This window comes from Squalius cephalus (genome assembly GCF_949319135.1).
Source record: "Squalius cephalus genome assembly, chromosome: 19".
NCBI classification, from domain to species: domain Eukaryota; kingdom Metazoa; phylum Chordata; class Actinopteri; order Cypriniformes; family Leuciscidae; genus Squalius; species Squalius cephalus.
Genome location: NC_137140.1, coordinates 18,726,149 through 18,966,431, shown reverse-complemented (window position 1 = coordinate 18,966,431; position 240,283 = coordinate 18,726,149). Strand labels below are relative to the sequence as shown.

Genomic DNA, 240,283 nt, shown 5'->3' with positions numbered 1-240,283 from the left:
GGTATGGTCTATTCATTTAAAGGGTTGGTTCACTCAAAAATGAAAATTATCCCATAATTTACTCACCCTCAAGCCATCCTGTACATTACTTTCTTCTTTCAGCCGGAGTTATATTAAAAAATATCTTTATAATGGGAGTGAATGGTACCTTACATTTTGAAGCCCAAAAAAGTGCATCCATCCATCCATCATTAAAGTGCTGAAGAGTGACTTCTGAACCAACACATGACGTACTGACGAACGCTAAAGAGAGGATAGAGCAAAACAAAACACCGGTCACGAATTAGAAGTCTAAAATGAGAATTTGTAAGAGAAATGTCGGAGGAGCTATACTGTATATATATATATATATATAATTATTTCTAAACCATGGAAACAAAAAACATATATATATATATATATATATATATATATATATATATATATATATGTTTTTTGTTTCCATGGTTTAGAAATAATTTTAGGCCCCTTCAGAAGTGCTGTGGCCCGCTAGTGGGTCGCGACCCCCTGGTTGAGAAGCATTGCTCTAAATGCAATCTTCATTTCATCAACTCCACAATTCTATGCTGTAAAGCTCCAAATATGTATTTAAATAATGCATAAGATTGACACAAAGCATAAAATACAAGCAGCAAAGATGAACAGGAACAATAAAGGCCGGAACAATAAAGATAATGAAATAAAATATGTAATTAAAATTGACTTTGATCAGATCATGAATGAACATGTGTCTCCCTATACAAAGAGCAGGTTCAGTACAAGACAGAGACATGTAGACAGCACTAATCACTTAATTATAATATATTAGGTCAAATGTCACATTTCAGACAAGTGAACCGTCAGAGATGACATTGAATGGCTGATTGTCTGCGGAAGGAGTTTTTCTCAAATTCCCTGCTGAATTTTGTGCCAATACCCCAAAACCGAGTGTTGTTTGGGTTCTTCCCTGAGCTAATTAATGATCACTGATTTCAAACAATTGATTTCACTATGAGAGAGCTTCTGTTCTTTCATTGCATTTCCTGTGATAAGATCATATTCCTATGATAAGAACTGGCCTAACACAACTATAACTCCCTCATAACATTAACTCAGCCAAGTCCTTCGCCTACAGTATGTGTTGTATGAAAAGCAAGGATGTCAGAAATGACTGAGACAACAGACAAGCCATTCAAACCAGAATGCGCAGCTTGTGTCAACACTGGGTCCACCTCCGTTGCATCTCTCATAGTGAGCAGGCCAGCAGAATGGCACTGGCTTGAGAGCTCCACAGATGGCAAAGGGAACACAGAGGATTTGTTCCTTTCAAAGCGCTGACTACAGCAGAGGCTGTAAATAAGGCTGAATAGATTTATGACCACTCCTGTATGTCTCTGCAAGGTATCAGGGTGGACCATTAGATACAGTTCTGTGGACAGAGATAGGGGATTATACTGAAGATAGAGATACAGATACAGATAGGGCGAGGGCATGAAAGCTTTGGCTGACATGTCTATTCATTATTTAGTCAGAGATTTATGCTACAATTTGCTCGGATAGCGATAGAGAGTGGGAGCGTGGGTTTGATGGAAGTTGAAATTAATTTAAAGTATAGTCAATATGCTTCAACTTCAGTCAATGATCTGAAGGGAACAGTGAGGAGGTGTAATGGGATTGATTTCATCTTAAAATTAGCATTAAAGTAAGACACATATCAGTGGCAGGAAAATGCTTATATATTTTTACTTGACCTACAATTCCCAAACTCTCCAAAAGCATGTTTCTGTTGCATTCAGTTATTATTCATATTATGAGACTTGCATTATTACATGCTTCCAAAAGGCATACTTAAATGTATAAAACACAACTTGATAATGACTTATGAGATGATCACAGTACTTCAATTTAGGTAATGCCATACTTCTGCTTTTTGTTGAAGAGACTATATAATTTACGGACATAATTTATGCACATTGCCACATTTTGTTTTTAGTGTACTTAATCTATGATGCTGAGGTCTGAAGGACTGAATGGATGCAGAAAATGCATCAGATAAAAGTACACTAAAAATCACAAAATTTCGTAATTAAAAAAAGTCTGATACCTATATTAATATATTAAAAAAAAACTGGTTTTGAAAAAAAAGAATGGTTTTGAAGCCCAAAAAAGGGAGAAACAGGCAGTTCATAGATGTTATCACCAAGGTTGCGGCAAAGACAGATTTAAGGGTGTGAATTAAAGCTTGTGTTCTAAGAAATAAACACCATGGATGTGTAAATTAAACACTTTGGAATTTAAGAATCAATATGCAAATTTAAATTGTGTAAATAAAATTTAAATAAATTAAAAGAGCCAAAACATGATAACTGAATTAGAACTATATTTCTGTAACATTTCAAGTCCAAAGATGATGAAGGCAGGTTAAGAGTTTCAAAATAATAACAAGGTTTATTAACAAAAGCAAACACCAAAAATACCAGACCATGACAGAAAGGAAATGAGAAACTTAAATACTCAATGATAATGAACTTAATAATCAGCTGTGACAATTAAATGAATATCCATGGTAACAGATGAATGGCGGGAAAACTAAAACAAAGGAAACAGGAAACAGACAAAAAAACAAACTAAAAGTCCATGAAAGTGAAACCAACTGCATCGTGACAATTTAAAAACATTATTTTGTGCATAAAGTGCAGCATATAAAAGGACAATCTTGAACAGCCTTTTTTAAAAATGTTAGCACGACTTAGAAAAGATTAAGTTTACTATTTCAGATTGAGACTGATGGCACTCTTCAATTATAAAGATGAAAAATCATTTTTGACATTTTCTAAAGTAAAACAGGTTATTTTTGTTCAACCTTCATATGCAATCAGCTACAGTAAACAAACAGAGTCTTGTGATAGCTAGAAATAGGATGATTTTTATGATAGCAGAAGAGGTAAACAGTGTACTCATGAAGAGATTGTACTCTTGGGCCAGCAGATATGTGGTAACACACAAGACTAAAATAAGCCAGAGCAATAACATTATGAAAGATCTGCCTGTCCCTGCGCTCTTACGCGGCCCCCACTCTGTTTCCCTTCTGTCTTCACCTTTTTTATTTATAGCAACATTTTGCAACTACACCCTTTTCGTCTATATGTTTGTTTAAGCAAGCGTCGAGAAGTGAGAGGTCACACAACCGAAGCATGCAATGTTTATGTCTTGAGTGGATGAACCAGAGAAATAAGTTGCGCACTACAGGCCCCATATAAAACTATAATTAGCTCTGCGCGGATGGTTTTAATGAGTGTGAGGTTTGACAGTGAAGCTTTCTAGCTCAAATGATTTCGTTAGGCTTGTGTTTATTCCAGTGTGTGGGTTTTAATGTGCATCCCTAAGGATGGCTGGTCTGCAGTGATTATAGTAACAACCTCCTTGCCCTGTCCAAATAACAGTCATCTGTGCCACACTGTTTGTTATTTTGCTCAAGCACTATATATATATTCAACTGAAAATGACAGCCAAGTATTCTTTGTATGTAGACTAGCATCGCTAAGCGAAGGAACTCAGCTAGATGATTTGAATAAATGTAGGATTTATTCACTCATGAATCCAACCGTACAGCCGAGAATATTACTGTTGCATCTGAGAGTTCATTTGCATATCTCATGGTAATTTGAAGAGGGGTTGTTGTTATCAGCACATCAATTAGCAAATTCTAATTGTGCGAAAAGGGATAGCACAACGTGTGCTTAGGTTTGACTGGTGAGATCTACCTTATACCTTTAGCTACTCATTCTGTTGAAGATTATTAACAACAATTTCAAACCCTTGATAAGCATGTCAGACTCACCTTATGGATGTTTTGGCAGGCTTTTAATGTGCAGCCATTATAATTTTCCCCCGAACTTTCGAAAAGGCAAACTTTTTCTCTGCTGTCTTGACTGTTTCCTTCTCTCTACAATCGTACCACTCACAGCTCCTATATGGCAATTATATGAATGCTGACTCGGCAGGTTATCTTCTAGCAGCTTCTCGCAGTTATAAGTTAGTAGACACTTGGCTGTGGCAGGTAGCAGTGTTTGCTAAGACCTTTATTACCAGGGCTGTCTCCCTGCAAAATGTCACCATGGTGTATTGTTATAGGAGGCTGGATACAAACACCAGCATAAACATGAGATTACAGTGCATTGGCAGAGCTGTTCTGCTTGAGTTAGGCCAAGGGAGCTGTCAGGTCATGGTGTCTTGACTCATAGTTCAGTTATTTAGTACATGAAGTACATCACTGTGTGGCAGACATAGCAACAGAAAACCAGTGAAATACTCACAACCTCAGCGTGCAGCTGGCGTACAGTAAAACAGCTGTGCTCGGCAGATCTTGATTACCTTTTTCCTTGCTTTAGCATTATTCTTAACATATTTCACAGCACGTACTTCATCATTTCATAAAAATATGCTGCTAAATGAGAACTGTGTATTTCTCTCTATATATACTGTGAGTCTGTTGTTAGCATTGTTTAAATGGGTGTGAAATGTCTTGCTCGAGAGAAACTAGACGTTTTGAGGGTCTAGCCGCTCTAAACGGATCCTATAGTCTCACTCTCACACATATTTAAGTGGTTTTGTGCGTTTGCCAATTACCAGATTAAAAATAGTCTCTTGTATAGAAGTCTGAAGACAAAATGCTAATTCTGGCACTGCGAGGTCTTATTGGACTTGTGGACTAGAAGTCTAACGTGGGTGTCGTATCTGTTATCTTACAAAGAGACGATGTGTATGAAGAACGAAGGGTCAAAAAATCAGAGAATGTTTAAAGTATTACATAAATACATATAAGCAGGTTCCATGTCATGACTATTGGAGGACAGAGCTAGATTTCATGAAGGTTGAGCTTTCCTCGAGTGTAAAGTAGACTGACCTGTCTGCTTAAGTGTGAGGGACTTTCCCTGAGGGTAAACAGGAGCATTGCTAGTCTCTTACAGCACAAAAGCTTTATTGAAGAGCGATTGTGATTCTGTGTCCTCAAGTTGCCTTATCAAATGTCACGAGAAATAATGTCATGTTTTGTCCTTTTCCTTTACTATGGAAGCTTGTTTCCACCATGGAATAATAATAAGGGAAGTGCGCCTCACAATTCTGACTTTTTTTCTTGCAATTGTGAGATTATATTTGGTTATTTTGATTTTATTCCTCAGAATTCAAGATATTCAAGAATTTATATCTCACAAAAACATCTATCTCACGTCTCCAGCAGGGACCATGTGCATAAACATAGCCATTAAGTTAAGTCTGTGTCTTGTGAACTAGTATGACCAACTAGCAGGTAGTTAGGGGTAGTCAGTTTCAGTATCAGATTAGACTAATTTATGTTTTTATGTAACTAACTTAAACAATGTATGAACAGTCTTTATGAACAGAAAAAAAAAATGGATGACTAACTTGTAAGGCTGTCTTAGCGGTTTATGCAACCAGCCCCAGAATTGCGAGTTATAAACTTGGAATTGTAAGAAATAAAGTCCAAATTGTGAGATAGAAACTCACAATTCTAAGAAATTGTGAGATAGAAACTTAGAAAGATAAAAAGTTGCAATTACCTTTTATTTTTTTATTCTGTGGCAGAAACAAGCTTCCTTTCTTTGCCACTGCTGACATTTGGATTTAAAAGGCATTGTATTAGAAGAAAGTTTAGTATTATAAATATTAAATATAATATTACATAAATGTGAAATAAAGTAAATATAAAATATAAATAAAAAAGGACTGGCACCATCCTTTTTTTTCACAGCAGAAAGTCATGCATGTAAATTACTCTTTTAAAAAGTGGCAGTTTTCCTAAAAACAAAGCATGATCATCATAACTTTTAGGAGACCTACCTTTTGGAAGATGCCATCCAGATGTTTAATGGCCAAATGATCAGAATTTGTCTGAACAATATGTATAACTGTCATAATCAATTCCTTTAAGCACTGATTTTATGATTACACTCATTTACACAGAGGGTGATTCATCTATTTATTCAGTTGAGCAGAATTAATGAATATATTATTTAATCATTTGAAATATAAAATCTTGACCTTCAATTTTGAATTGTTTGCATCCACCTTGATGAATGATTCACTCTAAATAGAGCAAAAGACTGACACACATGAACAATATTGTATAGGCTAACACATAATGGCACCACAAAAAAAATTGACAACTCTTCTTTTTTTTATGGAATATTGCCGTATTTATCAACCACAATGATCCAATCAGTTATGTCCCGGGGCATACATTTTTTCTTGTTTGAGAAGCACAATCTCCCATGGGAGAAATTTGTCTTAGGCATTCAAGAGAACAGTTTACATATTCCAATCATAAATAGGCAAAAAGAAATATCCATGCCCTTACGGAACAAAAATATACGGGAATATACTGCAAAATATAATGTGATATACATAATACATTTCCATACTAGTGCTTATATTTTTCAATATACTGCAATATATGCATTGACCATGTATGGCTATATTAATATATATATATGTACACAATAAAGGATAACACGTGAATATCACATGTAATGCTATTTTTGTCTTCATTTATAAATGTTTTATATTGCACATACATGTTCTCATATAAATGTGAATGTATGTTCACACATATAAATACACACACATTCACTGAATGAGTTACAACAGATTTCTAGTTCCCAGCATGCTTTGCTTCTGACTGTTAAAGGAGAGCAAATGTTAAAATTAAGTGTTATTTAATGTGTTTTGCTCAATATTAATATGGGGGAGATCTGTTAGTGTTTAATGTTCTATTATTTTGGAATTTAAATGGTTTTCTGGGATGTCTGAGTTTTTGGGGTTACTGTTGTGCTGAAGTGTAGAGCCTGTGGTTCGGTTGACGATTGGCCGAAATCCATTAAGGCTTTAATTACTTTATTTTAAAAGTAATGGTTGTGCACCCCTCAGCACAGTGATAGTCTAGTGGCTGAATACTTTAGTACATGCAGGTGTGCTTGTGCTTTTGTTAACTATCTTGAAAATATTAAACATTTATAATGTAAATAATTTAAAAAAATAAGAAATATATTACATTATATATTTCTCTATAAATGTGTTTATGCTGCATGAGTAAATATATCTGCAATATACAGGTGCTGGTCATATAATTATATCATCAAAAAGTTGATTTATTTCAGTAATTCCGTTAAAAAAGTGAAACTAATATAGACTCATTACATGCAAAGTGAGATATCTCAAGCCTTTATTTGTTATAATTTTGATGATTATGGCTTACAGCTTGTGAAAACCACAAAATCAAAATCTCAGAAAATTAGAATATTACATGAAATCACACAGTAATTACACAGTGATACCATGGTCATTGAACCAGGTTTTGGTTCTTTTGGCAGTGTGGGCCGGTGCAAATCCTGCTGGAAAATGAAGGAAATTACTGTGTGATTTCATGTAATATTCTAATTTTCTGAGATTTTGATTTTGTGGTTTTCACAAGCTGTAAGCCATAATCATCAAAATTATAACAAATAAAGGCTTGAGATATCTCACTTTGCATGTAATGAGTCTATATAATATACAAGTTTCACTTTTTTAACGGAATTACTGAAATAAATCAACTTTTTGATGATATTCTAATTTTATGACCAGCACCTGTATTATACATGCAGAACCATATCTGATCACATATAAATCTATATATAATGAAGTGTATTACTGTATATAAAATCACATATATTAGTAAATATATTGTAAATATAAATATAATTCCTCATGTATTATTCAATATATTGTAATTTTAACACAATATATTATTCTGTATATTTTCAAATATACTGTTGAACCATTTAATATATTGATCATTCATTTATAGAGAAATATATTTTCTTTTCATAAGGGTAGCAACACATACAATTAACATACAATATATTTTTTTATATAAAAAAGTTAAATAAACAAGAAGTTAATAGTGAATTAAAATCAAAAAAAGTTCCAAACGAAACCACGTCAACTTTGTTGCGCATCTCCAAGCACAGCAGAGTGCTTTTAAAGCGGCATAAGACGGAAGTTGCGATAGACCTTTCTTCCCTATTGTGACATATATCCGACTGTTGTGTTTTGCTTTTGCGTGATCTCATGTAAGTGACAGGTTGTATCGCCCTCATGCCAGTAAACACATCATCAGAGAATAAGAGATGTGGCAGCAAGAAGGAGGGGACGTAAAATATTGCAATATTCCATTAAAAATCACTTGTCGATGTAAGGATGTAACCTGCAAAAAAATCCTCACAGCTAATACACAGATGGACAATTTCCCTATAGAATGAGCAAACACAGACTGATACAACCAGCGAAAAGTCCTCATTACATTTGTGGACTGGAATTAAATGTTGTATACTTAAAAGTATTATTCAAATTTGATAGTGGTAATATTTTAGCAATACAATTGTCTTATTTACACAAATTAAATAGTCTTATACATTGTCAGTTCACAAAAAGAAGTATCGCATTTCTATGAAAATGAATTCTGTTTGCACAAAAGTAGTCTGCCTGAACAGCAAACCTGACAATACTGGCCCTTCATATTGAAAGTAAGGCCTCCATTCTTTATTACAACTCGTACATCTGAAACCTAATATTCTCTAGCTTCAAAAGTGGACATGGAACAAACAAAAGGAGCATTTTACCTCATGCTTAACACCTTCCTCCTTCAATGAAAGGACAATGCACATTGTTAAGACCAAAAAGGTCACGCTGTCTGTGGCAGCAATCTGAGAGCGGAATTTTCCAGAAGAAATCCAATTAGAACATTACCTCATGTGGTAGTCGGGGAAAAAAACGGCCCAAACATACCCACCTTTGTTTAACAAGACCTTTAACTTTTAGTCTATCATGTTGCTGCATGCACCTCCTGTGCTCTTCACCTGAAGAGGTGTGCTTTGTCAGGAGGTCAGGGTATATCAAACATCCAATTAGAGCTTTGTAACAGATACCCACACACACACACACGGTCACTTCTCATTACACGTGGGGGCTGAACCTCTGTCTGTTAGCTCTGGCCCTGCAGGCTCACTTTCCCCTACAATATTAGATCAGCCATCAGAGAATGCAGAATGGGTCTTTCAACTCGTTCACAGTCAAATGCCATGGAGCTCATTTCAGAGAAATATATATATGTAAGATGAAAACACAGAATGATGGCTTGCAGCATACATTTTCATTTTCCACCCCTCCATAAAATGCATTTTATGTGAATGTACTTGTAATAAACATATTCAAGGTTAGTGCACTGTAGGGCGAGTTTTGAGAAAGAAAGTACATCATTAAATGTTCTTTCTGTTTCAAGTAAATAATAAAACTGCTACAATTAGACGTGAGATGTCCAACGGAATGAGCAAGTGTCCAAAGTATTGATTTTTTTTGCGTGACAAAAACTTTTCAATTTTGTTAGATGAAAATCCAACCTGATTTTTATCAATGATATATACAATTATTAGAAAAAAAGTAAGCATGAACATCCACGCCTAAACATACCTGACACTGAGGCGAAAGCAGACCGTCATTTTTTTTTTGCATATATGAGATCACACAAACTGATGCCAAATAGCTACCAATTCACCAAAACGTAAAATATTTACGAATTGCTATGAGATCGTGTTGGAAAATCACATTAAAATGGACTTTTACTACTTTTCAAATCCTTTTGTGCATAGATTTTATCGGTTCAGTCTTAAAATATGTAGATCTCATGCAAATTTGAATTATGTCATGTTTAAAACCATAAAAATCTTAAAGGAATAGTTCACCAAAAAAATGAAAATTCCGTCATCATTTACTCACCTTCGTGTTGCTCCAAACCTGTAAGACTTTCTTTCATCTACGGAACACAAATGAAGATATTTTAAATGAAATTTAAGCGATTTCTGTCCCTCCATTGACAGTTCACCGAACTAGCACTTTGACGCTTCAAAAAGTTCATAAAGAGATTGTAAAACTAATCCATATGAATTGAGCGGTTTAAAAATCGCTTTGTATGATGAACAGATAATTCAAGCTTTTATTCAGATAAAAGAATTAAAAGGAAAGAAATAAAAAGGTAGCTATACTCTGTGGAGTTCAATTGTGAACAAACAAGTTTCCATTTCCATTCATTCTCAAGGTCTAACAAATATGTGGAAAGCATTTCCTTCTCTATTAGTAAATATCGATATCATATGATATGGGAAAAATATTGTGATTTTTTTGTTTGTTGCCATATCACCAGCCCTACTTAAAAAAACTTTAAAATCAAACTAAGAGTAAGTTTATACTTGACAAGAAACACCCAATCATTATTTGAACACACTCACTGTGTACTGTTACATATCTCTGTTGTGTATCTGTCAGATGCTAACATTATTTAGCAGATTATTTATCTTTCCCCTACAGTCCCATGTTGCTTTGACTCACAAAGACACCCCACAGCTCCTCCCCACCTGACCTATGTAGTGCCCAAACAGTTATTGTCTACATCAATAAAGCTTTCATATTGCATCCAATTCTCCCCTTTACACTGGGTGGAGGACATCATAATTTCATTGAAAGGAAAATGGAGCAGAGGCTGAAATAATATCTATATTACTCTCAGAGACGAGGGGGGAAGGGACAGAGCTGTCCGGTTTGCGAGAGCCAATGATTTTTCTTTCTTTCTTCATGATCTGGCATCCCAATTACCTGGCAGTGATCTTGTGTAGAGGGAGGAAATGGATCTATAACTCATTTACACTACTGTCAATGAGGCCACAGCAGGCCTTGGTTTCTTAGTACCCAAGAAGAGGGAATAGATTACTGTCAAAGATGATGCAGTCGTAATAGGAAATGTCCCTCGTTCGTTTTGATATCATCTTTTTTGACCCTGAATGATTAATGAGGTCATTTCTAAGCTTAGTTTAGTTCTAAATGGCCCATGATTGAGATGAGATATATAATATAAACTAACTATAAAATATATATATAAATGTATTAGTAATGCACGAGTTCTTGCTCAAGAAATTGAGAGGGGGAAAAAAAAAAAAAAGATCACAAAACAACCAATTTTTGCAACCAAAATATCCATCACTTATCCTGGGAGGTTATTAAAAATCACTGTCAGTAAATGTCAGTATTAATTATCGTCTTAATAATCTCATCTTTTAAATAACTGGTTGCTTTTGTGAGGTTCGAAAGCCTGGGGTGTGATTTTGACTGACCTTTGAGTGGATCAGAAGAGACTTGAACATTAACTGCTGGCCACTGACTCCTGCTCACTCATTCACTGATGTGTCTTATAAAGCACAGTTTTGATTAAGACTGCAAGGTTAAGACATGAAAATGAAATTCAAATTGAGATGAGCTTCAAAAGGAGCTACATCAGCAACTGAATTTCAATCTAACAGACTGAGCAGAGGACTGAAAGTTGAGTGAGAAGCTCATTGTGATAAAAAGTCTCATTTGAAGGATGTCCAACACCACTGATATGTGCTAAATATTCTTATCTGACATATTTCACGATGACTCATTTCAAAATCTAAGATCCTCTCAATCCGTGGCATGGCTTCACACTTGAAGTCAACTCATTTTGACGTGCAAAATTGTGTAGAATTCCTGTTGAAATATTACCAAGGAGGTCTATAATATCTGGAGAAGATGTAATCATATCTGTAAGCATTGTCATTCATCTCAATGGCAGTCAGTTGGCACAGGGTCCTCCGGATGGAGGATGCCATCTTGCTTATGGGCACTGAATTACAGGAATATATGTCGTGACTGATCACATGACAAATGGCAGTGGACAGGGAAATAAGTAACTTACTGCAAGCCTCCAAAAATACAATGTCAATAAAATACAATAAAATAAAATATGTGTTAATTTATAATGATGCTTGGATTTTTATCTATATATTTATTTGTGAAAATACATAGTGTTTTTGCCATTTTAAAAGTATAGTTAGAGTATATCGAATATCGCTCTCGCAGTATTTTGATGTCATATACGGATAGGTCTGCGCAGCGCCGCTGCAAGTCGAACACAGCTAACGTCTTCAGGATTTCTAGAAAGCTACAGGCACGTGAGTTTTTATCAGAGTTGGAGCTGAACTCTGCAGGACAGTGGCCCTTCAGGACCGAAGATGCTTGTTCCTGCTGAAGCTCAAACAACAGAACATGGGTGGGCAACTATGCTCACTTGAAATCCACTCTAATGCAGATATGAGCTCCACTCCTAATCAAACACACCTGAACAAGCTAATTAAAGTCTTCAGGATTACTAGAAATTACAGGCAGATGAAATTGATAAGGGTTGGTAATAAACTGTGCAGGAAAGTGGATCTCGTGGGCCAGAGTTGCCCAGCCCTGCAAAAGAGCATAGTTTTACAAAGTGAAATTTATATATGTTTTGCTTTGGATACATGTGTCTAAAAATGCATAAATTAAATACATTCCTGATTCCTAAGCAAGATAAATCGACCTGTTCTGATGTAAATCACAATAAAACATTTCATTTAAGTATACAAAAATAAGATGTGTGCTTAATGTCCTTTGTAAGATGGTAAGCAAACAATCAGTTTTCATAATCACTGTGTTGGATACAGGAGAAATTGGCAGGAATCAGGAAGATCTGAGTGACTTTGGTAAGGGCCGAATTGTTATGGAAAGGCGACTGGGTCAGAGTATCTCTGAAACTGCAAGGCTTGTTGGTTGCTCCTAGTCAGCAGTGGTGAGAATTTACCAACAATGAACTGAGGAGGCACAAACCACAAACCGGCAACAGGGTATTGGGTACCCAAGGCTTGTCGATTCACGAAGGCAACGAAGACTATCCTGTCTAGTCCGAGTCAACAGAAGGTCAACTGTGGCACAAGTCAAGCAAAAATTGTAATGATGGTTATAGGAGTTGTCACACAATGCATCACACTCTGTTGCTTTTATTGGGCAGACCTACCAGAGTGCCTATGATGACCCCTGTCCAGCAGTGGAAGAAGGTCAACTGGTCTAATGAGTCCCGTTTTCTTTTACATCCTGTGGACGACCTTGTAAGTGTGTGCCGAATACCTGGGGAAGTGATAGCACCAGTATGCCCTGTGAGACGACGACAAGCCGGAGGAGGGAGTGTGATGCTCTGGGCAATGTTCGGCTAGAAACCCTGGGTGAACCCTGTTCATGCGGACATAAATTTGACACATGCCACCTACCTAAATGTTTTTGCAAACAACAACATGACAATGGTGTTTCCTGGTGGAAGGTGCCTCTTTCAGCAGGATAATGCACCCTGCCACATTGTTCAGGAATGGTTTGAGGAAGAGTTCATTGTGTTGCCCTGACCTGCGAATTCAACAGATCTCAATCCAATTGAGCATCTGTGGTACTGGACCAACGAGTTCGGTCCACAATGGCTCCACCTCGCAACCTACTTGAAGGATCTGCTGCTAACATCTTGGTGCCAGATACCACAGGACACCTTCAGGGGTCTTGTAGAGTCCATTGCATTGGCAAGTCGGCACTGTTTTGGCAGCATATTAGGCAGGTGGTCATAATGTTTTGGCTCATTGGTGTATTTAAACAGAAAAATTTCCTACACATTAATCCTATATGTCTTTTGAAACAATACTTTTTAATTTTTCAAGGAACTTAAAGCCAGCCTGCAAGCATGGCTTGCCAAATGCATGGCCTACTATGACACATTGGGCAATGATCATATAATAATAAAATCACAAAATGTTCTTATTGTACTTTCTGTAGAGAATCGTCTTTATTCTATCGTCATAGCTGGTTATCACATTACATTACATCACACCCAAATGAGGCACAGCCTATCGGGAATTGTCTCCACTCCTCTCTGATTAGCCACTCCGGCCGTGCTCTGTGAATACTCTGTGGTAATGGAATAGAGCTGCAAAGCCAAATAGAATTAGTTCAGAAGCAGTAGAGATATTTGTGTTTCAAAAGCAATATCTCATTTGATATAGTACAGCCATATGGTTGAAGCAGATGGTGGAGAACTTTCTCAAGACCTTTGAGAGAATTGTGTTATTGTTCCCCCGCATTACTCTTCACATCCCAGAGTAATCATATCTGCTCTCAAAGATCCGCACACTGGATTCGGGGGAAAACTTTTTTGCTAGGAACATACTACGAGGATAAAGGCATGTCTTTTTTTTTTTTACTATTTTTACAATGCTATACTTTTTATTAAAAATAATTGTCATTGTGATTATTAAGATTAAAAAGTAAAAAATAAATATACAGTACCGTTTAAAAAATTGGAGTCTGTAAGAATTTTTCCATGTTTTTAAAAGTCTCTTACGCTCACCAAGGCTGCATTTATTTGATCTAAAACTGTAAAAACTGTAATATAGTGAAATATTATAACAACAGTTTAATGTTAATATATTATTTTAAAATGTAATTTTAATGATGGCAAAGATCAATTAAACAGCCATTGCAGTCTTCAATGTCAGACGGTCCTTCAGAAATCGTTCTAATATGCTGATCAAGGAACATTTATTATTAAATATAAATATTGAAAACAGTTGTGCTGCTTAATATTTTTGTGGAAACCATGATAATTTCTTTTCAGGATACTTTGATGAATTGAGAGTTCAGTGGGACAGTATATATTTGTAATAACTCTTTTATAAATGTTTTAATTAAATGCATACTTTCTGAATAAAATGATTCATTTATTTTTTTCCCTTTTTTTCTGACTTCTAACTTTTGAACGGTAGTGCATAAATTGCAACTCAACTGTTTTTATTCTTTGAAAACAGATGGTGATGATGTTTAAGAAGATTCCAAACAGAATGTTGTGCCATATGGGAAAAAAAGAAAGAAAATCACATCAGCAGCATCTTCCTGCAGCGCGGTTCCCGGTCCGACTCCTCAGCTTCCACACAGCGTGTGCATTTCATTAACAGAGGGGAGTCTTGTGTCTAACTTATGGTCAATGGCTCGGTAATTGTATTAATTAGCCTGAAATCTGCCATGTAAAGAAACCCTGAGGGATACATGAAAGACAGAATGCTGTGTTCTCTGTGGCCAACATGTCGTCAACCCCAAACGCAGTCAGTCAGGCCTTATCTCGCACTCATAGAGAGGAGCTAATGGTCAAGGCTGGAGGATGAGGTCTTTGTAAAATGGACGGTGCAATTAACGCCTGCCAGTACTCATTATCCTCCATGTCAGTGGGTAGAGGCTGGAGGCCAGGAGGTGGATTAGAGAGAAAATGAAAGGAGAATTAAAGACACTTAATGGATGCTGCTTTAGATTTCTCTGCAAGTTCTATTAACCCTAATTTAAATCAATTTTCTCCTTTCTGCAATTCTGTGCTAATAAAGCTATCTGTCTGACAGTGACTTTGTGTGTCCCAGGCGGGTACGTTTGAGATACATTAGCCTGGGCTCATTTTGCTAAGTGCCCACAAAGCACACAATGCTGTTAGCAAGCGTAGAACTGGTTGCTACCCAGCAAACAGAACTTTGGCTAAAATTCTGGCAAGGAATTCTCTATAAGGCTGTGTGTCCACCAAAGCATTGTTTTATAGGCTAACGCATTTTTCCCTAATTGCTTTCAATGGGAGCGCCACGTTTTTTTAAAAGCCAGCCGGCTGAGAGTTTATTTCCCTCGCAGTTTTTTACTAGTCGCCAAGAGTTGAAGAATGTTCAACAATATTTGAAAAATTATCAAATTGAATGCTTCCTTAGAGTTTGTTTTTAAAACATTTTAAAACTGGACATTTTTATCATTCAGAAATATTTTTTTCATAACTTTGCAAAATATTCTTAAAACATATTTTTTGCTATAGCTAGGTAGCACCGGTGTCTTCTTTGCCCTTCGATACAGACACAACCATTATCCTCAAATTTGGTGCTTTGGCACGTCAGTCACATGTCAAATATATGCTTAGTAAATTGTTGCCATTTACAGTACAGGAAATCCCTGTCAACACCAAGCTGCTTAAAAAGTACATTAGCATCAGTTAACAGCTTTATCTCTCCTGCAGACAGATGATTATGCACTGAGTTATGTCATCCGGGTTGATTATGTAGAGTCTGAAGTACAATATTATGTATTATTGGGTCTGATAGGGACCTAATTAGGAGCATATTGGTATGGTAACCTATCAGTCAAGGCTAATTACTCTGGCTTTCATGCAAGAGTAATTGGGTTTTTAGTTCAGGGGCTGAGGTTTGGGACACTGGTATGAAGCAACAATTACTGGCGACAGAGATCAGAAGATTTATGGGTTGAAATTCAAGATGGAAAATGATGACATGTGATTCATCAAATCGCTTTAGCAACCCCCACCTCCACTACACACACACACACACACACATCACAATGTTCAGAGCAATATCTGAGAACCCACTGAGCACTGATCCCGCTGAACCGTGCTATTTGTTCATATATTAGTTAAATGACTTGGAATCATATCTGTTGTATGTATTAATGGTTAATGAAGGTTAAAAACAATATGAAAAGGGCAGAGAATCTAAAAGTAACGATGCTACATTTTTCAGTAGTAAGCTATTTTCATAATAGTCTAACTTTTTTAGTAGGCTAACAAGCTACTTTATACAATGGCTAGCATTAGCGCAACCAAATGCTAAAACATGTTTTAATTGTATATTCACCTAAATGGCCCCTCTCTCCCTTATCTGCTTGTTAAGTCGTGAAATAAGGACTAGCCAACCGTTTCCAGGTTCAAGCCTCTACTCGTTTCAATGGAGAATACTCTCTCAACAGCCGCTTATGAACACTATTATTGATATTAAGCTAAGCTTTTAAAAACTCACTGTGTACACTGCAGTCTCTGGGCTCACATCCCGGACAGCAATATTTTAATGATTCATTAAAGATGAATCACTGACTGGCCATCTGAGATTACGGAATGGAGATAGGATCATGATTTTTAAAAAGCATATCTGTTTGCCTTTAGCATCTCATAGAGCATTGCACCCTAAACCATTGACGTAACGTCAGACTTAACAAGCATTGGAAGGTCAGATTCATTCTAGTGAATCGGATTGTCCTAATGGTCCCTTATGAAAAGAAAATATATTTCCCTATATATGAATGATTAATATATTAAATGGTTTAACAGTATATTTAAAAATCTACAGAATAATATATTGTGTTAATACATTAAAATATATTGAATAATACATAAGGAATTGCCGCTTTTCATATATTGAAAAATATGTGACAATATATTTACTAATATATTACAATGTATGTAATTTTATTTTCAGTAATACACTTCATAAGATATGTGATCATATATGGTACTGCATGTGTAATATATATATAATGTATATATGTATATTGCAGACATATTTAGTCATGCAGCATAAACACACATAGAGATATATAATGTATTTCTTATATTTTTTTATTATATTTTTTTAAATATTTCTTTTACAATTTTAAGAGCAGTTAACAAAAGCACAAGCACACCTGCATGTAGCCTACTAAAGTATTCAGCCACTAGACTATCACTGTGCTGAGGGGTGCACAACTATTACTTTTAAAATAAAGTAATTAAAGCCTTAATGGATTTCAGCCAATCGTCAACCGAACCACAGGCTCTACACTTCAGCACAACAGTAACCCCAAAAACTCAGACATCCCAGAAAACCATTTAAATTCCAAAATAATAGAACATTAAACACTAACAGATCTCCCCCCAATATTAATATTGAGCAAAACACATTAAATAACACTTAATTTGAACATTTGCTCTCCTTTAGTCAGAGGCAAAGCATGCTGGGAACTAGAAATCTGTTGTGACTCATTCCGTGAAGGTGTGTGTATTTATATGTGTGAACATTCACATTTATATGAGAACATGTATGTGCAATGTAGGCTACACAATAAAGGATAAAACTTGAATATTACATGTAATGCTATTTTTGTTTTCTTTTATAAATATGTCATGTATATATAGCCATGGTCAATGCGTATATTGCAGAATATATTGAAAAATATAAGCACTAGTTTCCCATATGGAAATGCATTATATTTTGCAGTATATTCCCATATATTTTTGTTATGTCAGGACCTCTATCGTCAAATACGATTGACAATTAGCATACAGTTAGGATTGACGGTATGGTTCTGTTCTGGGCAAGAACTCTAGAACTGGATAGCATGGCTCTTAGCCATGCTCTCCAGCTTAGCATGGATAAGAGCAGAGAGAGCAACAATAACCCCCCTTAGGGTGAACAGAACAGAACCAACATGAATGTATAACAGATATCATTAATTCAAGATTTTAAAGTACAACATAATTCGGAATGGGGGAGGGTAATTTAGCTCCTGAGAAACACGATAGCTGCTGATAATACTGAAGGAGCTTATACAGTGATAGGCGTCGTCGTATTCTTACAGGTAGACGTAGATCAGCTGAGACTGAGTCAGCTGATGCGAGCTTGACCAACGTGACCTGCCAGAACTGACGCTACGGTTAATTTCCGTAAGGGGTCATATGTAGCAGAAAGTTCGATTCATTCTATGAATTAGTTCGTTCAAACAGTGGCCATGGCAATTTGTAAGTATTTTATGTTTTGTACAATGCAACACTGAGGGTTAACTTAAATTTAGGGATGGACCTACGAACAAATTCACAAAAATGCTTCACTGATTTGACTTCCTGTATTTTAGAATAAATTAGAATGATTTTGTTATATAGTATAAATGCCCATCTTTAAATTTGATAATTTGATGCTGTCACCTTGATTGAGATTGGAGTGATGGACGATATACAGTATAGCAAAAATATATTCACTCAGCAACTATATTCAAGTGTAGCCATGCCACCTCAATCACACCCTTTAATGGTAGATCAAAACATTGTCTCGTTTTTTACCTTCACAATTGAAATTAGTTATAAATAGCAAGACAATAAAATGTAATTATATTTCCAGCTTCAGTTGTCTGCGATGTGCTATCTGTTCACATCTTTCCCGGGTTCTTCTTTAACATGATGGATGGAATGAGAATTCAGAGCTCCGGGTCATAAGGATGCCTGAACCTGATGTGCAATTTCAACATGTTAAACAATAGAGAGCATGTGTCCTGGGGATGTATTTTATAATAATGTTATTTAAAATATTTCTATTTGAATGAAACATACATTTCCAATTTTTATTGTAGATGAGTCTACGCCAGAATAATTTCTGATAATTAGCCCTGCTAAGGAAACCTCTTCTACTGGATTTCATAAGTGTGGACAGACCTACCTCTGTGGAGTCGCAGTATTTCTTTTCTTTGTTTTATACTGCAGGGACTCGGTACATCAAACAACGTCTATATTTAACTCAAACCTCTATTTCTTTCTATCTCTTCATGTTTCTGATTGATAAACCCATTTCTCACAAAGATTTCACGCCCCAAAGAGTCTAAATGGGTCTGCTCCCATGGCAAACAAATCAATTTTTATAGACTTTAAAGTTGCTGGTCTTGAAAATTGTTAGAATACCTTTGAAGAACCAGAGAAAGATTCTCTAATTCAGACATTTTTGGCACATTGGATTGGTATCGACGAGCAGACCCCACAATACTTGAAAAGATGTGACACATCTATCTTACAGCTCCATAAACTGAAAATAACTATACTGGACTGAACTGTATGATATATGATACATGGTCCTTCAGTTATAAAGTGTACTTTCCTTAAAATGCTGCTTTCCTTCAAAGAAATTGATACACTTGGATTGTGTATTATCATGTTTTTTCTGTTTTCATGTATTTTGCATTTCATGATTTAAATGAGAAATTCTGTCTCTCAGTGGAGATTATCATTCAGTTGTACTGAAGCTTTATGATTAATTAGTCACCTGCTATGGTTTTGTTTTAATGGTGCATCATCTAGCATTTTAAACAAAGGAAATGAATCTGAGCTTTTGAAGCACTTTGCGTTTGCACATTATATATCTTTTATTATTAAATCATTAGATTGTGGAGTGTATCGAGCTTCTTCATCAGACTAAATTCGGTTGTTTTATTTCCCCAGATATACAACCATGAGAGATTCATCATCAAGCTGGAATTTCATCACCAGACCCTTCTTTGATATATTGCTGGATCTATCCAATTGCGTGTTTGTGTGTTCAAGCAGAGAGATAATCATTTGAAGGTAAATATGTTTATTATAACTTGTCTGTCATGAGGGTTCGGTGCGAAGGCAAGATCAATATAAGTATGTTGGCGTTGCATGACATTAGTAAGCTGGATATTTGTAATTTGCTGTCTATTGCTCTCATAGCTATAGAGAGAGAGAAAAAAAAACCTTTCGAGTGTATCACGACTTATGAGTGACAAGTCACTCTTCTTTCATGCTAATCATGAATCATGTGTCTTCATCTGCATGTGTCACACAAATGTGTGTGAACTGAGCAATCCATAATATTGGAAAGGTGATAATGCAAGAAAACATGTTTTTCTCTTCAACAATTATTAAATGCAATTAAATGGAAAATATGATAAATCATTGTTTTCATCCAAGATAACTAAAGTTTAAATATAGTCCATCAATACCCCTGAAGGTTGAGTTGAACTAGTAAGTTTTCAAATTATTACATTAGACTTTAGACATTTACTAAATTAAGATACTAAATAATGATTTAGATTTTGTTTGATTAAGATGTGAGGTTAACTTTAGGACTATATATAAGTAAGGGATCTAGTTAGACAATCCACAAAATAAACCCTGACAGGTCATTGTCAATACAATCTAAAATCCAAAATTATGTTTGTATATGAGAGGCAGGAAAGCAGCTGCGGATTTCAGTTAGTTGCCAGTTTTGTTTGTTTTTCTTTTTCATTTTTTTTTTATGGAATGTTGTAGTGTTTATTATCAATGATTTATCCGAGCACATACATTTATTTTTTTATTCATGTGCCCTCTTTGTTCAGAACCATTAACTTCAATGATCCAGCAAATGACAACAATCCAACTATCAATTCCCAGTAGACAAAATCAAGTCCCACCCAACATTTTCTCACATTTGAGAAGCCATTTCACTTGGATATGCAACTTCCGTTTCATGCAGACTTTAAGCCACGACTTGCAAAATCACTTTAGACACAACACCGAACAGGAAATGATGTCATGTCCTAAGGCTTGTTTTTTTATGATAAAAAAATGAAACAATAGATTCAAAATTTGAAATACACAACTTTACAGAGGATTTTGTTATTTGTATTTAGCCAAGAGATGTGATGTTTAGATCTTTTATTGGTCAGTTCACAAAACCTTTCAGAGTGAAGTCTGCCATGTTCAAATTCATATGAATGGAGGTCAATGGAGTAAAAAGTCTCTAGTGTGAAACTGGTTTTATAGAGCATTACTATGGAAGACGTATCAGAAATATCAGAAGAAATATCATTAGGAAATATCAGACTGCTGACTGCAGTGAATGACAAATCAGAATCGAGTATTCCAAAGAGCTGGTGATAAAATTATAAAAAACATAATAAATTATATTATAGTCAGGTTTAGTGAATGAGGAGGATAACGGCAGTGAGGAGAGAGATCGCTGCAGCAGACTTCTAATTTTATTTAACAAAAATAAAATAAAAACAAGTAATCTACAAAAGAGAAAACCCAAATCTCAAGCGCAACGGCTTCACATAACACATAAAGACAACATCAAACAATGAACAGAAAGAACTGAGGGCTTAAATACACACTTGTGATTAACTGAACAAGAAGCAAGTGCACAACTTGCTTAGTAACCATGACAACTAACAAGTGAGGAAAACCATGAAACAAACACCATGAAAACGAAACATCTGATATAACTCCCCTCTCCCGGTAGGAGCCTCCTGGCGCCGTAAACAGAAACTACACCTTAATGGTGGGAGAAGGGAGAAACAGAAAAAAAGGTCCATCGGAGGGGGGCAGGAGGAATAGTCCAAGGGAGGACCAGAGGAAGAGTCCATGGGAGAAAATTGTAGGGAGGAGCCAGGGAGGAGACGACAGAGGTAAGAGCCAAGGAGTGACACAGAGCAGAGCCATAAGGATGACAGGGTTGGAGGGACGAAGTGTATCCTGGGACCCGGAAGTCCATGAGGCAAACAGGGTGATAACTGACCAAGGTCGGAGCCAGAGGGTCGAAAGAGCCTGGCGCAGCCTGAGGGATGACGTACCATTGTGGAACCGAGGGAGCATGGAGCCAAGGTGGAGCCGATGGGTCAACTTGAAGAGGTTGAGTCCAGCGCTCGGAGGCCTGAGGTGGAGCTAGGGGATCGACAAACCAGGGCGGAGCTTGAGACCTGGAGGTCTCAAGGCGGATCTGAGCAGCAGGGCGGAGCCAGTGAAGGAGGAAGGGAAGGGAAGCAGCAGAGGTGGGGCTGAGGAACTGGATGGCATTGGCAGAGAAGGAGGGAGTGGGAGGCTGGATGGGACCAACAACCAATGTTTAAATTGTAAATGAAAAATTGCCGGATCAAAAACAGCAATTAAAAGGAGCTGTGACCGACACTGCCCAACTTTAGTTTTCCCACCACATAAAATTAGATCATTAAATGGTGACGGCACAACTGTAAGAACATCATTCACAAGTTTCTGCAGGGCCCTAACTACAGCTGGTGTATTATTCTGTCACATAAATAGCTATGTTGAGACCAAAAACCATTCAGTTGATCAGTGATATTCTCTCACCGATGACATAGTTGCCTTTTCCACTACATCAATTTCTGATTCCGACTGATCTAACTCCCGTTGCTTGTGTCTCCCACCATCCTAATTAGTACTAGCAGTTCCATCTTCAGGATCTCTTTTGATCAGAAAAACCATCAGCTTTACTCATGGAGTAAAAACTTATGGATATGGAAAATTGAAATATGCTTGACTGTTTTTTCGACATTTTGGTGATATTAACTTATTTCTGTCAGGACCACTATCGTCAAATACGATTGACAATTAGCATATAGGTATGATTGGCGGTATGGTTCTGTTCTGTGCAAGAACTCCCTCCGCATCCATGCAGCATAGCATGGATAAGAGCAGGGAGAGCAGCAATAACCCCCCTTGGGGTAAACAGAACAGAACCAACATGAATGTATTACAGATATCATTAATTCAAGATTTTAAAGTACAACATAATTCGAGAATTTATTCTGATTCAAAGGGTACTCAGAAGGCCAAATGCTGACTGACGAGATGAGGAGCTGGGAATGGAGGAGGATAATTAGCTGCTGATAATACTGAAGGAGCTTATATATGTATACAGTGATAGGCATCGTATTCCTATAGGTATACGTGGATCAGCTGAGAGTCAGCTGATGCGAGCTTGACTAACGTGACCTGCCAGAACTGACGCTACGCTTAATTTTTATTAGAATAATTGATCAGGTATTTACAATCCCTCCAAACTTTATGTTACTCTACAAACTTTACGCTTTACTGCATGCAAAACAATAAGCAGCAAGAACCAACCAACGAGAATGATTTTGAACTTAAGAAAGCTGATAAAAATATATATGCTAAGGCCAGCAAAACATAACCTCCAAATACCCACGCTCGCTCTGTCTCTCACATGCACGCACTGTCACCATGTAATGCACTTGTTTATGCAGAATCGTTCAAAACCAAATGCTGTAACACAAAAATCCAAAATCTGACATTTTCCTGAATAGGATCCGGCAGGATCTGGCTCAAATTAAGCACTGCCAACAGTGACAAAGGAGACGCGGAGTTGGGCGGAACCAGTGGCGACCAGGAGACTTGGAGCTGGGCTAAACCAGCAGATACAAAATGACTTGGGACTGGGCTAAACCAGCAGAGATAAAGACGACTTGGGACTGGGCTGAACCAGTGACGACGAAGACGACTTGGGACTGGACGGGACCTGCGGAGACTGTAGACCATAAAATATTACATCACCCAACTCATCTAATAGTACTTCAGTGGGGACCCAGCTCAGCACACTCACTTAAGTGGCGGGAGGATGGGCGGAACTCCACCCCATGCCCTCAAACTCCACTAACTATCCTTCATAAAGAACGTTGTTGCTGGCTCTCACACGTGGTCAGACTCTGAGCTGGGTTTGGGCTCCGGGACGAAGATGGCCTCTGGCGTTTGCTCTGGCTTTGTGGTGGGCACGGGCTCTAAGTCAGCAGTGGGCTCTGGTTGATGGTCCATGGTGGCTGTGGTTGAATGCTTGTTGGGCTCCGTGGTGGGCTCCGGTGTGAGGACGTCCTCTGGGTGGATGGGCCCTGGAACATGAGGAGTGGGCAAGCAGGTGGTGATATTAAATTCATCTTTAAATACCCCCACCATCATGGAGAAACCTAATAGACACAGTGCATAATCAATGTAGTGCTGCAGCGTGCAGCTGGGGTTCCTTGCCAGCATTACTATCAGGAGGTGGTCGTCCAGCCCACTCCTGAAGCAACTCTTCATTGTGTTATTGTTCCAGGGCACACAATAACTTAGGCCCTGTTTATACCTGGTAATAAGATGCGTTTTGGTGGATCGAATCACAAGTAGACGAGGGAGACACATACCCATTTACACCTGGTGTTTTAATCCGTCTCACTTTCAACCACTTCTGTCCCAATTTCTTTAAAGGGAGGGTTTATGGATCTGTAAATATATGTTTTTTTCAGATCTTTTGATGTAATGGACAAAATAAGCTGGCGCAATTTACGTATGAACACGCACGGAGATGACGGGAAAGCATACGGAGAGCATCAGCTTTCGTTTCTGCTCTGACAGTCACAAGATTACGCCGAACGAAGAAGGCAATGAGGAGAAGGCATGAGGAGAAGGATCGCGCCAGTAAAATACAGCATTACATAATACCTACAGACAACACCGAACAATGAACAGAAAGAACTGAGTGTGTAGATTAACTGCACAAGAAACAGGTGCACAACTCAAGTGCTGACCATGACAACTAACAAGTGATCGAAACACACCTGACAATTATATTGAGATTTGGTCTAGCAACATTTTCTGGAGACTGAATTGTAACTGGTAATGTATCTTTAATAAGTTACTTATTATATATTGTTTGATTAAAGTGTGAAGATCACTTTAGGACTTTAATAATAATAGTTTAATAATTTGATAAGCATTTGTATGTCTGTCCAGCCAATGTGAAAATCACTTCACTATTACAGTTGGACACAGAAGGCACTGCTTAAGTGGTTTTATTTTATCTCATGAAACATAGATATAACCCAGGGGTAATTACAAATATTGATATTATGTAAATGATATGAAAAACATTAAAATTAGTTCTGGGAATTATTTCCCCATTGACAAGACAATTGTTCACCAGACAAACTCGTGCCTCCATTATTGCAGGTCCAAAGAAGAGGGCCAGCAGCCTTTAATAACAAGAGCTTATTATTGTCCCTTATGCGTAACATTTCCATAAAATGAGTGAATATCTCTAAAGTCAATATTTCCTACAGAGCAAGGACAAAAGCTCACAAAAGCTGAGATCACACATGAAAGAACACCTTATTCCTTTGTTGAAGACTGAAAGAATAATGCAGTCAGTGGATTTGTTTCATATGTAAAGGAGCTGATCAGTCAGCCAATTTTTTCCCCAGGTGTTTGATGTTTCCAGTGAGGCTGATGGGAGTTCAAGGGCGAAATGTGGAGGCAAAGCATAGGCCTTTGTGTCCGGTCTTCAGACGTTTACCTGTATCTTCTGGGGCTCTGCAGAGAAATGACTGTTTGATTCTATTACACTTTCATTACAGCTGTAGTTAATGGTTGTGTCACAGTCTATTAGCCGCATTCATCTTTCCTGTGATACACAGCGAGACACAAGCACACAGAACAAAGACAAATGACTCTGACACACGAGAACAGCATTACAATTCAAACATTATTTTCTATACGGCTATAGCAACAGCCGACCGAGCCACGTTGTGCGCTAGCCGTCCAGGCAGTGCATGTCATAATGGCGTGGAGAAATGCTTTTTCTAATCTAAACAACTCAATTATCTGTAGCCCCACCATCCTTGATCAAAAACATTACCATAACCATATTCAATTTAAAAACACAATATTGCAACCAAAGGGGACAGGAAATAAATCCTGACTGCTCCAGTGCTGCTCTGCCTGTAATCTCTCAATGTGACTCTGGGGTTTGCAGTAAGCCCTCACTCATTTTAAAGTTCTCCTCTGCTTTAGCACTTTCCCACTTGCCAACAGTAATCGATTTAAAAATGCTTTTAACAACTTCATCATTGCGATATTCTTTCACAATTTATGAACACCTAATCAATAAACAATGGAAAATCCACACAGCGAATGGTAATCAGAAAACCGCTGGGAACATCAAAAGAAGAATGCTGATCCATTCCTATGAAATGGATACCGCTCGCGAAACAGATGAAATAGATATCACTCATGTGACTGCTGGAGCTAATTTCGAAATTTAAAATTCATAAAAGCTATGAAAGCTGATATTTGGCGCTTGACTGCTGGGCCATTAGCCTGTAGTAACACCATTTTACGTACACAAACAGATTAGAAGACAATCGGAGGAGAACAACATGCGGCCCCTTTCCGAATTGCAGTACACCCCAGATTACGCATTCGCTAAAAGTTTAATCAAGGCATGTGCTGGAGCACTTTTTGATCTCATTTAATTAATATTTATTTCCTGTCAGCCCTCATTACAGCCCATATTAAATTTTATCCTCTGATGAAGTGCAGCCAGCTGACATGGGACAGGAACCTCCATTAAACCGCTCTCACTGTAAACGTGGCAAACTATGTGTTCAGCAGCAATGCTTGTTCGTATATTCACCTTTGTTTCAGTGCTAATGGCTGCAAAATTAAGCTAACTAGTACTGTATATTTATATTTAACAAGGTGTAATACACAATATTATTATTTTGTCTGATAATTATGTTTCAGAATCATGTTGTGTACACAGGCCCATGTCTCACTCTCATCACTTACATTTTTTAATATATTTTTTTTTTATACGTGTAAATGTCTTCTTTTTTTTTTTTTTTTTTTTTTTAAGAATTACAACTACAGTCAGGGGGATACAATGAGTAAACGGAATAAACAAACATAAAAAGAAACAGTGACAAACTTAAAAGTTAAACAAAAATGTGAAAATGTTTACAGATTGAAGCGCACTTTCCAGCTTGTTTCCTCCAAATTTACATTTATGAATACTAAATTTAGCTAACAGAAGAAGCAGATTAATTAAGTAATATTCCTTATGATAAGATTTGTCATAAGAGAGAAAAAAAAAAAAAAAACACATTTTTAAAGCACAGTTGAAAGCTGGGCATGAGATGAGCCCTAATAAAGGAACAGAAATCTGACCAAAAACAAACTGAATGAGGACAACTCCAGAATAAATTGCTTAAGCCAGTTAACTTTGAAGGTGTGATTAAGGGTGGTAAAATCTAAAAATTTCAGGCCTCCATTTTCAGTTCAGTTCATAACCACAGATTTCTTAATTCTAGAAGCTAATATAGAGGCAAAAAATTTATAATCATTATTAACTAGGGAAATTGGTTGCAAATTGTCGAAAATTAAAGTGTATTTTTTTGGTTTGGGAATTAAGACTTGAATTGTGTCATAGGCGGGAGTTTACCACACTCAATACATTGTAAGAAAAGATTTAAAAGAAAAGGAGCAAGTTCTTCTGAGAAAGTTTTATAGAATTCAGAGTTTAAACCATCTACACCAGGGGATTTATTAAACTTGATCTCTGTAATAGCTTGAAGAACTTCCTTTATATATATAGAACTATCACAATGTTCTTTTTGATCTTCATTTATAGTTTTCAAATTAGTAGGACTATCTATAAAAAACAGAGGAATTATTTTCATTAAAGGGGTGATGAACTGAGAAATCAAAATTCCCTTGAGCTTTTGACATATAAGAGATCATCATACTATAATAATATCCTGTAAGTTTCAGAACTGAAAACTACCTTGTTAGTCCAATAAAAGCTTTTATAGACATCAGGCTCAGCAAACGACTCGTTTTTCAAAGTGGGGAACTATGACGTCAAAGAGGATAAAACACCGCCTCCACAAAAGAAGATCAACGCCTACTTCAACACGGCCTGTTTAGCCCCGCCCACCGATTCGCCCAAACATGCTAAATAACATAGGACGACATGATAATTGCTAAACCGGCTACTTACAAGCAAAAAACATGCTGTTTACTAAATATTGTGCAGCGCCTGTTTGTGGAAGAAGACAGTCTGCATAAGCTTCCTTCGGATTCCAGCATGGTTAAACTTTATTAAATCAGTCAATCACAATTTCCCGACACGGATCTGCCAGCAACATGTAAGTAACCATGTGTATTCTAATGCCTGATCTGCGATCAGTTATTTCTGTGTAATTATTCAAGTTCAGATATTTCTCTTAAAATCGTTCAATACTGTTTATGCATCAGTGACTAAACGATCAACTTCACATCATTTCTCGTAGTATTATGAAAATAATCTTTTTTAAACTGTTATTAAATTATATACAGAAAGCGATCAAAGAACGATCCCTTTTAATCGCCCAAGCTGTCAATCAAACAGCACAGCGCGAGCCGCGAGAGCTTATCTGGACACTTGCCAAACTCGTGATGAAATAATGACACTGTTACACTACACAACGAAGCTCTTACTGTGTATTCACATCGTGTTTGCATTGTGATTTGGTGTAAGCATTTGTGAGAGTGCAAAAATTGCGTTGCAATGATAAGATCTTTATTCACGCGATCAACAGACTGTCTGTCATCTGCTCAGTCAGTAGTGCTCATCATGCTGCAACCTTTCATGTGATGGAATAGATTTAAATATAATGCTTTAAACGATACTTTTCACGATTTGTTAATCTCGATAGCTGTAATAGTAAAAACGTAGTAAAAGTTTTGGAGAGAGTTCATGTAATACTTTATATGCAAGCATGTCAGCCAATCACAGCAGTGGGCGTTTGCACTGCAGTCTCACAGCAGACACGCCCCTTAAAACGGAGCGTTCAAATCTAAGGCTGAAATCAGGCTGGGAAAAATGGCTTTTATTTATAAATTATGACAATTTTTGATGTAAAAATAATACTAACATTATAAAGGCACCCCAGGCAACATTATAAAATAATAAAACAATCCAGTTCATGACCCCTTTAAACCGTGAATTGTAAAGAGTGCTAAAAAAGGCGACGGTTGCCTCCGCTGAAGTTCATTAATACCTGACAATGGACACCTCGAAGGGCATTAACCCGCCATGGTCACTTGCCAAATAACACATTTTTAAAACATTAGTTTATATTTTAATTCGTTTTACAATCGAAATCTAAAGTTTTTACAAACAATAACTTGGTTTCCCTGGTTACGCCTGACGGTTTATTTAGCAACCGGAGACATTTATAGTCCGCTCGATTTATAGTCCGTATAGATACTTTGACTGCCTGTTGCTATGGTTACTCACAGCTGATGTAGCCAGCACATTTATTTATTAATTTCGAACGGTAAACAGTCAGTTTCACCAGAAATGAAAGCTTTAGCATAAGTTCTGCCGGGAAGACTCAATTACTACGTCACCTATTGCCTTCACTTCTATCCAATCATATTCGTAGGCTCATTGTATAAAAGCTCGGTACTTACACATGTTTGAGTTCGCAGATACTGAAGCGACGATTACCCCCATCCTCCCCACCACCACCAGGATGGTCCTGTCCATACCTCCCAGGGGGGTCGGCTGCGCCCCTGCCTTCATCTTCAGGCAGGAATTGCAGATCCGATACCCTCGGATTATGCACTACGGACGGGGCCTACGCCAAATGACTTTGTATATTATCAGCTTGCTGAGCTGTCAATAAATGTATGGTTTATTGAAATAATTCTCCCGAGTCTTTGTGGTAGAACTCCTTTACTAGGTGTCCTCTATCACTTTTTAATGGACACCCTGCAGCCAATCAGAATCGAGTATTCACCCAGACCATGGTGTAATATTGTGCAATCAAACTGCGAATGGTCATCTTTACAAATTCATGTTCCAATAATGACTTACTGAGCTTCCAGTAAGAGTTATGGTAGTTGGAGGAAAGAGAGGAATGTAAAGAAATGTTGATAGACACTGCCTTATGATCTGTTAATGGCGTGGGAAGAATATTAAATATCTTCTTTATGTAAATTGCACGGAGTTAACCAGTCAATATGAGACATAACGGTACATGCCTTATTATTCCACGTGAAAGAACTTCATCACTCTTTAACTGCGTTTTATTTTCCTCTTTGAGATGATGTCTTATTAGATTCACATATTGTAAACCCTCTTCACTACAAGTACTGCAAAATACAACAGTTTTAAAGTAGGAAATGAGTTGAGAACAAAGCTGCATAAAACAAATTATAAACACAAAATTAATAACACTCCCAACAAAAGACATTAGTATTTGTTATTTCGGACAATTAGACTGTCTCGGTTCCTCACTTGATATTGAAAGTCACTTTTCATGTCATTGTTTCTCTACACCCTTGAGCAAAACTGCAACAGAATAATTTTGTAAATATAAACCATATATCACACCCAGTAGCCTGTTTAGTATTTTTGACAGCTCACTTCAACATAATTGAACATTTCTTAAGCTAACATGTTTTATTAAACCTCTATGAGCTTTCATCTCTTTGTAACTTGCCTTTTGAATTATTGCTAATAGCTCAATGTTTTAATTAGCGCCCCAGGCCTTGGGATTGGTGCAGTGAAGTGTTGTTATAAAATCAAACTCATTACAGTATTAGGCACTTTTACAGGGCACCGAGGCAAAGCTAATTCATTTGAAAATATCTAAGAAAATCTATCAACATACTGAAGAATTAATAACCACGGTCAGTTTGTCAATGAACTACTTCTTATCCAGCTAAAACTTTTCAATACTCTCACCACACCTACATTTATATCAATGTTTTTTTTACAACAACAGATAGAAAGGAAATAATAAATCATTGATTACTAATTGCATTATTAATGTTATGAAATAATTTATTTGAAATAAAGGGTTATTGTTACTACTATTAGAAACCGCAATTGAAGTTGGTCTATAACACTGTTAGCATTAGCACAATAGCATAAAGTCAAGTCATGCATTACTTTCAAACCAAATTATTTTTATGTTTGATCTTTTTTAATGATCTTCCCTTTAATGAATTATACTTTAGCTTTCATGAATACCATTGACATTGCTAGCTCTGTTAGTGTAGAATATTGTTATATAATATACATTTTTATTGTCAAACTTTAAAGGTGCTCTAAGCGATGTTGGGTGACGTCACTTCTTGTTGGCGTTCGAAGTATTGTCAAAAAAAATGGAGGATAGCTCGACCCTCCCTCCTCCTCATCCCGTCCCCTCCCCCCTCCTCATCCCATCCCCTCCCCCCTCCTCATCCCATCCCATCCCCTCCCCATCCCTTCCGTGCTTCCTTCTAACAGTATACTTCTTTGCTATTTGTTCATCGGAACGTTGTCTCTTTGGTCGTGTGTCGGCCATATCAAAATTCAAGAGAATATAATTCTAACGTTAGTCGTTGTCTAGGGCATCTCATCTCTAGCTAACTTCCCTCTTCATGCTTCTCTCTCCTCCACTCCCCACACACTCCCCTTCATGTGCACGCACACTAACCCCCCAACTCCCACCCCCAAATCATTCTTGTCGGTTATTGGCTCGAACACTGTTTGTTATGTTTCGTGGTGCAGGTTGGCCCAGTTTGTTTTTGTTGCTGTTTGTGGACCCTGGGCTGTCTACAGAGACCATGTTTTTTTTACGGTGTGTTCAGGGGACAGGCAGCTAGTGGATAGTGAGGAGATGTTTGCTGATTGTGACAAAAAATGTTTCACAGCATAAGCTCGTTGCTTTGGTTCAGGAGGAACTGTAAATTGTGGCTGCTGTTTTTTGCACCGCCCTGTGACTGTGGGCCTCATTTATAAAGTGTTACATAGAAACCGTCCTACTCCTACATTTGATCTTACAATCATTTCTCAAATTATCAAACAAACGCGTACGCCTCAGATGTGAAATTTATAAATCGTACATGATCGTGAAACTGTGCTCAGCTGAATAGTTTCAGATCTCCATCTTGTTTAAGTCTTAGATATTAATATGAACGTTGCAGTGGATTTTAGCATACACACACTCTAAGATCAAATCTGTTTTATAAATGAGGCCCTGTCTACAACTACAATAGCCTCATGGAATGCACGGATGTCTGCACGAGCAGGGTGCGCAGAGGTAGGAATACATGCATAGGTTGAAGAGCAGGTAGGGCATCCTATCATTGCATTTGGGCCGAATGCAGTGATTGGAAGAACATTTTTGGTCCACAGAAGATATATGGATGTTTTTTAATATTTAGATCACTTTTATTATTGATTGCTATCAGGATGTGAAGAGAGTTTCAACCAGTATAACAAAAGGTGAAAAACATTGCCTACCCTACCTTTACCATAATGCCTTCCTGTAAAAATGTTTAAGGCAGTCCTGGTTTTCTGTAATTATATAATCCAAGTTGTAAGGGTATATATTACAGTATTTATAAACAAATAAAAAATAAATAAAAACTCATTATCTCCAGATCATCCCAAAATTGTTGCATTGTTTCCTATTAATTGGACCAAATTTATGCTAAAAAAACCCTAAAAACTCTTTTTGAATATCTTCCCCTCCATAATGTATCCACACTAACTACCATTACAACATTAATAGTACTTCTTAAAACTATTTCCTTCACATCAATTAATGTAGAGCAGGCCCATTAATGTGAACTAGAAGTATTCGAGGCTCATCCATCAGACATTCTGTTTCCCTGATGGTGTGTTACTTTTCTCGCTGACACTGATGTAGACTGTGAGCCCACACTTTCTTGGCATGATAGAGATGCTGTCTCTCAGCAAAACCTCATCACTCTTCCTGTTTAACACTAACCTGATACAACTGTATGTCTGGGGCCAAGACAGCATGAGCAAACAGCACCGCTGCTCAGCATCTTTCCAGCTGAGGTTTCTGACTGTAATGATTAAGTTGTGTGATAAAATAGGATCAAGATAATGAGCAAGCCATATAATAAAGAGATAATGAGCAGACAATATAAAACACTGTAAAGAAATCATTTTCACGCACAGCAGACAATCGTGAATATTTTTTCTTGCCAACACTGTTATGAAAGCTGCTCTCATATTTAATCCATGAAACATGCCGCATGTGAACAATTGAAGTGTGAGTCGAGTGTCCCAATCCCAATGATTGATTCTGCCGTTTAATGGCGCAACACACCTCCGAAGCTCTAATTCCAATTATCTGGCATCCTTCCAGATCCGATGAGACAAGGCGTATTCACAAATAGCTGATTGAAAACAATCTGGGATTTAATCTACAGGGTTATCACTGCCATAATCAGTAATTACTACAGGCTGTCAATTTACCACCCACTCACAGAGGACTTTGGGAAAACAGTACAGAAACTCTCTCCATCTGTACTTGTGCATTTCACAAACACGCTTGCATACTTTCTGTGCTGTTCATTTGTCTCAATTGCCAGGGTGTGTCAAGTGTGTTCATTTAAATGAGACACTGCAACAGCAGAAGCAGATGGAACATTTATGGCTTACCTTGACAGTTTCAGGCTCCCAAAAATTATGCAAAAATATTTTTTTGTCAAATTTGCAGGGAGGAAAGTTTTGGATATTATCTCTGTTTTCACTCTAAATGAGATTATAAAGCAGATAGCCAGCCTTTCTAAATGCTAAACTTTTGCGTTATTGTAAATAGAGTATAAAAAGCTACAGTATGAGTGAGTTTTTAGCCGCAATCGTCAGGTCTAAACCAAGGTCAGCCAAAAACATGGGCTAACATGACAGAAAATAACAGGATATTTAGCAATTAGTAAGGTTGTTTCAGCTATTTTAGCTCAGGTTAAGGGGAGATCTCTCATGAGAACTGAATGAAAATATATGTTTACTACTAAAAGTCAGGAACAAGGCCATTCCTCTTGTTTCCTGCATAGAGGGAGAATTGATTTATTGACATTGACAACTGTATTACTGCTTTTAATTATAGCTACAGTAGTAAGTCCAGGTACAATCTACCAATCACATACAAGCCGAATGAGGTTATTTGTTCTACCATAACCTGACACCTTGATTAATTTGACAATTGTTCCCAGTGTCTAGTGTAACTACAGTTCTAGGTAGATAAGAATGTTATTGCGAATGATTATATGGCTCTGACCCTTTGAGGCAAGAGCACACTGTACATATTAAGAGCTTCAGTCTCTCTTCTTACTTTAATCTTAATTCCTCGTCACAATAAGGCATATGGAGGGACTGACCTTTGTGAAGTACATGAAGAGGACATCCAGCAGGATATATAGGCAGAATCACAGTGATGAATCTTTGTTGATGAATGTGTTGTAGTCCATGCAATTAAGTTTTGCCAAATACATTGTAAAGTAGCTTGTCTCTTGCCTAATGGATTTACACAGCCCTTAAGGACATTTCACACCATGAACAATAGGCCTAACTAAAAAATAACTATAACGCTAACTATATTATTGTCCACACCAACACACGATAACGCTCTGTTTATTATAAGTGCACGCCTCAGATATTTCACCTGCCACTTTAAATGCTTGAGCTCTTTAAAGTTGGTGAATTCTGATTAGCTCTCTATTTTTTTATCGTTCATCAGCTGAAACATAATAACATTCTGAAAGTGATTCCAATGATAAAGTTCCTCTGTGGCATTATCATTATAGTTGTGGTGTGGACTTCCCTATTCTCATGGAATTATAATTTTTAAAACTTTATACATATATAGTAGTTGAAAAACGGTTTGTGAAAAGGATAATAAAATAGTAAGCGAAAGTATGACCTACTACTTCCGGAGAGATTCCTAAGTGTACATCCAATGTATGAGTGGCAGTGAAGCAACGCAACTGATGCCGCAAGTCAACCTCTGAAGTTAGGTCAAGCTGGAAATTAGCATCACCCTGGTTTCTTTGACAAAAATAAGCTCTGTGACCAACAAGTTTATGATTCTTACACATTTTGTTCATCAAGATAATTAAAAAAAAGTCACAAGGAGGTATTACTGATGTATTTTATGTTATATAATAAAAAGTGAAAACGTTATTAACCACAGACCATATTTCAGGCATCCAAAAGGCATCCAGAGGTGATGCTTAAGCACTAGTGGAATATTGCAGCCAGCTCGATAGTTCGAGATAATATACTAAAAAAGTCACATGGTGACGTAGCCGGAGCCTCGAGTATAATAGACACACTAGCTCGGCATTTAGTCTCGATACACCTTTCTCGCGCATTCAGAGTGACAAATAACTCTGGCGGTCATCCAGAATTCACAAAACCACAGTTACCTACGTAACTAGCGTTCTGTTTCATTCCTCCTGGCCACTAGAGGTGGTGCTTAAGCACTAGTGGATGACTCCTACCAACATGAGGAATGCCACTCACCTGAAAAAATTCAATGTTGGTCCTGGAGAACTGCTGAACTGACAGCATGAGGGGTAGCAACATTGAGCTTTTAGAAGCAGGCAAAGGTACATGGAGAAGCCCAAGTAGCAGCTGCACAAATATCCACCATACAGAGTCCTCTGAAAGCAGCCCAAGATGTAGACACAGCCCTAGTGGAATGACAAGAGATACCTTCTGGCAGAGGCCTTTGGGCTTTCTTGAATGCCATCGTGATGACCTCTGCTTTGATATAGCGGCCCCTTTCCGGGCTATCCTGAAAATCCAGACCTAAATCTGAAAGATTAATGGTGTGGCATCGACTAAAAAAATTTGGCCAGCTCGAGGGGCGGCACCAAGCATGCATTTGAAAATCTCACTGCACGCAATTGGACAACACTACAACCAATCACAACAAGCCCCATACGCTTAGCTACCAGCGGAGCTAACTGGTAGATTAGACTCTTGCCGTATCCGGTCGGCAAAACAGCAAAAATGCCCTTCTTGCAAAGGAACGATTAGAGCGGCGTCTTCTGTTCCTCTTTTAGATAAAAAGCCAAGTCTAACTGGTTCATTGTAGCGGCCAAAGCCGTTTCAAACAACTGGTGTTCATCCATAGCCATCTTGCAATGTTTACTAATGACTTCGACGTCACAGCGCTGTCGTCATCTGTTTAGCTCACCTCTGGCCCGCCTATATCAGATAACCCGATGTGATTGGTGCAGCTCGGATACAAGGGCATTTTTAATGAGCATCATTACTCGACGCCAGAGTAAACTCGCTGAGCAAATTCAGCTTGTGCTCTCGTGAGAACTCTGGATTTCCAGGGTATTTCCGGGCACCAACATAACAAAAAGCTGATCTGTGTGCCTAAGGCGAATGGTTGCAGCCACATACCTTCAACGTGGAAGCTGCTTTGTGAGAATCCAAAACATGTTGCAAAAAAAATTAGAACTCTTGGAACTTCACAGAATGTAGGATCCAACCCACGATTCTTGTACCATGAAGAGTAGAAATTCCAATGTGTTGCATAGAGCAGACTTGTGGATACAGCTCTAGCACTAGTTCTGTCATGACAACTCTCAGAGTGATTGGCATGGTAATGGGTATGACAATGTTGTATGTTTGGTCTTGGTGGAATAGATCTGCTACACTGCTGCTGCTGCTGTAGGTTATTGCTGCTGCTGCGGCAGAGCAAGTACGGGACTTGCTACATGCTGCTGTGAGCAAGTAAGACGTGCTGCTGCTGTACAATATAGTGTACATGAATTACCCGTAGCAGATTTATACAGGTGGAGCTGGGGAAGGTGGAGGGTTTCTGAACCACGGCCTGCCCAGCAATAGAGACAGAAGCATGGGAAACCAAGGCCTGGCTGGCCATTGGGGTGCTACAAATAACACTCAATAAGCACACTGCAATTTTTCCCACAGCAACGGAAGAGGTGAGAATGCATACAGTAGACGGTTTGGCCACTCTGAAGATAGAGCATCCTATCCCAATGGGCTATATGTTTCTGTTCTTGCAAACCACAAGTGATAGAGAGTGGTCATCTCCGTTGCAAAAAGATCCACTTCTGCTTCACTGAACTGTTGCCATATACTCTGCACCATGTCCGGGTGAAGCCTCCATTCCCCTGGGTGCAGAGGATTCTTCGAAAGAGCATGCACCACCTGTTTGCTTGACCCCGCAAGGTAAACAGAACAGAGAAAAGGGACCGTCTGTGAGCGCACCATTGCTCAAACACATTCCATTTCCGAGCATATGCAGCTGCTGTATGTTCTGAATTTTTTCAATCACCCTCGGATGTAAACTCATAAAAACTCAAGTTTAACCTTTCACGGGCCAGGACCAGAGAGCCACTTTGTCTGGGGTTGGGTAAAAAATTATCCCCATGGGCTCGCTTGTGAGAGGAGGTCCCTGCACAATGTGAGAGGCCAAGGCTGGTCGCATAGGAGTTGATTTATCTCCATCAGCCACAACTTCCCTGGTCAGTTCAGGGCAATCAGCATTACTGAGTGACCATCTTACCCTTCTTAAAGTTGGCACAATCAGACTCTGTTTGACTGCGGTTGAGCCAGAGCATCCACACCCATAGGCGCACCGCCTCTCGCTTGAGAGAAGAATAGAGGGCAATGAGCATTTTCATGCAAGGCAAAGAGATCTAAGGCAGCTCAGCCAAACCTCTCCCACAACTGGCTCACTTCCTGAGGGTGGAGAGTCCATTCTCCATACAGAGGATTTCCTCTAGACAGGAGATCCACCCCCACATTCATTATTCTCGAGACATACATTGCCCATAGTGTATGAAAATGCTTCACGCCCCACACAATCAGTTTCCATGCCAGGCTGTAAAGCTGAGGTGAGCGTGTGGCTTCCTGGCGATGCCACATCCGGTGTGTTGTCTGATCTGATCAAAACATGGTGGTTCCTTAGGAACTGCACAAAATGTTTCAATGCTAGAAACAGTTCCGGGCCATTTCCTTTCGCTATCTTGCCCCCGCACACTGCACCCTAACCTGTGAGTGATGCATCCGTTGTAACCACCTTTCTCAGTGAAACTGCCCCCAGCATAGTCCCTGACTCGAGTTGCATGCTGAGTGACATCACTCTCACTTTGTGGTTGAAAGGTAGAGACTAGACAAAGAGTGGTCCCTGGTCCTCCAGGTTGGGGGTTGGGCACTGGGCTAACAACCCATTCCTATAAAAAAAACTCAAAGTTATAGAAACTGCAGAAACATGCGCAGATAGCAACTTGGCCAAGGATGATTTCTCTCCAGTAGAGCTCATGACGCACCCTGGTGAAAGCTTTCAGGAAGCCAGTGCGCCAATGAATTTTCTGACAGCCAAGACCAAAACCAAAATTGGAACCTGGAACATCCGGACCCTGTATGAAAGTGGGAAGACTGCGCAAGTAGCAAAAGGGATGAAACGATACGACCTCAAAATACTAGGACTCTGTGAGACAAGATGAAATCAAAATGGACTGACAAAAATGGCAGGCGGAGAGACTATAATATATTCAGGCCCAGAAGAAGCACACGCACATGGAGTTGGGCTACTCATGATACTAAACACAGCCAAGGCACTCTGGAATGGGAACCTGTCTCTGCAAGAATCCTCACAGCAAGATTAAACTTTAAGGGAACAAACATTAGCATCATTCAGTGTTATGCACCCACCAATGTCGCAGAGAAAAACGAGAAAGAAGACTTCTACAGGGCACTACAGGCTACCATCGACAGGCTTACACAGAAGAGACTGAAAGATTCTAATGGGAGGCCTGAATGCCTTACTGTACGTTCACACCGCCGCCGGCGAGAGCGGCAAAATTCGCTCTTGCTGCCCTGCCACCGACGCCGTAGAAAGATTCAGGGACGCTCTGACGTAGATTAGAATGCGTGATTTTTTTAAAACTTTATTTAAAGGGTCCGCAAAGCAAATAAGAACTGAACATAAATCAGTATCCTATTTTGTGCAGAGTGGCCTCACGTTGGGCATAAGTTAACCTAATGAAATCTTTTAAATGTGAAAGTAACAAAATGACAGATGGAAAGACCTTAACAATTATAGTTATTTTGCTAATGAAAATTAAAAAAAAAATCCATTTGTGTGTTCTGGCTTTTGTGTTCATGAGTCTAATTTCAACATGCAGATAATAGGATGTTTAATAGACTTGGTATTTAATTAACATTGATTTGTGTGCAATCTACATTACAATAACTGTCCTGGTTGTAGCTGCAATTGGTCAAAATCATTATTATTTTGAGCAAATGAATTGCATTCCCGCTGAAAAAACAAGCGTTTTTAGTTCAAACAAGTTCTAGCGCGAAAATGTTGCCTTAGTTTAAATAGTGTTGCACGGCTTTTTCTAATCAAACTGACAACACTATTTGAATGATTAATTTTTCCTCCATTTTGCTTAGGAACTAATGTGGTCGGAACCAAAGTTTACAGGATTGTGTTCTCTTGTATCCTCTCAGGCGGAGGACTTATACATTCCGATTGGTTGCCGCTGGTTGCCGCCGAACCGCGTCATAGCTTATTACCATAAAGCTGACTTGATTTCAACTCTTCTCGCCGCTCTCGGCGTCCAAGACGCGCCACGCCGCCCTCGCTGGAGCTCGCCGCCGGCTCTCATTGAAAATGAATGGCTTCCGGCCACTTTGACGCTCTCACTGCCGGCGGTGTGAACGCACAGTAAGTAGGAAATGACAACAGCAACAAAGAGCTTACTATGGGCAAGCATGGTTTCGGGGGCAAGAACAAAAATGTACACTTTTTTCCACACAAGGACATCCACAAGAAGATCTGGACCTCCCCAGATGGAAAAACAGAAAACCAGATTGACCACACCACAGTGCAGGCAACACTGAAACTGAAGCGGAAAGCACACAGAGACCGTGCACAAAGGCCATCATTCAAATATAACATCTAAAGCCTGAAAGAAAACCAGGAAAAACATGGGATATCAGTGCAGCCTGAAAAAAAACGCTTCGAGGCATTGGGAAGTTAGGCAGAGGAGACTGTAGAAGACAATTAGCAAGAGCTAAAGAAGATGGACAGACGCTTGCAAATAAGTTTTGGGAAAGAAGACCAGAGAGCACAAGGAGTGGCTAACAGCAGACACCTGGGGCCTCATCACAGAAAGGAAAGAACTGAAACAGCAGATCAACCACTGCCAAGACCAGCAAGAGAAAACCTGCAAGCAAAGTATTGGAAAACCAACCAAAGAGTGACGAAGAGCACCAGGGCAGATAAGAGGAAATGTATTCACTACCTGACAGAGGCAGAAACAGCAGCAGGGAAAAGGGACATGAAAAGGCTGTATGAGATCACCAGAACTCTTGCAGGCAGGAGCACCCAGCCAACATGCTCAGTCAAGGATAAAGAAGGCAGAATCATCACAAACGAATGCCAAGAAAGAGCAAGATAGGCTGAAAATTTTAAAGAAACTCTCAACAGACCTCCTCCAGAGCAACCCCCACCTATATTTCCAGCAGACAGCCTATTGGATGGAAAACTTCAAAGGAAAACTTACAGAACCCTTTGAGGTGCGGACCGGAGTGAGACAGGGCTGCTTGATGTCACCGACCATCTTTCTGCTGGTAGTGGACTGGATATTGAAAATATCCACAGAAAATGCCAACACAGGGATCCGTTGGTCCTTCACCAAACAGCTGGAGGACCTCAATTTCGCACAATATCAGCCTACAGTCACACAGGCAACAATACGCACAGCAGGAGCGCAACCGGCTCTCGGAGGAAGCAGAGAAAATTGGCCTCAAAAATAAACACCAAGAAAACAGAAACCATGAGGATGAAAAAACAAACAACAGGACCAAATCCAAGTACATGGTGTGGACATCAGCGATGTTGACAAGTTCACCTACCTGGGCAGTGTGGTCAGCAAGGACGGAAGAGCAGTTGAGAACGTCAGGAGCCGCATCAACAAAGCCGTACATGCTTTCAACACCTTACGCCCCATCTGGAACTCAACAGTGCTCTCCAAGCAGACCAAGGTCTGCTTCTTCAGTACCAACGTGAAAGCAGTCTTGTTGTATGGATCTGAAACCTGGAGACTGACAAAGACAGCCACCAACAAACTCCAGACCTTCATCAACAAATGCCTCAGCTACATCCTACACATCACATGGCCAGAAAAGATCTAGAAATATGCAAGAGGAAATGGGGCTGGATAGGCCACACCCTCCGCAAGAGCCCTGAAAATGTCACCAAACAGGCACTGGAGTGGAACCCACAAGGAAAGAGAAGAGTGGGCAAGCCAAGACAGACTTGAAGGTGCAGACTGTGCACTGAAGCTGAGATGAAGGCAGCCAGATGGTCGTGGGCCCAGCTGAAGAGAGTCCTCCGACAGAAATGCTTGATACAGGTCTGAGTTCATTCTGAGACCCAGGTAAATTATCTAGTGGGCACCAAGCAGCTTTTTGCCTTGTTTATCTTGAAGCCTAAGCTCTACAAATGAGACTTGTGCATTTTTGTCTTTCTCTCTGTCTCTGCCTGCTGCCATGATGGAGCACACAGCAGTAGATCGTAGTAGTGATGTGCCACTGACAGCTCAACAGGATGAGCATTTGACATCCCTATCTCCTCCATGCTATTAACACCCGGCCTAGAAAATCCTTTTACAAGAACTCTGTGTGAAACAGGCTTATCCCAGAAATGTTTCATTTCTAAAAAACAAATGGTGACCGCTGGACTGAGCTGTTTCACGGGTGGGGCACGTGACAGAAGTCTCTTGCCATCATAGAGATTTCTCTCCATCCCCTGGTCTGTCTGCTGTGATGGCCAGTCTATAGAGAGTTTCGCCGCTCCCCTCTGGAACATTTAGAATAGGTCAAGCTCCGCCTGAACTGGAGAGGGGGACCCTTCGCTTAACGTGCTGCGATAATCCACTAGTGCTTAAGCACTGCCTTTGGCGGTCAGGAGGAATGAAACAGAACTACTGTTACTTGTCTTTAATAATGTTTTAAATATTAGATTTAGCTAGTAGTTTTAGCTGTGATTTAAAAAATGGAATTGTGAATTTTCATTTTTGGGTGAACTATTCCTTTAAATTCTGTTTTACACTGAACAAAATTATAAACGCACCACTCTTGTTTTTGCCCCCAATTTTCATGAGCTGAACTCAAAGATCTAAGACTTTTTCTATGTACACAAAAGGCCTATCTCTCTCAAAAATAGTCCGAAAACCAGTCAGTATCTGGTGTGACCACCATTTGCCTCACACAGTGCAACACATCTCCTTCGCATAGAGTTGATCAGGTTGTTGATTGTGGCCTGTGGAATGTTGGTCCACTCCTCTTCAATGGCTGTGCGAAGTTGCTGGATATTAGCAGGACCTGGAACACGCTGTCGTATATGCCGATCCAGAGCATCCCAAACATGCTCAATGGGTGACATGTCCAGTGAGTATGTTGGCCATGCAAGAACTAGGATGTTTTCAGCTTCCAGGAATTGTGTACAGATCCTTGCAACATGAGACCGTGCATTATCATGCTGCAACATGAGGTGATGGTCGTGGATGAACGGCACAACAATGGGCCTCACAATCTCGCCACAGTATCTCTGTGCATTCAAAATGCCATCAATAAAATGCACCTGTGTTCGTTGTCCATAACATACGCCTGCCCATACCATATCCCCACCACCACCATGGGCCATTCGATCCACAACGTTGAAATCAGCAAACCCGCTCACCCACACAACGCCATACACGCTGTCTGCCATCTGCCCTGTACAGTGAAAACCGGGATTCATCTGTGAAGAGAACACCTCTCCAAAGTGCCAGACGCCATCGAATGTAAACATTTGTCCATTCAAGTCCGTCACGACGACGAACTGCAGTCAGGTCGAGAACCCGATGAGGACAACGAGCATGCAGATGAGCTTCCCTGAGACGGTTTCTGACAGTTTGTGCAGAAATTCTTTGGTTATGCAAACCAATTGTTGCAGCAGCTGTCCGGATGGCTGGTCTCAGACGATCTTGGAGGTAAAGATGCTGGATGTGGAGGTCCTGGGCTGGTGTGGTTACACGTGGTCTGCGGTTGTAAGGCCGGTTGGATTTACTGCCAAATTCTCTGAAACGCCTTTGGAGATGGCTTATGGTAGAGAAATGAATATTCAATTCACAGGCAACAGCTCTGGTGGACATTCCTGCAGTCAGCATGCCAATTGCACGCTCCCTCAAAACTTGCGACATCTGTGGCATTGAGCTGTGTGATAAAACTGCACATTTTAGAGTGGCCTTTTATTGTGGCCAGCCTAAGGCACACCTGTACAATAATCATGCTGTCTAGTCAGTATCTTGATATGCCACACCTGTGAGGTGGATGGATTATCTCGGCAAAGGAGAAGTGCTCACTAACACAGATTTAGACAGATTTGTGAACAATATTTGAGAGAAATAGGCCTTTGTGTACACAGAAAAAGTCTTAGATCTTTGAGTTAAAGGATAATTCCAGTATTTAACACTTTGAGTCTATTTTGTAGTTTGTTTTGGATGAACAAGAGTGGTGGACAAAGAAACTTTGACAATGGTTCCTGTCTCGAATTTTTGACTATTTTAGAATTGCCCATGACCGCTTTAGAATGGGAGTCTATGGCCATGCACAAACATGTCCTTAAAACAACCCTTAACGTTCATTTTCAAAACTGTTCAACTCACCGAGTGGTTAGTGGTGTTCGTTGATGATTAAAAACAAATATATTTGCGCAATGTATGATTTCAATCCGTTTATTTTTCTATAGTGGAACTATTTTTTCAGATACCTCACAACCGCGTATAAACTTCCGCTCTTCTGTAACTTCCGTTGCTCTGCTCACACTAGCCTTCTGATAGACAGAGATCCGAGCGAAAAGACCTAAAAGACTACAACCAAATGTAAACAGCCCCCTTTCCGTTTCCGGTAGCGCAGTAATATCAACGAGCAATGAGTCCTCCAACGGAAATCAATGGGATTTTACAAAATAATACACGACAGAAAATGTATTTCGCTACGCTACTTGTTTTGGAACATCAACGAACACCACTAACCACTCGGTGAGTTGCACAGTTTTGAAAACGAACGTTAAGGGTTGTTTTAAGGACATGTTTGTGCATGGCCATAGACTCCCATTCTAAAGCGGTCATGGGCAATTCTAAAATAGTCAAAAAGTCGAGACAGGTCAGGAACCATTGTCAAAATTTCTTTGTCCACCACTCTAGTTCATCCAAAACAAACTACAAAATAGACTCAAAGTGTTAAATACCGGAATTATCCTTTAAGCTCATGAAAAAATGGGGGCAAAAACAAAAGTGTTGCGTTTATAATTTTGTTCAGTGTACATTGTACTCCTGTTAAAGTTGCTTTGAAAAGTTGTCTTGATAGAATGCGGTCATGTAATGTCACATTATTATTTTCTTCTCAAACATATGCATAAAAAAATTATGTATAATTTTGTTTTACACCTCTTTTGTAATAATTACAGCTTTTTATTTTAATAATTTTATAATTAATTAAATTAAATTATTATGTAGCATAAATGTAGTAAGATAATGTACCTTTTCCATGTAGCTTATAGTGTACTGTACTAGCTACTTTTGTCTTAATTTTTGAGTAGCTTGCCCACAGTTGTGCTTTGTATTGCACATGTATAAATGATGGGGTCTCTTTTGAAAATGTATTTGGGTAGTCTTTTTTAAAAAAAATAAAAATACTAACAACGATTGCACTATATACACTACCTTATGTGCACAAATTGTGGTGGTTGATGAGAAAAAGCATCTCTGGAACAAAATGAATATTAATGGCTTATGTTGAAATAAACATCAAATCCTTCACAAGCACTTTTGTGTAAATGTACAATTAGGATCTAGCATTAGTCATTAGTCCGCTTTAGCCCAGCTGCATGGTCCGTTCCTGTGGGCTTTCCAATCAATGTGTAAATTATAGGAATTTGTCACTGTAGGGAACAGGACTGGTGAGGGTACAGTAGCTTCAGTGAAGGATACAGTAAGGGCATTTAGTCCATTAATCATAATGCTGCAGACATTTACATGGTGTTGGCCGTCTATGAAAAAAATCCACACTGAAGGCATTGGCATGTGTCCTTTGACAAGAATTACTTTTTGTGCCTGGTAACAATTGACGAGTTTTTCCTCTCATTCCTATGACAAAATAATAATGAACACCATTGAAGGACTTGAATTACTTTCTTGTTGATGAAAACTTAAGGGCAAATTTCAGGCGTAACCTTTTGTCTGTTTAGACTAGCCCTGCGTCTCAATGTCCATCCTAAACAGTATGTGAGATTAAAATAAGTGTGTCCCAAAGCATAGTATGTTGAAAAGAGTATACCGGAAGTCCCTGGATGGTCTACAAATTTCTGGTGGATTTTCGAAATATGGATCTACGAGCCACGGACGGGCTACGGACGGGGCCTAAGCCAAATAACTTTATTGCTTGCTGAGCTGTTAATAAATGTATAATTGTCACAGTATTTATTCTCCCGAGTCTTTCTGGTAGAACTACAAACACGAGTAAAAGGTGTTCAGAAAAATACAAAACACATGGCAGATGTGCGCGACCGACAGTTCAGTAGAGAGGTTTAATTAAAGGGGTTTGAGTGACTAATAATCAAGATTTAAGCTGATAAAAAATATTTATGTAATGTTATCCGTGTTATATTTCATCTGCAACAACAACGGGAACTTTTATAAAGATCCGTTTGGCCATTAACTTTTAAATGCATCGTTATGCATGATATACAAGTCTCCGCATGAAAGACCCATGACTGGCAGTCAGTTTACATGACAGGATGTGTAACTAAGCGACAGAGAGCAACTGTTAAAGATGCTATAGTCGTGATAGTATGTCCCAAAGCTTGTCTACTCTTCTGCTACACACTCAATAGTATGCACTTTTTCTTCACAAAAAGAATACATGCTTTTAGTGTGTAGTATAAGTAGGCGAATTGAGACGCAGCATAGGACAAAACAGTAAGAACACAGCTCAGGTGATAATCACAGCTGAAGAACTGAAAAGCAATTATACTAGCTAATTAGCATTAGAACAGCACACTTAATGGAATGAAGTTTTAGAACAACCCATGTGACAGAACACAGCAGACTTGATGGGTCTTCTTTATCTCTCTTAAGCTCTTAGCCCTACCATTCTTCAAAGTGCCTGCCTCAGCATAGAAAAGCTGTGTGGGACTGAATTTGGTTTTATAGTAGATGTTAATTGGATAGTTAAAAAAATGCGGTGAGCAAGGATAAAAGTATTATCTGTTTGACCAAATATTTGTTTTCAAGTAATCATCAGTTATTGGTTCTTTAAAGTCAGGTTTATCAATAAATTCCACAATTTGGTGGGTCTCTAAAGAAGAGAACACAACAACAGCATCACTGTCACAAAGACACAGCCAAAACTATTGGATAATCCAACTTATGGCATGGGCAATTGCCATCACTAACAAGTTAAAGGTGCAGTAAGCAAAACACTGTTAAGGTGTGTTCAACTTGAAGCGGCACTGTGCAGACCAATCTGTATGACATAAAAGTATTGCGTAAGTGATTAAAGTGATTAAAGAGCAGACGGTTCCGCATGCTCCGTATGCTACCGCTCTCACGGTACTTTGATGACATACACCGATCGGCCTGCAGCGCCACTTCAGGTCAAACACGCCTTTGATATTTGAAATCAACCAAAACAAACACACACCTCTCTTCATTGCCCCGCCCCCAAAATGCAGGAACACGCAATGCAAGAGTCTCTTTACCATAGCTGAAGCAAAGAAAAATAATGCTTCATGAAAAATAAAACAAAGATGAACAAACAACAAGGTATAACAAAAAATTAACATACAGTTCACAAGAGTATATACAAGCAAGAGTTCATTGTTAGTTGGTAGCAGCACACCAGCAGAAAACAATAACACTCAAAACTGTCCTGTTACTATAGCTAACATTACAACAACAGCATATCTTGGTTCTGTGAAACATAGCAAAACAATGTTACTTACGGAGCAGAAACAACGCAACCTTGCCGTCCGTTTTCAGGCCTTCTCTCTTAGGTCTCTCCAGTGCTGGAAAGCTTTATAATATCAACGTGGGTTCTAAAGCTCTCGCCTCTTGCTCTTTCTTCTTTTTCCAGTGATATTCCTCAGACCTTTTCTTTTTTGTAATGTCTCTCAGTCATCTCTCTTTCAACAGTCTTTCTTCAAATCACTCTCTCTCCTCCCCCGTCAGGTGTGTATATGCCCCCAATGCACCTTTAACTCTGTTATTGATGTTTTCAAAATTTGTATTAGTAAAAATTTGTTCTAGCATTCTGCACTCTTTAAACACAGAGATTCTGTAGCACTGTCACTTCACAGCAAGAAGGTCCCTGTTCAAGCCCCAGCTGAGCCAGGAGTCCCTTCTGGAGTTTGCATGTTCTCTCCGTCTCAGCGATTGTCGAGTTTACGCGCATGGGTTTAGTTACCTGTGATCACGCGCGTGAACTCGACAATCGACTACTGTGGACTTCGACCGAAAACAGGAAGAAAATACAGGTATGTGCGCTGGCTGAATTAACCACTTTTATTAATATCTTTCACATCTACTGCAGTCAGATTCACCGTGTTCACTCTGAAGGAATCACTCACATGGCTGGGCACTTGTAATGACACATCAAGGATGTTAAGAGGCTAAAAGCAGGTTTTAAACTTGCCCCATTGAAGTCAACAGGGTGCAAATTTTAAAAAGAGGATAACACGGTGTAGGCAACACCGATTCTTGTCGTTGTTCTCTGTACTGACAGCACTCCAAATGTACAAAAAAATTAGCTCAATGTTAAAATTGACCGGAGTTCTCCTTTAATGTCTGTGTATATAAGCCCTGAGTTTTCTCTTCAGTCTTTGCAAAGTCTTTCTACTCTCTCTTGTTTCCTTTGTCATGGTTTATGGTCTTGATCTCCTGCCCGTTTTCCCTGTTTGCCTATGTCCTGGACTCTGTTATTGTTTGCCTTGGTTTAGACCCTCTGCCTTTTACATGGATTATGATTTTGGATTGCCTCAATAAAACTGCATTTGGATCTTCAACCTGTCTGTCAGAGCAGTTTGTGACAAATCCACTTTGCAATCAGCTTTGTTAAATTACAGGTACATCTCTGTTTCTGTGACCAATGTTTACCGAGCTTGATGACTGATGATCTGAAAATAAGTTGACTTAAAAAGAACAGCTGAACATCAGTTCACAAATCTAATATATGGTAACACTAGTTTAGGGTCCAATTCTTACTATTAGCTAATTGTGTATTAGCATGCATATTACCATATTGGCTGTTTATTAGTACTTAGTAAGTAATTAGGAGTTTACTGAGGCAAAAGTCATAGTTAATAGTTAGTTAATAGTGAGAATTGGACCCTTAACCTACCAAATATATTGTTTTAATTGTTATTGCCTTGAGTTATTATTTTGGAATAAATATAAAAATGCTTAAAAACACTAACTTGATGACATGTATACCTAATACTAAGGGACTGTTCGTTATTTATTTAAGGGGCCACCGGAGGAGTTTTGAGATATGTTGTCAAAAAAGACATGACCCTCCCTTCGCCAGCAATAATTTTTTATATGACCCTCCAAAATGATTGTGAAAAAAGGCATGACCCTCCCCGATAATTTATTGATTAGCCTAATTCTGTACTGGTTTGCGCTTGGCAAAGATGTTCAGATAGCCATTGTTTGTTTGTTTTTTAAACCATAAACTCTTGCTTTCTCATCTGGCTGTAACGATAGACCAAACCTACGATTCGGTTCGTATCACGATTTTTTATTTTAGATTTGAAAAATAAATCATGTTTTCGGTGCTGATGCGGTGTGACTCGTTCAACATGTGGGTGGCGTTGCGAATAAAGCATCTAAAAGCTGTCACAAAGAACCGGCAAAAGTAATGATTATTAATATGTCATATATAGCTAGACATTTTAATTGTTTTTAATAAACAAGTGTTTTCTGTGTCTACTGCAAAGATGAAGTTGACGATGCGTCGCGATCTTCTCAGAACGCGCCAGAGAGAAATGCACATTTCATAAGGAGAAAGCAGTCTGTTTTCCTTCGTTTTGAATTGTTCTGCATGTTTAAAAGTAGACATTTCAAGTTTTCTATATATTTCTCAGGTCTATGAGGCAAGTAGCATAGGCTACCTTAGCTGAGTTTCGGTTCATTTATGAGACAAGAGTCCAGTTCACTCGCCCGCGCCTCTGTGTCATGATGATCTATTTTCTACTATATTTAGACTAGCCTACTTCTTATTTATTAAATCCAGATGAAACATTGATTAAAATTAAGATAAAATTAATTAAAAAAACGAAATTCACTTTAAAGAAAGGCTTTGTGCTTTCTGTTTGAGGTCTCTGTGCAATTTTTAAAGTCGCTTCAAAGCAGTCATGTCCGTGCGTAATGGAGAACTGTCACGTCCATAACATTTTTTTTTTTCACATAAATGCAAACACGAAAAATAAAATAAAAATAATATAAAATTTAATTTTCTGTGGAGGCCGATCTTTATTCATCCGGTGGGTATATATATTTTGGTTTGCACAGTGTAATTTATAGAATTACTGAAAAAATATTTTGCCACCTAAAAGTTAGAGTTTTTTTTTGTGTGTCACGTCACATGTGTATTTCCCTCATATTAAATATAAAACGCATGTGTAGACTGATATTCTTCTAATGTCTTGACTCCTTTCAGACGTTTCAAATAAATGCATTTTCTGAGAATTTTTATATTAAGTTTTGACTGCAAATGTCACGTCCATTCACTGGAATCGCCCAATTTTAACGAATTTATCCTCAACTAGTTTTTGTGGTGTAGGTCTATGTATTTTATGTTAACTTAAATAATAGCCTACTAATAGTGATTTAAAGATGTGGTAGCGCTGCGAAGATCGCGAGTCGTCAACTTCATCTGTCTAGCCGACACTGACATAAAAAAATAACTGTTTTATTAGTAAACAATTAAAATGTCTCCTGCTATATTGAACATATTTGCCTGTTCCTTACAAAACACTGACAGTGGGTTTTTTGACCAAGTTTTTTTTTTTTTTTTGAGCAGCTGCGGACAAATTATTTCGACACACACACACACACACACACACAATAGCCTATTGATAAACAGGATTTTTTTGTTGCTTTTTTAATACAATAAAAATTTCATTTAATTTATTGTTTAATAAAATTATAAGCCTATTATTTTTAGTTTATTAACAGCAACAACAGCTGTAAAGGTGAAGTTGACGATCGCCATCTCCGTAGTAGTGAACACGCCTATAGAGAGAAATGCACATCATTACATAACCAGAGAGTAGCCTATTTCCTTTCGTTTTAAATTGTTAAAAAGACACTTCAAGCTTTCTTAAGATATATTTCATGTATGTGAGGCATATGCTGAGTTTCGTTAAGTTAGGATGAGATGCGCTCCTGTTTACGAGCAGTGCAAGTGACCACGCGGGCGCCTCTATGATTGTGTTGTCTGCTATATTTGGTATTTGGCAATTGGTTGCTAAAAAAAAAAAATATTAAAATTTAGATAGCCTACAATTTATACAAAACGAAATTCACTTTAAAAAATCGTTTTCTGCAAAACAAAACTTAATTAAGTGGTCAAAATCATGTCTGACCCGCTCCATGTCTCTCGATATTGCGTATACTCGTGTTTGCGGTTCACTTTTCGTAATCAACATAGATGAAAAAATAACATTATTATATTTTAACAAAAATGAAACTAAATTAGATTATTTAATGGTAACAACACAGTAGGCCTACAGACTCTGTATTTGTACAAATTGCTGCACATTCATTTTATTCTGAATTTTGCACACAAGTTGAAAGGCATTTGTTATGCATGCATGTAAAACATATCTGCAACATTTATCAAGTTCACTGATAATTATGCGTGCATTTATTAATTATTATCTTAATGAATAATGTAACAAGGACGAAGCATGTAAACTGTTTGTTTAGAATTTGGATCGATCATCGCAAATAGATCCGAATGAAGAAACGTATAAAACCATAGGCTATAGAAAATGGGTGGGCCCGGACCTAAATGCCCACCCGGGCCCAATGGTACGGTAGCGCCGCGGCTGGTGGTAGCCCTACATCTTACACATCGTGGAAACAAAATAAGAATGGAAACTAAAATATGCAGTTTTGCCCTACAGCGCACATTCTATCAGCAGTTCTGGCGCCTCAGTCCCAATATTGTTAAACTCGATACGTTCATATCACATGTTAATGCAGCGGTAGAGTTACACTCACAGGACACTGTGCACTTAACAAAAGTTCATTATTTGCTCGTGCTTTAAAACTTTGCCGGGTAAACATTTCTTTGGCATTCTGTTCTGACATGATGCACTTTTTCTAAGCGCGAACTGAAGCGCACACTGTCAAACAGCGCCAAACTGGATTTTTGTTGGGTCAGACCCATCTGATATCGAAGGGGGGCTGATAACGCGAGATCAACATGGAGCTAAATGGAAAAAAATAGCACCAAACAAGCCACTTTGAAATGTTGCTGTTTTCATGAATATAAAAGTTGGGTGACCCTCCCCCTAGACTAAAAAAAGTTGGATGACCCTCCCCTCAACAAAGAAAAAAAAGACATGACCCTCCCCTATTTTCCTCCGGTGGCCCCTTCCATAAATACCGAACGGTCCCTAAATAGAACATTACATTGTTAATGTGAAAATACAAAATAGAATTGTATTTGCTTTCTTTTCTGTTTTGAAACTAATGGATGAATTTACATTTGATTTAAAAAAAAAAAAAAGATTCAGAACACCACTGCATGCCACGCACACACACATATAAAACACATTTATAGAAAATTACTAAGTACAGTCTTTATCTTTATTTATGTGAAAGTAGATTTAGATGACTCTTCACACTTTTTAATTCCTAATTTATTTCCTAATAGATCTTTTTAAATTAGCTCCGAACTACTGAATGTAATAATACAAATCATCATTATGCAAAATAATCAGACTCGATCTCATAGCTGTATGAGCTCAATGGCTCAAGGTGTTGGAACATGCAATAATCACTATTCGCCTCAGAGATAATTTAGGATCATGATCAGTCAGAATCCTATTACATTTGGAATTTGTCATTGGGATGCATCTGCCTTCTTGTTAATAGATCATGCCGCTGTAATGGACAACAAAGTTAAATGGTTTTGTTTGACTTTTCTCCAGGCGATTGGGTGGACAGACAGAAGAGAGAAATAGTGTGAATGAAAGGCCTCCTTTTCTCATAGCAGTGCGACGGCTGAGCCCTGTTTGAAATGAGGGCCGCAGTTTGATGGCTATCAGTGAGATGGAAAAGCACCGCTGAGTATAGCTTCCCTCTGAGAGTATTAAGAAATAAATTGTGCCTGTCATGTCAATGGGGATAATATTAGTCATGACATTACATTAGCCTGCTGATGAAAATAGAAGCAGACGTACTTTCCAATTCAACCGGAGCACTGGAAAGAGATTCGCCAATTGTTTAGGCATTCATGTATGCTCTATTGTTCCCTCTGCTTTATTGAACATAATAACCGTATGCGCTAATCAATTACAAGGCAAATGGTTTTAAAAAATAATACAGAATTTGATATGACATTGTGTTCTGTAATAGCTGATGACTTTTTATTAGAAATTTCAGAGTTTAAGAAAGCATAAACATTATTTCAAGCCACCTGAATTATTAACCCTGTAAAGCCTGACACATTTTTTTTTTAATGAAACAGTTTATTGAACCTTTAGACAAAATATATATGAAAAAATAGTTCAAAAATAGTTGAAAAAAATCACATTCACGCATCAGGCTTTAATAGCTCATAGTGAGAAGTAAAAATGTGCAATTTGGTGCAGATGCTGTTATTTATATAAAACCTTTGGATGAAAGGTAAGATGAAATTCTTATAGTTTGTAATGTAAATGTTAATTTTCAAATATTACTAACAATATAAAAGTTACTCCTAGGGCATGTAGTAGATTGTGAACAACAGGTTTTTCAGCAAATTTCTGATCATATTGATCATTTAGAGACCTTAAAACTTCATGCATCATGATATAGCCTTTATAGGGTTAAACACCATTAAACATCATTTTTAGGTGTTACAGCCTCTAAAATCTCATTTGAGACAGTTGAACTCATGATCCCATTACATACAAATGTTGGCAGTATTCAGCCGCGTCTGTCGGATTGTAAAGAGCAGCCGGTCTATGTGAGGAGGAGGATTTGCTTTGTAAACTAGATTTAGTTGATTTTCCTTTTGTTTGTTTTTCTCTCTAGGGAGCGATGCTTTGCTCATTAGCTTGAACACATTGCTTGTAATGGAAGCTAATGGTTTATGCATATGGAGAAATCAGCAAGTGCTGCTATGATGTAGTGTGATGTTTGTTTTATGGAAATCAAATAGCAGGATAAATCGAGGTCTTCTTTATGCATAGACACTAACAGAGCATACAATACGGGCCGGCTGTGTGCTGTTCTATAATTTGAATCATTTCTCTGCATGACAAAATGGTTGATTCAGAAAAAAACTTGGCAAGCCTTTAAACTATTTTTACATGATTAATAAAAAACCCATACCCAACCTGAGCAATCAAGGTATAAGCAACCACACTGACCCAATGCATCTCTGAAATACTATAAAGAACCTCACCAGAGCATTTGTACAAACACCCAAATCCACATGAATGTCCTCAGTGAATTGAAGTATGAAATATGTAATTAAATATTTAATCAGGGATTCCCAATGCAGAAATATCAGGTGTTTTGATGAAGCTTGGCTAAAGCATTGGCTACATCATTAGCTTTTATTGTGCTTTCCTGATAGCGCCACGGCCCTGTTTAATAATCATTATAGGCCATAAAGAGAAATGGTGCAGGGAATGTTTCATTAAGACTGTAATCCCAGGATACCGAAGCGTCAGTCGGTCGGGTGACGACACGCTGCTGTGCTGCTGATACAGCAGGATGTCAGAAAAGAGCCATTTGGCCCCCTCCAGAGCTGCTCCAGTGATTATCATAAAACATTAAGAGAGAATAGAGCAGGATTTCATCATAGCAAACCAAATTAAATATCTGGTTTGGACACAATGTACTAAAGATCAGCCATTGATGATATTATTGATGATATTAGAATTTCAACCAAACTCATAAGCAGGCCCAGATAGATGTTAGATACCAGATAGAACCTGTTAGATACCAGATAGAGCCCAGGTAGGGTTTCGATTTTGATGATTTTCAGCATTGGTTTGGGAGGAAAATCTATGGAATTGGTTTAAAAATGGTAGCTAAAAATTTTTTAGCTACCTTTTTTTTTTTTGGTATAGCTAAAATAAAGTAATTTGACAGAATTATAATAAACGAGAATGGGGACATGTAGAACATTTTAAATGATGGGAATTCTGATTATGGAAATTAGCAGAACTTTGTGTGGATTCTGCGCATACAGATTTAATGTGGGCCTGGTCACAAAATGGTTATGTTATGATTTTATTATGAATAAAGCAATTATATTGAATAGTATGAATACATGGCAGACTGAATAGAGAAAAAAGTTGAACAACCATAAGTTATATTCTCTGACCTAGGCATTAATAAAATAAAGCAAGTCTACAAACTGAGTCCCAAAAGGATCATGTCTGTCTGCAGGGCGCAGGGATTGGCTGAGATCGGCTATCTTCCCTGAGGGCTACACCTCATACACACACCTTAAGGAGCCGTCTCTCTTCACTGGAGGTGGAAATGAGCCGGACTTAAGATGCTCCTGGTGTCGGTCTCTCAGGACAACTAGGCAGAGAGTCTGGGAATAATGTCTGCAGTGCAAAAGAACATGGCAGTGCACGGTTTAATGTACTTTATCTAATTAACCCACCAGCTGGATATTATCATTTTATTCAGTCATTTCAGTTTAATTTGCCAATAATATAACACTAAAAACATTTGTAAGCTGATTCTTGTTACCTAACTTATCAGCTCTTTATATAGGCTACTATATAAATAGTTGTGCTTTTTGATCCATTTGATCCATTTAAAACATATAGTCTTTCTCTTCCAGGAAAACAAGAATATTGATGACTCACCCTGCACTACATATATTTTTATCCAATCAAACACTCTCTAGAATGAGATACCATCGACTAGCAAGTAGCAAATCATGATTCATAGCCGTGACATAAATTAAAGGCATAGTTCACCCAAATTCTGTAATCATTTACTCACCATCATGTTGTTTTAAACCCGTATGAGTTTCTTTATTTTTCTGAATGCAAAAGAAGATATGGGTAACCAAAAATTTGCCGTTTGAACTTCCATAGTATGAAAAAAAAAAAAAAAAACGTTTTGTAACCAACATTCTTCAAAATATATTCTTTTGCATTCAACAGAACAAAGAGACGCATACAGGTTTAAAACAACATGATGGTGAGTAAATTATGACAATTTTCATTTTTGGGTGAATTGTCCCTTTAAGCCTATTAGCTATTTAAAAAAATGGACAACCCCCTTGAGATGCCCTGCCCAAACTTCCTGTTTGAATAGAAAACAAAGTTGCACTCATTAAGACAATTTATGGGGTCTTTTAGAAGTGAAGTGTGTAATTTATGTGCCTCTAATGCCACTTGCAAAGTAGCAAAAATAAAAACTGTTTTCAAATAGGTTTGCAGAATACTTAGCCTATCTGCCATTGGTCAATCTAGATAGCCCTGCCCCAAACTCACACCATTGGTTGAATCAGTGTTGCTGGGCTGGTCAGAATGGTCAAACAAACAGCTATGTTCTGGAAGTGGCACAGTGTTTACACCTTCCGGGGAAATAAAATTTCCAATGTACACACGTTAACTTTAAATACTCAGCATTCTGCAAAATCCCACAGGAATCCATTAATGTCAGTCAAAGTTGTATGATCTATGATGAAGAGCAGAGGATTTGACGGGCTGGAATCAACCCAAGTAATGTTCACTGACATTTGGATAAAGTTGATTATCTTCTGTAGCTGCAGTGTCAGTGTTTCTCCATCTAAACATAGTTATGGAGTTGAAAGTGAAATAAGTAAAACACAGTGAATAACAGTTTCCATTTTGTTTGTCTATAGGCTGATGGACAAGAGGAAGTGTATGTTAACCGTGTTTCAGACAATTCGGGAAAAGTTCACTGTTCAGCAACCAAAATGATCAAGAGATTTACAAAGTGTCTCTATTCCTCCCTTTAAAAAACACAACATAGGTTTTCTCCTTCATCATGATGTGCCCTGAACCCATACGATGGAGACTGAATTGGTGTGTGTGTGTGTGTGGTCCTTTCAGGTATCTCTGCAGGCAATCCCCAGTCCACTCAGCCAGCTGTCAAGGTGAGACAGTTTTACATGTTGAAGCTCCAATGCCCTTGTCCAATTTCACTTTGCAGTGAATCTGGGCTGAACACGCCAATCCTCATATTACCAAACAAATTAAATCAGCGAACTGGGAGGAGAAGCCGGGAGAGATCCTGTTAGACGCACAACAGCCTCTCCTCCCAGCCTGTCAGGAGATCAGGGCACTCTGAGAAGAGCTTGGTTAATTGGTTTAGGACGTGAAGTGTTTCTGACAAGCACCCAAAGACAGAGGAACTGCAGAGAATGATCTCAGGAGGAGTGCTGGGAAAGTTCAGGTAATGAAGCTAATACTTCAGCAGAGGTTCATTTTAGAGAAGCGTTGCAATGAGTAATTTAGCCTCACCAAACAAAATGACACCATGTACCTCTCCAACCAGCTAATCAATGAAATCAGTGGTTATTGGTTCAGGAAGAATGAATTTTACTGCAAGGCACTTAAACGCTGATACCTTGACTAAATAAGCTATGGACAGATTATGGACAGGAATAATGGGGCAAAATGCCCAGGGCCTGTGATTGCCAGGGGCCTTAAGCTGAGAGGACCAATACCTAGAAACAAGCCAATGGAGATGCATAATTTCACGGTGATGCACTGTGGCGCATTACCAAGTAAAAGTCATTTGAAGGAGCACCACGTGCTACAGCTGAGCGAATCGAGGACAGACTGCGGTCCTGCGATGGCCTCGGGCATGTGGTAGATTTTCCCCTACGCGCTTAAGTTAAACCAGGTATCCCTGACACCTACAATATTATCCTCAGGTGACTCCCACTCTGACCGCATTAGATGCCTATGTTGTAACTTTTGTTTTTGAAAAAAACTTTTTTGCTGTTATGTTTTGTGTTTATTTTGAAAGATTGCAATGATGTGCACCCCACCCTGATATACTTCAAGTACATACTAAGTAAGCTGATATCGTTGTTATTGATTTGAATGAATGAATGAATGGACGACACATTACACCTCTGTGTAAGCGTCTCAGTTTTCTAGAACATTCACTAACAGCCTAAGAATTATAGTTACCTGACCACATCAGAACCCCGTCTAAGAGCCTCACTCTGAGCCGGACAATGTATCGCCCCCTATGAACACTAACACTTGGGAATAAGATCTCTAGTGTTCCACTAACCTGCTGCGCAGCAATTAGACAGACTCCAGACAATGCCATGGAACATGCGTTAATCACGGCCAGGAGGACCTCAGACCATTTTCAGAGAGAATCCAACCAGCAAAAAGAGAACAACAGTTTTTATAGAACAGGAGCATAGCAAAGGTAACATGCCATTACTTATCATTACATCATTTTTATCTAATATGATTGGTTCTACAAATACATAATTCAGCAAACCCTTCTGTTACTAGGTAAAAGCAAATCTGGATTTCTTGATTACTTCACTTTGTTACTCAAAGTCATAAGTTTATATATTTAGAGTTTATATATCTAGTTTCATTTCCCCCTTTTGTTATATTCAGATGTGTCAGACACACGCTGACTTTGGCCAAAGTGTTGGGGACATTTAGGTCTCAAAAGCATATAAATATTAATCCTGCGAGGAAAAGAAGTTAATTATTATTATTAAAAAATTCCTTCACAGGCACCAGCCTTTTTGGAGAACCAATCTTGAAAGATGAAAAAAAGAAAAAAGAAAAAAAGATATAAAGTAAAAATTCAAGCAAAATCCTGATGAACTCTGGTCTGTCTATATCAAGGGTGTCCAAACCTACTCCTGAAAGGCCACCTTCCTGAAGAGTTTAGTCTGAACCCAAATGAAACGCATCTGAACCAGCTAGTCAAGGTCTTCAGGGTTACTAGAAACTCACAGGCAGATGTGTTGAAGCTGAACTCTGTAGGATTGGACCAAAGTTAACCAGGCCTCCCCTTGTGTTTACAACTTTATATCTTGCTTTTTTGGACATCTTTCAAGAAGGGTCCTCCAAAGAGGCAGGTGCAAAACCTATCCTTAATCAGCTCAAATGTTCCCAGTACTAGCATGAGGCCCTCCTTCAAATGACTTTTACTTGGTAATGCACCACAGAGCATCACCTTGAAAACTTTTGCCATTAATTTGTAACAGCAGAAAATAATGGTTGCTCAACTGTATGAGAATTCTGCTATTCAGCAAAAACAATCCCAATTCAAATCCTGTGTAGAGGCGTTAAATGACATTTTCTTCGGTTCAAGGCACGCTCTGTAAGATCGCGGATAAGAGTCACACTGGATGCTGTAATTTGTCTAGGGTGTGAAAAAAGAGGTAATGTTTGTGGTTTATAGGTGACATCCTACGGACACATTTGCTCATGTCAGCTTAGCGTTTACACATTTTATCGTAAGCCTGCAGCTGTCAGCTCATAATGGGAAGCAAGGTCACAATCTGTAAGACACTTCAACATCCATTTATTTGGATATTTTGATTTCACACTAATGACTGGAAGGGATCTGTGACAATCTGGTTTAATTGAAAAACAACTGGACTTGCCAAATAACCTTGGGTAAAACCAACTCAAACTGGCTTTTGCTGGAATTATACCAGACACCCTATGAAGACATGAATGATTAAATAGTTTAATCACAGACATACTGTTTCCAATCTAGTATTTGGCCACATTATTAATCCCACTTTAGCCCCAAATTAATCCGAAACATCACTGTAAAAGATGACCGATTCCAAACATGCAGAATACAAGTCTGTTAGTCTGGCTTTTTTTTAATTTTTTTTTTTATTACAATTTCATAACTTCTTGTTCTTCTCTTTGGTGATGTATGCTAAACTTCACAATTATTTAGTCCGCTTAAACCTTATATCTTTCTTACAATTGACTGCACGATTTTATTCCAGTTGCCTCCATCCAATCAACAACCAATGAATAGAACCCAAGTTCCTTCCCTACTTTTCACTCAGATGTACGTCACAAAACAGAAGAAAACATTTGTCGTTACCTCAGCTCCATCTTGAAAAAATTCTGCTTTAAATATATATTATTTTAAAGTGAGTGTAAACGCAACGTTTTGAGCACCAGTGTTAAAACTCAAATCATCCTCTTAAGGAGTAACTTGTCTGCAAATTAAACTGATGATAAAATATACATCAAACAATGACATACTCCACCTTCAATATTAAAAACAGTGAAGGAATAATTCTCATTCAACTTTCACTCATGAACGTTACAGAATTTTAGCAGGTAGATGAAGATCAAGATTTTCTTTTCTTTTCTTTTCTCTCATTGTGAAGAAATGGTGGTTTGTTTGTCCTCCATGTGTCTGCCAATCACAGCTCTCCCAGAGGCGGCTCCATCAATCAGTTAGCCCACATCCTCCTCCTATCAGTCTAGACATCACGGGGCAATGCAGCGGGGGGGTGGGGGGCACGACACATCTCTCACATTCAGAGTTAAATATTGCAGCGCTTTCAAGTTCAGACAGTGTAGTTCTACATCAGCCCCCAGGACTGTTTGGTGGCAAAGGACCTCAAAAGGAGGACAAAAATGGGAGTGTATGGTCCCTGACTGATGGTAGAAACGGGCTGGAGAGAGATCAGAGGAAGAAGGATAAGCACCTGAGCTGTGCAAGCATACAGGGTTGAAGCAATGGTTTATGGGATTGAAGCCAGCGCTGACAGCATGTGTAACTCTGAGAAGACGGCGCTCGGTGAGATATATTGACGGGGTGTAATAAAGAAGGAAAAGCAGACTGAGATCTGACCTGATGCGAATGACTCCACGGCGTGCTCTCACTCAGGTCCTCTCTTGTACTTCAGGCAATCAGCGAGAGACAAGGTTATTCTTTCTGAAAGTGTCCTTCGATCAACCACCCACAGAGATACATATCACAGCCGGGCTACACATACACAGACGTTCTTATGAAACTTCTTATTTTTCTTGAAAAAGAGCATTTTATTAAAACAAAATGCATATTTACATTTACATTGCAGAGGTAACTTTCCATATGTTGGCACAATATCCTGTACCTTTACAAAAGAGGGGAATGTATACAAAAATGCTTTTAGGTGCATCATTGAGATACAAACGCTTTGGGACACTCCTAAAAAGGCAAAGTTGAAAACCTTTGAGCTGTAATAACGGATAAAATAATTGTATGTGCTATGAGTAACTAAAAATGAGCTAAATATAAACCTACCCCAGTCTTAACGCTCATAAGTCTTTGCCTTTCCAGAGTATTTTGGGGGGAAAAAAGTATCTATGGTCGAATGTTTGACAGTAACATGGTGGCTTTAAATTGCACAAACCTGTAGAAACGTACAAGCGAATTAAGGGATGCAATGTCATTTTTACATGTACAAAGGTAAAAAAAAAAAAAAAAATGCCACATACAATTTTAAATAATGACATACACAACAACATGCTGAACATTTCTGAGTGTTGATTCATGTAAATTAAAAGGCTGCCGTCAGTCAGAGAGAAATGGCAGAGGCGTAAAAGGAGAGCTTGATGGGAGTTGCATAAAATCTGCTGGGATAGCTCCCTCTTCCAGTGTGGAGCCAAGAAAAGGCGGTGGAAACAGTAGGCTGTATTGTACCGTCACACTTCTTCGCTGACATGACAGTCTCAACAAAAGCACTTTACAAAGCTCATCAGTTTTACAATAGTCTCTGTCCAACCAAACAAAGCTGCATGTATCTCTTACCTGTGGATATAACAGTGAATACTAAAGATCTTAGGTAATATCATGTTCTTTTTTAAATTACAGTTTGCACATTTTATAACCCCTTCCAAATACGTGAATTCAAACCAAGACTTATTTTTTTTTAAAAAACAAATTCATCCACTCTGACATTCTCTTTCACAGTATTGCATTTCTCTGAGATCTGCCAGGATTTCTTTCTTTACACAACCTACAACCAGGGGTGCCAGGCAGGATCCATGCGGCACAGGTTGTCCAGGCTGTTGGCGGCTGCCACTAGCGTGTTTACTTTACTCTCACCACCCTCAAACTGAGCCAAGTTGTGAAGGCGGGTCATGATGGCTGTCACAGCTTTCTGAACCAGAGACACCAGCTGCTGGCTGTCCATGTTCTCAGGTTGTCCAGCTGGGGACAGAGGCATGGATGTATCCTCCTGCGTTTTCTTATGCCAAGCGATGATTTCGTCCCGAAGAACTGCTTTCAAGATGCCATCGACCTGATTGAGAGGAGACACAGATTGAGAGTGGGTCAAGAATCCTAGAGACTGAGAGTGTAGTCTCATTCTTCATTATTCTTGTTCTTCGTAAAGCGTACCTTGAAGTTAGGCTGAGCAAAGCAACGTGCTACCGCTATCATCGAAGCCGTGAGGGGTCCAGATACACCGATGGTGGTCAGGAACTCAGAGATGTTGGGCGTCAGCCTGAAGGGGACAGGCCGGTTGGCATCCAGATCACCAGTGGCATCATTAATATCGAAGCGGAAGTATGATACATTGAGTTTTCCTGTGTCCTGTTGGGGGAACAACACATTAGGGTGGTGTCATTTAATTAATCTCGGAGAATCTGACCTTGTCTAACCGAAAGTACATTTTGCAGACTTCAGCTAACTTTGAGAGATAAATATCATGTGGCGCCAAGTCATTAGTTTCCATCCAGAGAAATAAAGCAAATTTGGGAAAGGAGCCCATTTGCTCATGTGGGACTCAGGTGGGACCAACATCAGAAAACAGCAAATCTATAGCACTCTGGGAAAAAATGGATAGCGTTGTAGACATCCGACCACAAAAATGTGAGGAAGTATCGATCCTACACCCACTGTGGTCTGCATCAGCATTTCAGCATATGAACAAAAGTCTCCATTTGCCTTCTGATGCCCTTGACGTAGAGCATCGTCATCACCAATAAAGTATTTCACAGATAACATGCTTAAGATTACATTTCAAATAATAATCTGAATAACTGTCTACATTTTTTGTTTAATAATGATGAAGTGTCACTCAAATATTGTGAAACTCCAAGCACAATAAGAACATGTTCAAACGTGATTCAAGTTCAGTATGTAGACACTGCACAGGACCAATCTCAATATCTGAAGTAAAACGGAGAGCTACTCTGGAAGTGATACACCAGCGAAATGCATGATGGTTTGTGTGTTATTGAGAGAGAGAGAGAGAGAGACAAAGACAGCACATATCTGCTTGTCCGCTCTGCCTGCCGTGGTAATCTCCCAAATGCCTAATGAGATCTGTAGAGTGGAACCGGCAGCAAGGGGGCTCACTATACCCACTTAGCCGCCCATTCGTCCGCCTGTCAGAAAACTGCAGATAAGAATCATAGGATGAGGTGCTTGTTTGACGCACATATCTAATAAAAGACTTTCAAATGCACTCTGCGGACCTGCACTGACCCGATACCATATCGCAAATGTTGCAGGACAGCTAGATTGTGGCCAACAAAAACTGAAGCATGTGTGCTTTGGACTTATTGGATGCATGTATATTTGATGAAAGAAAGCTAGTATCAAGTATGAGATCAGTTCCATTACGTCAAGTCATTCAGGTACCTGTGCGATCTGCAGCATCTCTGGGTTGAGACGGTTCAGGTGCAGCATGAACTCAGCCAGGCCAATTAGAGCAAGCTGGATGGTGAACATTTTGCGGAAAGTCCAGTAGTCTGTGGCGTTGGGGAAGGTGTGCAGAGCCCACTCCTTCAACATGCTACGAGGAACCATGTTGCCCTGGACCTCCTTTAGAATGTCACGCAGGACCTTAAAACATGGACAAAAAAGATTACTTGAAAAGATAGAAAAAGCTATTTTTATTGGTTCATTTACTGAACTGCATTTTAGGGGAAAATGTCCAGTTCATTTCCACCCAAAGTCAAAAAGTAAGGGTATTTATTGTTTTTTATTATTCCCCAAGTCAAATCTATTGTTATTCTATTATATATTATTATTACTATTCTCACTTCCATTAGGCATCCAGATCTGTATATAAAATATAAATATAGGAAAAAATATATTTGACATGTCCTTGGCAATTTCATGAAATTTTCATACCTTTTTAATTGATATACTTTTTACATTATTCATGGCATACCTGATGGCTGGCTTGAGTTCCTCTAGCCTGAACAGTCGCAAGCCGGTCATAATAGCGGGAAATGGGGTTGTCGTGCTCAATGCCCTTCTTAGCACATCGTTGCTTGTATATTTCCACCAGAGACAGAGACGATGGATTGTCCTCCACTAACCGCATTTGAGGAGACACCGCCACAACCCTTGGGACTGGGAAGAGAACAGATTTAAGGAGGATGTACTCTGCTGGTAAGCATGTCACATGACCACTGGGCCACCCAATCTAATAAATAACTTTAGTGAAATGCATTCATTCATGATAAAATAGAATGTGCATTTAACCATCCCTAAGATTATTAATTACGTTACAGCATCAAAATCAACCTCTTTTCTTTTCTTTTCATTTAAAAAAAGTAAAGACAAAATGTTCCAGCGAAAAGCTAAAACGTGGCACCCTGGACCTTTGACCTGAGAGAGTTTCATCTTTAATTTGTCTGTCACAAAAAAGACAATTTAGATCTTCCTCCCTTAGTCTCCACAGGGAGAAGAGCAACCTGATTTTCATTCCTTCTGCTCCAGTCCCCTCTCTTTCTTCTTCTGTTACAACTACGCAGCTTTTCTGGTAATTTTCACCTCAATCTTGCCTCTTTTTCTTCTCTTCTACCTCCCCCAATCTGTCTGAGAGCAACTAGGCCATTGAGTCCAGCACTGAGTGCAAATGGACAGAATTCAAATGGGGCAGATCTGAACACATGTATGCCACAATTTAAAAAATATGTCACTAGAGAAGTAAAAATGTATTTTAAAATGATCATGTTTAATTTTATTTTATTCTTTATAATGTTTTAAGTATACTTCTACATGATTTTATTTTGATTATTTATTTATTACAAATAAACTTCAGGCTTGAACTTGGTCATTAAAATGAAAGGTCATGTCCAAAGTGCTGACATGAATAGATGTAGTCATGGGGAACGGACCGTTTCTGTGTGATCTGTGATTACCGCAGTACCTGTGAAAAAGAGGTGTCTCTTGGTGGTCTCTTTCCTCTTCTCCAGGCAGGGGTTGAGTAGCCGCAAGAGCTGCAACACACGCTCCTCTCTGCGGGACTCCGTCAGACATGCGTCATTCATCACCAAGTATGGATAGATCTTGCCGTTGTGCCCGCGGATGTAGAGGCGTCGAGCAGCTGTGTTGTGCTTTTGAACAATCTCAACCCTGGGCATGAACCTTAGGAGGTAGAGTAAGAGGGTGAGAGAGGGAATGATGGTTAAGTGATAAAGTAATCATAAAGAATTAAGGTCTCAGCTGGAGTCTAGCTTAGACCTCCGACGGGTGAATAAAAAAAAAATGTAATCAAAAACCACCTACGAGTCCAAGTGTGTATTAAAGGGATAGTTCACTTTGAAATAAAATTTTGGTATGTTTTAGCTTACCTCAAGGGCATCCAAGATGTAGGTGTCTTTGTTTCCGCAGTAGTTTCAATTTTGATATTTTTAGGTCAAACCATTCTTGTCTGTCAGTCATATAATGCAGGTCTGTGGTCACTGTCTCAAAGAGCATGCACAGAGTCCAAATTCAACAATTCCCCATCGTAAGTACACATTGATGGCCTAAGACACGAAACGAGCGGTTTGTGTGAGAAAACGAACAGTATTATAGTGCTTAGTACCATTTCTATTAGCCGTCTTACCTACAATCTCTGTTCTGTGTAAACAATGAGTGACGTACACGCACGAGAGATCACTTCCGGCGCTTTCCGGCGTTTGCGCAGACTAAGCCAGAACGCACGCACACGTCACACACCAGGAAGCGCGCGCGCGCGCCCTCAGATCACTTGGACGTGGTTGTGCAAGAGGTAAAAACTATATAAATACTGTTCGTTTTCTCACACAAACCGCTTGTTTCGTGTCTTCAATGGCCATCAATGTGTACTTACGATGGGGAATTGTTTAATTTGGACTTCTCTGTGCATGCTCTTTGAGGTGGTGACCATAGACCTGCATTATATGACTGACAGACAAGAACGGTTTGACCTAAAAATATCAAAATTGAAACTACTGCGGAAACAAAGACACCTACATCTTGGATGACCTTGAGGTAAGCTAAAACATACCAAAATTTTATTTCAAAGTGAACTATCCCTTTAAGAACATGAAGCTACATTTAAAAATCACTAGTCAACTTATTTGTCTAAAGCCAGTCCTGAATAATTAGGATAGATTTGGTTTTTGCTGGCCCCTACACAGATGCAATTTGCAAAAATTGGCTGACTAGCTTCTTTTTGTGATTTTGAGGGTTGATATATTTTATGTGGCAAAATTCATCAGGTATTGTTGAAATTATTTATGACTTCCTTAAGACAGATCAACTAGTCAGTTATTGGATGACTAAATGATCAGTCGACCAGCACAACCCCATCGCTGGTGTGTATTAATTATTACCTGGCAATCTTGATGTAATAGTGTGTGGGCTTAGGCATGAGGAACTCTCCCGGGATCTCCACTTCGGCAGTCTGGGCCGAGAAGTTGCTAAGGAAACGGCATTTCTCCTCTATCAGGAAGAACTTAGGCAGCTGCTTCGTCTTGGCTTCCAGGATCTTGATCCACTTCTTCAGCTTTGAAATGAGATTGTGCAGCTTCATGGAGCCGGGAACACTGAAGTCAAAATCTGTATATGGAAAGAGTGACGGGGCACGGTAAAGCAGAGGAACAGATAGGTTGCTAAGAAAAAAAACTGCAAAAGAAGATGGAATAAAAACAGGTAGAGGAAAAGACTCTGGATGTGTGAAATAGGTACACGTGGCAGCGCAAAAGTGGCAGAGAGTGTGAGAAAGAGACTGAGACAAGAGGAGACGTTATCTTTGGATCAGGGAAACAGAAGTAGTGCACTTCCTCCCAGGTTCCCCTTGCGACGTGATGGTGCTGATAACATCAAGGTTCATAAGAAGGAAAAAAAAAGGATTAACTGCTCAATGCAACTTCTAAATGACATTGTGCATTAAGTTGGGGAACACGCACAAAAGGTATGGTCGGAATGCAAGCCACGTTCCCAATTTTAGAGACAACCTCCAGGCCAGAACGTCTTTATCAAATAGGCTAAAAACTGCTCCACTTTCATACTTCTGTTGCGCCACATTAATAAAACCACACACCGCAGATACTGAAATGGCTTGGCATTTAATTTTAGACATTTAAGAGGAAAAACACCCAGCAGAAAAAATATCTTTGTATAATTAACGCTTTGGCAAAAGAGGCTTTAATTCAAAAGCATCTTGCATTGAGCTGCCACTCATGTCAAAGCCAGAGAGATGTGGCTGCCACACATAATGAAAGGCCGTTTAAGAAACTCTTACTGCTCGCATGACACTTGCAATATCGTCAACGTCCTGTGTGACATTTTGTTCAGCAGTAAACTGCCATAAGCACTGCGGCTCCCGCCCATTTCCATGCCCCAAATTAGATGATGTCTTATGAAATCAGACACGCTCTGTAATCTCCGCCAATCTGACTCTTTCTGAGAGACTTTAAGACTGTTTAGGTGCTTAATGACCAGTGAGCATTAAGAAAGAGATTTGACTTGAAAAGCACAGTTACGCGCAGCGGTCGACTTGGTGCAATCAATTTAGAAAAAAAATGAACAGACAATCCCCTGCAGCGACAGTGGCCCGAAGCGAGGGGTTTTTCAGATAACGGCACCTCCTGGGCAGCACGGGTTCTTTTCTGATAAATGTTGCGTCTTTGAGCATGGATGGGGTGTACGGTGCGCTCAGTTTCAGACTTCTCACTGACCCGGGATCAGTTCAACTCTAGGGGGATTTGAGCTCCCTGCTGCTGTAGAAAAAAAGTCTCTGCTCTCTGACCTGTGAATGAGATACACAGTAGGCGGAAGTTTTCTGCACCTAATAATGCTCGGGCGGTGGAGGTGGCCAAGCGCTAAAAATACCCCCCCCCCCCCCCCCCAATCGGCCGTCTGCCTGCGCTGCTCGCTGTGCAGCAGTCTCTGGTGAATTCTCTACTTTAAATTCCATCACAGAAATGCCTGAGTGAACACAGTGTACAGCACAACAGGAGCCCTGAAACAGCCTCGGCCCCGCAGACACGCTCCCGCTTTAGATCAATGTAGACCGCAACGCTCGAGAATAGCATAACCCCGCGAAAGTAAAACAAGCATTTCAGAAATATAAACACCACTAGTATTCTATCACAGTACTTTTACTAGTATTTTTTACCCAGCATTACATTATTACTTTCAATACAAAATTAAAGGTACACAATTTAAGCATTTATTTAAAAATGTATCTGTATATTGGTGTTTGTAAAGAAAAACTACAAAAATCTCCAAAAGGATATTCAAGAAAAAAGAATTTAAAATATTAAAATGTTATGAAATGGCATTATGACTTCCATATATTTGAAACAAAAATAGCAAAGAGTCGCGTATGGAGCAAAAGTAACTCAGTTTTCAGACAGTAACAGTGATTATAATGCCAGCAGCCATTTCACCCTGTAGCCCAAGACTGGCCATCCACTGAAGCTAAGTAGGGCTGAGCCTGGTCAGTACCTGGATGGGAGACCTCCTGGGAAAAACCTGTAGGGGTGTAACCCCGACATCCTGGATAAATTTGCCCATTGGCCTCTTTCCATCATTGCCTCCAAATCATCCCCATTTATATAGGCTACTGATTGGATTTATCACTCAGTCTCCTCTCCACCAATAAGATGGTGTGTGGTGGGTGTTCTGGTGCAGTATGGCTGCCGTCGAATAATCCAGGTGGATGCTGCACATTGGTAATGGTTGAGGAGATTCTCCCCTTCATATGTAAAGTGCTTTGAGTACCCAGAAAAGCGCTATATACATGTAACATTATTATTATCATCATCATTAATGGACTCTTTCCTTTTTCCGCGTTGCATTGTGCCGCTCTCGTTCGGAGTAGACAAAGTGTTATGCCATCACCCAATCAGTATTAAACCACAGGAAGATGTCAATAAAATAGCTTGTAAACAACTTGTCATCTAACATTACATTTACCTCAGGAAAATTTCCCAATGTGCATAGTACACACCCCTTTTTTTATATATAAAATATAAATGTTAATTTTATATTTTACATTTTCATTAAAAATAATTACATTTTGAATAGTTTAATTTGAACATGTTTCTTAATTTGTGTGCAATTGAGTGCAAAAAACATTTAAATGAGATCTCATCAAAAGTTAAAAATGTAATTATATTGTTAGCAAAAAAAAAAAGCCCAAATTATGATAAACAATAACATACACCTGGCTTGCATGTGATTGGTTTAAAAGAATCTTAAAAAATGGTGCTGAGTGTTTGTTTGGACACGTGTTGGAATGGAGAGATTGGGAGGAGAAACTTCTAGGGAAAAGGAGAGAAGGATACAGAGATTGAAGAGGCTGTGTGCTTTGCTGGTTCCCCTCCAAAAACTCATTCCCAGTAGAACGCGGTGCCGGGTGAGTAAAGAAGGCTCAGGGCGCGCTGGCCACGCCTCACTGCCCAGAGACAGCTGGCACCACAACATCTGTTTTACACCCTTACACTCTTAACAGTCCTCTAAGGCCATGAACACACACACACACAGGCCTCCGGATAGAACTCAATATGAAGCAAACAAGAACAGTAGCTCCAGGATTCAAGGTTTACTGAGGTGGAGAGACTGTAGGTGGACAGGGAAGGAAAGTATAAACATATTCTGCTCTCCTGAGCAGAGGACAGCTGAGGGGGAGTTTGTTTTTACATACGCCTCGGATCACACATGCTCTGGGGGCACTGAAAGGTTATTGTCGGGCAATGTGTACATAACTGGCCTCAGGAAAGAGCCGTGGCAACTTCTTCCGTACTCAGAGAGATTTTAAAAACAAACATCTCGAGGGGGGTGAAGGACATTTGGGATTTAAAGGTAAAAGTCACAGAAAAAAAAATACTATGATTTAAAGGTACATGTGTAAAAGTGAGTCAGATAATTGGGTAACAAGCTCAACCTGTGGGATGAGTTTGGGGAAAAACCATGTTGTTGAAAAATGGAAGACAGGTGGAGCATTTGAAAATCTCTCAAATTGTGAAACGTGACAAATTATACACTTCCCCTTAACCTAATGAAACTAAACAACAATCAAATTTTAAATAAATAAAAGTAATATTACAAAATACAAAACATTTTGCAAATTACCAAAAAAATGTTTTGTACTTTTTTCCTCCAAAACAATCCACACATATTTGGCATGTATAGTGTTTTTTTTTTTTTTTTGGTGAGCATGTTGACTTAAAGCTGTGTAATTTCTTTACAGTCAACAGCACCTTTATACACACACACAGTTCTGCCCATAGTCATCTTCCCATTAAATCTAATCACATGGTTCACAGAGCCAATTATTCTCTGAGTCGGTTTGGTGGAGAGGCCTGTGGTTAACTCTGAGCAGAAGTGGTTATGCAGAACAGAGACAAGAACGAAAGCATGTGTAATTGTGCACAGGGGACGTGATCCTTTAAGTGCGCTTGCCTACAGTTTAGACTTCTGCCGACACTACTGTGAGAAGTCCACGTGTGACAGCTCATTTTCAAAGAGTCAGCTGACTTGAATTATTTTATCTGTGTCAATGACATTGAACTTCATTTGAAAAAACAGCATTCAGAATGCACTAAACTTCTGTAATATGCCATTTCAAAGTGAAACAGAATAAAGGTTGGGGTTGATTTCGGAATTGAGTTTTGATTGGATCAAGAAAATCCAGCTATAATGAGGGTTCCCAGACCATGACCAATTAATTTCCATGATTTTTTAATTAATTTAAATTAATTTTATAGAGATTAGAATCACAAGACAAGTTTATACTATGAAGGGTTGTTGTTAAACTAAAACTAATCCATTTTTCGGTAATTTATATAAAGCTGAAATAAAATATACATTTTAGATAAGCTTAAGCAAAAATTAAAATTAAAAATTAAAATTAAAATTAAGAACTAACTGAAATAAGTTCAAGTTTAACTTACTAAAAAAAAATACTAAAACAATTTTTTTGTAGAAATATTTTATATTATATATAAAAAAATCCAAAAACGAATAAAAGTGACAAATAGCACAAAATTATAAACAATTATATAAGCGAATTCAAAATATTAATAAATACCATAGCAATATATGAAAATAACACTGATTTTGACTAAATACATTTCCATGACTTTTTAAATTACCTGATGTTTCAAAATTTTTCATGACTGTAGGACAGTGGTTTTCAAACTTTTTCAAGAGAGGCCCATAGGCCTATATAGGCCTATTCTTAAGCCAAGCATACAGAATACAATGGGGCTAAAGGTGCATTTGACTTTATTCTCATTTAACCCTTAATCGCTGTTTGGGGTCAAAATGACCCCAATGGACTTTTCCTTCATTTTTTAAAAGTGTTACCTTCATCGCAGGGGCATGAAACTCTGTGACTTTTCCTAAATAATCTATCTAAACATGCACAAAAAAACTGGGCTTGATTTGGTTGTTCTAAAGGTGTGTACAATTTTTTTTACCATTTAAGCTGTTTGGGGTCAAAATGACCCCACATTGAAAATGAATGGGAAAATGAAAAAAATGACTTTTTTAAATTTTGTTTGTCAAAAAAATAAAAGTAAATCCATTATAAATCTGAATTTTTTTACAAATAAACCAAGGTCTGGTCCTAGAGCATAAATAAAAAGTAGAACGAACTTTCTATCTCATACACACACACACACACACGCACACAAACACACACATGTATGTGACTGCAACAGAGAGCATTTTTACAGAAATTGGCAAATAAAATAAACAAAACTGGCATAAATCTAAAAAAAATTACATTTAAATCAAGGTCTGGTCCTAGAGCATAAACCCAAAGTGGAATGAACTTTCTATCTCATACACACACACACACAAACACACACAAACACACACGTATGTCACTGCAACAGAGAGCATTTTTTTTAGAAATTGGCAAATAAAATCAACTAAACTGGCATAAATCTGAAAAATGTCACATATGCAACATGGAACAAGCTTGTCCCCCCCCCTCATTTTGACCCCAAACAGCTTAAGTGTTGTCCTTTTTTAACAGCGATTAAGGGTTAAAACACTGTTGTGCACAGATGGCACAAAAATTCAGCTCAGCAATTTTCTTAACAACCGCTTTTGATGATGCACGTGCACTTACTGATCCTTGACGCGATCACAACGTACAGCTGATTCTGCACTAATCTGATCTAACTATTTATACAGGAATGCTACTTAACCGGTTAACTGATCGTAAGAATTTTACCCAATTAACAGCCTATCATTTGCTGCATGCTTAAAAAATACACTTAGAATATTCCACAACAAATCCTTTAAATTGAATGATATTCAGAACAGAACAAGAATGAAAAAAAAAAAAAAAAAAAACTACAAACAAGCCAAAACGAAATAATTTAATTTAAAGCGAAAGTGAAAGTAAGCGGCGTTGGGCTCACGTAACGCTCTCATTCGAATCAAAATGTTTCCAAAATGTTTTCGGTTTCCTTTCCGTCAACTTGTTTGTGGAGCGCCGCGCCTCACAGAAAGGAACCAAACTTTCTTTTATATAGGCTATGATTTTATGAAAACAAATTTAGTTTTTTAAATTCCCTCGTTTGAAAACCGCTACTGTAGGAAGACCCTGTATAATCTTTCAAACTGCCTACAAACTCTTTGTCATGTCAGATTTAGATACAAGAAAAATTTTTAACTTGGAGGTGGAAAAATGTCACTTTGCTGAAAGATATTTTTCTATGTAAAATAACATGCACAAGAATTGAATTGTGTTTCCTGACCTGTGGTGAACTGGCCCTTCATCTTCTGAAACACAGGGTCTTGAGCGGTGGCTTGAGCTCGGCGGGCCAGGGACTCTGAGGCGGCGCTGGAGAACATGGTGGACACATTAGAGACATTCTCCAGGCCCACGCCAAACGTGCTGACCAGCTTTTTCACAAAGTTGAGTGTATGTGGAGTGATTTTAGCATCGGACACAGCTCCGCTCTTTTCGAATGCCACAGAGTAGCATTTCGCCAAGCCCTGCTGTAGCTGCCGCAAAACCTGGGGAAGAAAATGAGGGAAAGATGAGAAACCAAGAGACAAGGATGAATGGTTAAGCAGTTATCATCAATTTACCATGAAGGATAACACCATTCCTACATATTCAATCCAATTTGCCATTTTGATAATACTAAAAATCCTTCAGAGGCGAATATGCTCACCAAAGAGATCAGTAAAAGCCTGCCTCTACCGGTCTCTGCTGCAGAGATTAAGCTTAGACTTCAAGTGAAGAAGATCACCATTAACAGACTAATTTAGTCTGGGACTACACTTCATCAATGTCTGGAAAATTAAACCCATGTTTTACTTCACTGAGCTCTCTCAATGCCAATTTATTTCATCCTCCAGTTCTCCTTGCTAAACTTTCATTCCTCGCCCTTTTTCTCTCCTCTTCTTCGGCCGCTTGTCGCCGAGCGTCCCCACAAGAGTGGGGCTCTTGAATCCCTGTCCAGTCTCGACGCATCACCGCATCAGCCCTGTCACAGCAATCCAATCTCAGCAATCCCTCACCCATCAATCACGACGAGCCCTTCGCCAAAGCCCGATTAGCACTGAAGCGCCAATGTCCACCTGCACTGCAAAACCACTTTTCAGCCTCAGTGAGCCCCAATCGTTCCCCTCTGTCAGGTTTCATCTAGTCAGCCGGCCCTCTGAAAACAGCTACGTGTACGAGAGCATGCGGCATGAGACTAAAGAACGTAAGCAAACCGGACAGAAAACGCATTCATGTCATGTTTAACTTGCGCTTGGGGCTGATGTGCTTTAAGAGGTAGCCACTCACCTTTGGAATACAAAAACACTCTCTTTAACACAAAACCACTCACCTCCTCATGCCAGTTCTCCCTGAACCAGACCATCTGATCCACGATGCCCTCCAGAGAGGAAAGAAGGGTGGGGTGGAGCTCACGCTGCATGTGCATGATCCGGCTGCAGCGCCACATGGGAGCGGTGGCACGGATGGGACCTGGGTCAGACGCAGAGTGGGTCTGGGCAGCCGCTGAACTGGGCTGCTGCTGGCCAGAGTCTGAGGCAAAGTGAGAAACAACAGCACATGAAGGGAAAAAAAAGTTGACTTTTGTAGGACTTTATATTGTTGGATATGAATGTTCTGAAAAAAACTCCAGTCATACCGCTCTTGTAGCGCTCCCTCTGCTCGATTTTCAGCGTCAGGTACAAGGTTCGGATCGGAAAGTACACTGCTTGAGGGTAGACACGTCCCACCTGTGAGAAACAGTTGCAGATTACATTTCAGATCGTCCCTGTGGGCTTGGGTCAGAGCGAGAGTGAGAAACGTTGTGCTGACATGTTTTGAAACTTCTCTGTGATAGTGCAGGCTTTTGAAAACGAAACCGTAGGGGGAAAGCAATGAGATGGACAAACATCAAGGGCAGATTAAAACCATGGCTCAATATGACACTCGCTAAAAGCTTGTCAAACCCGAGTGTACACTTTCTCCTTTTCGGAGATCTGCTGTGTCCTTGAACAGCATCACAAAAAGAAGGCTCAGGATGTTTCATGTTTTAGCCCAAAAGCTCATGTATTTATCAAAATGGCAATGATACATTGGCACTAAGAAAGGAAAGAAAGAAATGTACCGTGTGGGAGCGTTATAGTGGAGTAGTTAATAAGGACAAATCAAGTGCTGGGTATGTGACAGTGATGTATAATGGCTCTGAAGCGCTGTATGTATATGACAATAAACTAATAAAGCCTAAAACCATAGGTTCAGGGTGGATGATTTATTTTTAACAGCAGATTCGAATGTTGTTAGAGCTGATCCGTGCACCTCTAATATACATAAACATTTACACATACATGCCTAAAATTAACACTCACCAAGCGCCAAATGAGATTAAAAATCTGCGTTGTCGAGTAAACGGAACTGTCAATTGCCAGTTGTCCGGGAACATTTTTATGAATTCTAACAATGCAATGTTAGAACATGACCCTCTTGACAGTTGATGGGCCAGTGCAGCATCGGCAAGTTTAAGCCTTGCCATAAACATTCAAGCAGAAGATGATGCGAAAGGGAACTCAATTTATTACTTGTGCGCCTCAAATTAGCTCTGTTTCACGTCGTTTAATTTATGCAGTGTTATTTAACATTTGATTACTTTATTAAATTTCTGTACCTGAAAACTACTGTTAGTAGTCAGTTTCATGGCCGGTAAAAAATATTTATGGCAGTTAGGGCTGTGCGATATTGAAAAAAATAATATATAATCTCAATATTTTCAGGGATTTTATCGATAATGATAATTAGACGATATTTTGCTGAGTGTGTTTATTGTGTTGGCAGGTTTAGGACTAGCGTTAACAGCTGACTCCTAAAGTTTTTGATATTTTTCATATTCTGTGTGATGGTCAGTTCATAGCAGTGACAGAAATGATCTTTTCCAACAAGTTTAAATGGATTTTTACCTTTAATGGGCTTTATAACGCATTTTTGTAACCTAATTAAATGTTTGCATCATCTTGTGTGTCAAATTATTACATTTAATCAATTAATTCTATTAGAATATTAAGACACAATAGGGCTGTTACCACTCAAATGAAATCAGTATGAATGATAACAATGGTATGTTTTTGAACAATCACTTGTATATCGGCAGAATGTTTGGGAAACCTGTTTGAAAACTGTAAGCTGTAATCAAAACACTAAGTTCTGAGGTCTATTTCACATATTTTGAAGAAAAATAAATGCCTGCCCCCAGGCTCTATACTTTAAATCCAACCAACAGAGGAGTCTGACTCATAACCCAATCTTTGGATCCTTTTATTGTTATGTAATAGTCCCAAAAACATGCTTATCAACTTGTTCCTCTCTTCTTTCTCTCCTGGCACTGCAATATCCGTGAGGGGTGTGAATGTTGTCCACATCAGTGTGAGGGGGATGAAGACAAATATGAAGGCGGCAGACAGAGTTCCTTCTCAAACCACCCGCAGCCCCTCTCAGGTCTCACAGCAGCCAGCTCAAGCAGGCCATTAGAGTGGAAACACGATCTTTGTCAAGCAGACGGCGGAAAACAGGCGGGCCTTTAGGTGTAAAGAGACACCTCTGAGTCCAGATGGGCTTTTACATGAAAAGCAGCCACGGCCAAGACTTTCTGTTAAGAGCTTGTTAAGTATCGCATTAAAAATGAATGAGGCAAAAGGGGAAGAGATCACCCCTAAAATTGGAGAGAATTCTCATCATATTTTAGGGTGTGCGAGTGCTGGCATGTGATGGGCGTCTGTGTGCATAAAGGTGTTGAGTTTTCCTCGCCTCAGTTTCATCTCAAGGCACCCAACAGCTCACCTTCATCAATATTTCATTAAACGTTTTTAAAACATCCCGCCAAGTGGAGCACAGCTAAATAATTCAGAGCCCGAGATAAAGGTGCTCCATCCGCTGGAGATTTCACTTGAAAATCGAGAGTTTTACAAAACATCTACCTTTCACTCGTCATCCCTGCCTTAAATCAGACCCCAAAGATCCTTCAACAAGGAGACTTGTCATCCCTAAAACAGCCTTGACAACTCCATTAATTGAGATTATGGTGTGCAAACATATCCATTTCATTGGGTGCTTATCAGGGACTCAAGTGTACTTAATCTCAAAGTGAAGCATTTCCACTGCACGCTGCGCTGAAATGGAGAGATTAGAAGTCGCTGGTCTGGCATGTGTACGTGAGAAAAGAGGTGGTCGAGCTGCATGCAAAACCCGCTTGGAACGTGTCAGTGAACGAGAGGGGGATTTAGCCGTCATTTTACGTGGGTTAAGAACACAGAACTCTCTCCTCCATCTCCTTTTTTCTCCCTCTCTCTTTGAGCCCCTTGGAGCATCTGTTTCCTGTTTGAAGTTCAGGAGCTTTTTAAATGGCTTGGAAATAATACTCCATCAAGGAGGGCAAATTAGTCTCTTGTTTAATTGGTGGTTCTGTTCCCACAGTTGGAGTGTTTGATATTAACCCAATAACAATGCTTTGCAGAATAAATTAAAAAGGGAACCGGTAAAATTTGACAAAGAGGGGACTGACTGAAGACTGTCTCTTATTAAAGACAGCAGAAGAAATTAATCTTGATTAGACGGATATATCAAGCATGAATGTTCTGCTAAGAAAAGGTAATGTAGTGTGGAATCCAACCTGGCTTATGAGGTTGAGGAGTGGTTTCCCCTCTGAGCCCACCAGACACGTGAGGAGCTGAGGGATCCAAGCCAGCCACTGGATGGGCGGCACTCCAATGCAGTATTTGTCCACAGCGTCGGCCAAGGTGTTCTTATCGTCAAAACTCAACAGCCATAGCACCTGAAGAAGAAGAGAGACAGTCTTTTTTGGTAATAGTTTTGATTTTATAAACTCTACTGCAGAACAATTCATATCATATATTTAAAAATACATATTATGTCTAGACATTTTCATAGAAACAGCTAGGATTTATGTAAAATTAAGAAAAATTACATTGACATTTAACTTGAACCAAAATTCATTTCATATTTAATAACATGGATATTTAAAATGAATAATACATTTTAAATAATTTTATATTTAAAATATTTATAATGCACATCAGTCAAATCGGCAAAGGAGGGATAAACACTGTAAAAACTCACTCAAATGAGAAATTCTCTCTTTTTTTGCGTTAATGTGCAAAATACCTCTTCATGTAGACATACGATTGTTCACAAGAGTAATTTAAAAAGTCAAGTCTCCAAGTCAATTTTTTTCATCAACCTGTAGGACTGAACAGGTAATGTTTTCATTTTAAACAAAAACTGTGTCAGCGATTGAAGATGAGGCCATCAGCTCCTTGAAATAGCTACTCAGTGCTTAATGGCTTGTAAAATCATCTCGGCCACTTCACTCCCACCAGCTGCTGCCTTTTCTTGCTATTGTTGGTGGGGCTCTGGTACGGTGGCCGGTAACAGATAAACAGTCATCTCCACTGAGGCCTGATGGAGACATTAAGCACTGGACAGCACGGACCACACGGCTTACGGATAATTACTGATAATCAGCGAGCAGCTACTCTCATTAATCACGTGTAAACCACGCCACCGTCTCTAAAGCTTCAATGGCCAGCAGCACTCCAGACACAATCTAAAGTGCTCCTTGCATTCAATCCCATGCTGGAAAAAAGGAAAAAGCCAAATGGAGCTGTTTGATCTAGCGTACTGTACTCGACAGAGAGCAGACTGCCATGTGCATAGTATCCATACAAAACCCATCATCTAGTCTAATAATATAATTACATCCATCATTGGAGGTTCATCAGTCTGAATGCAGTGCATCCCCTCGCCACAGCTGCATTAATTCAGAAATGGCACACGCTGACGGATATGCCCCCATTTAACAAAGCCATCAGAGCAGAATGGGTTTACTGGACCACAAATGAGCACCGAGTTTTCCTGTGTTTTATGGTAAATAGGTTTAATGGTAAAACTAATTGCAGACCTGTCAAAAAAACAAGCTATCCTATTATGACATGCTTTGTGTATCTCCGCCAACCATTTTTGCCAGTTTTGACAAGTAAATCACTAAGTGCATGTTGTCATCTAGATCACGCAATATGATAGGCCATTGATCAGTAGTTCTTGACGTTTTATTGGTTGATTTATGCAGCTGCCTCATTGTTGTAAAGAGTTAGACTACCAGTGTTATTATAGTTAATGAAAACTAAAACAAAAATGTCTTTATTCATTGAAAATAACACTAACTGTGACTTTACTGAGAATTTTTACGCAGTTAAGAATTTTTCAATTATGCTAATGATGCTCACATTAACTGTTGGTAGCCTTAAAATAAGGCAAAGAAGCTAAAAAGGTAAGACGACGACAAAAAATGAAAGCAAGACTTAGTGCAACTGGATGCTTCTGCAGAGACGAGAGATGCTTCTCTCCATAGGTTCTCAACCACAAGATGATAGAGAACAATGATAGACTGCTGTTTACCTATTTAACCCTTTCACACGTAAGTTTAAAATATTCTGACTGACCCCCCAGTAGGGCTGGGTATCGATTCAGATTTTACAATTCGATTCGATTTCGATTCGCAAGCTCTCAATTCGATTCGATTTCGATTCTCGATTCGATTTTCGATTTCGATTTTCGATTCGATTTCGATTCTAAATTCGATTACGATTCCACTCAATGAATATTTTTTTAATACAAATCCTATTTTTATAAAAAAGAAAAAAAAAAAGTAAAGTGAACATAATTTCTTTTTATTAATTAACCACTTGTAAACTTAAGAGCTACAAACCTGTATATTAAACTCTTTTTATTTTAGGTACACTTTGGGTACATTAAAACAGAACCCAACTCTATATTTCAAATGCATACAATGAATAGACAGAGTTTTGATGCAAGATGAAAAATTATATGCTGAAAATTGGACCAGTCAGAACAGTCGCATGCCTTGATCAGACAGGTTACCAATCCTCACATAAACCCATTAAAAAAACTTGCATGCATTTATCTGTCTAACAGGGAGGACCAGGTAAGACATATACAGAAATTGGATAAATGTATCAAACAGTCTGCGATGCATTAATTATAAAGTATATATAGACTAATCCTTATTAGAGTTACAAAAGTTCTTTAGTCAAGAGCAGTGAGTGTTTTTATGTTCCCTTTGTTCTTTGATTAACTTTAACGAATTAGTGGCTACTGTGTACTGTCCCTTTAAGAGACCAACCGCTGCTGACAGAGACGCGGATCTCACACGCGCCTCATTCTCTCACGAGTCAGAACTCTTCACGGTCATCATAAGACTGCTCTTATGTTATGAAGATACTCGACAAAAAGACATTTTGGCATTATTGTGTGTGTTATTGTTCGTTCAAGCGCGAAAGTGAGCTGTATTCTGGGCTGTCGCGCACGCACGATATCAACCCGAGTCTTTCTGTGTGTCACACTCAGGACATTCACGTCAAATATAATTGCTAGGCTTGACATTGTGATTGCGTATGATTGACAATATGATTAATTAACAGCACTAGTTGAGGTTATTTTATGATTAAGAAAAAACAAACATAAAATCTCACAGCATTAGCTATAAAATGGAGTTTGCAAGCCTATGAACAATGGAGGAAAACTAATACTGGCTTTTGGGTAATAGATAAATAAATATGGACAAAAATCGATTCGTGGCGTTTGAGAATCGATTTTGAATCGACCACATTTTAAAAAACGATTAATCGAAAAATCGATTTTTTTGCCCAGCCCTACCCCCCAGCGTGAGTTTTTCAAACTCACCGTTATTTAGAACCTGTCACTTTATTGTTTCCATGGTGATGCGTCATTGCGCTGTCTCTGCTCCAGCCAACACGCGAAAGCACATTTGAATTTAGCAGTTGATCACGTGATGTACTGACCGTTCTAATCACATCGGTGTGATCGTATGCTCCAGGGACCAGCCAAGACTGATCACACCGGTGTGATCGTACGTGCGAAAGGGTTAACAAACATTTGGGTGAATGATTTTATACTGACATGGTCCTCATTGGTGGAAGAAACCTGGACAACTCAATGAGGACAGCAAGAGAGAGAAGATCTTACCTTGGCCAGGTATTTGCGCGACTTGCTCTCATTCTGATGGCGGCAGGCATGTAGGTAACATGTAATGGCGGAGACGCCAAGGTGGGGCTGGCGGTCTTTGACAAAAATGTTCTCCAAGTAGTCTCCCCACATAGCCCAGGCTTTCACCAGAACATCATGCATCTGCACTGCAGCAGAGAATGCCTTATTTGCTTCCTCTGACCTGGTGGAAGAGAAAAGACAACGCATTGAATGAGCGGGGAACATGTCAGTTCTGATCATCACAATCTTGATATCTCAAGAATGTAAAGAATCCGAGTCATTTAGAGGAATAAGCTTGAGTCAGTAAAATATATGTAAATGGTACACTGGTAAACAGGAGCCATGCAAAATTTATCATGATGACATGCCCAGTTTGAGGACTATCTGATGGGAAAAAAAAACTTGATGAGAAACACTATTACTTCAAAGAACTATCCAGCTGGCCAGCACCTAACTGAAATTAGCTGACTGGGTCCAACATTTTTGTTTCATCAGCCATTTTAGAGCTTTGAGAATTTGTCCCCCAAGAGCATCTTTTCTAGGGCCCTTTTATAGAAGCAGTTTAAGAATAGAAGTTGAGAAAGGTTTGTAAAGGGCTTTACAAGGGACAGAAAGAACTGGATGGGACACATAAATCTGTGCTTGAAGCCTCTGTCCTTACCATCATCTCTAAATGTTACCCTACGACACACCTACTAAACCAATCACATATAATGGGAACTTTTAATGAGTATGTGGCAAGCAACAGAACTACACTTGATTGCAATGGGAGTCTGGGGAGGCCAAATCCACTGAAGCGTCTCGTCAGTCGTGGACATGTATAATATGTTTCTGCTCATGGCCTTTGCTAAGAGTCGCACATAAGTCCCCACACCCAGTCAAGTGTCAAACATCTTCCTCCGACAGCTCTGCTGCTTTATCAAATCCCTACGTTAATATTCATAGAGAGTGAAAATGTAATGATTACATTAGGCCCTGCTGAGGCTGGGGGAAACTTCTGCTGATCACAGAGATTTCACAAATTGCTATTGAGTTAATTATTCAGCATGTGTATTTAATAAGCTATTTCAATCCAGTGCCAGGCTCTGGGCTCACCATCAATTCACACATGATGAGGAAAAGAGCAAGGCCTATATAAAGCTATGATGTTGCAAAAAAGCAGGTTATCATCAACATCTGTTTATTAGATAATGACATAAAGGTCTGTTTTGGTCTGGATACTGAATTATCAATAAAATGCAATTCATACTGACAATCATTTGAATTTACCTCATCTATGAAAAAAAATAATAATTCAATTTGCTATAATACTTACCTTAAATTGCTTAACAAGCAAGCGGTTTTGTAATAATATAATTATATTACAAAATAATTACAAAGAACAATTATAATTATATGAAGTTATAACTATAATTTAATTATATAATTAAAGAAAACTTTTTGTATTCATTCTGTTCATTATTCTTTTTATTTTGTACTTTTATAACACAAGATGCTTTTCAGTTTTGTAGCTGATTGTGATAAAATACCTTGGTTTTTTTTATCAGCAATGCAATGCAAAAAAAAAAAAAAAGTAAGAGTGCATCTGTTTACTGATTAGTGCTTAATACACTAAAGGAGGCTGTACTGTACCAGCTACCTCAGGGGGGACTAAATGCCACTAGGTGGAACAAACTGTAATTTGCACTACTGTCTGTTTAAAATAAAATAAACCTAGAATTGTGGATTTGTTGCTTTTTCCAGTAACTTTAGTTTAGGGTCCAATTCTCACTATTATTAGTTGCTTAATACATGCATAATACTCGGATATTGGCTGTTTATTAGTATTTATAAAGCACATATGAAATGCCTTATTCTGCATGACCTTATTCTGCATCCCTTAATCCTAACCAATACCTAAACTTAACCTTGCAAACTAATAAGCAGTAATTAGGGGTTTATTGAGGCAAAAGTCATAGATAATGACCCTAAACTAAAGTGTGACCATTTTTCCTATTGTACCAAACGTGGATCGAACTGTGACCTCAAAACCGAGGTACGTACCAAACCATGACTTATGTGTACCATTACACCCCTAATATGGTCATGTATATTTTTCTTCAATCATGTACGAAATTGACATGAAAAGATTGCATTTCTTAGAACTCATTTTAAATGAGATGTTTTAAAAGATTTCTCCTGTTTATTATCTTGAGATCCTTATAGGTCACTGACCCATTTGTTTGTTTAAATAGCTTGTAGACGGTTAAAACACCTGGCTTGATTGCACTACAAAATTAATTACAGTATTCAGAGATGTAAAACAATTACATGACAGATTTTCATCAGAGTGACTTGTGAAAATGCCAGTCAATAGAAATATGACAGGAGATAATCACTCATCATGAGTTCAGTGTCATTATCCTCTGCCGCAGACATGCTGTATAAGGTTAATTACTCATCATACTCTCATATTGACTGTTAACGACTGTTCTGACCTCATTATTGGAATAAAGTTTTAGAAGTGATGATTAGTGGCACAAACACATGCACACGGACAGATGTTTATCTTTCCTCTCCATAATGATTCTTTGTCAGAATGGTTCGTTTTAAAAAGTGAGCTCATGATCTCGCCAATTCAGATTCTTTATTGTCAGAGGAAATCAAACTTGTGCACAAAACAAAAGATAACGAGAGCGGTGTCAATTAAAGACAAAGAAAGAGTGAATGAGGGTGATAAGGAGAAGACTCAAAGTGACAGGCAGAAAAGGAAAGAAGATGAACAAAGCCAGGGATCAACTCTTACTTATTGATCTGGGCTAAGAACATGCCCTTGAGAGCGTAGAACTCGGCGGTCATCTCCTTGGTGAAGTACTTCAGGTTAGTGGACTCAATCACCTCCAGACCCTGACAATACAATAACAATGATTGCATTTACAATTAATTAATCAAAGTATTTTACAGGTATGACTTTTTCATTTTCTCATCGAAAATCCCTCAAAAACGATGGGTTTAATTTGTCGGACTCAGCCAACGTGTAGTTTTCTGACCTAAAATTCCTATACATCAAAAGTCAACACCACTGACAATAGAGTAACGTTATATATCTGCTGTAGTCATCTCTGTAGCTCAATCTAAGACTCCCAGGTGAGAGCCAGTGGCTTAAAGTGTGCCAGAGAAATGATAAAAAGAACAGAACAGGTCCAAGTGATAGCTGTGAGAGAGAGAGAGAGAGAGAGAGAGAGAGAGAGAGAGAGAGAGAGAGAGAGAGAGAGAGAGAGAGAGAGAGAGAGAGAGAGAGAGAGAGAGAGAGAGAGAGAGAGAGAGAGAGAGAGAGAGAGAGAGAGAGAGAGAGAGAGAGAGAGAGAGAGAGAGAGACTTATTAAATCCAATGGTACTTTAATGACTTGAGCTCAGTTGAGGCAGCTCCATTAATCAGGCTTAAGCGAATGCTGCAGCAAGCAGCCCATTCCTTACACTGTTTGGAATGCATTTCTTACTGTGACAGCACCACAGTCATTCTCACCGTAATGAGAGCAGCGTTATTTGGATTAAGAGAGTCCGGCTAACAGCAAATTCAGCAGGTGAGTTGACAAAGTAAAGTAGATTAGGTATAGAGGAAGTCAGCTTGACAGCAACATAAATATATAAATATAAATATAAATATAAATATAAATATAAATATATATGCATATTCTGTTAGAGTGTAAAAAAATATGTAAATGCTGAGAAAATATACATTTATTTTAAGTACTATAGAAAATATGGTACTAAATTTTGAAAAAAGATTAACTTATTAACCTTCCGGGTAGGTCACAAAGGATGACTAGTTATCCAGTTTTTCATATTTGCCAAAACCTGCTTGGAGAAGTGAAATTCAATGTATTTAAATTCATCTCCTTCAAACAGCTACAGCCAAAATGACATTCAGATGGACATCTTTGCCTTTTGTTGTACTGACTTGTGTTCATGTCTATTCTGTTCAAGTCACCATGGAATCAAAATGGACAATTCTTCTTTTTTTATGGAATGTAACAAAGTTTATTTTGAATGATTTATCCATGCACTTTTTTAAATTTATTTATTCATGTGTCCTCGTAATCTTTAATCAAAAACAATAACTTCCCCTCCTCCTTACATCACATATCTTCTCAGATAACCTCTGCACAGGTCCTCAAAATCAAGTCCTGTCCTTATCTTTTTTTCTCATTCGAGAATCTGTTTCACTTAGATATATACACAATAGTGCAAGAAAAGATTATCGCAACTTCTGATGGAAATGCTGAATTTAAGGTGGTCACATTAGCAAAATATAGCAGGTAAAAATGTCCAGCAATCCACTAGTGAAGTCACTTTCAAACCAAGCCAGTTTATGTTGGTTAACATGGCAAATCTATGGCTACGTTCAGACTGTCAGATCCGATTTTTGTGCATATCCAAACGAAATCCAATCAGCTTTAGCAAGTGTGTAAAAAAAAAAAAAAAAAAACACGTTTCAAGCTACATCCATATGTGGTTTCAAATCCTATTCAAATCGCATTTCTGGAAATCCGTTTCAGTTTGACTGCTCTGATCGGATTTCGAGTGGTTTATGTGATTTTTTCACGCCACGTAAAACGTAAACGGCAGACGTTGTTATAGGAAAGATGCTGAAAGTCCCTGCCGAAACAAGGCTGTGTTGTTTCAAAGTGCCGGATGAGCAGAAAGTGACAATATAACAGAGACATGTATGTAAACCGACGGAGACGACAGTACGGAATAAAATCGCTCATGCCAGCCTCCTCCAGTTCTGCCGCTGCCTCAGAAGACGCAGTAGACCAGCGAGGCGGCTAAACATTGTCATGTTGTAAAATTTAAATAAGACTATATCTCTATTGCAAACCACTCCATGTTGCGGTTGTTGTTGTATTTGGTGTATTCCTACCAACGCAACGTCATTGCCATAGAAACCAATGCAGATATTCCAGAAAACGAAAGAGCTGCATGGACAAATCGGATCTGAACAGTTGCGATACAGTGTGGACGGATCAGATTCTAATCGCATACACAAATAATCAGATTTGGACAGACAGTGTGAACGTAGCCTATGTGACCAACTTGAATGAGCAGCAAAATCTGCATGGGGAAAACGTTCGCCCTTATGTGAAATTCCCAATCACGTGGAATTCCCATTAAAATGACAATTTCGCCCCCAAAAATTCAACAAACAATGATAAATGCAACCGCACCTTATGCTTTTGAATACAGAATGCTATGTATGAAATTAATCTGATCAGGGTCAGGGGAACACAAAACAGGTAATTACACAGGTCTTCCTTAAGAGTATTAATTGACTAGTTATTCAGGGAACACAAGGACTTTTGAAAATGTGTAGTCATGCTTAAAGTTCACTCACCTGCATGCATTCATTCTTGCCCATGACTCCAGCCAACTGCAGGTAGCATTTAACCTGCTGACGGATCTTCTGGAAGCAGTCTACGATAGGCACGGTGGGGATGGTGTGGATCCGGCTCAGAATGTCCAAAGCCACATTGACCAGACCTTGCTTCCGGCCGATCTTCCCATACTGAATAATGGCTGATGCGGAGGCATGCACTCCAAGCATGGCATTGTTAGTGTTTGGGTCATGCTGCGTGTTAGTTTCATAAGCAGTCACAATGGCTGAAGAAGAGAACAAAAAAAGAAAAAAGATTACAATTGTATATAAAATGATGAATCAGAATGTCACTAGAATTCATTGCCATATCCTTGCATACCCTGATAGTGGTGCTGCCGCCACATAAAGATGCTGCTCCAGTGGGAAAGGTCATCTGAGACAATTGGCAGCCTGTTTCTCCAGGTCTTCACCACGGTCTTCATGTCATGGAGGCTGGTGTTGCGGCCCAAGTTGGCAGGCTGGAGTCCTGCATTAATCTGAGCAGCTTCCTGTAGCTCAATAATCTGCTGAGCCGCCTGAATGAGAACAAACCAGGAATAAACAGATGAGAATCTCATTGTAGTTATTAATAAACATCAGGAAGATGTAACAACTCACGTTTTCTTCAAAGCTCCTGCTCAGTTTAAATCTGAGGGCTACAGTCACACAAGAATCCATATATCACACTCACACAAACACTGGTTTCCATTTTTTATGGGGACATTCCATAGACATAATGATTTTTATACTGTACAAACTGTAGTCTATTCCCTAAATCTACCCATCACAGGAAACTTTCTGCATTTTTACATTTTCAAAAAACATTTTTGTATGATTTATAAGCTGTTTTCCTCATGGGGACCAAGAATTGTCCCCATAACATTGGGAATATCAGGTACACTCCTCATGGGGACCAAGAAATGTCCCCATAACATTGGGAATATCAGGTACACACACACACACACACACACACACCACTCCGAAATCCATTACTGCAAATGTATTACAGGCTTATGATTCCTATTGAGAAAGAAAAAGAAATATAGAAACGAAGTCTTGAGGTGGCTGAACGAATGGATGGATCAAAGTATCTTAAAAGCCATTTACTCAGAGAACGGGCAGAGAGAGGGAAGCGCACAAGTGAAGCGTCTATTCCCCTAATGCCTAATCGCGCTCTCAGACGACACTTAGACCACACCAGCAGAGGACACAGACCACGGTGACCCAAAAAATGCTACTCATTCCTCACGAACTATCGATGCATGACCTTAACATATCAGACGGTAAACACACACCCTGCACTCTTAACCAAAATGCCACATGGATCTTTAATCTCCTCTCTGAATTGGAAAAGACACGAGGAAGGGAGTCTGGCACTTACAAGGTGATTTACAACATGATGGTTTACTACACACACACACACACGATGAGTAGCCTGAGCCGCGATAATGAATTATGCCCGCGAACACACATGCATGCAACCAAAAACAATCCGTTCAATAGTAATGCCTGCTTTACAAGATAAATGCCTCAAATCAGTCCATGGACTTGCCAAATCAAATCCCCACACAACAAAATAAATTAAGCAATACAATATTTTTCACAATTATCTGTTAATATCAGCTGATGGCACATTATAACCTTCATTCTGAGTGCCCATTCATCATGTAAATTTAATTTTCTTGCAGATATTTAATCAAACACTATCTGATGGGGAAAAGTAATTACGAGTCATTTTAAACTTGGTGGCGTTCTCACTCTCTCTGTCTCATGGCTCCTGTCTGCCTCTCTCGTCCGTTCCAATCGCTCTTATTGGACTTCTGTATGGTTGCATTAAGGAGTGAAGGCGTAAACAGATTCAATTATCAGTAAATTCAATTATCCTTGAAGTCAATGGCTCTGGGGCAAAGACTGAATTTTTGAAGGCCTAACTAAAACAGCCACAAAAATGTGCCCATTACCATAGGTTAATAACAGCTGGTTCTTTACACTAATTAGTAGTATTAAACTTCAGTCTAAATCGCTTAAATGTATAGACTTTATTCGCTTTAAGCATAAATGAAAGAATAAAATCTCCAATTTTGAATGACCAAAAATGTAACCATCAGTGCTGACGTCACATTTGCATAATTAATTGTGATTCGTGATTTGGTATTTTATTGTACATTCTGCAAAACTAAATTCATATATGTCATCAAGAGGAAAAAATATGAAAAAAAACCATGGTATTAAATATTTCATATTTATTATGCTTATTACACTAATTTTCATAAGCATATTTTCACTTCTATTTTTTGCATTAAATAAATTTGATAATTAAAAAAAAATATATATAATATTGCTCAATTTAATGCAACATTTTCTTTCGGCACACAGCCTACAATCAAGTATCATTTTTTGGGCACGTCTCGTCTACAAATTGCATTTTAACATTTTTTTCAAGCACTTTTCAGAAAATGAAAATACAATTATTTAGTGAATAATTGTTTCATAGCATGTTCTCTTGGTTTCTTCATTTTAACAGAGAAAAGAAGAAATTAAAGAACCAATAATCAAATAATAATAATAATTATTATAGTTTAAAATTTTATTTAAAACAATAATTTTGAATAATATTAATAATCATAATAAAATACTGATACATTACAGTATACGGTTTTGATTTACTAATAGTATCAAGTAACAAAAATCCCTTCAATATATTATTTCAAGAATTCAAAAAAATATTCAAGATGTTCTGATTACATCTACTATATCCAACTCTTCAATCATGCGGACCACAGAACCATCAGCCATTGCCCATAACACCCTGTGTGGTGTATTCACATTCTCCAACAACAACACCTCATTTCCTCAATTTGGCTGTCATATTTGCCATCACACCACAGCCGTGCTCAAGAAGAGTGCTTCTAGTCTCTAACAGTCCCCAGAGGACGCGGTGCGTGGACAGCTCTCACACATTACCCTAATCTACAGGCACACATCACCTCGGCTCCGTCCCATTGTGTGCTCTGCCTGATTATGCGTGTGGCAGTCAGGAGGCTGTTCTTTCTGCTGAATATTAATACAAGCTGCCTATTGAGCACCACAATGGTGCAGTCAACACTATCTCAGGCATTTTAGAAAGGGCCAAAGGGCCAAAAAGAGGGAGGGAGGGAGGGACCAGGTCTGACAAAGGAAAAAGTGATATTGTGCAAAAATGCAGAGTGAAGGCAATTATAAGAAAAGTGTCTTCTTTAACCACTCTCTCTGCTACAAGGGTTTGTATAAAGTCACGCACTCGCACATGAAATGAGATTGCCCGAGTCTCTAGCTTGTCAGTGTTGATATTGGACCAGATGTTCTGCTTTTGCGATATCATTATTTAAAATTGACAATCAATTTAGATCAGATCGCTTGTGGTGCTCTGATTGAGCTACACTGCGCGAAAAAGTGAAGAACACCATCAAGAACATTAAATTAGAGCTGGAGAACGTCTGGTTAAAGGGTGTTTGTCAGCTCACACACTGATGCTCCTAACCTGCAGCAGGGGCGTGTGAACGTGAGAAACGATGTGTGGCAGTCTCCTCCATTCTCTGATGGCCAGACTGCTGGCCATCTCCACCAGCCGCTCGATGAAGTTGAGCTGCTGTTCCTCCGGGTGACAGATGGCGAGGTAGCCACGATGCATGTTCACCTTCCAGGCCATTTCCTTTGGACAGCTCAGCTCCACCTGATGCAAACAGGAAACACAGCTGTATCAGCATACACTACAGCATACACTTCATAAGATTTTTTTTTAATGGTTTATGTTCACCGAGACTGCATTCATTTGATCGAAAATACAGTAAAAACAGCAATGTTGTGAAATATTACTACACATTCAAAATAACTGATTCTTCAGTTCTAATATGCAGATTTCGCTTAAATGTATAGACTTTATTCGCTTTGAGCATAAATGAAAGGATAAAATCTCCAATTTTGAATGACCAAAAATGTAACCGTCAGTGCTGACGTCACATTTGCATAATTAATTGTGATTATATTGTGCTATTAAATATTTCATATTTATTATGCTTATTTTCATAAGCATATTTTCACTTCTATTTTTTGCATTAAATAAATATGATCATTAAAAAAAAAAAAAATAATATTGCTCAATATAATGCAACATTTTCTTTCGGCACACAAGAAAACTTTCTTATTTTTATCAATGTTGACAACAGTTGTGCTGGTTAATATAGCTACTTAATATCATTTATTTGAAATATAAATCTTTTGTAACTTTATAAATGTCTGTTACTTTTGATCAATTTAATGTGTCCTACCTAAAAATGTATTTACTGACCCCAAACTTTTTAACAGTAGTGTACTTGCACAGTTAGAGTGACTACTAGTTTTAGTTTTGATGGGGTTACAGACGGGACGCTAACCGAAGCTTTAGTTTGATTGCTATAAATAATGATTTTGAACTTGAATCCCTGAGCAGCATGTGTGTCCTAGTTTTTGTTCATGGTCATCTGGTCACCCTATTCCACAGTGCACACTGCAATTGGAGCTAAATAGGTGGTCGTAGGGAGAATAAAAATTCGGTACAGGTTGCTGGCATTGTGCAGTATGACGATTTGGAGGGATTTACACTATTTGGTCAGTGTGCGCTTATCATGGCCGGCATTTGATAAATAACCCTGCGTCAGGGCTGGCCTTATCCACCTGCCTTTAATTGAAAGAGGGGACATTTAAACTTCCCGAGAGCAACTGCTGCTGCCAAGCAGCCTGCCCTGGAACGGAGAAAACAAATCACTTCCCAGCAGATGTTTGAGCAATTATTCAAGCACGTATCCGTAAATATTAGATGCAAAGCGAACGGAGAGGGAAGAGGAGGAGGAGGAGGAGTGGGAGGGTTGCTGGGCTGGACAATTTAATTAGGTGTCACCTTAGGACAGAAACCTGAATGGATTCGTTCCAAGTCTCCTTGAACAAGAGCCAAGAGTATTTATAATGTGCCCAGACTCTATCGCACACTTTTTCTACTTTGTTTTAGAAGTGAAGCCCATAAATTACCCACCGACGGCAAGGCTACAATTCTGAAGTCATAAACAATTCGGCAAGAGTAGTTGAGAGTGTGACTTTCTGCATAAAAAGTGGTGCGCTTTTTACATTTGGCAATATGGTGAAACTCCAATAATAATTTGAGGTGTCAGTGAAGTCATAACTATGGTTTTAAGTTATTTGACTGGACTGGAAGTGTGTGTGCAAATTTTACTCCAAAATGCAGAGTATCTAGCCAAAAAACATACTTTAATGAAAACTCTTACAGCCCCTTATATATACACAGTAAATACATATTTTTTTAAAGAAATTATTATTTTTTCAGAAAGGGCGCATTAAATGGATCAAAATAAACAGTAAATACAGTTACAAAAAAAATCACAAATCTATTTCATTAAAAAAAATTGGGAAAATTTCACTGTTTCCGCAAAACCATTTCTCAAACTGTTTCACTGTTTTCTCCACTGAAAAAAATAAGAAATGTTTCTTTAGCGGCAAATCAGCATATTAGAAAAATTTCTGAAGAACCTTGTCACACTGAAGACTGGAGTAACAGATGCAAAAAATTCAGGCATAAATAGTATTTTAAAATATATTAAAATAGAAAACAGTAAATTGTAATAATATTCATGTTTTTACTGTATTTTCCATCAAAAAATGACCTTGGTGAGCATAAGAGCCATTAAAATAATCTTACCGACTTTACAGGTAGTCTATGTATCTATAGACTGATTGTGAACTTACTAAAACATATTGCTTTAGGTTTGTGTTGAGTAACAGGGCAAGTATTCAGACTAGATAGATCAAGTAAAGACCTTAAATAAAACAGACAATTACTCACAAATCTTAAATCCCTGTGTGTGTTGATTGCAATGTGGTACTGAGTTTACCTGCACCAGAGCATCTTTCATGGCGGCCCAGTTGGACACTCTCCAGGCACACTCCAGCACCAGGTATGGGTTGTTATGGCCTTTAGATTGCCCGTACTCAGTCAGAGGCTCCCACTGGTTCAGCTCTTTAGAACAGCTGGAAATCAACATACAATTTAGATTTATTATATTCCATTTTACATTATATATTGGAATATAACCGATGGTCCAGAATGTTCATAAAACAGTGTTTTTGATCATATTACTGTTTTTACAGCTGACAATTTCCATGTGTGACAATTCATTATTTGACACTGAGTTTTTGAGAGCATAATTTTGGTCAATCTATGTTAGTCATTTGGATATATTTGCATTGTGCTAGGTTTCCACACTCTTTTTGGATATATTAAATATCATGTGTCTTATTGGCTGTGGTTTTCTTGGTGGTTTGTCTTATCTGCAGTTTTTCCTTTCAATAAGGATGGAAACCTTTCTTGACGGTGGACATATCACATGTTGAGTCTGAGCTATGCTTTTTCAACTCACCGGATCCAGTGATCCTCCCACAGCTGGTATTCAGGGAAGATGGCAGGCGAAACATTGTGCTCTTTGCGAGCTTTCTCCATTGCCTTCTCATAAGTTTCTTGAGCCTAATGATGATGGAAACAGAATTGTTAACATCTTAAAATATAAGAGCGACAATACATAGAAATCTAAGAAATCCATTTTATTTTTCCCCAAATTTTGTATTTTCTGTTTTAATGGTTTAACTAAATTTAATAATCAAAAAGTAAGCCTAATCCATTGAATTCCTAAAACTAACAATTTAATAATTTATTAAAATTTTAACAATAATAGAGACCCATGAAATGAAATTCTGTGTTGTCTGTTTTTTAACTTTTCTGGATGCTGTGTTTTATGATTATATAATTTCTTATTAAAACATTGTTAATCAAATGAATGCAAAAAAACTTTAATTTAATTAATCTTGTGAAATGTAACATGAAATCTGAACAGTCTTTTTGCATTTTAATATTCTGACATTAGTGATTTGATTAAGTGTACAACCCTTTTTTTATTTTTTCATCCGAATTTGGCCAAATTCCATGACATTCCACCATTTTGACTGTTTTGCAATGCGGAAATCATATGTCCCTAAATAAATACATGCAGATACGATCATTTCAGTCTCTCTCTCACCTGTTCAAAGAAACCATGCTGCTCGTACGCGATGGCGGTGCTTGATTCAGGAAACTTGCATCTCTTCTGCCACAGCCCTGCCCACATGTCCTCCTCCTGCAGAAGGGAGTATAGCTCTGCCAGCGAGTCAAGGATCTCCTGAGGGAATACGAAAACTCATCTTCAAAGAATATAGGGGACAAACACATCCATATTCAGAGGTGTTCCAATGAGATGACTGCTTAGCATAAGCAGCTTGAATGCTGGGATACTTCAAACTGAACTCACTGACAGGTCAAAACAAAGCCAACTGGAAAATCAGCACACAAGTTCATTTTGAGTGACACTGGGGAACCTTCAGAACACAAAACTTCCTCTGCCAAGAATATCAATAGCAACAAAGATTGAAGAAGAGCTCATGAATCACTGTACCTGCTGTGGAGGAGTGATGCTTTCCTGCTCGTAGAACTCTGTGCTCTGTTTGGGTTTGATGTGCAAGCTAAGGCCTTTCTCAAAGGCTTGCTGCTCCAGCATCAGGGTGGAGCGTAACCATAGATTGTGGGTCTTGCCTAAGTACTTCAGTACACAGGGCCTGATGGGTATGGGCGGCACGCACTGAGACATGGCCTCCACAAAGCAGTTTAAAGCACTGGGCTGACAATCTCTCTGAGCTTGATGACTACCACTACACAGGAACGGACCCATCTCGCCTGACAGTGCCTAAAAAAAAAGGGATACAAAAGTTCAAAATTAGAAATGCATGATATATTTGTGCAATATTGGTCATTGGCTGAATTGTTATTAATGTGTATCAGCCATGTTCATTTTCCCCACTTTTACATTTAGATTACCTTTAGTTCTAAGAATTTATTAACGCTGTTAAATTTAATCTACAGAAATTCTCAATTAATATCCATACAATAAATTGAATAAAATATATAAAAAATTATGGCTTAATGGCATCGGCCTGAATTTTAATAATGCTTTACCCTAATAAATAGAATAGTATACGTTTGAGAACTTTATAATAAAATTTCAACTAAAATGCAAAAAACTAAGTAGTTCCTCACTCATCTAACATCACACCAAACAATCAGAATTTGCCATAAATATTCAATAGGCATGACAACTCTAAAGAAAAATAGCCCATGTTACACAAAGAGTTTTGCATTATTATTATTATAGAAAAGACTGGCGCAGTAAATATGTCCTAGGTTTTTTTAATTTTTTATATACCTCCTACAAACAAAGCCATAAAGCTGAAGATTTCTATTCTGAATATTTGTTCTAACAGTCTACAGCCTCAGTCACTCTAAATTAAAGCTCTTTAATGAGATTTCTAATACTTAAGACATCTGGTCCATTAAACTCTGAAATTTGCATAAAAGGTCTAATTTCTGCTCATTAGCAAATGCTGCTTGTTTAAGTTCAGCGGCAGGGGCAGAAAGACAGCCCGTCGGACATCCACCCATGCAAAGGTCTCCAAGATGAGCGGATAGGCACAACCTCTGACACCATTAACACACATTTTGCATGCCGATTCAGCAGTCATATGCATTATTATTAGTAAAACAGTCAGTCTACACTTTAACCACAACAAATTTCAGTTTAAAGCCATCAGCAGTCATATGCTGCATTTAGATGGAAAATGTTTAAATTAAAAAACGGCCAACTGTCAGCTCAGCTCTTTGGAGAACTGGGACAGTGAAGTACTCACATGCTGCTGGCGGTCTGACAGAATCTTCCAGAGGCGGGGGAAGAGCTGGACCCAGGTCTTCTCGGCCAGTGGGGTGGAGATGTGGCACAACTGAACCAGAGCATTCAGCAGTGCTCCCGTCTGATTACACACACAAGAGACTCATTTACTGATAGGCAATATATCGGCCATTAATCAACCCACATTTAGCCACTTGAGATTATCGCATTGGCTGATAACAGTGCCAGCTCAGCCGATTAACAGAAGTGCACCTTGTTTCAGTTCCAAAATCCACTAGGAAACCTTTGTCAATGTTACAATAACCATTTTACTTTTTAAAATATTAAAAAAATTCAAATAAACTGGATCCATACCGTAATAACAAGTTAAAGTATTTTGTAATTTTGTAGTGTATTTATATAATTTTTATTCGTTTTCTTTCAGTTTTAGTATATCAAGTTAAACTAACATTCTGCAAAGCAGAAAATGATACTTACAGTTTAATCTTCACTTATGGCACCAAACATTCAAGGGCAAAAGAGACTATTACTTCTCAAAAAAAATTACTTTTCAGAAGGGATCAGTGTACTTTAAAATGCATGACCGGTCAATCACATCTTGCCACTGAATAATTCTTAGGGCATAATTGCACGAAAAAGGTTTGGACCTCTGGCCACAAGAAGAATAGAGATGTTTGCATAAGTCAGAACTCAAATGTGTGCTGTGGTTCCTGACAGCGGCTCCGGTGGGCAAAGCAGGCAGGTCAGGTTTTTGAACTCCTTACTTCATCATTTATCTAAAGCCTGCTTGAGAGGTGCATATAAAGCAGAACCGTGTCCAGGATTAAATAGAAATCAATGACGTTGTGACCTCAAAGCGCTCAGAGACAGAATCCCATGTTGCCCTGATCAAACTCTCTTTAACAGAGACACTTATGAGGGAGAAGCCAAATGAGGAAGAGCAGGCTAGAGATGAAAGTAGCAAGAACCAAAGGTGCATATTAAAATCTCACTGTTGTGAAGCTTGTATGGCTTCTGCATGTGACTCATTCCTACATATGTCCTTTATGTAACCAGTGTCATTTTTTTTAAGTTTTGCTTGGCTTTTCCCACTGATTAAAGGGTTGCACTCGTGAGGGCGACATATGTTCAGGTGATTGCTCACCTTGACCTCTCTCAGGGAGTCCAGGAACTTGTCGTGGCGGTTGGTGAGCATGTGCAGCTGGTTGCCTGTGTCTCTCTCCGCCTGCTCCTTGGTCTTGGGGAGGCTGGTCTGGTCTCCAGGTGCCAGTTCAATGTCTATCTCCACATCCTACAGATGAAAAGGTCACAAAAACATAAAATATTGGAAGAACATTTGTTTACTTGCTACACTTACAGCAGGCCACTATGAACTCGAGGTCAGCACCATTTGGAACTGAACTGAGAATGTCTCTGAATTCCTGAAATAAATTACTGAACTTGAATTAAGCTCAGATGCATGATACAGATTTGAAAATCAAATTTGAATTTAAGGAAGTAGAATTTAAAGCTGCAGTCCATAGTTTTTCCTCTGTCGCCATCTCTGTTCAAAATCTGCGATTGCAGTTATTTGTGGAATTATCAACTTTACGTGGATTGTGCCTCGGCACGGCACAGTGTGGATGAATTATGTTTTGAGGAGAATGTGCGGCTGTCAGTCACCGCGCAGGTGTGGATACTGTCATTCGCAATCACAGATTCTACTTTTTGGAAGTAAGACCAACATAAGAATTTTCACTGGAAAATTTCATAAGTAACATCCACTTTTGTTCTGACCAACCAAGGGAAAAAGCATTGCAGTAAATTGCGCTGATTAAATATAACGATCGCTTATCATATCACGTCAAACCGTGCAAATTATACTTTGTTCTCAAATTGTTAACGTTAACAACATCAGCATTGCGTGACTATATTTAATGGCCTTCCGGTATTTATCCTTGTTTTCGCATGGGCCCAGTTGCAGTCTCTTTTTTTCTGTAGCCACTCCGAAGTCGGAACGAAGTCTTCTGCATTTTACAATGGGTGAATCTCCAGTGGTCAAATTGATTGTCCACTGATTGTCGTTTGAACCTTTCTGGATCTGCCATCAAATTGATAAGTTTAATTATATCAAGTGCTGTGAGAAAAGGCTATAAATCTCCACCTCCAACATCCTCACACGCAATATAGCCTACTAGCCGAGACTCCTTCTTTATGTGCAGATGTGACGTAAAGATGCAAAGACATGCTCGAATTTCCCGTGTAAATCCATCAGTACCACTGGAATTAAAAAATATATATTACAAGCTTACCATTTTGAATCGAGCTAAGGCAAGCAGTTGGTTTTGAACACTGGCTGGTTATGTACCTGCTCAAATTTATTTGGGATACTTTTTAACCCAAAAAAAGTTACGGACTGCAGCTTTAAGTAGAATAAAATAATGAAATTGCATACAGCTGGTGTAAGTGATATTTTCAATAATGCATTTCAAGTAAAAATTATCACCATTAGATGATGATGTAAATAATCAACTTCTGATCAATGCCAGATACATAGAAATGTGTAATAATAAATGCGTAATACAACAATATATTTATTTATATTTTTTATATTTATGAAAAATGTATGTAATACATTTGTAATTTGTATATTATTTTAATAGGGCTACCCCCGCTAAAGATTGTCCTTTTATTTTGGAACGCGGATGTTCACTAACAGTATATCGCTGGTCACGTATTTTGAACTTTGTTTTACCCCTAAGCGAAGAACGAAAAAGAACTTCGCCATGAGTATATCGGGGCCTTCAGAGGTCCAAACACAAACAAAAAAAAAATACATTATATAAACCCAAATAAATAAAATATATAGCAGCAAACTGAAACACTACAACAGTATAGACAATAGGGTATACCTGCCTCACAGTCACTATTTTTCTTCCTCTGATCTCAGTCTTCTCATATTATGAGAAAGGGAGAAGTGAGCTCGGTCTTGCTCGCAATGGAGCTGGCCTTTGAGAAAATGCCCTCCGATAGTGTGGATGTGGAAGTACAATTAAACATGCCATGCAGTCATGGGGTACAAATTTAGCTTCCGCACGATATTCCGCATGATTAGATATGTGCCTAATATTAATGCACATTTATATAGGTTAACATTAACGATAGAGAGAGCGGTCATGTTAAGTGCCTAATATTAGGCTACTACCAACTACTACCAAACAGACTTTACACTCTCAAAATGCTCCAACACTTTGGATTTTTTTGCCCAACACATTAACGCATGGACTAGCCGTGTTAGCGATCTGTTACTGCGTGACTTTTACGACTAACCGAATTATTAAAATTAAGTCGACCAATCCACTTCCCTTCGACTAACGTTTAGTCGACTATTAGAGGACAGCCCTAATATATTTCTAATATTATTATAATTTTTTTGTAATTGTGTTTCATACATAATTGCAAGAACCACTAAGCAGTTCCTCACGAATCCCCATTTTTTTAATCTCCTGCTCTAATATCTCCCCAACTCAAAATGTAGTGTTGTAATGTAATGTTCATTTTGGTTTTAATTAAAACTTTCTCTGTATATCAGAATTTGATAGTAGAGCTAAATTAGGCCATAAAGGCACAAAACAAGCTTTTCTGTAAAGATGTTTGTATACACAGAATGGCTCAGCTGACCTCCTCCTTGGTCTCGCTGTTTTCTCTCTCTCGAGGTTCCTGTTTGATATGCGTCGCCATGGCGAAAGCTGCACGGTCATGGCTGTCAGCCAGGTTTATGACGTTGGTGATGGAGGGGAGCATGGAGCCTTGGCAGCTGGTACCAATGGTGGTGTTCCTCTCACAGACCGCCAGCAGCAGCTGTGAAGCAGAGACGACAGAATCAAACTCTGAACTGCCACGATTGCTCAAACACACACGTAAACAGCTGCTCTCGCTGTGAGGAACACATCACATGGAAGAAAGTAGCTAACGTTCACGCATAAGTGACACCTGCATGAGCCAGCATTGTTTAACAGCTGCCAATTTTAACCACTAGCGTACATACATCTAAATGCTTGACACCATCTGTAGAGCTCCAACAGTGAATGTTCTTCTACTCCATCACGGCAGGATGAATCGCGCACACAGCCGCCATGTGTAGGACAGCATTAATAATTCAAGAGCCAGAGTAGCATTGATTGTGGCTGAGATGGATGGATTGTGACCTGACGTGTGCAGGAGCAGCCAAAAACCAGAGCTGTTACATTATGGTGAATGCATTAACAATCAAAAGAAAAAATATTCAAAATTAAGGTGAAAATGGTGACGTTGTCAGTATGCATTTAAGTGCTATGTAAAGTGCAATTAGCTTCTGTGTAATTTAAGCATGTGCATTATTATGAAGTATTATTAATTCTGCATAGAGCTTGCATAATGATTGGAGATGTACAATATATTGTTTGTTTTTATAATTATCAAAAAATGTAGACATATCCTTGTTGTGGTGACATGCAACGTTATATCAGAAATTTTATTCCTAAAATACTAAATGAAACCAAAAATGTTGATTTAAATAAATAAATAAATAGTATATGTATTTATAAATAAATTTTTTTTAATATAATATATTCTTTTACGCTTTATTTATTTTAAATATTTGTTTGTATCAATCAACGTTTAAGGTTTCATTTAATACTTTATATATAATATTTACTATAAAAAAAGTCTAATAACATATATAGGCAGTATTTACATACAAGAATGTTTATACAAACGGTCATGGGTTCGATTCTCACGGGGGCCACAGCAAAAATGGCTACCCAATGCTCCAGGTGTGTGTGCCCATGGTTTGCAGTGTGTGTGAGTGTGTGTGTTCACTACTCACTACCCCTAATGTGTGCACTAACTTGGATGGGTAATGCAGAGGACAGATTCTGAGTATGGGTTACCATACTTGGCCTTCACATGTCATGTGAAGTCTTACTTGTATTGGATCTACTAGTCAAACACAATTAGCAGGTTTCTCCAAAAATTTCAATATTGGTGCATCTCTAACCAGCAAGAAAAAAATTAAACATTTTCACATCTTTTTTGCATTTTCCTCTTTTGTTCCCCACAATAAAATATTCCTGTACCTCTGTGCACTGTTTGATCCAGAAGTGGCTGCCCATGGCCTCCCAGTTCTGCGAGCAGCAAATATACAGAAGCCTCTCATAGACTCGTCGCTTCATTGATGAATCAAACACCTCAAAAAACTTTGCTCTGATCAGAGGCTGGGTGCACCGCAGCCCTGACAAGAACGCTGGCTCCAGCTTGGACGTGATGTCACTTCCTGAAAGGTTCTCATCTCTGAAAAACAAAACAAATACCGAAGTGCTTCAGACCGCATGAAATGCAGCGTGACAATAAACAACTTGGTAGGTCTTTAGTAATCCACAGCTATTAGGGACTACATGTGTTCCAGCATAGATGCAACTAGAACTGTTGACTTAAGTTAGACACATGGGTTCTCACTAGGATGATTTTCTCTTGACGCTTTAGAAATGCTCTTTTGCCCAGGGTGACGGTGGCCCCTAATGCCTTTTGCCCCTCAGCCGCCAAACACCCACAGCCCCAACTTTAGCAATAAAAATCAGGCCTACCACCCAGCAGCCGCAGTCTTGTTGCTAATAGCAATAGACGGAGGGCCAGCGCGGACAGCAGACCCTGTGATTAATCGGCGTAATTACCTGTAGACGTAATTAACGAGGTCCAGGAACTGGGCATTCAATTCAAGGTCATCAGGAAAGCGTTTCTCAATGTAGGTCATCATTTTCACCAGCAGAATGGACTTCTCTCTTGGATTAGGCACCTAGGAAAGAAACGAAGACAAAGAGAGAGAGTAAGACAGCAGAATAGAAAGGGATCGCAAGAGGAGAGGAGAGGAGAAAGGAGGAGGGGGCAATAGATTGATACAGTCCATTTATCTTTCATCTATCAGGAGAGCTGTGCAGCACCTTTGCTCGGCTCCTTTTTCTCCCTGTCTGCTCTCTCGCCTTGGGCTAACAGAACAGACACCCGAGTTCAGCTGTCCAGGCCACAGCGCGCTGAATACACAATGCCTCATTTACAGCAGGGTAGGCTTTGAGCTCAAGTGTTTAACAGGTCTATTCAGAGTCGACACAAGGTTGGTTTACTATTGCGAGGTTAGAAAGTCTACAGAACTGGAAATCCTAGTTACACCATGTTAAACCAATAATGCATGAAGCATGAACCAGGTTAAGCCATTTGTAGTTGATTTCCCTAAAAATAGCAAGAACTGTGGCGCTATCAAAACACAGCCCTGCTCGTTTCTGTATCTCAACCAACAACACTGGTTTAAGCATTGACGTGAGTTTGGGGTGGTCACTGGTCAGACCAATAACAGACAAAAGGCTAATCTTGTTTTGTTGTTGTTTTTGCAATTCTGTTTGGTGGCACAGAAATAACACAAATTTTTTTAATGTCCAAAATGTGTAATTAAATAAAAGAATAAAAGAAAAATAAATGCATAAATAAATGAAAAATAAATCCATTTAAAACCCCTTTTAAGGTGTCTTGTCATACATATTTTATTATTTAACGCTTTTCCCTGAGGTCCAGTTATAATGACCATTTTCCATCCTCTTTCTGACCTTGCTGTCGACTATCATTTTTACTGCCCCATCATTCAATAGTCTCTTTGCAAATTCTGCATTACATTGTGACAGGACCACAAAACAATCCATGCCAAAAATGTACCACATAAACTATCAAGGTCAGATTAAAATGATTAGAGATCTTATAAAAGACAATTTCTGCTGCACGTTTTTAAATTCGTGATAATTTGAAACAGCATATAGTTTAAACCATCTACACCACTGGTTCTTAACCGGGAGGCTGGGGTCCTCAGCAAACAAATGGGGTATTTGGAGTCAAAAATGTTGAGAAACAATGGTCCACACAGTAGGAATAATAGCATCAATCCTTTAGCCTCCATGTTACTCTACCGTCCCTGAGCAGCCACGATTCTAATCACCCAAGAGTGACTGACATGTAAATTTCATCTTTGCTGCTTAATTTTAATAAATAGTCTTTCTGGACAGGCAAAGTTTTAAGTTCTGAAAGATGTTGCAGTATGTTTTCATAGTTCACTGAAGTCTAAACTCAAAATACCAAGGAAAATTGCATTTCTCATACGACACCAGGCTCTGACAGATTCAATATTTTGAGACATCAGCCTGACAGAGTTTACCTGGTTGGTGGCCATGGAGTTGCCAGAGTTTTTGACCCATTCCTCCACAATCTTCACCACAGCACGAAGAATCTTTGGGTCTGGAGATTTCTCAATGAGGGAGGTGATAATGACCTGGATGAAGTTTTTTCTCATTTCCATATTCATGACCGACAGTCTCGTCTTCACCAGATCCAGACTGAGCATGACCAACTCACTTGTCACTACAAACAACATAGAAGAATGGGAGCACATGATTATATGAGTGATATTCAACAGAAATTTGTGATACAGTTGAACACTATTTTCCCTTTTCTTTAGGTTCACAGGCCTTCTATCATTTTCAAAACCTAACAAAGAGGAAAAACTACACCAAGCTCACCTATACAGCCAAATATTACATAAATCTCAAAGGCAAGCATTGAACATATATCAAAAATGGTCAAAGACAGCTGAGGATATGAACCACAAAATTCGAAATTCTTCCAGCTGAAAATGGGGGAAACGTGATTGAGTTTTAGCATGGAGAGTCGTAGCAGAACGGAGACAGGTTATGGGTTTAGTTTGGCCTCTGAATGTATTTTCTGCTTGATTTGCTCAAGGTAAAATGTGATTGTTCTGATGAGTCGAAGCCTTGGGGGAGAATATGTTAGAGGCTGATTTCCAGTTAGCCGCTGACTCATGCTGTGAGGAGGTCTTTGGGCGACGCTGTCATGGTGACATTGCAGTGTGAGGCCATTCAGACAGCACAGGACAGGCCGGGCCGAGTGTGTGTGAATGTGCGCGTGTCTGTACAATCCCATCTCAATGTACCATTTAAAAACCATAATAGCATTTAGAAGGCACAGAGCAGATGGGATTGTCTGGATTTTATATTCCAGTGGACACAGTTGGAGATTTTTTACTTCAATCACAGAAGATGTTTCTCAGTATGGATGGATTTGTGGGCTGGTCTCAGAGCATTTGATTGGCCCTCCTGCAGCACCCAGTGGTCAAATATGGACAGCACACGCCGGAGTCTAACGGTTCCCTCTCTCACACTCTGCTCCAAGGTGACAACGTGTCTTTTTGTCTTTCTGCCCACTTTTTAAACTCCTCCAGATGAATGCAGACAACAGGATTAAAGCTGTCCCAGTAAGAGTGTATATTTTTCCATCATACTGTCAAAAGCCAACATTTAAGACAGACTGTCATTTCTGGGCCAAGAGGAAGAAAACCCATTCTGTCAGACAAAGCAATAGATCTTAACCTACCTCAGCTGGCTTCCATATACTATCCAAAATAAAGTCAAGCTTGAAATCTTTAAAGGCTTGAAAACGGCCTCCTGGAAGGGAGGAAGTGATTTTAACCAAGTGCAGATGGGCTAATGACAGAAAGAGGCCAGTGCTAAAGCACAAAATTGTTTAAATTGAGCAGAGCATACTATATTGCATTAACTTTACATGGTTGCCTCTAGACAGTTAGCCAATTAGGATTGATTCAGATGATTTAGCAATCCTCTGAGTGCCATCAAAATAAGAACTGATCTGACCTCGGTGTTGCCTGTTCGGTTTAAAATTTCGGTTAAGTTCGGTTAAATTTAAAATCCAAAGTTTAAAAATCATGTTTTATATGGTTTTGAAAAACTTTAATTTCGGTTTAGAAAACTTTACATTGTAATAATGAGTAGCCATAAAGTAATAACTTATTTTTTAAAAAGTAATAACTTTTTTATATTTGTTCATTTATAAATATCATTCAGTTTTTGAGTCGCCGCATTACATGGCATTTTACAATCTGAACTAGGGTTGCACCAATGTTGGCCTATACCGATAATAATTCTTTATATTTGAAAGCCGATAACCATGTATTGACCGATAAATCTAAATCCCAATTTATATATCATTTTTGAGAGCCTGATTACAAAAACAAAACTCTCACCATTAAAAGCCATGTCTCAAGCACACAATTATAATGTTCTCATTATAATATTATGTAGCATATATGACAGATTTGCACTGCACATTGCACTTAACTGTATTTTCATTTTTTTAAGTGATTCCAATCATATTTCAAGCAATTCAAAACCATCATGGTGAACAGTGCGCATCTGAAGTGTCACAGCTCAAGGAAATAATCCATTATTTATTATATTCGCCAGATTTTCTTATCAGGCCGATAACGATAACATTAAAAACAAACATCTATCGGCCGATACCGATATGGTGGCCGATATATTGTGCATCCCTAGAACTGACTTTGACTAATAAATCATAAGTGTCAAAATATATGATATTTTAATATACTTATTGATCGTGACACCCAGTGATGAGGGTCTGCACGGGTCCTCTCTGTGATATAATTTTCTGTTTCCTGCATGCTGGTTGCAACATATCATTTTTTTTAAATATCAAAGTAATAAGTAATTGTAGTAAAAAAACAAACAAAATAAAGTAATGTAAAATAAAATAATAAATTATGGCAAATTACTAAAAGAAAAAGAAAAAGACTCCTTGACCCAAGTGTCTAAAGAATGGTCACCTGTGCTGGTTTCAGCGGTTCCGGGGTTGGGTTGCGGGCTCAGGTGCTCCCTCACCATCTTCTGCAGGGAGCGCATGAAAACGGAAATGAGGCGGTCGATGTAGCTGGAATTGTTGCTGCAGGCGGACTTCAGGATCATCAGCGTTCCTGGAAGCAGAGGAGAGAGAAGCTGGTAACATGAAGCCCCGCTGCCCTCACGACACTGTCAGGGACAGCAAGCGACACGCGCCTGCTAATGACTTTGGGTGCAGCTTCTTTGTCCCTGTAGTTGTATTACAAGGACGTTTCTGAAGAAATCTAACCGAGTTACCGGGTAAGGACAGGGACACACAAAAAAAAAATTTCTATGAGTAATGCATTTCTTAGATCACAGCTCTGGGGAGAAAAGATAAATGTAAAAAGTCACCCTCGATGGAGACACATACAGTGCATCAGTGGTAAATGTAACTCTAGAGCACTGCCAGAGAGGAATCAGGAGGCATTTATTGACCAATGATGCCATTCTGGGCTGAAATGAAACACTGGTAACTTTAGAATGTTATTCAATAGAGTTATCACTTTTTGGTTTTCAATTATAAAATAATTAAAGAGGAGTATTCTTTTGTAAAATATCTGAAATGGATCCATATACAAGTACAACACTATCCAAACATTTGGGGCTGGGAAGATTTTTTGAATGTTTTAGAAAGATGAATTTAAAAGAGTTATATTGTGAAATATTATCACAATTTAAAAAGAGGATTGTTAGCAGCTATTAATCCAGTCTTCAGTGTCACATGGTCCTTCAGAAATCATTCTAATATACTGATTTCATGCTCAAGAATTTTTTTTATTATTTTCAATGTTAAAAACTGTTGTGCTGCTTAATTTTTTTTTAATGGAAATGGTGATATATTTTTTCAGGATTATGGAAAGTTCAAAAGCATAGCATTTATTGTCCCTTTTAATCAATTTATTGCATCCTTGCCAAATAAGAGCATTAATGTTTTTTTCAAATCATACTGAACCCAAACTTTTGAATGGTAATGTACAAAACTCAATAATAAGTATACAATTATAGGTCCCACTTTATATAAAGTGTCTTTACAATGTAATAACACTTAAATAAAATGCTCATTGTTCCCATACAAGCTTTTATATTTGACTTGCATTTAAAAAATATTACCTGCATGTTATTACAGCTGTAATTAATTTCTGTAATTACATCTAGAATTACACTTTTAACCTTAACCTTACCCTTTAACCCATTTTTAAACCAAACCATACAAAAAACCTGTCCCTAACCTTACCCATGTCCCACCTCAATAGCAGCAAAAGTGTTTTGCAATACATCATGAACACAATAAGTACATTGTACCAAACAATGTTTTTATGTTAAGTACATAGTAGTTAAAGACACCTAATAAGTGTGACCAATTTATAATTAAGTATTTACATATCTGGTTTGCATTCCATACTAACTATATAACAGACAAAAAAAAGTTAAAACCTTTATCTATTTAGTGTTTGGTCAGCGTTTGGTCAGGTAGTAGAGCTATTAAATTCTCACCGAACAATTGAGTTGGGTTAGCGCTGCTGGCTTTCTCGTAGTTGGTGAGGCCTTCATAAATGACTTTTCCTACAGCAGCGTACAAACACTCCAGCTCCTCATACTTGGAAGCAACGGAAGATGTGCCTAAAGAAAAACCAAAATATTGGAAGAAAAATGTAAATGGTTACCCTAGTTTTCAAATGACAACAATTCCAATCAATTCCCATTGGACGAGAGAGAGAGAGAGAGAGAGAGAGAGAGAGAGAGAGAGAGAGAGAGAGAGAGAGAGAGAGAGAGAGAGAGAGAGAGAGAGAGAGAGAGAGAGAGAGAGAGAGAGAGAGAGAGAGAGAGAGAGAGAGAGATAAAGTTACTATCCTAACTTTATCAGTTAGGATAGTAGTTTTTGATGTAGTAGCTATCGAAAAAACTTCAGGTGAGCTTTAAGTAATAAATGAAAAGACATCATCGATCAGAGCTTGATCTACTCACTGGGTTCTGTGGGGAAGGTGCTCATGAGTCTGGACAGGAGGGAATGGACCGCCCTCAACACTTTGGTGTTGCCACAGGTCATGCAAGCTGCAATACCACGCTGCAGGGGCTTGAAATGTGCGAGGATGGCTGGAGGCTGCAGCACTGACAGAAGGAAGCTGAGAATCTCCAGTCCTGTGCAGATATTGGAGAAGTTCGCCTGGTTTGGCTGCTCCTGAAAAACAGAAGAGGATGCACTGATTAATAAGAGTAAACAGGAACTGACACTACTGTTCAAAAGTTTGAAGTCTGTGATATTTATTAATATTTTGAGATGCAGTGTGTAATATAGCTGTTTGTGAATGTAAAAGATGTGCAAAGTTTCAAAGATCAAAGTGAACGATAAATAGAGTTATTGTCTCCCAAAAGAACCGGTTCTGAACTGTCAGTCTGAAACGAGTGGTCAGTCATTTCAGTCTTTCTTACTGCATGAACCTACATCAGTTTGTAAAAATTTGCATAATGCCAGCCTATGATCTTCAATGGCTGTCCGCAAACAACTTTTACTTTGAGTCGCCCTCAAACACTGCAGTTGTAGCTGAGGCCTGGAAGGGTTTGTTTTGTGTTGTTGACATGTTGAGAAGACGCTGTTGTCTGTGCTACAAAAGCAAATCCAATATGCATCCATTTCCAAAGGAAATTCAAATATGGCAATAGCGATTCGTTTCCGAGGTGGATCCTTGATAGAGCCGTTTCAGATATTATGAGAAAATAAAAGTTTTTTTTTTTTTTTTTTTGGATGGATGTAAACTTATTGTGGGAGACCTCCAAAACAAAATTAGGAACCATTAAAATAACATATTTATAACTGTGTTGGCAAGGCTTAATTTTCAGCATCATTACTCCAGTCTTCAGTGTCACATGATTCTTCAGAAATCATTCTAATATGGTGATCTAGTGCTCAAGAAACATTTCTTCTTATAATTAATGCTGAAAACGTAATATTTTTGTGGAAACCGTGATACATTTTTTTCAGGATTCTTTAATGAATAGCAAGTTAAAAAGCAGCATTTATTTTAAACAGAATGTTTTCATAACATTATAAATGTCTTTACTGTCACTTTTGATCAATTCAATGAGTAACCCAAAAGTTAATAAATTATGACATCTAACTGGACTACTGAAACTTCTGGGGTCACACAAAGTTTTAAAAAGAATAAACAGGTAAATCTCTTTATTCTCTCATTTATGTCAAGTAATGCACAGGCTTGTCACAATGAGTAAAAACCAGTGCTGATTAAGTTTCAGGGGCCACTGAATATTGACAACTATGGTCTGAGGGGATTCTTTAATCACTGACAAGCCAGCACAATGAGATGATAAAAGCCCCTAAGATTTGCAGCACTGTTCATTAGTTTGGATAAGAGCACCTGAAAAGATCACCTCACTCACTCAACAGGGCTCTGGGGCATAGCCGATGAGTGACCTGTTTGTCAAACTCATGCCACAGGAAGTGTCATTGACCCACTCTGAAAATAAAGATGGAAAGGATGCAGGGCTCTAGACTGACTAAATGGGCACATTTTGTGACCTTTATTCCTGCCTGAGCGACTAATTTTGTTAGAGGTCATACTGGTGCCTTTACCAATTTGGCTAACTGATAAGTGCTGCCATTTCTATTGTGCATGATATACATTAAATGCAGCAAGTGGAAAGAAACAGCGCTACTCGTTTGAACCGTTCCACATGGACGATTTATCAACTCTGCTCAAAAGACAGCGCAGCACAAGCTACTCGCTGACCATCTCCATCATTTGGCAACTAAACAGCAATGTGAGATACAGTGAAACGTGTTTGAGTTCAGTACAGAGTTCTTTGCAAACTAACATCTCGGTGATTTAAACAAGTTTAAAGCCAGATGAAACAGTGCTGACATTCAAAAACAGACGCGGAAAACAAGAGAAACATTGTGTCACAACAATCAAGTTAGAAGGCTTTTCAACCCACAAATCACCAACATTTACTGGATTTACTATAGTAACATTAACTGTAAACATGGCATTGTGGCATAAATATGGGATAATCTTATACTTTATTCTATTATTGTTATAACATAAACATGTATTGAAGTAATTGAATATAATTACAGTATTTGTTAAGATATATAATTTTTTTGCATTTGTATTTATACTTCATGTGTTTATATAATGGGCTAATATAACAAATATAAAACCATAAAGGTACTTTTTGCATGGTAGTGAGGTGCTATGCGTGGTTATAATCTACAAATATATGACATTGGCGGAAGACCAATTTTAAGAGTAGAGTTCTAACATAGTCAGAATACTTAAGACTTCACCCTACAAAAATTAGGTTACAAGTTACAACTTTTATAGATGTTAATGTTTTTGTTAATGAAAATTAAGCTACTGTCGACTCAAATTACAGTCAAATGTGCATTTCCAAGAAACAAAACATGCAATACTAATAATTAATATTATTAATTCTTATATTTGAGACTACCAAATCAGGCACTAGTGCCACCATCTGTGTCATCTCTCTGCCATATCAGAGCATTTCAATCACTGGCCTATATGAGCATAGGGAGTCGCATAACTGTCTGCCCTAAAAAAGAATCGATAGAGTGGTGTGTGTCCAAACAACAGGAAGCCCATTGCTTCTTAACAGGTGGAGTGAGAGAGGGATGGGAGGTTACAGTAATAATAGTGCAGGTGGCAGACGCTCACTAACTGAGAGATGTTCTCTCAGATGACAGCTGAGTTAGTCACACCAGTGAACTCCAAAGAAAGAAAAATCATTCATAAGAGGGAGGATATCGATTTGGCTGGCATCAAAACTGCTCTTGGAAAGGCGCTGGAAATAATGAAGAGGGATGTGAGAGGAACAGGATATGGCGGTCTTCATCTCCAAGACGAACACCAAGTTGTTCACACCAAGACGAAAATTTCCAATAAACATTTTCATTTGAATGACCGGCTGTTAATGAGTCTGTTCAGATTGACAAAAACATTCGAATGCCATCAATGCGCCATACATTTTTCATTGATCAGTTCTAATCTCTTTTCCATGACACTGCAAAGAAAACAACCCAACCAATAGGATTCACGGTTTTGATCACATGCCCAGAGCTGCAGCTGTTATATAAAACCACACAACATGATGGCACTCACAAGCAGCGTATTTTGCAAAGAGATATTTTACTTATGGCATATAATGAACCAGGAACTCTTGTCTCTGTACTCTTGAATTTGGCGTTCTCGGATTAAGACCATTGCGAAATAACATGAAAACATGCAAATACTGTTTGACTTCTTTTCTTCTCCATGACAAGCAGGTGCTAGAAACAAAGTTCCATAGCGATTTGTGTCTGGAGTAACCAGGGTTTTTCTGCTTTTCTAAATGCGCCACCTACTGTCAGATAGTGAATTTCCAGCCTGTTTACGCACTAGTTTGAACAGACAAATCACATGCGAAAAAAAACCCCTAAATTTCCGTTGCAAACATTCCTGTTGGTTTGCACAGACTTACATTTGTCAAACTCTTATGAGTTTTATTTTTTATTTTACAATGAGACAAAAACTAATAAATCTCACATTCAGACTCAAATTTAGTCATGGCCTAGCTATTATACACATAATACATTGAACAGCGATGCTCTTCCTGGCAACAAGACTTAAAATCCATTTCCCTGATCCCACTTCATTCCTTCTCCCTATTGTTGCCAGTCTCATTCGTAAATAATAAAAGAAAAATATATATAAGAATAAAGGAAAAGAGACTAAAAACCCATAAAGTTTTAGTATTTCTGGTATAAAAAAAATCTCAGACACGTCAAACTTACCACAGTCATGAGGAGCTTGTCAAACCACTGCAGTTTAAGTTCGGCACGGGGCCACATATCCGGCCTGAGGGCAGTCTTCATGAGGTTTACACAGCGACGTGACAGCAGCTCACCGGGCGATCCTGCTACATTAGTGCTATCATTCACCTGCAAACACAGAGCAGGATTTAGCCAGTGTAAGTATTAGTGAACGCCTCAGTAAGATTCACTAAGCAGGTATGAAATAGCTACCTGGCAGGCGATGCGGATGAGGAAGTTGACGACGGTATCTGTGTGCTGCTTCTCCACAGGTTTGGTAAGTAAAGCCTCAGTGCCTGGCATCGACTGACTGCGGCTAAAGACCTGCACATACCAACACAAACATAATACAGCCAATGTGCTTAAACATGGCAGAGTCCATCAGGGTACAGAGCGCAAAAGACTGATTACAGTGGTCACACTCAGGCGTCAGCGATCGGTTTAAGGTTTCCTCACCGTGCCGACAGTACCAGCAGCAGTGCGGAATCTCTTCACGTCTTGTGCCGAATCAACAGATATTCCTCTCTTCATAGCAGCAGAGGCTCCGCTCGTGCCCTCGCCCACACTTACTGAATCAGCCTCCGATTCAGGCTGCAAAAAGAAATTCATACCCAATAAACTGCCAGAATCTAAAGCCAAATACATTTTAATCACACAAAACCAAAACTTTTTATTTTTTTTATTTTTATTTTTTTATTTTTTTTATTTTCTATTTTTTATTTAAAACCAAATCTTATTTCCTGGCGACAGACCTGTTGATCTTTGATTCTCTGGAGCTCCCATTTGATGACCACCTCAGCTAAATCCACTGCCAACTTCCTCTGTTCGATAGTCACACTAGGGGTGAAGCCCAATCGCTGCATAGCACTGATCATGTGCTGAACCAGGTGATGTCTCACTGGATAATATACCTGTAAACAGAGACACATACACTATGAAACTCTACAAAAAACTAAATGTTATATGAACCACCAAACGAACTAATAGCTAAAGCTATGCTATATAAAAAAAAAATATTTTATATATATTATATATATATATATATATATATATATATATATATATATATATATATATATTTATTTATTTATTTATTTATTTATTTATTTATCTCAGCCCTACTAAATCTATTACATCAAAAAAAAAAATGATTACATATCAAATACCCAGTGGATATGCACTAGTTGTACTATGGGAGACATTAGTATGACAATTATCTTTATGGCGAGTTAAGTGATGTTACATACTCTGAAGTGCTGTACAATGAGATGAAGTATATGAACAAGTTGGGGAACTGTGTGGCCCTCCTCCACAATGATCTTGCGGGTCCAGTGCGTGAGCATTTGATGACCGTCCTCCATCCGAGCAGGTACAGCAGGTGTGAGAATTGCCATGGCCTGCCGAACAATGGCACGTGCCTCCATAGTATGAGCCTTTAGCAGACTGTGGAAAACCTGCATAGAAGTAGTTCACAGTTGAAGATGACTGAAGTGACTTCCCAAAAAACTTGGAGTAGCAAAAGCTCTATCCTTTGAAATACTGAGGTAAGTTAGGAATTTGGGTTTGAGAAATACATTTTATCAGCAAAGGTCTGAAAACATATTTGTTTGTAAATGTGTTATATGTCATATGTTATGGGTTAATTATTTCAGAAAGAAAAAAACAGATTCAACAGCCCAAATCTGTAGGTTCTTTTAATTTCATCATGGCCCAAGCCAAGAAATTCTAGACAAACAGGCAGAAAATTTAAACCTCTAATTTTAGCATTTTTTATTTTTTATTTATCAAAATTTGTATATTTTTTTAAGTCATAATCATGATTTCCTTCAATTGGTATGACTACACAATAACATATAGAATCTAAAGATTTTAATAAAATGAGAACATAGAAAAACAATTGCTTTATCAACATATTGACTCTAACATTCAAAAGTTTGGGGTCAGCATGTTTTTTTTAAATAAATGAATAGTTGTATTCAGCACGGATGCTTTAAATTGATCAAAAGTGACTAAATGCATGTATAATGTTACAAAACAGCTCTATTTGAAATATAAATATTTCATAAAAATATAAACATGCACAACTATTTTCAACATTGATAAGAGACCTTCGTATTACCAAAATCAGAACATTAGAATGATCTCTGAAGGATCATGTGACACTTAAGACTCAAGTCATGTTTGCTGAAAGTTCACCTTTGTTCCTTTATCAGAGGAATAAATTACATTTTAAAATAAAACAGAATTTTTTTTATGAAAATTGCTTAAATAGATAAAATTGCAATATTGTGAAATGTTCTGAAAGTTTATTGATAAAATAAATGCAGCCTTGGTAGGAAACATACTTTAAAAACCAAAAAAACAGACCAAACCTTTGAATGGTAGTGTACATTTTCAAAGACATTTTTTGATGCACAAAAAACCCTGATTTTAGGTAATACAATTCAAATCTGTACTCTACAACCTATCTGTACTTATATTTGTATATTATATATATTATACACACTTATATTTTATATATTTCCCAATATCATATTTGATATCAACAGCTGTTGATTATACTAAATATGATTAAACCTGGATAATTTTCACAGGCTTGCTGTTTTTTCTCCACGTCAAAGACAGAGTTAACAACTACTAAAGAAATTCTTTCTCTTACTTTTTTTGGACCAATATTTTCTGCCTCTGTTCAATCAGACAAAATCAGATAAAGGCATTTCATCGAATATTTGGCATGCTCACCTGTAAAACGATCTTCTTATGAATGGCAAACTTGGCAATAATGTGAGCCAGCAAGAGGTGGCCGCTGTACTTGCAGGCCGGATCCACGCAGGTTTTGGGGAGCAGGCACGGCCAAGCAAAGGTCATGAGACGCCTCAGCTTGCTGTTCCTGCTCTTGTTGTTGTCATGGATGTGGTGGGGGGCGTGCTCTACCAGCAGGGTCGAGAACTGAAGCAGGTAGATCCTCAATGAGTCTGCCAGATCTGCCTGCTTTTCAGGGTCAAGTACCTGCAAGAACGATAGGCATGTGTCAAAAGACATTAAAAGATGCATCGTCTTCGGTGCCGTGATGCCACAGCTGTGATGTACAGCAGATTTAAAAGTATATTTCAACTTCAACAGGTTCCTCTCCTGCTGGAGGTGTTGAAAACAGACTGATTGGTTTGCTCTTTGCAGTGATTACCAGCAGGGGAGAGACAATCAATTTAAGCATGAAATTAATGAAGGCTATTAACCTTCACCTCTGTGTCTCATTGGGTTAGTTTGAAAAACAAACACTATGACCTTTAGTGATGCCTTGAAATTTCAGCCAGTGAAATAACAGCCAGAGGTCATCGTAGATGAAGTAGTGACTCGATAAAGAGAGAGTGACAGCGGTGCCACTGCAGCTGCTGGATAGTGTTTACCTTGGTGATGAAGACACTAGTGATGCTCTCAGGGTTGTCACCCTCTGGATTGGGCGGCCCAAGGAGTTGCTCGCCTTCCCCTTTCTCAAAGCTGTGCAGGAAGGCTGGGTTCAGGATGTGCTGCAACACCTGGACAATGGACAAAAATAATATACAAGCAGCATTTATTTATTTACATCAATAAACAGACACATTCCTAGTGCTTTGATATTCTCAAATGAGCCTTATTACTATTGTTGACAAAAAAAAAAAGACAAATGAAGTTTTTGTTTTTTTAGCTGCCCACATTGACCCAGACTTGGCTTTTAATTCAAATGCATATTTACGTTTATTTGAATATAGTTTGGTTTACATTTTGTTTAGATATACTTATTGCTAAAATATGATAATAAATAACCTAATTATATATAATAATAATAATAATTATTATTATTATTATTATTATTATTATTATTATTGATAATCTACAATTAAACAACATTGTTTAAGCATCATATTTACTAAATTGATTGAATTTGCTTAAATGATCAACACCAGGGCAACTTTGGAAGCTCCGGCATAAATAAAACCATTTAAATGTATGAAGAGAACAGAAGAGACAGAGACAGGAACAATGTGGCAGCCCAGATTCAGTTCATTTGAAAGCTCACTGTTATTAACCACTCTAATGATGATCATATTACCGTCATCAGCTAATTGTTACCATGTTTTTAGATGTTCAAAAACCCTAATTCCTCCTACCTTGACTTCCCAGATGTCACCTCTTATGTGTTATATAATTAGTGTCTTTGAACACTAATTTAAGCTATGGGATAATACAAGCTTTGTACTTAGACGAGACGATAGTTTGTCTAGTCACACAATGATTGTGTTGTTTGGTTGGTAGCTGGAGTGTGCATCAGCGTGTGCATTTATTCAAACATTGGTGCCGTAGGGCTGCAGGTGTTCCTTCATTATCCCTCGTCCTAATGAGCCCCTCTCCCGTTCACATGAATGATGGATCACAACAAATCCTTTTCTACACAATCCATCACAGCCCAAACCACCGAGACTCCAGCTGCCTGAAAACATCACCTTAAACGTGTATTCTGTTAAGAGCGTGCAGCTGCTGAGCTCTCCTGGGGAATGTTTAGGATGCAACGTCTGTTTGGCTGTGAGAGGTGATATAGCAGAGCAGGAACGGTCTCAGCCATCAAAACTGTGAAGACGATCTGCAAATGAACTGCTACCGTTTCTCAATGTCATTGTAGAAGGTGGCATTTGGAGGAGAACATCCAGATCATTTTAATCAACTGGCATTTGATCTTTTTCTCAAACTTGATGGAATTCTTTCACATGAATAAACATGAAGTGGGAATAAGAAGAGCAGCCTTGAATACCACAATGACCCGTATACCGGTGGATCCATGTACTCCAGGTAGTGCTCTCCCACTATAAAAACCCCTTCATAGGGCTAGACAATAAGGATGCTCACAGAATCAAAACAGAAGAGACCATTGTCAAAAATGCTGCATTAAAGTATGTGATATTTTGTCTTTAAAACAAAAGTCAAGATTCTTTTTGATTTTGCCTCAGTAGCCGCGTTTCCATTGCCCTTCAAATTGCGCAAATTGAAATTGCGAATTGAAAATACGCCTAATAGAAACACGTCAATTTCGCAAAAACTCTATATATATATATATAGCAAAAAATGTTAACACGCTCGCATGAGGTGATTTTTCAGGCAATTCGAAAAAGGAATATTTTGCAAAACCGCAATGGAAACAGTTTTTCCTCAGTCGATCATTCTTTAAAGATGACGCGGTATGTTTGGACAGAAGACAAGACAGTTCTTTATTAAAATCATAAAAGACAAAAGGATTATGGGAATGCTGGATTCTAAACAACAAAGAAATGCCACAATTTATCAAGACCTTGAAGCAGATAGAAGGGGAGAAACACCCGGAAACACCTCATATGTGACACTCCAAAGTATAAGGGGCTTTCCTTGCCATTAATGCTTGGATAACACGCCTACGTCTCATTTGATTAAAAATAATGGCTAGTGCGGTGGCTGGAATATATGTAAACCTACCAACATCCATTGGCATGATTTTTGGAATGACTTATCGCGAGAGGAAAAAATGAAGTTTTAGTCACATAACATCGGTTAATGGAAACGCCGTCATTTCGCAATAGTTTTTTATCGACATTTAGAAAATATCGCAAAAGGTTTGCGCAAATTCGCAGCTAGTGATGGGGAAAATGTCACCAAAACAAGTTACTGGTGCATGTGAGCTAGAAGAAAAAGTTCTCATCTTCAACAGGGATGATTAAAGGCAAAGTTCTAATAGCAATGGCTATTAGAGTAATCTGCAGATAAATATTCATTAGCGTTCTTCAAAGACTTCGGTTAAAGGTGAAGACGTGCCTTTGAGAGCTAAGTGTGTCATGCACGGCCAGTCTCTGTCACCTTCCCCTTTTCAAACATACATATTCAGAAGGGGCTGGTTGTTATCCGCATTAGATGGTCAGCGCTAAGAGAGCGTGACGCTGAGCCACTCTGAACAGAAAGGTGGAATTTATAATGTTGGCCATAGAGGTCCGTGTCATAACATCAGACACAGTCATGCTAGCCCAAAATGAGAGGTCTTCACAAAGGCAAAATTCATCATTTCTCCTCGCATGTTAAAACTCACAGCAGTATAAATGGTATAACCTCACCTTTGCCTTAAGCTCATCGTTGAAGTGTGGGTCATTGAACTCCACAAAGCGGAAGAAGAGTGCTCGTTTGTGCGTGATGCTGTAGTTCTTGGGGATCTCCTCCTCCATGTACTCCTTCAGGAAGGTCATATTGCACAGGAAGCGGCCAGTGAAGGCTCTCAACAGTTGAAAGAGCAGCTCAATCTCAGAGTAGTTGCGTCTGAAGGAAAATGCACAACTTTAGTGTCAAAATCAAAGCGAAAACGTGTTGTTTTTCCATTTTCCAAGATAATAACACTTAAAATATTTGCAACAACATTAGTGAAGTGTGTCATTTCTGCACCACCAAACAGACAACACTTACTTGCAGTAGCTAAGCAGACAGAACGCTAGAAGTTTGGGCTCTTTCCAGTTGGTTGCAGCCATGTTGTCTTTGCGGTGGCGTTCCTGGAAGGCCTCACTGACCCATACTCGCCTGAGTTGACTCACTAGAGAGTGCTGACCGGCCAACCAGCCTTCATCATTTTTCACAATGATGCTTATGATCTGAGGAGGTGTATGAATGATCATTAATATTCAAGCTCTACAAACAAGCACTTTAAATCAAATCTAACAGTAAATGATTCTATTAAAAGAGTGTGGCCCACCTTGATGGCCTGGAACTGCAGATCAAGGCGGGCAGTGCTGGTGGAGGGAGACCCAGGTCTCACAGTTGCTGCAGGCCCAGCTGGAACCAGCAGAGGGACAAACCGATTTGGGTTAGAAGCCAAGACATCTCGAAGTGGCTTGGCATCTTTGTGCTTCAAGAAGCTCTGCAAATGAATAATGGTAAAAAGGAAATTTATGAAGGAATTTGGTTTTTTTTTAACAAAGGCACAAAATACAGTATGAGGTAAAGAGAACAACGACAATAAAAAACACACCATAAACATGCGGCTCCACTGTGGGTCGTTGAGAGTGGCCTCCATCATGAATAGCTCCACTGTTTGAGATGGATGACGCGTCAGGAACTTGATCAGCGGCTCTCTAAAAGGACTGCCTGCCTGTGGAGTAACAAGACGAAAACAAAATAATTGCATAAAACCACAATATTCACATTGCATAAAATAGCCTACAAATTAGTAAGCTCACCAAGGCTGCATTCATTTGATCAAAAAAGCAATGTTATGAAATATTATTACAATTAAAGATAACTTTTCGATTTCAATATATTTTTAAAATGCAATTTCTGTGATGGCAAAGCCAGTACTCCAGTCTTCAATGTCACATAATAAGAAACAAGAAATCATTCTAACACACTGATCTGGTGCTCAAAAAACATTCTTTTTCGGGGCAGTCGTGGCCTAATGGTTAGAGAGTCAGACTGGTAACCCAAAGGTTGCGTTCGATTCTCAATACCGGCAGAAAACAACTGAGGTGCCCTAGAGCAAGGCACCTAACCCCCAATCGCTCCTCAGGCACCACAGCAAAATGGCTGCCCACTGCTCCGGGCGTGTGTGTCCATGGTTTGCAGTGTGTGTGTGTGTTCACTACTCACTACTTCTAATGAGTGTGCACTAACTTTGATGGGTTGAATGCAAAGGCCATGTATGGGTTACTTTCACTTAACAGTTATGTTGAAAACAGTTGTGCTGCTTAATATTTTTATAGAAACTGATACTTTTTTCAGGATTCTTTAAAGAATAGGAAATTCAAAAGAAAAGAACAGACATGAAATGAAATCTTTTGTCACATTGTAAATGTCTTTTATGTAAATTTAATGCATCCTTGGTGAATAAAAGTATTCATTAAAAAAAAAAAAAAAAAACCTTTTCAACAGTAGTAGCGTTTCAATGAAGTCCATTCAATGATTTACAAATATGCCATATTAGTGTTTGAACAATCTTCATTTGTGGGCTGATATAAATATTGATATGTGATTATCTTTGACATTTGATTATTTAGTGAGTTTATTATTCAAATCACTTGAATATTTGATCAATTAACAGGCCCAGTTCAAACAAACTGAACCAGCATTCCCTTTAGCTGCAGATTAGAGCAAAAGTCTTGTACCTCTATGAGCATTGCCCTCTCCGTCTTCATGACCACTTCCAGCAAAGGTTTGACCAGAGTCTGTGGAGCAGCTGGTATCAGATGGAAGAGGTTTATAATGGCCGAACAGATCCTCATTTCCTGCAGAGGTGAACAGAGGAATGCATCACAATGATTGTTAGTGATAACCTGCAGTGGAAAACCAAGCCTACCTCCTGTAATATATAATCAATAGTGACAAGTTGGGGAACATTTGCGGGAAAGTCAGAGTGGCAGGTTAGTTCCTGAAAAAACATCACAGAACCATTGGGGCATCATAAGATATCAGGTTTGAGAGGGACCACCTCAGAAATGTAAAACGTAAGGATCAAACACAACACCACAGACACAGAGATACAGTTACAAAGACTCCACTAGCACAGATAAATCACGAGCACAATGAGAGCGGAGCCAGTGAAGACCCCACAGCAGGCCGCCATCTCACCTCTACACCCTCCATGGCAGGCTGCGCCAGAACAGGAGACAACAAACAATCAGCAAAGCAGTGTGGGTAATGAGCACTGTATGGATTGAGGGGATGGGTTCAGGTGAATGGTGGGGTGTGTGTGTGTATCTCTGTGCAGAGGAATCTTCCTTCTGGGCTGCGCACTTGTTGCCAACTCAAGTCGCAAAAAAGTATTTTTATTATTATTATTGGAACAGGCAGCATTTCAGCTGGACTCAATCCACAGGTCTATTGATTTTCAGTGTGAAAACTCAAAGTGGGAGAAATCTTGTGCGGTAATAGGGCATCCAACAAAGGTATGGGGATTAAGATCATAGTGCTAAATAACGCATAACCGCAAAACCAATGATTGTTTCTAAACATTTAAACGCATTTTAATTATCTTGACAGAGAACAAGTACTGCATAACCTCTCCATAATTTAATAACAGACAGGTACCATAAATATTTTCAATAATATTTTTTGTATTGGGGATCATATTTTATATATACATACACACATATATTGTATTGCACATATCTATGTGAATCAGGAATTGTCAAAAAAAAAAAAAAAAAAAAAAAAAGAAAAAAAGAAACTGCATGAAGAGAACAATAAACTATTATGATCTGATATTATAATTTTTTGTATTGATATTATTTTCAGGACAATTAAGCACATTTTTTAGTGTATTAACACTAAGGACTTTACGATAAAAAAAAAAAATTTGCCACTGAATATGACAAAAGAATATGACACTGGTACTTTCATATTTGGTCCTTTCAGATGCCGATACCTGTACATTCATTGCATTTGTAATTATGCCTATTAAAATGTACAGGCTTCTGTTAATTTCACTGTTCATTTTACCATTCTCTCGTATTTTATCTTTTATTTAATGGCACACATTTAGAGCTGCTCCATTGCAGCACAGAAATCACATGACGCTTTCCTGAAACGCTCACGTCTATGCCACTGTGCACTCAATCCACTAAATGTGCTTCACTTTTTCAGCTCATGAAGAGAGGTTATACAGATATGATTATTGAATTCATGTTTAATATTCAATTAATTCGATTAGGAGTGGGCAATATACCGGTAGACACGAACAACAACCGGTTGAGATTTTGGACTATTGTCTCTATCATGGTTACGCTCACGTGACGTTGCCGTGCTGTGCCGTCATGTGCCGAAAACGTGTCATTTCAATGCGTTTTTAAGCCTTGCGGTTTAAAAACAAGTGATTTTAAAATGATCAAATCAGAATAAGCAGTGAAAGAGGACTCAGTTCGGCATAATAAAGCAGCTGCTCATACAGCTTGTGAGTGCTGAACAGTTCTTTTTGGCACCTTATTGGGCTTGAATAGTCAAATACACAAACTTAATGTCAAAATGCCCATCTTTGCGAGTATCCTCGTAAACAGTCGTTTATGTCTAAGTGAACATAAAAAGTTGAGAAAGAAAGTGCATGTGTATCAGTATATTAGATCTTAAAGTGACAGCAGCCTAATATCTCTGCTGCGATCTGTGCCATTAATGTTAATCAAACAATCTCATTGCACCTGACTAAACTGCTTTCATAACTTTAAAAATAATAAATGTATATTTAATTTACTCAGTGAAGGCAGCAGAGTTTTTTGGATATTTGATTACTATATACAATTTCTGTAGTAACCTATTTATAGGCCTATCTAGTACTTGAAGTTTTTCAGGTAGGTCTATTTCAGTTGTATCTGTTTTATTTTTATTTTTTTATTTCTAGTTCTTGAAGTTTTTCAGTTAAGTATATTTCATGTGTCTTTGTTCTATTGTAGTTTTTGTCCTATTGCTTGTAAATAAATTTGTTTGATCCTATTTTATCATGGTTTACCTGTCTTCAGTGAGCTTTTTTTTTTTTTTTTACTTCTATTCATTAGGCTACTATTAGTTTTTTGTGATATTGAAATTGGTGATGGGTTTTATGAAATATCAATGGTATCAAAAATGTATATAACAAAAACTTTAAAGCAAAAATAACTATATTGTGAAATATAACGTTATCATGAAATAAAATTACATGTCGCCCTCATCATATCGCCCACCCCTAAATTAGATACATTTACAAAAGACATCCTTAATCTTGGATTTCTCCATTCTGTTATACGTTCTTTTTTTGTGGGCACAAAGACTGCGCGTTATCGTTTTTTTGTATTAGTGTATGTATGAAAGTATATGCGGATGGGTTGGAGTTCTTCCCTCTTTTCCACCTCACTTTTACATCGCTTATGAATGGCCGTGCACAACAACAAATCAGTACAATTACAACTTATAATAAACAGAACTTTTATTAACAAAATGAATAAGATAGCTTTATTAACAAAACGAATAAGCACGGCATACACCATGCTGATAAATGAAATAAATTTTGTATTACTATAAAAAAAAACCAAAACGACGGTGGGGGGGGCGGTACAGCGGTGGGCAAGTGATAAAATCAGTGTGCGGCTGAATACCACGCAACACCGACTATCACAGCAAGCTTAGTTGTAATGTCTTAAAAATAAACTACAACTTTTAAAGACATTACAACAAATGCTGCAATGATGTATAAATGCATTTAAAAACCTAGTTTTTCTTCTTCTTCGCATTACAGCAATAATAATTCAGAGTATAACTGTAAAAATCTCTATAAAATGAGTATAACTGTCATAATGCCAAAATCTTCATTTTTTCCGTAAGGGTAAAATATGAACTTCACACATTTTTTGAGATAAATATGAATAAAAATTTCCTTTCGTAAAGAATGGAACAGACAAACAATGCACAGTCTTCATAATCCCTGAGTGCATCTTCGCGTTATTTTTGGGACACTGTCAAGATATTTTTACATCGAGGAAACATTGAAAAACAAGCAATGAGGAACAGTCCCTTTACAGAAGTAGCACCCCGGCATGGGCTAATCTGAGTATGCGCTCTTATGTAGCCTAAATCTGTACGCTCTCCCTGAATCGACCTTCTTTTTTCTCTGTATGACTAAACTAATCTTCTGGAACTAGTTTTCTGAATGCCCCCCCACCCCCGAACCTGGCTGACCCCACCTCATTGTCATGTATGGCTGGTCATTCTGTCATTGTTGTAAGAATATTAAGAACTGCAGGAACAGAGGGCCAATTTGCATGTAATTATAATACATTTTAGAGAAAGGCAGGGCGTGAACGAGACCGAAAGAATGGCAGCTCGTTTTGAAACGTGGAAACAGCTAGGCTTTTTCCCCCTCACCTTTTCTTACTCTACAAGGTTATCTGTCCAACAAGATAACGAGGATCCAGAACTCTGAGGCTCGTTACTTAGGCGGGGGAGGATGGCGCCTAATTAATCATTGATTGTAATATGGCCACTCACAGAGTCTGAGAGGGGGGATCTGGGCTGGAGGGGGGAGTCCAGTCCAGAGCGCTCATCTCAGCTCTCCATATCCACAAATCCCTTCCGCTAACAGATACATTACAAGGCTGGCACCCTTGTGACGTTTGACAAATAATTCAAGTAAAAGCAAAATACTGGCCTTTGTTGGCAGCAAAGACCAACAAACCCCAGCATATGCAACAGAGGTATCAAAACAAGCTTATACTCACACTGCCGTCACTACGCTGGCCTCCTTTATGCGTGATCACCACCACCTCCATCCATTTACGCAGATGTTGCTGCAAGAGCAGGAAAAACATTGAGTCTGTTCTCTTGAACGTTTAAATTCTTTGAATAATGTAGTGTATTCTACCATTATCTGCTGCACTCTTGATCCCTTTGAAAAATGGAGTTTAAAAATATCTATGAAAATCTATGACAAATTTGTTTTATATATAAACAATGTAATCATGTAATCATACCCATAATGGTTAAAATTAGTTTAGGGTCTGTCCACTCATCCAACTAAGTGTTAAAAGTGATTAAGCATTCATCTAATCTGCATCAAAAGGGCTGGGCATTGACGAAAATTTTCCGTTTCGATTCCATTTCGGGATTTAAACACATTAAATATTGAAGAATAGGTTACGTAAAAATACTATGAATATGCAATATATTGCACGTGTTTAGTAAAATGCTCCTCTATAGAGTTTATTTGTCTAGCTGACTAACAAGTGCTTTGACACTGAATGCCTTTTCTGGGATACATGTAACATTACGTGACATTGTTTACAAGCCGTTTTATTGACGTCTTCCACAGTTACCTTCCGATGTTCATTCATGTTTATTTTGTGTTGTAACTACTAGTAAAGCGGAAGAGATTATCAATTCACGTGTGCTCCACATGCCACATTGAAGAGTGACAAGATGGTATTTATTGTTTTAATTTTGTTATAAAATTAACAGAATTTGAAAGCTGCTACTTTGTTTCATCTCAGAAATTACAAAGATCAAAGCTTATTGTGATTTATTGGATGGGAGGCGCTACAAAGTTTTTTCATTCATCAACTGAAAACTGCATAGACTGAAAGATTGATTCTTGGGATTTAAAAATCGATATCGGTTCTTAAAAATTATATTCAATTAAAATCAAGAAAACAATATTTTTTCACCCAGCCCTAACCAATAGTCATCAATACCTTTATTAAGGGGACATTCTGGTTAAAATACATTTATTAAAATGTATTTAACCCAAACTGGTAAATTTACAGTATTGACTTACCATCATCTGGTCACAGAATTTGTCGTTGAAGGAGTTGGGGAAGAGTCGTGTGACAGACGTCAGTCTGTTGACCACATTGAGGGTCAGACTGCGATAGTCTCCGAGCATCATCAGCAGGGGACGCATATGCGTATGGATCTGATCCACCTCGATAGTAGCCCCCTCTAAGAACTGAGAAATCATAAGAACATGAATACACACTAAGACTTCAACACATATATATGGCCATTAAACAGCCATTGGTTGCTTAATAGAGACAGCTGCTTTTACATGCCCTACAGGGGAGACTACATGATAATAGCATCTTAAAACCCTGTTTTTCACTACTGTCCTATCAACTCACAGAAGCAGAAAAACTCTAGACCAGCGCAAAAGAAAGGCCACGCCAGCCTTTCGCAATGAGACGATGCATCACGGCCAAATTCATTTTCCTCTTAGCCTGTTTCACTCCATCCTGTATTGATCTTTTCAGGCAGGACTCATTAGAGGCAGCAGGACAGAGGAAGAGAGTGCGGAAGAGACGGAGAGATTGGAGAAAGGAAATGAGGCTGGTGGAGGGAGAGGACTGACCTTTCTCATGCAGGCCTCTCCGGCCTCCTGGAGCTCACTGTTAGTGGAGTTGAGGGCCTTGAAGAGGGCAGCTATGATCTTCTCTCGGGACTGGGGAAGGTAGTTACAGGCCGCCAGAGCGTCTGGACAAACACACGAGGAAGGGTTAAACAGCAAAATCCTAAAGACTGACAAGATTACAAGCCCTAAAATCCAGCACACATTTATTATTTTCTTTCAGTTACGTGGCACACACCAAACATTTGAATACTACAAATGAAACAAATTAATACTATTATTCAACAAGGATGCATTAAATTCATCAAAAGTGACAGTAAGGACATTTATAATGTTCCAACAAAAAAATATTTCAAATAATAATGTTCTATTGAACTTTCTATTCATCAAAGAATCCTAAACAAAACATCCCACAGTTTCTACAAAAAAAGTTAAGCAGCACAACTGTTTTGAACATTAAAAATAAGATTTTTTTTTTTTTTGAGCATCAATTTGGAATATTAGAATGATTTCTGAAGGATAATGTGGCACTAAAGACAGGAGTAATGGCTGCTGAAAATTCAGTTTAGCCATAAGAGGAATAAATTACATTTAAAAAATATCTTAAAATATTTATTTTAATATTGTAATAATATTTCTGTTTTTACTGTATATTTTGCTGGGTATAAGAGACTCCTTTCAAAAACATAAAAAAATATCTTACTGACCCCAAACTTTGAATGGTACTGCAAGTACACAAAGTATCAATAAAACAAGGTAAATCTAATTAAACATGGACTACTTTACTTTAGCAACATGCTAACAACAAACTTTTCAAATCAGCTGAGAGCCAAGCCTCCTATGCGCTTCGCTTTGTGCGAGGAGTTTTATTTGTATGACATAGAGAGTTGCTGCCTCTGTAAAACGTTCAAATCAATGTAAGGTAAAAGGTTCTAAGGTTCCACTTCAGTTACGATTCTGCCATAAAAGGCAGCAGTCTATGTAGGCATAAAACAGCAAGGCAGCCTACCATGTTTTGGAACAGAGCTTATAAAGTTCCTTGTATATACGAATTAAAAAGTAGCACGTACTAAGAGCGGCAATGCGTAGCGGTACCAGTGAAGAAAGGCTTTTATAACAGGGCAGCTTCATTAGGGCAGCATCTTCGGCTTCACACAGGTTCAGCAACTGTGTCAAATCAGAAAGGAAGTTCACAGAGCATAAACACCTTGATGTATTCATATTTCCTACTTTAGTGCAGAGAGTTTCAGACCGACCTCTGTGTAGAAGACTTTGTGCTCCACCACATTGAGGTCCATGGTGAAGAGGCGGGGCTGTAGGGTGGTGCAGAAGGTGTTGCCCTCCATCAGGCCGATCTGAGCGTTAGCGGGCTGATGCCGCAGCAGGTGTTTCTTTGGAGGAACCATATCCTGCAGCACCTGGAGGAAATAAGGAGAGTTTTAAACTTTCCCTATATAGAGGAAGGAAGTTGACCTAATGTTCCTTCCTTGCAGGAGTTACAATAAGAATTGTGTGATAGCCTTGGCCCTGTGTTAAAAGAGTTGATGGAACGGTCACTTGGACAGTCTAGAGTTATCTAAACCTTTAGAACAAACATGTGTTGTCTTGTAAAATAAACATTTGCTTTTCTGTGAAATATTGAAAATTGTGGCCATGAATTGTACCTCATCAATATAACTATTTAGCAGTCTAACAAATCTAAAAAATTAGAGTTAAATTCGTGAATTAGAGTTAAATTTTAGTAGTATATTTCACATCTAATGTTACAAAACCTAATAATTTATATTGTTATATGTCAACCCTTTTTGACTTTTTTGGTCTTTTCTCCTACGCACATATCTATCACCTGTTGGTGTGCGAGGGTAATTGTTGTTGATTGATATTTTTAAATATAAAAATGTAAAATGAAAAATTATATTTAATTTGAATTACACATGGTTTCTATTTTAGCAGAGAAAATTTGTATAATTATTATTTGTTTTGAATAATTGTAGTTAATTTAATTTGCAAATAATTTCTATTTTAGAGAAAACCTCATGAGTAAATTCTTTTTTTCTAACACATTTTCTTTAATAATATAATGTACCGTTTTTAATGTTGGGGCCAGTGAAAACGTTGGCAAGGCAAGTAAAAATCTGACTGAGCAGGCAAAGCAGTTTCTGTTATAATCGTATTGAGTGTATTATACTCACTTCTTTATGAGGCTCCATGATGATGGTGACGCTCTTTCCTGTGACTTGAGCCAGCACCTGCAGGGAGTGCATGGCCTGCTTGCGGACAGTGGAATTAGGGGAGGTCACTTCTCGTACCAGGTCATGGGTCACCAGGTGGAAGGATTTGTCCTGGGCAGAAAGAAGCTCCTCAGTCTTCTCCTCATCCTTTAGAGGAGTGGCACAGCGTATCAACAGCTGCTCCAGCGTGGTCTTTGCCATGGCAACTGCACCGTTAGACACCTGAGAGAGACATTATGGGATACAGAAGTTCATGCAGGTAACCAAAAGATAAATGATTTCCAATGACATTAGAAAGTGTTTGTTACCTCTCCTGTGAGGTCCATCATGACAAAAAGCAGAGCTTTGAGGAAAGTGAGCTGGTTCTGCAACACCCAGATCAGAGGAAGCCTCTCCATCAGGAACTTAATGGACACCACTCCACCTAGCTTAGCATACCAGGCCTGCTCATAGCAGCATGCGCACAGTCGCTCCACTATGTAGGAGAACAATGGAAGCTGGCACGCCTGAAAAAAGAACCAGATCGAGTTTCAACAGAAAATCCTTCAAGTGGAAAATATTTTCTATAAAGGGTTAGTGGGAAACCTCACCCTTTCTTTGGAGCCCAGAATAATGCTGGCAACATCAAAGATGACAGCAAGTGCCACTTCCCCAATCTTGCACAGCTCTTTCTCCTCATAGGCCATGCAGATGGCGATGGCGTCGATCAGCACGAGAGGGTCCATGCCTTTGGAGCCGTTCTCTTCACTGTGGAACATGGCTGTGCTGGGCTGGCTTCCTGACTGGTAGCATGGCAGCAAGAAAGGACCTAGGGCAGAAAACGTAATGTTATGTAATGTGTGTGTACACAACCACCCAATAGTGATAAAAATCCACTCACTCCTTTTTTATTAATCCCCATAAATCATCAGCAGTGTCTCCCAACGACCTGTTTTCAGAATGCGGCTTTAGTGACGTCACTAAAGCCACAGGCCCCGCCCACGAGTGTTGACAGACACTGCCGTTTTAACATAGACCCGCCCTGATCGAGTTCACAGCGAGTTGTACCATAGGCAGTAAGAGTTGTAAACATCCGCGCTGCACTGACGAGAATGTCTCCCATGCGTTGTAGGTGTTGTGTGGCTGGATGTATTAAACCACATAGCTTTCTTTCTATTTACTCCCGAAATCTGAGGCAGCCGCTGAAGACGAGGTGGAATTATTTTGTTTTCAAAGAAAATGCTCCCTTCAACTGTACCGAAATTCGTTTATGTACTTACGCACTTCTTATACTGTGTTGACTCAGCTCTTACGGTGATTTTCTGGAGTAAAACTGACGCTTCATCTTTTGTGTGATGTACAATAAACTTTATTAAACTCATCAGTATATTTTTGATCATCATTCGGACCTGGTCCGAAACAGCAGACTTGTAGGCTATTAATAGTGGATACATACAAGCAGATGACAAATACGTTATAACCGTAATTAAACTAAACTATACCTGCTCCATCTCCATACAGCACTCTGACTCTGTAGGCATTATTGTCCAACTCCGGGTCGAAATGAACACCGTTACTGAGAGAGTTTCTGATATTATCATCATTCCGCCCTGACGTGCTCATGAAGCTCCGCCCCCTGTGCCGTGCAGCAGCAGCTTATTTGCATTTAAAGGGCACACACTAAAACAGCGCGTTTTTCTGAGCACCACAAATGTGACAATTTAAACATGCTGTAAAAAATGATCTGTTGGGTATTTTGAGCTAAAACTTCACATACACACTCTGGGGACATCAGAGACGAAGGGGCATAATAGGTCCCCTTTAAAGAATAAGAGGTTAAAGAATAACAACAACTTTAATTGAGTCAGATTATTTATATTGGAGTCAGATAAATAACTAGATTATGCACGCCATCCTTCAACTGCCTTTTGTTCCGATTATTGGTTCAAAATAGCAGAGTAAGCTTCCAGTCTTACAGTCCTGATTACATTTAGTGGAATAAGGACCACATACTGTAACAGGTAGATATTTAAGACAAGTTTGTGGTCTAAAAGGAATACTAATTACAGTTTTAAATAATCCAGATGCCCCAGAGTCCATGTATTTCCATCTCAAGTCATGTTAAGATTGAATTTCAATATGGATGAAATTAGCACATAGGCAAAAAGATTCCTCACCACACTGCTGAGCCACTGCCACCATGGTGTAATGGCGGATCAAGCTGGCAACGAAAGGCAGAGCGCTGGGCCTGAGATCCTTGATGACGGCGGACATGAACGCCCCCGTTAGGGCCTGCTCGAACGTCCTGCGCGCTGGGGTGTCCTGGGCTTTGTACCGGTGGGAGATGATCACGTTAGGGATCCACTTCTCTGTGAAGCTGTTGAAAACCAGCAAAGGGATTTAGCTCATAATTCGCATTGCATCCATGAACTCGCTCCATTACAAGAGCCTGAGGTTGAATAACCCAATCAGGCAATTTGATTTGATTACAGAGTATAAAAGGCTTTTTGTGTTTAGACAGCTGAGCCCCATGGGAGTCTGGCTTTGTGTCTGGCTGACATTTTGTCTCATGTTTGGTTATTTACCCCAGCTGATAGCAGCACAGTGATGGAGTGAGTGTTTTATCCTTCCTCAAGCTTGCATTCTATAATGCCAAAGCCGGTAGCAGTGGTGATGGATCGCTCCATTTCATTATCGCTATTTAAAAGGCTTGGCTTAGGGAAAGGACTGAGCCGAAGAGAGCGGTCAGATCAATTCAAATTCATAACGCTGCCACTTGAATGGGACTCAATTATCCGGCCTGGCATTTGAGATATTAAGAGGGCATTCCGCCTTCTGAAAAAGGCCCTTTTCATGATGACCAGCACAGTGTGCCACACTGAAAGAGGGAGAGAAGATGTCATGAATCAAGACATCTGACAGCAGCTCTCTTCCCATTTAACTGACACTCGGTTACTTCAGAAAGAGGCCCGTATGACTGGCTTTTGGGGTAAACAGATAAAGTACAGTCAATTAGCCTCAGCGTAGAGATCAATGACAATGTTATGTGACCCTCTTGCCCAGCCAGTAGAAACGGCTCTGAGTAATTAGCCCTTTGAACACTGTAGACAGTGGCGGCCAGGCTGGATGAGGCCCAGAGGAGCTGCAAACATAGCAAAAACAGCAAAAAATGCAGAGGCACGTTTCAGCCTCAGAGTGCACAAGAATAGGGCTGCAATTAATAGTTATTTTGATAATGATATTCTGATTAATTTGGATTTTTAAAAAGCCTAATTTTACTTTCTAATTTAATAATAAAAAAAGAAAAAGTCCCCCCTGTGGTGAAAATCAAGCTTTTAATGTTGTTTATAAGGCATAGTGGTGTTTTGCATAAGTCAAAACAATTGCTGAGTATTTTTATTTTCCTTAAAACTGCAATGAACCAAAGACGTTTCTGACTCTGACGTCACAAACTACCTTGTAACCAATCACGTCAATGTGTGATCGTCAACGAGTGGATCTCTGAGCTGGTGCGAGTGGGTGGAGGCAGGGTTAATTTGCATATTCATAGAACTGCGTATACTAAATGAGACAAGGGTGTAGAGTTACAATCAAGCTATTTTAAGGCATGAAGAATTTTTTTTCAAGGAAAAAACATTTAAATATGTAATTTTGGTGTTCAAAGATGACTTTTAAGGGACATAATTATTGAATACAGGGACTCTTTAATATATATATATATATATATATATATATATATATATATATATATATATATATATACGTTCTAACATTTACAGATGAAGATATAACCGTAACCAATCCAAGATTTTTAATAGAAAATAATGATTTCATATTAAGCTATTCACAAGGGTGCCAGTGCATGATACATTGAGTGGTTGTCTTACTTGGGATGGGCAAGGAGCTGGTAAAGGGCATGTTTGTTGTCCTCCAGGCTGGTCATGGCCACCAGGAAGCATTTGATCACCTCCCAGGCCTGTCGTCTGTAATACGGCTCAGTATTGGCACTCTTTAGGCAATCCAGTGCAGTCTCTATAGCCTAAATACATCAGGAGAACAGCATTAAGCCTTAGTGGACCAAACGTACGCATCAAAAAATTGCATTAAACAGCTTAATACAGCCCATTATAAACACAAAAATCTAGTTAAAGTGATAAAAATCTCATCACAAAATGACATATGATTGCGCACTTGACATTTTTATTCAAGTTTCATTGCACATATAAGACACTAATCTTCCTCGCCTGAGTGAAATTTTCTATGATGACACTTAAAGACCCATCAAACATTAAAACATTCTGCAGTGATTAGATGCCTCTTAAACCCTTAAATTATAAAGAGACAAGCTAAAGTGGTAAGACATGTCGAGGGAGAAGATGAGCTAATTAATAAGATTCAAATAGAGAAGGCAGCTTGCCACAGAAAGGGTTGTCTGAACGAATTATCGCTCAAGACAGTGTGACCACTGACAGCCATGCAAGTCATTTCAAGACAGAATCCCCAAAACCAGCTCTTAATACTGATGTGCTCTGGGAAAAGGTAAAATAAATGGCACAAGAGTTGAGGAAAAGAGGGCCACACTTCTCAGTATAGCACTGTTTTACAATTCCTGAGGGCCCTGAGCTGTTCTGGCTTGTTGAGACATTATTATAAATGTCACATAACCTTGTACACATGTTTTATTCCCAGAAGGTCCCTCTACACAAACCATGTCATTTTTCAAAAGCTCATGGCCTCTACAGTGGAGGCCTGGCCCCTAAAAATGTGTGTGTGTTATATATAAAAGCATTAGTTTTTCTTTAAAACTCTGGGAGTTCCCCCCCCCCCCCACACACACATTAAATCATTGCTCCTCTTCAGTGGCATCAAGAAAATGAGCCTAGGAACCCCTTGTAATGAACTCTGACACCATGTCGAATGTTTAAATTTAGTTTAATACCATGATGCTTGGAAATCAGATAAATATGGGCAGGATTACTCAAGCAGTCATGCAGAGAGACCATCAGCGCTGATGGGAGACAATCTGTCTCTGACTAAGAGAAGATACGCAGAGAACTTCCTTGAACTACGCAGCATTAGCTCTCATTTACAAACGTCTGGGTTCCTGGATAGGAGGAACGAAGTACGGCTTCATATTAAATGGGAAGATGGCTCAGCTTGGCTGGTGTCCAAATCAAACTGCGCTTGTGAACTGATTCCCACACATATTGAAACAAGCGAGGATGCTTCGAGAGTGAAGGCCGGTCCTATGGGGGACAGAATGAGTTGTTGTCTGTCTCGATCCAAACACGTCGCTGGGCTGAAGGCGGCTGCAAACAGCAGCTGCCGCCTGCGGCAACCACAGGACGCATGCAAATGAAATTATCAGCAACGGCACAACAGCGGTAGCATCCATCTTTGTGGAGTGAACACAATTACAGAAATGACAGTTTGCGTTTTCCCAAGCAGCGACGAGCAGCAGGAAAGGCCATTTAGCTGGAGTAAATAATCCCGTCTGCACAGCAGGGAGAGATTGATTAGAGGGGGGTGGGCAGGAGGGAAGAGATGAGCACAGCTTACAGCCTGATGATCTATTTAATTACCTGGGGAAGACGATGTCTTTCTGCACACACTACACTTTGACAAGGATTCATTACATGACGAGAATCCCTCTTCCAACCCCTGAACCACCCCCATCCCTCTCACACACATATTGAGGGCAAACTGACACATAAAAGGAAGTGAATTTGTTACGGTTTATAGAGAACCAAGCCAGAAACCAAAATTGGTGTTTAGGTATGCCGCGGTGGTTCGTTGTTTTCAAAAACATGACATAGCCTCTTATGGTTCTGTGAGAGTTCTTAATAACAACCAACACAAGTGGATTCATCTCAAATCAACCTCAAATTCAAATCTCTTCAGCATTGAAAAGGCTATTTAATATGAATATATTTATAAATTTCGGATTCAAGGAATAATTAAACCTTAAATGAAAATATCACTTCAAGGCCATAGGACATAATGTTGAAGAATGTGCTGGCCATTCTTTTCCATTAAAATGAAACCAATTTGGATCCCCTGCTGACAAGCTTCACAAGTGTGTGAAAAGATGAGTATATGACAAAGTACTAGGGCTGCACTATACTGGGGGAAAACTGACATGATATATCAATATATAAATATATAAAAGCATCACCTTCTCCATAGGCAGTTGAATGGAGGCTTTGCAGTCGGTGAACTCTGCCTTGATGCTGGGGCCTTGAACCTCCGTCACCACATACTGCAGCTTCTGTGACTCCTTCAGCATTTTTCGGTTACTTCCTCCAAACTTTCCCAGCACCCGGTAAGCAACATGGGAGATGGTCTCTGCGGGGTTACGGAGCGTTCGCCACAATGCCTGTTCATAAAGGCATTAAGAAAACATTTGAATCATCCCTCAGGACTCTGTCAGGTCAAAGGTGACGGCTCAAAGGCTTTACCTGCATAAGTTCGGCTCGGACTGGCTGGATGTGGTCATAGAGGAAGTCAGGCTGCAGGTTGTCTACGCAGAGCTCCAGTGTGCGCAGGCCTTGGCTGACCAGAGTCTGGGAACCGTTGAGGGCAGACACCAGTGGGTCCATGAGCATGGGCAGGTAGGGTAGAAGAGAGCTCAGCCGCACTGGGACAGTGAGGCACAGTTCAACAAACAGATCCTTCATGTGCTGCTTATGGAGGCCACTCTGCAACATGTTCAAACCTAAAGAGAAGCCACAAAGAATCAATACACAAGGCAGTAACATAGTTGTTTTAGTGTTTTATTGAGTGTTCTGTCATGGTAAAAACACATCTCAGTGGTTCTAAACTGTTTTTTGGTTTGACATCAACAGCAGAAGATATGTGAAGAGATGATACTCATATTTACTTACAAGGTTAGCTGTATTTTGTTTTTGCATTAAGCAGGTTTTTTTTACCTACTGTCTGTGACCTTTTCAGAAAGGTTGTAAACCAACAGTTGAGGACTATTGTTCTGAAAAACCCTACGGTTAGTGATCTCACTCACCTTGCAGCAAATTAGGCAGCAAAGGCAGAAACTCCTGGTACAAGAGATCATGGCTGCCCCCTCCTATTGAGCGGAACAGGGCTCTCAGCAACAGGAAGTAGTTATAGGGCTCCTTGGCAGATTGAGCCAACTCCATGGAACTGTTCACTATTTTATGAAGGTGAGGCTGTGAAAGAAATAGATTCAATACATCCTAAGTAAACAAAACTTCTATATGTCATCGTCACTGTATGTAAGAGTGAATAAATATGCTTTTCTGATAAATTTGTCAGGCTGATTGATTGGCATATATTTGATGATTTGGTGATAATTATATCTATTACTATATATATGCATTTGACACCCACTTACATTACCATTCAAAAGTTTAGGGTTGGTAAAACATTTAAATGTTGTTGAAATTCTCATGCTCATAAGGCTTCATTTATTTGATCAAAAATATAATAAAATTATATCAATAGAACTTAAAGTAACTTTTTTTCATATTTAAATTTTCTATCTATTCCTGTGATGGCAAAGCTATAATTTTTGCAGCCATTACTCCAGTTTTATATGATCCTTCAGAAATCATTTCATTATTCTCATTTAGTTCTCAAAAACATTTCTTATTATAGCATTTATTTTAAATGAAAATATTTTGTAACATCATAAATATCTTAACTGTCATTTTTGATTAATTTAATGCATCCTTCAGAAAAATCGTACTAACCCCAAACTTTTGAACAGCTATACTTGTAGTAATACAGTAAAACAAGTGTGTGTGTGAAAGAATTGTGAAAAGTAAACTGCAACCAACTTAAAAAATAGACCATTTCAAAACAGTGACACTGAAAATAAGATGATAATTTCAGCGGACAACAGGATTGATGGGAAGTGAGATACAGAAGCTTCTTCCTTTCCACTATTTCACAGTGACCTTCACTTTGGTCTTTCCTGTCAATCTGAGGCACAAGTGTCATTTCTCATCAGAGGAGCTGACAGAACGCATTAAAATTAATGCAGCGCGGTTACTGGCGCTGAGGCGTTAGACAGCACAGTGTCATCAGAGCTTTGAGGGTGTGAGCGATCCCTCTATCCAATCGCTCTGAAAAAATTGTGAATTACCTACTCTATAATCTAAATAAGCACCGTAGCCAACTAAAAGACAAAAGAGGCAACAATTTACTTAAAAACTTTCATGTGCATAAGACACAACGCTCACCTTGAGCATTTGCTCATTTTCAGCAGCGAAGAGAGACACTGAGCCGAAGACCAGTTTGAAGAGTTTGAGATAGAGGTTTGATAACTCCACGTTAGAGCCCATCTCAGGAAGACGCTCCAACAGATACTCCACGAGGATGGTGGCAAACAGTGCAGAGGTGGTTAGGTTGGCCAGGAAGGAATTTGCCACAATCTGTTGAAGGATTGGACAGCCAAGTCATATCAATGGTCAATACATTTTGCAGAAAGAAAAAGCCAACTCAATTCTGCAGTGAACGAAAAAGCACCAGTACCTGTAGGGCATAGTTCTTGGATATGCGTTCCACCATGTATGGAACGGTGGTCTGGAAGATCTCTTTGAAAGTGAGAGGATTCATCATGGTGAAAACTCCAGCAAAGTGCTCCAAAACCTCCTTCTCTTCCTTCATCCGCACCGTCTGACAGTTAGCCACACGGATGTACGTCTGTCCATTGCCGGCAATCTGTACCTAGCCAAAAGTGGGTTGGCTCTGTGATAAGCTGTAAACTTCAGCTCTCAAGATCATGTGAATTTGAGTAAACCGACTGTATTACGCTCTGAGATTCGGCAACATAACTGGACACACCTCTATTGTTATATCATAAAGTTTAGGAGACTGTTTGAGGATTTTGCTGTGGTAATCTGCACTAATCAGTGGACGGTCGTACCTGGTAGATGTCCAAGGCCTGCATGGCATATTTGACCAGCTTGATGTAGATCTGTGTCTCTTTGGGCTGGAGTTGCTTATTGGGAATGAACTGAGCCTCTGAAATACAACAATACCAACATTTAATACCAAAATTAATTATTTAAATGGAAATACTGAGCAAAACTAACCCGTCAATGACTTTGAGATGCCCCACAAAGACATTAAAAAGATCAATATAGTCCAGACAAAAAGAAAATGTTAAACAGAGCTAATATTTAATGACTTATATTTAAAGCCAAGAATGTCCATCCATCTCACCTCCAGGAGCTTTACAAGAAGTGATGCCCCATGTGATTGTTTTCACTCCACATACAAGGGTCTTCACCAGACTGCGACAGTCGGACACCTGGAAGGTCTGTTTGTCCTCCTTCTCGCCGGGTCTATCAAAAGACGTGGACGGAGGTGGTGCAGGGGTGACGGGTGTTGGGGGCGCAGATGGAGGTAAGGCGGGCGTAGCTACAGTAGGAGTTGCTGGGACTCCTTGTAATGCGGCAGAGTCTACCACACCCATTTCTGATTGGGGCTTACACTTCTTAAAGATGGATACCAGTTGGTACCGTGCAATGGTGTGGAACTTCAACACAAAAACCTGAGGATATAAAAATGTTGCAATTTCAGATCAATGATTTTGTGCTTTACAAATGCATTTGCATACGGCCAGACAGTGGCATTTTGTAGCCCATTGTAATCACGATCACAACATGGTTTACATTGGCTAATGTGGTCTCTCTCACCTCCAGCATTCTCATGAGAATGTCTCTGCCATTGCCATTCTCCTGTTCGCTCTTGGATCGGATGCAGTCTACAAGGTTTAGCAACAGCTTACAGGACATGGTCTGGATACTGCTGGGAAGGGACTCGTCGTCAATGTTCTTAGCAAACAGTTGCACCGCCAGGGAGAGGTCCGTCAACGGGAGGTTCTGTCTTACATGGTGTACTAGGTCTGCTAGTGTGCTGTATGCCAAGGGCCTGAAACATCAACAGACTCGCTGTTAGACAACAGCATTCATGCTTTCTAGAGGATTTCTGTTCGGTTTATACCAATTTCACGATTCTCAATTTTGAAAGCAATTTTAATACTATGTTGATGTTCATTGATGGCCTCAACTTTGTCTGTTTACAGAATACCTTGCTAAAACAGCCATGTTTAACTGCTTTTTATTATTCAAAAACATACACTACCATTCAAAAGCTCAAAGCTGCATTTATTTGATCAAAAATACAATTATACTGTGAAATAGTATTACAATTCAAAAGAACTGTTTTCTATTTTAGTATATTTTAAAATGTAATTTATTCTTGTGATGGCAAAGCTGAAGCCATTACTCCAGTTTTCAGTGTCACCTTCACAAATCATTCCAATATGGTGATTTGGCTCGAGAAACATTTCTCATTATCATTATAGTTAAAACAGTTTAATATGAAACTGCTTAATATTTTTGTGGAAACCATGATAATTTTTTTTCTTTTGATGAAAAGAAAGGTCAAAAGAACAGCATTTATTTGAAATATGAATCTTTTGTAACGTTATAAAAGTCTTTACTGTCGGTTTGATCAATTTAATGAGCCCTTGCTCAATTTTACTTGAATAAAAGTATTAGTTCTTAAAAAAAACTTGTACTAACCCCAAACCTTTGAACGGTGGCGTAATTTTAAAGTACTACTGACTCATTACAGACATCCCTACTCTTGTGATGTAGAACCTCCAGCCTAAAATTGATCAAAATCAACCCTCAAAGAGCAAATAGCTCTCGACCCCGGCTGATAATAATATCTTTGATCGATACTTGGGAGATTTCAAAGTTTAGAATAAACGACACTAATGGCTTTGACAGATTGTGAGTCCTGCCAAATTTGCCTGCTGAAGGCTGATGGAAGCCGTGGATGAGAGAGAGGCGGTGTTGGCAGGCATACGACATCTGGGGCAGGGAGACAGAGAGTGGGCAATGCCAGGACAGCCTGGCACATGAAGATGGGCACCTGTATCTCCTCTGCCCAGTGGGGCATCTCAGCTCAGTCAAGCACCATTAAATATCAATTCTGATCCGTTGCACTTGATGAAATCTAACTTAATGTTTTCCACCAAGAAACTTGGGGATTGTGGCCTCAAGCCACACTGAAGAAATTACAATAAAAAGAACCCTTACAGCTCATTCCAAAACGTTCCAAAATCAGCTACCTTGCGGCCACCTTCTAAGAGAGCAACACAACCCAAATAAAACCTCATAAGTGATGCAATTCTCCAAGTAGGCAATCAAAAAGTATGAACATGTGTCATCTAAATAGTGTTTTTCAGAACTTACAACTAATTTCACTGGAGTTTGGTGTCGGCATGTTTTTAAGCTAGCAATGTGATACTCTAGTAAGTAAAATGCATAGCATTTACAAATATTGGTCATTTTTTTAATTAAACAATCTTTTTTATGAGATATCTTTGCCACATCTAAAACTTAAAAGTTAATCTTTAAAAACACAAATTTGTAATAATAGTTAAAAATTATTTCACTTTTCACACTGTACATTATAATGTTGTGATGCCTAAAATCACTTTAAAAATTAAGTTTTTAATGTTTCATTTTTTATTTATTCATTAAAGAGTTTAATATCCATTTATCAATTATCATCCATCACATGAAAAAAATTATCAGCTTATCTGTATCAGCCAATAATTTTCTCTAATATTTGTATTAATACAGTTTCAGTAATAAATTAATTGAATGCTTCTGTTAATATATATATGTCTTCAAATATATGACAAAGCGATATGTTAATTTATTAATAAACTTTTCAAAATGTATGGACCCCATAATAAGATTACAATATTTTGAGGTATGGTGTGTACATACACATATATACACATAGAGAGAGCATTGTCTTTTATTTATCATTTTATTTATATTTTTTTCCTTCATGTATTTCTCCTCCTATTCTTGTAAGTGCCAGGCTGTTTGTAAGTGGTTTAAAAGTTAATAAATTAAAAAAAGATATTCCAGTTAACACTTTACAATAAGGTTTTATTAGATAACTACTTTAGTTAACATGAACTAAGAATGAACAATACTTCTACAGAATTTATTAATTAATGATTTAGTTAATGATTATTTCAACATTTACCAATACATTATTCAAATCAATAGCTGTATTTGTTAACATTAATGCACTGTGAACTAACACGAACAAACAATAAACGACTATATATTTATTAATTACCATTAACAAAGATGAATAAATCCTGTAACAAATGTGTAGCTTATAGTTTTTTCATGTTAGTTAATACATTAACCAATGTTAACAAATGAGACCTTATTGTAAAGTGTTACCAATATTCCTTTGCTGACACTCTTGATTCATTTTTTCCCCTTGCTTGTCGCAATGCATTCTGAGATTGTCTTCTCTGCAGAGCACAGCATTTGGCTTTAGAAAAGAGCTTTTGCATCATGAGGGCATCTACAATTCCTTGAAACTGCCTACGCAGGCACCTAACTATGCTTTGGAAGTTAAATGTGTGCCCTGCATATTGCACAGATTGCTTATATTGGACATTTATGGACAATACCATATAAATTTGGAGGTGGTTAATCTGCGTTCTTACCTTAGCGTCTCTCTCGCAGTGTATCCTGAGCCAATGAGTATCGACTCATCGAAAAGCTTGTCCATGCATGGAATGAATTCTGCAACACAAACAGCTTTTATCAGATGCCATTGCAGTCTCTAAACCCAACCAAAACGGCTCAAGGGCCCATGAACCCTGAGATACATCAATGTCGGGTCTCAACAGTGAGAGTTTCTTATCGATTCATTTAACCTTCTCTACAGGATTAATGATTTAGAAGAGTGTATCAGATTCCTCTCACAAACGCTATTGATTGAGGGGTGAAGCTCAAAAGGAAAGCAGCAGTAACATATCACAGCGGTACCCCATGAAGCTCAGTGGCGTAATTAACACCAGATGCGAGCTCTCCTACAATAGCGAACGCTTTGCATATCTTATTTGGGAATATCTGCCAACAACCTGCGAAGTGTTTAGCGGTGGATGACTCACGGCTGCGTAGATCTGTGGTGAGGATGTGCTTGGCAGCGATCAGCAGCTCTTTCCGCAGGTGAGCCGTCTCAGGGGGGCAGTTAGTCAGCAGCTGTAACATCCCCTTCACCATCTGCTGGGAATACTTCCCAACCAAGTCCTGATACACACACATGTCCACATTAGTCACTGTTTGAGTATTACAACAAGTTTGGAAAAGTTTAATTAACAGGTGGTCAAGCTATGTTTTCCGGAGCCACGCTACCTGGTAGATCCGGATAATGTAAGCAAGGAACGACAAGGTCTTGATCTGAGCGGCGATAAAATCCGCATAAAGCTCCTTGTTGAACAGCTTGTGTTGCCTGTCACGGAGAGAAACCAGAAAATGCTTTAAATGTCACCGTGTTAAATTGAATCCATTTCAGTGCATTAACGGTGATGTAACGCCACACACTCAACGAAACGAGAGAGGTCACTGACCGAGCCTGCGGAGACACCTGCAGCATGATGGTGTTCATGATAAGAGGCACGAACTCTGACACCACGTTGTGAATGTTCAGTTTGTACAGCTAGGAGAAACATCATACAGAAAAGCAATTAACGTATCAAAGTACAGTGGGACACAGACAGAAAGCAGACCTCTACTTGAAACGTACACACTGTTGCAGTGCAATTTACACCATTTATAAGATTCATGCATTTAAAACCGAAGAGTCTGACTCAAATGCAAAATCCTTTAGAGACTTAGAGCTGCCTGAGGATTTTAAGACACAACGACAAACAATAAGCTCTGAACCAGGATCTGCGATGTTTGTGGGTTCTAGTATTTAGGCAGAAAATAGGACTACACCTGCTGGTCAAATGTAAAATGATAACGTGCAGAGAAGGTAAACCAAAAGTCGTGTTTTGATTGACTCAAAATATCAAAATTGATTTTCTTTGCAATTAAAGCTCATATTGACAAAAGACAAAAAAAGCACACACAAAAAAAAAATCTAATCACAACCACCCTTTTGATAAGCGTGCCAGGTTTGAGTAAACAATGGATTTAGCTAGCAAGTATGCGTTTCAGATGATTGACGACACCTTTTATAAAGGAGCCAAATATCTAATTGAAGAGGGCTGGCATAAAGTCAATATTGAATGAGTGTTTTTTATGGGCTCTCACCTGATACATGAGGACTACGATGATGGGAAGCTCTGCCAACACTTTGAGTGACAGCGATCCCCGGGGGATTATGGTATGCTGGAGGACACAGAGAAGACAGATGAGGCCAGTGAGAGACTACACAATGTGTTACGATAAAACTTTATGGAACACCTATATGGAGTTGTCTTTGTTGATTGTAAAAGTCAATTCAATTCAACTTATTTGTATAGCACTTTTCACAATACATACTGTTTCAAAGCGGCTTTGCAGAAAATGTTTGTTTCAGAAGAGCTGAACTGCAACTGCATTTTAGCTCCTCTTTGCACAAAGTTCATAAGCAGGAATTTGGTGCCCTCTAGTGTCTACATAAACTATCATTCGCATTAGAATCAGTCTATGATTAGGAACTCCAGGAATGTAAACACTTTGCAAATGTTGACAGACTTGGCTAAAAATACATGTGCAATCAGGGTTCAAAACATTTTGTGACTGAATGCACATATTGTGGTGGTCACAAACGCATGTGACAACATTGTATTTGTAGTATCTAACTCTAAAGCCGCAAACGACAGCCGATAGACCGGAAGTAGGGATGCACCGATATGAATTTTTTGGCCTATACCGATAACCTATAATTCTTTATATTTGAAAGCCGATAACCAGTATATTGACCGATAAATCTAAATCCAAATTTTTTGAGAGCCTGATTACAAGAACAAAAGTCTCACCATTAAAAGCCATGTCTCAAGCACACAATTATAATGTTCTCATTATAATTTTATGTAGTCGATATGACAGCCTATATGACACTTAACTGTGTTTTCCTTTTTTGAAGTGATTCCAATCATATTTCAAGCAATTCAAAACCATCATGGCGAGCTGAAGTGTCTCAATGGAAATGGAAATAATCCATTAATTATCGGCTTAAATATATTGGCTAAATTTTCTTATCGGGCTGATAGCGCTAACATTAAAAATGAACATGTATCGGCCGATATATTGTGCATCCCTAACCAGAAGTCATTCATTTGCTATGGAGAGTCCACAGGGACTGTGTGGGGTGCCGACCAGAATTTTCAGATCCGATTTGAGCTTTGGATGCATTTGACCTACTACATATGCAGCACGCTGACCAGATGTGATGTATTCCAATGTATTTCAAACAGATCGGTGTGAGAATTATTACTATTTTAACTGACACACTTGATCCATTTAACCCAGAATTAGCGATCAAGTCAAAATCCACACAGATCAGCATTTGGACACTCAGATCTTATCAGTTTTACTTTCAGCGCCCAGGCTTATTGGTACTTTACATTTCTCACACTCACTCACACACACAAACACTCTTACACACAGTACCATTCTCTGGACTAAAGCATATCGCTCACATCATTGTGTCTCTGCTGATCACATTTGTCAAAACTATTGAGATGATGAGGATTGTGTACAGTTAGAGAGCATTTGTACTGACCGTCCGGGTCTCGCTGTCCTCACGCTCCGGTGCGGTCTTCACCAATACTGAGGTAATCATGCCCACCATTTCTGGAGAAGGCACAGTGTTTTCTGCTATAACCTGAGGATTCTCAAAATACCTTGTCTGACAGACAGAGACACAGGTTTAGAAAACGGATACTTTCACACAAGCAAATACGGTACTACAAATCCAATTCTTGTAACAGCTTACCACAACTTTTGGCAGTTCTTTGTAAATTTGCTTCACAAAGTCCAAAAAATGATGAATCTGTAAGAGTGGGCAGAGAGATGTTTATTTAATAACATTTATTGAAACACAAGAAATGCAAATGCTAGTCAACATCAGAGTGCCAGAAGGCTGCATCTCACCTCTTGAGAGATCGGCGGGCGAAACTGTTTATGCAGTTCAATGATGATGCGTAAACAAATGAGCACATTCTCTTCACTTTCAATCTAAATGATGAAACACAGAGGCAAGAACCAGTCAGAGCCAATATTTAAAAAATACCCACAATATGATGCATTGTAAACAAATGTAAAATGAATTGTTTACTATAACCACTGATTCATTTCTATGTAACTTTAGACAAAAGTGCCTGCTAAATGAATTAAGTGAAATAATCCACTTTGAATTCTCTTTAATTACCCTTTAATGAGTTAAGAAAATCAAATATAGAGTTTTGTGGCTTTTAGTGCATGTATAAAAGCTTTCATACCATCTAAAATACCGTTCAAAAGTTTGGGTCAGTAATTTTTTATGTTTTTGAAAGGAGTCCCTTAGGCTCAGCATTTATTTAATCAACTATACAGTAAAACATGAATATTGTAAAATATCATTACATTATAAGGAACTATATTCTATTTTCATGCATTTCAAAATGTAATTTATTCCTGTGATGACAAAGCTGAATTTTCAGCATCATTACTCCAGTCTTCAGTGTCACATGATCCTTCAGAAATCATTTTAATATGCTGATTTGCTGCTCAAGAAGCATTTTTCATTAGTATCAACATTGAAAACAGTTGTGCTGCTTAATAATTTTGTGGAAATCAAGATACACTCTTTCAATATTCAAAAGAACAGCATTTATTTGGAACAACAATGTAAGTCTGTATTGACACTTTATCAATTTAGTGCATCCTTGTTGAATAAACGTATTAATTTCCCTTAAAAAAAAAATGACGGACCTCAAACTGAACTGTATTCTTTAAGTGTATTCTAATTCAAAATCCACACAGATCAGCATTTGGACACTCAGATCTTATCAGTTTTACTTTCAGCGCCCAGGCTTATTGGTACTTTACAGTTCACACACAGACACAAACACACACACACTCACTCACACACACAGTACCATTCCCCAGACTAAAGCACATCGCTCTCATCATTGTGTCTCTGCTGATCATGTTTATGTAAAAACAGAACAAAAATGATGTCCCTCTTGCAGGTAGTGGCATTTACAAACTTTTGTCCAATAAAATGCTCTGTAAAATGAGAATTCTACAGCTATTTTATAGAATCTCCTTATATCAGTTGAAGTGTGACATTCAGGTAAAGACTGACCTCAAGGAAGCGGAACATGACAGAGAGGATGTTTTTGGCATGGGGCCGCAGATGTTCATTAGTTGGGATTCGGTGGATGATCTCCAGGACGAGTTTCCTTAATTGCTGTAATAAAATTCAAAGACACCCCAAGTTTATTTCAATGCCAGGAACGAGGCATTCATGATGACTAGAGCAATATGATTTTTATCAAAAAGCACACCTGTGTTGGTTTCTCCTGAAGGAATTGCACTTCTCCATCCTGCAGAAATGTTAGGAAACGAGGGATGATATGCTCCAAGAAAGTAGAATACTGTGGTGAGGATGTGACATTCTGAGAAAGAAGAGACTAACATCAATTACAACGTGAAAGCAACTTTCATTTCAAGCTTTTCAGAAGCAAAATAGAAGAGTTTACCTCGAAATTCTCACTGACTTCCTGCATCATCTTCAGTTTGGTTTCATCCGCTGATGTTTAAATGAAGGAAAAACACACCAGTAAGCAGTCACAGCGCTTTCATCTAACATAGTAACAACTGAAACAGAAGGAAACAGACTCACGCGTGTTGTTGTCAGTGAGTGCCGCCACAAACTGCAGGTATTTCTTCATGAGGGTGGTCTGATCCACCACGGTGGGGCTAGGGGTGGGGACGAAAGACATGGTGGCGGCCGGGATAGACAGGATTGCGCTGTAAAGGGGCAGACTAGTGTCTGCGCTCGTCTCAGTAGAAGTTCATGTAATCTTCAGGTGAGTAAACAAGAGGAACGGTCAATTTTACTATACAGCCTTGCACAATCAAGAACAGTAATGATACTTAAGCACAAAATCAGTATTCTACAAATGCAGTGGTATTGAAGAATTACCAAATTCACGTACCATGGTATTTACATGATACTACATGTCAAAAAAGCATATAGTATCTACACACAGAAAACAGTATGGTACTTTGTAAGTAAACACCTTTTCTACAGCAAAATGGGGTTCGGGGACTAGGGGGACTGTAAAAAAGTTATTAAAATAATAATAAAATGATAAAATAAATAAGTAAATAAACTTGATTCAAATAAATAAGAAACATATTAAAGGCACATTATGTAAGTTTCACCGCTAGATGTCGCTTATAACAATTACTAAGGTGTATCTTGATGACGCCGTGAATAAGCGTGGAATCGTGGGAGTTGATGGAAAGCAATCTGATGACGGGAATCATGTTCATGTCTGAGCTAATGTATTCAGGTTTTATTAACGTTCCTGTGGTATGAAGCAGTGCAGGACATATTACGTTTATCCCGCAGTCAGCCACCGACACTCATTTCGCTTTGTTGTCTATGTTTAAGTTACGTTTAACGTCTGCTTCCCTCTTCCCTGAACTTTGTTAGTTATGTGTGATCACTTAAATTCACATTTCAATCTAATAAAACAGCTGCAAGTGCTGAATCACTACTCATACAGGTCACTTTATCTGACGTATAGAAATTGTGGGGTAATGCAGCGCAGTTTGACTTGGTCAAAACAATCATAGTAAAAATGCATTTCAGTGTGTTGAAAGTTATGTTATAACGTTACTCTATGTGTTGCACATTGCAGTGAGCTAGATCAATATTAGAATATCAAATAAATAAAAGCTGGATGAGTCAACGTATTGCTAAATGGCATGCAATACATTTTAAAACATAGGCTAGATCTTTCTGATTATGCTTTGTTATCCACTTGACAAAATAGTGTTGCCTCTGAAGCATGGTACAAACCTGTTACTCACAGTAAATCAAGAAAATTAGAGATTCAAACAATAAGACCATAACAATGATCAGTTTTCTGTCGATAAACGTATCCAAAGAGCTCACCTGTCTAATAAAACACATAATATATGAAAGATTTGGTGTTTCCATGGTTTCTACTGAAGGAAAGGGTAGCGCAGATATGATTTCATTGAAAAGCAACGTTATGACACAGGCTGTTACACTGGATAAAATAGCTCATTTCTCTGGATTTAAACGTTGTTTGAAACATTTGGGATAATGTTACACAAGCCAACAAAATATAACATTGTTCTAGTGGTTTTTGGATATTTTAAATCCAAAAATCTTACATAGTGATTTTAAAATGAAGTAATATACATTTTATTTAAATAAATAAACACATCTACCAGTACAGTACAATAGTGTAGAAAAAAATAATAATTTAACATAATAGAAATATTTGTACATTTCTTTTACACATTTTAATGGTAATTTTTTTGGGTCTGTACATGAAAATAATGTAGCTGCCTTTTAAATGTTAAAATATGGGTTTGAGTTTGAGCTGAATAACGATACTACATCGTCTTCTGCAGAACAGTTTTATAGTAGAAATTGTTAAATAGAAGAATTTTGCAACATTGACGCTTTTTTCCTGTTTATTATTGCAAGGCTGCTTTGGAGCAAATGTTGTTTAAAACGCTATGTAAACATACAAACAAACGCGACGATGTATTTATATCAACCATCAAATGCATACAACAATAATCTAAAACAATAACAACATCTCATCCAGCACAATTACTTAGAAGTGTTTTAGTGAAGTTCACCTCTAGTTTAGGGGAAGCGATGGGCGCGCCAAACTGCAACAACACGCCTACTGCAGTCACGCTCACTGACATGACATGATGCGCTAATATTAAAAACTAAACGCACCTATCTATCACAGAGCTGCCTCGAACACAGAGACTTTTACGCTTTCTGAAAATTAATTTGTTTATAATAGTACAGAATAAGCTAGCAACACAGCCAGGCCATTTACAGAAGAAAGAGCCTACTGTCGCTAACTGGCTAGCCGGCTGCTAACCCAATACCAAGTCCAAGACATTTTTCACATGCAGAACTCAAAATTTTCACTTTTTACCTTAATTGGTGCAAATATCTGGTGCGGATTTCTTTCAGACAAATGCTAATGAGAGACTTCTGCACTCGTTATGTATCTAAATGACAAAATTACTCCCAAAAAAACAGCACCAACTTACCAGCAAGGGGACCGGAAGGAGTTGTAAATGAACTTCCGCTACACCGAATGAAATTTAGTGGAAGGGCTGAAAACAATCCGCCGTTGTTCTGTTTACTAATTTTGTACATTATTATATTTTGTAAACCGCATAATACGAATTGTATGCTTTTCTACAAGTGTTTCTCAAGTGCATTTGGGTGTCCGAGGTGTGTTTAAAGCAGTGATTTTAATATTTAGACAGTAATATAGTTCCCCGCGGACGGATACCACAGAGAAGGCAGGCGTGTGAAGACCATCGAAAACGATGGTCTTCCAGTTTTCAATAAACTGGTATATAAAATGTTTAATTTAACGTAACAGCACCCCAGTAAACAACATAATAATCATTTTAATAATCGACTCAGGGAGATTTCGAAAAACACATTTAATTATTTATAAATTATTTATCGATACGTTTAGGTTGAATCACATTTATATTAGAGAATATTACTGGATAAATGCTTCACAGATCAGCTGCACTGATGTGCTGCTTTTTATTGGATCCATAATAATTATGACAATGATAAGCATGCTAAATAAATATATCTAATGGCAAATAACATGCAGGTACATATGTGACCACTTGTGGGCGACAGACAAGCTGGATCCTCATCGAAACTCATCCAGGTGTATTAATACCCAAAACGACCATTAAAGTCACTCATAAAACATCAGAATTGCGTGGCACTGGCAGAGATAACGACATGTCAAACAAACACATTTTAGATGTGACTTTTTCTAATTTAAGAACTTAAGTTAAGAATTAACATTTTTCTATTTTCATTTCCCATGTTTGAGAATTCTGTTTTGATTTTGACAACTGACCTTAAGGACATTTCAGTGGATGTATAAAAATCAGTTCCCCTCAGGTTCACACAGATGTCCTATGCAGCTGTTTATCACAATGGACATGTTTCTGTCATATTTAACAACCAGAATACTTTTGTTTTAATTTGAATGAACAATATTTTGCATTAAAAATGTGCTAATAACATTTATGTGATAAATGCCACTTGGTTTAATATTTTCTGTAATGTAATTACATTCATATATGTGTTCAAATACTTTTGGGGTCACTATAAATTACATGACAACGAAAGCAGTATACAGCATGTTGAGACTTATGATTTGATATAATAAATGTAAAATAACAGACATTAATAAGAAATACACAAATATATATGTTTTTTTGTTTTGTTTTTGCATCGTCACAGCTGTCTATTACCAATCATACTAATTGAGTACAATCACAGCGGTGGTAGCAGATGTAATCCTGGTGGAGCTTCAACAGCCCAGATGGAGAAAGGTCACATTATCATTTCAATAGCCCCTCTGTTGGGCTGGGCGCATAAAAGCAGGAACAGGACCCTGCTCTCACTGAACCTGTGATTCATGTTATAGTTTTACATGGACTGAAAAAAAAAAAACATCACTCCTAAAAATAAGATATAAAAGTAACGCAAATGGACTCTTTTCACATTTCCGGGGTTCTCAGAAGCAGAAGCTGTCAGGTGAACAGACACAACAAATATAGTTTTTGCACTTCCCGTTTGCCCCAATAGCAAAAGAGAAAATCCACAATAGCATTTCCATAACTTTCCAATAGAGGAATTATTACTGTTACGGTAACACAGGGAAGAGGAGAGATGATGATATTTTTAGCAGTTTATTGATGAATCCACACAAACAAAGATATACAAACATGAAAAATCCAAATCCAAAAAGGTATGGCGAGATCCATACAAGAAACATAAAACCTATAAACGAAATCGCAAAAGATTTACAGTAGAGATGTAAATACATCGACTGACTCTTAAAAATAAAGGTTCTTTATTGGCTTGATGGTTCCATGAAGAACCATCCATGGAATCTTTCCATTGGTCAGAGGGTTCTTTATAGTTGAAAAAGGTTCTGTAGATCATTTAAATGTTCTTTACACTAAGAACAGTTCACTGAAAGGTTCTTTGGGGAACCCAAAATGGATCTTCTATGGCATCGTTGCAAAACAAACCCTTTTGGAAGTTTTATTTTTAAGTGTATACTGGAAAACAAGTGGCTAACAAGGAACAGGTGTGCAATGAATTGGCATAGTAACAAACAAGGCATCTATAGAAACAAAGGTAAACAGGAACAAACCACAGGAAGAGGACACAGGAAACAATGGAGACATAAAATACACTTCAAAATAAGAGTCCTAGAACACAGAACACAAAACACAGGGGAAATTGTGACAATAACGTTGGTCAAACAAAAGAAAGATGTTAAATTTGAAGTCACTTCCTCGGCTGTTGTATTAGAAACACTCACACAGCAGTGCTAACCAGTTTTCTGTAATTTAATTATCTGTTGCTAGATTTACAATGTTAAAACACAGCATCACAGTTTGTAGGGTCCTGATTGTTTTGTTCACCAGTTTAAATATTAAAGTTGCAACTTTAACATATTTGTCCCATATTTTGACATACATCCAAGTGAAATGAAAGAATGAAAGAAGGTTTTGATTAAAAATTATAAGGTCAAAACAAATAAAGAAAATAATATGCATGGATTAATCATTCTCTCTAAGATCAATAACATGCATTTAGAAATAGATAGGGTAAATTATACTTTAAAAATGACTATGCATCATTATGGTAAGTAGCCTAGATAAGGAAAGAAATTCAAACTAGAAAATGAATTGAAATCTAAAATTTAGAGTATTTAATGCGTGAGGCAGTAAGAACACAGCGATGTTCCCTGAACACCTGATGACTCACATTCTGCTGTAAAGAGGGTCACAGGTTCACAGCACAAATGTGTTGCCACTGTAAACAGAGCTCTCATCTATTCTGTTTAATGAGTGTAGGGTATCAGGCTCAAAACATAATATCTGGATAACATTTTTCTCTCCAGAGTGCATCAACTCATTTAGTTTTGTGAAGGGCCTTGTTTATTCACTGGCTTTCTATCTCTCAGAAACATGATTGAATGAGATGTTATTAGTCATGTAAGTGCTCTATTCAAGGGCAAGGACTAATGTGTTTCTCACTGAAATGTTATTAACTTTTCAGTTATATTTGTGTACCATGGGGTGATGTCCTGGAGGATCCAGAACCAGGAGTTAAGTAGGTCTTGTCTATCATTTGATGATGAAAATATGTAACAAAATTAACAGATAAAAGAGATCAAATGGTCTTATATATAATTTTTTGCATTTTATTCTTATACATTATGCATTTGGCAGATTATTTTTATCCAAAGTGAGCAATGACCTTGCTAGCGCCATGCTCTTGATGAAAAGCCTTGAATGTACACTGACAAAAATGGTAACTTAAAAATGTTTTTTATTATTAACTGGTGTTATTCAGGTTCAAAATATAATTTAACATTATACTGAACTACAGGAAATATATATCTTTGATGAAACAATAGCAGGTTAAAAAAAATTCAATATGGCCCATTGTACCCAAACATCAATTTGTATTAACCAAAGGATATTATGGGACTTGCAGTTCAGTAAGTGAGCCATGTATACATTCATTATCAATTAATTCAGAAATCTCTCAGATTTCATAAAAAAAATATCGTCATTTGTGTTCCGATGATGAACGAAGGTCTTACGGGTTTGGAAGGAAATTAGGGTGAGTAGCCTAATTAATGACAGAAATTTCATGGGTGAACTAACCCTTTAATAAAAATTATTCAAAAATTACTAAATTATTTATTTTGACTGGTATTTGCTTTATTTCCAATACCACTCAAGAAGGTCTCTGTCTTGATAGTAACTTGTCCTGATTGTCAAGTATCCGTATGAAACGAACACTTGAACGAACGTTTGACAGTATGTTCTTACCACCGTTGGGGAGGTGTCAAAGTTCTGCCAGGCTCAGCAATACGCTTGGTTGGGCTGCTCCCGGCATCATTTTTCTCTGCAGTGGCTCTGGTGAAAAGCCAAGTTCTGATCATGATCCTGTTAAACCTCTGATCCAGTCCAACGGCACACCACGTTTAGTTACATAAAACAACGTTATAGCCTATTATGTTTTCTTCTAGCTTATAGTATAATGTAATTACAGTATTCTAGTTTTATTTCTTCTGTTTATATAATTATATTTGTAGGCTATATTTGAAAATAAAGTATTTGAATAATTTGACAATGATGACCATTGAGTAACCTGGCAAAAGCTAACACAAAAGCTATATTGTCAACTGCTTATAAGCTTTAATGCAGCACTGGCTGTTTTGATTTCCATTTTACTGCAGATGGCACCTGACCCCTCACAGTGACCTGTAAAACTAATCTTAATCTCATTTAACTTCATCTTGTCCACATCCGTAGTTACAGAACATAAGCAATAGGGGACACCGGAAAGTGTTCAGATTAAAATTAGTTTAGTGAGGTGCAATCATGCAAGTTGTATAAGTAGGCTATCTATAAAAAAATTCTATATATAAAAAAACATTTACAGTCAAAAACTATTTTTTTTGCAAGAAAGTAAAATCTGATTTGCGTTTATGGATTTTAAATAACAGAACAGACATCAGTCATCCTCATTATTGTTTTAATTTGCAATATAATTTGATATATATATTATTCACACAAGATTTTAATCTAAATGTCTAAAAAAAAAAAATAGAAATATAATTTTCTATTTTAAGCATAACATTACTTTTATTCTATCCCCTAACCCTAAATACAACCTTTGTGCATTTTTACATTTTCTAAAAAAAAAAACAATTTGTTTTCCACAGGGGGACAAAAAAAAAAAAAAATGTTTTTGTGGTTGTGTTCTACAATGCCACTTTTTGTAGCCCATATGAAAATAATTTACACAGTTTAAGGACAATTTTTAAAATTCATACTTTAATTTATATTAGACAAGCAATTTATATGCACATATTATATGAACATGACAGACGTTAAAACAATCAAATCTGCACGGTCACCATCCCCCGCCCCGCCCTATAAATACAATTTATAACTTAAAGGTTATAGAGTAGTAGCCTATATTAGGCTACACAAAGCCCTAAGTAATAGGCAACTCAAATAATCCATGTGTTAAACAGACTTATAATTAAGGCCTTCATTTTTGCTAGTCTGGCCACCGATTAAAGAGGACTTTTGGAGAGATATGCACCCAACTCTCACGCTAACTTGTTGGATTAAAGCTGCTTGATGTTTTTGGATTTTTTTAAGAAGGTTATTTTATAGCTACACGAGGCAGTGACGTTAATACTACAGCCAATCCGATTCCTCCAATCGCTGAAGTTCATTTGTTGACTGTGACGCTCTTCTTGTCAGCAGCACCAGCGCTTGAAGCGCGAGTCAGTAGTTCAAAGGGCAGGGGATCATTAATAATATCCACCGATGGAAATCTTTTACTCGGTATGTGTAGTTTAAGGTAAGTTTTGGGATTCAATACAATACGTTCTTCTTATACAGATTATTAAACCTCTCCGCGCGCCTGTTACATCACTACAAAATGCTTCATCTGATCGCCGGACTCATATGCGTCTATGCACTGACGTGTGTAAAAATTGTCTATGGACAAAATGAAAAAGGTGAGCGTTTTCTATGCACTGCAGTCCCCATTGACAAGGATACAAGTTGCCCCGTGCAGTCTATGCCTTTTCAAAGCTCATCGGTCCAAGAGGAGGAACTGAGAAACACGGTCATGCAACTTCGCGAGATCATTTTACAGCAGAAGGAGACAATTGTCAATCAGTTAGGAACAATTAAAGAGTTGACGTCTAAACGGTCACGATGCGAGTCTGACTCTGAAACATTTAGGAAAATGAATAAGGACACAATGGATGATGTGCCTAAGGATCCAAATGACACCATTGACGTTCTTGGAAAAACCATGCAGGGTCTGAAGGATCGACTGGAAAACCTAGAGGTAAGAGAATCATATAAGTTTAAGTAACATATAAATTTGACGCTTTGTCGTGTTCTAAATGTTTCTAAACGAGATTAAATGACTAAAAGCAGTTGTGCTGGATGTTTCTCTGCCACGACTATTTTGGTAATTATGTGGAGGCGTTGAAGATTTACAGGGATTATCTCATTAGTTAGTACGCATCTATCCCTTAACCACAAACGGCAAAGTTACTTATGATGCCCCACGCGACAAAATGTCTGGAACGTGTCAATGCCAATGTTAGGTGTTAATCTGACTGTGTGAAATGATGGAGCTAACCCTAACTCGATATTTTTTAACACGAAGTGGTCTTATCTGGCACTGAATGAGTTTTTGTTAACAAACTACAGTTTTGGGGGAAGTTAATTTAGTTAGTTAGTGTTTTAGGGTTAATTGCTTAATCAAATATTCTATCTGTGAAGTCATTTTTGATAAAAGTCAGAAATGAGCAAAACTATGTATTCCATTTCCATTAAATGCAAACCAAATGAATTCCTTAAAAATATTTGTATTTACTTACACTGAAAAATGGTAACCTAATGGTTACATCTCAATTAACTGGTTTTATTCAAGTTATCAAGTTAAAACTATTATTTAACGTCACTGTACCAACATATAATTCATCAATATTAATTTATATAAATATCAGCAAAACTAATTATATCAGGTAGAAATAGCTTAGCGGTAACACTTTAGTTAGGGTCCAATTCTCACTATTGACCAGTTTCTTATTAGCATATATTACTATATTGGCTGTTTAGTAATTATAAAGCACATATTAATGCCTTATTCTGCATGACCATATTCTACATCCCTATTCCTACCCAAAACTTAACAACTACCTTACTAACTATTAATAAGCAGTAATTAGAAGTTTATTGAGGCAAAAGTCATAGTTAATAGTTAGTTATAGTGAGAATTTTACCCTAATCTAAAGTGTGACCAAGATAGCTCTTTAAAGAAACAATTGCAGGACAGGTTAGATCTTTTTACAGTGTCCCTGTGTCACCAAAAATATCCCAAACCATACAGATATATCCTCACGACACCTAGCAATTCATTTTTGTCCAATTTGTCTACATGTTTTTATTGTTTATTTTTATTTATCCTACATGGTGTATCTTCAAGAAGGCATTTACAGAGATGCAAAAAATGTGATGGTTTGGCCATGAAAGCATCTTCTTTCTGTTTTTAAAAAATATGAAAAGAGGAATAATAGGTAAAAAAAATTGTAATTATCATGAGCATTTAATTAATTTTAAGAAACAAAAAATTAGTGAGATTACAAAGACTTCTAGGACTTGATAGGACTTAAGACTTTTCTTCCAAGAATGACATTGATTTCTTTGACTTCCTCGAATCAGCACCAGTTAAAGAAGATGCTTGAAACCTAAATTTGATTTGTGAATGGAAAAACATGATCATTTTTTCATTTTCTTCATAACTTGGTCCTGGACATAAAATATTATATTGATGTAAAAAAATTAAATAAATAAAATAATAAGAAGAATAATGCGTACAAAAAAAAAGAAAGAAAATGAACTGGATTATGTACAAAAGAGGTTTACTTCCTTGTATTGTTCTTAGTTCTGAACGGAATAGGTTCTATCAAGCAAAGAAAAAGCCTTTGTATAATTCTGTATAATTGTACAGAATACAGAAACTTTGTATAATAGGAATCCAATGCTTGTCGTTTTTTGTCTTTTCTTTCCAAAGCAACAGCAAATGCGAGCCAATATCTCTGGTGTCTCTTTCCCTAATGAGCTGAGAAATCTTCTGCAACGTAGACTGGAGGACTTGGAGAATCAACTGCTGAAGAAGGTCAATGAGCTCGAGGATGAGAAGTCCCAGCTATACAATGAGACAGTCGCTCATCGCCAGCGCACGGACAATACCCTCAACTCTCTCATGAACAGGATCTCTGAACTGGAGAAAGGTTTGCACAAAACACTCCAACGTTCTCTACTCATTCTTATTTCCAAAGGATAAGAGACTGGAAAGTGTTGTAGCATTTTATTTCAAATGTTGTGCTTCAAAAATGTCTAAAATTCAAGCCTGATAGCCTTGTGGGCAGCGGCCCGACGTATAGAGACATACAGTATATCCGGCGACCTGAGTTCTATCCAGACTCGAGGTCCTTTGCCGATCGCGTTCCTCTTTCTCCACCCCATGCTTTCCTGTCTGATCTCTACACTGTTCTATCCTACAAAATATATATATCCGATATACAGTAGTCAACATTTGAAGTGGATCAAAACCTTTTATCAAAGTTATACATGAATTTTGAACAATACCCGTTCTTGTCTTAGGACAACTTTGATTCACTTTTTTGATCCACTTCAAATGTTGGCTACTGTATATTACCATATTCATCTGGTATAGTGATACAGTTCGCTTCTTTATTTCCTCTATATTAAAATCTAGTCTTGATAATAGCTGTCCACATCATTTTTCTTAATGTTTGATTTGAAAGAGTTTGGGCCGAGGGGTAATCAGGTTGTTTTGTGGTCAGTCAGCATATTTCTGCATTATTCCAGAGATGATGCAATAGTAAATCACTCTTTTTGGCTTTTAGGAGGAGCTGGGTTCAAATCACCAGAGAATTTCAAAATCTCTCTTCCTCTTCGCACAAATTACCTTTTTGGGCAAGTAAAGAAAAGCCTACCAGAAATGTACGCCTTCACTGTCTGCATGTGGCTCAAGTCCGGTTCGAGCCCGGGCATTGGAACCCCGTTTTCCTACGGAGTGCCTGGACAGGCAAATGAGATCGTACTGATCGAATGGGGCCATAACCCCATAGAACTGCTCATCAATGACAAGGTAAAGAAATGACGTATTAAGAAAAGAAAGCTTGGCATCGAATGTTATGAGGACACTGATGTTCAGTAATCTGTAATTGCAGATTAGTAGTCATCATTTAATCATCAGCATAGATAAGTGCATAAGTGCTAAAAATAGAAATGTCTTTCTTACTTTTTACAATCAGTTCACTGAAAAATGAATATCTTGTTATCATTTGCTCATTCATCATTATTTAGTTTTTCTGTGACTCACAAAAGATTTGGTGAAAGTGGATGGTGATTTATATCGCCAAGCTCCAAAAAAAGAAAAAACATATAATAAAAGTTGTTATTCTGGGGCCGTATTCACAAAGAATTTTAAGGCTAAAAGTAGCTCCTAACTGGCGAATTTAGGAGCAACTCCTAAAAATAATGGGCGTGTCACTCGTAACTTTAGGACTCCTAATTTCTTTGACTAAGAGTAATTCACGAAGCATTTTAGCCCTAAAAGTAGCACCTAAGCCTGGGACAGCTTAAAAGAAGTCGAGAGGACTCCTAACTCACTAAGACCTTCACAAACCGCTTTTTGTGGCATTTCACGTTGCGGTGTTTTGAAATGCGTATGCGGCGGCTACAGGAGCTTCCAATCGCGAGGGAACAATTCTGCACTATAGGCATAACTAGGGATGCAATAACGCCACCAACAACAACCAAAACTAGGCTACTCATTGCATGTAAACTAATTGTAACGTTTCATTGTGAATCAAATTAAAATGTTCTTCTCTTTGCAAACGTAGGCAGAGGCATATAGTGACAGATTAATTCAATAATGTTGCAAAGATATTGCATCAATCCATATGTTTCATTAGGCTACTAGGCTATTTGTTTTGCCTTACTCTTTATTCTTTTAGGCTATTTATTCAGTTATTCATCATCTTCCGTCCTTCGCACTACTTGTGTAGCGCACGCATTCTCAGACCTGTCACCTGTCACTCATCATCGTAGGGGAGGTGTTTGGAATCATTCCCACGTTACAATCCTCAGCCAATCAAGGTGGTCACTTCAGTCAAGCTCGTGCATGAGTAATGACGTCATCCATAGCAACGAAGACTCACTCTTAGTTTAGGAGTTGTCATTTTTCTTTACTAAGAGTAGGTCTGAAAGGCGTTGTGAATAACTTTTAAGAGAAAACTCCTAGCTAAAATCTTTTAGTGCGATTTAGGAGTACTCCTAGTGGTAAGATAAAATGCTTTGTGAATACGGCCCCTGAAGCCATATGAGCTTAGTTTGAAAAACAGATTAAATTAAAATAATTTTTCACTTTTGTAATATCTCTATCCATTGCAGCTTTGAAATCCCATTCCCAATTAAGTACTGTCTAGATGTGTTGCATGAGGTGGAGCCACGTGACTTGGAAACAAGACATGGAAAGTTTAAAAAACTACTGCAAATGCGATTTGAGAGGAAGATTATCCGTGTACAATGACTTAAAGGGATAGTTCAGCCAAAAATGAAAAATTTACTTACTCTCTTGGCATTCCAACTCTATATGACTGACTTTCTTCTGTAAAACATAAAAGAAGATTATTTTGAAAAAATCTCTCTCTTTTTTTTTTTTTAAGTTTAAAAACCAACATTCTTGGTCTGGTTACATGGCAACATGGTCTGGTTACCAATATTCTTCAAAATATATTTTTTTGTGTGTGCGATCTACAGAAGAATGACTTAAGGGTAGTAAATGATGAAAGAATTTTCATTTTTGGTTGAACTATCCTTTTACATTTCAGTCTGTTTGTCATAAAAAGCAATTGTACAGCTTCGTATGACTACTTTTGTTGCTTGACAGTGTAAATCACCATCCATTTTCCTTGTGTGGAAAACAGAAACATAAGATCTCACTTTGTGCTTCACAAAATAATTGATAATTGGTACACTATTAATATTGATAAACTGTTTTTACTACCTCCTGTTGTCAAATAGGTTGTGCAACTACCTCTATCACTGAGCGATGGGAGGTGGCACCATGTCTGCATCACTTGGACTACCAGGGATGGGCTTTGGGAAGCCTACCAGGATGGCCAAAGATTGGGTTCAGGAGACAATCTGGCCCCCTGGCACCCTATCAAGCCTGGAGGAGTCCTCATCCTGGGCCAAGAGCAGGTGAGAACATAAGCAGAGCTGATACAGCAGTTCCCAGACCCAGCCGCACTGTAGCTGTAATATTATGCCATCCCTGCACAATAGTGTTACTGACTCATGAACTTTACATTTGAAATAAAACTTGTCCTCAGGCAGCAAACAATGTCATAGAGTTAGCATGCACATGCTCTAAGAGTGAATAAAAGGGGATATTGTTGTTGTCTTAACGAGGCCTGTCGTTTATGGCCTCAACAGGATGTAGTAGGGGGGCGCTTTGATGCCACCCAGGCCTTTGTGGGGGAGCTGAGCCACTTTAACATCTGGGATCGGGTCCTGCGCTCCACGGATATCATCGCCATGTCAAACTGCTCATCCTACATACCTGGGAATGTGGTGGCCTGGACCGACAGTAACATCGAGGTGTTCGGAGGAGCCTCAAAGTGGCCGCTGGAGCTATGTGAAGACCGGCTGTTTGACAATTAAAAGTGTTTGCGGATATTTGTGAGCAATATGATATCCTTTTCATCCTCAAAAAGATTTATCTTCATCACTCAAACAAGAAGGAGCAAATAGTTTTTTGGAGAGATTGCAACGTACAGATAAAGATTCAGTTAATATATTCAGTTGACAAATTTGTGGCTAAAGGAAATTGGCATTACAGAAAGTATTGTATCAGATGGTACTACCATGGCACTCTGATAAATACCATGTAAATGAATGATCATCGTGTTTATGAACCATTTATATACATGATACTCCATGGTACATTACCATGTCACCTTGTTGGTTTACAGAAAAGCACACACACTTGCTTATCCTGTTAGAATATAGCTGCGTTAAGCCTAAGTCAGTTTTTGATTTGAAGAACAAGGTCAGGTATTATATAGGAAGATCTTGTGCTTTACTCTGAAATTTAGACTTTGGTGAGGGAAACCACATTTGAGATTACTTTTACAGTTAGCCTGTTTAGCATTAGCACAAACCATCAGAGCAAATAATGTGGTGAAAGCACCATCAATCTTTTTAAAATCTGTCATAGGTTCTTATAAATACATATTTATTTAAAAATATTAAGAATCAACTCTTTTTAGAGTCTAAAGCCCATCTCCATTTTCGCTGAGTGAATTACCCATCGTCCAAAGAAGATTATAAATGCTTTAACACTGTCAGATATTTTGAAGACAATGAATGAACTGTGAATTATGTTGCAAGGTCTGTTTCTTTGAATATATTATCATATTTTTATACCCTGCTTTTATATCAGATATGTCATTTAGTGTTGTTTTGTTTATGCAATGTCAAGATACACATATTTTGTTTAATGAAAAGCCTTTTTTGTTAACTGTGCCAATTATTCAAGGTTTGCTTGACACTGCTAACCTGTATTTGCCAATGAAAAATAAAATAGCGTTGAAATCTTTTTGTTCTTCTGCTATATTTTCTATTGTGGTTAATCTCTTTTTTTCTCAACATCAATAAATACATATAATACTGGAATAGGCAGCAATTTTCTATACAACAGACATTGTCCAATTGCCCTGCTTGTTTGTGGCAGTGGTAAATTTGTTTTGACCAAATTTACCCAAATATACTGTAGAAAAGTATGTAATGAGAATCAAACCTCTGCAGATATAGCTGTGGTTGAGGTCAAAAAGTGGAAGGAAAGCATGTAATCACACCGTTCTGATGGACAGGTGGCTCAGAGGGCATTAGCCTGTCTTAAGGGATAAGATCAGTCCCAAGCCAAAGCTCGTGTCACAGAGGGACATTTCACAAGACTGGACAAACAAAACTATTTAAAAAAAGAAAATGACCTTTAGAGAGGTGGACATAACATTAAAAAGTTAATGGGTGGTGTAAGAGGTCAGCGCATACAGTTTTTATCCGGGGATATTGAGAAGGTCTCTGGGTTCTAGAAAGAAAACAGCTGCATCTCTGTGACCTTCACCTATAGGGAGAGAAAATCTCCAGCTTCCTCACAGCTCTCATCCCTGAGATGATTAACACTTTAAATAATTCTGTTTACTCATGCTCTGCCAAATGCATTTCAGTCACACATCAACATTATGAGCTTTGAAGGGAAGTAGATAACGGATTATACTACTGGCTGTGTGATATATAATTTGCAAAACGACATTAATCTGAATAAGGAAGAGTGACATTTAGTATTTGTTTAGAATTATAAACACATAATTGGATCATTTAAAACATTACAGCTAAAAGTATTATATTTTCAAAAGAGTGTGAATGCTTTTTTTCATGAGAGGCATAGTCTGTGGTTGTAATAGATTTAATAATCACATAAAGGTGGACACTGTGTTTATTGAATTTACTGAACTTAATTATTGGGTTTTATTTGAAAATACTGATGAGGTCTCCAAGGTTTAGCGGTTTAAAATCAATCATTTTAAAATGTAAAATTCAGTCATAAATTATTAATAATACAAAACATATATGTTTGAAGCACCTTAATTAAAAATAAAATTCATTCTCTGAGTAAAAGAAAAAAAAAAGTAAAATTATGACACATCAAAGGTTTGAATTTATTGATGACTTTATTATCTCCAATAGCGGTCTCATTTCCTAAAATACAGCACGCCTCAAGATTATTACACTCTTGTTCAGACATTTTTTTAAAGGAAATTAATACTTATATTCAGCAAAGATGCATTAAAGTGAAAGACATGTATAATGCGCCAACATTTTAAATAAATAGTCTTCTTTGGAGCTCTCTATTAATCAAACAATCCTGCAAAAATTCAGCAAATTTGAACTCTTTTGAAAAAGAAACTGTTTCTTGATCACAACAACAGAATCATGTCTGAAGGCTCATGTGACACTATAAGACTGAAGGAAGAATGGCTGCTGAAAATTGAGCTTTGCCATCACAGAAATAAATTGCATTTTAAAATATTAAAAGGTTATTTAAAATAGTAAAAATATTTCACAATATTACTTTTACTGTATTTTTGTATTCAAATAAATAAATAACTGCTTTCACTGTATTACCGTTTTCACTGTTAACAGTTTTTCAATAAATAAAACCTTTGTGAACATAATAGACTTCTTTCAATACATAAAAAAAAAAAATCTTACTGACCCTAATTGAACGGTAGTGCAAGTTATGATAAATCAGTGTATAGGCGAAGGGTTGTACTAATTGGTCGACTGTGTCCTGTGTACTAATTGAGACGAATCTTTGCTTAATTTTTGTAAAGAAACATTTTCAAGTCCTTCCACATACAGATGACTCCCGTTACACTTCCAAGGGCAAGAATAATGCCTCGGCTACTTTTGAGCTGAAGGGCACAGTTATTACTAGACGTATGATGCATTGCTCATCTGTAGCCTTTAACCTACAGAGATATTGTGCAGTCCCTTGTGGAGCTGTAATTCTTGTCTTCCTGGTACCACACAGTGCAGATGGCAAATGTCATTGATCATCACAGCAGGAATATACAGGTCAGACTCATTCATTCCAGCAGAAAGAGCTCTGTCTTATACATAGAAATATGATGTACCTCTAACCTTATGTACTTTCCTACTTTAAAAGGTTCATCACCAATGTCAACATCCATTAGGATCTTGAGGAGTTTTGCATTAACAAATGGAACCTTCATGAAGTGGAACTTTGAAACCTACTCAAGTATGAACTAAAAGAGCAGAGAAAACAGGAAGGATAATTAGTGTGTTCACAGAAGAGTGATTCAGATGAGCACAATGAAAAGCTTTCATGGGTTCTGTTTTGGGTTATTGATAGGATCTTAGCTTCAAATGTAAATAGATTGACATTCAATGTAGCAAAATAATGAAATTCATACAATGAAAAGATGGATCAAAAGGAAAGGAATTCTTCAGATGTAATTTAGTTTGGGGCGGTCACAGTGAGACTAACAGGGTTGGGTGTTGTGGGAAGCCCCAGGCTGATGAAGAAGGGGCAGGGCTTCATTTGTCAGAAGCAGGAGAATTGCCCTATAAAGGGATGCTTGCATCCTTGACACGCAGCTCAATGTCTGTGAAGGAGAGATAATTCCTATCTGCCACCTGAAGACAGACAAAAAGAAAAATTACAATTATTATATTTGCTAAAAACACCTAAATACATCTACTCTCAGATCATAGATACGGTATATAATCTGATATAAAAATCGCATAGTTACAAACTGTCACTCTGCTGTTTTGGCTGTGCTCACCTGTCACTTTTTATTTCCTGACCTGCATAACAAAAACCTTCATTGGAAAAGTATAAAATAATAATAAAAACTACTAAAAGTAAATAAATTGAGGACAAAAATATGAAAATATGATTCTGAACAGTGTAAAATAGTTTTTTTTCCTGGCCAGTTGCATGAACAGCCATGAACAGTGTCTTACATTGTGTCTTACATCTCTAAAAATATGGCAACAATGGTTCCACAAACAACCTTTAATATCCATGGAACCTTTCCATTGGATTCTATTATGAAAAGAGGTACTTTATTAAAATGGTCTTTACACTAAGAAAACAATAATTCTCTTAAAAACTGTTCACCGAAAGGTTCTTTGGGGAACCCAAAATGGTTCTTGTATGGTATCTCTGCAAAAAAAAAAAAAAAAAAAAAAAAAAAACACTTTTGGAACTTTTATTTTTTAAGAGTGTGTAAGAACTAGTCTGAACAACTAGCAGTTAGTCAAGGGGTAATCCGTCTTAATTATTTCTTAACACTTATTTTAACCAATTAAGTAAATGATCTCTAACTAATAGAGAAATGATAATAAAAAACAACATCTATTTAATCTAACCTTTAAAACTAAATTCATTTATAAATGTTTTTTAAAAATATTTTAACTCATAGCTTATTTTTGAGAGAATACATTATACAACTTCACCCCCACAAAAGGAAGAAAGAAGCATGGACTAGTTACTTGAAGGATAATAGCATCCTCTAACAAAGGCTTAAATACTTTCTGGTGTATGTCAACCTCTAGTGGACAAACCTGAATGTTACACTTAATTAAAGCTATTTTCACAAAAAAAGTGCAAAAAATATTAACCATCTTCACATTATTCTCTGTTCTTGTTCTCTTTCCTGATGTGAATCACTCACCAGTGCCTTAGACATGAGGGATTGCTGCCGTGGACGACACACTGACACAGAGATGAATATGAGGGTGGCAACAATCACTGCAGCGCAGGGCAAAATGAAGAGAAGACTCACAGCTGAGGGGAAAATATATTTACATGTGAGAATGAATGTATAACAGAAGAAAAACAGCAAACAATATATGCGGGAAATGGGACTGGACAGCCGAGTCACAGCCTATTCAGCCAACAGCAAAATCAATAGTGATAACACTTGTATACAGCAAATAATAAAAAAAACAAGAAGCTAATATTTTGTAACTTACATTTTAGACACAATATTGCCAGTTACGTTGTATGTGCAGTAGCCTACTAAGTTCTAAACAAAGTTAAAGAATTTAACACAGTCAATATGTTTCCAACCAACAAAAGTGTTTCATTATTGAATAAACTGGGTTTTTTGAATAAATCAGTTGATTAATGATTCAATGATCCAATCACTATTGGAGGTTCATTCACTGACTTGTGACTACAACACCACCTGACCTCTGCAGATCCATTGGCTACATCTGAAAACTTAAGCAGCTGACATTTTGGGCAAATTCCAAACGGAAGTGAGCATCCCCATGCCCTACTCCCTTTGAAGGGCAGAGCCCTTGAATTGGGGACTTTGGAGTGAGCACGGCACTTGCGTGCCATTATGTAGCCGTTTGGAACGCACTTGGGGAAGGGAGCAATGAAAGACAATAAAATGTCCTCATTATCTTAACTTGGGATGTTCCCATGACAACGCAGCATGGTGTCCATCAGCTGTTCTCACGACAGAAATTTCGTATTATTGCTGCCGCACATGTCCTGAACCGAAACGCCCTTAAATAGTGCCCATGAGGTAGCCATACCTCTGGTAGAATGAGCCCTTAGCCCTTCCGGAGGACAGAGACCCATGCTATTATAACTCAATATAATACACAGACAGGGCACAAGCAATGAAGCCGCTCATCTTTTGATGAGGAAAAAGGCTGCGGATGGAAAGCCAGTAAATCCACCTGTTTACAGGGGAGAGCTGACTCGCTTACTTTAGGCACAAATGCTGGATTAGTTGTAAGAATCACCCTCGAATAATCCATAGCAAACCGCATGCAGGAGTTATGAACCGACAAAGCATAAATTTCACTAACCCGCTTTGTGGTCAAAAGAGCCAATAATAAAGCAGTCTTTAGCAAAAGGAGCTTTAAATCAATACTATCGATAGGTTTAAAAGGGGGTTGAGATTGTGCATTAAGGACCACAGACAGGTTCCATAGCGGAATCAATGGCTTTGAAACCCTGTGCAAATGCAGCGTACCTCTCATAAACCTGCATACAAGCGGGTGTTGACCTATGTTATTCCTGTCAATCCTCACATGACACGCAGAAATTGCGGCAAGATAAACCCTCATCCAAAAGTTCCAGATAACTTCCAGAGAACAGAGAAAAGGGACGATGTGCCTGTGTGCGCACCATTGCTCAAACACATTCCATTTCCGATCATATGCAGAGCACGCTGAGGACGCTCTCGCATTCTGAATAGTCTGAATAGCCCTCACAGGCAAACCTGTAACACTCAAGTTTAACCTCCCACGGGCCATAATCTCCCCGCCCGCTGGAGAGAAGAGGTCCCTGCCCAGCAGGAGGGGGCCGGGCTGGTCGCATAGGAGTTGAATTCTCCGTACTATCTCCATCAGCCACAACTTGCCAGTTCGGGGAGATTGGTATGACTGAGTGACCGCATTTCCTTTCTCTTTTTAGTGTTGGTATGATCAGACTATGGAGGAAACAGTAGTGCGTTTGGCCACGTGTGCACCAGAGCATCCACACCCGAGGAGAAGAATAGAGGGCAATGAATGTTTTCGTGCAAGGCGGAGAGATCTACGGCAGCTCAGCCGAACCTCTCCCACAACTGGCTCACTACCTGAGGGTGGAGAGTCCACTCCGTACAGGGGGTTTCCCCTGGACAGGAGATCCACCCCCACATTCATTATTCCCGGGACATGCTTCATGCCCCACACAATCAGCTTTCGTGCCAGACTGAGAAGCTGAGAACAACATGTGCCTCCCTAGCGATTAATGTATGCCACCGCCGTTGTGTTCTGATCAAAATGTGGTGGTTCCTTACACTGTAAAAAATATTTTCATGATTTGTTATCACAACTTTTAATCTTTTGTCAAATCAACTTAGATAATTAATGTGGTTCAGATAACATATATTTTGAAGTTCTATTTATTAAACCATAATCTTTTGTCAAATCAACTTAGATAATGTTGTTCCAATCTCTTTGTTGCATCAACTCAATTTTTTTATTTCAATGAACTCAAAAATTTAAGGCAACCAGGTAACTTACATTTTTAAGTTAAACCTTTAACTTAAAAATGTAAGTTACCTGGTTGCCTTAAAATTTTGAGTTCATTGAAATTAAAAAATTGAGTTAATGCAACAAAGAGATTGGTTTAATAAATAGAAACTCAAAATATATGTTATCTGAACAACATTATCTAAGTTGATTTGACAAAAGATTATGGTTTAATAAATAGAACTTCAAAATATATGTTATCTGAACCACATTAATTATCTAAGTTGTTTTGACAAAAGATTAAAAGTTAAGATAACAAATCATGAAAATATTTTTTTACAGTGTAAGAACTGCACAAAATGTTTCAATTCCAGAAACACTGTTAACAATTCTAGGAAGTTTATGTGTGCGTTCTCTAGCGAGACAGGCCATTTCTTTCCCTTTCGCTATTCTGCCCTCACACACTGCACCTCAACCTGTGAGTGACGCATCCGTTGTAACCACCTTCCTCAGAGAAACTGACCCCAACAGAGTCCCCGAGTCAAGAAACGCGTGATCCCTCCAGTGACAGAGAGCGGGCATGCAGAGTGGCGTCCCTATCACTTTGCGGTTGAGCTGGAGTTTTGGACACAAGTGCTGCACCATTGTCCAGTGCTGAAACTCTCTCATTCACAACAGTCCCAGTGGAATAACCAAGACAGTGGAGGCCATCAGTCCTAGCAGACATAAACGTAGTCTGAGTGGGACCTTCTTCCCTTTCTGAAAAAGGGATAAACAGCCGTGAATTGACATGATGTGCCCCTCTGACAGAAACGCTTGAAACAGGTCTGAGTTCAGTCTGAGTCCCAGGTAGATTATCTCTTGAGTGGGCACCAAGAAGCTCTTCATCCCGTTTATTTTGAACCCTAAGTTCTCTAAAAGAGACAAGCATTTTTGTCTCTCTCTCTCTCTCTCTCTCTCTCTCTCTCTCTCTCTCTCTCTCTGCCTGCTGCCATGACAGAGCACACAGCAGTAGATTGTCCAAATATGCTGACACTTCTCAGGAGTGTGAGCACTGCCTCCACACACTTGCTGAACACCCTCGGGGCAAATGACAGCCCGAAGGGAACTTTCAAAACCTCGTAGGCTGTGCCCCGATAGGCAAACCTGAGGAATTTTCTGTGTGCCGGGTAGATGCCTATGTGAAAATATGCATCCTTCAGATTGACTGTCGTAAGCCACTCTTTGGGACAAATAAATTGTGATAACATCTTTAACGTCAACATTTTGAACTTGTATTTTCTGAGGTGTTTGTTGAGGTTCCATAAATCCAGAATGGGCTGGAGACCCCCTCCTCTTTTGGGAATGACAAAGTAACGGGAGTAAAATGATGGCTGTCCTCTGGCGGCACAATGCAAATTGCTCTTTTGCTCAATAAAGAGGCTATTTCTTCCTCTAAAATCTGAACTGACTCCCCCTTCTGCTGCTGACATTAACACACTGTTGGGTTGAAAAGTAGTGGTTTTATAGCAACTGCAGACAATAACCCCATTTTATTGTGGATAAAACCCAAGGGTGTATTGTCCATGCACGCCAACTCTCCACGTGAGCAGTGAGCGGTCCGCTGCAGCTTTCGCTCACTGATTTTTTTAAAATTACGATTATAACATTTATTTAAATATCTTCTAACTGTTAATTTTAAATGGAGTGCAATGCTGAGTAATTGAGGTGTAATGCCGATGTACTCCGGGCAACAAGTTCGAGTCCTGGCTTGAGGACCTTTTGTGATCCGATAAATAAATGTTTAATTATCTTCTAATTAAAACAATAATACTAAATAAACATTTAAATAGACATATCAAGTAGTAGAAAATGTATTGACATCTTAGTTGATTATGGGTCAGAGCTGGTTTGGTTTCTAAGAGATGGCAAAACTCTGTTTGATTTGCGATCGTGCTGTGCGTAAAAGGTAATCATAACGTAAAAGGTTTAAAACATTTAAATAGTCATATCAAGTAGCAGAACGTGTACGGCTCAGTATCTTAGAAGACATCACTCTTGATAGAGAGCTGGTTTGGTTTCTGAGAGACGGAGATTCGAGATGTTTGATTTGTGATAGTGGTGTGCTTATTCCAGTCATTCGTGTATCATATCGTACAAGGCTTAAATAATTTAAATCAAATAGTAGAACATGTGTATGATGAAGTATTTGAGTTGATATTACTCTTGCCAAGCTTTGATTTCTGAGAGATGCACGCGTAGACAGCAATGCGGCTTTGATTTGCGCTCGTTTCATTCATAGTGTTTACTCTCACTCATTGACACTCATTACTGCATAGAGATTTTAGATGTTTATGTAGGCTATAATATCAAGCTACTGCTATCCCCTGGCTCACCCGTTATCCAGTAAACAAGAGGAGTGACTGTGTCAGCCTCAGCTAAAAAAACTTACATTTACACACAAACTGACCAGCAACTGCAACTTTCAGATGCAGTCTTTATTTTTTTAGCTCAATTGTCACATAATGGAAAACACAAGGTTGTGGGACATCAAAGGCAGCGAAGGATAGCCTACATCTATGCTGCCTTCAGAAATCGATCAGATGAAGGTATCTCAGGAGGCAAGAAGTGAAGCTAACATTGGATACGGAATGCAGTCTCTGGACTTGGAATGCAATCTCCGAAGGCAGCATTTTTAAGTTTTCGGACACAGCCATTGTGGCATTAATAGTGCTGCACTTAGAAACACATAATTCTGAGTCCGAGGACGTGAAAAGCTCAGAGAAGAACATCATGGGTTGTCATCTCCTAATAATAGTAATATGACATGGCGTGAATGCAGCATGTCTTAACGATGCAATGTCACCATGAAATCAAAATATTTTTTTTTCATAGAATATTGCAGTGCTACTTGGTACAAGTCGGAGCTCTCAGAAAATTCGGAGTTTACAAATTGTAATTACAAGTTCTACGAGGAAGTGATTGCGTTTTACAAGTCAGAATCTCGTAATTACGGTTATTCAGACATAGCATGAACGCACCTAAATCCCCACAACTGATACATAAATTGACAGTCTGTCTGGAATATGCAAACACAGATAAGCTTAGTGACACAAACAGTAAAAAGTCCCAGTGTTGTTGGAATGCTGCTCGACCAATCAGATTCGATGTCTGGAACAAAGATGTTGTTTCTATGTTGTTTTAGAGCTAATTAATGCTTGCCACTTTAAAAGGATAGTTTACCCTAAAAATAATTTACTCACCCTGGTGTTGTTCCATTACTGTATGCCCTTCGTTCTTTTATGGACCACAAAAATAAAAATATAACTGTCCATATAATGACAGTGAAAAGAGGCTAGCCTCAAGCTTTTTTAAAAAAAACTAAAAAGTATCACAGAATAATATGTGACGTTCTATATATTTATATTTCGGGGCAGTTTTAGCCTAATGGTTAGAGAGTCAGACTTGTAACCTGAAGGTCACAGGTTCGATTCGCAATACCAGCAGGAAGCAAGGCACCTAACCCCCCACTACTCACTGCTCCTAATGTGTGTGCATGAACTTTGATAGGTTAAATGCAGAGGACAAATTCTGAGTATGGGTTATCATACTTGTCACTTCACTTCATTATTCCAAGTGTTCTGAGGATATGCAATAGGGATTAGTGAAAAACAAACCGAAATATTGGACTCAGTGAAAAAATGCAAAGATACTTTTTTTTTGGGGGGGGGGGGGGGGGGGGATTTCTAGGCATTTACTAAACCTTATCGTATACCCCCAGAACACTTGGAATATAAGGCATGTGTCGCATGCCATGGGATCATTCTGTGATACTTTTGCTTCTTTTTTTAAGAAATCTTGGTGCTGGTTGCTATTCCCTGCTATTCGCAAGCAGGACAAATAATTCTCCTTTTGTGGTCGATAAAAGAAAGAAGAGCATACGGCATTAGAACAACAGCAGGGAGAGTAAATGATTACTTAATTTTCAGGCTATCATTTTCATTTTCAACAAGTTAAAAAGTCATAAAGCTTTGTTTAAAACATGAATGTCATTGTGTTGTAATATTGGGTTATTCAGACTCCTCTATGCTGAAGATGAATGAATCATGAATGGACAATAAGTGGCCTAAAGGTATATGCTGGAGACCATGCTGTTGTGCGTCAAATGTGGTTAGAAACAGTATCTGGATGCAAACTGATTTTTCATGGTCATGCTCATTCACGTGGCTAAGCTTTCCATGTATTAAAAGGGACAGTTCACCCAAAATAAAAAATTCTGTCATCTTTATGTTTGATAGTGTCTCTGGTCCTCATTCACTTTCACTGAATGCAAAGGAAAAGCTTGGACATTATGCTAAATCATATTGTGTTCCACAAGTCACAGAAGTTTGGAACGACATAAGGGTGAGAAAATTATAAGTGAATTTTCATTTGTGCTACAATATGTTCCAATTATGCCACTCTATAAACAAGGATTTCCACTTATAGGAATTACTCACTACTTATAGTGACTCACTACTTATAGTTTTCAGTTGATTAAAAAATTGTTGTAGAAAATTGTACTATACTTACGGCTGCTCTGGACATAGATGTCGTAGGATGTCTGGAGGTTGCTGATATTATTCCTCACACTCAGGTCTAAGCAATATGTTCCTACTGATGTGAAGGTGTAGTTCAGATTGAATATGTTCCCGTAGAGCCTGACTAAATTGCAGGAAGCTGGACTAGGAGTTTGGCAATCAGACAAAACTCTCCAGCACACCCAAACAGGAGGACTATACACACATCACATGTGATAGAAAAAAATAATGGCATTTTTTAAAGGATGATTTTAGAATTAAAACACTATATGAAGAAATCAATTGACTTTCCAAATATTTTTTTTTAAACTTTGTTGAAGTACATATTTACCTTCCTCCAACAAGAAAGGACAGACTGCTGCTTTCGTCCACGTTATAAATCAAAGGTCCTCTCAATTCAATGCTCCTTATGGCATCTGAAAAACAAAAGAATCTTTGACATGTTAACACCACTGGTAATATATAAATAGTCAAATCAGGACATTGATGATAAGCGATAATGACTATGCGCCCACCTAACACAGTCAAATCTACAGAGTACAGCCCAGTCATTCTGGAATGTTGGGGGTTATTGGTTCCAATGTTCAATTTAAACGTGTAGTTCCCTGGTAAGGTGTAGTAATACTTCAGAAAAGGCGCCGAGCCTTTACGCACTTCCCTAAAAAACAAAGACAACTGTAAAGAAAACCATTTTATAGTTAAAATATCCATTTATTGAAATGGATGATCAAATAAAAATTACCCATTGCCCAAGTCCCATGTGTATATAAATGTGACAGAGTGCAGGTTATGTCTCGGGTCAGACAGCTCAAATGAAACCATGGTGGGTATGCAAGATGCCAGCTTCCCACTATCCCGCAAGTATGTTGAATTCCCTTCCATTTGATGAAAAATGATCTTTCCTTTGACATTTCCTATGGTGAAATAGAAACTATGTATCATCAAAACCTACACCAGTGACAACCAAGTCAAAATGGACAAGAGGACTAGTCAGCTTACCAGATAACTGATGGGATAACTCGTCGGGTATCCCAAAAGCAAGAGAGGAAATCAGTGAGAGAAAAGTGTGAACCAGAACACTCCGGATCCTGATGGAAATCAGTTCACAGTTTGAAATAAACATTCAACACTAAATGATTAGACAACAAACTTATCATTTAAGAGCTATAATATTTACCAGTACATGTGGCCTCCAAATCTGTACAGCTTGTGACTTGTGAGAGTATGACTGAGACTTTCAAGCTTTTATGTCTTTCTGGCTGTTTGGTAAAGGCTTGAAATCATATTCTCGTGTTGAATGCTTATTTGAATAATGATAATTGTGCTGCCAAAGAGAAAATAATTCAAGCAGAAACGTGACGAATTCACAAGCCCATTCCTCTGGATGGATTTCTAGAGAACGTGCAAAAGTCTCTAAATTATCCCAAATCTTTAAAATTGTGTAGTAGTGACAGGGGCTATTAGGCCGTGTCACACCTTTCACTATGTATTTCTCAGGTAGGCCACTCTAAGTAGGCTACAACACAAACGTCCACAAAGCGGCGCTGTAAAAACTGAAATGTTTATCACAGATTCTATCTGTCACAGAAATTATCTTAAATTACTCAAATATCAAGATTTTAAGAGTTTTTGTTTTTGTTTTTGTTCAATCCACAAACGAAAACGGACAGTCTGCATAATATAGGCTAGGCCAAAATCTTTCCATGTATTAGGCTACACTATTTCGCCTTTGACTGAACAACTTTACGACTATTAATGTAGGCTATTGTATTTTTTTCTTTTTAAAATCTGTAGCCTACTTTGGAAATTAAGTGTGTAGGCTAATTGTAAAAGTGTAAGTGTGTGTGTGTAAAAAAAAAAAAAATACTCAAAACAATATACAAAAGCAACAATGAGACAAAAATAAAACCGAAAAAAGGATAGATAATTAGACATTTCTGTTTGATCTTAGAAATATATGACGTCACGGATCCCACCTTTCCACGTGTGGCATGAGGTCGCGCGGAAAGGTTTCATCCTCCTTCGATACATCAGTGCAGTATCGTGTTCTCCTCAAGAGCGCCCGGGCGCTCTGTTCTCTTCTCTGCCGCTTCACACACTTTAACAGGTGGGACGAAAACACAGATTTACGATTTGAACGGGGAAAGTTAAAACAAACACATTGTCACCAAGGACGTTTGAGGAATACCTGCTAAAATGTCTCGAGCCCCGGAGGAGGTGAACAAACTCACCGAGAGCACATATAAGGTAAAAGTCGGTTTAAATTGCGTGTATGTATCATATTTGTCACTGACCACCTGTTATTAAACCCAGTAGGCTACATACAGCCTTTTGAAAGTTGTGTTGCTAAGTTAAATAATGAAGTGCTATTTTATGGCACTCTTACATTTTTGTCATCAAGGTACGTCTAAGTTGTGCAATGAGTCATGAGTGCATTTAAAAGTGCTTCAGTTGGGTTTCTGGGTTGAGTTAAGAAACCTGTTTGTGCTGGACTGTTTCTGTTTTTGCATACTTGACTGTTCATTGTTTTGCCAAGGGTGTGTTCCTGGGAATGAGCAGAGGAACTGACTAGAATTACATTACAGAATAGCATTTCAATAGAGACACAGAGGGCCCTTGAGATAGGCAGGACTTTGATCTCACAGGCAATATAATTATAATTATAAGTCAATGTTTAAACAATGCTATATTTAACTACAGTAGAGGTATTTTTAGAAGGTAAAGTTACTGTAAATCTCTTTTATTGCATGGACAATAAAATGTGGTTAACATTGAATGGGAAAAATGTGTATTTTTGAAATGTGGAAAAAGGGATAGTTCACCCAAAAATGAAAATGTTGTAATTTATATACCATCATTATGTTCCTAACCTGTAACCCCACTGACTTCTATCTAATGGACAAAAAAAAAAAAAAAAAACACAAAAAACCCCCCAGAAATTTTTTATATTTGCTGCCTAGTTGTAGGCACATTCATTTGAGTCAGTTTTTGAAGATCTTAAGTTTCATTCAGCAGCAAGCTATTTTCCATGTAACTTTGTAACATGAGCTTTGTTCTGCTCTCCCAGAATGTGATGGAGCAGTTCAACCCAGGACTGCGGAATCTGGTTAACCTGGGAAAGAGCTATGAGAAATCAGTGACAGGTAATCACATCACTTAATTTACATAAAAATAAATAAGCACCATACTTAGGCATTTTCTGCTCAACTGCTCAAATAAACTCAATATTTCTCTAAAAATTGTCGTGATACACGCAGCTTGGATTTCAGTTCCTTTTAATCAATATGAGTTATTCACTCTCCTGCAGCAATGACCTTTGCTGGAAAGGCATATTTCGATGCAGTCTCAAAGATTGGGGAAAATGCTGCCGTATCGCCGGTTTCTAGGGAGCTGGGTGAGTATTACTCTTTAAATCATCACCTAGAGGTCCTAATCTGGTCTTCGCCTAAATGGATGTGCTCTGTGCACAGAGCGGCTTAACATTTCCTTGTAGATGATTCATTGCACTCAACATGTCTTTGAATATCCAATGGCAGTTATTTCCTCATTTTGTCAAAAGGCAGTTCTATGTTTGCGTCTGCTTTAAGCCGCAGACAGGTTTGGTTCTTGTGACTTTTTGTGACTCAGAATCAGTTTAATTCATATTGTCTGGAAATAATGACAGAGCTTTACTGTGATTCATAAACTACCATCTGTTTCATGGCAAGTTTTCATACTCACCACCCTGCAGGTTTGGGGTTTTTTTGTGCAAATTACTAAGATTAATGGCTTTGCCTTCACATTCATCTTTTAATTTGCTAAAAATATTGTACACAATGTCCTTATTGCAAATACATTAGGGATGAACGATATATCGGCCACCATATCGGTATCTGCCGATATATGTTCGGTATGTTTTCATTTTATCGTTATCGGCTCACAGGTATATTAAAGCTGATAAATAATGGATTAGCCTATTTCCTTCAGCTGACACCCTTCAGATGCTCACTGTTCACCATGGTGGTTTTGTATTGCTTGAAATATGATTGGAATCACAAGAAGTTGTGGTGTAGTGTTGGGTTGGCCGGGACCACAAGCAGCTCTGTCTTCGCACGGTTAAGTTGAAGGTGGTGGTCCTTCATCCAGCCAGAAATGTCTGTCAGGCAGGCTGAGATGCGAGCAGTTACCGTCGGATCATCAGGCTGGAATGAGAGGTAGAGTTGTGTGTCTTCAGCGTAGCAGTGATAGGAAAAGCCATGTTTCGGAATCACAGATCCTAGTGATGTCATGTAGATGGAGAAGAGAACTGGTCCAAGCACTGAGCCTTGAGGCACCCCAGTAGCTAGATGTTGGGTCTTAGACACCTCACCTCACCCCTCCATGACACCCTAAAGGACCTAGCTGAGAGGTAAGACTTGAACCATTGGAGTGTGGTTCCCTAGATGCCCTTCGTCTTTAGGATTGACAGGAGGATCTGGTGGTTAACTGTGTCAAAGGCACTCTTTACACTCTTCGATCTTCACACGATGAGGGCTGCAGCGACCACTGCTTTTTTTTAACTGTATAAGTACAGTTAACATGTGCAGCGCAAGTCTGTCATATAGGCTACATAAAATTATAATAAGAACATCATTATAATTGTGTGCTTGGGACATGGATTTTAACGGTGAGACTTTTGTTTTTGTAATCAGGCTCTCAAAAATTATATAAAAACTCAAATTTACATTTATTGGCCAATATATCGGTCATCGGCTTTCAAAAATAAAGAAGTATCGGTATCGGCCAAAATTTTTATATCTGTGCATCCCTAACTTTTCTACTTACTGTAAATGATGTTTACAGTAAATTTTGCTCTTCAGTGATGTGTGCTTTTGTGAATGACTGAGCTCCTTTGGCTTTGTCGTTCCCTGTTCTCGCTGGAATCCCTTTCAGACGGCTCGGATGACCACCAGACAGTGTGAATTCTCTGCACATGCCGGCAGCAAACACACAAAGCAAACAGTTACTCTTTGAGACTTTGTCTGCAAACCTTTCTGCCCCTGAACCCCTTCCAAAAAGCATCATAGCTCAAATGTTCCAAAGGAATATGCAAACTCAAAGTGCTTTCCATTTATATTAACATTTAGTGCAGTCATAATGTTAATATAGATGGAAAGCACTTTGAGTTTGCATGTTCAACATCTAATGCTGTAGTGATTACTGGGGCTGCCTTCTATGTCAACCTGTTGCGTATATGGATTGCATTGCTTGTGATTGCTTGTGGCACCTGATTGACACAAGGACTTGATTAAGTGAGCATTGTGTCAACATCAACACACCTGCAAGAAAGTTCCAGAATAGTTCCAAATAAATGTAGGTTAACACAATTGAATTAATGACTAATTAATTAAACTTAATTAGAACTCTAGACTGCATGTCTGGGCCGCACGTGTCATCAAATGAAGCTATATAATGAATAACCATTGTAACTCTCCATTTAGTTCTTAAACAGTGATCTAGGGAATTTTAACATCCTGTTGAGGCTGTATGACTGGAATGTAAGAAGTGCTCAGTTTAGTCACCCTCCCTTTTTCTCTTGCTGACACTCTTCTAAAATTAAGACCATGAACATTCAACTGCAAGAGTGCTTTTGTTTTAACAAAACAAGTTCCTTAGTGTCAAGATGTTTGTCATCTTATGGTGGAATTGTGTGTGACAGACATTATCTCACTGCACAAATACAAACCAGAATGTGGTTGGTAAGATCATAGTGAATTTCTAACCTGTCAAAAACTGTTTGGATTAGGTGCTTTATGATGTGAACTTAAACATGTTTTTTTTTGTGGCTTTTTTTTAGTGAGAATAGGTCTATTTATCAACACCTAGAGCATTGTACTAGCGATTTGAGATCTCTACAGTGGTTGGCAATAGAATACCGCTGTCGCACATTAATGCCTTTTAAACTCTTTCAGCCTTCTCAAAAAGCATTAAGGCATTAAACCATTGTCTGGATTTTTCCTCTAACTCTCCCTCTAATGTAGTTTAAATATTTATTTTTCTGTTAGTCACTTTTATGCTTCTAGTAGATTGACAGAAATACTCTAGGTCAACACCTGCTTGTATGCAGGTATATGAGAGGTGTGCAGCGTTTGAACAGGGTTTCAAAGCCACTGATTCCGCGCTGGGGTCTGTCTGTGGTCCTTAATGGACTATCTCAGTCGACTAAAATAACTAGCTTCTGGCAGACGGTCATACGCAAGTCGGCTTGCGCCAAAAGAGTAACACTTGACGATGTATGAAGTAGGATGTAGGACTAGCGTGAGCTTTGACGCCTCTCGCAGTTCAAACAAACGGCTGGTCAACCGTGTTCATCATTACGTTGTGCATCAAGTTCAAGGGTTACTCTTTTGCCGTAAATCGATGTGTACGGCCATCTGCTGGAAGGTGTAATTTTAGTCGATAAAGTTTTAAATATGGATATTTTTCTTACACAAACGTATCGCTTCACTTCATAAGGCCTTTATTAACCCCTGTAGATGCGTGGAGCACTTTAATCATGAATGGATGCGCTTTGATGGACTCCCAAAGACATACACCCATTCACTCCCATTATAAAGCTTGGAAGAGCCAGGATATTTTTTAATGAATTCCGATTGTATTCGTCTGAAAGAAGAATGTCATATACACCTAGGATGGCTTCAGAGTGAGTAAATCATTGGCTAATTAAAATTTTTGGGTGAACTATCCCTTTAAATTAATGTAAAGCCGCCTTTCCACTGCACATGACATTCGGACTCTGAGAATTTGCCACCTAATGGCAGACTGGCAGTCGTAATGATCTTTTATTATGACAGTATGCGGCAACATGTATGTTAAAATCGCATCAACACTAAACGTTGATATTCCAATATTCTATACTCTTACATGTAAGGAATGGAACGGATGGAACTGGATAATATTCTGAATGTTCCAATCCAATCTGACTTCTGACCTATAATGCTGCCTGAATCACTATCATACACTGTTCGTTCGTTGGCCAGAGGAGAACTGGCCCCCCAACTTAGCCTGGTTTCTCCCCATTCTGTCATCTGATGGAGTTTTGGTTTCTTTCCACTGTCGCCTTTGTCGCCTTTTTTCACCTTTGTTGCCATTGGCTTTTGGCTTGTTTAGTTGGGGACATTTAATTAAATATTAAACAATATTTTTGATCTGCATGCATTGACACCATTATATGAGAATGGATGGATGTCTCAAAAAACGTTCAAAAATGTAAACATCTGGGAGAAAGATAAGAGCAGACATATGGATAGATGGATCTGAATAAGAGTGACGACGCAAAAGAGCGCTCTATTCGGTACGGTTTTCTTTGCCCACACACCCAAAGCGTGCAGCCATGGACATAAATCTGTACAACACGCGAGTACTGAACTGAGCTCTCTTTCGCGTCTAAATGGACAAATACACACAATTATGTCTAAATGTCCTGTTTTGGAGAGTATTCACGTAAACACAGTCGGTTATGTCTTTACAGAACGTAAACGGTTGTGAGAAGAATATAACATGTGCATCAGTGCAATTGGATCCGCATGTCATTGGACATGATCCGATGTCTTAAAGAGACATTGCGTAATAAACCTAATGCCGTCTGCCCTTAATATTAATCAAAAAACAAAAGAAAAAGAGAAAAGGATTCACTGCTCTTTAATTAAAGGATTAATTATATTTAATTTATACAAATATGTCTGCCTGAAAGAATAAAGAATGATGTATGCAAGTTGTTATAAAGAATGCATGTATCATTCATTGAAAAGAAGACCATGTTCTACTTTAGGAGAAGTGGATTTATTTAATTTTAAGATATTTGTTTGTCACAGTAGTTAAATCTGTGTCTGTATTGCATGTTCAAACTTTAAAATCATTCATATTAACAGGTTAAAAGATGTTTTCTCCAGGAGTATATAATGGGTTTGGAAATTCTAAATGAATGCATTGCAATTTAACCAAACCCATTTGCTTTTAGTCGACTAAATCTACTGTAGATTAAAGGGTTAGGTCACCCAAAAATGAAAATTATGTCATTAATGACCTCCGTTCATCTTCGGAACACAGTTTAAGATATTTTAGATTTAGTCCGAGAGCTTTCTGTCCCTCCATTGAAAATGTATGTACGGTATACTGTCCATGTCCAGAAAGGTATTAAAGACATCATCAAAGTAGTCCATGTGACATCAGTGGGTTAGTTAGAATTTTGTGAAGCATCGAAAATACATTTTGGCCCAAAAATAACAAAAACTACGACTTTATTCAGCATTGTATTCTCTTCCGGGTCTGTTGTCAATCCGCGTTCACGACTCCGCAGTGACCCTGCTGACGTAAGACGCTGCTGACGTGTTATCTGGTGCGCCCGAGCTTCGTTTACAGTCTGAGGGAGACGCACGCTGTATTCAGGATATTCTACATTGTTTGTATTGCTATATTTTTTAAAATGGTGCATAAGTGTGCATGTCGAGAGCATTAGCAGCATCTTACGTCAGCAGCGTCACTGCGGAGTCGTGAACGCGGATTAACAACAGAACCGGAAGAGAATACAATGCTGAATAAAGTCGTAGTTTTTGTTATTTTTGGACCAAAATGTATTTTCGATGCTTCAATAAATTCTAACTAACCCACTGATATCACATGGACTACTTTGATGATGTCTTTAATACCTTTCTGTATACTGTACATACATTTTCAATGGAGGGACAGAAAGCTCTCGGACTAAATCTAAAATATCTTAAACTGTGTTCCGAAGATGAACGGAGGTCATACGGGCTTGGAACGACATGAGGGTGAGTCATTAATGACATAATTTTCATTTTTGGGTGAACTAACCCTTTAAGTCAACTAAAATCTTATGGTATTTCGTCGATTAAAACTAGACTGAAACTAAAACAATTCAGATGACTAAAATATGACTAAAACTAAATGGCATTTTAGTCAGAAGACTATGATTAAAACTAAATCTAAATCTAAATTTGCTGTCAAAATTAACACTGGTTACATCATAAGAAGACGGGCATCTACGCTTGTATTAGTCTCTCTGTTTATCCCAAGGTTTACTGTACTCAGCCGGATTCAGGCCGAATCCAGATCAGATGAAGGACTTGCTCCTAGAAACGACCATAACACAGCCCTGAAATGTCAGCAGAGACCATGTCAACTAGACTATCCCCTCCAGGGCTCGCAAAATTTCAAAATCGCTGGTAGCCCTTCGGGCAGGCACTCTTCAGATTTTGGTAGCCCGAAATGAATTTTACTAGTCCATATAAAAAGACTACAATTTTTAATGTAGAATATTTATGAGTCAAAACAATGAATCAAAAACTTTTTCAAAACACAAATATCAACAAATATGCATCTGGTAATAACTGAACTGAAATTTGTGTGACCAGTATGGAACATGAATCAGTCTGTGTCTGTGGCTCAGCCCCCAATGAGGGTATGATAAAATAAAATAAAAGTAACTCTTTAGTTTAGGGTCTAATACTCACTATTAACTAGTTTCATTAACATGGAGATGGCAGGGCTTTTTCATCACTGAGGTCCTGAATGTGAGATATGCTAGTTAGGGGGGTTCGGGGGCTCCCCCGAGAAAATTTTGATTCCTCTGATCTACATATGTGCATTTTAAGATGTTTTGAAGGGCAAAAAAAATTGGATAACAATAGCTTTAAAACCATGTAAGTGGGCAGCTGATTATTTTTCTCTCCTTATTTTTCGCATCACACTCCTATTCTCTTTGTTTTTCTCTTGCTCTGTCTCTTCCCCTCCTAAAGCTGAGCTTTGACTGATATAGGGTTTTCATTTTTGTCTGTCAGTGAAGAAAGTTAAGAAAGGGTCAACTGACAGGTTGATTTATGAATCATTTTCTCAGACACGTTAATTTACTGAAAGCTACTAGGAAAGCTAGGTAGCCTAACGTAAGTTTATTAAATTCATTCACAATATGTACACATTCATTATTGATCTTATTCTTAATACAGGGCCGTAGACAGGGCTTTATAATCAAAGAGGTCCTACATTTAAAGTTATTAGGGGGTTCAAATTTTTTATTTCTCTGATATGTCCATTTCAAGATGTTTGAAGGCCCAAAAAGGATAAGAAATAGCTTTAAAACCATGTCAGCGGGCAGTAGATGATACCTGCTCTCACTTCTTATCCATCACTCTTTCTTTTTCTCTCAGTCTCCTCATCTTGCCCTGGTTCTTCCCCACCTAAAGCTGAACTTTTTTAATTTACTGAAGGCTACAAATTGTATATTAATTCTCAACATGTACACATTCATTATTATTCTTGTGCCTATGATGAAAATGGCTTTGTTAATGCTAATGTCCCCTCACAATGACAGTAAACTAATTATTAGTCACATTACAGGCCTATTTTCAGTTCAAAATGGCGAAATTAGACAAAAGTATATTCATTTGCCTGATTATTTTTGTCATTTGTTTCACATTTATGACCTAAAAAAGCTGTTAAATATGAAATGTTTAGTTTAGCTACTTACATCTTATCTCGCACTTGACCGTAAACTGAAGCGAGTCGCTCTGCTCAAATTCGCGCTCAGCAGCTTCTTGTGAACATAAAGCCCGCCTACTTTGATTTGATTGGTCATCTCAAATATTCTGACATTGACGAGCACCACCGACCAATGAGTGACAGACCAATGAGACTCAGATGAACACACGCACACCCTGTTCTCTCTCTTTCTGACGTGCGCGCCGCTGCGGATTGAAGATAAATAACGCGCTGAATCTGATTATAACAAGACTGAAGCGAACACTATTTCAGATAGCCCGTCGGGCAGGCCGGTTATGCATTTTGGTAGCCCGACTGGAAAACACAACGCCCCGGGACGTCGGGCAGGCGATTTTGCGAGCGCTGCCCTCTGAAGGTCTCATCGACACGACAAAAGTTGTTGTTTTTTTCACGAAACGTTTTTTTTCTCTGTACAGATGAAAACGTTATCAAAATGATTCCCGTTCACACAGTTTGTCGGAAACGACTAAAAAAGCTGTATTATGCATGCCAGCCAAGTAATTGGCAATGTCACTTTGTAAAGAAAGACTACGACCACGATGACATACACATTTAAACTCGCATGCCTATAGACTAAACGCGTAATATGCATGTGCATGCCACCAACGTTTTAAAGTTTACACGGGTGTAACAGTTTATAACGTATCGCTTATAATGGTATCGCTTTCAACTCGTTTTCAAAAATTTGCACTTCAAAGTTTGCATTCTCAGGCCACCAAAACGCAGTTGTCGTGTAAATGAACAGCCAGAACGCATTTAAACGTTTTCTGTTTTCAGTTGAAAACAGTGTCGTGTAAGCGGCCCCTAAGTTAATAACTAATAATTTTTACAACGGAAATGAATCAATTAAAACTTACTTAAGCTAGACAATGACTTTCTTCTAGAGCTGCTGTACAGACAAAACAATCTTTCTATTATCCTATTGTCACTGTAAAGCTGCTTTGAAACAATCTGTATTGTATAAAATGCTATATAAAGTTGACTTGACTTGACTTGACTTGTTGCCCAGATAGCTAGTGTGCAATCTGCTGGTGACATGATGGAACATCCTTGAGATGGCCAGGTCCGGTCAATGGATCCAATCACATCACAGCATAAAATGGATGAGGGAGCGGATATCGGTTCGGAATACCAATATTTGATGCAATTATCCATTGTAGACAACCCACTATTGTTCACAGGGCTTGACATTAACACCCGCCAAATGCGGGTGGATTTCAGCAGTGGCGTGTAATGTAGTCATTCCTACTAGCCACTTTGGCTGGTTAAATTTTGTATATAATATTTACATTATTCAATTGTCTTTTAAAAAGGCATCTAAAATAATAAACTAAATGCAATGTTGTACATTTACATTTATTCATTTAGCAGACTGTTTTATCCAAAGCGACTTTTGTAGTGTTAAAAATTATAAATTTTCCGATACATGATACTGAAATATCTGAAAGGCTTCCAATACTCATTTTCCACAGAAAAGATACACGCTAGATACCAGCTGCGCTTTCTCGCCCTCTCATTTAATTTGCTCCTGATTAATATTTTTGGTGTTACAGGGCTCAAAGTGGCATTTACTCATTCCCACAGATTTTGATCTCACACCTAAAGTGTGTGCACATAAAGCCTCCTCTCAGTACTAAACTGAGTTATTTTTGTTGTTTTGTTGAGTTCTCATTGCTTACTTCGCTTAAACAGTCAAATACACACAAAATAATGTCAAAATGCCGGTCTTGGCGAGTATTCACGTAAACACAGTCTTTTATGTTTTAAGTGAATCTAAACAGTTGAGAAAGATAACACATGTGTAACTATAATGGATCCGTGCATCAGGTCTTAAAGTGACAGCAGATGCCAAAATATGAGATGATATAAAAAATATCTATATGGCAAGTTTTTCCCCATGGTATCGATGTCAAAATTGTTGCCAGTGAAAATACTTAGTGGCTAACTTTGGAAAACCACTAGCCACAGTGGGTGGTAAGCAAAAAAGTTAATGTCAAGCCCTGATTGTAAATAATCTGAAATCAACATGATGCATCGTTCAAATCCCATTTTATCTGAAATATGACATATTTGTGAAATGGGATAATCAAAGTAAAAAATTGCAAGATGGGAACTGATTTGATCAAGAAAAAAGCCGGAGAGGCAGAAATTACATTTACAAGGGGTACATTTTGATTTCTGTTGCATTACATTTTTTCATTTAGCTTTTATACATTTAAAAGTTGATTTTATTGATAATAATTCTCCATTTAGACTTTTTCCATTGGCAGGGATGCCCTGTAACCTCTGTAAGGTTGAGTACCTTTTTGCAACATCTCTGGGGTTGTGAAAAAACAGAGCAGGTGCTGACACTCTCAGCACAAAGACTGCATTTACCGACTCGCTCCTCTGACCTTACCATGCTAATGATGCTTTTATAACTGCTAGATGAGTAATAATGATGCAGCTCACCTCAGTTTGTTTGTTCTGGGGTTTGTTTTATGAGCAACACTAATGGAGCCCTAGAAAGATGAAATGATACTGATCATACAGAGTAGGAGAGACGCATGATAAAGGTGTAGTCATAAAAGAATACACATGTAAAGAGAAGTTCAAGTCTAAAATACAACTTGATACCTCTCTGAAGGCAACTTTGAACTGTTTATCCAGTTGAAATGGAAACAAAACTCTGAAATGTAAAAAATCAGTAATTTAGCAATAATGTTTCTTTTTTATTCTCAGGCGTGGTGTTGGTGGAGATTTCAGAAGTGCACAAGAAGGTCCAACTGGAGTTGGAGGAGTCTGTAAGTATGCAAGGTTCTTCATATGGTTTATGATCTTGATACATCACTTTTTTTCTCTTATTCCTCTCCAACTCCAGAAGAAGTTGAAGAACACATGAAGAGTTCAGATACAAAAGCCTCTAAGTGCCATCTGAAATTTTCTTCTAGAATTTATCATTTTTATCAAGCTTGTATATTTAAGTTCAGTAATTTCACTTAAATGACAATTCATAGGTAATTTTCATTGCCATTTAAGTGAAATTACTGAACTTAAATATACGAGCTCGATAAAAATGATCATTCTAGAAGAAAATTTCAGATGGCACTTAGAGGCTTTTGCATCTGAACTCTTCACATATTCTGGATATTCCACAAGTTAAAATGATAAATTAATAAATTTTTCTTTTTTTTTTTAATTTAGCATACCCATGATTCTTCATATTATGTGTTGCTCAATGACTCAATGACTGCTTGGAACCTTTTGTGGTTTTTCAACAGGATAATTTTTGTAAATTCAGAATTATTATTATATTGCCTTGTGGAATGTATACACTACTGTTCAAAAGTTTGGGGTCAATAAGATCTTATTAATACTTTTGTTCAACAAGGATTCACTAAATTGATCAAAAGTGAGTGTAAAGACCTGTACAACACTGATGATAGTAAATGTTTCTTAAGCACTAAATCAGCATGTTAGAATGATTTCTAAAAGATTATGTAACACTGAAGACTGGAGTTATGGCTGCTGAAAATACAGCTTTGCCATCACAGGAATAAAATACATTATATAATATATTAAATAAAAACAGGAATTTTAAATCAATTAATCGTAGGGCTGTATTAAAAAAAACTAAATACAATTTTTATGAAAGGCATCTTTAAGTGTTAAAACCTACGAGCAGAACTGTAGCAGGCAATGCTATTGGAGGAAACCTTTATGGCATGAACTTTGTGAATTTGTAACTTCAAACATTTTTGTAGTCACATGATTTGACATTATAAATCATACAGTCATATTTTGCCTTAGGGATAGTGTGTGCTGAACTTATCTGTGGCATGTGACTGTATTGAGGGCTGCTGACCCTTTGCTCTCTTGACTTTCAGAGCATTTCTTCCTCCAAAACCTTTTTTTATCAAATGATCTGAGGTATTCAAACTCAGCGTTATGAATATTTAACCACTGGAGCTGATAAGATAACCCTTTCTGTTCAAATTCTCTACATAGTCATGTCATCATAGTATTGGAATGATTTCATGCAATTTCACTGATATTGATTTTTTATTGCTGTGTGATGATGATTTATTGCCATTAACCGTGTTGTTACAGTTCATGAAGTTCCACAGAGAGCTCATTGCTGAACTTGAAAAGAAAACTGATATGGATATCAAGTACATGAATGTGAGTATTGTGTGTTTTTCTTCTCGTCATACTTCCCATATTGCACTTACCTGCACTTACCACAATACTGTGGTATTACATTCCCTCTAGGCCACATTCAAAAGATACCAGTCAGAACACAAATTTAAGCAAGACTTCTTGGACAAATCACAGGCTGACCTGAAGAAACTGCGCCGGAAAAGTCAAGGGAAGCATTCGTCCAAGTATGAGATCAAAGAAAATGAGGTAAGCATTTATTGTATTTTTGCTATGAAATCTATCTATCTGGCAGTCTTTTCTTTCTGATCATACAACAAAGCTGTTCCCTTTGTAGTCCTGATATATGGATGAGAATTAACATTTTTGAGCCATGGTTTCGCTCTGGGTTTTTAGGCTAGTGGCAACAATTTATGATTAATAATGTCTGTGATTTAATATTACTTGAATAGACATGCTGTCGAGAAAAAAATACACATAAATTATACTTAAATTATACTTAAAGTACAGTTATGTCATTTTGAATAAACATTATTAGGTACAGTACTTTTTTTTTATGAAAGGCATGCATGAATGATTTGTTCACAATATCTAAAATATGCATTTAGAAAAAAGATGCAATTTTACTTAAACCAGTCAACCATTTAGTCTTTATAGCAACATTTTAACAAAACAAAAGCAAACAAACAAAAAACTATATATATATAATATAATATATATATTATATATATATATATATATATATATATATATATATATATATATATATATATATATATATATAATATATATATATATATATATTTATTTATATATATATATATATATATTTATTTATTTATTTATATATATATATATATATATATATATATATATATATATATATATTTATTTATTTATATATATATATATATTTATATATATATATATATATATTTATATATATATATATATATATATATATATATATATATATATATATATATATATATATTTATATATATATATTTATATATATAATATATATTATATATATATATATTTTGGAGGGCAAAATGTAAAAATATTTATTTCAGATAATATTTTACTTATAAATCCAAAATCTAAAAGCCAAAAGGAAGTTCTCAAGGGAACCAATGACAAAGGGCTGGCTCTACATGACAAAGGGAACGGCTCTATTCAATTCAGTTTCTGACTCAATATCAGGAACATGATTTGACACTTAATACAATCTACTTGGGTGGGCTCTATTAATTTGCAGTTTTAATAGCTCACCATTGTGTTCCTCCTATCAAAGCCGTACTGTTTATTTGAACGGTTAGCAATGGAAACCTTTTTTTTATGTAATGTGTTTGCTTCTGAGTGTCTTTTTTGACAGATGTCTGAAGGAAAATTGAACTGAGCTGATGCTGAGTTTAACAAAGCATCACCCACAATTATGTAAATTGTTTTAACGGAGTTAAACATTAGCAGTAAAATGCTTTTTAGTCACAATAAATCTGAAACTTGAAATTGCCATTGTAAACACAGTATCAAACTTAAAACTCAGACATTTGGTGTAGTTGCACTTTGGGCAACCAGAGTTTGAGTCCTGACTTGAGGTCCTCTCCTGGTCCAGTGGTCCAATGGTCCTGGTCCAATCTCTCCCGTGATTTCCTTTCTGTCCTCCTACTGTCCTATATTACATAAAAGCAAACAATCTTTTTGTGTGGGGGCAGTACATATTTAAAAACTTGTCTCATGCAAGTCATGCAAGTATGTACATCTTGAGTTGATGAAATGTCATTCACCTCAGTAGTGACTAGAATCTTATCCAAAAACATGTTAGATCATGTCCCTGACAAAAACCAACCGAATCATAATTTCAGATAGCGATGAAGTCATTATCATACATTCATATTGCACTCAGAGACAATACTTGTTGTGTGGGACTTGCGTGTCCAGGCATGATCTGCGAACGATTCTGAAAACAACTCCAAGGAAACAAGCAACGTTCACGGTCACTATGACAACTTGCACAGAACTACTGTATAATAGAGAGGGGATTCCTGTGAAGAAGAACAGAGCTCTGTTTCTAGTGTCATTTTCACAGGTCTGCTGGGTAACAGCTCTGTTCTATAAAAGCATAGACTCAACAGTCTGGAAAAAGAGTTACTCACAAGAAAATGACAGCATTAGCATGAGGTGTTGACTGTGTGGACTTCTTAAATATGTTGATGTATCTCATTTTGTTAAATGTGATGTTTTGTTTGTATTTCTCAATGTAATCTGTCCCAAAAATATGTATTTCAAGCTAGAAATCAAGTATATCTGTCCCACTCTAGCTGACTACTATGTGTGTATCATGTGATGCAGCCATATCGTATGATTGATTTCATCTCTAGTGTATGGAGACCATCTCATCCCGGCAGACAGACATGCAGAGCTTTATTGCTGACGGATGTAAGGAGGCTCTGATGGAAGAGAAAAGGAGGTTCTGTTTCCTAGTGGACAAACACTGTGCTTTCTCCTCTCAGCTAGCAGCCTTCCATGACAAGGTGACCCACTGAAAAATATTCAGCTTTTTAGTGTCAAATTTTAAACTTGCTAATTTTCCAGTTAATATTGTTGTTAGACTTTGGGAGCAACAAGAAATGAAAATGGTACAAGTTAACTACTTTTGAAGAGTTTTGGTTTAGTACAATAGTTTGAATGCCTTTTAAAAAGACGAAAAAAAAAAGTATTATAAAATGTAATTCATTCCTGTGATGCAAAGCTGATTTTTCAGCAGCCATTACTCCAGTCTTCCGTGTCACATGATCCTTCAGAAATCATTCTAATATGCTGATTTAGAGAAAAAAAATCGAATCCATGACCCTTTTTTTTTTTTTTCAGGATTATTTGATGAATAGAAAGTTGATGAAAAGACCAGAATTAATTTGAAATAGAAATCTTTTGTAACATTATAAATGCCTTAACTGTAAGTTTAAAAAAAAATAAAAAAAATACTGGCCCTCATTTATCAAAAGTGCGTACACCAAATTTCCAGCGTACACCTGGCGTACACCCAAAACCACGGTGACTTTGAGATTTATCAATATGGACGTTGGCGTACGGCACGCTCAAATCCTACGCCAGCTCAGGAGGTGGTGTACGCACGTTTTGAGTGTGGGAATGCGCAGAAAAACAATTCCTAACACCACAAAACGCACTGACAAACTAAAAGATATGATATATTATGACCCACTGTAAAAAAACAACAACATAGTAATTATAAACTTCAGTGTTTATTTTTGTGCAACATGGACTTCAATGTTTAATTTGTGTGACTTTACCAAAGCATTTGAATTGTAGGCATATGTATTCCTTAAGTTGTGAGCCTGTGCGCTTTACCTGACGTTTCAAGCCTTGTTTATACTTTCGCCTGGCTCCGCAGCGCGAGTCTCCGCAGACTGCGCGCGCACCTCCCCAAACGGACGAGGCGTTTGTACTCGACGCGCTCGCCGTTGTACTATTCTTTGAAACAATGGTTAGGCCAGGGTTAGGCCCGGCAGGTGTGCACGGACTGGGTTTAGTAATGAAAGGCTTTCAATGACCAAAAAAATAATTCAGACTGACAAAATAATAAAAATGCCATTCTTCTTCTTTTAAATAATAATAATAATACAAATAATAATAATAATAACGACATTCTTCTTCTAAATAACAATAAGCGTCATTAATAATAAAAATCTAGAAATCAATTTTGTTTCTTTCCACTTCCTAGTTTCTCTTTCTCTTTCTCAAAGAAGTTTCTCTTCTTTGCCGTCTTCCGTGTGTCCATGGCGTAAAATGAGGGCGTGGGGGGAGCGGAGACTTGAATATATAGGGGCGTGTTATTCTAATGACGCTCGTTTTCAGCCGCGGCATTTATCAAGCGCAGGTATTGCGTACACCTGGATTTCAAAGGTACGCACAGCTTCATAAATCAGGCGGTGAGAGGAGTGTAAGCATAATCTTACGCCAACATATACGCCCGTTTCTACGCAAGAATGATAAATGAGGGCCACTGACTCTAACATTTTGAACGGTAGTGTACCTTGTTTGCATTTCTTTCTTCAAACTGTATGTGCACTTGCACCCACAGGCCAAGGAGATACTGACCGTCAAACTGCCCAGCTGGCAAGATAAGTGTACCGATGTCACCAGGGTACCAGACACGGTGATATCCATGATTGAGGGTCTGCGGACTTCAATGTCAGTCATACCCGAGTCCTCGCCTACATTGGAACGCCGTGAGAGGGTTAGTCTAATGTTAGAACATGCTGTACCACCATTAAATTTACATATGACTGCTTAAATGCTATTTTTTGTTTGTTTGCTTGTTTGAGAGCCACATAGCATTCACATGTTTAAGCCAGAACATCAATGTGTTGAGTCGTTAACTTTTATTGAAAAAAGGCATACTGAAATTTTTTTCTCCTCAGACCAATTCCAGTTCGATTGTTCCGCCCCCAGCCCCTTCACTCAAAGCCCACACAAGCCCACTGGCCAGCATGTTCTCCCAGGACATTCCCAAAATCCCCATCTCATCAGAGCAGTACTCAGGCAAGCTGACGGCTCCCTCGCACTTCGATCTAATCAGACTTCATCACTTCTGCTCTCAACAATCAAGTGCAGTAGTCTTTGTGTTGATGAGGCAGTCCTTGAAACATCGCTGTGATTACTAATTTAGTTGATTACTGCCTCTAAATATCTTTAGTTAATGTCACTTAAGTTGTGCTTGCTTTGAAATCAACAGATCTAGACAGTCTAGATGGAAACAGCCTTTCTAGGTCTACGTCTGTGTCTAGCGGGATTGATGTGGCCAAGAAGAACAGGGTGCAAACTATCTTCCCCCACACAGCGGGAAATAACGAGACCCTGCTGAGCTTTGATGATGGAGACATTATCATGCTGCTTATCCAAGAGGAGCGAGATGGATGGCTATATGGAGAACTAGAACATACTGGACAGTAAGTGCTAAAAAAGACATTCATTCAATTCAAAATTCCTTTTCATCCTTTAAAGCAGGGGTGCCCAATCCTGCTCCTGCCGATCAACTGTCCTGCACAGTTCATCTCCAACCCTAATCAAACACACCTGAAGCAACCAATTAAGGTCTTCAGGATCACTTGAAAATTAAAGGCAGGTGTGTTTGATTAAGGTTGGAGATGAACTGTGCAGGACAGTGGATCGGCAGGAGCAGGATTGGGCATCCCTGCTTTAAAGGATAGTTCACTCCAAAATGAAAGTTCAGTCATAATTTACTCACCCTCATGATGTTCCAAACCTAAATGACTTACTTTTTTCTGTGGAAAACAAAAAAAAGTTTCCATGGACTTTAATTATATAGGAACAAACAGTTGAAGCATTCTTTAAAATATATTTTCTGTTCTGCTAAATAAGTAAGTCAAACAGTGTTTCCCCTAGGATTTTTTTCAGGGGGTTGGTAGACCCCTGAAACTACTAGTGTTGCAGAGCGGGCGTGTTATGGATACGCGGTGTTGTCATAGACGCGGCGCGCAGTAGGCGGTTGTTTGTATCGGTGCATTTCTAGAGTGAGCTAAAATTTGGTGAATAAATATAAACAACTTTTTTTTTTACACAACGAAATGAAATGGGGTTTTTTTTCACACAAATTCGGTTTTCTTCTTCTGGTAATCAAATGAAGACATAAAACATTAATTTACTTTCTTTTAATCATATGAAATTAAACAAACTTTTTTCAAACAACTTGCTGCACAATGAGCTTTACTGTTAAAATTAAAACATGGAAGAAAACTTGTGATTATTCCTTAAAAAATAAAGTTTTGATGATCATTTATTTGTATTAGTGTTAGTATTATTATTATTACATTGAGACATATCAAAATTCTACTGTACAACAGTAATATATTTCTGTCAAGTTAAACCGAACTTTTATTTTGACAGGTTGCCGTGAAGACCTTTTGAGTTTCTGTGTGTTTATGACCATGACCATAGTCTTTCTCAAATGAAGCAGTTAAATGCTCACAGAGTGACTTTCAGAGTGGATCTAGAGTCTGGAGATAAAGTTCAAGCATTCGTGTCCTCATATAGGCAAAAAACAGTGCGACGCGCTTCAGTGTGTGCGCGTTGTCCCCTCAAAACAATGGTAGGGGAAACACTGATATAGGTTTGGAACAATATGAGGCTCATTAAATACACTGCAACTTTTTATTTATATTTCCTTTGTCCATGGTACCCCTTTGGCACTTGGATGATAGCAACATTAGCTTTTCTAAGCTGGAAATACTGGCTCCATGATTCTGTTTGTCAGATTTACTCTCCTAATTTGCACAATTTGCTAAGGCATGTTCAACAAGTCAAATATGTTCGAGATGCTTACATAAGTCATCACGAGGGATCAAGCATGCTGGTGTAAACCTTTGCAGGGCAGTAGGTTTATTGGCCCAAACAAAAGTGGTTCCTTCAGTTAGACATGATGAGGGGCATTCACAGACTTTTATTTCCAAATGAAAGTTTTCTTGACCTGGCAATGTGCTTCCAATTTGGGTGGTGTAACAACGGGGCGAGCTGACATTTGACCTGACACGTTTAGGGCGAGTTTGAGTAAGGAATTATTTGTAAATGAGAATGTAGATTCTTGCTTAGCGAGATACGGCACAGACAAGAGTTGATTAAGCTTTTCAGTTTTGGCATGAAACTTCAAATGAATTGAGTTTTGTTTTCACATTTAGTAGTTTTTAAAGTCTGCATGAAATCAAAATGGGCTCTATTTAGTTTGTTAGCGAATATTACTAGTCTTGAAGAATTATTTCATTGAAAGTTAATCCATAGGAAAATGTCACACAGCTCTGCTTTATCATAAAAAAACTCAGCAAAAGAATATCGATTTATTGATGCACAATTTATAAAGTTCTAAATTTATGTTTAACTGTTCTTTAGTGTGAAGCTGATTTTTGATTAGATTAGTTTAACTATCTGATTGTTTTTCTTTGCCTTTTTGAAAACGACAGTTGTTGCAATTTGATTGGGTGATGCTGGTGGCTTATTAAAAACATCATTTTAAAACTAACAGGTGAATCTGTTTGTTATATCAATATTTACATGCAATCATTTATTCATAGCGACATACAAACCAAAGCAAAATGATCCTACTGCAGTGAAAGCATCAGTGTCTGTGCTTTGTGTAGTCTTACACTTGTTTATTTTGTATAATTTAATGAGCAGCTCTGTTATCCCTGACCAGATCTGCCATTTCAGAGGTCTGAGGTCCACAGATTTTCTCTCACTACCCATTATGCTGTCACCACTATTTTGAGAGTTAAAAATGTCTTAATGCACTGACGCACTCTTGAAGGCTCAGTTCAAAGTTATCCACAGCTGGCGGTGTGACAGTTCCTAAGCAACCAAAACCAAATGAACTCTTCATACTACATGGTGTTTCGCTGTACATTTGTACCACTACAGTGGTTTCTGATTAGTCATACAATGGCAGAGAACAAAAAATTGTCTTAATGCATATGGAAATGGAGCTGGCACCCATTTTTGTCAGAAAATCATGATGCACATTATGGACATTTTTTGCTTTCAATTGCAGGCGGGGCTGGTTTCCCTCATCTTACTGCCGGACGTACAACGAGCCAGTAATCGCAAACAGGTGAGTCTGCTCTTTCTTTCATTTGAGCAAAAATGATGGGATGATGGGATTTTCAACTGAAAATAATGCTTATCTAACCATTAACAAATTAACAAATCAATTTATGTACTTTGTTCAGCAGAGTCGAGAGTGTGACTGATCTTCCAGAGCAGCCGGAGGAAGACGAGGAGGTGGAGGAACCCGTGCTGCTGCCCCCGCCTGACTACAGTGACTCATCTAGGGACAGACCCATCAAGCACTCCACCCCCTCTCCACAGAACACGGTAAACACAGTGCGGTGGCAAATAGGAATGCCGAGAGCAAAGTTAGTTTGAAAAGGAGCCATTTTCTGGAAAGAGAGACACAGGGTAATATATGAGCGTCTTATCCTTTTGTGGATGAAATAAAGAAGGCAAAGTCATTCTGGGAGGTTGTCACCTGATTGAGTCAGGTTTTCTTCTAAGGCAAAAATGAAACATCTTTGTTGATTCTGGAACAACTTTCCAATCAACCAATAAGATTTAAGGGGCAAGTTTACAGTTTGTCAAGGTAAGGCTTATGGCTTATGGGGCTTCTAAATCAGTGTTATTCACCTAGCATTTCCCTTTAGGGAAAGGTTATGGGTAGGGTTTGGTATAGGGATAGGTTTAGGACAAAATTTTTGGACAGTAATGTTGTTCCAGGATTAACAAAATATGTTGATCCAGGAACATGTCTGTCTTGGCAAAATCACGATGACTGGTTTTTGTTCTCCCAGTCCCAGCCATGTTTTTCAAGCAGAACAACTGTTTTTAACATTGATAAGAAAGGATCATGTGACACTGGCAAAATGGCTACTGAAAATTAAGCATTGCCATCTCAGGAATAAATTACATTTTAAAATGAATTAAAAAACATTTATTTTTGTAAGTACTACTGTATTGAACTGTACAACATATGGGGCCTGTTTACACCTGTTCACTTTATGCATTTTATAACCATCAAATTTGTTAAAATTGTTCCATTTACAATTGACTACATTAATGTGTCTCTGCAAAATGAATATAAATCCGATCTTCAAGACGAAAGCAACAGATATGCGCTGCATTTTATTTATCATCAGCTAATTTAAAGCTCAAAGACCGCAATAGGAGAGAGAGCAGCGCTAACACTAGTATGATCATTTAGTCTAAGTTAGTTTGATTTTGTCACTATTAATGAAGATCACCGTGTGTTGAGTTTCAGGATGCAACGCCAAACTTTAATTTTTGGCAGTTTATTTGCGTTTAATTTGAATTTTTTCATTTTGGGAGGAGTAAAACCAGATGCATTTACACTTGCCCAGTTTAATTTGGAATGCGTCTCAAACCACCTCCGTAAGTGGTTTGAATGATCGATTTAAATCACTCTCAAATACGTTTCGGAGGGCATTTACACCTGGGTCTTTTCAAGATCGGATAGCTGTGCAATCAGAGAAAACGCATGAAGTGACCAGGTGTAAACATGCCCATAAAAGTTCAAATTAAGACTCTACCATTTCTGAGACACAAATAAATTTGTGACACTGACCATGTGAACTCTTCGTACATACAGTCAGATGTTCTTCCATTGAAGCTCAAGATACTATTTGGATCATCTCATCATGCTGAAGAACATGGTTATATATGGAGTTTGTGCAGCTTGAGTGCTGCTGTCATTAAAGCAAAATTGCTTAAAACTTTAAATTGTACAAAATTAGATCTACATAAGTTACAAGTTACTTATAAGACCTGCAATAATGTAACCTTTGTTCTTTGCCAGGGGGCCTAGGGAGTGGTACATGAATGCTCTGCATTTCTATCATTATGAAAAATAAAAAGACATCTGAAAAATGCTCCCTACCTGGTTTTCTCATTGTGAGGGAGAGTGGAGACTATTGCACTATAATAACTGATGGCAAACTCTATGTGAGTATCTGTGCAAAATGTGCAGAGCACATCCCCAGGGCCAGGATAGAAAACCACTGCTCTACTTCATTTTACTTTTTGCTATGGAACACTACAGGATTTTCTTTTTAAGGATTTTCGTTCAGCTTTCCATAAAACAAAAATTCTGTCAATCTGTTCCCTAAAACCATGGTATGACTTAAAATGAATTATGACTTTTTTCCCCCTTTTTTGTCCTTTTTGAAGTTTGACAGCCTATAGACCCCTTCAATGTAAACATCGAAAGCCTAGGTTGGGTGCGCGTGCAGCATGGGGTCAGAAAAATGGCGCGGCTAATAGACCGGCATATTGTGTTAAGGTATGCACTGTCTTTGCCACCACAGGAATGGGAACAGTACCATAATAAACTTGTTTTAGCTAATGGCGATTGTATTCCCTGATCCCGAGCTCCTAACAGAATGGGTAGACAACGTTAGCAAGTAGCCAGATATTCACTGGTACTGCTATCAATTCAGATAGATACTGCTATCTGCCAAGTCTGTAGCATGACACAGGTCTCAATTAATGCCAGATATCAAACTTCACCTAACTATTAAATCAGTCTACAGTTTACAGAAAACATCTGTTTACTTACCATGGCTTAACTCTACCGTTGTTGTCACAATATTGGCTCTAGCCTGCGGCTAACTACTAGCAGCTGGCTACGTCTGTAGCATGAGACAGGTCCATCACATTTACAAAACTATTAACCTGCATAGCTTAACGTTATTGGCTAGTGTACAGAAAACTGTTCATAGTTTTTTTTAATATAAACGTGCTGACTGGGACAATGCTACGATCAAAGAGGCTTGTGTTTGTAGTGCTCATATCAGGTAAAGTCATCCTTTATCATCCCTTTCTGTTAGGTTAAACTTGAAAGTCTGGATTGCATGAACAGTTTTCTGCACACTAGCCTATAACGTTAAGCTGTGCATGTTTATAGTTTTGTAAATGTCATGGACCTGTGTCATGTAGACTGATTTAATAGTTAGGTGAAGTTTGATATCTGGCATTAAATGTGACCTGTGTCATGTAACAGAATTAGCAGATAGCAGTATCTATCTGAGCAGATGTCGTCTATGAGATCCTGCAGGAATCCTCAAAAACTTTACTCCACAACTGGTGCGATTTTCAGAGTTCACGACGAAACAAATAGGCGTTTTTTTCCTTGACGAGAAATTCTCTGGTTAACACACAATTCACTGGGGTGGAATGAACTTTCTGGCCCCGACCTGCGCGCTTCAAACTGCGAATTTTCCTGTGACGTCAACCGTGAAGGGGTCTATAGTCACTGTAACTGTTGTTGTTTGGAAAAATGAATCCTATGGACTGGAGTACTTTTATGGTGTTTTTTTTTTTTTTTGGGGGGGGGGGGTCTTTTTGTTTAGCTCGACAGCCTTTTGTTGTTCAGAAAAATGACATTGGAATGACATGAATGAGTAAATTGTGACATAATGTTCATTTCTGAGTGAACTACTCTATTAATATGGAATAAGGCCTGCCTTGATCAAAACTCATCTGATTTTAACTCCAAGATACTCCATCCTTCTCTCATATAAAGTTATGTGCATCTTCCCTGACTGTTTACAGTTCATTGTCTCTTAAAGTAGTTTTGATTAGATTGTCAACACCAAGGCAGAGAAAGGAAGCATTTCAAGATTATCAAGATTCCTGACGCATATGATGATGTCATAGGACACATTGATTGTTCCAGGTACTTAGTCGGCTGGTGAAACAACAGAATTATGTGTTGACGTCCTAATCGAACCAGTCTAACAGGGAAAATCAACTCTGCTCTTGCATGTTCTAAAGAATGGAAGCACCGTTTATGCTAATCACTTTTTATTCTTATTTCTGTGTTTGCAACAGGTGTCTTTGCCAAATGGTAACTCAGTGCCTCCGTTCCTTGAGTGAGTGTCTTATAACAGAATGAATTCCCAATATTACTACAGCGCTCTAGAATTTAACGCATTCTCTGCAATCACAATGCTTGTTTTCCTCCTCAGGGGTGGGAATCCATTTTCCACGGTCAGACTACGACCCACCATCACAAATGACAGATCTGCACCGATCATATGATAACAGTTCATTCAGCCCCTGCCCCGATGTGAAGTTGTGTCTATACTGATGCATTGCAGATATGGCAGAAGAACCAAATGAAAGGATTCTGTTACAGCATCAATTTTAATCCTTAAATTTTCTAAAAATACAAACCAGCATATCTACAGGAGGCATTATTTATAAGAATTTTAGACTTTGATTAAATTATTATTTTAAATTGTATCTGGATCACATGCCCAAATCATATTTCATTTCAAAATCCAGTGAAGTAGTGTTAGATTTGCCAGTTGCCAAATTGTTCTGGTTGGAATTTATTCATTTTAGCCTGTTTTTGTTATACAATATCATGATTTCATTGTTTTAAAATTCTGATATGTTCTGTTTATCCTTCACACCTTTTCCACGTTTAAAAGAGAGAAATGTAAAGACACTTAGTTAAATTGTTTATTCCTCATGTTAAAGATGAGTGCAATGTGTGGTGATAACATTCCTACTAGCTGCACAGCTGATTGTTGGCTTATAGGCTTTATCTGGACATCATCTCAAACTTGAGCATTTTTCACCATGGAATAGAAATGCTTTGGTCCTTTTTTTTTATTTATTCAAAAAAATAAGTCTTGTAAGGTCATGTACCATGTTATGCCTTTGCAAGCATGTTTTTATGTAGGGGAAACAGTTTATTTTAGACCCTTTTCTTTTTTGTGTTGCGATATTGATTCATTGCCCCATTTCCTGTCATACCATATTACTCAGAAATAAAGATATATGCATATATGTATGAAAATGCCTTGGATTTTTATTACAGCTCTACAGTATTGGCTACAGTGGCTACTATCGCACTATTCACCTTGTAAAACTTAGAGGTGTTTTTATGATGGTCTGAATCTGTCATAAATTGGTTTATATGCGGTGTGTGTATCCTGCTAGGATAAGGACCATATAACATGGCAGAACAGTTATTTAATTTTGCCCTTTTCCTTCAGTGCTGTAGTCAAGGCTGAGACTAAAAAGAGTACAGCCACATTTGTGTTGGATGTTTCTGTTAATCAGACCTTCACCTACACACACACACACACACACACACACACATACATCCTAGAGTTAAAATCTGAATAAATATATATATATTCAGATTTTAACTCTAGGGTGTGTGTGTATGTATATGTATGTTATTTTTATATTTAAGGCCTAATAGCTTATATATCACTGCGCACCAACCGATTTACTTTTGTTGCCTCGCAACATTCTGTTGTGACAGGGACTATATCTTCTAGGTACGTGTTTACATTTAGAGGTTTATTGGGTGGGAAAGCGAAACAATGTGAAGTGTCGTACGCTTTGAGGGAACCACAGTGACAAACGTAACCATCCCATCATCTTTGAACATGAGTTAATGGCATCCCCTGCCGGGCCAATAAGCCAGTGCAACACAACACAATTCTTACCACTTCCTGTTTGTGAGTCTACACATCGGGCAAATCACAAACCGATTTTGCAAAGCAGAATGGTCTCAAAATGACAACATAAGCACAGTGCTTACACCCTGACACAGATAAGGTATGTAACGTTACGCTGGACAGCAGCTGATATACTGTCACTACACTGTGAATGCAAAACTGTTAGGATATGTACATTTCCTATTCTAATGTAAGTTACATGAACCTGTCACTGCGGAAGACAGGCAGGTGCAGTCATTCATTTTAATATGTTTCTCTTCTGACTGTATCCTAGTCGTATTCTTGTTTTTCCCCCATATAATATGTTGCTGTGAAGTAACGTTACTCTACATGTTTATCTCTTACGTGCTGTCATTGCTAGCTAGCGTGCTAGGAACCGGTATTACGTTAACGTTACCTGCATCAACAAACAAGCGCTCAACAACATGAACTCTCAATATCTTTTTGTTCCTTATTAGATAATTTGCTTCAGTAATGTTTTTTTTTAAACATATTGAACAAAACTAACAATTAATTAATGGTTATGAATAATATTAAATAATAAATAATGGTTTTACCATTTTTTACATGGTACCATATTAATTAAATTTTTACTATAGGATCTGTCAAATTACTACTTGCTCAGTTACAGTTGTATTTGTATTTTACAGAATGATTGTATTTTTTGAAGTACCTTGTAGTGCTATGTTGATGTAGTAATTGAATATGGTAATCATTCAGTTCCATGGTATTACAATATAATACTATAACATGCTTAACATGGTACCACCACATTGTCTTGTAAGATTGGTCTGTGATTTAATTCGAGATTTATGGAATTTATTGTGTATTGGAATCTTGGGTTTCATTTATAGCTTAGGAGGCAACAAAATAACAGTGTTCAACAGGTCTCCTTCAGTGTTTTGGCAGCTTGCGGATCAGTAATGAGAATCAGCAGACTGCAGATCTGCTTTCAAAGCAGAGGAAAGAGTAGGGAGGAAATTCTGCTTCATTTGAGAGTAATTAACTTAGAGCCCTTGTTTCATTCTAAACACTTTTTGTAGCCACAAACTGATGCTGAGGCGTTTGTTAATCTGCAGATCTCTTTCTCTTGTCTGTTGCAGCAGGGTGCATCATGCCGAGCTCCCTCCTGTGGGCTGTTGATGTGTACGGGAGGGTTTATTGCCTTTCCACAGCTGGACAGCAGTGGGAACATTGCCGCGATGCCCACTTGGAGTTCAAGCGCATCACAGCTGTGCAGCAGTGCTGCTGGAGCATCGCATGTGACAACAACATCTACCTGAATGTCCATGCCAGTGATGTGCCCACCCGCTACCAAGAGGAGACGTATGAAAACCAGGTGTGCTCAATAGCAATATACAGACTGACATGTAGGTCAATATATATATATATATACAGTGCAATGCATAAGTGAATACACCCATGCTAAAGTTGACTAAAAAGAGGAATAAAAAATCATATTTTGGAAATTGAACTTAATGCCTTAATTTAAAAAATTAGGAAAAATCCAACCTTTAAGGACACCAATTTTCTTTGTGAATGAATAATGTATCGTAAATAAATAAATGTTCTTCCTTAAAATACATGGTGCATAAGTGAGTACACCCCTATGTTAAATTCCCATAGAGGCAGGCAGATTTTTATTTTTAAGTATTTAAAAAAAAAAAAATTTAGGATACTATGCATCCTGATAAAGTTCCCTTGGCCTTTGCAATTAAAATAGCCCCACATCATCACATAGCCTTCACCATACCTAGAGATTGGGATGGGGTACTTTCTATAAGATCATCTCTCAATGCAAATCAAACTAGCTTTTAGGCTAACTGAAATAAAACCATCCCAATCTCTAGGTATGGTGAAGGCTATGTGATGATGTGGGGCTATTTTAATTCCAAAGGCCAAGGGAACTTTATCAGGATGCATAGTATCCTAAATTTTTTTTTTTTTTAAATACTTAAAAATAAAAATCTGCCTGCCTCTATGGGAATTTAACATAGGGGTGTATTCACTTATGCATAGCACTGTATATATATATATATATATATATATATATATATATATATACACACACACATACTACCATTCAAAAGTTAGGGGTCAGTAAGAGTTTTAAAAATGTTTTTTGAAGGAAGTGTCTTATGCTCCCAAAGGCTGCATTTATTTGATCAGAAATACAGGACAAATTGTAATATTGTGAAATTCCTCAGAGGAAAATTCCTCATTCTGATTTGGTGCTCAAGAAACATTGAAAACAGTTGTGCTGCCTAATAATTTTGTAGAAACTTTAGGAAACTTTGATGACTAGAAAGTTCAAAAGAAAAGCATTTATTTGAAGTAGAAATCTTTTATAACATTTCTAATGTTTTTACTGTCACTTTTTGACCAGTGTCCTTACTGAATAAAAGTATATGTTGAAAAAATATATATAAATATTATGATTTGTTCACTCACATTTATTCAAGGTATATGAAAATGTTGTTACTTTTTATTTGATGTTTACGCCACATTACAGTCGTTAAGTCATTCAATTGAAAAATGTTTCTCGAAACCAACATGAATACAAAGAGTATATTCTTTGACCTTTGGGTAACACTTTATTTTACGGTGTCCTTGTTACATATGTTACATGTACTTACCGTAGGCGTAGTAATAATAGTAAATTATGCATAATTACATGCAACTAACCCTCAACCAAATCCTAATCCTACCCTAACCCTATAGTAAGTACACAGAGTTACTTAATATTACTCAGTACTTAAATATATTAAGTGTAACCGAACTTTGCACATGTTTTACACATGACTTTATTGTAAACACTTATTTGTCATTGACCCTAGAGCAGTGGTTCTCAACTCCAGTCCTCGGGACCCGTTGCTCTGCACATTTTGTATGTCTCTCTTATCTGACACACTCAGTTCAGTTCATGGAGTCTCTCTTAATGAGCTGATGATCTGATTCAGGTGTGTTAAATAAGGGAGACATACAAAATGTGCAGAGCAGCGGGTCCCGAGGACTGGAGTTGAGAACCACTGCCCTAGAGCACCTGATAGTGATTAAGACTCACTGTGTTTCCTGTTCCCTCTCAGAGGTGGAACCCTGTGGATGGCTTCTCGGACCGGCTGTTGCCCAGTGACCGCTGGCAGTGGAGTGATGTCACAGGGCTGAAGCACCAGCCTCTGGGTGACTTTCAGCTGCCCTCTGACAACTGGGAGTGGGAGGCGGACTGGTACGTGGATGAAAACTTTGGAGGAGAGACCACTGAAAAAGGGGTCAGTATTGATGCCTTTAAGAGGGTTTTGGGGTCAATATATATATATATATATATATATATATATATATATATATATATATATATATATTTTTTTTTTTTTTTTTATTATTATCATTATTATTAATTTAGTGCTATTATGTTCAGCAGAGTGACTAAACTTGTCACCACTGTCTTCCCCCTTGTCGATTTAATATAATTTATGAAGAAAATGCATACATAAGTATATATATATATATATATTTTTTTTTTTTTTTTTTTTATTACAAATGTGGTATTCTTACAAAGAGTATACAAATCACACATACAGACAAACAAAATGATGTCAGTTTGGAGTGTTTTAGGGTAGTCAGTCAGTTCTTGAAAATATTTTTTCCTTTTTCCCTCCCTTTCTTTTTTCATCTTCCTTTTTTACTTTTTCTTTCTTTCCCTCTCCTTCCTTTTCCTATTGCTACTCCTTTTTCTTTTCCCTGTCCTTTTTCCTTTTCTTTCTTTTCTTTTTTCTTCTTTATTGATGCTTTAAACATGATTGGATAGCCAATATATGGGTTGAGTGCTCTCTCACTGACAGTATAAGGTGGAATTGTAAATTAATTAGTGCTGTCAAAGCGATATCTAACTTTAAAGTTTTTCTTTATATTATATATGTTTGTGTATATATATTGTTATATTTATATTATATATATATGTGTGTGTGTGTGTTCACTGTGTTTCGAACTAACCTGGCAGTCTGAAAGCCCCCTTAAACCTAAAAGAGAGCTCTCACTTGCTTTAAGCCATAACTGATGTTCTGTGTGTTTTCAGGGATGGACATATGCCATTGATTTTCCAGCCACTTATACAAAAGACAAAAAGTGGAACTCTTGCGTGCGACGCCGCAGATGGATACGATACAGAAGGTACAAGGCACAGGAAACATGGGTCAAGGTGTGTACCAGTACAAAGAGCAATTATATATCTTATCTTCATTGGCTGTCTTTAACGTTGATGAAAAACTTGTCTCTGTGTGTCTGTGAATTTTATATGTGAGAGCAGATCCCCTCGGAGCAGACGGAGTCTCTTCCTGACCCGTTTAATGACATCACTTGTGGTGGTTGGGAGATCACCGAGGAGCCCAGAGGGTGTTTGGCACTGTGGGCGGTCTCTCTGCAGGGAAAGGTCAGAACTCACTCAGTTCATTCCAGGCTTTCATACTGTACCATGTCCAACAACACCCTGTGCACCTGTAATTTATTCATTTTTCAATTTCATACAGAGGGTACAGTATGCATTATTGGTTCTTGGAACACAGATAAAAAGTTGAATCACGTCCATTTATCCACGAAAAGGGATCCAAAATTTTTGTTTGTACATTCGAGCAGGTGTGGTTCCGGTGTGACATCAACCACCATAATCCTGAGGGCTCCTTTTGGGAGGAGGTGCCCGTACCAGGGGAGGTGGTGCAGATCAGCTGTGGGCCGGGTGACCTTGTATGGGCCGTCCTGTGGGAGGGTAATCTGATGGTCAGAGAGGGCATCGGCAGAGACTGTCTCAATGGTGAGTGCTGTGGTGCAATATATTCACTTAAGCCAAGTTACTATTTGTAACCTTAATAAATGTTTTTGAGTAGATAAAGTATTTCTATCCCCTGTCTATATTTAATAATATTATAATCAAAGGGTCATCATGGGTCACAGTGGAGTCGCCAAGCCCTGAAGCTGGAGCTGTACACGTAGCTGTTGGTGTGAATGTAGTGTGGGCTGTCACTAAAGATCATAAAGTAAGTCCTATTTTAATTTAATATAGTTACACTTGCACATAGAGTTGGGTCCAAAATCTGAGACCACTAGTAAAACTGCTTTGTTTTTTCCAACTTAGTTTTTTTTTTTTATTATAAAAAGTATATTATTCATTCATATTGTGTTATCCATACTAGAAATTTAGCAAAATCTTACATATTAGATATCAAATTAGATATAAAAAAATTAGCTTTGCCATCACAGGAATAGATAATTTTTTAAATGCATATAAAAATAGAAACAGTTGTAATAATATTTCACTATATTAGTGTTTTTGGTTTATCTTTGATCAAATAAATGCAGCCGTGGTGAGCATAAGAGACTTCTTTCAAAAACATTTAAAAAATCTCACCAACCCCAAATTTTGAACTGGTTTGGACATATTTTTTTGTTTTGATTATTTATTTTGTTGTTACTTAGCTTGTTTTTTCCTCATCTTCTCATTTCTAATAGGTCTGGTTTAGACGGGGTGTGAATTCCCATAATCCTTGTGGCTCTGGTTGGATAGGTATGGTTGGAGAGATGGTCATGATCAACGTGGGTCTCAATGACCAGGTCAGAGATTAGTAATGTTCTGTCTATGGTTTACCTCATTAATTCCTGACTCTAATGCACTTATTCCATTGAATAAGCATATGGGTGGTTCACCCTTAAAGGGGTCATGACATGTATTTTTTTTAATTAGTGCCCATGCCCTCAGGGCAAACGGCTTAATTGTTTTCCTAAGGTAAAATAAATATTTTCAAAATTTCAGGCACTTTTAGGGCCCTTAACATGCTCAACTCTTGAAACTTTGCACACACATTGAAATCATCAGTCATTATTTATCTGAAGTTTTTTTTTTTTTTTGTATTTTTTATTAACCTTATTATTAAACTAATTATATAAAACTATATTTTCAGTGCACTACAAATAATCTGGTTCAATGCCTTTTTCACTCATCCATTTGTTGTTGGCAGACTCAAGTGCATGGAGTATGTCGGAAACACATGTTTTAATGGTACAAAGACCAAGGCAAATTGGGTTCATGTCATGAAAAATCTTAGCCAGAAAATAACAGAATAAAAAACTTTCATATGGATCAATGTATTGATTAAATGAAAACATTATATGAAAATGGAAACATATCACTCACAAATGTACAAATATTGGTCTGTTAAAATAACAGATATTCTGCTATATTCATGTATTCATCTGATTATGTGTTTCTAGTGAGAATTATAAGTGCTGAACCCATTTCAGCAGTTATTACACTGAGATCTCTGAAGGCCGATGTGTCTCTGTGTTCAGGTGTGGGGTATTGGTTTTGAAGACCGGGCGGTGTATTTCCGTCAGGGTGTGACTGCCAGCGAGCTGAGCGGGAAGGCCTGGAAGGTTGTGTCTGTACCCAGAGATAGTGACCGTTCCCATTCAAGCGCCAGCGCTAGCAGCCTTCAGAGGTTAGTTAGCTTCAGTCTTTAGCCTGTGTAGAACAGATATGTGTATAATGTGCAAAATGTGTTGCATTTAAAAAAAGTCACCACCAGGTGGTGTAAATCATTCAAGGAGGACTATTTGCAGTTAGTACACTTTGCAGTTTGCTGTCTTTCTTTAAAACATTACTGCACACTTAAGCACTGACCAGCCTTTATCTCTGAAAAAAACAATAAACTGACAAATTTCTTGAGAAAGATGTTTCTTTGGTTTGTAATACAACTACAGTCCAATAATTCAATAATTGAAAAAGACAATGTATTAAGTATGCATTGTCATGCAGTATGTGACAGAATGTGATGTGACAGTATGTGACATTTCACTAAATGTTATGTATTATTTTTTAAATAGAAGTGTATTTTCATATGTGACAGAAATAATATTAATATTTTTCTTTACATGTCAGATATTCTTTTTTTAAATAGAAAATAATATTCATATTTTTTCATTAAATGATAGGTATTTTTTAAAGCGTTATAATGACAGTTTTCCCATTGAGTTCTCATTAGAGGGGCTAGAAAGATTTATTTATTTATTTATTAAGAAGGATTAGATCATTTCATTAGATGTTCTCTGGACTCTAAACTGGATTGATGGATATTGAAAAGGGCTTTGGCATCACAGGTTAAAATGTACAATTATTTGAATGCTTTTGACTATTTTTGATCAAACAAAAGTATCAGTTATATAAACGTGTCTCAGTGATTCCAAACTTATGGTATTGTGCATGTTAACATTCTGTGTCACTACACCTCGCAGCGCTGGTTGTTTCTTTGGTGGTGAGGTGCGTTTGGAGTCCCAGGCATCAGTGTTGAGTGATGCGGACCCTGAGACTGAAAAAGCTGTGGGTGGAGTTGTCCCAACTCCTGAAATGGGAGACAGCCCTAAACCACGCATCCCCAAAGTGACCAGTGACAGCTTCATCTCTGAGCTTGTGTCTGATCGTGAAGGCCAGATCAGTCGTCGTGACGTCCCCCCAGCTGGTCCATCTATTCCCGAGGAGGATCACCCAGAAAAAGAGGTAGAGGACAGAGCTTCCCCAGCCCAGGTTCTGTCTCCTAGCCAATCAGGTGGGCTGAACCCTCAATGGAGCAATGTGGACCTGGAGGAAGCCCAGACGCACCTCTCACCTGGACCTGGAGTAGACGCAGCTGATACCTGCAGCCTGTCCTCTGTAGCAACCTATAACTTGGCCCTAGAGGAGCCTTATGGGCCAGATGAGCATCCAAAATGGGCCTGGGTCAGTGGCGGGGGATGTTTGGTCGACTGTCACTTACAGCTCAACTGGTTCCACTCATCTACATCCACAGGTCAGCTTGGTCATTTGTGGATAATCTGTGTAATGGAATTGGATGATTCACTTTGTCCCTGACCGTGTCAAATGTGATTGTCTCCTCAGCCCTGAACTCCTCCATGCAGGCCATGTCTCTCTCCATCACACCTGCTCAAACTGCAGCATGGCGTAAACAGATATTCGAGCAGCTCAGTGAGCGCTCCAAGAGAGAAATGGAGAATTTCATGCATTATGAGCAGGCCATTGAACAGGTAGTGCTCACACACCAAACGGTTCACCTCATCTGATCTTTGCATCAATACTAACCAGTTTTGTCATGTATCTTTTTTTGATTATATCCAGACCGTCATTGATATAGCAACAGTAAGTGTTCATACAAGTGCTCCGAGAGTTAGTCGGAATAGTAAAAATAGTTGATAGTCAAAGCAGTCAGTTACTGTCACAGTGGCCCTCAGCTAGGTAGAACTGAATAGTTACCCCTAGAAAATGTATCATTTGATAATTCACCCTGATTCCTGTCCTTTCTAGTCTGTGTGGGTGAAGAAAGGCACCATGCAGTGGTGGCGAGACTGGAAGCCTCATAAATGGGTGGATGTTCAGTTTGCATTGGAGCAGTTCTCTGGAGCAGAGGGCAACAAGGATGGAATTCTGTTTATCTACTACACCTTTAATGATGAGAAGAAGGTAATCTTACATACAGGAAAAGACACTTATGGAATAAAAATCCATGTTTATTCATTTTGATGGCATTTATTCTGATTAAAAGATCTATTTTAGCACATAGTTATTTAAAATGTACATATCCTTTTTCTCTTCTGGGAAAACGTACAAAAAAATATTAATGCCACAAAGGTACAAGCCCTTGATATGTCCCACCCATCTTCATGTTTCAATGGGAAATATACCAGTTTTAGTTTTATATTTTATAAAAAAAATTAAAGACAGTAACACTTTTATTCAGTAAGGATGCATTAAACAAGTGGTTCTCAAGTTTTTTGGTCACACCCCCCTATAAACTTTTTAATCATTAAAAATTTCTAACTAATTTCACTAAAAATCATATGGAATATACCGTAAAGATTTTTTTTTAATTAAAAAAATTTGTAATGTTGTTGAATCATTGAAAAATATAACAGTAATAAAGAATAATAGATCAGAACATAACTTTTATTTGAAATAACAAATCATTATTTCAGTGATGCTTTAGATGAACAGTACATAATCAGTGGCTGCACTGACGCCGCCTCATTCTTGTACGTCTTCCGTCCGCTGAAGAGGTGCTTTTCTATGGCGAGGAACTTCTATGTCGAGCTTGTTCAGACGGTGACAAGTCAACGGTCTGAAGAAGAACACTTCAGTGGAATTGGCTTTCGTGCCGCTTTATAAAGCCAGAGTTCCAACCACTATTCACGCACTATTTTCCATTTATTTATTTATTCTGCTGATCTCCTGCGCCCCCTGCAGTACTTCACTTCTTTCAAGAAAACCAACCTCAAACTTTTGAACAGTGGTGCATCTACACAGGAAATATAGCTATGCATGTAAAGTGATTTCATATAGACACATTTGATCAATTCAACCTCTATTTTGCTTTGATTCTTTGTCCAGTATCTCCACGTGTTCATAAACGAAGTGACAATCCTGGTGCCAGTATTGAATGACTCCAAACACACATTTGCTATCTATACAGCAGAGCGAACCAAACAGAGATGGCCCATCCGCCTGGCTGCTGCCACAGAGCTGGAGATGTATGACTGGGTGAGGAGAGAGCATGAATCATTGGAAAACTGTAATTCCAACAACTTGTGATTTCCTTGCTGTTTGACTGACAGTTTGTTCATCCTATCAGCTGGCTCTGCTCAGTGTGTCCTGCTGTGACTCTAGAGGTGTTCAGGGTCCTCCCACGAAACAAGCCATGTGGTCAGTCACCTGTAAAGGTGACATCTTTGTGAGCGAACCAACGAAAGAACTAGAGGCATCTCCCTACCCTACACCATGTGATCAGATGTAAGAATCAGATAATGGATTGATTTTATGTGAAGAAGTGTATATGCGTGATTCTTCAAATAGGGGACCACATCTGTATATGTTTTTTTTTTTTCTTTTTTTTTCAACAAACTTCCTACTTTTAAGGATTATAATAGTTTTAAACTTAATTTTATAAAAGTCTTCAAATGTTCCATTGCCAGAATTGAATTTTTTGGGCTTGTCTCCAATGTAAACTTTTAACTATTTATCTATCTAAGAAGTGTTCAAATCAAGCAAATCTCTAATGCACTTTTCCCTAAGAATATTGTCACTAATACTGCTGTTATTACCAGCACACCAAGCAAAATTTATGACAAATGGAAAAAAAAAAAAAGTACCATCATACAACATCAGAAATCCACATCATCACCTAATACCAAAATGCACTTAGAGTTTGACAAAAAGCCATTTGCTAAATGTTGAACATAGATGAAACATATTTTGAAGATGTCAAAAGAGAATTAATCATACACTACCATTCAAAAGTTTGGGATCAGTGAGATTTTTTAAAATGTTTTTAAAGTCTCTTATGCTCACCAGTTATGCATTTACGATAAAAATTTTTTTTATATTAATATATATATATATATATCTTAAAACAGAATTTATTCCTGTGATGGCAAAGCTGAATTTTCAGCATCATTAGTCCAGTCTTTAGTGTCACATGATCTTTCAGAAATCAATTTGTCTATTTGGTGCTCATGAAACGCTTCTTATCATTATCAAAGTTAAAAACAGTTGCTGATTAAATATTTTTGTAGAAAACGTGATTTTTTTCAGTATTATTTGATGAATAGAAAGTTAAAAAGAACAGCATTTATTTAAAGTAGAAATCTTTTTTCACAATGTAAAAGTCTGTCACTTTTGATTAATTTAATGCATCCTTACCAAATAGAAGTATTTAATACTTTTATTTGGTAAGGATGCATTAAATTAATCAAAAGTGATAATAATTAATTACTTTTAATTAATAATTAATAATTAATTGCTTTAAAAAAAAATCGTACTAACCCCAAACTTTTGAACAATAGTGTATATTCATCAACCTGTTACGTTTGTCCATTGTCTCGCTGTTGCCATATAGCAATGAATTCATGAATAGGCAAAAAAGACTGCTCTCAGAAAAAAAGGAAATCAAAATCTTTGTTATCATGGACAGGTTCTGGCGTCAAGTCGGAGGACATTTGCGTGTTATTGAGTCCAACAGTCTCGGTGTGGTGTGGGGGATCGGCTATGACCACACCGCCTGGGTCCACACAGGAGGCTATGGAGGAGGCTTCTTTCAGGGTAAATGCATCACTTCTCTTTCTAAACCAATGGTTTTTCGTGTATTTTAGTAATATTACATGTTTATCTCACACATACAGGTTTGACAAGCAGCACAGATAACATCTACACACAGACTGACATGAAGAGTGTTTACATCTATGAGAACCAGCGCTGGAATCCTGTCTCTGGTTACACTAACAGGTTAATATAGACTAGAACATGTTTGTAATCCAGAAATGTTCAGTATGCTCACTGCTGTGCCTCACTGTTTCTCCTCCAGGGGTCTCCCTACTGACCGTTACATGTGGAGCGATGCCTCCGGTCTGAAGGAGTGCACTAAAAACAACACTAAACCACCCTCCCCCCACTGGACTTGGGTTTGTGCCATTGTCCATTTTCTCCCAATACATAAATAAGTTGTCATTGAAATTGACAAGGAATGTTGTCTGGTTGCTTTTTAGCAGCAAATGTTTCTATGTGTTGATACTTTTCAGGTGTCAGACTGGACTGTTGACTATGCTGTGGCAGGAGGGACAGACAGAGAGGGCTGGCAGTATGCAGCTGACTTTCCTGCGTAAGTTATGTTGGCCATAAGCATTGCTGGTCTCTTTTATTACCTAGGCATGTAAACGCAGCAGGTTTAGTATTACCACGTGTGAGAGCGAGCTAACTCCTTTTTTTTTTTTTATGTAACATTCGCCGTTCTAGGTCATACCACGGAAATAAAACATTGAAGGACTTTGTTCGCCGCAGGCGTTGGGCAAGGTATGTAGCGCTGTTTAAGTGAATGTTTAAAATCGACATAAAACAGAAGTTGCGATAGTCTTTTCTTCCCTACTGTGATGTACTGTATATCCGAGTGAAATGGCTTCACGAACAAGAAAAAATGTAGGGTGGAACTTGATTGGATTGTTTGAGCATTGTGATTTGCTATTGCTGTGACATCATGTGAGTGACAGGTTGTCCCACCCTCATGCCAGTGAACGCATCATCAGAGAAGAGATTAAGATGTGATCGCAGGAAGTTATTTTGACTAAAGATTACGTGGGCACATGAATAAAAAAAATATATATTATGTGCACGGATAAATCATTTATAATAAATATTGCAATATTCCATTAAAAAACAAGATTTGTCAATTTAGATTTTTTAGTCAGCTCTCTCCAGCTCTGTTTATCATGGTATCTATTGTCCTTAGTGTTACCTTTTGATAACTTTTGTTATTTACTTAATGTAAGTGAAGGATTTTTATGACATACGTAAAAATGTAAAATTTTTAGTAAAAATGTGGTAATTTAGTAATAAGTGGTAAAAAAGAAACAGACAATAAAAACAAAAATCAAGAAAAGCAAATCAAAAATAGTGTTGTTTTTATAATCTAATAAAATAAAAATAATAGATTATAAAAAAAAAATCCTCAAAATTACTAAAATAACTTTTTTAATCGTTAAATTTGATTCTCTTGTCTGTGTACACAGTGGATGAATGGCTTTACACATCACTGATAAACTTTTCAAAAGTGGGGAAGCTATAATCAATGGCAAAATATGTACTCTGATATATGTCTTCAGTATTGCTTTAAAGTTTGAGTTTAGGTTATTTTTTAGTAATAAATGGAAAAAAAGAAAAGGAAAAAGACAATGAAACCATTTAAAAATGTAACCAAAAATAGCATTGCTTTAGTATTTCTGTTTAGTAGCATATAATGAAACATTTATTCAGGCTTGGTGCACTTCCTCAAAATTACTAAAAGATATTTTTTTTTGTAATCGTAAAGGAACAATTTTTGTCTTGGTTAAATTCAATTCCCATCGCCAAATCTCATAAGTTCTTCTTTCGCCTTAGAAAGTGTAAACTCACAACAACCGGCCCCTGGCAGGAAGTCCCGCCTATAGCGCTGAGTGACATAACAATCCTGCCTTGTGGGCCGAAGAGCACAGTGGAACAGGTGCCATTATGGGCCATCAGCAACAAAGGAGACGTCTTGTGCCGCTTGGGTGTCACCTCACTGACACCTGGGGTAAGAGCCAAGTTCCTGATTTTCTAGACAACCGCTATTTGGTTTAGCACTCAGTAATTTCCATGCAAATGTTGTACAAATACTGTACAAACTTATTTAGCATTATCACTGTGAGAAGTTTCCTGGAATGATGTAATCCTGACTCATGATGTGGCTTGCTCGCAGGGGTCCTCATGGTTGCATGTGGGAACTGACCAGCCTTTCAAGTCGATTTCCATAGGTGGCGTTCACCAGGTTTGGGCCATCGCTAAGGATGGCTCTGCGTTCTATAGGGGCTCTGTGTCCGCTCAGAACCTGGCAGGTGAGGGAATAACCTATCACAAACCCCATGAATATGCAGCAATATACAACATTTTAATGCAAGTCATTCCTGTCATGCTGATTTCACAGCATTGCCTGTGGTATTTCTGCAGCAGCATTAGAAAGGTTTGATCTGTTTGCAGGAGATTGCTGGTACCACATCCCCTCTCCAACCGGACAGAAGCTTAAACAGGTGTCAGTGGGCAGGACGTCTGTATACACAGTGGATGAAAATGGTACACCTATACACATCATACTGATAAAAAGGTGTTAATACTATGGTGGCGACTGGAATATAGTGGTAAAACTTTATCATAAAAGTATTTTTAATGCATTAATTATGCCTTTTAATGCATCTTATAATGCATTGTATGGTCTATGAATAATTGTAACCACAGATATAAAACATTATCCCCCGGTTTCACAGACAAGGCATGTCTGTGCCTATGTCTATCTTAAAATATGTCAGTGCCATTGTTTTTTTCTAAGGCACGTTTAAAAAGCTACTTAAATGTTCTGGTTAAACTAAGGCCTAATCCTGGCTTAATCTAAGCCCTGTCTGTGAAGCCAGGCTTTTAATACTTATCTATTTACACCTTTAGAGAATATAATGCATTAAAACACAAACAATCAATTTCTGATGTAACAAGGAAACTTTGGTTAAGTTATATATATATATATATATATATATATATATGATAGATATACATAAGGAATACCTTTATTATGCATTATACATAAAGGCTTTATATATATATATATATATATATATATATATATATATATATATATATATATATATATATATATATACAATTTTTTTTTTTACTTTTATTCAGCAAGGACGCATTAGATTTATCCAAACTGACAGCAGCAACATTTATAATGTTACAAAAGATTTATATTTCAAATAAATGCTGCTCATTTGAATGTTCTATTCATCAAAGAATCTTGAAAGAATTGTATCATGGTTTCTATGAAAAATGGTTTCTTTGCCATTAGAGGAATAAATTATTTTAAAAATATATATTAATATAAATAGACTTCTTTAAATTATAAGTAGTATTTCACATTATTACTGTTTATACTGTTTTTTCCATCAAAATTAATGTAGCCTTGGTGAGCTTTTTAGCGCAATTTTCCACCGGACAAAATTGCGATTGTTAACTCATGATTTCTGTTCTGTCTGTGCGCACCAATCTTGCACTTCTATCTACTCCTCAACCAGACCACCTAGAGACTTCGGGTTTTCGGCATTATGTTAAGGAAGGTCTAATCTCGGGAACGCACAAAAAAAATCCAGGAAAAGATTTACTATCTCTTAGTGTTGTGATCCCATGACGTGAGAAAATTGCGCTAAAACACTCACTGAGTTTTTATTACTTGTTTTTTTTTTAATGGACTTTTAAATAGTAATGCATATAGTTATTATGATAATATAATATAATACTGAAAATAAAAGGACATAGATACACATAGACAATCATCATTGCCAAAAAATAATAATAATCCATGCTTACTGTGCAGTCTAACGCAATTGGCAGTGCTATACATGATCTTTATTTAAAACTGTCAAATCAAAATGGCAATAATTGCTATAGTAGTTATATGTGTGGTTTTGTATGAGCAGGTAACCTGTGGTACAGACATGGTGTGACCCCCAGTTACCCTCAGGGCTCATCATGGGAGCACATCTCCAATAACGTGCGCAAAGTGTCCGTTGGACCTCTGGACCAGGTCTAGACCATTTCCTTGTAACTAGTTGTTGCAGCCTAACTATTCTAGGTTTTCTGCTCTGCTAAATGCCAGATGTGTGTGTCTTTCCTAAGGTGTGGATCATTGCAGATAAGGTGCAGGGCAGTCACAGTTTGAGCTGTGGCACTGTGTGTCGCCGGCTGGGGGTGCTGCCGATGGAACCAAAAGGACACTCGTGGGACTATGGCATTGGGGTGAGCACTGCTGATGTCATGTTTATGTTCAGTACAGAACGGATAGAAAATAAGAAATGATCTGTTTCTATCAGGGTGGATGGGATCACATAACAGTTAGAGGAAATGCCATGGAGGCACCTCGTATCCTGATGCCATCCCTGACTGACAATGGAAGCAACCGAACGGCAACACGCAGTCCACTGCAAACCAGTGACCGGCCAGAGATGAACGGAAACCCAGTGGGCTGTTAGTCAAACAGCTGAGCTCTTCATGCTAACCGTCTCTACTCTAGCCATAAATTGTTTCCTTACTGTAGCGCTTCTGTTGTATAGAGCGGAGTTAATCATTTCCACTCAAAGAAAATCATTCGTCTCAAGTTCCCGCACATGTAGATGACTGTGTATTTTGAATTCACATTCTCCAGTTAGCTTGAGCAATTTGTTTTTCTTGTTTTGAGGGCTCTCTTGGATAATGAGGCCACTTCCGGTAATGCCCTCTCCTTTTTAAAACTCCCATCATTCGTCATTAGGTTTTATTACATGGCACTTTTGGTTAGATGATCTCAATTTAATGTTTGTCTGTGGTCACATCAAGAATGCCCATTAGCTTTTATTTTTTTTAACTCTTTATTTGAAATCAAGGGCATTAAATACAAAAATGTCACAGTGTAAGCTGCTGAAGGTCATCTACAAGCATTTTATATTGAACATCACACACAAAACGGTTTTAAACAAACAGCTGCGTCTGGGATTTTGCAGCTCGGCTCCAGTGTCGTAAAAGATTCTGTAATACTTTCATCAGCTGCTTGTATCAGGTTATTGGTTATTTATGGTTCTTACTCAAAGCTGAGACAGCACAAGTGATACTGTACACATACACCACATTTCCAAAGTTCGGGGTCAGTAAGAAATTTTTTTTTTGGAAATAAATATATGAAGAGTTCAGATGCAAAAGCCTCTAAGTGCCATTTGAAATTTTCTTTTAAAATGAGCGTTTTTATCAAGCTCGTATATTTAAGTTCAGTAATTTCACTTTAATGACAATTAATAGGTAATTTTCATTGCCATTAAAGTGAAATAACTGAACATAAACATACAAGCTTGATAAAAATGATCATTCTAGAAGAAAATTTCAGATGGCACTTAGAGGCTTTTGCATCTGAACTCTTCATATGCTTTTATTCAGCAAGGATGCATTAAATTGGCCAAAAGAGAGAGTAAAGACTTTCTAAAGATTTCTATTTCAAATAAATTAATTTCTATTTCTTTCTCTTCATCAAAGAATCCTGAAAGAAATATGTTTCAGGGTTTCTACACAACATTAAGCAGCACAACATTGATAATATGAAACAATGTCACTTGAGCACCAAATCAGCATATTAAGAATGATTTCTGAAAGATCTTGTGACACTGAAGCCTGGATCTGAAGGCTGCTTCATTTTCACCATCACAGGAATAAATTACATTTTAAAATATATTAAAATAGAAAACAAATTCTACCCACCCCAAAGTTTTGAATGGTAGTGCAAGTTCGGACACTTTAGCTGTATTTAGTTTTGGCTTGGCAATGTGAAGTCAATTTTGTGAAACGTTTCTTTTCTCAGGATGTCTGCATATTTCATTCATAGACGTGTATGTGGTATAATTCTGTTAAAAGGCAGCACAGATTTCAGAAAGTAACAGTATTTATACTCAATCTTTCCCAATGGTTTTTATCAGGATGAATAGTTAGTTTTATTCCAATTCTGCTGTTATGTTGTATATGTAGATGTATAAATTTGGATTATTTATGAGTAATAATGGTCCTAATGTGAAACTGCGTCAATTGTGTGACATCCTTTATGGGCATTATTTAAGGTTGCTTCTGTACATATAAAGAAATGATATGCAGACATGAGAGAAACTACTGGAAAAAGAAAATGATAGTATAGTTTTAAATGATTAAATGTAGACAAATAACAGGGTAAGGACAGTGGAGTCCTCTCAGTGTCATATGTGCATGGTTCGTGTCCTCTCAATAAATATGAAATCTGTTCCACAGCTTTGCATTTTTAATATGAAAAGCTTAACCTTTTAAAAGGATAGTTCACCCAAAAATGAAAATTCTGTCATCTGTTTCAAAGCTGCTCTATGACTATTTTGCAGAACACAAAAGAAGATATTTGTCCATACAATGAAAATCAGGGGGTCCAGTGTTGTTTTGGACCCCATTCAGTTTCACTATGGACATCTTTTGTGTCATTTTGGGTGAACTACATTAAGAACCAGCAGATTATGTCTCTTCATAATCCAAAGGGTCACTAGCTAACAATTAAGATGGCAGGTAACATCCACATTGTTTGTGGGTGCATATTGTATACATAAATGAGTCTATTTATGAGCCAGCTTTAGCTTGTAAACTCGAATGGACCTTTTCTTGAGTCTAAAGAGCTGGTATTCATCATCATCCATGTAGCGTGCACAAATTTACACCTGTCATTTAGTGCTCACTGAGTCTGTTCTGTGGCAGTGTGTGTTAGCTGCCCTGACTGAAGCTGTGGATTTGGCTCAGATAGTTGGACAGGTCTTCCTCTCCCTCCTCTTGTAGATGCTGCTGATAGCACTGGAGGATCCGGGAGGCGTTAGTCTCCATGTGACTCTCGGCGTGAGGCATGCAGGCATTCGACATGCCCAAGATGATGGTGGTTAAGGCCTTGATGTAATTCTTGGCTAGCGTGAGAGTCTCGATCTTGGAAAGTTTCTTGTCTGTTTTGACATGAGGAATGGTCTCCCGTAGGGCCTGAAAGGCGTTGTTGAGTTTGTGCATCCTCTGCCTCTCTCTCTCGTTACTCTCCAGTCTGCGGACGTTGCGTTCCTTAGCGTTGCCGTGCTGCCGCCTGCGGCGCGTGCCCACGCGGGTACGACCATGCCCCTCGTCCCTCAATGTTCTCCACGTCCCACCCAGCCTCACGGACGCCTCTGAACCCTCCTGCTCGCTGGAACCTGGCTCTGTTTCCAGCGTAAAGTCTGGGTCGTCCTGCTCTTCCCAAGTCTGTCTGCCCCGCTTTGACCCCTTTCCTTTGGACTTCATGCTTGACTCCCCCACACCCTGGTGTAGGCCCTAGAATATTATAATTCACATTTGATTTGAGGAAATGAACATGCAAAACAATTAAATCATATATCAGAATAAATGGCTTTAATAATGTGGACACTGAAAATGATATGCTGCTGCTAGCCTATATGAAGAATAATGTCTCAAGTGCTCTCTGTATACTTGATAAGCTTAAAATTGTTTTAGCATGAGATTTGAAGACATACTTTTGGATAATGTGTAATATTGATCCCTATTGGTAGCATATCATTCATACCAGCTCTGTTCAATAGTTAAAAAATATCAACTTAGAATGAAATTGATCATATTAAGCCATGCTGTATACTAGATTCATCAAGTGAGCAACATCATCGTCACTACACGTTGTCGCTGCTGTCTTATAAGCTGTCAATCAATCATCCCTGCTCTCGGGTGGAGAAAAAAAGTTTTGCTTACCTCAAAATAAATTTCCACCAAACTCGAGATGATGTTTGCGCGATAAGAGCCTTGCGAAGAGCGATAATTCGTTGACGTGAAGCGCTGTTGTCGTCCTGGCAGCCGCAGTCAGAATGAAATGATAACGGTCACGCGCTCTACCTGTTGCTGCTCGATGTCCACGTAGCGCTTTTGTGGCCAATCAAAGGAGGGATCTGTTTCTTCACGAGTCACCCATGAGCTGGCACAAGCATCGGAAGTAGCGATCTGAAACTGAGTTCACGCTTTCAGATGATGATAAAAGCAGTCTGTGATACTGCAGGTGCTATGCACTGCATGCTTTTATTTTAGAGCCAATGCAAATCGCATACTCTGGTGCATTGCATTAGGAGACTTTCTATTTATAAACATGAATACGTTTATTTAGCTTATATTATGAGATTATTTTGCAAGAAAGAAATATGCAGACATTGCAATGGTGTGTTTCCTGCACATGATTCAATTGATAGGTTTTACTATTTCCATGGCACTTTATCAAGTTAAAACACAGTGTAATATTTGCCTAGACCTTTGCATGTCAAACGGGCCTTGCATACATATCATTAGGCACTTTTCACAGCTTTATTTTACTGCGATGTCTTCTTGTGCTATTTGGACTAATATTATTATATCATTGTACTTTTCTTGTATTTATTTCCCTTTTTGACATCAGGATCTTCACATCCAGTATAGGTTTCTGCATTCTTTATTAAAACAATTATTCTAAACCAAGAGAACATATATTACAGGAGTTGCTTGTACTTTTCATTTGTTTTATTATTGGCAGAAAAATGATAGATTATAAATTGATTTGATTAATCTTACTTAGCTCTCTCTCTCTCTCTCTCTCTCTCTCTCTCTCTCTCTCTCTCTCTATATATATATATATATATATATTTTTTTTTTACATAAATAACAAGAAATAAACTGGTTTAAAGCGCCAGAACCATGGTTGTTTAAAGAACAAAATGTTAGAAAATAAAAAGTCCTTTGTGAAACTTATAAACTCTTCTACTTGGAACCTTTATTTGTACAAGTGTAGATGTGTGCAGAGAACCACCCTTTTCATAAACTGTAGCATCAGACAGATCAAACACAGACTTGTTTATTTTGTACCTGAGTAGGCTACAGCAAACCTGTTCTAAGTGCATCAGCATTAAGATCGGTCCATTTTTCTCTTATTCAAATCATAGATTGTGTTTTTAATTGTGTTTCCAGAGTTGCATGAAGCACAAATCAGTCACCATTTTGATGATAGGATATGGACTGTTGATCTTGTCACATAATATAAAGACATTCTAAACATATTACACGTGGTGTGGAGCAAACAGGACATTCTCACAGTTTCTGGGAACAAGTACATTTGACACCTGTTTAACTCACAGCAGCTATCAGCTCAAATGATCCCTCCCCCACATCACTGATGGCCTTGGTCAAGCAGCGTTTGGACACAGGCTGGGCAAGACTGACTCCCTGCTTCGGTCTAAGGGCTCAATGCCGAGGCTATGGAAACAGTTTCTATCCCAACCCTCAGTTTATTTAGTGTGGAACCTCCGGTATACACCACTTACACTGATAACAATCTGCCTGTAAGCAAAGAGCTTAGGAGACAGCCTCATACAAAACCATGCTCACAAAAAGGCATAAAAACTAGGCTATATAAACACAACTAAAGAACACCTGAACATTCATTCATGCAAATCCACCCAGGTATTCACTTTAGTAGTAGGTTGGTTTATCAGCACTTGGTAGTACTGATATATACAGTATACCGCAACTTGTATAGTTTACAACTGTACACCATTGTGTTATATTTCAAGATAACTCTTTGATTTGCATACTCCACACAGAGGTAACTTTAAAGTCCTGCTCACATTTCCCTTGAGTAAATAAGTCACTCATTAGCAACCACATGCTAAGCGCTACATTCTAGTCAGGGGAGCTTGTGAGATGTAAATGACAAATGAAAACATTGTCAAAAACCTAATGGGGTGTTTGATGAGAACTTAAGGTGATAAGGAACCATGCACACAAACTATTTTGATTAGTAAACAAATGTTTCATTGCTCAACCAAGGCCCAAAGCTTACAGCTGGCTGACTTCAAGGCTAAATGTAAAAATAGCTGTTTAAACATGGAGGCTTTCTCTGCTGCTCTGCACACCTGATGTTTCTTCACACAGAACAGTGTTTAAATGAAGCCAAAGGTACATTTTTGCTCTGAATGAATGCTGGTTTGAAGGGTTAGATGATGTTAGCTCTGAAAACTACTGATTAATTAAATGAAAGTTTTGTCATTTACTCACCCTCATGTTGTTTCCATACCTTTATGATGTTGTTTTCTTCTACTCGTAGATCACAAAAGGAGATATTTAGCTGAATGTTCACACTGCTCTTTATCATATAACAAAAATGAATGGTAATTATTGTTAATTATTAAATGGCAAAACACAACATTAAAGTAGGCTATATTACATAGAAAAAAGACCAAAAGACTTGGTCACCATTCACTTTCATTGTATTGAAAAGAGCAACGTGAACATTCATCCTATACTGTATCTACTGCATCACACGAGTTTGGGACAACAAGAGGGTGAGCACATTATGACAGAATTGTAATTTTTGGTGTGAACTATTCCAAAAAATATCTGGCGTGCTTCATCTAATTGGGCTAATAATGCTCTTTGTTTTGCTTCCTCACAATTCCATTACTATTAAAAAAACAGACCAGCTAGTTTCAGTGCTTAAACACATTTTTGATATCCTAATCTCCTCTGAAATGTGAGCAAATAGATAGTTTTTTTTTTTTAATCTATCACCCATTGATGTCATACTGCCACTTATGTCATCACACGTGATCTGACTGGCCAGAATAGCAGCCAGGAACCAACGCATTACAGCCTGACTCACACAGCATCATAAAAGGGTAGATTGGGGGACAAGTCAGTTTTTCCATGACCCAAAAGCCGGTCAGACAAGAGAGGGGGAAAAATACAGCCTGTTATGTCCGTTTTTGGCTTGAGCAGATGCTAAGGAAATGCTGCATCAGTCCACATCTTTATAATGCACATCTATCTATCTATGTTAGTATATAATTAATAAATAATACATCATATTAGTATATAATAATAATTTGATTTGAATTGAATTTAATAACAAAGCAAATAATGCTTTAATAAATTATTTTCACTTTTCCGATGAAGATCACTTGCAAAAAAATAGTTTATACTGTAATATGAACCATTTAGCTCATGACATTTTGCAGATCATGCAAACCATTAATAACCACTAATAATGAATCATAATAAACCATGCCTTTGAGAGAAAAGCTGGTAAACACTGACTAATCCTGCCGCTGTAAGGGGATGCCTCACAGCTTCAGAAGGCATGAATTTGTGCAGTAGTTGTCTCCACCTGCTTTGTAGAATTGGTTGTTTTCTTGTTAACGTGGATGGTGTCAAAACAGGAAATATTGTCTTCGGCTGTACACACGCTAGCCTCTGTGCATTACTTGGTAGCGGTAAATATTTGTATAGCAACACAAGATCTTCTGTTAAGACGCTTCTTTTCACAGGAAACCTGTAAAACCACTTCTTGGTCTATCATTCAGCACACTGTTGGAACCAAACAGGCTTTACACAATTTTCCTAAAGTTCAGTTGTAAGTGGTGCTCAGTGGAAAATATTATTAATGTGTGTTGGTTTCCGCTTTTTCTTTGACATGAACGTCTGAATTCAAATGTATAGTGCATCTGAGGTTAATATGGGTAACTTGCTTCTTTGAGAGGAGAGGAGGTGCTGGTCTGTAGGAGGAGCATCAAGCCGTACTGTCCTCCTGACACAGAGGGAAAATGAAAATGGCTAATGTTTTAGATGGGATGCTACTAAATGATGCCTCAGTGTAGAGGGTGAAACAACTTCGAAAACGGATTTCTTCTCAATTTGAATTACTGAGAAGGAACAATGTTTTCAATTAGAGCAGTCATTCCCAACCTCTTAAGCAGACTCCGGTTTCAGAGACTTTAGATTTTGGATTTGCTTGTTAAACCTATAAAATAACTTATTATTAACTTACTTAATATTAGAACTATTAGGAAATATTAGGACTTAAAGGGCTGTCGAGAAATCAAACTGGCTGAAATAATAGTTAAATTTGAAAATGTAAAAATATTTATAAAAATGACTATTAAAGTAAAATGATTAGAGAACAAACTATGTGTGCATTTTGTGAATTTGAAATGGATGATGGAAAATACTTTGTTTATTTGTATACAATACATCTCTTTTTCCTATTTTCGTGTCTCATGCCTCAGCCAATCAAACCAATATCAAACTAAATGGAGTTATAAAATATTCATACTATCAATTGGGGATGCACGATATATCGGCCACCATATCGGTATTGGCCGATATATGTTCATTTTTAATGTTCTCTTAATTGGCCTGATAAGAAAATTTGGCCAATATATTAAAGCCGATAAATAATTGATTATTTCCTTCAGCTGAGACACTTCAGATGCTCACTGTTCACCATGATGGTATTGAATTGCTTGAAATATGATTAAAATCACTTCAAAAAGGAAAATACAGTTTAGTGAAAGTCTTTCATAAAGGCTACATAAAATTATAATGAGACATAATTTTGTGCTTGAGACGTGGCTTTTAATGGTGAGACTTTTGTTTTTGTAATCAGGCTCTCAAAAATTAAATCAAAATTTGGATTTAGATTGGTCGGCCAATATATCGGTTATCGGCTTTCAAATATAAAGAATTTTCGGTTATCGGTATTTGGTAACCAAAGTTTTCATATCAGTGCATCCCTACTATCAATCGTTTTAGCTTGAACGTGAAAAAAATATAGGCTAATCTCAAAAAAGGCCATTTTAATAATATTAATAAAATATGCTGAATTATATCCAGTTTAATATGAATCAAAAGCAGTACATTTATTGTCTATGAAGGGATACTTGAGCGAGCCTCACTGGGCTGTTGAGGTAAGTGATACAAGAAAGCTTTGGAAACACTGATTCCCACCATACATCAGTTTTATTAGGAAGTTGATTCGGTAAGCATGAAAAACAAGGGAAGATCAGAATCCTCAGGTAAACATTTTTTACGGATGGCTGAACATCCATGCAATCATGTGAAATGCATCAATTATTTTCTCTTGGCTTCTTACTGCAGTGCTTGAATAAATATCGAAGCCGTGCATCAGCGAATGCGCAATAGGAAACATTTCCCCGCCGCTGTCACTAGGCAACCTTGAAACGGATGACTCAGAGAGCTGACTCAATAGGTACTGTGACGAAGTCAATCAAGAAACACACACACTCATACACTCACCATCTGTATGCATAGAGGAAATCTCTCAGTTGAGGTAGAGAACTAATCCCTGCTTCTTTACCTACTGGCTAAACACCTCTGTGTTGATATCTTCTGACAGCCTCCACCCAGCCTTCTCCACACCCTGTAAATAAATACAAACATGCACTTATTCCAACACTTTGTTGAAACAATTACTTTGCAAATAAACATCCTATATTAATTAGGTAAGCATTTTAGCTCATTTAATAAAGATGTATATCGCCTCATCATCAGCATGCAGTTAAAGAATTGCAGAAATGCATAGATCATTTTCATTGCAAGTTTTGTTTGTAAATCAAACTATTATTTTCTATGTAGCTGTTAAATAAAATATGTATTTTCCCAAAAAACTTTGAGGGTGGCTAACCCTGCAAACTAGCATTTCACGTTTTATTCTACGATATAAAATAAATAAATTTCACCATGTCACCATGAAACCAAAATTTATATATTTTTAAATGGAATATTGCAGTGTTTAGGCCTATTATAAATGATTTATTTTATAATAATTCACATGCCCTCTTAATATTTAATCAAAATAGCTTTCCCTTTCACTTGCAGCAATATCTATTCTCTTCTCTGATGACGTGTTTACAGACGTGAGAGCGGGGACAATCTGTCGCTCACATGATGTCACAGCAATAGAGTGCAACAGTGCCCACTTTTTCAGCGCCATTGGTTCCGGGAGTACGTTTTCCATTAATTTCTCCCATAGGGATTTCAAAAAAGTCTTCATTAAAGTGTAATAAGCCATGAAGCAAACCAATCAGCTATGAGGTGAATCATAACATAAGAAACAAAAAAGTTATTTAAAAAAATCTGAACAAAAAATACAAAGGGCACAAGACTGTGTGGGTTTGGTGATGGAAACAGCATAATCAAATGAAAAATTATGGAGAAATATAAAACTACTCATTTAAAAATGTTGATTATATATATACTGTATATAAAATAATATATTTTAGGTTTTATTGCAATAAATGCATATATATTCAAATGTTTAAGTATTTTGAGAGCGTAGGGAAACCAACTTGATTATGTCATGTACGGTGCTTCACGGGAGTGGGCAGAGCTAAAGAGTTCTTTTGCCTCATTTTGCTTGTTTCGACTCTCTGATTGGTGGAATTTTCAATACAGGTAATGTTGTTTTTCACCATGAATTCCACAGTTAAACACTATTATTAAGTAAACACTACAACTAAGTTGAAATAATGCAGGCTAAAGGCTTCAACAACCCCATAGCTCACAGTAAGGCTGTTTTTAAATGTTTATAAGTTATTGTTGAAAATCAATTTCCCTGTGAAGAAAATGAATAGAGTTTTTACTTCTAGAACCCAATTGTTGCACTCAATACCAAACCACAACTATCCAAGCAATTCATGATTGACAAAATCAAGTCCCACCCTACATCTTTTCTTGTTTGAGAAGCCGTTTACTTTGGACATGCACACACAATATGGAGGAAAAGACTAGGCTATTGCAACTTATGTTTCATATCGACGACCTTTGATTTTGTCTTGAAAAAGGTGGTTTAGTAAGTGGCTATATAGGACTACAGAGGTTGAAGGGGAAAAATGTCAAGTTATATTTCTTTGTGAAGATTATCATGATTAAGATTACCAAAATGAATCATAAACTTTCAAAAGAGCTTATTTTCTGCAATAACAAGTTGTAGGAAAAATCTTGCAGGAATTTTGTCGAAGGAACAAGGGTGGTGCTAACTTCCCTGCTGGAGAGTTAATATGCAAATTATCTTCTTAACCTGTTTTTGAGACCCTACTGAGTGTTATTAAAGGTACAATAAAAATTTTGTAATGAAATATCCAAAAATCACTTGCACAGTGTGATATATTTCCTGCAATTGTGTACTTACAATATCCCAAAAGTTCCCAAAGATTTTTAATTTCAGAGAAATTCCAATTTTAGATAATAGCTCGTCCCTGGTCATTGTCGCCTGTCAATGACGTAATATCCGCGTTATCCCTGGTTTCCGCTCGTACTGCCATAGTAACCATGGCGACAGACGTGGACAACTGCGTAACTTACGTCTAGCAGCACGCTCACGCTGTTGTTGTTTCATTAAAACATTATGGACCATGGCAAACAGACTTTGCGACTAAAGGAGAACTAAAACGAGCATCAATATCAGCGTGGCGTTTTTGAGATGCCGAGATGTTGATCTAGCTTACTGCTAGTCTCATACAGCCAACAAACTAACACATAGAATAACATTATAACTTTCAACACACTAAGATGCAGTTTAGTGTGATAGTGTAGACCAAGTGAAACAGCACTGCGTTACCTCACAAGTTTCATTCGTCAAATAAACTGACCTGTTTGAGTAGTAATACAGCACTTACGGGTAGTTCGGCAGAATGAAATGTTCTTATTGCTTTATATCCGCGGGACTCGCGTGTGTCGCTTATATCTGTCTCTCATTAGCGTACATAAGTGTACATTTCTCTGCTTGGAGGAAGAAAATGAACTGTGAATGTGCTGTACTCTTTAGATATTATTTGAAATAACCCTTGTGTTTAAAATGTACAATATGCAGGAGTTGATCCTCAATACCCACTTTTGGCTGTGTTGTTCCTAACTTTGATTTTTTACCGATTGTACTCAAACCTTTTAATGGAAAAAAACAGTGTGGCGCTTGTAACCTGTAAGTACAGTCCTAATAGTATGCTTGTCCTCCCCCTGTCAATCTTCAAACAGTACATCCATGATTATTATACATAGAATTCCACAAATCTTATGTATGTGTGAGTTTTGCACAAGGATACAGTGGGCTCAAGGGCTTGTTTCTTCCTTGCAAACTGGTGTGGAAGGACACTGGAATTTGTGAAAATGTCAACTGTTTAGTTATTTAAGATGTATTTACTACTTTAGTACATACTTATTTAATGTGGCAAAAGTATTGCGGGACAGGAATAAAGAAAAGATGAAATGGTCTTTGGCACCTCAACTATCTAACTTTCACATTATGTTCCTCTCAAATTTTTTATTTGCTTCCACCTGCAAATTGCTTTGTGTATCACATTTAATAAACCAATACAATTTAAATGTATAGAAAATGAATTATCATGTATAGTCACACCATTGTAGCCATTTTGCATACAGTAGGCTAAGGTAAGTAGCGATAGTTCATTCTAAGTTTACTCAAGTGGAAGAATGTGACTAATAAACTTAGGCTTACTAGCACTATGCATTATTTTGAAAAAGAAGTAGATTATCTTAATATCAAAACCTTAAATTTTCTCTGGACTCAGTGATAAATACATGTCTGACCGTTGGAACGAACCAAAAAAAATAGAAAATCGCATTCATGACGATTTATGGTGATTTTATTTCCGTTAGACCTTTGCCTATGACGCTGATGCATTAAAGAGGAGGGGCTCCCCTGTTCCAAGATGGTGGCTCTATTGACGCATTCATTCCAATCAGGGGGGCAATGTTTCATAAAAAATTGAAGCTTCCCTGGGCGCCGCCATTGATTAGCAGACCCTCACCTGCTGTTAGCATTCCATTGACTCCCATTAATTTCGGCGTCACTTTGACAGTGAATAACTTTACATCTGAGGCGTTTAAAGACTCAATTTGTCCATTATTTATTTCTAAAGAAACACAAAAATGTATAAAAGGCTCCATTACCTTGTATCTTACGTTATGGCCCCGTAGAAGCAGTTTTTGTAAAAATAGGCTAACGATTGCGTCATAATCATGTGACTCTCTGTCGCACAGTAGAGAAATTACCGTATGGACAGGAGGAGAAGCTCGCGGGCAATCAGGGGGACGTGGAGGCAAAATGACAAAATAATTAATCAGAATACTTAGCAAAAGTTGCTCCTGCTCCTAGCTCATGGACACCTCCTACTCACACTCTCTGTCTCTGCAAGATTCGGAAGGGAATGATTCAGATTTCTCTTGGCACAGCTACTAGAAGACAGACGGGTTGCTCACGTCACATCTACGTCGTCAAGCTCAGTTTGAGTCTGCGCAGTACGCTCAGCCATCAGGAAGTGAGAGCTTCTAATTGACCTCACTTTTCTCCGTTTAATCCAATGGGGTCGCTGACGCTGTGTCCATTTCTTTTACTGTCTATGGTTCCAATGAACTGCCATAGCCAAGGCGACATCTAGTGTATATAACTATGTCGCGCGTCAAGCAGGTTCGGTTGAACTTCTGTTAATGTTTGCTGATGAATTCTTTTTTGAATAAAAGCCTAAATTCAGTATGTTCATCATATAAAGTGATCAAGTCGCTTCAGAAAATTTTGACTAAACTGCTCAAATTATATGGATTTGTTTTACGATCTCTTTGAAACATCAAGGTGTCAGTGTCAGATGTCAAAGATGTCAAAACATCTCAGTTCTCGCGCATGCTTCGTGGCGCGCTCGTGAACTCACGTCAGAGGCCCACACAGAAGAAAATGAATAGTTGAATAAAGTCGTTATTTTATATATTTTTTTGCGCACAAAAAGTATTCTAGTCGCTTGATAAGCTTAAGGTTGAGCCACTGTAGTCACTTTGACTATTTTAACGATGTTTTTACTAACTATTCTGGGCCGGCAGATGCAATTATACCTAGCAGCCTATGAAGGAGTGAGCCAGCTCTCAGATTTCATCAAAAATGTTTTAATTTGTGTTCCAAAGATGAACGAAAGTCTTATGGGGTTGGAACAACATGAGGGTGAGTAGCCTAATTACTGACAGAATATTCATTTTTGGGTGAACTAACCCTTTAATTAGAGTAGTGTATCCTTATCATGGGCATTTCATCATTTTTGACTTTTCATTGACAGTAAATTCTCTATTTTTTTAACCAATTTTACCTGTAGAAAAAAAATTCTAATACATCTGAATAGCCTATAAGGCATTTTTCACTTTAAGAAACACTTTCCCTCATTAACAGTTACAATCCTAATAGTAATTGTTAAGACTAATGTGGTTTGGAATTGGTAAATTGTGTTTGGAAAATATATATGATCAGAATATGGACTTGCCTAATAATTAACCACTCACTGAAGTTTTTTGGTCCACCTCCAGTAAGCAGCAAACACTAAACAGCAATCAGTGGCTAAACAAAATAAGAGCATTTGCTCAAACGAAATTCCACAAAGACACCAGATTCACCTCATGACTTTCTGCTCTTTTTCATGCATGTAACAAAAACAGATCAGGTCCTGGAATTGGACGTGGCGTCCTCTGCTGGACATTATAGAAAACACAACCTCAATTTGAACTTACAGTTTTTACCAACTGCTTACACACAAAATCTTTTCATGTCACACGATTTTTGAAACCTCTCACTCAAAGTGCAAAACAACATGCCAAATCTTCAAAACCATAAGCTATTTCTCAGCCTTTGACTCAGTTTTCAATTGCATAAAACACTTTTTGCAAAACACTACACACAATTCTCTACCTAAAACACAAAAATCTATCAGGAAGTGACTTGCTTTCCTTTTCCAAACACAACCAATCAAAATGCTACACTTATTCACCAGGTCACACAGACACACTCCTCACATGTGCAAACACTAATTGCTTAACTGATCACTAACCAATCACTGCTTTACTGTATATAGGCCTAAATAGGTCAAAGGTCAGATGATCTGTTTTGAACAATGGATTCCTGGGACCTCCTGGGACCCCCCGGGACCCCCCCCCCCCCACACACACACACACACACACACACACACACACACAATTGTGTTATTTACTGTATTCTAAAGAATATAGAAACTTTTGGTTTACAGTCCATATGTTTATGGTTTTGTTGTATGCTACTGTAAACAACAATATTGTTAGACCTAATAAATATTTTCTGTTTCTACATTGCATTGGTGTTTACAGTGTACTTGTTACATCAGATTACTTTCACTGTAGAAAATTGTATTGAAATGTAGATATAAGCCTATGAAAGACCAAAGAGCTTTAGATTTAGAACAGCAGTGTTTACATGGTATATCCAAAAATTTTATTATTATGAAAGAAGTGTTTGCCATTTGATGCAAATGCTTTATTCTGACATGTGTTTATGGCATTTTGAATGCAGTGTTGCATTTTGAAGGAGATGTGAGGCATTTTGCATTTTGTGTGTGCAGTTTTGAGAATTGTGTGTAGAGTTTTGAAAAAAGGAGACTTCGTTTTGAAAACGTGTGTAAGCAATTGGTAAAAACTGTAAGTACACCCAGTGGCCTATCATGAACACAACTTTTCCTTAAACACAATCTTATGAAGAATACTAATGTAGTCCTACACTGGCTTTCTCTATGATGTTTTTGTGTATGTTTGTGCATATTTAAATATATAAGAAGACTTTATTTATATAAATAATATATTTCAGAGTCAGTAAAGTAATTTTGTAAGGCATTACGTGCCTTGCAGAACAGAACACAATTGCCTAATATGTCACCCATTTATTGTTGCCCAGATAGCAACATAGTGTCGGTCAAGATCCGGCCCACATCTGGTACGCATTGAATCCACATGTACCAGATGCAGACACTATGTTGCTGTCTGGGGGTATACTAACAAGAGTGGAATATTTAGATTATACAGATACAAGACATGAATTTAGCCTAATACAAACATTCTAAGGCATCTTTGCACTGCAGATCAGGATGAGGGAAGCTCCATCTCTGAGGACACATGCACAGGATGCCCGAGGTGCTCCTCTGGCAACAAAATCACTGATGCTGGAGTTTTACTCAACACACTCATTCAGCATCAGGATATTGTTCCCAGCTGGTAACAGATACACGCATGCACACACTTCCATCAGGCCCGAGCGTGGGGAGGAGCAAACATCCAGCTGGTAGTTCAATCAGATGCGTGACAAGAAGGTACAGGGAGCCTCGGGTTTCTTCACCGGGAGTTTCGTACTTGTCATAGTTTTGCTGCAAGCTTCTGAAACTAAAGAAGACCCCACAGCTACCATTAAAATGAGCAGCTGAAAGTGCTGAGGTGGAGAGAGAGGGCCGCTATCGGAGCAGATATGGTATATTTGCTAAACCACAGGTTCTCAATGTTTATATGTTTCTAATGAGGAAAATAACCAGGATGTTTTTTTAAAAAAAAGAGACTATGACCAGTGCTGTGAATCAAAACATCATGCTACCTCATGCAACTTTTCTAAAATATAAAATATCATGAATACCAGTACAGTTCTGACACTAAAGTTTTTAGATAAATCCCTTGGGATCATGTTTCACTCAGAAAAAGAGCTTCCGTGTCTCAGCCTTATAAATCACTGAGGGGAATGTGCTCATCCCGAAAGAAGTTGCACTATGGTAATGGACCTTGTAGGGGTCCCGAAGCCTATAGCACGCCAAAAAGGGAGGAGGTTCACTATTTTAAGTGAGTTTGTGCTGATCTTCCCACCAATTGAGTGGTAACACTTCACAAAAAAAGGGGCCCAGAACCTCACGCTATCCTTTTACACGTGGAGAGCAGAATCATCATATCCCTCAAACAGATGATAAGTGATACCAAACAATCCATGAGAGCTGTGTAATTGGATACCTTTGGGCTTATTCTGAGCATGCAAATCAGAGCCAGTGGCGCTGAGAGTTACATGCCCCACTACAACATCATCTCTATTCGTCTGGTGCCCCGTTGCATTCTGGGTAGGGACAAAAATGAAATGTCAGCCTTGGCTGCCGTAACCTTTTTTGGAAAAGTTGGGAAGTGCCTCGTACAGCAGCTCTGGTGTACAGACGGTCTGAATGGTGAGAGTAATTCAAGATGGATTTGTAAACACAAATATATTATCACCTTCTGCTTAAATTAAAACGGTGCTTTACATTGCTTCATTCATTTATGTGTTTAGAAATCAGCCCAGTGACCTGCCAATAACATTTCAAGCTTTTATCAATTTAAATCTCACTATAATAATTTTCTTTTCTCAGTTTCAGCTATGCAATCTTTGAATACCCCTACATTTTTTTATAATTAATGTTAAAAATGATATTTTTAGTAGGATTATATAATTGTTTAAAAATAAAACTATTTTAATTGTATAAATATTTGATATGCTATAATATACAATTATTGGTTACACTTTAGTTTAAGGTGTCTTAGTTGCAATGTAATTATTCATTTAAGTACTCAGTAATATTAATTAACAAAATGTACTTAGGGTTAGGAATAGGGTAAGTTGTGTGTATTTACGCATAATTGACTGTTATTAATATAGTTAGTACGTAACAGGCACTGTACAATAAAGTGTTACCCATTTTAAAGTAAATAATAAAATTGTATTAATATTTATGCAAACAAACATAAAATATATGGAAAGAATCTGGACATTTGCAGTGTTCGGCCACAAAGGCTGTTTAATCTGCGGCAGACTGATATAGGCTACTATTATAATTTCTGTTAAAATGTAATTTTTTAAAATATTTTCTGTTTTCATTTTATTTAAAGTTTTATTTACATTTTTTTTACATATACATTTTTATGTTTATAATGTTTATTTAGTTAATTTGTTGAAATCAATAAAGTTAAGGTTTATTTATTTATTTAATTTCAGTTTAATGTTTATTTTATGGTTTTAGTTACCAATAGGCTATCCCTGATCTGAGGCTGGGCTGATTTGGCTTTAGGTGTGAACTATACTGAACAGAATTAGAGTGGCAGGAAGTTGACTGTTAGCCATATTAGCAGAGAGGCCAGTTGAGGCTAATTCCACTTAACTATTTACAGTCCACTTGGTATGACATGAGGATGCAAAAGGATGAACATGTTAATGTTATCAATACCCAAAACACCAAACTTTATATATTCTCTATAATAAAGTTGGACTCTGTTGATGAAAACACTGTAAAACAATGACAGTGATGCTACATAATTTGCAATATGTTTCCTATCGATAAAGACAAACATCAGCTTGAAGGAGATGATAAAACTCAAATAAATAAAAACGGAAAGATAAAAAAAAACTAAAAAAAAAAACGTGCAATGAAAACCACCTGCAATGGTTTCACTTTGTAATGTCATTATTTCATATTAAGAGAGAATCATAATACAGTCTGTTCTATGTTAGGCTTGTTCCAATGGTGACAAGTCAACGGTCTGAAGAACAACGATTCAGTGTAATTGGCGCTCAATGCCGCTTTATTAAGGCAGGGCGCTAACCGCTATTCACGCACTTGAACGCCGGTGCAACGGCTGTTTTTTTGTTTTGTATTTTGCTGATCTCCCGCGCCCCCCATGCAGTATCCTTTCGCCACCCCAGGGGGCGCGCCCCAAACTTTGAGAACCACTGCTCTAGTGAATCCTGAGGTGAAGTGTCTTCATGTTTGGCTCAAAGGTTTTAAACCTCAGTTTTTCTGTCACATTGACAGTGGATTGAGGATACAGGCTATTTTAGATTATTATTTAGCTATAAAGAATATTGACTAGTGATCTGGTGAGATTTTGAGAATTAAATGGAATGAAATATTATTTTAGCGATATGCCAAAATACTCATTTGAAGTGAGCATCAAGTAGATGATTATATTTTAGAGAGTTAGATTAGCAATCAGATCAAGAACCATATTCGTTTTTACAAGGAACATATCAAAGTGTAGCACTCTTTATTCTCAGTTGTCGGCTTTACATCCTTAATCTAAACCTGTACGTATGCTATATAAGGCCAGGGATGTTCAGTAGATTTTGCTGTATGCTGTGTCACTATAATTTAAAAATAAAAAAAGCTCTGTCAGTCTCGGCAGCCTGCCTGCCTTTGCTCTGCAGTCATGGATCAGGTTTAGGGTACTGTGAGTGAGAGGACATAGGCTACTCTATAGAGACTTTTTAAAAAAAAATTTTTTTATATATATATATATTCCTTAAATCAATTTTTTAGAAAGACTTATACAAGATGTGCATATGTTGAGCCGCTTTTATGCACAAGAAATTAGATAAGAGGAGGGTAAATACAGAGAACCATCTGCTAAACAAATGAGTTATTTTGGAAGGCATCCAGAAATTCTTAAAACAATCTGGATCCAACTTTATCTTGTGAGTTTCATTAAGAACTTTCAGTTCTCACATTACTACATGATGCTGATCAGATCATTAGTTTCATGTAGTTTATTAACTGAAATGAGATTAAAAGCAATACAAATATTTTTGGGCCGTTTCTCGAAACTAAAGTCCATATTGATTTTCATGTAATTCAGTTTTTTTTAAACATATTATTTTAACTAAAGATAAAAAAAAATGTATTTGACAAACTTTAATGGCAAGTCTGATATTGGATCTAAATTGTTGAATCACACATCTGCAACCTTTTGCACTATAAACTGTAACACTAGCATGTTTACTTACATGGGACCCCTTGCCTTGTATTTACCCCTCTTTACTCTGTTTACAAGATAGAGTTGATGTTAAGTAAAAAGCCACCTGTTTTAAGTCTGGCAGACGTCTCACTCACTGGATCACTGAGCAATTGCCACATGAGATCTGTACCAGGCTGAGAACATGTACGTGATCTCAAAATAGAGAAAGGAAAAAACTTTTACGATATAAAATGCTATAAAAATGCGATGCCAGGTTTGTATCCAGTGTCATGGCTGTGTACTGCTATTCTGCTAAGTGTGAAGTCCATCCAAGAGATACTGTCATACTCATAAAAACAAGAGCCAGGCCTGTGCCGGCTCAGGGAAACCCCAAAGGTACTGTACAAGCAGAGGGACAGTCACCAAGTCGTTGTGCAACTGGCATTCCCTGGTCCTGTTGCATGACTGACTACATTTCGGTCCAAAACTCATTGAATGAAAGACAGGCCTACTACTTGGGACTGTAAGACTGACCGCAGGAATGATCAAATGTGTGGCTATGCACATCCACATCGAGCTTTAGCGCATTTCACGGTTAGCGCTATGCTAAGCACTGTAGCATTCTTTGCATGATAAAAAACAAAACTGTCAATGGAGAGCATTCAACCAAGAAAGGCTGGTGTGATTTTACACACAAACATCCATTCCCATAATGCCACGTGAATGCAGTCTGTTTGGTGAGCCTAAAAGGAGACAAACATTGTTAATATTGATGTTGTTATGTTGACAGTCAGTTAGCTCATTTGTGTGCCTTAAAAATCCTTATCAGCTGTTATTGAGAAGCTTGTTTTTGCATTTTTAAAGGTAAAACAGAGAGGTTTCATCATGTGGCTGTCTCTTTTTACAGTCAGAAAACTCTTAGCACTAAATCCAGGCTTTCCGAATATCACTTATGGCATCATAACCATTATCAGTCTGAATACTAATCCAAACCATTAAACTTAATGGAATATTTTGAAGAATTGTTTTTGTCCATACAATAAAAGTCAATGGAGACCAAAGTTGTTTCAGACACTATTGACTTTAATATGGACAAATTTATAACACCTTTTTTGTCTGTGTTCCCAAAAAAACCGGAAGTCGTACAGGTTTGTAAGGACATGAGGGTGAGTAAATTATGACAGCATTCTTATTTTTGAGTGAACTATACCTTTAAGTAAGTCACAGCCCACAAAAAACAGATGAAAATGCCTATTTTTGCATGTCAGCATGGCATTGGGAAAGACCTGGATCTCCTGGGGGGCTTTTCTAATTTTCAGCGCCACGAAATCAACTGCTCACAGGCTTTGTTGGAGATGACATGAGATCCAAGAGTCCAACTCTGTGGCATGGCACATGAGTGGCATTACTCAACTGATCCAACTTTTGGTGATCTCATTGTGGAGGTCCAGGACTCTCTCTGGCCTCTTGCCACTTTTTACAGGTCCCCAAAGGGCACATCAACGATCAGCAGAAGGGGAATTCGCAGCCTGGCAAGATAGGCTGCTCAATTAGCGCCTTCGTGTATTTCACAGACATGGAAGTGGAGCGGTCTATGGCTACATCCCTCACGTGCAGGGGGAATCGTGGGACAGGTGTTGCGTAAGGCCTCATTTCATCAGCGTGTAAATCAGGCTGTGAGGAAGAATGCCCTTCACTGGCTACCCGTGGCATCACGTATTCACTTTAAGGTATTATTTCTAACGTTTAAGGCATTAAATGGTCTTGCACCTCCATATCTGTCTGATCTACTTTACTCTTACCGCCCTGCCCTTATATCAGCTGAACTTGGTTTATTGTCCATCCCTCGTTTTCAGTTGTCTACTGTAGGTGGAAGGTCATTTAGTGTTAATGATCCTAAATTATGGAATTCACTACCTCTTGCACTTCGTAATATCTCATATGTGGCTACATTCAAGACACAGCTAAAAACATATTTAACATGTATTTCGGATAATGTGACTATATGTGTGAGCTACGGAAAGGCGCTATATAAATAAAACTTCTTCTTCTTCTTCCAAATGTGCTCTAAACATGTTTGTTTTGTGTGTGCCTTCAGATTTACGGCTAATGATGTGATCTGGGCCGAGGTCACTTCAGGGTGTCCTACATGCACACACAAACATTCCAACTACACACACTTGGTGTTGAGTGATTAATGTCGGGGAAGAGGAGGGGCGGGAACTGAAACTGAGGCGGCCGTCTTGGCTAAATCTGAGAGTCCCATCGGCATGCTTCCATCACAGCTGGTCAGCTGGAAATAGATATAGATGCAACTAAACCCGAGAGACAGGGAACAGCACAATCTCTCTCTGCCCTCGTTTATGAAAGACATGATCAGCTTTAATTAGAGACAGCTTTTGAAAGGCATTCCCATCATGAGAATCTCTTATTGTAATTGTTTAATGTCCACGGTGCTGTTGGCAGATCGAGAACAACTGATGATACACAGAACGAGTTGTAAATCTATCAAGAGAGGCTTAGAGAGAAATCTCAGGCTGTTACTGAAAACCTTGGCTTGGAAAAAAGCATCTCAAAATAAAACAGGCCGTGTTCCAGACGTGTAATGATTTAAATACAGTAATTGCAACACATTGCCCACTTATCAACTTATTAATCATTTATTTTAACTACCCCTGGCTGACACATGAAATAAGTATTTATGAAAATAACCACAGGAATGAATGCATGGGTAATTGATGAATAAAGTCAACATCAAGCTTTAAAAGGGATATTGGTAACATTTGTTAACATGAACTGACAATGTGCAATGTATTCTTACAGCATTTATAACCTTTGTTAATCTTAGTTATTAAAATGTTCATGTTAGTTCACAGTACATGAACTAATGTTAATATTACTTTTGGTCTTAAAAACTACATTAATAAATGTTGAGATTAACATTATCTATTAATAAATGCTGTAGAAGTATTGTTCATTGTTAGTTCATGTTAACTAAATAAATGTGAAACTTGTAAAGTGTTATTTCTCACACACACACACAAAAAACAACTGCCATCACTTACTATCTCATGTCTTTCCAAACCTGTATGACCTTATTTCTTCTTTATTGTTCTTATTTCGAGTACATGATAACAGAATTTTCATTTAGTTTTTTTAACAGCATGCATCCATCATCGTTATTTTGCCTTTTTAAATGGTCCTTCTGTGTGACATACATTTTTAAAAGTGCAAATATTACATAAAAGCTCATAAAATATGAGATGCATGCAAAATAATTGTATAAGAAATTGCTGTTTTAAATCACATAGCATGACATCCCCCCCTAAAAGTACCCCTAAAAGTACCCCTAAAAGTAAATTTTACTTTTAGGGGTACAACAGCTTGTCACTGGGGCAATACCCTCAAACTGAAATTGTTCTACCTTATTTTCCCCAAAAAGTTGAATTGTACTCTAGTGCTTTAAGGATGCATATTACTACTACATTAGGGGTAGATAAGGTACAAAGTCATCCCTTTTTGGGTAAGCTGTTGTACCCCTAAGGCAACATTTTTTTTCTGAGCTCAACATGTTCAGTTACTAAAAATAGCTGTCATACATTCAGTCATGGAAAGATGCAATTAACACTCATCAATAATGAACAACCACCATTAAGTTTGGTTTGTCCACTCACACTAGCACTTTAACTTGTCATTAAATATAGATGTTACATAGTCATTAACACTGTTCTTAAAACAATAAAGACTCAAAGAGAAGCAAAGTCATTCTGTTTTGTTAAATTGTACAGATTTAAATCATTATTATGCCAAATAATGTTATATTCCAAATCACCTTCACTCACCAGATCAAATCTTTTCTCTGTCCCTTTAAAAAGCATTTAATGTGATATGGCTCCAAACGCTCTTGATGCACCTGATGTAATGTATAAGCAAGGACAAAGAAAAAAGGTGTTATTGAGAATATGAAAAGTCCAGCCCCGATCCCCCACAAATCCCTGTCATTCAGGAAACATGGCCTTCCTGCAAACAAGAGGTAGTATGGAACGGGACAAGGCCTCAAGGGCAGGTAGTGGGCTGGAAGGATGTTTTTGTCATTGCTTTGGCCCCTGGTTGGCAACACACACAAGCAGGCAGACGTCCATCCTCAGGAAAAGAGCCTGTGGAGGAAGTGAAGCTGACGTCACATCAGCGCACTGTAGATCAGCACTTGCACAAAGACAAAGCTAACTGTAGAGTCGGGTAAACACACGAAAACAGCTGGACTTCGTCTTATCGTGTTTAACACTGTGATCGAGCCTTAGACCTTTGATGTGTGTGGAAAATAAACATTTCTCTGCGCAAAATTCTCCATATACGGCCGCTGCCTTTAAATCATATTGTGTAGGCACACGTCCAATAATGACAGTGAAGCAATAACAGGATGCTTGCAAAGATATTCACTTCAAGTGAACGAACCAATTATAACCTGCTGATATTAAGCGACACATCACATCTAATATAAATCATGAGTTTTTTTGTGTTTGTTTGTTTAATTCAGTAGATTGTGAGGTGCTTTACTCGAGTAACTACCTTATTGCAATGGCTTGTCCTTCTGTGTCCTGGGCAGGTCAGGTGGTGTAAAGGACACAGCTGCAGATGACATACAAACACTGGTGGTTTTTGACATAGGGACGTTCAGACTGCAGGCTTTGCTGTTATAATCAGCAAAGACATTGTTGCAAGTACAGGCCTCAGAAATTCATCTGATCTGAAAGTGCTGTGGCTATTACCAATGATTTGGCCCTTCCTGTTATTCATATACACAAGAGAAGGGATCTGTACATTTTTGTGACAAACAAAACGTAAAATACAAATTCCAGCAATTATTTTATCTTTAAATGGTGTAACTCTCACCTTTTCACCACACCTTTAATATCAGAAGCTCACTCAACTTATCTGCAGAGAGAGACTTTTTGTGAAACAAAACATAAAAAACATAAATTCCAGCAATTATATTATATTTAAATGGTGCAGCTCTCACCTTTTCATGCCTTTAATATCAGAGCCTGCACTGTAAAATATTTCCAGGATTTCACAATATATAACTGTAATATTTCACAGGTAATTACATTATTACCACTTCACAGGCTTTAACTGTGATATTTCACAATATAATACCGTATTTAGACTTTTACTGTGAAAATAATGCAGGCGCGGGGCTTTTACAAGAAACTACTGTGAATTCCGTCATTTTCGCGCTGCAACTGCGTCATCTGAGCTCCCTGGCCTGATCTCCTCCATGGTCTCACTCGACGGATTCAGTGCGGTAAGTGTTTAATTTCAAACTTTGTCAATTTGATGACTGTTTTTAATATGAAATTGCATGTTATTTAAAAGTATGAACCAAATTAGCGTTAGTTAAGTTCTGTTTCATGTTTTTGTAACTTAGCTGGAGCAGATTCGCGTCTAGGTTTGAGCGCGCAAATTTGAATGATCAGACGTTGGTTGTGTTAATAAGTGTAGTAGTACCATATTAAGTTATTAACTGTGAGGCTTCACGTTAGCTACACCGTCAAAATTGAACTTTAGCTTTGCTTAATGCTTTTCTTAGTTAACGTTCGTTACTCTAACAGCGTTCTCTCTTTTCCCACAGTATTTTTCTACCACCGGGAAATAAAGTTATAAGGTAAGCTGTGGCCTTAATGTGTGTATTATGACAGTTATGATCAACTAGATACATTATAATGTTGTGGATTTGTGCAAAGGTGGAATAAATTAATCTCAAATTAGTAACGTTAGCTAGCTGGGCGTCGTCCATATTTTTCTGCCGTGTGTGAAACGGAGCAGCCGTTGTCTGTCAACAGAAAAAATAAAGTGCATTTTATTATAAAAAAGATATAGGAAAATAAATGTGTTTATCACTGAATTAGTGGAACTTCGTTAGCTGTGCTATTCTAAAGTAAAACAGGTCGACATCTGGAGATATTAGGAGCCATTTTGTCTGTGAACGGGTAATAATTCTAGGAGGAAGAGTACAAGCAGAAACAGCCACATGGAGATGGACTGGCAACAGGCTCTTCCTCCATCCTCTGCAAACAGTACGTGTAAATGATGTAAATTGTTGTGTGCAAATGCATTGCCTGGGTAAATCACACACATCTAACTTACTTTGTTGCAGGACTATTCTTGACTGTGTGTTTGTGATGTAAATGTTTTTCAGTTGCTGTTAAGTTATTTAAATGGTTGCTGTTTAATTGAATCCAAGTAATGTCACCTTGTTAAAACTTAGCTAACTTTAGTTTTGCTCAGTACTGCAACAGCAGTGACCCACTGAAGGTGATGACTGGGAACTGAAACCTTTTTAATCCCACTTGAATTAAACTAACATCTTTCTTCTCTGTCTTTTTGTTTATATGTGCTTCTTGGGCATCAACCCAGAGACAGGTACAAAATCAAAGAGGCAGAGAGGACACATAAACCAGCAAGTCTGTACACTGATCAGGAAGCTCATTGACTTTGAATGGATGTCAGTCTAATGTAAGTTGTGTTCCAACTTCAGAACAGACTAACGAAACACTGTCTCTGTTTTAAGCTAGAATTAGTTATGCAGTAAGATGTTTACTTAAGCTATTAAAGGGTTAGTTCACTCAAAAATGTAAAGTCTCTCATTAATTACACTCCCTCATGATGTTCCAAACACATAAGAATTTTGTTCAACACAAATTAAGATAATTTTAAGAAGTCCGAGAGCTTTCTGATCCCGCTTATAGACTGCAATGTTATAACCACTTTCAAGCCCCAGAAAGGTAGTAAAAACATTGTTAAAATAGTCCACGTGACTACAGTGGTTCAACCTTATTGCTATGATGCGACGAGAATGCTTTTTGTGCGTTCCGCACTATTAAGTATTTTTGCATCGCTTCATAACATTAAGATTGAACCACTGTAGTCACATGGACTATTTTAACAATCTTCACTACCTTTCCGGGCCTTGAAAGTGGTAATAAAATTGCTGTCCATGGAGGAGTCAGAAAATATCTTAATTTGTGTTCCAAAGATGAACGAAGGGCTAACGTGTTTGGAATGAGGGTGGGTTTTTGGGTAAACTATCCCTTTAATCTGTTCTACGAGTTTAGACAGGCTGCAAAATGTCTAAAATTCATTGTTCTTACGTTTATTTGAATTAAACATGCCTTTTCAATGTTATAGGTTATTGATAGGTTAGAATAAAAACGTCAAATTTACAGACATACTTTACAATAGTTTTAAGTGTAAATTTACATCACATTACTGGCTTACTGAGTTGCATTACTATGTACGCATGTCATGTAATTTTTGCTTAACCTCAATCATGTTACTTTCAGAGTCCTCTGGTTTGTTGATTTAATATTAATTGATATAGTACTATTCACATGATTTATCATGAGTTTTACAATTGTAATTTCTTAAATTGTACACATTTTAGGATTAGTTTTACAATGCGAGTACCATACTTGCAGGTACTTGCACCACAGAGTAACTTAAACTTTTTGTCTTTCTTATCTTTTGTAGATAGTGGACAGAACCCATACTATGCAGGTGCCTGCTGCAAGGGAAGGAGCGAGACACCTGCAACCCTCTCTTTTCCCACCTTTTTGTCTTTTCTTCCCTCTCTCACTCTCTCTTCTCTCTCTCCTTCTTTCTCTTTTCAGCTCCTACGTTGTGAAGTACCATTATCACATAGTAAACACATGCACAGTGCACACACATAGACACACATTCCTGTTACCCAGTGTTCATTCCTGTTACCCAGTGTTTATTCCTGTTATTAAATTGTATTTTTCAAGTACCATTATCACATAATGGTAAACACAGTAAACACATTCACACACATATTGACAGACATTCATGTTACCCAGTGTTCATTCATGTTACCCAGTGTTCATTCATGTTACCCAGTGTTCATTCATGTTACACAGTGTTTATTCCTGTTATTAAAATGTATTTTTCTTCTAAAAAAATAAAAGTTAAACCATTGTTTTTATCAGTTTTGTTTGGTCCATCATTTATGCTAAATCACAGTATAGACATGGTTAAATACAGTAATTTTACAGCAGCTTACTGTTAAATTACAGTAATATGATAGACTAACTGTAATTGCACAGTAAAATACAGTAATTATACAGCAGCTTACTGCTAAATCACAGTAATATGACGGCATAGTTATTGTGAAGTCACAGTAAACAGCTGTCATTTCACAATTATTTACTGTAAAAATGATACGGTAACTTACTGTGAAAGTCATGCAATTATTAACCTGCAATTTATTGTAAATTTACAGTGAAATAATTAACAGTGTGTGTATCATGAGCACAACAACGGAGTCTGAAGTAGCTAGCTGTTCACTTAAAAGATCTTGCTCTCCAATTTCAAAACGGTTTTCACAGGATGAATTTTGAGTTCGTAAGCTTTCGAATGATACCTAATTTATGATGATTACTAAAATATGTGAAAAAACGCAATAAAAAAAAGAGCGCCAATCATCCCGCTAGCAGGACATGACAGTTAATTAAACCTGTTTTTCTCAAAATTCCGTTCCTGAAAATCATAGCAATCAGCCGATGAAAGAAATAAAAACAGATCTGGAGAGGGCATGAAACCAGCTTTAATATGGTATCAAAATCTGTAGGCCTAATAGGGAAAATTTCACCATGTGATGCATCACATATATAGCACGTTAGTTGGCTAGAAAAAAAAGAGCTATATTTTAATGTGTACTATTACATATTATATTTTAACTATATCAAATGAAGTTGTTATTATAATAAAAAAACTAGTTATTTTTAACCTTAAATAAAACTACCAGCTGATAGGGCTCTCTGTATGTTTACAGCTGTCACGGTGGGTTGCAGGAAGGCAGACGGAGACAAGGATATATTTCCAAAACCGAAGATTTAATGTAATTAAACACAGGACAGCAGACCAGGTAGCAACACACACTAAATATAACGGAGATCGGATAATGACTGACTAAACAGATGTAACTTAAATACAAAATACAACAGAACACAGGTGATACAGATGACGATGATTGACTAAACAGGTGATACAACTGAACTGATAATGACAGTAACCATAGAAACGAAGGAGTGGCGGGAAAATAACAAAGAAAAACAGGAACCAATCAAAACACAAACTGAAAGTCCAAACAAGCACTGACACGTGACAGTACTCCCCTGGAGTCTTACCCCGGATTTCCACCAACTGCGGAACGGCT

The 240,283-nt window shown here is 37.9% G+C and overlaps 6 protein-coding genes and 2 long non-coding RNA genes across 11 annotated transcripts; 5 read left to right on the top strand and 3 right to left on the bottom strand.

Annotated features, from left to right (window-relative positions):
• The first annotated feature begins 18,459 nt into the window (after positions 1-18,459).
• Positions 18,460-22,609, top strand: LOC307147295. Its single transcript, XR_013819274.1, has 3 exons — positions 18,460-18,535; positions 20,000-20,122; positions 21,807-22,609. It is a non-coding gene; the product is annotated as an uncharacterized lncRNA (long non-coding RNA).
• Positions 22,610-60,233: 37,624 nt separating this feature from the next.
• trrap (transformation/transcription domain-associated protein) lies at positions 60,234-145,944 on the bottom strand. 2 transcript variants are annotated; one of them, XM_079852076.1, is made up of 72 exons: positions 145,849-145,944; positions 143,529-143,709; positions 143,386-143,435; positions 143,191-143,301; positions 142,989-143,093; positions 141,794-141,877; positions 141,636-141,692; positions 141,423-141,548; positions 139,967-140,044; positions 139,279-139,367; positions 139,064-139,160; positions 138,820-138,958; positions 138,370-138,448; positions 135,512-135,746; positions 135,036-135,366; positions 134,737-134,834; positions 134,343-134,537; positions 134,051-134,242; positions 132,850-133,015; positions 132,290-132,546; positions 132,007-132,207; positions 129,719-129,870; positions 128,009-128,208; positions 126,443-126,660; positions 126,161-126,358; positions 125,814-126,074; positions 124,878-125,039; positions 124,692-124,788; positions 123,625-123,746; positions 123,055-123,225; positions 122,003-122,071; positions 118,392-118,412; positions 117,929-118,048; positions 116,800-116,919; positions 116,524-116,688; positions 116,241-116,422; positions 115,898-116,096; positions 113,195-113,323; positions 112,530-112,796; positions 111,035-111,241; positions 110,540-110,698; positions 110,244-110,378; positions 110,001-110,111; positions 109,770-109,916; positions 105,929-106,142; positions 105,458-105,583; positions 103,909-104,055; positions 101,410-101,612; positions 99,887-100,008; positions 99,293-99,506; positions 97,857-98,036; positions 95,341-95,487; positions 94,198-94,317; positions 92,913-93,200; positions 92,502-92,639; positions 91,848-91,951; positions 91,323-91,458; positions 88,922-89,113; positions 85,742-85,937; positions 85,381-85,646; positions 82,792-82,892; positions 79,986-80,187; positions 76,573-76,734; positions 73,576-73,666; positions 73,270-73,469; positions 72,184-72,445; positions 65,794-66,019; positions 64,362-64,579; positions 63,375-63,559; positions 62,840-63,043; positions 61,592-61,786; positions 60,234-61,493 (listed from the first exon to the last, which is right to left on the bottom strand). In XM_079852076.1, the coding sequence occupies exons 2-72, from the start codon at positions 143,626-143,628 to the stop codon at positions 61,209-61,211; spliced, it is 11,526 nt and encodes a 3,841-aa protein (XP_079708202.1). In that variant the 5' UTR covers positions 143,629-143,709; positions 145,849-145,944; the 3' UTR covers positions 60,234-61,208. The 2 variants fall into 2 exon arrangements, with proteins under 2 accessions (XP_079708202.1, XP_079708203.1); XM_079852077.1 differs by lacking the exon at positions 118,392-118,412.
• Positions 145,945-151,242: 5,298 nt separating this feature from the next.
• On the top strand, positions 151,243-158,225 carry nptx2b (neuronal pentraxin IIb). Of its 2 annotated transcripts, none has more exons than XM_079851636.1 (5): positions 151,243-151,865; positions 153,603-153,822; positions 154,462-154,706; positions 156,647-156,826; positions 157,061-158,225. In XM_079851636.1, the coding sequence occupies exons 1-5, from the start codon at positions 151,449-151,451 to the stop codon at positions 157,286-157,288; spliced, it is 1,290 nt and encodes a 429-aa protein (XP_079707762.1). In that variant the 5' UTR covers positions 151,243-151,448; the 3' UTR covers positions 157,289-158,225. The 2 variants fall into 2 exon arrangements, with proteins under 2 accessions (XP_079707762.1, XP_079707761.1); XM_079851635.1 differs by having other exon boundaries at positions 157,037-158,219.
• Positions 158,226-159,344: 1,119 nt separating this feature from the next.
• On the bottom strand, positions 159,345-170,256 carry tmem130 (transmembrane protein 130). Its single transcript, XM_079851632.1, has 8 exons — positions 169,934-170,256; positions 169,756-169,844; positions 169,499-169,670; positions 169,272-169,414; positions 169,088-169,172; positions 168,749-168,951; positions 161,893-162,005; positions 159,345-160,849 (listed from the first exon to the last, which is right to left on the bottom strand). The coding sequence occupies exons 1-8, from the start codon at positions 169,939-169,941 to the stop codon at positions 160,778-160,780; spliced, it is 885 nt and encodes a 294-aa protein (XP_079707758.1). The 5' UTR covers positions 169,942-170,256; the 3' UTR covers positions 159,345-160,777.
• A 532-nt stretch (positions 170,257-170,788) lies between these two features.
• Positions 170,789-195,078, top strand: baiap2l1a (BAR/IMD domain containing adaptor protein 2 like 1a). 2 transcript variants are annotated; one of them, XM_079850483.1, is made up of 14 exons: positions 170,789-171,003; positions 171,824-171,899; positions 172,064-172,150; positions 182,014-182,075; positions 183,382-183,453; positions 183,544-183,678; positions 185,814-185,966; positions 187,535-187,690; positions 187,875-187,995; positions 188,189-188,402; positions 191,012-191,071; positions 191,193-191,334; positions 194,863-194,903; positions 195,000-195,078. In XM_079850483.1, the coding sequence occupies exons 1-14, from the start codon at positions 170,953-170,955 to the stop codon at positions 195,070-195,072; spliced, it is 1,443 nt and encodes a 480-aa protein (XP_079706609.1). In that variant the 5' UTR covers positions 170,789-170,952; the 3' UTR covers positions 195,073-195,078. The 2 variants fall into 2 exon arrangements, with proteins under 2 accessions (XP_079706609.1, XP_079706608.1); XM_079850482.1 differs by having other exon boundaries at positions 191,190-191,334.
• Positions 195,079-196,475: 1,397 nt separating this feature from the next.
• On the top strand, positions 196,476-213,774 carry tecpr1a (tectonin beta-propeller repeat containing 1a). Its single transcript, XM_079852204.1, has 25 exons — positions 196,476-196,611; positions 197,615-197,850; positions 199,598-199,780; positions 200,584-200,706; positions 200,815-200,937; positions 201,141-201,315; positions 201,438-201,538; positions 202,011-202,112; positions 202,848-202,996; positions 203,790-204,340; positions 204,430-204,575; positions 204,853-205,008; positions 205,933-206,082; positions 206,174-206,331; positions 207,512-207,639; positions 207,720-207,822; positions 207,902-207,998; positions 208,116-208,195; positions 208,330-208,386; positions 209,467-209,641; positions 209,807-209,942; positions 210,085-210,177; positions 211,572-211,678; positions 211,771-211,890; positions 211,965-213,774. Exons 2-25 carry the CDS (start codon positions 197,626-197,628, stop codon positions 212,121-212,123), a joined length of 3,597 nt encoding a protein of 1,198 aa, XP_079708330.1. The 5' UTR covers positions 196,476-196,611; positions 197,615-197,625; the 3' UTR covers positions 212,124-213,774.
• On the bottom strand, positions 212,498-215,516 carry bhlha15 (basic helix-loop-helix family, member a15). Its single transcript, XM_079852205.1, has 2 exons — positions 215,401-215,516; positions 212,498-214,971 (listed from the first exon to the last, which is right to left on the bottom strand). Exon 2 carries the CDS (start codon positions 214,939-214,941, stop codon positions 214,387-214,389), a length of 555 nt encoding a protein of 184 aa, XP_079708331.1. The 5' UTR covers positions 214,942-214,971; positions 215,401-215,516; the 3' UTR covers positions 212,498-214,386.
• Positions 215,517-236,092: 20,576 nt separating this feature from the next.
• Positions 236,093-239,049, top strand: LOC307147436. The gene is made up of 3 exons (XR_013819309.1): positions 236,093-236,353; positions 236,681-237,564; positions 238,579-239,049. It is a non-coding gene; the product is annotated as an uncharacterized lncRNA (long non-coding RNA).
• The last annotated feature ends 1,234 nt before the right edge of the window (positions 239,050-240,283 follow it).

Bases quoted from the DNA above. Each gene is read 5' to 3' on its own strand.
- tecpr1a (XM_079852204.1), top strand. From the start codon at position 197,626: ATGCCGAGCTCCCTCCTGTGGGCTGTTGATGTGTACGGGAGGGTTTAT. The intron at 204,341-204,429 runs GTCAGCTTGGTC...TTGTCTCCTCAG, and splicing joins CCACTCATCTACATCCACAG to CCCTGAACTCCTCCATGCAG. The intron at 209,943-210,084 runs GTGAGGGAATAA...ATCTGTTTGCAG, and splicing joins GTCCGCTCAGAACCTGGCAG to GAGATTGCTGGTACCACATC.
- bhlha15 (XM_079852205.1), bottom strand. From the start codon at position 214,941: ATGAAGTCCAAAGGAAAGGGGTCAAAGCGGGGCAGACAGACTTGGGAA.
- tmem130 (XM_079851632.1), bottom strand. The intron at 169,671-169,755 runs GTAAGCTGACTA...ATTTCACCATAG, and splicing joins GTTATCCCATCAGTTATCTG to GAAATGTCAAAGGAAAGATC. The intron at 168,952-169,087 runs GTAAATATGTAC...ATGTGTGTATAG, and splicing joins TCCTTTCTTGTTGGAGGAAG to TCCTCCTGTTTGGGTGTGCT.
- baiap2l1a (XM_079850482.1), top strand. From the start codon at position 170,953: ATGTCTCGAGCCCCGGAGGAGGTGAACAAACTCACCGAGAGCACATAT. The intron at 171,900-172,063 runs GTAATCACATCA...ACTCTCCTGCAG, and splicing joins CTATGAGAAATCAGTGACAG to CAATGACCTTTGCTGGAAAG. The intron at 188,403-191,011 runs GTAAGTGCTAAA...TTTCAATTGCAG, and splicing joins GAACTAGAACATACTGGACA to GCGGGGCTGGTTTCCCTCAT.
- nptx2b (XM_079851635.1), top strand. From the start codon at position 151,449: ATGCTTCATCTGATCGCCGGACTCATATGCGTCTATGCACTGACGTGT. The intron at 151,866-153,602 runs GTAAGAGAATCA...TTCTTTCCAAAG, and splicing joins ATCGACTGGAAAACCTAGAG to CAACAGCAAATGCGAGCCAA. The intron at 154,707-156,646 runs GTAAAGAAATGA...GTTGTCAAATAG, and splicing joins AACTGCTCATCAATGACAAG to GTTGTGCAACTACCTCTATC.
- trrap (XM_079852076.1), bottom strand. From the start codon at position 143,628: ATGTCTTTCGTCCCCACCCCTAGCCCCACCGTGGTGGATCAGACCACC. The intron at 129,871-132,006 runs GTGATGCTTTTA...TGATGTATTTAG, and splicing joins TTCAACTGCCTATGGAGAAG to GCTATAGAGACTGCACTGGA. The intron at 126,359-126,442 runs GTGAGGTTTCCC...TTCTTTTTTCAG, and splicing joins TTCTGGGCTCCAAAGAAAGG to GCGTGCCAGCTTCCATTGTT.